The sequence below is a fragment of the Pipistrellus hanaki genome (assembly GCF_964339955.1).
Source record: "Pipistrellus hanaki genome assembly, chromosome: 4".
Classification (NCBI taxonomy): domain Eukaryota; kingdom Metazoa; phylum Chordata; class Mammalia; order Chiroptera; family Vespertilionidae; genus Pipistrellus; species Pipistrellus hanaki.
The window spans coordinates 43,368,104-43,656,461 of NC_140506.1; the positions used below are offsets into that span (position 1 = coordinate 43,368,104).

At 38.6% G+C, this 288,358-nt stretch overlaps 1 protein-coding gene and 1 long non-coding RNA gene across 39 annotated transcripts in view; both read right to left on the minus strand.

Annotated features, from left to right (window-relative positions):
- The window catches only part of LOC311621711, a 20,562-nt gene extending 14,743 nt beyond the window's left edge, over positions 1-5,819 (minus strand). Inside the window, exon 1 of the long non-coding RNA XR_014794868.1 lies at positions 5,547-5,819. This is a non-coding gene — a long non-coding RNA (uncharacterized lncRNA). The remainder of the gene's footprint in view (positions 1-5,546) is intronic.
- A 25,298-nt stretch (positions 5,820-31,117) lies between these two features.
- On the minus strand, positions 31,118-192,299 carry MEF2C (myocyte enhancer factor 2C). Of its 38 annotated transcripts, none has more exons than XM_084882087.1 (12): positions 191,947-192,188; positions 189,472-189,504; positions 174,577-174,663; positions 121,365-121,560; positions 102,739-102,942; positions 70,403-70,540; positions 63,389-63,575; positions 61,343-61,390; positions 44,853-45,025; positions 42,274-42,403; positions 41,385-41,520; positions 31,118-35,796 (listed from the first exon to the last, which is right to left on the minus strand). In XM_084882087.1, exons 4-12 carry the CDS (start codon positions 121,416-121,418, stop codon positions 35,571-35,573), a joined length of 1,296 nt encoding a protein of 431 aa, XP_084738213.1. In that variant the 5' UTR covers positions 121,419-121,560; positions 174,577-174,663; positions 189,472-189,504; positions 191,947-192,188; the 3' UTR covers positions 31,118-35,570. The 38 variants fall into 38 exon arrangements, with proteins under 38 accessions (XP_084738213.1, XP_084738206.1, XP_084738222.1 ...); XM_084882080.1 differs by lacking the exon at positions 70,403-70,540 and adding an exon at positions 70,600-70,743 and having other exon boundaries at positions 191,947-192,172; XM_084882096.1 differs by having other exon boundaries at positions 63,398-63,575; positions 191,947-192,145.
- Positions 192,300-288,358: the final 96,059 nt, after the last annotated feature.

Sequence of the window (288,358 nt, forward strand, 5' to 3'; positions counted from 1 at the left end):
AGATGCATACACAGAGAAAGACGGGGGGGGGGGGTTGGGGGGAAGAGAGAGAGAGAGAAGAAAGATGAGAGGCATGGTGGGGGGGGGGGTGGACAGAGAAGGGGAGAGGAAAGGAAGACAGAGGCCGAGGAATGGGAAGAAAGAGGGAGAAAGGAGCCCAGAGGATTGTGCGAAAGAGAGAGTAAAATGGGGAGACGATGGGAGGGGGAGAGATACCCAAATACATGAATTTGGACTTTCCAAGCTAAAAATACCACTTCACCGAACTTCACAACCTCCAATTAGGCACGTGTGTTCTCCCCCCACCCACGTCAGCGAGTGATTAATTTGCTCTCTCAATCAGAAATAATTACTGACAATTGCATAGCAGATATGGGACTGAACGGGAAGGAGCCCATTTCAGGAACCACAGGGAAAGGCGTGACATTTAAAGATGCTGCGGCCACCTCCCATTAGCAATGTAAGGCCTGCCCTGCAGACCCGGGCCCCCACCCAGCCCTGCCCTCCCACACCCGAGAGCCAGGCCCAGGGGTGGGAAGAAGTGATCCCAAGTGTTTTTGGACTTTAAGGATTTTTTCTTTCTTCCTCTTTGATAATCGATGGTTACATTCTCTTCATGAATTGGTTATATTTACAAAACAAATATGATAGACAAAAGCGTGGGTCTTAAGAATTTACAGCAAAATGCCCCCACATGTTAACAGAAAATATACATGTACAGGTCAGTTTGAATGCATAGCCAGTCGCATTTTGCATGCTAGCTCAGTAACTCGGGGTTCTGAATGTAATGCTTTCAATGTGGTCCCCCCACCGCCCTATCTTCAAATCGCAGCAGTGATTTCCTTGCACAAAACAATCAAAATCATAACGCCCTCTCCAGCCACCTCTGGGACGTACCTATTGTAAATGTCCCTCTCGGCGTTCATAAGCCAAACCTCCTCCTTTTGAGACTCACACAAAAAGAGCGCTTCTGATTAATAATCTCCTGCGCGGCTCCCCGAGGCCGAGGGCAGAGAGCCGCAGGATGCCAGGGAAGGCCAAGAACCTCAGTGCAAATCCCCGAGACCTGCTCACTGCTAGGTTTTCGAAAGGAATAGTACTTGGCAAGCAATGTTTTGGGGGAAGACATTCACATCCAAATACTGACTCCTTCCTGCGCTGGCTTTTCTGCCTGCAGAATAGTGTGCAAGATGGTACGTGTAGCTCAGGCTTGTGGCCAGGCCCTGGCTTCTTTCTTTCTTTCTTTCTTTCTTTCTTTCTTTCTTTCTTTCTTTCTTTCTTTCTTTCTTTCTTTCTTTCTTTCTTCCTTCCTTCCTTCCTTCCTTCCTTCCTTCCTTCCTTCCTTCCTTCCTTCCTTCCTCTCTCTCTCTCTCTCTCTCTCTCTCTCTCTCTCTCTCTCTCTCTCTCTCTCGTCTGTCGGCAAGAAATCGAAATTAATCCACTCTTTATGTCGCTAGCTCCCACGAGGCTGGGATTTCAACCTCTTATTTATAACTTAAAGACGGTGTGGAGTCCGGGTGCAACCCCCATTGGGATGTTACTAGGATGCTCCCAGTGCCAGGGTCGCTGACCACAGCGCCTGAAGAGAAGAGAAAGGAGAGAGAGTTGGTGGCTTCCAACTGCTTCCGTCGGGGCTCCGTGCTCCGCCCCAACAGACGCCTCTCTTCTTTCTCTCCCCGAGGCCGGCCAGCAGCAGTGGTCCTGGCCAGGTGAGGGGGCAGTGCGGGAAGCGGCCCTCCCGGGAGCCTGGAGGGTCTGCGAACCCTCCGGGGAAGCAGACGGGAGGCCCGGGGCCAGCGTGGCTCCCCGCTCGGCCAGCAGGGGAACAGCGACACCTACTGGCCGCGCGGCGCTGTCGGGGCCGTCGAGGCGGCCTGGGCTGGGGGCGCCCCGCTGCGCGGGTTTGGGAGTCTGCGCCCCAGGCTCGGCTCTCCCCTCCAGGCCTCGCCTGGCCCGGGAAGGGCACAGCCTGTGCTTCTGGAGACCCCAGGGGGGCTGCGGGATGGAACTGACGGCTCGAGAGGGCACACACGCCCTCCAGCCCGGGGATCTTCCTCCCCGGGAACCAGAGGGACCCGCAGACAAGACCGGCCGTTGCCTCCGGTTTGATGAGAAGCCCAGGAGGGCTTTGGAGCCCTGACCTATTAAGGCTCATGGCCCAGGCCTCTTCTCCACCACCCCTGCTTCCGTTCCGACTAAGGACGTACTTTTGCAAACTGGGAACCAAGCAGAGTTCATTATCCTCCCTTAAGGGGGGAACTCTGAGAGCCAAGGACGCAGACGCCAGCGCAGCGGCCCGCCAAGCCCTCCAGTTCGGACCCCGCACCTGGAGCGCGCTCTCCCCGCCTCCAGGAACTGAGAATTTGGTAGCTTTTCTATAAGAATCGGGACCTTGATTGCACCGGAAGTAGAGGCACATTTTAGGTGGTGGTGACATGTTTGAAACCTAAGGGCACATCTGGATCCCGATAAATGTGATTGTAAATGCTTCTCGGTTGGCAAAGACGGAAGGAGTTGTCAAGGGATGGAGATCCCGAAGAAAATCTCCCAAGGACGAGGATGGAAAGTAACCCATCCGCGTATCATACATTTATTTTCTCTATTAATATTTTCTTGCAAAGAACCATTTCATACGAAAAGGAGATGTAGGTGGTCCCAGCATGGGCGGGGAAAGCAGGGGTCTCAGCCTTCCCTGGTCTCCCAGATGCCTCCGTTTCTGTGCTAGGTTCTGGGGCGCACCTGGGCCTAAGAAACGTGACGGAATGAGATTGGGTGCTAACTGGCTTGAATATTAAAATACGTTTCTTTTCCTAGAAAAACTTGAGATCCCCCCTCTTTAAAAACATTACTCATTATAAACCTAGAATTAAAAAATAAATGTTTCATTGAAAGTTCCAGTCCATCTTGGAAATACATTTTTTTAACTTTAGATATTGGTTGGAACAAGAATCTAAAGTGTATTGAGGAAAAAAGGGGGAGGGGGTCTGGTAAGGGCTAAATTTTTGCCAGCGTTCTCTACAGTTGCAAAAGTTTTGCTAATTTTGTTTTGTTTAAATGGAAGTGGAATCCCCTAGCTTTGAGTTTTAGATCAAGTATTATCTTTAAAAGGCTCAGGAAGCCTATTTCTCAACTCAGTTTTTACAAATGTGTTCTGGTAATATATGAATTCACATCCCAGAGCAGGCCCTTAGCAGTTTGTATGATGTGTGGGTAAACCTGTATTATAATAACGAATAAACAATGGTATATGCTAATGGCATATCTCTCAATGAATCCTGCACCCTAATGCATATCAAAGTCAACTTTCTCCTTGCAAAATGGAAGTTTTCACAGAAAAATAATTGCACTGGGCACACAGCAAGCAACCATCAACCAAACCCACTTCAGTGGTATCTTTGGGTATTGAAAGCACCTTGCAAAATGCAGGGGTTGCAATGTTTTCCTTTCTTGGAAAGCATGGGGTTTGTAGGATGTAGCTTAATTGTGGCTTGAAATTTTTAGCTAGAATGGGTTCTCATTGTTGCTTGATATTCTTTGATTTTATCGACTCTAAAATTATTGATTTGGCATTAAATAAATAGAAAAACAGAATTGAAGTGTCAAAATGATGGGATTTCTCTGTATTTCCAATCACTCCCCAAACATAAGCATATTAAACCTTAATTACAGGATTTTTTTTTTTAAATTTAGAACAAAAAGTTGGGCCAGTGAAATTGATTCTTATTCCAGGAGGATAATCCATTGTTGTGATGTATTTGTGAAGTAAGGGTGGAGACAAGGCTTCTCCATCTTTTTAGGCCTCCCTAGATACAGTTCTCTTTTAATTCCTCTTGTTTAGCAAGAAAATGAAGGAGTGAAGACAGGCTAAACTGTCCTTAGACTGTTCCTTTGTTACACGGCCCTCCCTGTGGGCATGCCTGGGAGGGTGTGTGTTTGTGTAAGTGTGTGTGTGGCTTCCTTTCCTCCTGATCGAGGAGCATGAAAGAAGGGCTGTAAGGATGGGAATATTGACCGCAAAAGCACATCCCTCCCTGTGAAAATGGAATGGATGCATCCGAAACCCCGATAAACCCCACCTACATGTGTGTCTGGGCAGGGCATACTTGTGTGTGTGGGAGCTGGCGGACTGGTCGCATACATCGCTTGGGAAAAGGGGAAGGGTTCCTACATCTGGAGTGGCCCCCTTTTCAGTTGTGGTGAAATGCACAGGGGCTCAAAGAGGTTTGGTTTTAGAGAGCAGAGCTCCACGGACACCTGTGTGCATCTTGTTGGAGACAGGTGTGTGTGTGTGTGTGTGTGTGTGTGTGTGTGTGTGGTGTTGTGTGTGTAGGAGTAGGAGCTTCATCAAAAATTCATTTGACAAAAAATAGTATCCTAAAATTCTGCTATGTCATCAATTGGGGTCAGCACCAAGGTCACTAACATGTCCCAGGTTCGCTCATGGACACTGGCACACATGATTGCTTTTGATAGTAGGAACATGGCTTCTTTCATGCCTTTGGTTCTTTATGGCACTTCCTAATATTGGGGCGAGGCTCTTGCCCCCTCCCCCCTCCTCCCTTCCTGGGTCCCACAAACAAAACCATTCTACCACTGGAGCCATCTGCCGCAGGTGTAATGGATGGCAGGGGGCCGACCTAACCACACTCCAGTCTCTTCTAGGTCATCACCACTCTGCACCAAACAAATGAGTCCTGTTTCACCACTAGGGTGCCTGCCGAGGTGATGGTGGTTGCTGGATGCCGCCCCCGCCCCTGGCAGCGCTTAGAAACCTGAGCCAGCTGACAACGGGGAACACACAGGCACAGAGAAAAGGCCGAGCCCACTGCGCGCCGCCCTCTGTCCCCTCCCTCTGCACTCCGTGCACACGGAGGACACATACAAAGCCTTCACACGTTTAAAAGCCCTCGCGACTCTGATTTCTTGGTTCCTTATGACGGCCTTCCTCACTGCATACAGCCCCTGGTGTGTGTGTGTGTGTGTGTGTGTGTGTGTGTGTGTGCGCGCGTGTGCGCGCGCGCCCCGCGTGTGTGTTTAAAACGCTTATTGGTAGGTCATCAGCAGCTGATCAGACATAGCAATCCAATAATCTTTTTCAATACATACACATTTTCATTAAAGGTACATTTCTTTTTAAAAGGAAAACTGTCCATTTCCTGCGGATTCCCAGAATTACGGAGCCCTCGCCTTGCCCAACTTTTCGTTCCCAAGCTTGGAGCGGGGCGCACATTGTCACTTCAAGATAGAGCAGGGTCTCCTTTGCAAGAGGGTGTATAACATCGGACAGCAGTGGGGGCGAGGAGCAAGAGGGGGACCCTGGGGAGCTGGACACCCCTGTGGCCGCTGGGAACCTTTGCGGGCGCACAGAGGACCCCAAGGCAAGCGCGGGCTCCAATCTCCTGGGCGCAAAGCATCCCTTCGGCCCGGCTCTCCGTCCTGAGCCTGCCCCCGCTCCGCCCCATCATCATTCTAGTGGCCCCAGGTAACGGTGCTCACCTCCGGGGCCTGCGGTCTGGGAATGAACCCTACCGTCCCCGGGCACTTACCTCGGGCGAGGCCCTGGCAAATGGTGGCCCAGCAGCGTCAAGTTTTGTCTCGCAGCCGTTGTGCCAGATTTCCCTCCTGTCTGCCGCTCCTCTAGGCAGGCTCCTCTCTCTCTCTCTCTCCCTCTCTCTCTCTCTCTCTCTCTCTCTCTCTCTCTCTCTCTCTCTCGGATTACTTGTGACTTTTAGAAGCAAAAGCTTGCTTATTCAGGGGAGAGAGGGAGGGGAGAGGAAGAGGGAAGGGAGGTGGGAGGGAGGAGAGAAAGGAGGGGAGAGAAGTAGAAGGGGGATGGAGGATGAAGGGGAGGTGGAGAATCTGAGGTACTGAAGGCTAGGTAGAGGGGAGGAGGAGGAAGAGGGGAAAGAGGGGGAAGAGGAGGAGGAGGGAGAAGAGGAGGGGGAGGGCTGGGAGGGGTAGGGTGGAGTAACCAAAGATGAGCTGGGATGGGTTGAGGAGGAATAAATTGCTCCCTGCCCAGCGGCAGTGGACGCCCCCAGCCTCCCGGGGGAGCCTTGCGTCAGCTCGGGCTGGCCGAGGCGGGGCCGTACAAAAGCGCGCCGGGACCCCTCCAGGAGCCTCTCTCCGCTCCTCTCCCCCGCACAGGGCGGCTGTCTGGGCTCCGAGCTCCGCGGAACTTTGATTTCCTCCTGGAGCGCCGGCCACCCTCGCCCAGTCTCAGACTGGCTGGCAGCCGCACGTTCCCGCGTGTTCTTACCCCGGGCCGCATCCTCACCCTAGGCCCGCGCCCACCTTGGCCAGAGACCTGGTGCGGGCACCGCCCAGCCCTGTGTGTTCTCATTTGGGGCACCCCTCAGCCTTTCTCTCTTCTCTCTTCTCTCTTCTCTCTTCTCTCTTCTCTCTTCTCTCTTCTCTCTTCTCTCTTCTCTCTTCTCTCTTCTCTCTTCTCTCTCTCTCTCTCTCTCTTTCTCTCTCTCTCTCTCTCTCCCTCCCTCTCTCCCTCCCTCCCTCCCTCCCTCCCTTCCTTCCTTCCTTCCTTAATATAGAAGTGTGTGTGTGTGTGTGTGTGTGTGTGTGTGTGTGTGTGTGGCGCATGCTCCAGGCTAGAATAAAAGGTGAAATCCTGAAAAAGTCGCTTGGGTCTCCCGCAGCTTGAAACTGATAACCAAGTCCGAGCACACCCAATATTTCAGATACAGTCCTTAGTGAGGACCAAGGCGGGAGCTCACATATCATTTCACCTGAGTGTCTACACATCAAGGATTGTTTATTATTATTAAATACAGAAATGGACTTAAAAACGAAGAGTCCTTACAGAGAAGGAAGGGGGCAGTGAAAGCAATGTTCAGGAATCAAACGCGGTTGAAATGGTTTTCTTGGGACAAGAGCATCTACGAAGTATATAGGTGAGGTCTCAGACGGGCACAAAACCATTCATTACAGTGATGAGACTTTAAAAATAGGAGCATACTATTCCACGTACATGGCCCGTTTGTTCTCTGTTGAATGTACCATTAAGCCAGACCCATGGAATGCTTACGTGGCAGCTTTTAATGTACCGCTGAAAGCGTGCACACGCGTTTATAGAATTATCTGTGTACACACATACACACACACATAAAAGGGGAAAAAGTTTGAACACCAGCACCCTAAACTAATAAATATGTATATTTTTCAAACAACCGTCCCCTATGTCCCTTAAATATGGTAATTTTCTTCTGCATTTCCATGCTAACCTGTAGATTTGACCCTTTAGTTATACAATAGGCTACCAGGATCAACATAATTCTGCTTACATTTTAGGTGGTGGCAGGTCATTGAATGCTGGGGGGGGGGGCAGGCTAGAGGGGTGAGGAGAAGGCTTTTATTAACAATTATATCTCCCATAGCAGTTTAATTTAAATAATACTGATGATGTCACGATGGCCATCCTTCTCCAACTCCAGGGAAACCACTGGATGGTTTAGTGAAGAACACGTCTGTGTACTTAGTTAAGGAATTATTATTGCCATAGAGTTTTAAACTATTCTGTGGCATATAAAAAAATATCTCAACATTAAAGTTAGAACAATGGGCATGATTTAGAACCTGATGACCTGCCAAAACTTGTTCCAGAATAAGAATGATAAAATGTTGCTAGTTTGTACCCACCATCGTTTGGAAGAAAAGTGTAACAAAAGAAGTTGTTCTTTAAAAATTGTTTACTGTAGGCAAAAAAAAAAAAGAGGAAAAATATACTTCCTTTCAGCAAAAATGAGCTGGTGGGCAATCAATTAAATGAGGACAACATTTTACTAATCTTGAGTAGAGTTTTGAAATTCCTTCTGGAGGGCAGTGAGAGGAGAGGACACAGGAAGCACACAGAACCCCAGCCCAGCCTGCACCGCGGTGGCTGCTCATACCCATACGCAGTTCTAGAGCAGGGATGGGGTCCGGGCTCCCTTTCTGAGGATAAGAGACTCATCCACACCTTCTGTGGGTCAGCCACACGCTTAGAAGCGGGTGTTTGTATAAGAGCAATGGTCAGGCTTACCATACAATAGCATGACGGAGACAGAGCTCATTTTTTCATTATTGAACGACTGCTTACTAATTAATTTCTTTGCTTATTGAATGCCATTTTAGAGAATTGCCTCTGCCTTTGAAATTGTTAGCTAGTGAGGAAACTTAGAGTTGGGCTTGGGGGGGGGGGGGGGAGGGGAGGCGGCTCCGCAAGGTACAGTTGTAAGACGGGACAGTTAAGATAAAAGAAAGGTCAGTTGTAAGACGGGACAGTTAAGGTAAAAGAAAGGTAGAAGAGGACTAAAGAAACCCAAGGTTGTATTTAAGTGGGGCTCGGTGGTTTGTAAAATTTTTCTTCTTTGTACTTGAAACAGCCAGCTTTGTAAATTACATTTCTTTTACACGGTCTAAGTCTCAGAGATAATATCTTCCTTCGTAGCAAAAAAAAAAACGCTCCCAAAGGCTTTAATTAGATGCAACTAGACTCTGATGCCCTCAGGACAACTGCCTGGCTGGCCCCTCTCCCAGCTTGGGGACGCTTTGTGGGGGACTCAAGAAAACCCCCTCCAATCTAACCTGACTCGGTGGTGACCACACCGAGGAGTCTGCTTTAAGGTTATTAGTCCTTGAAGCACCACGTGACTGACGAGGCAGGGCTGGTCCCTTGAAAGCACAACTGATTCTGGGCAAAACCGTTTTGTCCTTTTGGCATAAAAATGTTCTCCAAGTTCCACCCAGGGACAGACGGCTGCCTGTCAGGGCTGGAGGGCTGGTACCTGCCCAGATACCCCGGGGACTTGAGCTGGCAGAGGAGAACCAGCAAATGGGACTCAGGAGGAAGCTCATGGGGTCCGGGTAAGAGGTGCTGCTTCCTGGTTCTTTTTGTTGCGAGCCATTAGTGGCTTCTGCACCAAGGAGAGCAAGAATTCACGACTAAACCGTTTTGACCATGACATACTCAATGGAGCTAGTTCAAATTTGGTTTTAAAAGTCCCTGCAGATATTACTCTTTTCCCTGCTTATCGTTTACAAGATTTAAAAAAACCTCATTGACAGGCAGTCATTGCGAGGGATGTGCTACAATTAACACAGAACTCCAGGAGCACGCTGAGGTCAGGTGATTAGCAGGGTAAAGGGTCACCCAACTTTACCTGGCAGCCTGGCCCCTGTCATGGGAGCTGTTTTTATTGGTGGAGTTGCAACTCCAGCCTTTTACAAGTGTGAGTTTTCAGCTGAATTCATCCGTCTGAAATCAGGAGTTGAATACATGCCCAAATCTCCTGTCCATAACCACTTGGACACCCGGCCCCTGACCACTGTCGTCCCAGTTCCTGTCATAACTCTTTAAGACGTTGTGTTTGACCTTCGTATCCCCTTTAATGGGATCAATGCGTCTTTTGGGGACGGAGATTCAGATGTAGCCTTCGAGTTGGTCACTTAAACACGATTCCCTATTTTATCATTTAGAATTCGGCCCCCACCCCAGAATGAAGCATTTGGCTCACACCTTTCCTCTGGCCTCTGCTGGCTCCAGCCAGCCCTTAGCACCAGATGCCACAGAGGTGCTCACAGGCACACCGAAGATTTGGAGAGAGAAATGACACCATTCCTTTTTTTTTTTTCTTCTTTTTCTTTTTTCCTTTTTCGTTTTTGCCTAATAAAATGGAGGCGGACAGCACGTGTAACCCCGTTATCCAGCTTGCCAAAATTGGTGAAATGGTTTCCACTCTAACTGGGCAAGAGTTAGAAAGGGTCTCTGACCAGCTGACTAGCCTTCTCTTTGGCTGGTTTTTAAGAGATCAGTGGCACCCTAGAGGCTCTCGGGTGAGGCCATCGAGACGAAGGCGGGGCTCCCTGCCGCTTCTGCTTCTGAGGGTGTTGTACCTAGAACCCCTGAATTTGCACCCTGGCGCACACTCGTCCACACTCACAGGAGAATCGGTAGGCAAATAAAATGGGTGGAACCCCAATGTCTACCAGAGGGACTTTGGTCAGAAAATAGAGTGTGTATGTGTGTGTGTGTGGGGGGGGGGGGGGGAGGGGGGGCAATCCCTCACTCCACTGGCGCCTGGACTCCAGGCAACGTGGGCTGCTGCTGGCGACCTCAGGTGAGCGGCTCTGGGACGGGGCTCTGGGGGCTCACCCAGGGCCAGGCCTGCGAAGGCCCCTCTCTGGGACCCCTGGGACCTGGGCCACCTTCCCACTCGGTCCTTTCTGGCCAAAGAAAACACCTGCTGCTGCGGATCAAGTACACCTGACACCAGGTGTAGTCAACAAGAAAGGAAAAGGGAAGAAAAGGAGAAAGAGGGAGAGCACTCGCCCTCCTCACTTCTGTCTGGCAAGAGCCAGGCTGCCAAGCCCATTACATAACGCCCGCTGGAGCTGACACCTGTGCAGCTGGCACTGCTCCCGGGCGGGCGGGCCGGCCAAGGGGAAGAGGAACGAATTTGGGGCTGGCGGGGGCGCCTCGGTCTGGTAGGAGAGGGAACGGTGGGGCTGGGTGGGGCTGGGAGCTTCAGGTGGCTTCCAGTACCTTGGGGATGGGGAACATCAAAGCCCTGGTTTGCAGCCCCCAGAGTCTTCTCAGGAAATATCGGGAGCCCCTCCCTGCTTCAGGAAGGGGTGAGCTTCCAGGGGGCCCCCTCAGCCTCCCTGCAGGCAGGGTAGGCACCTGCAAAGGGGCCTCCCGGAACCCTCACGTCCATCCCGCCCACCACCTGGGTACTCTCCAGGGCGTGGCCCGATAGGATGCCCCCTTTCTCGAAGGCGGACAGCAGCTTCATTCATTGGCCGTCATTAAACCAACACCAGAGAAGCCCAGTCCCACAGCGAGGGCGCATCAGGTATCTTTTGCCCTAACGCAGGTATCCCCAGAGCCCACCAACAGAGCAGTTTGGGCAAACGGTGGTTAACGACCGCGCAGAATCCCCCTCTCCCAAGCACCCCATGTCCAGCTCTTAGAAAGGCTGCCCCAATGGCTCTGTGAAGGTCAGTGCCCACACTGCTGGGATATTCACACCCCCGCCTCCTGCTTCCCGGGTCAAGCGAAAGACCGCGAAAAATCCCTTCAGCACCGGTACCGCCGTGTCCAAAGGAATTATGAGCTCCCCGGTGCACTGGCCCACCGACCCGGACACCAGGTCAAAGTAGCTGGTTCTGGCGGTTGACGCACATCACGAACTTGGCCCCTGCTATTGGAACAAGCCCCGACTTCGTTTCCTGCACTTCTTAGGGATTGAATGATTGAATTAAGGCCCCGAGACATGCCATTGGGGAACGTGGCTTTAAGTTTTGGTGGGTCTTTTTCTTTCTTTTCTTTCTTTTCTTTCTTTTCTTTCTTTCTTTCTTTCTTTCTTTCTTTCTTTCTTTCTTTCTTTCTTTCTTTCTTTCTTTCTTTCTTTCTTTCTTTCTTTCTTTCTTTCTTTCTTTCTTTCTTTTTAAAGCTATATCTCAAGTTCCGTGTGGATCTTTTAAAAGCAGAATAACACAGAAAGGAAATTACGACTCAGCACAAGGCAGGCCCCTTCCCCTGGCATTGCAGGTACCCCCTTACTCGTGGGTTAAATGCACCAGAGCCCATCTCCTGGGCCCCTGCTCGGCCCCCTCCCTGCTCCAGCCCCCGTCCATAGGCAGGAGAAACCGTGGCTTCTAGTTCTTTCCTTCCCCAATTTCAAAGACATCTGGGCCTTTTTTTTTTTTTTTTTTTTTTTTTTTTTTTTTTTTTTTTTTTTTTGTACTTGGAAGCCTAAATAAACAAATACTCTCTTACTTTCGTGTGCACCTAGGACTGTGTGGACCCGAGCCCTTTCCCCGGTGATTACCAAGTTGGAGTAACCCGCCCCCAGGACCGGTTTGCCGGAGGCCCCGCAGGCGCGCCGCCCTCCCGCCCAGAGCGGAGCGCACAGCCCCGCAGAACCTCATCTCCACCGCAGTTTAGCACGAAGCCCCGCAAACAAAGTTAAAGCGTGACGGCACTATACCTTGGCCCGGGTTAACTCAGGCGGCTCCCGCTTTGGATATGCTGGAAGCGCTGGGTTTGGGGAGGTGTGCCGGGGCCCGGTTTGGGTGGCCTATTTAAGCACCGCCGGAGCAGCGCGCTTTGATGGACTCGGTGTTAATTAACGCGCCGCTAATTTGAGCCGCAGGAGCCGGGGCGGCCGGCCCGCCGCGAGCCGCGAGGGGCCAGTGACCTCTAGTGGACACGCGGGGATCTGCAGCGCGGGCAGGTCTGCGCGCCGCTCCGCAGCCCAGCACACTGCCGGCGCCGGGCGGCCGGGCGTCTTCCCTGAACCCGGCGGCTTGGCGGGACCCGAGTCCACAATTTAAGGGGGTAAAGCCCTCAGCAAGCGAGGTCGAGCAAGGACCTCCGCCCTTCAGATATATATGAAATCTAAACCCAAGAAAGTTAAAAATACAAACACACAAATCTTTTTTATTCTTTCCAGCGAGGGAGGGAGATCCAGTGGAAATGGTTTGAGAAGTGAGCTTCAAGAACTTTGGTTTCTGAACCCACAGGAAAGCAGGACTTTCAAAGTTCGGGGATGGTTAGGGGGGAACATCCAGACAGGGAAGGAGTCAGAATGTGCTTCTGTGCACAAAGTTCATCAGCAGTCCACGATCCTATTTTTGCTTTAAATTATTAATATAAATAAAGAAGACGCTTGGTTCGCTCAACGAGAGGAAAGGCAGAGAAGAGATGGTGTGCGGGATGCCTCTGAGTTCTCAGCACCCCCAGGCAATTATGCAGACACCACCACAAAAATACTAACAACAATAGCGCAGAAGAGCCTTTTCACACCATAAGCATAAAGAAAAAGACCGGGAGGATAAAATAACCTGGTTCCCCCTCCTCCTCCGCGTATTTGATTAGTTTGCTAACTTGTGTAGAGGTTGTTTGGGAAAAGATCCTCCCGGCGCGGCAAAAGCAAAGCAAAGCAAAGGGTAATGAAGACTGAACGGCCCTTTTCTGAATAAACACGATTCTGCATTTTACCTCCCCCTCCCGCGCACAGGAGCTGGCGAGGCCCCAGTCAAACCCCAAGACCCGAGGCCCGAGTCCAGGCGCTGCCTGTGGTGGAGCCGGGACCCTTCCTCCCGGACCGCGTCCTCGGGGCATTGGAGGGTTTCTGGATCTCCTCTCCTCAAAGGCCCTCTCCCCCGAGGGCCAAAGCCTGAGTCACCAGCCGCTCGGAGCCGGAATGCGGGTGTGATCCCGTCCCCCGGGGTGGCTTCCATCCAGCCCGCTGCGGGCCCTCTCCCTCTGAGCCAGGCTGTTCCGAGGGTCCCCCAGTCTGTCCTTCAGGGCTAGGAGGAGGGTGAGGGGGGACGTGAGGCATTGCCTCGGCCCATGTATGAGCACAGCCCGCTCGGGGTGACTTCACACTCCCCGGGGCTGAGGGTCGGCGCCTGGAGCGCGGTCGCCGGGTGCGCAGGTTTATAGGGAGCGCGTCTGGGACCCAGCGCCGGGAGCTCCTGTGGGGTCAGAGGGACAGCCACCCCTGGGGAACAAAACACAGTCTGGACCGCGGGGCAGGAAGAGCAGAGCTGGGACCCGGGCAGTGCTATTTCTCCGGAATTCCCCCTCTTCCCTCTGCGCCTTCAGAGATGTCCTGGAGGCAAAGCGCAGAGGCTGGGCCGCTGTGCCTGGAGCCGGGCCTGGCCCCAAGGACTGCAGCCCGGTTCCGAGCGGAGCCTGGGAATGGGGGGCTTAGCTCCGCCGAGAGAGGAGCTCTGGTCCCCTCCTTTCTTGGCCAGAGACGCGGAGGGTCCCCTGTGAGTTGGTCCTGTGAGTGGGAGTCACCCACAGGGCACAGCAGTGGCCACCCTGGGCGCGGGCGGTCAGGTTTGCAGAGCGGGGGTGGGTTTTGGGGTGGGATGGGGATGGGGGTCCGGGCCTGCACCCCAGCGGGGTCAGGAATGCGCGATAAAAACGAACCCATGGGGCCCGAAGCTGTTAAAGAGTTTTATTTCATTGCAGACCACAGAGGAAGAATTGCGAGCTGCCTAAAAGAAAAAAAAAAAAATGAGCCCCACATATAAAATAAATGTTGAAACAAAAATACAACAATAAAATAAAAATTTTAATGGATACACGCGAATTGTAATGGCTTCAGCAATGACCTCGTCAGGAAAGTAAACCGGAAACAAAACTGTCAACTTTAAAACTCCCAGCGGACCCGCACAGCACGAGGGTGGGCGGTGGTCCTCCCTCCCTCCCGCGCCCCAGCCGCAGGGGATTCCTGTAACCCGGGGGCAGAAAAAGCACCAACGCTGGAATCGAAGAAGAAGAAGAAGAAGAAGAAGAAGAAGAAGAAGAAGAAGAAGAAGAAGAAGAAGAAGAAGAAGAAGAAGAAGAAGAAGAAGAAGAAGAAGAAGAAGAAGAAGAAGAAGAAGAAGAAGAAGAAGAAGAAGAAGAAGAAGAAGAAGAAGAAGAAGAAGAAGAAGAAGAAGAAGAAGAAGAAGAAGAAGAAGAAGAAGAAGAAGAAGAAGAAGAAGAAGAAGAAGACAAGAAAAAGAAAAGAAAAGAAAACCTGTACCACCCGAAGAAGAAGAAGAAGAAGAAGAAGAAGAAGAAGAAGAAGAAGAAGAAGAAGAAGAAAACAAGAAAAAGAAAAGAAAAGAAAACCTGTACCACCCGAAGGCACGATCAACTCGCATCCCTGCCACCTGGTTCCCCTGCGCGCCCCCAGGAAGAGGCGGGATCCCTCCTGGCACCACCGGGGCGCACAGGCGGCCGCCCTTTGGCTGGGATGGCACACACACCTGGGCCGGGCGGGAGCTGGGCCTCGTTTCCAGCCGCCTCCTCCAAGCCGGAGTCCCGCCTGGCTCGGACCCTTGCCAAGTGGGGACTCACCTGTGGCCAGGGGGCAGCCTTTGGCCCTGCCATCGGGGCAGAGTGAAGGCTCTCCCCTGTGAGCTGGTACTCGCCAAGGGCACGCCTGAGCCCCCAGGCCCGGGACCAGCATCGCCTGAGCTGCCCCTCAGCCGGGCTCTGGTGGCGGAGCGGCCAGTGCCCAGCGCCCGGAGAGCCAGGGCCGGAGCTGTGGGCGCCCCGAGGTCCGGCCGCCCGGGCCCCCGACCCAGGCCCTGAGGGCTCCGCAAGGGGACCGACGCCAGGGCTTATTTCCCGGTTCACAGCGCCCCGCAGGGTGGTTTCTTCTCAGGTGGTTCAAGTTCGGGGTCTTTTCACACGGAGATGGAGAAAAGACTGGCCCCTAGGATCGCTCAGGACTTGGTCAGCAAGTGGCCACCATCTCCCTCCCTTCTCACCCGTCCCATCCCCGCTGCTGGGGGACGGAGGGACAGTCTCACCCAAACAGTTTATTTGGAAAATTTGCAAAATACTACTACGCACACTAATACTCATATTGTTGCTCATACCAATACTACTAATAAAGAACCGAGAGTCTGGCACCATAAGTGACTTTGGCCCTAAAGACGATGCCACAGGCTCAGGCCGCCCGGGGCCTGCCCAGGAGCCGTGTGGCAGGGGGTTGGGGGGGGGGGGCGGGGAGGCTGGGCCCCGCAGGCTGAGGCTGGCGGGAGCTTTGCGCAAGATGGTGCCGGATCCTCCCCCATCCAGGCTATTGCATTTCCTTCTTGGCTTGAGTTATAGATTTTATGTCTAGAGCAATTTAGAAAATACATTTGGACTATTTAAGCTATTCTCTCTATATATTTTCAAAAGACCCCGAAAGGTCTCCCTCCCTCTCTCTCTTTCATCTTTTTCTCAAATTGCAAAAGATGAGCTCTGGTGAAGGGGAAGGAGGAGGGAGGAGGGAGGAGGACCGGCGGGGATACCAAGGCGGGGCCCGAAGGTCTGAAAGTGAATTTACCTCCTGCGTCTCATTCCGTGTTAAATGCCGGCGGCCGTGGCCATCTGAGCCGCAGAAGTCGGTTTTGGGGGAAATCTTGGGAATCCCACCGCAGGAGCCGAGGTTCCAGTCCTGAGACGTTTAAATGAGAGGCTGCCTAGTGCCTCGCTCACATTTGGGGAATGGCATCCTCGGACCCCGAGCCGCCCCTGAACTTCCCGAGAGCAATCCCCCCTCCGGCCGCTGCCATGCCCTGACCCTCCAGCTCTGTCCCCCACTCCTCAAGGCTGAGGGCCGGAGGGGGGCACAGGGCTCTAGACCGGGCGGGAGGGGAGGGGCACAGGGCTCTGGACCCCGGCCTGAGGGGGGCCAGGGCTCTGGACCAGGCCTGAGGGTCCAGAGAGGAGTGGACGAACCTCCAGGGAAGGCGAAGCACGGAAGGCCTGCCCTCCACTGTGAGCGAATGATGAGCTCCTCCTGGTCTCAGTTTCCTGTCTTTAGATGAAGTTTAAGGATCTTATTCCTTTAATAGTGATCCTTTCACCCCATATATCTCATCTTCTCCCCTACACACACACACACACACACACACACACACACACATCGTAGATCTTTTTTCCCCCAGGGTGAATTTAAAAGAACCACGAAAGATGCACAAGACAGAATTTACCTGCTCATAGATTTCTGTTGATGGGAAAACTTTTTATACGTGATTTAAAAAAAACACCTGGAAAGTATTTAGCTTTTAGTGGAGGTCAGCAGGTTTTCCAGGTGAGGCCATGTTCCTTCAGTTCTACTATTCCCTCCACCTGGGGCTCTAGGTTGCCCATTAACAGGGACTGGGTGGATGAGCAGCAGGAGTGGAAGCTATGAGTAGCCAGGATGGGGCTGACTCCCAGGACAGACAGCTGGCAAAAAGCCTTGTGTGTGTGTGTGTGTGTGTGTGTGTGTGTGTGTGTGTGTGAGGGGGGGGGGGCGGCATTCAGGCTCTTCACCGGGCAGAATCAAATCCTGTGTGATGTTAATTCTGACACCCTCCTTGGTCTCTTCTTGGTCCCTCCCTCAGACCTCCCTCAGACTCATTTTGTCATTCTCCTTGGTGGTTGATTTTCAAAATTTGAGTTTAGAATTGTGGAAGATACAATGAAATGATAGAAAAGGGAAATCAAGTACCAAGAATAAAAAAACTTTTTAAAGGAATTAGCCCTTCAAAGGTTGTTGGTAATAAAGCCAACACACAGGAAAATATTAAGTAATACTTTAATAAAATTTCATACTTTAACAAATTACTTTTAATTTTATTATTTCTGATATGGAGAATCTTTGTATTGAAATATTTTTGTATTTAATGTAGCTTTGTATATTGTAAATGTCATTTAAGACAAATAAGATAAAATTATAGATTCATCCTCTCTATATACATTATGGTTTGTGATAATAAAGCAAATTTAAAACTTTTAAAATAAATGTGTCAAAATATGTATGCAAAGTATTAATCTGGAGAGGTTATGTACTTATTTGAATAAAGTCATTTTCTGCAAACATTTGGATTATTTTTCTTTGCCTTCTCTTTCTTCTTCTTCTCCTTCTCTAGTTCTTTCTCATTCTTTTTTCTCCTTCTACTTTTCCCCCTCTTCTTTCTTTTATTTATTTATTTATTTATTTATTTATTTATTTATTTTGTTTTTGTTCTTGAAACCTATTTCTGGGACACACAAGAAAATTAGCCTCAATAATTTATTATTTTTTCAATGGTATTTTTGAAAAAAAAAAAATCTTCTCATATGTCAATTTAAATATAATTTTAGACTGTTGCAGATATTCAGGGACAATATGTGACATCCCCAAAAATGTCTTCTACGGTAGCTATTTTTTAAGATGTTGCTTTACAATTATAATAGATTTACTATTGGGTTAACATTTAATTAAAATAGATATCATAATATTAAAATACCATCTTAAAGCTACAATTGTGATACCCACTGAAACTACTTTAATTAAGGAAAATGCAAAGTTTTGTGAGACACCATCAGCAGTGGACACAATCGTAGCCCACACAGGTACAAGGAAAAAGCAATTTATTGTAGCGTTATAGAAAAAAAGGTTCATTTGTTTTGTCTCATTTATTCTATTGCAGTAAGAACACATTTGTACTTTCAGTGTAAAACTGCTGTACAACCACTACTTAGTATGGCTGAAATTTTGAGCATGAAATAACTTCGTCTTGGTGACTTATCATTTATTGATCCTTTCTTGCTTTGCTCTCATATCAACTAAACTTAGCTTTTCTTTCTTCTAGCTTTCCTTTCCTTTGCCTTCCAAGCCAATGCTTAGGTCATGGGATAAAATGACTCCATAATAATGTATTAATGATTATAAATGTTCAAATCCTAGGCCACAGTCCCTTCGAGCTTCCCAGTTCAGACATAGAGTCTAATGAATGCGTTTGCATGGAATACTCTTGCTTTCATTGTCTAACTTCAAGTGCTGGACATGTAGGCTCACTTTTCTAAGGTTGGTCTGTTTTCATGCTTCAACTCATCAGTGCAATTACGGAAAAGCCCATTAGGGAAAGAACTGGAACATACAACTCAGGAACATAAGATTGCTGAGTAAAACAAAACAAAACAAAATGGCAGAGGCAGAATTAGTATCTAGACAGTTTGAAAGACCAGTTTCTAACTTTTAGACATTAATTCAAAAAGAGCACTCAATGACAATTTAAACTATGGGGCTTGTTGTTAGAAAGATTGTTCTCTATGTTAAAAGCACATTCACTTTTCTGTTCTCAGAACGCGTTCCTCAGAGCGTGTACAATTGCTGTTCCCTCTGACTGGAACCCTTTCCCCAGGAATGAATGTGACCACCTCCTTCCCACTGAGTTCTCAGGAGGCACTCCCAGGCCAAGCCTACTCTTCATCAGTCTCTTTCTGTCACACTCATATTTTAAAAATAGAATCGATAACATACAAAAAGTACTTTGTTTCTCTATTTGTTTACACTTCTTTCTTTTGCTTTATTTTTCTTTATTAGAATATAAACTCCAAGAGGTCAGAGTCTTTGCCTCTCTTACTGTCACATTACAGGTGCTCAATAAATATTGAAAAAAAATGATTAAATATGTTTGTAATGTGGATCAGCTTTTGGATGTTCTCTCATTAGCCATCCTCCATTATAATATCCACAATAAAAATGCCTGTTCTGGTTTGCATTTTACATAACACAATACACTTTCTTACCAAATACTAAAATGGTGTGGGAGAAAGCAGAACATGCTTTAAAAGTTAATGCAGAGGAGTAGTTAGTTGGAGACAATGTCTGCTGTATACACCATTCTCTAGAAGTCAATTTCCAAGAGGTGAGTGATCATATTGCTTATAGGGTATATAAAGCATCAAGAATATAAGGCCTCTAAAAAATGTATACATGCACTTTGAATAATTACAAAGGCAGTGTTTATTAGAGTACATTTTATTTTCAAAATTGAACTATCAGCTGTTAAAGTGTGTATACATCTCTGTCCCATTAATGTCTCTGTTGACTTTAAAACAGTATCTATAACAGCACCCCTGATGCAATTTACTTACCAGAATAGAGTTTGCGGACAAACAGAAGGAAACAACTTCCTGAGCGCTGTGGTCAATATTCAGTTTCTCCCTCTAATCTGCCAAGCAGATTATTCCTTTGTATGCTTCCTTTCAAAGCCTTATACATTTTATATACTAAGCTTTTTATGTTTTTGGAAACTTGGGGATTATAAGCTATTTATTTTATTCAGACTTTGAAGGCAAGCAAAGATAAATTAGAATAGAAAGAAGTTGGAGAGAGAGAGGAGTAAAGAAAAAGAGAGAGAGAGAGAGAGAGAGAGAGAGAGAGAGAGAGAGAGAGAGAGACAGAGAGAGAGAGAGAGAGAGAGAGGGAGAAATAGCTAGAGAGCTTTGGGCCTCAGTCAGGGTGACCAGACATCACCGGCAGTGAAGGAATTACTTGGAGGGACAGGCCATTCTGGGAGGTGTCATTCAATTACACCCCTCTCTCCTTGGCCTGACTAGGAAACTAGTTAGTAACAGCGGCAGGCTCTGTCCTAAGCTTAAGGACTTGAATTATTCATCAGTCTAATGTAAATTACCATTTTGAGGCAGGTGACACACATGTTTTCTCGAACAATTATTATCACTAATCATCATCTTCCACAGTAATTTGTATGCTCTCATTATTAGTCCTTGATTTCTATGTAAATCCTTTTTATGAAACTGCCACAAGATGGGAGTTCTTTTATTGGCTCCCTTTACCTCTTTCTATGTTTCTTGGCATTTTTGCACTCCTCATCTGGCACTTGATTGGTTGGGTTTTCAGATTAGGCTGACTGTTGACATGCCCGGATAAAACATCTTTCACTGAGCATATTGCATTTGTAGGGAAGGCCACCTCCTTTCACCTTCTGCCATATTGTACCCATATTTTCTTAGATCAATTGTCCAAACATTGACTCTCACATTTCCCTTTTTGATTTTCATTGTGCACCATATTTGACACTTTAACTACTTTTACTATTTGTCCAAGACTTGTCACAAAGACGGAAACTGACACAGGCTTTGCCTGAATGGTTGCCTTGAATAAGTACATTTGCCATATAGATTTCACCTTCACATTCTGTAGAACATCTTTACACACTTCCCCGTTTCTCTTTGATTATACTTACATGGGTTCCGGGGCTTCACTACTTGAAAAGAACTAACCTTTCTTGTAGCATTTATTTTATTGTATAAAGTCTAGATTCAATTTCAAAATGAACTTCAGAAAGGGTTCTTGAAACTAGGCAGTTCCTGGCAGCAGGAGTCCCCATCTAGCTCAGGAGGGAATGTTGGGGATTTGCTTACCATTCCACTGGCTTGTAAAGCATCACCCTGTCCAATGTAACACCTGTCATTCTTACCTTTAGAATGAACTACTTACACTGGCAAGGAGAGGACAAGGCACCATAGGAGGAATCAGCACATTCATTCTCAGCCTTTACGGGATAAGGGTTATAGAGTCAAACCATCTCATTTGTGGCAAGTTACTTAACCACTCTGTGTCTCAATGCTCCTCACCTATAAACAAGATTTAATGATTGTGCCTACCTCATACGATGATTGTGGGGATTCAGTGAGTTAATACATGTAAAGCACTTAGTGTTTGGCATAGAGGAAGTGTGTGGGCAGTGCCAGCTGTCCTTGTTGTTATGGTAATACGATGATTGTGGCACGAATTTGTTTCTCGGAACATTAGAGGGTAGGGGTTTGGTAAGACGAACACAGATGTAGAGTGCCCTTCAGCACAGGTGTGTCCTGTGGAGAGCAGACCTAGGTAGGAATCTCCAAGAGAAAGTGCTGAGTGGCCCCAACACCATGATATCATGGCTGCCCTGGCCCTTCACAAGTGTTTTGAACAGGTATTCCCGCAAAGCTCTCCCATGAAGCATCTGTTGCCTATTAAAGAGTCAAAAGAGTGGAAGGCTGAGTGATGTTTACCTGAAGATATATTGTGGCTTTCATAGAACTATGCTTCTTATTACTCCTTTCTGGAACCAATGATGTGATTACACATTATGTATGGACATCACCAATTGGTTTTCTACATTACAAAAAAATTAATGCTTTAGTTTTGAGTTTTACCTCAAGGTTGTATTATACCAGGATCTCGCCTCCCACATTTTTAAGGCATAAAGCCTATATCCTGGCTCATTGTTGAGCCCTGCCAGTTGGTCAGATGTAACTGCATGTTACTACATGGTCCTGGTGGTGTCTTACATGAAACAGTTTTCTTAAACAAGGAGGAGAAGCAGCTGCAAGATTAGTGATCCATGCGTGCGTGCACACACAGGCTTAGAAATCCAGGCGGAGGAAAGCACGGGATAATGTTCCCCATTGTCATGGAGCTTCCAGAAACACAACGCCTAGGGACTCAATGTTACAGCAACATAGAACAGTGTCACAACATCCAGCCTGCCCCTCCTACCCTGACATTTCTGGAGAAGAAAGGAGCCCCTGCTGCTTAGGCAACTGAATGAGAGGAACCACACGAGGTTTGCATTGCAAGCTGGGTTAAAATAACTTCTCTGTCGCTACCTGGAAAATTACAGAAAACACAATGAAGAAGCATGTCTTCCAGAAATGTGGTGTCTCACAGATCCCTAAATCTTCACCATCACAACTTAAAATTCAACTCTGGAATGCTGAATTGAAAAAAAATAAACGCAGCCAGTTGGAAGAGGTATATAAGTACAAAATCTAAACATAATAACGTACAGTCATTAATATATAGCAGGTAAATTTTCCTTAATCTGATGCATGTTTTTAGAAAAATGTTATGCATTTAATTGAAGTAAAAGAAAATAACGTGCAGTGTACTGCACACTCAAGAGCCTTGATTTTTGTAGTTATTATGCTTCCTTTCTTGCTTAACCTCAGCTTTACCTAGACATCTGCTTTGCTGATATTGCTGATGATGTAACCCATGTGTTGCTACCACTGACACCATACAAACCACTTGGTTCAGTTGGCAGAGGATGGGACTAAACCAGCCAAGATGTTTGGTTGGATTCCAGTCCAGTAGGGACTGGTTGGCTTGGCTCTTTGCCACACCAACAGATGATATTTCTAACTCTTCCTGACATCTTAGTTTCACAATGTCTTGACAATAGGGGCTGTATTTTAGAAAAATCATTTTGTTTCTTAAAGCACCTACAATACTGGTGTTCTGCACTCAGGACTTAGTAACTATTTGCTTCCTGGGGGGAAAAACAAAGAGCAGCACAGGCATCTCTGCTGTGACAGAAAAGACCACCCTCTCCTGCTCAGTCAGCACATTTCTCAAGAGAAAAACATGGTCGAAGTCTGACCTTACATACTCAGTTATCTAAGAACTTTGTAAAAGTTGTATCAAACTTTCCATTACGTTGGTCCTATTTCCTGAATTTATGCATTTTGTAATGGAAGAATAAGAAAGTAATCTGCCCAGTATTTAAAAATCCTTAAAGTTCACCATTAGAAAGGATGCTGATCTGAAGGAAAAAATGTAAATAAACACACAACAACATGTAATTGCTTGTTTTTTTTTTGTGTGTGTTCCTTACATGAGGATATATTTTCTATTGATTTCTAGAGAGAGTAGGAGAAAGAGAAAAAAGGGGGGAGAGAGAGAGAGAGAGAGACATTGTGTGAGAGGCACATAGATTTGTTGCCTCCAGCACACGCCCTGACTGGCCAGGTATGTGGCTATTTGGTATTACACATGTCTACAATATCAAATGCCTATGAATGGCTCAGTACTGACTAGTACTAGAATGCAGGTATTGCAACCCAGGTACATGCCCTTGACCAGGAATGGAACCCTCGACCCTTTGGTTCACTGGCTGATGCTCCAACCACTGAGCACATCGGCCAGGGCCTCCCTCCTTTTCTTATTTAACCTTCATAATTATGTATAGTAACAGTGTACAAAATTATGTTATCTGGATAGTACCGGGTCTTTCGATGTAAGATCATTGACAATTCTAACTTGCTTTGACTAAACTTTTTTAGCGAACTTAAAGAGCTCTGGCTTTATTTCTGTTTGTAGACATGAGTTCTTGCTGGTATAACAGACTTACATTATTACATTAGCTAGAATTCTCTGAGATAAGTTCCCCCAGGTGCCTGGGTAAAATAAGATGCAACATGCCAAAGAATGGAGTAAGTAGAATACAACCCCTGATATCGAAATGATCTGGGTTATATGTAAAGTGTTGGTAAGGAGAAATACGCTCCTATAGAATTTTTCATTATTATGAGTGGAGGGACTATCCTTCACAAAAGTGTGTAACCCTAAATTCCTGTGTATAATTGCATTTATTTGGAAATTCTATAAAAATTAATTATAATTAGGACATTATTAACCTTCTCAAATGATGAATATAAGAAATGATGCTAACATGATATATTTATAAGATTGTAGGACTACAAATAAAATGGAAAAATGTGACAGTATTTCTCCTGAAACATTCAACTTGATTTACTTTCTATGAGGTATGGTATTATAAATCATTTATTTTGAGCATAAATGAAAATATTAGGTTGGTGCATTCTTCTTTGCTTTATCTTATCCCTTATGTTCCTTGGAGCTTGTTAAAGCCAGAAAATATCAGATTTTTAAAATGACATTTCATTTTTGAGTCTAAAATACTTCAAATGCACAGAAAAATGCAAACAAAATAAAAGAAGTCTTTATAACCACAATCCACATTTGAAAACTTTACTTTTTGCTTAATCTCTCTCTCTCTCTTTTAAAAAAAAGATATTTTTATTGATTTCAGAGAAGGGAGAGGAAGAGAGAAATAGAAACATCAGTGATGAAAATCATTGATCGGCTGTCTCCTGCATGCACACATTAGTGATTGAGCCTGCAACCAGGCATGTGCCCTGATGGGGAATTGAACCATGACCTCCTGGTTCATAGGCTGACACTCAACCACCGAGCCACACCAGCCAGGCAGGTATTGCATGTTTCAAAAATTCTTGCAGCACATGGTTGAAAAGCACTGACTTAAGATATTACTTATTGCATAGTTAAAATAGCACAGGACTGAGACTAGAGACTACTTTAATCTGTATGGTCTATGCTAATAAAAACCTAGGTGGTCCTAGTGCCCTCGCGCCATCACGCGACACCCTCACATCATCACAAGGTGCTGCCATAAGATAGAAACACAAGATGGCCACTACAAGATGGCCCGCAGGGGAGGGCAGTTGGAAATGATCAGGCCAGCAGGGGAGCAGCTAGGGCAGCGGTTCTCAACTTTTATAATGCTGTGATCCTTTAATACAGTTCCTCATGTTGTGGTGACCCCCAACCATAAAATTATTTTCGTTGCTACTTCGTAACTGTAATTTTGCTACTGTTAATGAATCGTAATGTAAATATCTGTGTTTTCTGATGGTCTTAGGCAACCCTGCCAGCAGTTCTCAACCTGTGGGTCGCGACCATTGGAAACACCATTGGAAAACACAGATATTTACTGATGGTTTATTGTATTAATTTGATTCATGTTCATGACTGATGTAGTTGTTTATATATGTAGTTGTGTGTGTAAATGCTGAATGTTAACCAGTGTTAATAAATATTTTTGGTTACATGCATAAAAACAAATAGTACCTAATACTTTATGAAAAATATTTTGTGTTTTAATGTTTTGGAATTTGTTTTCTTAATAACTAGAATGCAATGTTCCCTCACTGGTAGATTCAGAGTACTTAAGCAGATAGGCCTTGCACTTGATTTCACTAAGTGCTCCTCAAAATGCACTTGGACTTTTATTTTTATTTGTGTTGTCCTTTACTTAACCCTCAAGGGGTGGGTAGATAAATGATCACTTTTAAAGGCAAGTGGAACAGTTTTACTGCTTGTGTATGACTATCGTTTTTGGTTCTGTACACATTGGGAAATTAGTTTCCCTTGGGTGGGGGAAAACAAGTGAAGCCTCTTTTGGGACAGTGTAGGAACAGAAGATCAACATTCTAGCTTTCTTGTTCTATTTGCTCTTCTGATATTTAACATTATATTGAGCAAGCTTGGTAAAAATATGGCATAAAACCCTTGATAGCAAAATATTCATGTCATATAATATTCTGGAACACATAATGCCTTCATTCTTGAAGTAGTCAATTTATTATTTCATGCACATTATTACATCATCAGTCTGAATATAGTCATGTTAATTTACCTCTACCACACTAGCATTTGTGATTATTTGGCCAGAATTGAACTGAAGTTTACCTTCCTTTATCTATGAGTGTTGAGAATAGTTGTCAACAAATATTGTAGGGGGAATGTGTCCAGGGATTTAAAAAAACAAATAATTTTGAGCCATTGATCTTGATTTGAATTGAGAATCAATGGAAATTTGAGGGTTATCTGCATTGAAGCAGGTCCTACTCACCTCAATAGGAAGCACCTGAAGTAGTACCTCCTACCAGAGGCCTGGTGCATGAAAATTCATGCACTGGAACGGGGTTGGGGGGGGGGGTACCTCAGCCCAGCCTGCCCCCTCTCACAGTCCGGGAATCTTCAGGTGCAGGAGGCGACCGGACAATCAGGGGAAGTAAATTTTACAGAGTGAAGTGCACAGATTTTAAATGTATGGTTAGATGGGTTTTGACAACATATCCCATTGAAGATATAGAGCATTTCTATCACCCCCAGAGAGTTCCTTTCTGCTTCTTCCAGTCCATCCCCACTCCCACAGTCAACCACTGTTTCAATGTCTATTACCAGATATGAGTTCCATCTGTTCTTGGGTTGCAAGGCCAGTATGGAAGTACACAGTATGGAATTCTAGGCTGCCGAAATAGAGTTAGACAGTATGCTCGCTCTTGTGCTCAGCTTCTTCCACTCAATGTAGTCCTCACATACATTTTAATGAGCGATGCGTTGGTGATTATTGTCACATTTAGCACTAGCATTGGTTACATTCTGCGTTATCTATAAATAATTAGTCATATGTAATTTTCTAAATGCAGAAGTTCAATGTCCTGTGTCAATTCTTTTGATTTTATATTTGAGATTACTCTTTTTTCCTTAAAATTTACAAAATGCATTGTTAAGGGCAGAAACAAAGCTGTTCCTCTCAAGGTGAGCTTTCAAGAACTGTTGTATATATTCTCATATTATTGTCAGTATCTTTAAATACTGGAGATACAGGATTCTGGAGAGGAAGAGCTATTTAGAAGGAAACCCCCCCCACACCCCCACCACAGTTCTTTCTTAATTGAACTCAAAGGAAAAATATGATCGCGAACTGAGAATTTAGGGGGAGAGATGGTGAAAAGCATTATCCTTTATTGTCAGTAGAACTCAGAAGTAGAGAAAATATTCTTTTCTTTTCTTTTTTTTTTTTTAATTTGGCTAATACTTTAACATGTTTAAACAGTAGAACTTTGTGTACGCAGATATAAACCAGGATAGTAAATGTGGAGGACAGGAAGGTGGGAAAACATTAAAAAATTATGTTTTGAGCCTTCTACATTTTACTTGGAAATTTAGCTCACGAATGAGAACCTATCAAAACATGCCATACTGCCCATGCTACTTCAGCTGACTGTATGAACACAGAAGTTGGTAAGGAAGACATGTTTCCTGTGTTTTAATATTAGAGCTGGTTTGGGCACATGTGGCAGCTTACAGTGACAATGAGCAGGGCAGCTGTAAATTCAACAGAAACTCATCCAAGACCCTGTATTTTATTGTCTTAAAATTACATGGCTTACTAAGACAGACTCCTGATTAGGCAGAATAAATTAAGTGTTATGAAATAAATTCTGAATTCTGGGGGAAAAAGTAGGTAAGTAGCTGGGAAAATGTGGATATTCTTAGAAAATAATATTTGTGATTGAACTTGGGGGGAATGGCTTGCTTTAGTAAGGCGCTTTTTTTTTTTTTTTTTTTCCTATTAGTGGAGTCAATAGAGAAGCAACCCCCTAACCTGAGGTTTCATTCCCGCCATTTAGCTGGAGATGCCAGCTGAAGGCTCCTGCTCCTGGAGCATCCTAAATGCACACCCTCCGCCCTGAGGTCCGCTCTGCACACTGGCATTTTCCAAAGGCCTCATCAGTCAAAAGAGAGGTTTCTATAAATCCACTGTGGGTGGTGGCATTTACATTTGTTTGAAAGGCTTTTTTTCTAAACTAAAACCTTTCTCTTTTTGAATAAGTAGCATATGCATACAGTTCAAAAATCAAAACAATATGAAAAAGTTCATGTTGTTAAGACCGGCCTCCAATCTTATCACCTCTTACCTCCCTCAAGCCCCTCATCCCTTTGGTAGAGACTATTGGTTTCTTTGCATATCCTTCCCGTCTTCTTTTGTAAACATAAGGACACATTGTTTTTGCATCCTGCTCTTTTACCTGACAGATGGCATATACAGGACTTCATTGTTGCTCTCGTTTAATCTAACAACATACCCAGGAAAATGTCCATATCAGTACACAGGAGGATTTTTGTTTTGTTTCCTAAACGGTTTTATAATATTCCACTGTGATGGTGAAACATGATTTATTTTAACAGTCCTTTATCAGTGGGCACCTTCTCAATATTTTAAACATAAACCCTACACGTATAAACTTGCATACAAACAAGGTTGCATTTCCCATCAGGGCTCTTATTTGTATTACATGGAATATTCATAAAACAAATGCTTGAAGGAGGTAATTTTCCTCATACAACTATTACTTCTAGGAAAGTCTGTGTTGATATATTTAGCACCATTGGTGGGACGCGGTGGGACGGGTGGTACAGGGCACGTCTTTATCCATAAGTAGAATGTGTGTTTTGGGCATTAGCAAAGCAGGGGCAGACCAAACTGTCCTTTGAGAAAGAATGCGATATTGTTAAGAAATTAAAACAACAACAACAACAACACATGTTGTGGTCCTCAAAGGAAAAATCAGAACTTTACTGATTTATTTTTTCTGGTATTTTATAGAGTAGGGTCATGTTTATTTTGAGTAATTTGTAGGGGAGTAGGCTCTCTTTTCAATGGTTAGCAACTATGAATGTCTTAATTGGGCCTCAGAGCAACCCTGTGAGTTAGTGCTAAGTGAGAAAATTGATACTTGGAACAAATAACTTGACAAATGCTTCTTAGCTTGTGAGGGGCAAAGCTGGTCTGATTGTCAACCAGGAGACGAGATGACCTCTGGAAAAACTGCACCCAGGGTTACTGAGCAGGTGAAATAAAACCCTATAGGTCAAGGTCATTGCAGAGAAGGTACTCAACATGCTAGGAGCCTACCTACTCTCATGCACCCCAGCTTCAGCTCCCATCTCTGCAGGTTGCTGTGCATTCAAACCTCCCAGGCACCAGTGCTCTGTACGGAGGGGCCGGGAACATGAGTTTTTGCATGACTGGCACCGGAGTGTTTGGGTGAAGTGTTTTCCTAACTCCTTTCCGTTCAGTGTGGAATTGCCTGATCTTTCACCATCTTGCCCTTCATCCTTGACTGTGCTAACCCTTCACACCAAGTTCTCTTCTTTTAATCACAAACATCATTAAATAGTACTTCATACTTATTGCCTGAACTTTCACAATATCTGCTGTCAACCTCTTGCTCACATTTTGTTGAAATTATTCTCAGATACTACCTAAGGCCAAGGCATTGGACACTGTTGGCTGCCCCGTCCCCAACCCCTTCTTGCCTTGACAGCACTTTTTGGCTTTCTGTCTGTCTGCTCTTTCTTGATTCCTTCTCAGGCCCTTTCTCCACTATACTGTTCCCCTCTTCAACACCTCCTTCTAGACCTGTTTCCTACCTCTGTTTCCTACCTCTCCCATCACCTTCCCCTTCACAAGCTCATTCATGTGCAAGGCTTTCCCTATGACCTCCCCGCGAGTAGCCCCCACAACTTTATATTCAACATCAGCTGGTGTCCTGAGTTCAAGTCTATATTTACAACATCTCACAATCACCTTTCTCACAAAGCAGCGACCTCTCCATTTCCAATTTGGACATGCCTAAGATCCGAATCATTTAAGCTTAATACTAAAAACGTTAACAATCCCTTATCTATAATTTTTCCTACCATTAACACAATCATTTACTGAATTTTAACAATTTCATTTCTTCTAAATCTTTCACTGGAATGCTTAAATACCAGACTTCAGACTCCAAACAACTCTTCCAGTCTGGCAAATTTGTCTCTTGTGTTCCCACCTCTGTGCCTTTATACCTCTTACTCCCTTTCTGTAGAATGCCCTCAGGACTGGAGTCCTCATTTGTGGGGCTCAGTGCTAAAGGAAACTGTTCTTTTTAAAAAGCAGGAAAAAGATTAAAGATACTAAAATGAAAGCTTTTCACCCTTTTCTGTGTATCTGTTCTACTCACATTCATGCTTTCCTGTTCTATCAGACTTCACTTACAATACACAAGATCAAAGATAAAAATAAGAATACGAAGCTGGTGATAGCAGAGAGTGCAAAACTGAGAAGGGGGGCGGAGGAGTGGGGTGGTCATGCCCCCAAATCATCCATGTCCTCATCCCTCTGGGATTCCCTGTCCCACCTACCCTCTGAAGACAAGTCAAAGGCTGCCTCTGCCGGGCAGGTTGTGAAGTGTGCATGCCGGGGGCCTCTGCCCTGCTCCACTGCAAAGATGAGCAAAGTGGTTTCCTCCTACCCTTGGCAGCAGTCTCTGAGAACATTTTTTATTTGCTATTAGTCTTGTAATCTCCTATGAGTTTATAAATTTCTTAAAAGCCAGGGCTATCTCTTCATTTACCCTAGAATCCACCACATGACTACACATCACAGTTGCTTAATAAATGTTCGCTAAAAGCGAATTAAGAGAACAAAGAAGAGAAAAACACTGTGATTTCGAAGCCACATGCAACGTTTCCCCCAGCCACATCCTGTGCTTCATCACTGCTAAAGCAAGGTTCAAGTTCTTCAGTTGGCTGTCCAATGCCTTTTTATTTTCCTTTTCATTTCCTGGATCAGTCTTTACACTGGTCTAAGGACATTTCTAAAAACGTACACATTTCCTAGTTTTCTCAAATACTTAGATATACTAGTAAGCCCATGTTTTCAAACGCTTTTGATTAAAGAAACTATTTTGATGAAGAAAACAGAAATAAGCCTAGAAACACTTTATACACATTTTGATTTATAAAAAATTTAACTTATTGAATTGTAGTTTCTTTCATTTCTGGAAAATTCTGTGTATTTAAGCAAGTTATCAAAGACTTCCCTGGAAGTGCAGTTTTGTTTTAAATAAGATTCTGTTATTTATTTAGTTTTGTTACTCCTCACCCAAGGATATTTCTCTCATTGATTTTTAAAGATAGTAGAGGGGAGGGGGAGTTGATAGGAACACATTGATTAGCTGCCTATACACACACCCTGACCAGGACCAGGGACTGAGCTTGCAAATGAAGTATATGTCCTTGACTAGAATCAAACCCAGGACTCTTCAGTCCCAAGGTCTTCTCTATCCACTGACCCAAACTGGCTAGGGCAGAAATGCTTTGATAAGGAAGTTGAAGTCAATTGGAACCTTGAACTTCCCATACTGGCTAGATACACATGATCAGCCCAGGAACACTGACCCAATTCATACCCACCCTTCCTCCTAAACCCAGATATCCCTCTTTTTGGGTATTTTGAACCGAAAACTGAGAAAGCTCATGTGCCCTTGTGGGAGAAGCTACTTTTAAAAACATACGACGAAGCAGAATACTTTAAAAAGGCAAAACATCAATTAAAAAAATGCACCACAGACACTGCATCACTAAGAAAGCCAGTAACTTTACTGAATTGTCTGCAAAATACAAATTATACCTTATTTCCAGCAGGAGAAACTTTGGAAAATTCCCCACTTTTCCACTACAGACAGCTGAATGAAGTCCCTTGAGATACAGAGATGGGGTTTAACTTAGTTATAACATCTTGTCATCTAGTGGCGACAAAGTCCAGCTTATGCCGCTGTGAACCTCTACTTGAGTATCTGTTGCAAAATGCTTGTATACCCTCATTTACAAGCGATTCGAATGACTGTTTAATGGAAACAAGTCCCCAGGAAAAGAAGGAAAGGGATACAGCAAACCATCGCAAGCAATCCAAGTCCCACCCTGCGGCGCCCCCAGCCCACACTGCTCTGAGAGAACACGGGTGCTGAATCCAAACCACAACAGAATCCCACGCTTAGCTGACCTCTCTACATTACACTGAGGTATGAATCAATTTGAGGTACGGACAGGGAAGGCAAATGCAATACCGGATTGTGAAAAATAACCCAAATGGACAAATTGAATGGAGAAGATATGTGGCTTGGATTGCTCCACATCTTTGGTTAAAACATATTTAAGAAAAGCCTTTCCGTTACATCTGCAGTCTGAAGCATTCTAACAGACACCAGTATCCCATCAATCTTTCAAAAGATCTGCAGTGGCAAGAAATTCACGCTGTATAAGTGACGCCACACAGCAGATGGCACCCACGGGAACAGATGAAGTATGCCACGCTTAAGCAAGAGCCTTTATTGAGAGTTCAAATGGCTATTGCTTCTTGAAAAAAAAAAAAGTTTTTTGTTTTTTTTTTCTAAAAGAAAGAAATACAAGCATTACTCTCTGGAAAAACAAACAGAAGAATAAAGGGAGCAAAAAAAAAAAAGAAGCTATTTCTAAGTTAAAAGATAGGTGTGTAAGAAAAACAAATACATAATGTTATGAGAGTGCAGCTATTTTCTTTAAAAAAAAAAAATGTATTTGAATTGTTTGAAAGTCCTCACCTTAGTTAACCTGAAAGTGAGCTGAAGATGACAGGCATTTTCATATTCATCATTACAAAATACTAAGTTCCACTTTAGGGAAAAAAATAAGCCATTTTACTAAAAAAACACAATTTTAAAAAAGGTCAAAATGAACAGCCTTCCACGCACCAATGCATACAATATACAGGTTGTGCAGCTTGCATATATGGCATCAGTGTTACCAGTATGTAAGCTTCATGTTACCCAACAATCTTTCAAACCAGGGTTAGGCATAACATGCTTGGAGCTGTGTGAGATGCCACTTGTGGTTCTTGGATTTGCAATGAAGAACGTAGCCTAAATGTCCTCTATGATGACTACGGGAACATCACTTCCTCAGGGCTCTGCCCTACACTTCTGAATACAAAGGGTTTACTGTGATAAAAAATCCAAACCATACTAGCTTTGCAAATACAATCAAAGGTAAATTACAGATAAGGTATAAGGGTAAAGAGAGACAGTGATCGTTTACAGAGAGTGACTCATCACAATCAACATTGTGCTTCTTCTCATTAAATCATCTTTAAAAAATCCTCAGATTATCCCTTCGGGAGCTTGCCACCACTTTCTGCGAATTCAGCAGTGGGGACAAGCGATGACTGGCATCCATTTTCAAGTGATTCTGTTCTTTTCATGTTCTTATAAAACTATCGCCAGAATTGCTACAAATAGCCAAGGCTTCTGCTGGCACTTTAACTTACTTTATTTTCAGCATTAGAAATGCACTGTTTCTTTGTTGCTGAGGCAAAGTGCAGGTAAAAAGTTAATATGGCTATTTTTTCATATTTTCACATAATGACCCTTTCCCACCCACGGATACATTTTTTTTTTTACTGATATTGATCAAGTGTTTTGAAATGATAAAGAACATTTGTGATATGTTTGCATATTTTATACACATCAAGTCATAAAGATGTGTTTGTAAGGATGGGATCAAATCTATGGTGAGAAAAATGACTTCTTAGTTTTCTTATCCCTATGTGTGAATGCGTGTATGTCTATTTTCAGCAATGGTTTTCTGTTTTTCCTTTGCATAAATGTTTTTTCTTTCATGTTCCATGGACACCTTGAGTAGTGGGATATATGAAATGATTAATAGTTATTTTTGCTTGTTTTTAGTATATAAAACATTAGTACAAGGCAGGTTAGCATCCTCTATGGATACCACCAAAGGTGCATTGTGGTCTAATTGTAGATTTCAGATTAAGTTAAGAAAAATATAGCCTCGTTAGTAAGGTCTCTTGGCTTTTGCCACCCAGCGGCAGCCTTTTTCAATGAGAAACACATAGCAACTTTACAAGTAAAAGAGAAAAAAAAATGGGTAAGAAATGTCCTACACACAATGTAGCAGTGTCGATCTTATTGTCTGCATCTTCTTTGCTGTGTATGTCCCTGGGGATGATTGGAGATGGATCGACAGATCTCCACATTCCAAGAGAAGAAAAATCATTCCTAGACTGAAATCTTTTTTAAACAATAGATATCAACATTATTTTTTTTTTAATGGCACTCACTTTTTAAAGGGTCTGAAAATGAAGCCCTTATAGACAAATATTAGACAAGAGTCATTATTTCTTGAAAATTAAAAAAAAAAAAAGGGACATAGAGAGGTTCTTTAATGGGATTTCTTGACATGGCTATTAAATCTCTTTATTGAAGAAAAAAAATAGATGACATACATGCTTTATGCAGAAGTTGACATTTGGGGGGTCCTGACACACTGGGATTGTTCAACAGTCCTACATTGCAGACAAGATTGTTAAGGGTCAGTTAAGATAATTAAAAACGGATGGTGAAGCAACTATCTCTTTATCTGTTTCCTTCTTGTCTAGCACCCAATCTTTCACATTTTTCTTCTGTGGGAATTTATAACTTATACATCGAGCAAACTTCATATCACTTGTTTCTAGGGCCTTATTTGCAGGACACGGGCCCCAGCACAGCTTCTCTATTCTGGGCATATTTCTAAAAGCATAACAAATTCTGGCCTGAAAACCAACCAGATAATTTAGGATTTGGGCAAGTTAGGTGTGCACTTACTGAATTCCAAGATGCATGGTGAAATGGTGAGATCAGAAAGGGGCCCTGCGTTTGATGAAAATTCAAAAATAAAAAGCATAAAATAAGCTAATTAGTATATACAATGGATGTCAGTCGACCCAATAGATTGCTAATTGTATTAAAGACAATTTAGGGTGTTGCCATGTGATATGTTCTAATCCCACAGGTTATCCTTTTGACAGCTGACCTTGAACTTATAAAATGTATGCAGAGTAAAAGAAAACAGAAAGAAAATAGTTACTCAAATGTGCAACCGCACAAATATCCCCCCTCCCACTGTTAAGATAACAAAACTTCTGCTATTACCATAATATTATATATATTAGAAAGCTATACACAAGCATGTTAATTTCACAGATTTTTTAAAAGATTCTTAATATTTTATATAATTAGAAATACACATTTCAAAAACAAAACTTCTACAAAGAGAAAACAGTTATCTTGGTTAGCAAAGCATGGAGTTCCTCATGGCTTAGGGTAGTGCTTTCTATACAAAAAGTCCTTTTTGTTTTTTTTAACAGGACTGTTTAAAATATCAGCGAAGCTATCAAGGGGGGAAAAAAACACATTTTGGCTTAAGTAAACTACAAAAAGCCACAAATGCTTTGCAAACTCTGTCTTACCTTTTATATGAAAATAAGCAAAATGTAATGTACATATTTTTTATACTTTTATTTAATAAGAGATGCAGACCCAGATTCCTTTATTTTACTTAAATACGTTAGCCCTCAAACTCCACTTTTTTTTTTTTTTTTTTAAATAGGTATGGTCCTCTTTGAATGGTCATCGATCCTTTTGATTGAGTGCCATACGCCAATGATATGCCTGCAGGTTTGTGAGCGTCCTCAGGGTGGTAGGCGACCTGGCGTGTTCCTAATGCTTACCAATGGCCACCCTTTGCCGGGTCTGTCCACAACATCTATACATTTTTTTTTTCTCTATATGTTGCATAACAGCTGCTCTCTCTTTCAGTAAAGATCTGCCGCTTTTGGCAAATGTTTCCTTTTTTTGTCTATTTACATGTAAATAACGTTGAACCTGCAACATGACACTATCTATGGTAACATACATTTTGCAAAGGAGCACAACAGTGAAAAGAAGTTAGCCTTAAAATCTATTTTGTACAAGTGTTCTGTTGTACAACTCAAGTGCTAAGCTTATCTCAGCAATTTCTGTTTATCTTTATAACTGTGTCACTGAGGCAATTTAAAAGTACTTTTACAAAACAGAGTACCTGACTTTTTTTTTTGTTTTTTGTTCCACACACAGCACATAGAATGCATATCGACCCCCCTTTTCCCCATTAAGGTATAGCACACACACACTGCAAGAGAAAAAAAAAAACACAAACTAGTAAGTAATAATCTGATCATGTTGCCCATCCTTCAGAGAGTCGCATGCGCTTGACGGAGGGGCTTTCCCTTTCGTCCGGCGAAGGTCTGGTGAGTCCAATGGGGGAGTGGAATTCGTTCCGGTGATCCTCTCGGTCGCTCCCGTCGTAGGAACTGCTACAGCTGCTCAAGCTGTCAACAGGAGACCTCCCCGCCTCGTGGCGCGTGTGTGGTGGGTATCTCGAAGGGGTGGTGGTACGGTCTCTAGGAGGAGAAACAGGTTCTGACTTGATGTTGAGGCTTTGAGTAGAAGGCAGGGAGAGATTTGAACTCTGAGATAAATGAGTGCTAGTGCAAGCTCTGTAGGAGGAAAGGAAACCCAGTTACAGATGGAGGAGGCCTGGAGCCCCCAGGAACTCACAAGTACATCAAACATCAGCTTAAGACTCTCGCATTAAACACCAGAGCATGCCCGGAGCGGGAGGCGGTGCTCAGAGGCACGGGAGGGGGCAGCGCCTTCTCCGTTTGCCCCCTCCGGGGGATGACAGGGTGTAGCTGGCCCTGGCTCACGGAGGGCACCGCTGGTCTGACAAGCTCCCTCACTCTGTCCCTGCGGGGCTGAAAAGGGGTAACCAGACATGCCGGAATGAGCATTCTCAATGTGGTGGGATTTCCCCCTAGACTAGCTCCGATATGGAATCTAAGGTTTTAAGACGCATGGCTTAGGTTTGGAGTTATACGTCCTTGATCTACTAATGCCAGTGTTTGAAAATTAGTGTAAAGAGCTTATTTTGGATATGAATGGTTCCCTCAATTTAGTAAGCACTTACACAGTAAGCTGCACAGGCTTCAGAGAAAGGGAAAAGAGTTCGGATTTCAGGGGAGTAGCATCCGTAAGAGGCTACCCACGACCATGTCTAGGGAATAATAGCCTGGAAAGGCGAAAGGATGGAGGGAGGAGGCTGATAATTATCTGCAGAAATTTTAAAAACACTTAGATTTCCTACTTCACTAAAACGGGTATAATTTTAATTTCTTCACATTTTCTCAGCTACACGGGATAAAAATGCTGTTTGTTCTGCACAATAACCTCAACATTCCTAATGTTAGTCTCACCCTGCTAGGGAACCTAGGGTACCACTCCTCTCATTTGTAATTGCCATTAATTGGTGAATCCGGATTTGCCTAGAAAAGGTTATTGTCAGGAAGGATCTACTGTAATTTTATTGTGTTTATACACCCCCTAGCCCTTATTTGTTCCAGGAGAGTATTACTTGCCCTTATGACAAAATGTGGGGGAACTTAGGGACTTGAAACTCTGGAGGGAGAAGTGTAGATTGGCAACCACAGTGACTTTCATCAGGATAAACCGCAGTACTACTGCTGATGTCCATGCTACGAGGCTTGCACTGTTCTCACGTTCTGATTGCCCTGACATCCACAGCTAGAGTCAGTATTACTAGCCCACAGTGTCAAGAGAATACGGAAACCTCTTTTACTGAGGAAGAGTTACAGCAAAGAATAATCCATACGGACACACCCATTTGAAACAAAGGAAAGCAAAGCTGCCAACTCATATATGTGATTATCGTACTTTTTAAATGGAGAGAACTGGATGGTGTTAAAAATGTAATTATGAGCAGTGAGAATATATATATCAGAGGAAAAAGTGGAATAACTGGGGCTGGCTTTTGGAAAGATGCAATCAAAGCTCAAGATGTATAGAAATACAAAATTAGTCAGAGATGAGTTTATCTTTGAGTGATGTTTTATACAAAAGCACCACCTACTGGCAAAGAATTACTTTCCTTCCCTTATTAATAGATGAGCTAATGTTGAGAATAACATAAAGGAGAATTATTTGTTTCCCTAATAAGCCCTTCCTTCTCTGGCTTTTATGATCTTTTTATTAAAACTTTTTATTTATTGATTTTAGAGAGAGGGAGAGGGGGAGGAAAGGGGAGATAGATAGATATAGACAGAGAGAGAGAGAGAGAGAGAGAGAGAGAGAGAGAGAGAGAGAGAGAGAGAGAGAGGAGAGAGAGAGATATTGTTGTTGTTCCATTTATTTACGCATTCATTGGTTGATTCTTGTATGTGTCCTGACCAGGGATCAAACCTGAAGCTGGTCAGGGCCTTTTATAATCTTATAGAATCAAAGCAGTTTTAGCATTTATATCAAGAATATGTAATTTTTGATCACTAATTTATTTTAGTCTCTATACTAATTTTCTAAGAGTTTTAATTAAGTAATGTTTTAGTCAATAAGATATTAAAATGGAGGTGGAGCTGTGTTTCAAAAGGATCCATAATGGTGGGCTATCTTATCTTGGTTCAATGTCACTTAATCCTTCATTTTGATGTCAGAGGAAATCATCGTTTGATTTCTGGAAGAAAGAATTTTCCTGGCTCTAGATAAAAAATATAATTTCACTAAAATTTAATGAAATGCTTCTTACAATGACTCACACAGCTGTTTAATAATGAATGTGAATTAGGAGTCTGAAAATATGTGGCATATCCATAAATACTTTTGTCTGCCTTTTGACATTTAAATTGTGTCTTCACAGGCTGGGAGCATGGAAAATTCGAAAAATAATATCTGATGATTTGGACTAGTAAAGCAGTTAATATGAATAAGTTAAGCAAAAAGTGATATAATCAAAATGTTGTTTCTTTAACACAACTTTTGAAAGCTGCATTATCTCCCAGTGTCAACTAGCTTGTACACATTTTGCTGTATTTCTTCCCTCAAAAAGACAAAACACTTACTGCTTATCCCTTCCTATAAACAAACAGGCCTAAGTTCCTTTTTTGGTGGCATTTCATTTTACACTGAAAGCATGTATGAAGCATTTTGAGTAGTTCCAGGGGCACTAAATGCACAGTCATACCATGGCAGTGATATCTGAGAATCCGCTTCCTTGCACTGTGGTAGAGGATTCAAAACAGAATGAAATGTAATTGATTGGCCACTGTTATCGAGGAAGTGCTTTCTTGGAAAGGAAAAGGAACCTTAAAGATCACTTAGCTGTATGGGGCGGGGTGGGGGTGGGGGTGGGGCGGGTTCAGATGTTGGTTTACTTGTCCTTGAGAACAAAACTTTTGTGGACACAGATAGATAGATCCTTTGAACTACCCCTTATGTGTGGGTGAGAACGAGGTGGGTGGGGAAGACAGAAGCCCCACTGCCCATACATATCAAGTCCTGCTGCTAGGTTTCATCCTCTACAAATGCCTTCCAACTGGGAAGACGCTTACCCTTCCCCATCATTGTTCAGAAATGAAAGATGATTGGATGGTTTTATTCAAATTTCTTACTGCGTTCTCCTGGAAATTAGGCCAGCAGACTAAATTTTATTGACCTTTTTAAAATTCGTCTTTATTCAAAGTTATCTCTTCTCAATATGTCTTGCACACCCACCTCCACAAAGATGATGTATAGAAATGCTTCCAGAAAACAGGCTGCCCTGGTTTCAGGTGGAGAGAGAAAAAGCCCTAAAAATTCAAGGGTCTTTTCCTCACACCTCACTATGCAAACAACTCTCACTAGCCTTTGATGGCAAGTTCCTCCTGCCAGTGATCTCTGCTCCCCACATACAACAATTTATGCCGTTCGTCTAAAGTGCTTAGATTAAACCAGGCACTAGACAATGTTAAAAGTATAGTTTTGAAGAGTTAAAGATATTTCCATGAACAAAGTACTTTTTAATTTTGAGAGAAAACTGTGGTGCCCATCTTGGTCAGGCTGAAATATATTTTACTCTGCTATATCTAACCAAAAGAATGTGACCCCACCACACAGGCATATGAAACTATTTCAGCCAGGGGAAAAAAAAATCAAATTTTAAAAATTAATTTATACTGTGAGAAATAAAGGCAGCTCATATAGTTCATTTTACATAAATATTACAACCTGGGGGGAGGTCAAAAAAGAGTATCACACTTAATCATGTGAGCATGAGCTAGTCCATTTGAAGGAACCTACTCTTGAAAAGTTTTTCTGCATGTGTGTGTGCGTGTACGTGTGTGTGAGTGTGTGTGTGTGTCTGTGTGTGTGTCTGAGAGAGACTGAAAAAGAGAGACACCCAAGGGGAGTAAGAAGGCAGGAAAAGAAGGAAGAGTAAGTAGGTAAGTGGGCCAAAATTAGGAGGACTGGAAGTGTATCCTGTCTGAGGGATAAGGGAAGTGATTAAGTGCAATAAAAACTCATAGACCAAATTCAGACTCAATTATGCACCATGAGAATTGGTGCGGAAAGAAATCAGAACTAAACAAAATGCTTCATGATTGGCTGTTGTAATTCACTTCCTCTCTAGTCCCGTCCCTCCTCCCCTTCTCAACTACTGAAACCTCTATCAAGAGCAACAGAGAATTAGATTCTTCCCATGAAATAGAAGAGAATTTTAAAACTGTAATTAAAATACATAAATATGTGTTTTATATGTAAAGTGCAAATTGTCAGATATTACCATATTCAGAGAAAATTATATAGCTTTTGACATTGATAATTCCTAAGGAAATCTAGTCCTCTAATGGATGAATTTTGTGAAAAATGAGAAGTAAACAGCGACCTTTATTTTTGCTAAGAAGCATGTACATGGATTCATAGCTGAGTCACAGCACTGTTATGCCACATGTATGTATTTTAAGATTGCCTGGATGGTATGATGTACCTAGTGATAATTACCTGAAAAAGTTTTTGCAATAACTTAGCTAGTTAATTTTTCAAGAAAGCAGAGTGACACTGTCATGTGAATGAATTTTACTATTTATATGAAAGTTTAGCTTTGCTACAATAGTGACTATTGAGTAGAAAGCACATAAGCAAATGGTGAATGGGTGAAAACCCCACTCCAAAATCACAAATCTATGTGGCATCAATTTTAGTGAAAGCTGCTGGGGCAGGGGAAGGGTAAGAGAGACAAAGTTGTGGTATCAATCAGTGATTTTTATTCTACTCAGAATCTTATGCTCGTTATCTCCTTAGAAACATAAATGTAGAACTAGTTAACCACTCTAACCAAATGCTCAGCAGAAAAGTTAAGGTGAGGTAGGCATATAGAATGTTTCCAAAATATAAATGCTTGTTTTCTTTAAATATATTATGTCATCCCACTCTTTTCTTTTGAAGATTAATTTCAGTTTTTGAGTTATTAATTTTTGATTCAGGTTTTAAACTTTAAAATAAAAACTTTTTTATACGTAGTGTGATTGTAAAGTCGAGGCTTTTTAAAGGTTTGGACAATCCCATAGTTTAATGACGGGAATCATTTCTATGGTAAAGACATATCTCAAAACTACCACAAGGGGGCAGAAATATACATCTTCTGACCAGAAAACAATAAAAATGACTTTTATACTCAAAATTTAGATAATTAGTATATCTATGGATATTTACATATATATTTACATGTATATGAGTACATTACTATTCAATAGAATAGTTGATCTTAAGAGTATTACTGGAACATTAGTACTGACTAAGGTTTCTCAAGTATCTCAAAAAACTCCAAGAACTTATAACTGTAAATGTTGTCTTATGTCCCACATGAGCTAGGTGAAAGCTTAACTAAGTAAAAATGTATTGTTGAGAGAAATAGAAATAAATATAGGCTGAAACAATAGGAAAATAATTTAGGTCCTTATCCCAGAGCTCCCCCTCCTTTGAAAGAATAAGACAATATTTAAGCTACTTGAAAGGTATTGATCTGATAATTACTTCCAGATTTTGATAGAGTAGAATTTTACATCCTCTCTAATGGGACATTAGAGCACATTATTTAGAGATCGCTACTTGTCGTTTAAAAACGCATCCACAAGGGCATTACAAAAGAAATGGCGTTGCTTACCCCAGCTGACTGAGGGCGGACGGCGGCATGTTATGTAGGTGTTGCTGTTGCCAGCCAGTGACTGAACCCAGATGAAGAGCGCTGGCGGTGTTAAAGCCAGACAGAGAGGACAGGTCTGCGCTGCTCAGAGAGTACTCTAGATCAGACACAAACAACAAGGCAAGGCGTGAATCCAGAAATCGTCGCACGATGAAGAGAACAAACGTCTTCAATTTAAAAAGTATTCTCTTAGGATTGTTTAATGACTGTTATAAATTATTTTACTTTAGGGGTGAGGGGGAGAGGAGAAAAACATAGGGACAATTTTAATTTAAAAGATATATAATGATATACCATAAAGACTTGCATGCATGCATATAGGCATAACCAATGGACGCAAAACACTGGTGGGCGAGGGCATGTATGGGAGTGGGTTGGAGGGGCAATGGTAAAATATGTACACATATAATACCTGAATAAAACATAAAAATAAAAAATAAGAGATATACTATATACCAAAAAAAAAGCATTCAATGAAAGCTTCAAAGTAATACAACTTGCAATTCTAGTTTATTAGAACTACAATGTGCTATTTCAGCATATACATATTTGATGATTTAGACACATTTTAAAAACAATCATGAGAAAGTGAGCTATTACTTCGAAGAACAGCTCATTTTCCTTGAAATTGTTCTACTATATTGACATCAGCTTGGGTTAGTGACACTTTCAGTCATTTAAAAAAATTCGAATGTTCACGTTGTCTTAATAAGTCAGAGGTAGTGGTTTTAGTGCTCTGAACACCACAGGTAATAAAGAAAGCCTCCTAATGAACTAAAAGGTAGTATCTTTTTCATCTTGCTTTTTAATAAAAAAGTATTTAATATTTGAATGTGGCAAAGCTACTCACCGGTACCATATGTTGTTGAAATGGCTGATGGATATCCTCCCATCCCTTGTCCTGGTAAAGTAGGAGTTGCTACGGAAACCACTGGGGTAGCCAATGACTGAGCAGACTGGGAGTTATTTATCCTTTGATTCTTTTAAAGTAAATAAAAAGACATTACTGGTGGAATTTTTAAAAAAGTAACAAATATTAGATTTCAGTATTAGTTTTGCAAATAAAGATAGAATTTGGTACAAATCTCATGAAATTAATCAGTTAACATGTGTCTCTATGAACTCTGCCAACCCTATCATTTACAATCCTTCAAGAGACCAGTTGTTGCCATAGAAACCCATTACATCAGTATCTCCTAGGCAACTGAACTAGTAACAAGTAGCATAGCTTTATTATGGGTAAAAACAGACTATGTTAAAAACTGGTGAAATATGTATACTGTACTTCCATTGTTTCAGCTTTTATTCAAATGCAAATTAAAAAAAAATTAAAATCAACCGAAGTGGTTTTATCTTTAGTTCTATAGACAGTCGAGCAGACCGGTAGAGTTTCATGCTATATTCTGACCAGAAGGTGGTGCTCTGACCACTTTTTTCAGATTCTTCTAAACTTCCCTCAAACTAGATGGCAAAGCAGCCTACATGTATATTTAACTCCTTGCTGCAAGGAGATTAAAGATTCACATACATTTAAACATCATGAGACTTCAATTTCTTAGAATAAGAAGTATCTTTTTGGTTTAAAATAACTAATGTCTCTGTGCATGTGTGCGTGTTAGAATTTTGCTATAAACGAAGCCCTAAAATAAACTGAAAACATGGCCTTCACTTGCAGAAGTTGAGACAGAAGAATAACTTGACGTCCCTTTCCCCTGTGAGTGATACTTGAGATGAACAGTATCTCAATATAATCGCTGCGCACACACTATGGTAACTTAGACAATTTCCCCATTTTATGAGAGCTACCACTCCACCTAAGAATCATCGCCTTGGATTTCTCCTTGCCCGTGCCATGTAAGGGAAGCCCTCTCACCACTTACCAAAAGCAGGTCGACATCCTCAGACTGAGAGCATGGGGAAGGAGTTTTATAAATTAGTGTCTGCCAATATTTATAACCGGGCAAAATCTTTCCCATACTGGGAAAAGCATCTTCTGATAGACCCAACAGTTTGGAGAGTTCTAAAACCCAGACTCTAAAGATAACGCCTTACAAAGACATTCTTTGTTTCCCTTTAATGAGCTGTTTGTCTCAAACGTGAAGACAATTTGTCCAGTTTTCAGCATAGGTCAGTGTCTCCACCTTCATTATTTCACTATCAGATTTTGAAAAATAAAAAATAAAAATAAAAAGGATTGTCCTTTGAAACCCCGCTTGGTAGAGGAGGAGGACCGCACGTGGCTGCCAGGGAGAGGCCTGCCCGACCTCTCACAGGGTCCTGGGAAAGCATCAGGTTTATGGGACTTGGACTCAATCTGCCCATGGAGACAGCCGGCCGTGCAGGCCCACACTGCTTGGCTGTGGCCCTGTGGAAGATTTTATTTATTAGACCCAGTCTTTTCCTAAGGGAACGTTGCATATTATGTGATTTTTTTTGGTTGATATTCAAAATTAATCTGCACTGTGCCATAATAAACTAATCAGCTTGCAGGACTGTTCTACCCTGAAGCCTGCCACAGAGCGCAGAAAGAAAAAAGAAAAAAAAATGTGTTTGCAGAATGATCTAAAATTGTCTACTGAATCTTGTTCTCACATTTAAGCAAAGCTCATTTGGGAACACTGATGTAAGTCTCTTTGTTGCTGAATTTGGTCCCACCATATTATCTTCATCTTAGCTTAGCCCTGCAGACCCAGGAAAGAGAAAAACGGCAGAGTCTGGGATATTATTTACATTTCATGGAGCCCACTTCTTTATTCTTACAAGTGCCACAACTTTAAAAAAATTTATTTTGTGAAATATAACCTTGTTCAGAATGCTGAGGATTTTAAAACAATTTTCTTTTGTGGGGTAACTCTTTGCATGAAGCAGAGGTATGGGAAGATGAACTGAGGCAGTGCATAGGCATATGAAACACTGAGCATTATCGCTGCAATATACTCAGGAGGAGAATTGCCATTTAACAGGAGAAAGTTCATTTAGAAATTATAAAAAAAGGTTTTTCATTGCCATTACCTTGAGGACAAAAATAGTTCAACATTATAAAAATCTGTTATGAAATGCCTCATTCTGTGAGTTTGATTCTACCATTGGTCAAACCATATGTCCCAAAAGCAGAATAGGCAATTATTATTTTTTTTCTAATTATAAACTGAAGGCTTTAAAAGGCAGTGTTTTCTTTTGCCCCAGAACACCACTCCTATAGTGAAGTTCACTAGGATGTTGGCTCTTTTTTTTTTTTTTATGTGGAAAAGGGAATGAGAACCAGTTACCAGAAATAATAGCTAAATACAAAAAAGGACTCCAGCAATAGCACTAATGTATTCATTTTATGAAAGCACTTAAGTAATTCATAAAGTTAGACAAATGCAAAAATAGCAACGCATAGGCAAAACATTATTGATATTTATTTAAAATATAGTTTTTCATTACCACGGATGGCATCGTATTCTTGCTGCCTGGTGGAATAAGAACTCGGAGATCTGGTTTACGGTTATTCATCCCTAAATTCATGGGGGGAGGAGACTTGGCTTGCATATTCTTGTTCAAGTTCCCAGGTGAGACCAGCAGACCTGGTGAGTTTCGGGGATTGCCATACCCATTCCCTGTTAACACAAAACAAGGAAACTGCTCAGGGAGAAATATAGAGAATATATTAGGCGAGATTAAGAATAAAAGGGTAAAAGACTAAGACATACAGTCACATACACTGGAAATTTACAATTGGATGACTAACGTAACCTCCCTATGGAGAGTAACCCAATCAGTTATTTACTATTCCATTGAAGGAAGAGTATAAACTTTTAATGAGAAGAGAGCTAATATACATAAAGCTGAGAAATCAATATATATGTGTGCTTTTTTTCTAGTAAAAAAAAAATTCTGGAATAAAGTCAGACAGTCATGCAAGGTCTAAGAGGAGCCCAGAATTGGTCCTGAACTTTAATTGACTGGCTGGGCAGAGGCCTGGCTGGAGTGACTCACTCTTTCAGTTCAATGGTTTGAGTTTTATTTTGTGTGTCTGTGTGTCCTTAAACGAAGAAAGGGCATACAGCAAGACTATAATTTCTAGGACATGCCAGAGGCAACGCCTCTCACACAGCTTGCTGTTCAGTTCCCCTTTTCTTTGAATAATTTCTCCTTTTGGTTTTCTTCTGTCTCTTCTGCAGTGTACGACCCTGGAGGCTGTCTCTCCTGCTCACATAGAACTTCCAAAACCAGGACTCTTCTCAGGAACTAAAATGAAGGGACGATGTCTCCACTAAAACACTGATTCACCAAAGCATAGGGACAGCCATCTAATGCAAACACCAAAAGGTCTGATGTTTAACCTCTACTAATAGAACATGGATATCTTCAGGAATCCATTTCTCATAATTCAAATATCGGGCCTATGACAGGAAGAGCTGGGGAGGGAGTCGGTACCACCTGAGCAGAGGCAGAAAGTCATTTGCTGGCTTCCTCCACCACCTCTGGTCAGAGAAGAACAGAATCAATGACCTGATGAACAATCCTTTCTGGAAACTAGACTCTTGTTTGCTGCAGCTCTCTAAAGGAGACAGTCAACCTCTTTGCTATTGTCACCATTGTCATTCCAGCAAAACACAAATATCTATGACCCCAGGGCAAATGATAGACACTGTGTCTACCCAGTGGGGAAGCAATGACCAGGCCTCAGTCCTCAAAGGCCCTGCTATTTCTCTGTGTTAATTTAGCATATGCACGTGCAAACTTATAAACAGCCTGGGGTGAGGTGCCTGCAGAGCAATCCAGGTTAAGTGTTACTGAGGAAAGAGATTAACCAATAAAGTTTCATGTAAGAGGCAGGAATTGATGTGGGTCTTGAGTAAAGAGACGAGATAGTAAAATACGCTGGGCTTGTGATTGGGCCCTGGGCAAGGGCCACGGTGGGACTTTCCAGAGCAGCCAGGGTCACACCTGGTTAGAAGGGAAACCATGAAAGAAGAGGAATATTGGGGTCACTGGAGGGACTTGAAGGTTGGACTGTGGAGACCCTGAATCCCAAGCTAACAGGTCTTGGGTTTAGATGGTGGAAATGCAGATCTATGAAGGTTGTGGAGCAGAGGGAACTCAGACCTCTCAGTGGATAGAAAGATGTCCTGGTATTGGGATAGCCTGTGATCAGGAAGGCCTGGAAATGTGGACCAGTCTGGAAACTACTGTGATAGTCTGAGCTGGAGGTGACCAAGAACTGGGAAGGCAAAGCACAGGTACATTTCAGGAGGCATTTATGGGAACGTATTGTGAATTAGATTCTATTGGAGGCACACTGCGTAGAGCACAATTGTTCTTTATATCCATTCAGTTACCTGTCTCATTTTATGCATGAAAAAACAGGCTGAATATATAACAAATAGCTACAAGATTAAATCTGTCAATTGGATTACACATAAAATCCTCCCTGAAGAAAAAGAAAACCCAAAACAAACAAAATACCCTTTAAACTTGCTCTGAGTTACACAGTAGTTGTTTAAAAAATATTGGTTGAATTTGAATGTAAATTACTCTTCTATAATAAACTTCAAGAAATTTAGCTAAATTTCCTAAAGCCTGCTAAATATGTCCCAAGCCAAAATTTTCTTTTACAGTGAATTTGGACAGCTTTCCGTGGCAAAACTTGTTATACGAAACAAATACATTTACCTTTCATCACCAGGAGAATTACAAAAAGTCTGTTCGTGGAGAAATGCTTGATAAATTGGAATGCTTAGAGGAATTTTATATTGAACGTGTTTTACTGAATCGTTATTGAGGATATGTTAGGACTTTCATTTTAATTAATAGATTCTATTGGGTAAAAAGAGAATGAGAAAACCAAGACAAAATCTACACTGCTTTCCTGTCAGCTGAAGTCCACACTGAGATATCAAATACATACGCCACTTATCTATTAAGTCTACGTGAGACCTGGTTTAAACAAACAATCAAATGGAAAATTAGCTGGGTAATTTCAAAAGAAGGGGGGTGGGGGAGTCAGTTAAGCAGTGCAGTGAAGCTTGACTAGATCAGAAGAAACTAAAACCCCGGCTTGGTAGACAGCGATACTGGTTTGCATGGAGGAGTTATTTTGCTAAAAGGAAGTAAAACCACTGCATGAAATGTGTTGTCCTGTGATATGATGAGCACTGGGCCAGTGTTTGAAAATGGAAATGCTTCACGGAGCCTCTGAGAAAAGGTTGTGTTTTTTTTTTTTAAACAAACATTTTCTACAGTAAACGCTGAGAAATTCCAACAAAGCCTACATCTTTTTGCTCACATTTTAAACAAAATGTGGGCCAGCAGTAGGGAAAAAAAACAACACCCTAACTAAACATACATTTTAGTTTTTTTAATCCAATAAATGCCTCAGATCTTAAAAAAAAAAATGTGAAAAGCGTTCTATTTTCCTCTTAGAATATTTCCTGTTATTTAGAAATTATGCCATTTCAGAAGATTACTCTTATTTTAAGGTGTTCGCATATTGAATGTAAAATATTTTGAACCGCGATGACACTTCTTAAATTCATATTTTTAGAGCATAAAGTTATTTTTAAGAACAAATAAATTTGGCTTTTGCCTGGCGAATTTCTACTCTTTTTAGCATATTGTGCCAGCCAGCATTTTGGAGCCGCATAATCACCATTTCTGTTTCCAGCCACCAAGTTGTTATTCTGGCATAATATAGATTCAAGAATGCAAGACTGTGGATCCTAAACCAGTGATATAGAAACCTATCATTTCAAAATCAATGATGAATACATGCGTGCGGTTTGCTGCTAAGAGGAGCCTGCATTTAAACCAGCTCGGAAACCGCGGCCTCCTCCTCACTCAGAGGGCTGTGGCCCGAGTTGAGGCTGCTGTCCTACATGAGGTACGTTCACTAAAGAGAATGGGCCAGTTCAAAGTTAGGGGTCAGGGAGGTGGGGAGCACCACCTCCCAATAACCTCCTAATATGCAGATGCAACCTTCCTTCATGCTACGTTTTAAAATGACCCTCTGCCTGAACAATTATCAATTTAGACGTGACTGTAGGCAGATGTCACATTCCCTGAGCAACTTAAAAGCACAAAAATTATAAAGCATGAGTGACTGGATTTCCTGATTATAGATTATAAGAAAATGAAGAACAGACCAACTTTGGAGTAAGTTTGTTTTATAGTTCATTTGATTAAAAATATTGTTCCACATAACATAAAACAATTTAAGCATTCACAATGTAATTTGCATGAAGGATAAAAGAACCTATCTCGATTGCTTACAAGTTTCTAAACACTCACATTAAAACTAGCATAAATATACAGAACTTGAAATGTGGTGTTAGGAGAAAAAACATTTTTTTCTCTCTCCCTGGTTAACTTGAAAACACTTGCTGCCTTTTTTTTATTTAATTTTTTTTTATTGACTCCTATTTTAAGAAGTTGTAAATTCAAAGAACATATTCCTGGCATAAGCTGTCCTGAGGAGGACATTCTGCTTGTCTCACAGAGCTCAATTGAGCATGTAGCTCTCTTTGAGCCCAAAGTTCTGAAATTTTCTCTTATTTGGATATGTAGACATTATGAGTCTTTTTACTTTTTTTTTTTCTTCTTTTTCTTTTCTGGAACTTTTAGTTACAAATACAAGCTTATAAAATGAATCCACACAAAACAGAAACTAGTCCTTATGGATCCTGTCTAATATTTTTCATTGGCACAATCATCTTTTCAGTCTCCCAAACTGTCATTTTGACTATTCCTTCTCCCTCTTCCAACCCATCAGGTACCAAATCTTGTTAGTTTTCCTTCAAAAATGCCTCTCTCCTGGTTTAGGCTTTTAACGCCATTTGACTAGGTCTTTCAATAACCCCATGTAAGCTTATGTGCATATATGTGATGATATTAAATCTAATGCACAGTCCCAGCTCACCCAGAGAAGGCTTTGTAAAGTGCTGCTTCCATCACGTTCCTTGTTCAGATCACATGTAACACTGCTGGGCTGTGCCCTGGGCCTGACCCACTCTATCTATCTAACCTAATTTCCGGTGGCCACGGCCAAGCACAAGGCCTCTGAAAATGCCTCAGTGTTTGTTCCTGCAGTCTCATAACCTGTGTCTGCTCTTCTGTTTGATGCAAATTCATTTTTTTAAAGGATCAACTGATGTCCCACCTCTTTCATGATGCCTTTCAGACAATTTCAGTCCACCCTGGACTCTCTCCCCTCCAAAACCCCGCTGCAGAGGCAGCAATACCATGCAGAATATTAGCTCTTTAAGTGTTTCAAGTGCTCACAAATGATACACAGCATATGTTGAAGAGTTAGGAATTATCCAGGAATGGCACAAAAAGTTAAGTTACTGAAGGAATGTGAAAAGGCAACAGAAAATGTAGAGTAACTTGCTGATTTCAAACACGGAGAGACTCTTCTCTTTATGCTACTTGAGCAAATTTTCTTCTTTAGATGATAACATACTGATGACCAAGTATACCAATGAGACAAACTACTTAGCCACGATATAATATGAAAAAGTCGGGACATCATCCGGTCCCTCCCCCCCTCTCCCCTCTGCCCCTTCCTGGCCAGACTTGGCTAACAAGAGCCTCTCAGATCATGATAACTTTATACCATAGACTTTCTACTACATTTTATACTATAGAAAATGAGCAGCCAAACTTCATTTGTGCCTGGTGAGTGACATCCTTACCTCTGAATGTGAGGAAAATAACAATCCTGACAGTGGACAGGATAGATTAAAGGGGGACAGGGTGCCGCAGGGAAACCGGTTAGGACGCACCTGCTATGGAACACAGGCGGAATGAGGTCTGACTGAGGCAGCAGAGATGGGAAGATTTACCAGGCAGAGGGGAGTCAAGAACAACAACAACAAAAAAGATAAAGTAGATAAATCCAAGTTCTAGTCATGAGGTCTCCATCAGAGCTCCTTTAACCACACTGAGCCTTACTTTTCTCAATGCTAAGTGATTTCATTAGTGAGAGAGAAGCATAAAAGTAATCCGAATTAAAGACTCCCACACACTTGCCTGAGGCAGCCATCACCAACCTGACTGTGCAATATGAATAACAGCAAACCCTTCATATAGTGTTATCTAGCAATCCTAGTAACAACATAAAACATACACATTAAGTACCCAGGATAGCACCAAGCACCTAGTAACTGCTGTATGCGTGTTTGCTAGTATATGTGGATACAAAACACCTTTAAATCCTCACAACAACAATCCTATGAAGTACTCATAGATTCCTTGGATTACATAATGAGAAAAATAAGGAACAGAGAGGTCCAGTAACTTGCCCAATGCCAAACAGCTATCAAACTGTGGGACTATGATTTGAACCCAGCAGTGTGTTCCGAGTCCACACCTTGAGAATCAGTCACGCTCTGAGATTCTAAAAACCCGTCTGTGTCAAATCTCATTCTAAAATGCAGGAATACAAAGAGACGGGGGGAGCAGATAAAGTGTGAGACCCAGGGACATTGCGACTCAAAGGTTCTCCTGAGCCAGAGGTGATGTGGAAGCTCGAGAGAGACCTTACACGGTCAACTTGGCCATCATAACCACTGTTCTGGTTCGGAAGATGCTGGACTTACACGGGCTGGGCAGAGTAAATTTAGAGCTGCTCATATGAAAAAAAGACCTGCAGGGTATGATCATTACAATAGATTTATTATCTCAAAAGAATGTCACAATGGCACAGAAAACCTACTTTTGCCCACCCCTATATAAGAGGCACAGGATGGTGATGTATTTCTGCTCTCCCTCTGAATAAATAAATATTTACAAACAGGAAATATTGGGTTTAGCTACACAAAATGTCAAAAGCAGCTGTTGAACTTTCGATGTGCTATTCAAGTGGATAATGAAATATGCTTTTAAAAGTAAATTTTACAATATCATAGTCAATCATCTCTCCTGTATCATAGGGTAAAGATGTTTACCTATCTATTGCCAATTTAAGATACAAGCCTCCCTCAAACCACTTACAATGATACTGAAATGCCCAGTATTTTACAGTATCCACTATTAGTTGTTATCTGGAAAACAATTTCTAATTATATATAGGGGTATAAAATTTAAATTGTTCAGGAATTTGTTAATGGTATCTCAGTTTTTAGAATTTGAAGCAAACTGCCACAGGAAAACTGGTCAGATTAAACTGAACATATAGTTGAAACTCTAATTGATTTTCTGCTTGTACTTCATCAAAATGTTTTACCAAACTAAATGTTTTGCTTTTTTTTCCCATTAGAACAATTTTGAAAACATTTACACAGTTACTGTCTTGTTAAACTTGAGATGCCACATACCTAATAATGCTCACCACCACCAATTAATTTTACATTTGACTTTTTAAAGGTTTTAAGGTAAGTTACTTTCTATTATCAGGACAGACAATAGAGTGGTGAAGGCCTGGGGTGGGGAGTGGGGGTGGGCTAGAAGAGGTTAGTGGGGGAAAAGGGGGGCATATGTAATATTTTCAACAATAAAGATTAAAAAAAATAAACACAAAAATTCTTTTATACCTCAAATAAACGTACATACTTTCACAGAAAATTCTTTTAAATTATATAGTAGACTTGTTCATGCAACCCACTACTCTACTGGAAGTGACACAATAGTTTTAGTGGAAAAATATTATAAACGTCTAAGTTTCAGTCATACCTATACTTTGCCCTGAATGTGTGAAACCCTGTTAAAGGAGCCAGGCCCTGGCGGGTGGCTCAGTGGGTTGGAGCATTACCCTGTACACAAACACATGTACAAAGGGCACAGACCTTGGTTTCAAGTTTTTTTTTTTTTTTTAAATATATTTTATTGATTTTTTTACAGAGAGGAAGGGAGAGAGATAGAGAGCTAGAAACGTCGATGAGAGAGAAACATTGACCAGCTCCCTCTTGCACACCCCCTACCAGGGATGTGCCTGCAACCAATGTACATGCCCTTGACCGGAATCGAACCTGGGACCTTTCAGTCTGCAGACCGACGCTCTACCACTGAGCCAAACCGGTTTTGGCTAGGTTTCAAGTTTGATCCCCAGTTAGGGCTCAAACAGGAGCAACCCTTGCGGGTTCTCTCTCACATTGATGTTTTTCTTTCTTTCTTTCTTTCTTTCTTTCTTTCTTTCTTTCTTTCTTTCTTTCTTTCTTTCTTTTCTTTTCTTTCTTTCTTTCTTTCTTTCTTTCTTTCTTTCTTTCTTTCTTTCTTTCTTTCTTTTTCTTTCTTTCTTTCTTCCTCTCTCTCTCTCTCTCTCTCTCTCTCTCTCTCTCTCTCTCTCTCTCTCTCTCTCTCTCCCTCCCTCCCTCCCTCCCTCCCTCCCTCCCTCCCTCCCTCTCTCCCTCCCTCTCTCTCTTTCTCCTCCTTCTTCTCTCACTAACAAAAATAAAAATCAATAAACATATCTTTGGGTGAGGATTCAGGAGGGAAAAGAGCACTAGGAACTATAAGTTATTCAGCTGTTGTGAATCATAGTTTATTGCTTAATTTTTATTTATTTTTTGTTTTTAGAGAAAAGGAGACCTTTTTCATGGGATAGCTCTAAGGGAGAAGGCAACCACAAAACATCTGGAGGTCAGAAATCTGGGAATGATGAAAATTTCAATATGCCTCCTGCAGAACGGGGGTTTGCAGAGCAGATTTCTGATTCTTATCCTGGTAAAGACTGCTGATTGCAGATTCCTAAACATAAAATTGCTCCACTCTATCTGGGGGTTTCTTAGGGAAATAATATAATAATGCATAATGTTAGACTATGAAGAGACTCCTGTGAAACCTCAGAGCCTTTGTGGTGTATTCTCAGAAAAATACCCCAAGAATACACCAAAGCCAAGACTATTTTTGGCTGTAACAGTTAGAGGGCAGCAGACATTCTACACAGAAACTTATCTCTTCGGCTTGACCATGTCACCCTGAGGCCGAACCAGACCTTCATGGATCCCATATCTATCCCGCTTGTCCTTGGTTTGCTTTTGCTTAGTACCGTTTGTGAAATTAAGTCTCTCTGCCAACTAGATACTGAAATTAAAATACAATAAGCTCTGGATTGGGAGGCAGAAGTAAAGAGTTTTTACTTATTACTGAGCTGTTCTCCAAAGATCAAGAGCCCATATCATAAAGTAGGTTTCTGCTGCAAGCCATTTGCTCATTCATGCGTCCTAACCGTCATGCGGGTTAAGCAGAATCACCCAGACTTTTGACAGATGAGGAAACTGAGGTTCAGGAGCTTCTGTGACTTGTCAGTAAGTAGGAGAGCTTTGGTTTGAATCCCAAACACAGACTCCTTCCACCCCCTTATGACAAAAGCCAGATGCTTCAGATTGAGAATGCATCCTGATATTTCTCCCTCTCTCTCTGAATAAAGGCTCCTTTTGCAAACAAGGAAGAAAAATTGACAATCGGATGTTTCCGGTGCAAAGGGGGCACTCAAAATATCGTTCTGCTTCTTCGATACTGATTTACTGCAGGGATAGCTTTTAATTGCACCATAAAAAATGATATTGAGCCTCACTATCTTCAGAAAATTCCACTTAACGATGAATGATAGATTGATGACTCACTTAATTGTTCACTTCTTGTGATTTTTGGGGCTGTCTCTTTGCTAAGAATGAGGGGGTGTCTCCATTATTGACACAATCGCTCATTCTTCCAGCCATTTTCATAAACAAAAATATTGAGACAGTATAAATTAGAGAGAACGTGACAGAAGAGAATGAATAATTACTTGTGGTTTGAACAGTTACTCTGCTGCGAACTCATCAGAAGATCATAACGTGCAAAGTGAAATGTGTTGCCTGGCACTGCGCGGTGCTCCCACTCTGCCTCGGCTTTATTAACCTTCGTCCTTCACCCCCACCCTTGAGGGCAGGGGCCTAGCAGCCATCGCTGTGAAACTGCTAGTGCCCTGCACAACAAGTAAATGTTACTGGAACTGCATTCCACTAAGCTTTATTTATTTATTTATTTGTTTTTGCTTAGGAAACATAAATATAAACAACTGTAATGCTAACAGTAGCTAACGTATTAACACGCACTTGCTCTGGGGCAGACACTGCTAGGTGCCATGCACTGGTTACCTCATTTAAGTTTCACAAAAATCCTGCAAAATGGGAATTCACAGCCTTCCCGAGGGCAATACTGTCATCCCTAAAATAACCCAGATATCACATATTTTCCTTGATTATCTTATTATTCTCGATAGCTGCTTCTGGAATATTTTCCCACATTACTGCTTGAGCAAAATTCTTAGCCCATGATTTCACAGTTTTCTTTGAGTTGCTTAATATGCAACTAAAGGTTCCTTTTTTCACGACTGTGATGTAAATGAATGTATTTTAATATGTAAATTGAATATAGATTTGGATTTGCTATTATTACTATGATAATCTTTATTAATATAGCAGAGCTCCCCTTGTCCCCACTCTATAAATAGAACATAATCAGTCCTTTACTGTTAGTGCAGGTTGTAAGTGGAGTCTAAGGTAAACAAAATTGTGAAAGGAGGTTAAAACAAGTTAATATTAAGTTTGGTTAAAATAATTAAAATGGAGCAATAATAACCAACCAGAAGACTAGGTGTTTCCCCTCACCCCCTTAATAAATCTACCTAGTGACACAACTGTAGTTTAAAAATTGAAATTGTTTATCCAAGGTTTTGGTACAATACTTTTCTTTAGTTTACTTTAAACTAAATATATTTGATTTTATCTTTCAAATATAAGATTGTATCATGACTATAAGGCTTTGAATTGAAATTCAAATGAAACATACTATGTAAGTCTAACGTAAAATTTAAGTTTCTGGCAAAGTTTTATTTAAAAACAGCAAATTATACTCTTGGCCGACAGCCTTGAAGTCCTGAAAAGTCCCTGGTAGGTAAAAAATTGATTTCCAAAAGAGGGGTTTTTTAACCACATCTCTCCTTCAGCATCTGCTGTCTGTTGATGCACAATTTCAAATCACTGATGATTCTGAGAAGAGTTTTTCTTTCTATATTATCTCTAAATAAAGCATTAAGGTGATCTTAAAAACAGGAAAGAGAGAAACCAATAGTGTACAAAAAACAAGACTAAGAGAAAAAAGAAAATTTGAGTAAAAACTAATAATTTACGAGAAAATATTACCTGCCTGAATTGATACTAAAAATCATCAAAAATTTATTTTCAGCCATATCCCTAAGTGAAAGCAATGAAATACGAGTGAAGAGATCAATTTTCACATTGCTTTACTGAATGTAACAGGACGATAGGGGATAACAATGACAATTTGTGAGATCAGAAATCATGTTTTACAAAGGACTCTAAAATCTGTTAAAGCACTCTAGGAAGTTATAATTAAATAAAAATTTTTCCCCCCTATAGAAATCAAATGTCTTAATAATGAAGTCAAAACAAAATGTTTGAAAGCAGACTTTATGGTACCCTGACTTAGCCTGTAACATTTTCATTTGTCTTTTCTCTAAGCTGCCTCTCTTACTTCAACATCGGCCCCTAGAGAATGGTGTGAAAGTACTCTTTATTTGTAATTTTTTAGGTCTTGAATATGGAAGGTGGACACATTTTCTTGGCAGTGGCTCATGCTGTAGATCATCCAACCATAAGACTAAATTTTTTTTTCTTTCGCCCTTAATATATCTAGATAACCTTGGTTTGTGTTAAAAATATCTTTGTTACTTAATTTCAGAGATACTAAAAGTAATGCCGTTGGATCTTTATTTGTGTTTTGGGTGAACTCCCAAGGTAAAACTGCAAATGAACTCTGATTTTTTTCCCCAGAACAAATCAAACTAATAGAATACTTTCAAATACAATGCAACTATTAATTTAGATTTCTTTCACATGCTGCTTAATATTTCAAAAAGTAATATAAAATATATTTCTATCATAACAAAAGTAGTTTTTTATTTGAGAGCAATTAAATGATATCCCTCTCCCTTTTTTGAATATTGTAACCTGAATTTGTGTTTTGTTAGGCAACAAAAATGCAAACTTGTTAAAGCAAATCCTTCTAGACTAAATTTTTAACAACTTCACTGATATTTTAAATTACTGAGTAAGAATTTCAGAGAAGTCTTTTGGCTAATAAGAGAGTCAGCCGAGAAATTTTTGGTAAGTATTCTCAAAAACAAAAACTTGAAAAACAATTGTACTGGTAAAGAATAATAGACATTGTATGACCTTTTCGCCTCCTCACTTAAGTTCCATTTTATAACACAATAAACATTTATTTTTCAATGCTAAATGAATTTCAAAAGAAGTCATGTAATTAAAGTTTTATTATATAATCATAACACATTGTTTATAAGTGGACACTATAGATATTTGTGTATTATTCCCAATGTGAGTACTAAATGCAAAGGCTCTAAATCTAAGGTCTTGCTAGATAGAGTGTTTTCAGAGTCTGGAAGCCAGGTCTCCTTATTCACTGCCACCAAGTCTCCATGTAGTCAGTGATATAAATTAAGCATTCTGGAAGTGACAATGCTTGACAACCAAATGCATAAAATAGTAAACAATTGACAATCAAAATAACAGCTGTTAGTTTCTTTTTATATAAAATTATATCTAATTTACAATAAATGCCAATTAAAATTATTAACCAATATACATAAATCTCCTTTGCTTTATTGTTGAATAGCTATGTAGATTGTAAAATTCTCTTAAAACTTCAGCAATTCCTGAAGGTTTTCTCTCTCTCTCTCCAGTCTCAATCACCAATCAGTAAATCCTTGAGTATATAATACTTGTACTTCCTACTCATAAAAAGAAACCATGTTTTCAAAGTCAAAACAAAGGGTATTAATAGGACAGTGAATAATCCAACACAAGACATTTCTGTTCTAATAGTTATTTGTATTAAATCTAATGATGATGAAAACTCAACTGAGCTTGATCTTACAATCATCAATAACCACTGAGATTAGCATGCTAAAAGCTTTAATGTGCAGAGATATGACAAAATGTAATTTTAAAAGCAGTGACTTTTCATTTTGGTTGTTGAGAGAAAAGGATTAAGTAGTGGATGAATAACTGTCAACTGAAACCTAGAAATGTCACTATTACTAATGTATTATAATGACTTGCTGTATATTTCTCTTATAGCTAGAGTACAACCCCATCCTGTTCCTTCTTTATTTCCACTTGTCTTTATCTTTCAAACTGCTTCAAGTGATAAGAGGTTCATTATTTTAAGAGGTGATTTACGATGGTATGAGATACCAACCCACATTTCATTTACTGCTATATATTAGCTCTATGGGTTTTCTATTAAGTATATTAGAGAAGTTAGTAAATTTTTATTGGCCAATGGCGCTCAGCCATTTAATCAAGTAATTAATTCATTATTCAGTGTATACAGTATCAGAAGAATACATTACTTATTGAATTACAAATAGAGGGCATATCTTTTTTATTTAAAGTTACATAATTTCTTTGAAATATTATTTTTGTTTTTTATGGCAACACTATTAAAAATGTATGTCTATAAGATCAAAATTTCCTTTATTCAGCTAACAAACGTTTTCTGAGTATCTGCCACGTGCTATCTTTTATGCTTCAAGCTGGGATTACAAACTGAATAAGAGACAATTTGCCTTGAGGGTTGAGTATCCAGGAGAGAGAAATATGCCCAGACTGCAATTACAATGCAGTGAGATAAGTAGTGTAGGTACAGGCTGCCACGGGAGAATAGAGGAGAGGTGCATAATTCCTTCAGGGAGAGACAGAAAAGGGTTTCCTAAATGGCTGAACTGAATTCTGAGGAATGCTCAGGAGCCTGAAGCAGGAGTGCTAGGAATGCATACGTGAAGGCAAGCAGCTTCAGCACAATCTGGAAAGTGGAAACAACGTAGCTGGCTAGGAGCCTGGACTCTGAAGACAGACTGCCTGGGCTCCACCTTCGCCAATTAATTAACCTCTCTGTGCCTCAGCCCCATTGTCTTATAGAAGGGCATCACCAGAATATCTATTTTAAAGGACTGTGATGAGAATAAATGAGTTCCTTTTTGTAAAGCACCCAGGAAGAGCAATTTAAATGTTTGCTATCATACACTTGCAATGTAGGGTTCTTGATGGCAGAAGGTAAGAAGGAGTAAAACTGGAAAGCACCTTGGGCCAGAGATAAGAGGTTCTTGGTTAATTCTGAAAAAGCTGGGAAGCCATTGCCGGATCTTAGGCCTATGAATGATGACCTATAATTAGTTTAAAGCTTCGAGAAAGACTAATCAGTTTTTGATGAGAATTGTGTGGGATGCAAAGCAAAGCAGGGAGATGAATTAGGGGGCCTGGTTGTTGATATAAACCTGATCCAGGGGAGTGGGATAACAATGAAGTGAAAGCTGCAGAGGGAGGAAATGCCTTGATGGCAGAGGCTGTAAGACTGAGCGCCTTGCTGGATGATGGCAGGAGGAAGAGAGATGGTTCAGGGACTGGATGGGAAAGATGCTATAGTTTCTGACTGAGCTGAGCTGAACAAGAGAACGCTGTCCTCTTGGGCCTTTTGGTATTCATAGGCACACAGCTGAATTTACTTCGTTCCCTCTCAAGACTTTTTACAAGTTCAGATGATTTGATTTTGAAAACAAAAAATACCAAAACGATGGAAGATTATTGAACTTAATTGCAGCCTTGCCACTTGGCCTCAGAGTCTCTCACTTTATCGGAGGCCTTGTATTTCAATGACAGTATTCCACACATGGAAGGTATCTTTTGGCATTTCGTTTCAGTTTTCTTTTCTGAAAATGTAGAGACATTCTGGCTGGCCTTGTTTCCCCCGGTGCTATGTGATTCTCTGACATCAGCACAGATATATTCGGCTCTGACATATGATCCTGTCCAGCGTGAGAAAGAAGGGAAGACCGCTGTGCCTGTGAGCGGGACATGACAGCTAAGCTCACGGCTAATTGGCATCTACAACAGGTGTTCCCTGGAACCGGCGTTAGAAAGGGCTCCTTCCTCTATTTTTAAGAAAGCGGGGAGGCAATTCTTTCACAACTACAGAGAAACTGTGAAAATTGTATACCCATGGCTACAGGATACGGTCATCAAAATATAATACTTATTAGCATGAAGGTGGAGCCACTGAGCCTTCTCCTTTCTGTTTTCTTAGACTATTTTTGAAACTGAAGATTCTCATGCCTACGGGAGGCGTCCTGAAATAGGAGGGATGAATTTGGTAAGCTTGTGAGACTTTTTTAGTTCGGTGACGTACAACCTCTATGTGGCTAACTTTTATGCTTACAAGATTGAGTACCTTCTCCGTCCCTGGAGTGCCATTAAACTTAGCGGACTGTCAGGCAATTGACAATGACAGCATAATTGAACAACCAAGCACTTCTCATCTTCAATATAGGATTCTAATGCATTCTAGCTGTTAAGCAGTAATAAGAGGCCACTTCCATCAAAGCTGAGTAACTCATTCCCCCCACTCCACGTGTTTTTCTTTTTCTTTTTTTTTTCCTACTACTTCTAATAACTTTCATTGCCACTATTGCCTGTTCCAATAAGAGCAAGCAAATGGATGCAGCAAGATACCGGATAAAATGCCGTAACATCTAAAGCATTTTCCTGATATTATTTTTTCTTGGTATTTGTGACAACCCAATGCTTAGTCCCCACCATTCTTGCTAACCTTAGTGATTGCCAGAGACTTAAATCCAAGAGACATTGGTCTGGCTTGGATCTGGTTCTGCAATGTTGAGGCATCAAGAATGGGGGGGATGAGGACAAATAGGTGATACCTTAATCAATAAAGAAATAAAAAAATAAAATTAAAAAAATAATTTTTGAGGGGAAAAATGAACATATTTCAATATCCAGCAAAATAGTACATGAAGTCTACTTATTAATTTGATTTTAATTTTTAAAAGAAAGATAAAATAGGAAGGAGTGTCATTAACTCTGCTTATTAATTCACTGTATACTTCTAATACTTTTTCTTCATTACTCAGTGAATTAGGGAAGAGCCAACATCAGAAGTGAGACACATTACCCCTAATGGACATATCTGTAAAAATGTTTTCATATGCCAATTTTCTTTTTCTTCTTTCTTATAATTAGCAGGCTATTATATTGGACCCTGGCAAAATATTTTAATTAGGCTGTCCATGGATATTCCAATAAACTTGATTTTTTTTGACATTTCAAACATAACCTGGTGTCATTCATGCCTGCCTCCTATTTTAAATGTATAGCATGCTCCAGCTTGCAGGAATTAACCTGGTTACTTGTTATGCCAATAAAGTTAGCATTAAAACATATTGTTTGCTGTTTTGCCTCTGAATTGATAATGCCATCAATATCTGAATAGTCACAGTGATATGAATTAACATGAAACTCTGGAGAGATGTCACTATGATACAACAAGCCATGCTGAAAGATGGTATTATTAAGCTTAAATATATTAAAGTGCTTTTTGGGGGTCTGCACTATATTTACATTCTCCAAGACCTCTTTTTAACACCAAATACGGTTTTAGTTTATGAAATTACCATTAAATGATTGTAATCCCACCCCTCCTTTTTCTTTTGTATTCTCTTTTAGAAATGTAGAGGAGTTTGGTACTTCTCTGGGTAGTAAGTGAGTCACATTGAACGTGAAATGATTAACCGGGACCTCAAATGGCAAGGATGGGTATAGGCACTGAAGTCTAGACATGGTATTTAGAATTTAATTGATTTGATCAGAGCCCTCAGTTCTCTACATTGACTCGTTGAAGTTTCAGTAAGGTCAGTTCTAGTTAATAAACATTTTTCTTCTAAATGACTATCTGGCCACTCCTGCTCAGAAAAGTGCATTAGAAATTCTTGGGGTCATATTTCCATGCCTCTCACAGATCTCTCAACTTTACTTGGTTCAAGATTTACTTCCTGCAGATCTCCCAGTAAAGGAACCCTGAACAATGATACACACAGCAGGACGGAAGTCTCCACTCACCTGCACTGGTGCCTGCACCGGAGGTGAGGTCTCCACCCATCAGACCACCTGTGGAGAACAGACGGGGATCAAAAGGAGCAAGGCAGAACGGCACACTTTAGCCTCCCCAGTATTCTGTCCTCTCTCAAGAGTTCTACATTTGTAAAGTGTTACCTAAGTGAGATGGCTGACATTTGTTTTATTGCGACATGCTTTGCTCAAACATCAAAAATACATTCACTCACTGACATTTTGCAGAATCTTTTTTCTAAGAAAAATTACATTTAAAAATTACATGTAAAAGATCCAGCCTTTAATTATTCTCTGAATTTCTTATAATTTCCAAGTCTAGTTTTTCCTAAGGATGTTTTGTAGAAAATACAGAATAAAAAATACAGTAAGGTTTACTGTATATTCAAATAACCATACACTTGATGCTAAATTATTTAAAAACATATCTTATAAAATTAATTTTGTATAGTGTTAATTGTCCAGGATCTTGATCATTTCATGAGTCTACCTACAGTGAATGACCTATTTAGTACCTGAATTTCACTTATTGACACAGTAAAATAGGTTTCACTGCCCACAAATTTAGAAACTTAGGCTTATTCATGGCTAACTTAAGAAAGTAATTAGAAATTTGTCAAGGTTTGTATTAAGAGTTGGAGAGTTTCAATAAGATATTAAATATAATAATTACTGTTAGTTTTTAAGGAATAAGATTTAGCCAAAATGAAAACATAAACATACACAGAATAACAGCTGATTATTTTGTAATTGCTTCTAAGTGACATTCTACAATTATTAGTTAGTTCTGGTTTTGGAATTAGAAGAAAACATTTGTTACATTTTATGAAAATGTTTATTATTTCTAACTGAATGATATTTTATAAATAAAGTATGATATTTTAAAAAATAAATGAGCACTAGTTCATCAAATAGGAAATTCAACTGAATTTGAGTATATCTGAAAGAAAAGTATTGATTGTTGAAAATGCTTATGAAAAATTTCAATCATTTTTCTAAGCAGAGAGAATGGTATAATAAAGTCCTTTATCCACATCTTTCAGATCAAGGTTTTTTTATAGGACTGATTTTGATTGTATTTTCTATATAAAGTTTCTGTACTAAACTTACTAAATATATCCTTAATTTTAATTATGAGAGATACTTAAATATTCTTTTGTGAATAAATTGCTTTTAATACAGTTATCTGTGCCTAAGGTATTAATATTTCCCTATAGAGGGCTTTTTAAAAACCCCAAAATATAAATATATAATGGTTGCTGCACATGGGTTATAAATATAGTAATTATTTATGTGGTGCTTCTTTTGAAAATATAAAGGAATTGTTAAATTATATTCAATACATATTTAACTTAATTTCTACTGTGAGTCTAGCAAATCAAGAGGACATTCTTCCCTTCAAAACTCTTTAAATCCAGCGGGATAATAGATGCATACTCATTATAGTACATAATGCGTTCTGCATGGTCTGAGTATAAAAGTAGCTGAAGCTTTCCTGAGCAATAAGTTCTTGTCTATGGGACACCATGAATTGTACAACAGTAAGGATCTCCTGGAAGTGCTCTTAACTTCATTTCTGACTTAGCTTTGTTTTTATTTCAAACTTCTTATAAATGATGCTATCCTACCACATTTCCTTTTTGCCATAAATATGTTATGCTATAAGAAAATTACTATATAAATAAATAAAAATTGGCCATGGGATATGCCATAAGAGAACACAGGGGAAGGTTTCTCAGAAGTGCTACCTAGTGAGGAGAGAAAATGGCATTTTAGATGAGAAGAGCACCTTCTGTGTGAGAAAACGTGTGGCCAAAACACAGCCCCCTAAGGAGATCGCCCATAGAGAGGCTGAATAGCTAAAGGGCAGGTTATAAAAGGTTTCAAAAGATATGCTCCTGGGGTTAGGCTTTATCATGCTGAAGACCTAGCAGTGAAGGGATACAACACATGGAAAGCTTGTAAATAAAATGGCCTTTTTGCCCAGAGTGGCTCCTTCCAACGACTCGTCCACATTGCGTTCTTATGAGGACATACCTGCGTTACCTGCACTCGGAGGTCGATGTGTTACACCAGGAGACATACTATTCCTCTGCAGAGAAGGGTGGGCCAGTGGCAAAAGGTTGGGGTTTCCCAGTGAGCTGACGGGGTTGCTGTACACCAAACTGTTGTGGCTGGACACCGGGATGGAGACTGGCATCTCAAAGTTGGGAGGTGGAACAGCCTAGACGAGACGAGCAGAAAACAAAAGGGTTAAAAAAAAAAAAAAGGAAAGAATAGAAACAGAAGCTCTCCCATGCAGACAGCCTTTACTTTCCAAGGCAAATTTCGAATTCCAGACTGCTCGGTGTCTAGAAGACCATCAAGAAGAGCTCTCAAGATGTTCACATCATAAATTGATTTCTTTAATGTGCTTAGGACTCCTTCTATGCAACTATTAGAAAACGTTTCACTTTTGTTTAAAACAAAGCCCCATTTCATTAGATTCCATTGTCTTTGAATTCCATTCTATTAGGTAATAAGTGTTCATTTGTGATATCTGAATCTGGTGGCAGAAATGACTGCAAAATCAAAGGTACATGATTGTGATGACTTCACAGAGAAAAAGGAGGATTGAAATGCAAGCCAGAGCCTCCGGCTTAATTGCTTATTGAAGCATATTTATGCAAAAGCTTAATGATATAAAATCATCTCCCCACTTGTGAACAGCACATAGACTTTAATTATTATTTTAAAAAGTCTGTCTTTTGAAAGTAACTGTGAAGATAATAGACATTTTAAGATACTAGATTCAACAGAGCATATATCATTTAATAATCCATATTTTAAAACGGTACTTCAGAGTATATGTTGCACTGATATACTAACACTGAAAACTGGCAAGGCCTGCATCTCAAATGAGATAGTTGGCAAATATTTAGAGAACTGAAGCTGTGTGGCTATTTAATTAGAGTAATCGGGTCCCAATTATTTATTCTTCTGATATTATTTTGGCAATTTAAGCAAAGCCATGCTTATTTTTCTGCTTGCCCTAACTGGATAATCATAGTTGCGACTTCCCCTCCTCCCTTCCCCATTTTTAACATTACAAATGAAAATACTGTTTGAATATATTGCCAGAGGGCTCGTGGTGTCAGAGCACACGGCATTCTTAACATAAAATGGATGTGTGTGTGTGTGTGTGTGTGTGTGTGTGTGTGTATCTAATATGTATATTGGAGACGGAGTTTAAATAGAACATTTCCCTCAGGTGTTTTCAAATAAGGTATAGGGCAACTTGAAATGCATATACGCATACAGTTCAAAGTTTTTTGTTCTTCTTCTTCCTCTTTTTTTTAAAAGCATTTTTTCCCTCTGTAATCCTAACATCAGCTTTCTTTTGCTGGCTGACTGGCTGGCCTGTCGCACACGCCTCACGCGGCAGTAGTTCTATGTTTACCCTGGCGGTGCCTGCAACACTGGTCTCTATTTATGCTCGTCCTCCTTTTATTTCTCACTCTTTGTTTTTCCTGTGTTTCTCTCCTCCATGACCTGGACATGCTGATACTGACCAGAGTAAATGTTATGCAACTCTTTTTCTTGCACATGTCTTTGTTTCTTCATCGTTTTAGAGGGAAATAAAAATGTCCAAGTGCTATATTAACACAGTCATTCTTTATTAGGTGTTATCTGTTGTAAACAAGGTACAAAACATCATTTTAGACGGACGCCAGGATAGAATGGAGTATAAATGTTTGATAAGATACCCAAGAGTGAGTATATCCCCAAATTTCCAGAGACTTTTTAAACGACAATGCTGTAAAACAAATATCTGTAGAGTAAGTAAAACGTTGTCTCCCTGTATTAAAAGGCCAAATAAGAATTACTCTAGTATGGCTGAGAAAGCACAGGCAAGTCACTGAGCAACGGCTTCTCCATTGCCACCTCCAGGTTCACTGCCCACCTCTTCACTGCTCTGGGCCAGACGCTGACCCTCCGGGCTGTGCCCACCAGGCCCACTGTGGCCTCTGGCGTCTGCATGGCCACTGGTGATACCAGCCAGAAGCTCAGAGTGGGAGTGGGGAGGGCAGGGCACTTCCCTTTGCTGGGCCCCAGGGCGGCCCAGGTTGCCATCTCCTGATCACTTTCCTTGGCTCGTGTTTCCCTTCTATTTATGAAATCAGTGCTGATGTTGGCTAAATAAGGTCTCATTTCATGAAGGTGTTAAAGCTCTTGTGCTCTAAGTAATGCAGAGCCCAGTCTACTTTTTAGTATGTGAATTGAATATTTCTCTTCCAAGGAGATTTTTTTTAGGAAGACCCTGTACTCCCACAAAGAATAAGCTTAGCATTTACTGTATGCTGCTTATTTAGCAGGCACTGTACTGTATAATACACAGACATGATATGATATAACCCTTTCAACATTCGTTAGAATTCCCCCCTTTTAAGATCTGTAATGTTTAAGTGGCTTGATGTCATCAAGCTAGTAAGTGGCTGAGCCTGTTGCTTTTGCTACTAAATCATTGTGCAACAAAAGTTTTTTTTTTTTTTTTTTTTTTTTTATAGAAAGAGAAGGCTGCAATCAGAAATCGTACTGTGAAGTAAGAGCTGGGTGCTAGTTGCTTATTATTTGGAACCACAAAAATAATGAACTAAATGGATGCTATGGGCTGTGGTGAGTGCCACATGGGAGCACAGGGTGTGCTCACTCACTGCCCATCTGTGACCGAGGTCTTAGCAAAAGAGAAACCTTCAAGACTCCCCTTGCCCATATTTACTCAGATTTGATATTTTTAAGCTATCATTTGGGTTCAAAATGTTAGATTTATGTTTATTATTACTAATTACAGTGTTTATTACTGAATACCTAAAGGTCGGCTATCCCCTGAGTATTTTACAGAATGTTGATTGTATGTCAGTAGAGAGCAAAACTTATTTCTCTCTCTTCCCCTTCAGTGATTATATGCATATCCGATATAAAGGGGAGTATTAATAATTATTTAATAAATCCTGAAGCACCCTAATAAACAATTTGTTACATGTCTCTCTCTCTCTACGCCTCCCTTGCTCAACCATCATGCTTAAGAATTACTCAATTTCTAGCATTCTGGACCATAAACAATTTGATGTTGATTATTATAAAAACTCTCCTGTGACTGATGAAATAGCAGTCAGGTATAATTCTGATACCAGAGCATACTTCAAAAGAAGCAAAAGTTGTACAATATGCCAACAGCCTTTGCATTTTTCTTATCTGTTTCAGGAACTGGTTAAATAATTTTGAAATAAAATGATATGCTTAAAAATGACCACACTGAGAAGATATCTCAGAGAATCAGAAAGAACATCAGCCTTCAATCAGAAACCTCAGTTGCAGACCAGGCTGTGCAATAAATAGACATGTAACCAGGCCTCTTTTAGCCTCCCTGGGCCTGAAGTGATTGCATCCCTCAAGCGACCAACCAGATCTAAACATTTTAGGGAAAGCAAAGGCTATAATAAGGTATGCATGCTTATGAGATTTTGCTGCTATTCTTTTTCTTCTTGACTTTTCTAAATTTGAGAAGTTGAAAGCATCTAAATTAAAAAAAAATTGTTTAAAAAGTGAAAGCCAAAAAGTAGTTAAAGTCTCCAAATTTGCAGAGATCTCAGACCAGTCTCCAAATTTCAGAACATTCAATGCAGGAAGGAAGAGGGACTTTGGAGTAATTAAAAAAAAAAAAAAAAAGGTGGTAGGCAGGACTGGCTATATAATTTGCAGGGCCCGGGCAAAATGAAAATGTGGGACCCTTGTTAAAATGTATTAAGAATTTCAAGGTGGTGATGGCAGAGTGTTTTACCAAGCTGCGGCCCTCTCAGAGCAGTGCCCTGTGTAACTGCACAGGTCACACGCCAATGACGCTGGCCCTGGCTTTAGGAGATACAGGAGCGACAGCTAAAAGGCTTTTAGTTTTCACCCCTGAACAAATTGATCATGGTCACTGACGTGAGTCATCGTGGTCAGAAAGGTATCTGAACTCTCCTCCAAAAGCCACTGTTTTCCCAAACTCACCACAAGGAAAAGCCCAATAAAAAGTCAAATCAAATATTTGTAATAAAATATTTTTAGTTAATAAGCCCTCTGTTATTCAATCCGAGTGACTGAACCGAATCCCTTTTTCAGGGCTGCCGATGACACCCTTAACTTTGGATCAACCATTACCAGTCTGCTGAAGACTAGCAGAGAAAAAGCAGCACAGAACTTCGACGACTAGTGACGACCCATCGCCGGTGTCCAAATTTCCTCAAGGCTGCCTGACAACTCCAGCACGTACTCACTCATTTCCTCCGGGTTCCCAACTCCTCACAGTGCCTACGCCTTCATTCTCAGTTCTCTTTCAAGCACCTGCTCCCCCCCACCCCCAATATCTGTAGAAGCTACACTCAACATACAAAACACAGGTCAGGAGCTGGTCAGCCACTCAACTTCCTCTACTCTCCTCCCAACCTAACTCCACGTGGGTCCACCCGCAGCTCTGTCCTGTTCCAACCTCATCCTCCTTCCCTTCTTCCCTTCCTGGAGCTTTGCCATTTTACTGCCATTGTACCTGTATGTTCAACCTTTCTCTTCCTTCGGGTATCCCTCCTCTGCATGTAAATAATCTCAAGTGCTTTGCCTTTTAACCCCTTCTTTGACCTAGTGGCAGTGCCATTTCTCTCTCTTCACTGTCCCTTACTTGAAGAAAATAGAAGCTCTCTATTCCCACTTCCTTCCTGTTCACTCTCAACCCATCTGGCACCTGCCCCTCCTTCCTTCAGCCCATTTCCCAATTCCTGGTTCCTCAAATGTAGCTTCTTTTTTCTTGCCCCGGAGGCTGGCGTGAACCAGGGCAAACCCTGCAGGAGGAAATGCTGCTCAACAAGATTCCCAGTCCTCCGTGAATTATTGCACGTCGTTGAGGAATATGGGCATAAATTACATGGAGCCCACAGGTGATTGCAATATTAAATTTTTCTGTTTTACAAGGGAAACTCTTCGAGCCGGGTCTTTGAAACAGAAAAACAGCCCTGTAATGTTTTTAAAGAGGCGGAGACAGTCTCTCCGCACAAAGGGCAGAGTGTCCTTGCCCTGCTGTAAATGTTTTAGCAGCTGTGGAAACTTTCAACAAAATTTACTTCCAGCAACCGAGAGCGATGTGCGAAAACTGGGCTTTTCATCCCGGAGCCTGAAGCACTTACTGAAGAAAGGGGGATTTGGAGGCCGGCGGAGCTGTGCGGCTCCCTCTCCCAGCCCTGCCCGACACTCTAATGTGGCTTTTCCTCCCCGCCACACACCGCTGCCCCTCTTAAGACATCATGTATCCTGATTTTGAACTCTTCACACGACAGGATAAAATACGGCGAGGGAACCTCGGTATGTGTCACACCTCTTTCCCTCTCAAGCATGGGGAAAAGCGGCCCCATGCGCCCATATGGGCATGCTCCCAGGAGTCTTGGGGTTAAAGCTACAGATCACCACCCTGGAGAGTGATCAGTGGTCTTACAGCTGGGCAAGGGGTTCCTTCCATCTGCGACACCTGACATGCTTCACCTTATAAAATCTTACATTCGAAAACCTTTGTGCCTAGCAGTTGTAGAGCCAGAGAAAACCAGGCCATAAGAAATTAAAAAAAAAAAAAAAAGGTGGCCCAAAGGAGCTGTTTCTTTCCTGCTTCTGGGCAAGACAAAAACCCCAATGGATACTTTATCACGTAAGAATTCTGGGCATACCAAGTAGGCATTGCAGCATTCTGATAGGAACTATTTCATTTGACAAAGTGCCCACGGTGGATGTTCGGTATGTAGTGCTCGGTTTATGAAACCTTTAAGAATTTACAGCACTTAGCTTTCCTTCCTAGCACAGTGTATTAATAATTGCAATTCAACAAAAGCTCCACTGCTGACATTATTTCACTTAACAAAAGAAGCAGACATGTATTTATGAAGGCAGGGAAAGCTTAAGGTGCATACATTTTTAAAATAAGTTTTAAAGTGTTTAATTTAATTAACACAAGGTAGCTGTGCACCTACTACGTGTAAAGCATTAACTCATCTGGTGAGTGCAGGGGCGGAGCGCTGATCCCCAAAATATCTGCACTTGTGGTCACAGAGGCATGTTTTCACTGCAGTCTCCCTCAGCGCTCAGGCTGAGGATGTTTGGCTAACTTACAAAACTGTGTGTTTTTTTAAAGAAAGGAATTAATTACCTACTGAGGAGCATACAAGGAGGGTTCAGACACTAACACTGGTTATTTCAGAAAGTGTGTGAGCCCGGAGTTGCATCACTTTATGTCACACCATTAACACCACTTGGCTGATGACAGAATATAATAAAAGGTACGTACCTCCCCCCTCTTTATGTGGGCAAACAAAATAATACATGCAGAGTTATTTCTCTCAAGTATCTGGCAAGGCACATGATGGACTGTTAGAAAATTTTTGACTTGGTTAAGACACAACTTAGCCAATTGTTAAAGCATGGGAAATGTTGGGGTCGGCAAAGCGGATATTTGGATGAAGCTTTAACATCACCCCAGCGCACACACATGTCGAAGTCTTACCATTAGGTTTTCATGCAGTCTGTTTCCCTGCAGCGAGCATTAGCTTTAACCCTTCAGTGCTGTTGCTGGGTGTCATGTGTGGGGAGAGGGGAGGAAGCTTTATTCAGAAATGAGCTTTTATTTGGGTGATGATCGCCATAAGTATATATGTATCTGAATTAAACGTGTTGAGAAGGAGGTCCTGGTGTTTTCCGAGTGCACTGTGTGTTTAAGAGATTGTGTAAAGTTAGGGTGTGTTGCATAGATCTTTCTTTCTCTTCCTCCTGTGAATTTCCTATCTCTGAATGAACTCGATGGCAAGGCTTTTAGATTCCACAGTTTAAGCAGCCGTTTAGCTAGGGTTTACTTTCTCTACGAACTGCCGTGCGATGCGATGGCTATTTTATTGGCTTGACTTTCCAATGTATCTTAGACAAAGCCATCACTGAAAGGGTTAAGGTATGTTACTGCAGCAGTTATCAGCAGACCAGCCATCTACCTTGGGTACTTACAGGAATTTTATGGCTCTTGATCATATTATCAAATTCTTCATTAATTTTTTTGTATTTTTCTTCAGTGCGTGGGGTGAGTGCATAAGAGGAGTCGGGATCGGGGCTTTCACAGCCTTTGTTTTCCTTCTTGTTCAAGGCCTGCCAGGTTCAGAGAAATACCAAGAGTAAAAAAAATGAAAGGCGTCTGGAGTACTTACACACAATCTTTGTCTGCTGATCATTAGATCAATATCTTCGTTAATTTTCCTGTACTTGTCCTCAGACTCAGGGCTGTGACCTACGGAATCGTCCGCATCGGGGTCTGGGCTGTCACAGCCATTAAGGCCCTTCTTTCTCAACGTCTGAAACACACAATGCGGAAAGTTCAGTCCTAGACAAAGGCTGTCAGAGACAGTTAGGGCGGTTACAGAAGCTCACGCTGTCCAGGTTCTCAGGCTGTTATCACCTCCGCTGTATGATGTGAGGGTAAAGAAAGCACCGGGAGAAGAGTCATTTCAATAACACACTCATCACTAGTTGAAAAAAATAAAAGGTAAAGATTCCTTTGGCAACTCGATGCAGTCAGAGGACCAAGACAGTTATGGGGGCTGAAGTTTCGTGATGTAGAATTCAGACATGCTCCAAACATCCCGGGAGAGACTATTACGGAAGAGTACAAGGAAGGTGGGAAATTACAACACTCTGTTTTCCCACAGAAGAATTAGAAGTCAGGACATTACACAATGATTTCAGAATCTGCGACCGTGACAAAAGCAGAAATGCTGGAAACAGATCCTCAGTGTAACAGGACGGTTGGCACCCACGGTCACCTGCCCCGCCCCCCCCCCCTTCGGATGTGCGCCTGACAGCAGAAGGAGGACGAGAACCAGGCTGTCTGACGGAGCACCCATTAAATGTGTTCGGACCTTGTGACCAGAAGGAGGATCACCTCCGTTCTGTCGGCTTGGGGTTCCATAGCTGTGAAAATCTGTATTGAAACTGATAGTACTGAGAAGTTTTCTGCCTACACAGAGGCTGAAAGAAACGTCAACACAGCCGAGGTTAGGGCTTCATTATCAGGACCGGAGTCAGGAAGCCCGGGAGCACTGAAAATAGGTAACCAAGTCAATAACTCCCAAACTGGCACACGCTCCTCCGGTTCCAGCTAGGTCGGGTCGCTCTGACACATGAAAGTGGCAAGTCAGTCAGTGCCTTATCTTGGTCCTCCTGCCGCCAGAATGTAGGCCTGGGCTGGTCTCAGCTGTCACAGAGGATACATGCTAATGAACACTGTAACAGAGAATAGGAACCCAGATCTCCTCCTCTCCTCTCCTCTCCTCTCCTCTCCTCTCCTCTCCTCTCCTCTCCTCTCCTCTCCTCTCCTCTCCTCTCCTCTCCTCTCCTCTCCTCTCCTCTCCTCTCCTCTCCTCTCCTCTCCTCTCCTCTCCTCTCCTCTCCTCTCCTCTCCTCTCCTCTCCTCTCCTCTCCTCTCCTCTCCTCTCCTCTCCTCTCCTCTCCTCTCCTCTCCTCTCCTGATGGTTGTCACCTTGATGGTACATGATCTGATGTGCAGAGACAATGCTATGTTTTTAGAGATCATAAAATTTCTGATTAATCACACAGCTCGACCCATTAGTTATGAATAGACAAGCAACATTTCTGAATTTTCCTGGTACCGCCAAAATGGTTACAAGAGCTGTGTACCTAAGCATCTCATGGTAATGGGAAGTTCAGCAGCGCTCATCTTTATTAAAGAGAGAATTCACACACAAATAAAGCAAACACTGCGACAACAAGCTAAGGAATTCAAAACTGAGATAACACTCCATCTTTAATTCATGCAATAGGGGGAAATAAATAAAACAACAGGACTTTTAAAGGGGGTGTCAGACTCAAAAATTTAAACTCCCTGGCTCTTACCAATGCGTAACAAATATGACATTATTTAAAATTGGTTTCTGAGGCAATGAAGATTTTCATTTAAAATCATACTAAGAAAGCTACCATTTCTAATACATCTATGATACACTGTGGCTCTGTAAATATTTATTAATGTTATAGTAGTATAATATAACAAATAAACATATGGTTACAGCTTATTATGTGGTAAAATGTTTGAATATTAAAATGAATATTTTGACACATGATGATAAAATATACGTTTACAGTCTTGGGGAATTTATAATTGGTGGGGCCACCTGTCCCCCTATCATGAATCTAGAGCCATCATTTTCAGCCAGAATAAGTATTCCTAGAGAGTTCACAATACATTAGAATAATAATTTTCTTAGCTAACTTAATTCTCTTCATTTTAAACTCTTTAGCTACTATTATCTTGACCACAAGAGCATTTTTCCAGTGATAACTGTTTGCTGTATTATCTCGTGTTTCTGCTTTTATCTCTAGATATTCTTGAGCTTTTAACAATAATTCCCAAGGTTCTTGTGTCATACTCCACATATTTCTCATAAAAATTCCCTTCTGTACAGGAAAATATGTAAGATCAATGCTATTTTTCAAACTTTACCTATATTCTTATAAGGTATATTAGAATATTCATCTAGAAACCTTTAATTTAAAGTCTTATTCAGACAGTAGATTTCACAATTTGCATCTGAATCTTTTATCCAATACATCTGATCATAAAAATTATCGTTGTTTTGATGTACGGATTTTGACAGCAGAACGCTAGGGTTAGCAGAGGCCTATCGACTGTCATTACAATCCATCTGGCACATACATGTGTGCTAAATGTTCTAACGAAGCTTTTGGGGGTAGATGCTACGTTTGGCTTATAAAAATTCAAGCACCAATTACATGTTATTGAAAGATCTCCACAAATATTAACTCATTGTCTCTCACAAAGCTTCCCTCAGGACTTTAGGGAAACCTGATGCCAGGTCTCAACCCAGCCTGGCCAAGCATGATGGCCCAGGCCTCTTACCCCAGCTTTCCTACACGTGTGAGGTGTCAGATGCAGAATAGGGCTCTCCCATTCATATGTATGCACAGCAGTAGACGGAATGCTGAAATTAAATTAGGTAGAAAATTAAAAAAAATAGGCTGCGGAGACATTTTAAGAATGAAGTAGGGTTAAAATATTAATACTTCTTAGATGTCTAAGTTTAGACAGAGAGGGAATGCTTATGGGTCAATAAAACACATCAGTTTACCAGTAAAAAAAAAAAAAAGCAATTTGATAAATAGCTAACTTGAAGAATTATGTAAACTATTAGGCAAATAAATCAGGTGGTTCAAAGTCCCACAAAAAAAGGTAGTGATGGGACAAGGGGGGGGGGGGGAAGTGGCTCATTTTCTCATCCAAAATAATTCTTGTATCTGTCTACATTTCCTTATAATGAGCATCACCAGTACTTCAGTAATGAAATATCTCTACCCTTTACATTACAGAGTTGTTATAAGCTAAATTGTGTTATTTTTAAAAAGAGCATTTTGAGATATGCAAACACAAACTCCAAAAGCAAATTAATACTGAGTTCCAAATTCGCATAATCACACCACCAGAACATTGAAAAACTTGTTCAGAAATATAATCCTCAGCTGGGAGCGTGTAGAACACACTTCTGCCAAGAGCAAACGATTACGGTGGAGTTCTAAAACTCTGAACATGGAAGTGATGGCACAAACTTGAATACCATTGTGTGAATGTGGAACTACAAGAGCCATCTTATCTTTATGATATTAAAAACCTACAGCCTTTTAATGACAAAGGAGTTACTGTTAGATTCAGCTCGGCCTCTCTTTATCAGAGCAATAAACAGTCAATATAAACTAAAGGGATTACTAAATGGGTAAATCAGCATTATTCCTTCAGTCCTTTTTCTAGTAAAATCAAAATCTCTGCTGCTGGCCTTTGAAAGCTTCTTTGATCTTTTACAAGTGTTACTGGTCAGGTAATATAGGCACTTAAATCATTATTCTTTTACAGGGGCTAGAAGTCTTGGATTTACATAAGTGTCTCTCAGCTGCTTATGTTTTAGAAAGATTTATTCTCTATGTCAGGAGAAGCCAAGAGATCCGCAGAAACCACTGGCTTTCTTGTTATGTATCCTTCCTCAGAGAACTCCGTAAATCCTAAGTGAGCTTGTACGCCGACCCAAGTCAGCTTTCCCTGGGAGACTGACACTTTTGGGGTCGATCAATTGACTGCAGAGGCTTCTGGGATGTTTTCACAAGGCAGCGACTGTCATGCAGTGAGCTGAGAACAGCGGCTTCTTAGAGAAGTAACGAGATTGACAGGAGGTGACAAACTCCAAACAATAAAAGGGAAAAGGATTCCAGGCAGGTAATCCAAAAAACCCCGTGGATTCTCCCCTCCCAGACATGTGGCCATATGGACCCTGCACTACTACATTTGTTCATCGGGAAAACGCGAAATCCATATAAACGGAGGATGATAGGTGACAGGTGCTTCGAAAATTCTAATGACATAGATATAGGGAACAGATTCTATTTCATTATGGGAAGGAATATAAATGAACAAGAATGCCACATGGAGCACTCATTTCTGCTCTTAGGCATTATGTTATCAACTAGAAAGTGCCTTATGTATATGTACAGTGGTTAAAACTGGTCTCTCATTAATTATTTCTTGTTAGTAAAAAAACCCCCAAAAACCAAAACAACTAGATTACTGGCCCTTTTTCAGTTATATGAAGCCATGAAATTTATACAATTGTTATTTGGGTAAAATTCATCTCCTTCCAGAGGACCACCATCAGATTAAAAGCTTCCAACCATTCAATCTCTTTCCATGTCTGCCGTCTTAGTCCTCAATATTTTCATCACCTCTCTTTTTTTCCGTCCCTGCCCACTGTATAGCAGAGATTTCAAATTCTTTTGTGAAAACCCCCCAAACATGCATCCCTTTAAAAAAAACCCCAAATAATAAGCCTTTCTTGCACAGCCAGCACTATCCTTCCTTCAGAGGGCTGATGTGTCAAGAGCACATGCAGGAATTATTTCTGTAAGCTGCGTAAATGTCATGTTCACACAAAAGCCAAGGGGAAAAAAAGAAAGACATCAACTTAGAAAACGAGGTTCCTTTTCTCTGATAATAAATGATTTCTGTGCTTGTCCCTCACAGCTTTATGGAGATCAGCATCTGCTCTTACGCGGGATACTCTTTACACAGCAGTAAGTCCACACGAGAGCAGGAGATCCGGCTGAAATGGACACTGCTTATGTACCAAGTTGGTGAGAGTATTTGGTGAACACCCAGGACAGTCATGGCGCTGCTGCTCTGGGACCTGCCGGGTTTGGGGAGTGGCTGCCCTGAGCACTGTGCCCAATGGCTTACTTCATTTAAGACTCAGTCAGCAAACAATGACCAGAAACCCCCTGTACCCCAGATGCTGTTGTGTGCACTTGCTTTTTAAAGCAGCAGGCATTACACATTCACACCAAAAAGCTCTGAAACGACCTATGCTATTGTATGCATTTTTGTGATTTCTAGCACCTATTTACCTAGGCTGGGGGAATGTCAGGGGCCAAGGCATTTCTCCATAGGGTTTAATCATCAAAGCTGTTAGCTTTGTCTGCACGAGTTCTTTGTTCTTAAAATAGAAGTGAAAAGGCATTAAGATAAGGCAGGTTAAGTACAGTTAGTAGGTAGACTTTCATTAGACAAGCAAATCAGACCTAGTACGGAGTCTGAAATTACATTTTATGAAAAATTATTCATTTGTTACGAAAATTTTATAAAAGAGCAAAATGTACACCTTCACATTGTATTTCTGCAGGTTATTAATGCTCATGATAACTAGATATTAACTCCCACTAGCTGGGAAGAGCTGGAGATGTTCATTGTTTTTGTTTTTATTCCTTTCCTCAAAAGATAATCTTAATATTGGACTTGAAATTTTCCCCCCCACTGACTAATTTTTCAACTTAAAAGAATAAAAATAAAAGGCACGAATTAAAGCTTTGAAGACTTCTAATGTATGGAACATAGAGAAACTTCCACCCCCCACCGTCTCCTCATAGCCACAAATGATTTCCTATAAACATCATAAGGTGATAGTTCCTAAAGTTGTTGGTACTTTAATTCTGGACGAGACTCACCCAGGACCCTCTGGTCTGCCTGTCCTCTGCCTTCCGGAAGGTGAGGAGTAACGGTGCAAGGGAAACTGGGCTTCCACACCTCATGTCCGCGCTCAGGCTGGCTTCTGGGAGGAGCCCACCAGGGTCTGCACTCAGCCCTCCTTGGGCAGAGCTAACACCTCACCTCCTCTCTGTGGACTTCCCTTGTCGCCAAGGCCGAATTGATTTCTCCCCCACTCATGCATGCACTTATCCTCTACTTTCTCTATTAGAGCCTTCACACACATTGTTAGTCATGTGTTTGTCTCCTCTGCTAGCTCATGGGGCAATGAACAAATCACCTCCCTCTATCCACTTTTGGAGTTTCAGTTTAGAGTAGAGGCTGCCATGCTGTGTGTGCTCCGTAAACGCCTGCTGCGTGAACAGAGCACCTTCCCACTTCGCTGTTAGTGTATGCAGAGGTTGCCCCACTGGACCAAGGCTGTCTGTCTGACTGGGGGTGGAGATGGTAGTGGGATCCAGACCTCTCTCTCTCTCTCTTTTAATCATCACCTGAGGATATGTTTCATTGATTTGAGAGAGAAAGAGAGGAGAAACAAACATACATTGGCTGCCTCCTGTAAGCATCCTGACCGGGGATTTTAACCTGCAACCTGGGTATGTGCCCTGACTAGGAATCGAACCCCACAACCTTTTGCACTGTGTGATGTTCTACTATTCTCCTAGGCTTTGACATTGGCCTTATTCTGGACCAATACTAACCTGGAGAATTTATGGAAAATCAGGGCGATTGTAGGGCCCAATCAGGTGAATCAGGCTTCCTCAGGATAGGTCAGTGGTTTGGTGTTTTATTAAGGATTTTTCCACCATACCGCTTCTGGAACCTTACCATTCATGAGGCTGGCCTAGATCGGAGCTGATACGAAGAAGATCTGCACTCTTAGCCAAGCAGTGTTTCCTGACATTCTGAATCTAGGAGCGATCTCAAGAAAAGTACTAAACAGGGAACATTTTACTATATAATGATTGAAATGCATGCTCTCACAAACAGTTAATCCTAATAATCTCTATAATAAAGCAAGTCCAGATTATAAAGGCTGGGATGTAAAGGATCAAACTGCAGGTGGGTGTGAAGAACAGACACTGTTAGTAATTTCTTAAACAAGGAAGGAAAAGACAAGACCAAACTCTACATTAAACAAAGGTTGGGAAAGAGAGGAGAGGAGCAAGTTAACAAAGACAAGGCAGCAGTATTTTTGAAAGTATAAAACATGAATGTAACTTCACCTGCCAACCTTTTCAGACTGTGGCATTTTACTTGCAAGTAGGTTACAGGGACAAAAAAGCAGAATCTTGGAATGAGAATTCTTTATAAAATAATACATTGAGGCATCTTTGATAAACCATTAGTAACTTATTCTTTTTTAATCCTCACCCGAGGATTTTAGAGAACACACACACACACACACACACACACACACACACAGAGAGAGAGAGAGAGAGAGAGAGAGAGAGAGAGAGAGAGAGAGATACAGAGAGAGAGAGATACAGAGAGAGAGAGAAACATCACTGTGAGAAACATGGGCAGGTTGCCTTCTGCATGTATCCTGACTTGGGACCCAACCCACAACCTAGGTATGTGCCCTTACTGAAATGGAACCCATCACCTGAACCTGGTACACAGGACGACACTCCAACCAATGGAGCCACACTTAGGGCCATTAATGACTTATTTGAACAAAAGAAAACATGCACGTTATCTTGTAAAGTCAAATCATTATTTTTGTTTCCAGATAGGCTCTTATCTGGTTGTAAATGCGTTTTAATTCAAGTCACGGTTAATCCTTTGAAATGGGAGTAGCCTACAGGGGCTTACTTATCAGTCAGCTCAGGACCTCCTTTCTCAGTCACCATGTTTCCACATTTCTATGGGATTTTCGTGATCTCGCCCTAGTACATCATTTATTTTCCCATTTGTTCTTTTGGTTCCAACCCATCCCTTCATCCATTCCTTTTCTAGAAAAACAACACAGCCTAGTTGTTCAAGCCAGAAACCCAGAAGTCACTCTTCACTCCAGTTATCTCTTAACTCAACTACCATTATCTTCTCTATTTGGTCTCTCCTCCTTAGCTGGCTGCTCCTCTGACACCACTTTCCAATCATCCTACTTTGGGCGGGGTCTCCTTGAAATGCACATCTAGTTGCATCACTGTCCTTACGAACCCTGGTGCTTCCCACAGCCACACCCACTGGTTTTCACACACCCCACCTGCTCTCCAAGTGATTGCCTCTCTTCTCCTGGCACTCTGGGTTTTGGCAAGAGGGAACTTCTCACCGCTTCCCAAGTCAGGCAGGCCCTTTAATAACACTGTTTTGATATGTGACATCCATTCCTGTCTGGAATATCCTTGTTTACTCCTCCTCTTTGCTACACACTTAGTCATCTTATGATGTGTACCACCTAATACCATCACTTGCTCCATTTGGGAAGCTTTTTTTTTGAACTCCCCTCAACATGTAGGAACTCCCTTATCTGTATTCTTAACAACCTTTGACTTTCGGTGTTTTTAAAAACAACATGTGGTATCTTATACTGTCATTTATCTTTCCCATGCCTGCTTTACCTCTAGATAGCGAGTTCTACCAGGGATGGGTACCTCGGCTCCCTAACAGAGGACCTGGTGAGTATATGTGGGCTCCATGGAAGTTCTCAGGAACTGCTCATTTGAATAAGTGAATGAGCAAACAAACCTGAGCGTCAGCCTTCCTAACAGTGACAGACTAATTGAAATGAGTGGGCGGTCTCCCAAGGTGACCGCGTTATTTTATTTGTCTTAATAAGATCGTTTAGTCGAAATGCAAGGAGCACAGGTTCTGGTAGGTTAGAGGCACGTCTATCATCACTTCATGACTGCGGCACAGGATGTCCCTACAGAAGTGGAGGGGGCGGGGGAGGTGCCAGACTGTATTATACACGGGGTGCAGATGGCTGGCTTCTCTGTGTTTAGAATTGCTCAGAGTCCTGGGCCTGATCGTCCCAGAACCAGCATGCACCAATAACAGATCGCAGTATGGGTTGTCACTGAAAATATGTCACCATCTTCCTTTCTATTCCTGAAGTTGGGAATAGGCATGCAGAGAGATTTTCCAGGACCAATTATAGGTTGGGAACACATACTTTATTTATAGTATACTCAATGTCTTCCCCCATCACACCTGACGTCCAAGCTTTTTTTTTTTTTTTTTTTTTTTTCCTAATAGAATTAATCTCTTTTCCCAATAAACCAACCTGTCTCCAAAGAGTGGCTCTAAGCCATTCTCTATTGAAACTTCTCAACAGAAAGGTTTGGGTTTTAATGATTCCACTGAGATTGGACAAGAAAGATGGGGGAGGGCCTCGTATACTCTGCCTCCCCATGCAGTCCACCCTGTGAGTCCGGCCTCGAAGACCAGCCTCGATGCTACTTCTAAGGGCTTCGCCTGAGCCTGTGATATGCCACCTGAGACATTGGTATTGACAACTATGTTAGCACGGGCTGCTCAATGGCAATTTTGCTCTGACAGGTTAGAATGAGGTCCCAGGGCTGCCGAGCATGGCTGGGATTGCGTGAGAACAATAGGTAAGTTACAGCTAGTGTGGCTGCCACGGGAGGGAGTCTCACTGCAGCAGTACCCGCCTCCCCCAGAGCAGAGATGCTCTCTTTTCACCTCCGTATCCACAGCAACTTGAATGTGCCTGCACGTGCGGGACACTCACTAAATGCTGTTGTTGGTGATGAAACAACAATGGAGACCACGGCAGGGACAGAGGCTCTTACTTAAAATGGAATGACAATAGACTCTAAAAACACACAGGGGGTGGTGGCTGGATTTGTACTCAGAGTTTATGCTGCTCTCACTCCTGTCAGCTCCACTCCCTGACCCCGCCATCTTCCACCCGAACACAGGAACTTAAACTAGAAAACGAAAGCATCCTGTGAATCAGAGAGTTAATGGGATTAGTGTGCCTCTCCTTGGTGCCTCCCCAGAACCTTGCAATTAACATTTGTAGCATGATGTTGCTCTCTGAATTCTTGTTTTTCCCCCTCATTCTACTCGTTTTTTTTTTTGTTTTTTTTTGCCTTCTCATTTCTAGGTGAGGAGATCCCTATAGACAGCAAAAGTGTCCCGAGAGCTTTCTGTCCTCGGCTGCCGGTGCAGGATCTGACAGTAAAAGGTTCAGTCTTCTGAACCCTGGGGAGGAGAGCTTGATAACACATACTAAGGACACTCGGGAGGAGTCAGCAAAAGTTAGTGGGGATCCACCCTGCCCCCTTTAATGCTGAGCCGTCCCCCTCTCCATTCAGCACTGGCGATGTTTACCAGGCCTGTGGAAGGCTGGCAGCCTTGTGTCTGGCCTTCCTCGGATTACTTGCCTCTTTTGATGTAAAATCCTCCTGGGACTTTGGACAGAGAACAAATCTCTCCCCACACTCACATCAGGCATTAAGAAAGTCCCTGAAGCCCCATCTCCAAAACACACAGCTGTGCACTTACAATGCCCCCTTTTTCCTTTTTCCTTTTTCCTTTTCCAAGTAACGTTCCATTGTTTTCTAAGTCTAATGTCTAATCTCTCCCACCACATTAGGGACTACTTGTGGGGGAAGAACAGAGTCTAATCTATTTATCCCCTACAGCGGTTATGTCATTCCCACAACCCTCACGCGTGGACTGGTAATACGCGGTAGATTTTTATCTTCCATCGCCTTGGGTAGGTGTCCAAGGGAAGAAAGTCTGTTAGAATTGTACTCAAAAACAACGAGAGAGCAGTGGGTAAATTCAAAATCCTCAGGCGAGCAGCTCCACCTCAGCCCTCCACCTACGGCTTCTGCAGTGTTTACAAGGCACAGTGACATCATTCTTCACCGTCTCCACTCAAACTCCCTGCCCCGCAGTCCCACCACAGCTCTGCCCTCGGCAGGGCCACCGTGTGCCACCTCGGTCTCCACCCAGGACGGAGCCCCGGAGGGCCGGGGCCGTGCCTTCTCGCGGGGTATCCCTAGGACCGGGAAGGGCACCTGGCCTTTAGAGTTTCATAAGGTAACGTGAATGCTGAGCTCATTAATCAAAGGGCCTCCATTTGCCTTTCTAACAATATAATTATTTCCAGCTGGTACCGGAAAAATAGCCAAGCAGAGTATCGATAGGGCACACATCAGAAGTGCCAGTAGCATTTCAGAGCGAGGACCCTGCGCTTAACTCTCCGCGGGGACGTGCCCTCTGGTTTCCTGGCTCATTTGTTATGGGGAGTTGCTGTCTCCTGGGCTCACATTGTAGTTCCTGCTATGTTATAGGATTGATACGACAGGCCTTTTCTCATCCGCGTGGGTAATTACGAACTGCGTAATGATTGGAAGTAAATAGGCCACAAACCATCTGCAAGGCAGATTCTAAGGATAACCTGATATGCATTCTTTTATGGCAAACTGGGGTCTTCCCTTCTGGATTAAAATATTTATAAGTAAAATATAATTTATGAGAAAGGTTTTGGGAAGTCTACTATTATTAATATCCAGTGCTGATCAAGACCTATATAGGCTGTCACAGTATTTTTTTATTTTTATTTTTAAAGTCGTTACTATTGAAAGTATTACATAGGTCCCCCCCCACCCCTCCCGCCCCAACCTCTTGGAGCCTGCTCCCATCCTCCCCGCAATTCCCCAGGCCCTCACCACTCCACTGTCTGTGTCCACGGGTTATGCATATATGCATAGAAGTTCATTGGTTGATCGCTTCCCCCGACCCTCTCCTGCCTTCCCTCTGAGCTGTCACGTTATTTTATTGTGCAAGTTTAAATTTTTATAAATTTGCTTCAAAGTGAGTTAATGATTAAAATTAAACTAATAAAAAAATAAAATAAAATTAAACTAATTTCAATTCATTTTTCCTTGTGCTATGAATGTCATCCATCTATGAATTTGTGGTCCCACAAGCTTGGGCCAACTTGTGGTTCATAAAATCCCATTTCCCATAACTTCACATATTATACACATTCTCAGGCTTTGCGTTCAGTCACACAGGATTTCATACAATGTCAGAAAAGCTAGAGAGAGCATTAAGAAATGAAAAATGAAAAAACATGGAGAGTAAATGTTTAAGAAAAGGAATGGCAAGAACGAGAGAAATTGAGAGAGAGGTTTAACAAATGGTAGGTAGGTAGACGCTAGATAGATATTGGGAGGATTAGAGGAGAGGAGAAATGAGAACGAGTGAGTGAGAGGTTGGTGGTGTGAAAGAGAGAGGGAAAAAGGAATCATGTGAGCACTTAATGTGACCCCTTGCTATGTAACTTGGCCCCTCGCCTTGTCTGAACTCAGTGCTTTACGATCTAATAAAAAGCTCTATCACAGGCTGTCAGCTACTTTGCTCATCCTGATACTCATCCCAGCACGTGGCTCAGCACCCACTGACTGTGTGAGGCCAAGCGGTGACTGCCGGCTTGGAGCCTGCTCCGTCCTCTGGCCCCAGACGGCCTCCCCTGGGGAGTGACTGTGGCCTGGGGCGCCTGGCTGCTGTGGCATTCGCTGCCTGTTTTTGTGGTCACGAAGGTTTTAATAATTTCTGGCATTATCATTGGAAATGCATTGCAACCCGATTTTTAAGTTTGGTATTTCAATTTCCATAACTTATGAATTCTCGGTGATTATGTTAGCGCAGTGGTGAGCTTAGTTTTTTTTTTTTTTTTCATTCACACAATAATTTCTTCCATATTACTCATTAGGTAGTTATAAAAACAACATTTCCTCTTTGTGGCATGGAGAGGAAATTAAACCAGCCTCCACACACTATCAAAATATTAATTTTCTCCTTAATTGAATCTGTGCCTCAGCAATAACACCTACCATTTATTGAGCATTTACTAAGTGCCAGGGACTGAGCCGGCAGCTCTGTGTGGAGCTTTAGTTTAAGTTCTCACAGTCACCCTGCCGCCATGACTGCCATTCTACAGATGAAAAGAAAGAGGTGCAGGTGGTGCAGGCAGTGGCTGACGTCCACAAAGGTAGTGAGTGGCAGAACCAGGTTAATGAACTCATATACAAGCTCCAGATTCTCCTCGCTGAGCGATCTCACTATTCTGCCTCCGGAGTTTCACCCGTTAGAAGACCCCCTAAATTATGCCAATGCTTTCTTTGAACACTTACAGCTAAACTTGGTGAAATATTTGAAACATCTTATCTGCCTCCTCCACAAAGGGATATATTTGCAATAGAACTCATTTTCTGGTGAACAATCTTAACTACAATGTTTTTCCTATGGTTTTATTATAATATCTACTGAAGGGAAGGGGAGATCCCTCAACAACAGTTAGGTTGTGGCTGCCCAGTTCAGGGAAGCATAGGTTGTTGAAAACCTCAGACAAAGCAAGGTTGCTTAATTTTTTCGACTCCTACATATATAAAAAAAGTATATTTTGTTGATTTTTTAGAGAGGAAGGGAAAGGGATAGAGAGTTAGAAACATAGATCAGCTGCCTTCTGCACACTCCCTACCCTACGGGGGATGTTCCTGCAACCAAGGTACATGCCCTTGACTGGAATCAAACCTGGGACCCTAGAGTCTGCAGGCCAATGCTCTATCCACTGAGCAAAATCATTTAGAGCTTAAACTTCTACATGTTTAAGTCTAGGAAAGTCATTCTTCGCCATAGCGTTTAGTCTGTATCTATCTGGGTAAAAGGACACGTAGGTTTGTTGCAATTATTAAAATTAAAATAGTACTAGCAAGAATACATCTCTATTACTAAGCGAAAAACTTTGCTTTATGTATTTCAGTGCCTATATTCTTTAGATTCAGATGCTAACTGCTCAGCCCTTCAATTTGCTTGAGTAGATAAGGGATGCCAAGGCTGGTAACTATAAGATTATATTTTTTGTTGGGGAACAGGGGGTAAGTTGGGTAAAAGAGAGAAATGCATGCTTCTATGGAGAAGCTACTGTTTCTGGGCAAAGCTATGGAATCATGGAGACATCTTGTCTGCACTTTAAAAATTCTTTTAAATCATGGGTACACAGCTCTTCCCTTTCTTTTGTTTTTAGAATAATGCCAATAGCACCTTGTTATTTTATAGCCTGGATGAGAGAAGGTAAAAAAAAAAATACTATAAAAGTCCCCCATTTTTTTTTTTTTTTAAAGTTAGGAGGAAGATATAGCAAATGGGATCTCCTTAGGTGAAAATTTCCCAAAGTCCCAAGGAAAAGGGGGGGAACTGCAGGAGAGCCTCAAGAACCACAAGCCTTGGGATTCTGCACCAAAATCCGCACTGTTAGTAAAAGCTTGGGGAAGGTCTGGCACAGACCTGACTCAGCAGAGAAATGCCACCCACAGCCACCGCCTCGGCTTCCGCAGGGCTGAGCTGCCCTATTTTCTCTGGAGGTTTCCCCGGCCAGGCCAGAACACCAGTCTCTCAGATGGGAAACTGGATTATTTGAAAACTGAAATTAAACAAAGTTGCGTAACATTTTAGAGAAGTTTACAATTATGATACTTGGCTTTTTGCGCGGGTCTAAAGTCAGTTTTCTGTTGAATAAATAATATTAACCACACAGAAACCACCTAATAGTGTTCAAATGCCTCAAAGAGCCATCACCAGCATTCTGACTAGAACCCCACTCTTTTTAAAGACCACGGTGAAAGGAGGAGGGGAAACAGTAGCACTAAAAGAGGAAGCCAAACATGATTCAAAGTCTGTTTCCATGAGGTAATGCACACTATTGACTAATGGCCAGAGGAATCCGGTCTAGAGGAAGATGAAGGATGGAGTTAAAGCAGGTGGCGGGGAGAAGCTAGAAACCTCCCCGACCCCTTCCCCGGCTTTATTGCATTGCTTTAATGCCGAAGCCAAAGAGGCAGAGAGAAATCAATGAACATGTTCTTGATTGGACACAGGAACCTCCGCCCAGGGAGATGGCAGGTAGATATACATCCAAGTTCATCTCCCGGAAACTGGCAGTATAACACTGACTGCATGTGTATGTGTCTACACTGTGTAGGGGTGAGTGCATGAAGGTAAGGTTGTTGAAAGGATCTTCGGAATTGTTTCTGGGTAGATGTATTCCTGCACAGCTATTTTTAATCTTTTCTTTTTTCTGCTCCAGAGGGGAATATTTCAATTTTGTAATTTAGACACCAGAAAAGTTAGGTTGTTTTACTGTAGTATGTCTGCAAACTGAACGATGGTTTCTAATGGAAAACAGACATCTTCCCCTAATTATAATACAAGTATAACCAAAACTTGCTATTGTATTATTACTTTTGTCTCTAATATAAATCAGATCTCTTATATCTGTAGGAACTCAATTGTTGAAAGGGCTTCCCTATGCCTTCTAATGTTGATCACAAGTACTCTGATCTCAGTAGCCAGACATCAGGTGCAGAGGTCAGAGCTATAAATTTGCTGCACTTCCTTCCAGTAAAAAAAGTAGGACACTGATGGTTGTCTTTTCTCAAATCACAACCTCTCTCTGCTAACTCTTCAGAGTGCAAAGGAGGTGTGGTTCAGCACAGAGCATAAAGCAGACATCAGGAGTTCAGCAGTGACATCCTTTCCCCAGTAGCAGTATATATTGTGGGTATGTGACCGGAATATTTAAAACACCTGTTCGCTTGGCACTGAGCCAAATGTGAAATACGTGAGAGTGTGTTAGCGTGTGCTTGGCTCACTTCCAAGAACATGAATCGTGACTATCGTGACTACCATCAAAATGCGAGCTAGCTGCGGCAAAGATACAAGTTAGAAGCAATGGCAGGTAGAGGTATTGTTAACAATATCTACACACTAAGTGTTGGCTGACTAGTGTTTTCATGAAATCAATTATTATTATTATTATTATTATTATTATTATTATTACTAGAGGCCTGGTGTACAAAAATTCGTGCATTTGGAGGGTTGGGTCCCTCAGCCCAGCCTGCCCCCTCTCACAGTCTGGGAGCCCTCAGGAGATGTCCTACTGATGGTTCAGGCCTGCTCACCCTGCTGCTGCTGCCACTGCTGGCCCTTGCAGCTATTGCAGCTTTGTCCAGAAGGATGTCTGGTCTATCTGGTCTAATTAGCACATTTCCCTCTTATTAGTATAGATTATTATTATTGTTATCTGCATCAGGAAAGAAGCTGGCAGTAGAAAGACACTCTTGTCTTAGTTTTGCTAATTACTTTCATTGCCTTAAAATCTCAATCAACCTCCCCCTCCTCCTAGCCTCCCTTTCCTTAAACCCTCCCACTCACAAATTGTCTAACTGTGCTCTTCCCTGGATACACAGTGCTTCAAAGGGAATAAATTATACCCTAACTCTATCTACCCTGTTTCCCTGAAAATAAGACAGTGTCTTATATTAATTATTTTCTCCCAAAGTTGCGCTAGGTATTATTTTCAGGGGATGTCTTATCTTTCCTTTCTCTAGGTCTTATTTTCGGAGGATGTCTTATTTTCGGGGAAACACGGGTACCAGGGTTCACCAATAGAATGTGGCAGACCACCCTATCTGCCAAAGTGCCACCTTTTATATTTATTTTTATTTTTTTAAATTCTGTTTGACTTCACTTAATAGAGTTATTTTGTGACTACTATCTCTACACTTTCCTTAGTTTTAATATATGATAGTGAAGATTATATTTCCAAAGAAGTTGATAACTTTATCATACAAGAAATAGTTATATGTGTATTACATGTAACAATTTACAAAATGTGACATCTTGCTTGAATGTAAATCACAACATATACTGAAGATTTCAATGTCTAAGGTGTAAGTTTGTGTATTAAAGAGTAAAAACGTTAAAATTTCGCCAAAATTTATACATTCAGGAAGGAGTAGCAGGAAAGAAAATAACACATTTATGAGCATCCTGTGCCCAAAATATGCTAATGGATGTATGCATACATTATGTAAATTAACTCTTACAGAAAGACCCAAAGTGAGATTTATTACTCCTATTTGACTGCTGAGGAAGCTGAAATTTGGTGGTTTAGAAACTTGCCAAAGAGCACAGGATTTAGGAAGATGGTAGAAACCAGGTTTGTATAAAACTTGTGAAACTCCTACATCTAAGCTCTACACTGTCTTACAATTAAAGATGGGGCTTGTAGATTATGATGTGAATGTGTACAGGCAGAGTTTTTATATTTGGCAGTATTGTATCCAGCTTCCTGACCTGTGTATGTGGTCACTGAAAGTGAACATGCTTCATTAGAAACTTTTAAGTTTATAGATTTTGATTTCTTCTCCAATTTAGAGAAGCTTACACAGATTAAGTACAACTCCTGAGGGCTCCGTCTTTTGCTCCTTTAACATTATGCATGACAAATAGTCCTTAGAGAAATGCTCATGTCTACTTTCAATGAAAATTAAAATTATATGCATATTTCAAAAACAATTATAGTCATAAATGCTTATAAGTGGCTTACATATATAAGTATAATGAAAGGTTTCAGACTTTTTTCCCCCCAGCATTCACATCTACATGTGTTATTTATAAAAATTAAAGTGGTTTGGCACTTCCCTTTTTACAAATAAATTGTTCTGTCCAGAGAGAGTTACATTTTCCAGTAGAATCTTCCTCAGGAATTGGTTGTCACTATGCTCTTTTAGTGCCTGAGACGAGACAGCATCTTTCCAACAGCTCCTCCATTGCCTCTAATTCCGCACCAAACGCCACGAGCACCTGATTTGTCTGAGTCTTCTTCCCCACTCACCTTGCCATCTTCCTTACAGTGTCTCCTGGATTTGAACACTCTATGAACATCAAGCTCATATTTTCGATGCCCTTACTCATTCCTTCATGTGGATCTCTGCATAATTGGTCCTTTGAATGGGTTTGTTCATCTCTTGTTCTTCAATTTACATCCATCTTTCAAGCTTGACTTGGTTGGGCCTATAAGTGACTACTCCTCCTGGCTACCTTTCCTGACTTTTAAATAGGCTAGTTCCTAGCAGATATTACTTGATTATAAGGTGTTGTCATCAATGTCGTCGTCCATCACCATAAACTTTACTATGCGACAGACTCTGTTCCAAGCTATTTACAGATGTTCACTCATTTACTTCTCATAATAACTCTGTGTGAGGTCCGATCATTAACTCCCATTTACAAACCAGGAAGACTCCGAGAACCTAAGTTACTTGCCTGGGGACATATGACTAGTAAGTGATGGCGATGGGACAAGAGCTTGGGCATTCTAGCTGCAGAACTGATGCTCCCAAACACTACATCGTTGGTGCTGTGTCCACAAATATCTCCCAGTGCCTGTTGCTTCATGCAGTCGATCCACTTGGGTATTTTCTACCTTACCTACACTGTAAGTTTTGTGAGGGACAGACCATATCTTCCAAACGGATATCTCTCCTAGCTTCATGAGAAAGTTCGGTTCTTCCTTGGAATCTAATCATTATTGCTCGACCAAGAATATCTACAGATGAAAGGGAAGTGAATTTCTGAAGTGTACATCGTGGAAGGCCACTTTTAAACTTGAAGGTAAAAATGAAATTGAAATCTAGCACGCTTTAATTAATTCACAAAATAAGTCTAATGTCATTCGTTATCTCCAAAGAAATGGCCATATCTACTTTGCTACCATACAGGGTGGGGCAAAAGTAGATTTACAGTTGAGAGCTCGTGAAACAGAGTTTATTCTTGTGTTATTGTTTGTTAATTTTTGTGTTGTATTCCATATGAACAACTATAAACCTACTGTATATATTCCACTCTGTATTTGATACTTCTTAAAAATCATTATAAACTTTTGATGCATAAAGTAAACACCTTCTCTGGTTTAAACCAACCAAGTTGCATTATTTTGGCTTCAACTGCAGATAAATAATCCTGCAGACATTTAAAATCCCTAATGATTAGGAGGTAGTCAAATCGATACCAGCTACATAATACATAAAGGATGGATGTAAACTTTATAGCAAAGAAATTAATTATTAATTATATCTGTTTACTGTAACAAAAATCTGCTGTCAGCTTTTTGTGAAGTTTAACAATGCTTGAGCCAAGATCAATAATTTATATGTAAAAACATCACCATCTAAGGTAAAAACGCCACTAAAACAATGGTATCAGTTAATGTTTATAATCAGTTTTTTTATGTAGTTAATTTGTGCACTAGTCTCTTCATAGAAGTCAGAGTTATTTCAGCTCTCCTAGCACTGTATATATAGCAATATTAAAATATTTTTAGCAATTTAAAATAGCAAATATTTTCCACGTTACAAAAGTTTTGCTGAGGAGTTAGAAGGGAATATATCAAAGATAATTATTCTCCAGGCTGGATTTATCCTGCATAAATGACTCAACAGTGAAAATTCTGTTCGAAATGTGTGCATATAAAAGGCTTTGTCCCTGGAACGTTGCTCTCAGTGGCTCCCTATCTAGGTTGAAAACGGCCATGCAGGGCTGTATGTCCTATTTTTCCATGCCTGCAGTAAAGATACAATATGGGAATTCAGCTTGGTAATTACTAATACACCACACAGGCACAATTACACCCTGTATGCCACATGAAGGAATCACTTGTGGTCTGCATCCATTACAAAGAGCAGTAGGGGGCCCCCATGCAAGACGACAAAATGCTTTGCAGGACGGAAGGAGACCAGAAGAGTGGATGTACACAGATACAAGGGCCTTGATTCTTCTAGCAATGATTTAAGTCTCTTTCCATCAATTATCCTCCTTTGTCTCAAGAGTCTTATCACCAGCAGCATTACAGGAACTGAACATAACAATGCTCAAACCAGTGTAACCCCATGAACTGTGCTGACATTTCCACACCCTGTTGCTATGTTTGACCTGGTTATTCAGATTACTTAAGCAAAACAAAATGAAAAAAAAAAAAAAAAAAAAAAGCAAGCGCTACCATTGCAAAACCAGCCTATGTTTTTGTTTTTTTATGGCTTACTCAGAATTCAATTTCTTTAAACCAAAACCCATCCTACTCTGGAAATGCAATTCTTCAAAGTAGATCTGACTCCATTTAAAAAAAATTAAAGGTGAAAATCTGGTTGCAGAGAATTGTAACGGTAAGGAAGAGACTAAATATTGGTCTGTCTAGGGAATATATTCTTAACAAGAGAATTTTATATCCAAGGGAGCGAAATAAACGAAAGTAAGTCAGCTGCTCTCTGTAACTGCAGTGACTCACAGGAATCATTTTCCTTCTGCAAAAAACTCTTTAAAGTTTTCAGTTTAATTGCAAGCAGTAAGCAGCTCTTATTATAAGTTTCCTCTTAATTATTACACGATGTACATTATTTTACAAAACTTTTCATTGAAGATACTCGTTTAAAATATCTTACAATTATGGATTTTTTAAGACCTCAGGAAAGTTAGTTATGGCAGTTTGTCAGCTTCTGTGAAACAAAGCCCTGTCTTTCAGAAAATGTTTACAACCTATGAGAAAAAAAAAATGTATCCCGGGGCAAAAATGTTTATTGGCACCTAGAAGTCTGAAGAGAGAGTCAGGCCTGTGGTTTTTTGAGGGCACTTTATCATCGCCCGCATTCTCAAAGGTTTCTCTGAATGAATAGAACTGGATTACTCAGCCTTCTATTCCACGCCTATTCCTCTCCATTTTCCTTGGCACGACAGAGAGCCAGGCTATTTTTAGTGAGGCAGTTTTCTATTTTTAGACAACTACCAGTTAGAAGACATTTGTTAGGAAAAAATTTAAACACACACACACACACACACACACACACACACACCAGGAGGGGAGGAAGCTTCCCGTCACATATTGTAAAGCAGCCTTCAACCTGTAACTCCAGGCATTTCAGCTGCTTTCAATCTTGGAAAAATAAAGAAAAATTCAGAGTTCAGGGTTTTAAAAATAAACCTACCCTCTGGCAACCAGACCAAAATGCAACAAGCTGTTACTATGTGAAACAGTGACTACAAAAACAAAGAACATTCTCCCATGATTAAGCTGGGAGAAAAATTGTACAATGATTAGGTTATAAGACTGTTACACAGCCACGTAACAATTTTCCAGCCTCTCAGCCAGATGTATCATGTCTTAGGATTTAGGGGGAAAGGGGAGGCAAAAACCTCTTCTGTAAAGTTAAACCAAGGATGTGGGATGTAACCTTAAGGCTTCCATTCTCAGCAAGAAGGAACCTTTTATCAGACGTAAAGGCAATTCTATGCACTGCCTTTTTTTTCTAACATTCATATTCTATAAACTTCTCTAAAAATTATAATCACGTTTACGGAACCATATATTAAAAACCCAGTGCCCACGGGAAATCAAAATAAAGGCTGCTGCATATATATAACACATAAAGGTTTACACATACATTTATATGCATGGGTACCTATATATGCATTTATATGGCCATATATCATTACTTTTATCACTTTCACGTTCAATGGAACAAATGACTTGCAGATTGACTCAGCGATCACTGTTCTCTCCCTATCACTCAAAGGTATGCTTCCAAATATAATCCACAATGAGGTGTTTTCAGGTCCTCAGAGCTGTGATGACTTCCCCACCTTGGTCCCCCTGCACCCTGCCTCACTGTGGTTTGGGCTGCTGGGTCAGACAGTCAGGGATGCATCACCAGGCACTAGCACACTGCTTGGCACATGGTCCTGGTGTTCATCCATTTCTGCGGAACGACAGGACAAATCCTGTGTGTGCTCTGTCCACTCTGGGCCGTTGACCCTGGAGGCCAGTGGATGTGCATTTCTCAGGCACTCAGCACAATACCTCGCACACATACATGCTTATGGAAGAGAAAACCAGCCCATCGGCCTGTAGATCTCCTTGTGGACATAACGTGCAATCGTTATGTATGTGAGAACACTATGTTTTGGTATTAAACCAAATACTGATGAATACAGAACGTTTCTAGGATTCCTCCCAAATGGAGAAATGGCTGCTCCTCTCTCTTTTGGAGCTTTTATGGCCTGCACTTTCCCCTCCATGCTGAAAGTAAAAGCATCTGACACAGCGTAACAGTTTACAATGGCTTCTGGCATCCTTTATAGCCTGTAATAATCACGGCAGCCCCGTGAGGAAGACAGGGTCAGGGGTGACAGTGCTAACGCAGAGGAGGAACCTGAGGCCTGGGAAGGTTAAACAACTCGCCCCAGGATAGAGGGCTGGTGTGCGGTGTTGCTAGAACTAGAATTTAATTTCCCTCCACATGGGTGGGGCTTTGAAGGTTCTGTTTCCTCACCATGAAATCCACAAGGTGGGCTCTCACGATGATGAATGCTTCCACAACATTCTTTAGCAAAATCATCCTGCAGCCTTTCCCTCACGTGAACTTAACCCAGAAGCCCACACAGCGGGAGAACCGGGTTCTGAGACCTAGGTGAAGATAACATTCCTCGCATGCCTGCCGAGGGTAAGTCACAGAAAGTCTGTGCCTGCCTGCTACTCCTCCTCTCCTTGGGAAAGTCCAGAAATGATCAAGTTGTGTCTGCTCCCCGAGGACTCCTCATGCCTGCCCCTGCCTCCGTCTTTCCTTCTTCCTCACGGGAACTCCACCTTCAGGGTCCTCTCCATCTTCTTTCCTCTCGGCACAAAATCCCATTTAACAAGAGCCTGCTCCTGAGAGTAAACCCTGACTGAGGGGCAGCTTTCCTGACAGTGTTCCCATGGCCTGACACGCAGTGAGCATGCGATAGGAGCCTGCTAGAGGAGGGGAGGATGACCTGGCTGCAAGCATCCTCGCCGGCTTATGTGCCTTTTAGGCTGCACCCATCATTCTAGTCTCTGCAGTGAGCAGGAGCACTAGATTCGCCACCTTTACCCCTTCTGCCAGAGGCTGCCCCGCAGGAGGCTTCTGGGGTCAAGAACATTTCTATGCCGGTCCTGACCAATCGAGCGCTTGGAACGTGGACGGTGAGACCAAGGAATGGAACTTTCAGGTTTTTTCTTTTTTCTTTTTTATTTCAATTCATTCCAATTTTTTAATGGCTGCATCATTTAGCTATTGGCTACCGTACTTATCAGAACAGATCTGTATCCTTTCATCTGGAAGTTGGTTATATTACCCAAAGAGGATGCACATGACATGAAGACTGGGTTTGCAATTTCCAGGCCACAGGCATTCAATGTATCACTTATTTACCATGTGCACAGTAACCTTGGAACTAAAAGGGAACCGAGACTGGAGTGGACTTTAGATCAGTAGCTCACTCTCAGGGTAACGCTGACCTTAGTTTTTCTCTCTGAGACCGTTTTCTCAAGGTCACGGCGATGGCATTTGTTTATGACGAAGGAGTAACTTGCATACTATTTTGAAAAATATAGTATCTGATTCAGAAATTCTGAAATAGGATTACTATTAATTCATATATCAGTTTTTTTTGTAACCGTGTTTTCTTAGATTCCAGATAAAAGCCCAAATACCCATTGTACAGTTTACTGTTTATAGTGTTCCTTATCCTAAAACAGTAAGTCTAAATAGTTACTGAGTTTATTTACTAAAACATAAAGATAAGAGATTTAATTGATATGAAGAGGCTTTCAGATTCTAATTAACCTCCCAGCTAGTCATTAACTCTATGACCTTTAGAAATAATTGACAGGGATTTTTTTTTTTCCTTATTCAGAACTTCCATCAAATGCTAAATTTCAGGGTAACAAAGACTACACTAAAGGCCTTTGAGACATGACTGGATAATATGCCGAATAGCTCTCAGTAAAATGAGACATATTTCCAATAACATAATCTACCCACCCAATCTGTTGTATACATACACAGCACTTGCCTAATTACCGTCCCATTAAAGACAGAGTCTGAAGTCTTTTCCCAGGATGTACCATGAAATACTCTGACTGAGGATAGCGAGGAAAACATAGCTGCCACCGTTCTCCACAGCCCTGGCACACTCCCCTAACCCAGTGGTTGGCAAACTGTGGCTCGAGATCCACATGCAGCTCTTTGGCCCCTTGAGTGTGGCTCTTCCACAAAATACCACGGCCTGAGCGAGTCTACTTTGAAGAAGTGGCGTTAGAAGAAGTTCAAGTTTAAAAAATTTGGCTCTCAAAAGAAATTTCAATCGTTGTACTGTTGATATTTGGCTCTGTTGACTTATGAGTTTGTCGACCACTGCCCTAACCAGTCACCTACCCCTTGCCCTCTGAGTCTGGTCTCCAAATCTTCAACAGGTGCTCCATGCAGCCACTACCAACTGGTGGGCATTCACAGGCCAGGAGACATTGTGCTCATGACCAAGTGACTCACTTCCTGGAGCGATGGCAGGCTCCTTACAGTGCACTTCCTCAAACCTCACACACCTGCCTTCACGAATTAGTTTCCTCAGAGGCCAGTTGGTTTGTTAGATCTATTCGATGGTATGATTCTAACCCTCGGTAAAGCAACAAAAAAAGAGACGTTCAAAATGTACTTTGGAACTCCGTGCTGGAGAAAACAGATGTGTGGGAAGGGAAGTCTATAGTAGGTCCCTGCTGCTCAAGTTTGGTTCACAGGCTAGCATCTTCAGCATCATCTGGGAGCCGGTCAGAAACAGGCTTATGGGCTCTGCCCCAGACCCACCACTGGTCAGAATCAGCCATTCAGCCAGAGACCCCCAGGGGTTCAGACCGGCCCAGAGGCATTCATATGAGACCCATGGACCACTCTTGTCAGATCCTGGTCAAAGTTGCTTCTTTCCTCCCCAGGAATCAACCAATGCATGCTGATTCCAAAGTCTTTTACTTTCTACTAGGACTGCAAACAATATTTCTATGCTGTCTCCTGTGAATATTGTTATCTTTTTCCTTACATAGCAACAACCTCTCTTTATCGCTGGTTCCCTTGAACTAGTCTCACTTTTATTAATATTAGAACATACCTGACTTCAACGAAGAAAATGTGGTAAATTTTAATAATGATGATCAGTGTGTGTATATTATATTATAGAAAATATTGATTGAATTTCTACAATGTTCCATATATTGAGCTGGCAGTTGGAGTTAACAGAGATAAGTAAAACATCAACATGTCCTTCAGAGAAGAGAAATAGATTTAAAATAATAATGTTTAAAAAAATGCAGTGAGATAATTGAAATAATCATCATCCTTTGTTTAAAACTCATCATCTTTAATTCTAAGTCTAGGAAGGACTTTGGAATATTCCTAAGACTTCACTTTGGGCTGTTCACATAGATATATTCAGTAATTCCTGAGGAAGTAAGGCTGTCCTACTCCTTGATATCTTATTTGTGTTTTTTAAAGCTCAACAATGTAACTGTTACTTAGGTGCTGTCAGTGGCTAGAATGCAACCTTTGGTTCAAACGTGCTGTCCAGCATCAAGTACCTCGTGCCTCAGAATCTGGAAATGTCGTTAAGAATGGAGGATTATGATCCAGGATACATATTCTCCCCCTTTCACTTTCAGAGACTGAGGGGGGAAAGAACATGAGGGCTTTGGTTTGCTCCAGTTAAGAAAGTTTGTGTAAAATAGTAATGATGATAAAAGAGTGATGATTAATAATTATAAGGAAGTTACATTCCTGACAAAAAGCTGTATTTTAAAACCTATTGTCTTTTCAGCTCCTACTTTATTAAATAATTTTCTGCTGACTGTGTGAGTACTAATGCCTATAAACCATTATAGTTGTGCAATAACAGAGATGAAAAAATTTAGTTTTACTGCTTTGTACATATAATTTAAGAAAATTAACATGCACTGTATTTGTTTAACAATGATTTTTTTAAAAAAATAAATGAGATGTTAAGCGGCTTTTCATGTTTACAAAGCATATGCAAATTAAGCAAAATCATTATTTAAAAAGTGGATCTTCCAATCTGATATATAAAAATTTGATATATAAAAAAAACCATTGTGGTAGTTATGAGAAATATGAATATATTTTTAGACCCATTTATTTTAAATTTAGGGAATGAAATATAAATATGATTTATATTTATTAGTAAAAGGCTTTTAAATATATGTAAACAAAAATGAGCATTATAATTTAGAAGAAATATGCAAAACCTTTTTTTATAAAACCACTTTCCCCCCTTTTTTCTGGGTAGTCTCAACACTGAAGGTTTACATCTTTATGGAATATGCTAATCCTTTTTTCATTTTTCAATACTAACTATTGAAAAACAATTACATACTTTCTTTATTAGAGGGTAGGGCAGTGTTACTTAGCTACTCACAATAAGAACTATTTTAATTATATTGCATGGTAACCAAAGGAGGATTTTAAGGATTTCTTGATATTTTTCTAAGTTCCTTTATAAAGAAAAAGCTGCATTTTTTTTTAAAAAAAAATCAATTTACTAATTATAAAATTAAGTCTGGCCCACATCACTTCAAGTGAATTTTAAAATAGTAACATGAAAGACCTACCATCTTTCTGTTCCCACGCTTCATTTAAAAAAACAGCACGCATCACCTAGCATACGTGGTTAGGGCTCCCTGTCAGCCTGGATGACTTGTAAGGGTTTTCTGACCAGGCGGCAAGTTTACTGATTGGCTCTGTGGTTATTGGTTTCGGGGTAAAAGGTGCCTAGTTCCCAATTGGTGTCCATCAAAGGGAACGCTTATGCTCTGGATTCTGCACAGTTCTTCATCTGTGAAATGCACTCTTCAAATTTTAAACTGAAGAATTAATCTTGCTGTTCACTGGAGAACACACTCACTTTAAACGCCTCCCTTTTCACATTTCAATCAAGACCAGTGCTATCCCACAGAACCTTCTGTGACGACCATGCGCTCTACCTTCGGTCCCATGCATAGGCACCAGCCACATGGGACTATTGAGCACTTGAAATGTGGCTGGTGCAACTGAGAAACCGAATTAGGTTTTTTATCTCCTTTTAATTCATTTAAACGGGAATAGCCACATGTGGTTAGTGGCTTCTATATCAGATCGTACAGATCTGGATTATTTTAGTTTTTTGACAGTGCTGTGATAAAATGTATCAAAATTTAAAGAACTATTTCATTGGCACTATAAAACATTTTTTCGTATTTTAAAATGAGTAACATTGTGCCATAGGATCATCATTTGGGTAGACCCTATTATCTGTTTCCTTCTGTTTATTCTCCAACTATATTCTGAGGGCCTAACACTTTCTAGACCTCACATTAAGCCATAGGGATGGGACGGGAAACAAAATGTGCACAGCCCCTGCCTTCGAGGAGTTGAAAATCTACTATGAAATAGGCAATTGGATAGCAGCTTCATTAGTGTTTGATGGGGAAAATAGAACAGATGATAACTACAATGTAGGAAAAGGACCTACACGAGTTGGAGGGTGATTCAAGGACCTGACTTGACAGGATAAAAAAAAAAGCCAAGAAAGACCTAGTACGGAAAGCTGAAGACAAAACAAATAGGGCTTAGAGAAGTAGAGGGGTGTAAACATGTTTAGGTGGCTTAAGTATGGGATGGGGGTAGGGGGAGGAGCTGTCTGCAGGGGAACAGCCAAAGGTGAGGCTGGCGGGGAAGAGAAACACAGGGCCCAGACCCTGCCTGGCCTTGGGAGCAATCTTAAGGACAGAGCGTCCTTGAGGAGCTGTGTTTGGTGTTTATGTCTACATCTCCAGGCATTCCCTGGCACAGAGCACGTGGTAGGAATTCAGCCAATCTTTGTCCAGTGGGTGAATGCGTGGAAGAATGAAAACTCAACAAATGATCAAAGAAGCCAATGTGCCTTTTCTTTAAGAAAAGTGTGTTATATCCAACCACTAGGCATGCACAAGCATAATTTTACATATGAAAACTCAAGTTAAGTAGATACTAGTGCATTTTCATATTTTACACCTATTCCTGAGTTTTGTAATATAGATTTAAAAAAAAAAATCCAATTCCACAATTTGCTGCATTTGCTTTTCAACAAAAATCAAACTATATAGTTAGCTTACTGATAACCTCCTATATAGTAGCACTGTGAAACAATGATGTTTATAAGCTATGTCAAGGCCTTGCCTATTCCAATTCAGGCCTTAATTATCACTCAGTAAGAAAAAATTTTGTTGGAACAACTGTTTTCATGTAAATAGGATTATTTAATTTCAAATAGGATTCAGATGACAGAAAATAAAATTTCATATAAATATCTCTTAATCTCTCCTCCACACTCTACACTCTTCTTGAATATTCTTGCATTAAAAAGAAAAACCCCAGCAACCCCCCCAAAAAAAACAAAACAAAAAAGTGCACCATGCCCTGGCCAGGGGCTCAATTAGTTGGAGCATTGTTGTACACACCAAAAGGTTTCTGATTTGATTCCCAGTCAGGACACATACAGAGGTTTCAAGCATCCTTGGTTGGGATGAGAATGGAAGGCAGTTGATAGATGTTTCTCTCCCACATCAATGTTTCCCTCTCTCTCTCTCTCTAAAATATATAAAAATGTATCTTCGATTGAGGATTTTTTTTAAAAAAAGCTAGTAATTCTCTACTGAGATAGTTGTGAATCCAAGGTTCCTTCTACCAGAGTTACATCTGCCTTTTTGATTGACTGAGAGAAGCAAGGACCTCATGATTTACTTCCCTTCCACACTCTGTCACTCCACTCCTGGCCAGACTAGATAAGCAGCTCACAGTCACTGAGCCCCTGAGGGGTGGGTTGCAAACATGTGCTGGGTGTGTCCCTGTCTGGGACTTCTGGGACTCCAAGGATGACCTGGAGTGATCTGGTGATCCCCGACCTGTCTGAATAAAAGTTTTGATAAATTGTTTTGCTTATGCCTTCCTTTCAGTAGCTTGTACTATTCCAATGAGGTTATTGCTCCTTTGCCCTCTACTTGCTCCTAAGCTAATTTTTATATGTTTTATGTCTTTAACAAGAATGCCTGCCTTTTGCTGGTGTTTGCTAAAATTGTTGCTAAGTGAAGTGTCCTGGAAGCATGTCCTGTGGGACCTGTACTCTTCAGCTCATCCTGGAGTGCTCGGCACCACACCTTCTTCCAGCCATCCAGCCCAACATCAGCTGGGAGGGTTGGGGGGCAGGTAAGAGAACCAGGAGGGGGCTAGGCAGCTGGAAGACATGAAGGGGGCAGTTCCTTAACGCCATCAGAATCCCTATTGAGTTTCAACAGCCTCACAAACCAGCATTTGGGGTAAACATCCAATCACAGAGGTAAATAAAATGGACTTTCTTCAAAGGAAATGCTTTTACTACAATACCTGTGTGTTTTTTTTTAATCCAGTGGATTAAAAATTAAACACATTTGTGAAATCTGGCATATTTATATATTGTATCTGAGCAGATATTCAAGCTGCATTATAATACAATAATAATAAAAAAAAAAAACCTCTCTCAGTCTGCCTGTTAAGTCTTTATAAGTCTTTGTGCCATTGTAACGGCAGTGCTAATTATCAAGCAGAGACATGATAATTACGTTTTTTTTTTTTTTTTTTTTTTGCTATAAGAAGGAATCTTTTTCAACACCCACGCGCTGTACAATTTCCTGTGACCCTGCAACACTACTCCGGTATGGCCCAGAAATTTATATTTCCGTCCAAATGCCGGGAATCGTCTTCCTTCTCTCTCCCTGCCAATCCCTTTTTTTCTTGTGAGTAAACTGTTTTCAGAGGGTTAAGGGAGAGAGGTAATGATCCAAATGGGAAATATAAAACTAATGACCCTTCATGAAACATATTATGTTCCTCATTAAATTTACTCAGTTAAATGTATTCTATTAAATTAAAATAAATAGGATTTAAAATTTTACCCAGGAGTAATACCTGAACTCTCCACTTCATGCTAGCTCCATTCTAAAAGCAGATTCCTCCGGTCCCTGATGTATCCCAGACTCTTTGGCCTTCAACACAATTTATGTCTCGTGCTGTGGAGGCGTTCAAACTTACTGTGTATACGAATTGTTGAAAAAAACGTGTTATAAATGCAGATCCCTACTCAGACCCCCTCTCTGCTCCACCATGAATCTCAGGCATACTGGTTTCAATGAACCACACTTTGAAAAAGACTCTACGTGGAGGTGACGTACATTGTCTTGGGTTTATGGCATCCCACTCTACTTCCTCCGTCATCTGTTATTGCTACCGTGTGGAAAAGGCAAGTAGGTGAAGAATGTGTGATTTGTGTAGTTGAGCAGGACAGACATACACGTGTTAGACTTAACTGTTATTTCATCCAAAGAATCAAGCCGTGGAATCCTCACCCCTAGTGTCTTTTGGAGAGATTCAGAGATTTAATATATTAACTGTAAGATAATAAGGCTGCTTCTTTACTCTCTATTAAAAATATCACTTTTTAAAGAATTATGTCATGAAGGACTTTCAATTCAATGCCTTTATATTTTAGATGAGGGTGGGAAGGCAGATTAGAGAACAAGGAGGAAGGCTTCCTAAATATCATCAGAATCCCTATTGAATTTCAACAGCCTCACAAACTAGCATTTGGGGTAAATATCCAGTCGCAGAGTTAAATAAAATGGACTTTCTTCAAGGAAATGCTTTTACTACATAACCGTATTTTTTACGCAGTGGATTAAAAATTTAACACATTTATGAAATCTGGCATATTTATATATTGTACCTGAGCAGATATTCAGCCAGAGAAGTAGCTAACTTGTCACATCGAAAGACTGTGCAAGACAAAGGTTCAAATGCAAGCCCTCTCACTTTCCACCCAGTGTTCTTCTCATGGCCTGCAGAGAAGATTATGAAAGTCTACACAGTGGTGAAGTTTTAGTTGTCTTAAAGTCACATAGGATATTGTTGAGAGAATCCCTCAGCAGATGAGTTTTCTAGATTTTAAACTCCTTTAAGAACGAAAATTTTAAAAGTTGACAAATTTTGGACTAGTTTAACCTAGCCCCCCTCCTGGTTCCACATTTCACATCATGTTAAGGACTGGAACAGTTCAAGTCTAATGACAAATTCCAAATCAAATTCTATTGTTGCCCTGAAATGTTCGTTGTAATGATTTTGGAAATGAGATGAAGTTTTGAGTACAGAGTTGTTTTATGTTTGGAGCTTATGTTAAATGTATATGAGCAGGCATAGACTGACAGACAGATCGAAACACACATACACACACACACACACACACACACACACAAAAGCACCTATGAGATTTGACAACTGAATAGTGCTGTTCATATTCATGTTTCTTTTTATATTTTCACATAGATGTGCACATGAATAAAATATTATCTGAAATACACAGTATGTAAGTTTTATAAATGATCTTAAATTTTAAGATTGAAGCAAACACAATGAAAATGATCCGTCAATGAAAAACAAAAAATGATTTGCAATAATGCAAATCTGAAAGTATTTTAAACATATACCACATTAGGCCTACTTATCACTCACTTTTGTTTCTCTGAAATTATTTGCTTGTATTATTAGGTAAAAATTTTAACAAATTGATCAGTATAATAATTTTGCAAAATTTCACAATAAAAGCAAATAATCTTAGATAGTTATAACAAATAAAGTGAAGACCTATGTGAGAGGCATTAATTTGATCAGGGTCAGCACTAGAGTTTTTCTTAACACGGAATCAGTCTAAGCACTAGCAAGAATGACTTAAACTCTGGCAATCTGACCCTGACTACATACTTTTGAACCATTTATTAATTTTCTCTTAGTTCTGGGAAAGCAGTCACAATCTAGGCAACCATGAATAGACATTTAAGAAAAATAAACAGAGGAGGATGGTTCTCCCTACATCTCTTCCTTTTCGGTTTACCATTCACTGCTTATCAAGGATACTGTGAGGCAATAGCATTAAAATAGGACACATGCAAGAACACTTACAATTGCATGGCAATGTTATTTACGTTAATGAATCTAAAACTTTTTTGAGATTTACTTATTAAAATATGTTTTTATTGATTTTAGAGAGAGAGGAAGGGATGCGAGAGAAAGAAACATCTCCTGTCCTTTACTATGCTGGGAAACTAGTCTAAATTTAAAAGAAATGATGAGAAGTCATCCAAAATACGGGTGAGCCGTCCCCTGGCCGCCGTTCCCAATCTGCTGACCTGACTTAGCAGTGGGCAATGATGGCTCAGGAAGGATGAGGCCGGTCATTGGATACTGCTGCCTGATTTCTATAGCGAGGACCAGATTCCCGGGCTCCCTTATCAGCATGTCATTCTAATTTGAAATTTGAGGGGGAAGAAAGGGTGGAGTATTAGTTGGGGTGATAACCCTGGGCGCACTAGAGAGAATATGAATCATAGGAAAAGGAAGGCTGTGTACTTGGGTGTGTATATGTTGGGGGGTTGGGAAGAGGGGGTGTCCAAACACAGCTCATGCCTCTGCCTCCGAAGTTCGGGGCTCTGCAGCCGCGCACGCGCTCTCACCTCCACGATGTCCGAGTTCGTCCGGCTCTCGTGCGGCTCGTTGTACTCCGTGTACTTGAGCAGCACCTTGTCCATGTCGGTGCTGGCGTACTGGAACAGCTTGTTGGTGCTGTTGAAGATGATCAGCGCGATCTCGCAGTCACACAGCACGCTCAGCTCATACGCCTTCTTCATCAGCCCGAATTTCCTCTTTGTAAATGTCACCTGGGAGAATGAAAGCAGGCAGGTTTTTTGTAAAGAAAAAAGAAATCAGGCCTTAAAAAACAACAACAAAAAAACACAAAACACACACACACACACACACACACACACACACACACACACACACAAACAGTACTTTTTTTCTTTGTAAAACAAAGCGTGCTGTTGTCAGAGCCCTGGGGCACTAACACATTTGGGAAAGGAAGCAAATAAATCTAAAACTAATTTCTGCTCCGAATCTGAAAATGTGTGACTTCTAGCTGGCTGCTGAATGTGAAACTGTAAGTGCCAGATTTAATGCAGGGAATGGTAATGAAGGTGACCAGAGTATGGCTCATGGTTTCTTTGAACAATGGACGATTTGAAAAGAAATGAATTTCAGCATGGTTGACATCCTTCCCTTATAATTAAGGTTAGGACTCTTTTTTTTTTTTTTTTTTGACCACTTGAAAACTGGACATGGCCTGATGAACGTAGCATCGTATATCTAGGTCCAAAAAATTCTTACAATTGTGCAGTCTCAATGCCACTTAATCGAAAACACGTGAAGGGATGTGGCTGACGGTGCTTTCAGACAGTGCTGCGTTCTGTTTTCCAGAAACCCAGCAGGGAACTGAGGAGGACTCCAGCCGTCACACCATTAGGGTTTTGGTTTCATTCTTCTGTGTATCTTTCTTCCTCTCCCAGGCCAGAAACTGTACTGTTATCTTCGCCTTTTCCTTCTTTTAATCTAATCTATTACCAAGCCCCATAATTCCTTCCCTCAAAATGTTTCTCAGGTTCACACTTTCTTGTCTATTTCCCACATGGCTCTATCATTCGGGTCCTTATCAGCTTCCTGCCTGAGACGGTCTCCCTGTCTGGAATCATTCCGTCCCCAATTCATTCCAATCTTCCAGACCGCCTCTCTGCACCGCCTTCCTCCTGACAGGCCTCCGCCAGGCTCCGTCTCCGGCTTCCAATACTTCCTACCTGCCAGTGCTGCCAAACGCAAACATGTATGTCACGATTCCCAATGTCAGTCCTCTCTTGATTAAACTCCAGTCTGCCTACCGAAAACTGTGAACATTCTTAATGATAAGCCCTTACATGGCCCGGTGTTTCCCAGCGGGTCTTCTGTCGAATATAATTTCCATAAAATAGTCTTAAATAGAAAAAGTTCAGTGGCCCAACACATTTGGGAAAGGAGGCACGTGGGTATATGAAAGGCCGAGAAACCTTTTAAACTTGGCTTAACCTGCCTCCCAAACCTACAGGACATTTGTTTCTTTGCTTATTTATTTTAGAGGAGCACTTACTACCATCCTTCAGAACTAATCTTTTTGAGGCATATATGCTGGGCAATGGTGACTACATTGATTTAGTTATTGTTTTCAAAGGCAGCTAGTATTTACTTTTATTGCTCACCTTCCTATACAACTCATCTAGCAGAAGTCAGCTCAGTTTTATCTACTAACGGTGTGTAATTCCTATATCTACAATAGATTCCCACCCCTTCGCTTTCTCTTCGTCTTTAGACACCCAATCCATGTCCTCCAGTCCTAAGTGTATCTGAATGTCCTAGGAATTTCAAAACCCCCAGAGTGCGAACTCCTTATCTTCACCCCCGCATCTGCTCTCCTTCCTGCATTCCCCATCTCAACATAAACTCAGTCACCCAAACCACAAACCTCAGCTGAGCTCCGAATCCCTGCCCTTCCCGCCATCCCACACACCTAAGTAAATGTGTTGAGAGGAACTGTGGACTAGCAGACAGACAACCTGTCCCTTCTCTCCCCACAGCGCCCTCCCTCCCCAGGTCTCCTCATTCCTCTACACTTTGGTTAATACTTATTTTCCCATCATCCTTTATGTTTCCTCAGCAGCACATACTGTATTTTATAATTTGTGTATTTTTTGTGTGATCATTTGTTTAATGTCTGTCTCTTGCACTGCAGTGCTCTACAAGGGCCTGTAGCATTTTCACTGCTGTATCCCCAGGACAGCAGACACAGATGGGCACATGGTAGATGTCTAGTACAACAAAACTAACCAGGAAAAATAATTATGTAAAGTTTTTAAAAATATCAAATTGATGTGTGCTATATAAAATTCTGTGATAGCTTTCCCCATGAACTTCTTAGCACTTTAAAAAGATAAATCTATACTTAAAATTATATATATATACATATACATATATATACATATATATATATATATATATATATATATATATATATATATATATAAAATCATATTTGTATTGAAGGCAGCATGGTAGAAAGGGAAGAACATGGGGCCTGGATTTGCAGGCTGAATCTGCTATTTACTAGTCATGAATAATTCACTTAATTTCTTTGAGTTTGATTTCTCATCTGTAAAATGAAAAGAACACCTACTCAGGATTTCTGTGAGGATTACATAAAATAACGTATGTACAGTATCAAGCACTGTGCTTAAATTGGAAGCTCAAAAAAAAAAAAACTTAGTTCTTATTCCTTTCTGAGCTGACTTACAGAGAAAAAAAACTTACAAAATATATCGGTGGTGGTGGCTTGAAGAGTCTAGTGATTAAGGCTATTTGAGGATCTTATTATTCCTTATAGAATGATAAAGTGAACTATAGAATCCCCATTGGTCACTCTTTGGAAAATACAGCATTTAGGTATTTACCAGCCCACGTAGCTAGTCAATATGTACTGGGATGTGTTAGTTACATTTCAATTTAGACAATTTTTCCTTGTAATAATTGCCAATGTTGCATCTTCTATTTTATTTTATTGATTGTCTTACTAAAGTGCTTCTAACAAAATATAGCTAGTGTTTTATTTTAATATTTGGTTATCATTTTAATTTAGAAATGTTTTATTCTGGTTCATTCAGATGAGCCATAATCAGTATTAAGGATGAGCTAAATAAAGACAGACATTTTGGAATGAATAAAAAGCACAATCATTAATCATAGATTTATATAAAATGTCTTCTAATATTTCTTTTAGATGCAATTTAGTTATGCAAATATACCTGCACATTGGTATTTTGTTCCGTGAAATAGGCTACAGAGTAGGTTCAATATAGAAGGCACTGACCCAAAATACTTTCATATATCTAAAACCACTTTTAATCAGACTTTCATGACCACAAACTGTAGGTGGAATGTCTCAATACAGTATGGTTTCTGTTGTACTGAAACCTCAGAATTTAGCACGTTACAACACTCGCCATCAAAGTACATTTCAGCACAGAAATATCATTAAAGCCACTATTTGTTTTTACTTTTAGGTGCTCCTTAACTTTTGTATAACCAAGCAGGCCACTGGATAATGCCAAAAGAGTTGGCGCATGTAGTTTCTTTTCATCAAAACTGCAAACTGAAATGATGATGACTATACTGAAGCATTTAAGAAAATACCTTCAAATTCTTAACTGCTCTAAATTTTAATTCCATACTATGTTCATATTCTTCATGGCATACTCCAAAATGCATTTCATAATGCCTTTTCTCATTGTTCATAGTTAGATGAGATAAAATGATTCTTAAGCATGACGTTTTCTAAAGAGACCTGGACTATTACTCTTTGTTGAAAATATGCCACTCAATGACAGATTGCAATTCAGAACTTTTATACTTAAATACAACAATGTATTGCAATCGTTACGTTTTTCATAATGTGACAATAGTTTGCGATGGGACAAATCCATTTCTATTTCAGGACTGTATTCTGAGCTGTAGGTGAGATGGAAAGCTGTTTTTACGGCCAGTAGGCAAAGAGAGGCTCTTTTCCAAGTTGAAATGTAACTAACACATCCCAGTACATATTGACAATCCAGGTGCACTGAGAAGAGGATACAGCCAATATTATTTACGTTAGCACTAGAACTTGAAATTTAGTTTTCTGAATTAGAGAGACATAATACATGCAGGGGAAGCAAAATGACTCTATACGTAATGACCATTTTATGCTTTTTCTTTACCTCTTAAAACGGCCCCAACTGTAATGATGATATATTAAGATGTTTTAGCATTAAGTTTTATAGTAACCTCAAGTTTAAATCCTAGCATAAGGCCTAGCATAATCTCGACAATTACTCTAGAACTTAACTAAGTATAACTCAGGCACTGCAATTAGAATTTGAAATTGAGAAAAGTCACATTCATTCAATACAACTCTATATAATTCAGTCATAAAGAAATTAAGAAAATCTATTTACATAAACAGAAATCAATCCAAGCAATTGTTATTGAGCGTTTTCTACATGCCAAACCTTATGCTAAGCAATATTGATTGAGTCTTCTCTTCGCCAGACTTTTGTGCTAGGAACTGTGGGGCTTCTGTTTTGCATGATATCTCCCTAATTATTGTCTCTTAGTGCTGGAGAAAGAGTCATTTAATTCCTTAACGTTAAAAAAGAATTTTCTTTATTTTAAACGAAATGTATTATTGGCTAATAGTGTTATATTTTTAGTCACAGGTAAGTGATCTGAAATTGTACTTTTATCTAGTGTTGGGTGATTTCAGTTTTTGTTTTCTGAACAACTTTTTCTCTAGACTGAGCAAGGAAAATAATAGTAGATGTTATTCTAATCGAGATGAACATGAAACAAAACCTACCATATTGGTTATTTTTTAAAAATTGAATAATGTGATTTATTTCATATTTCTAAAGATTTTTTTTTATTAGTCCTCTCCCTAGGATATTTTTCCATTTCCTTCCTTTTCTTTCTTTTTTTTAATAGAGAGAGTGAAAGGAAAGGGGAGATACAGAGAGAGACACATCGATTGGTTGCCTTCCACACATGTCTTAACCTAGACATGTGCCCTGACCTGGACAGGGAATTGAACCTGCAACTGACTGAGGTATAGGCCCTTGACCCGAATCAAACTGGGACCCTTTAGTCTGTAGGTTGAGACTTGATCCACTGAGCCAAAGCGGATCAAGTCTCAAATTACATTTCATACTTTTGACGACTCCCTTCCTACAAAAATTATTTTTAGCCTCTGTTTCCATAAAACTACCCTTTCTTGATTCTGCTTATTTCTTTTTTCTAAAATTTATCTTTATTGTTGAAAGTATTACAGATGCCCCCCTTCCACCTCGCCCACTGACCCCTCCAGACATTTCTTATGTAGTACATAGTGAAAACTGATTGTGGTATTATGCACCCCTCCCCCCTTCCATCTGGCCCTGGCAGGCTCCCATCATGCTGCAAGGCTTGGTTTAAATGCCAACTTCTATGCAGCTTTCATTGTCACATTGAGATAAAACTCACTTCTCATTATTGTCCCCTAGAACTTTTACAAACCTTTGTTATGAGACTTATTCTAATATTCCAGAGTTGGGTATTTATGAGTCTGTTTCTCCTGCTGGCTTTTGAATTCCCTGAAGACCCCCACTCTGGCCCCACACAGGCTCTTACTGGTGGACATTCAATGAATGTTTGCTGAAGGAGTGGATTATGGAATGGAAATTGACTCTATGTTAAAGTCTGAATGCCTTTTAGACAATCTCTAAAAATCAAGAGATTTGGGGTATAGGTGTTTTACTAAAAAGTTTAACATGTTAGAGACAGGAATCTTGAGAGAAAGAAACTCTCACACCTGGGAATATATATATAATAGAGAAACCAGGGAATGTCTAGAGAAAAATACATATGTGTATATGCTCTAGATTTCAGGGAAAACATATTTCAAAAAGTTCATGGAAAAGCCTTTATTCCTTTCCCAGATGACTTATCAGGAAGGAGGGAAAAGTGTGAAAATAAAATTTTAACTTTACAATCACAGGATAGGGATATAAAGGGGGAGGGGGGGGGCTAGGATTTGACTGCATTTGTTAAGCAAACATTTATTGAACTTTCTAATGAGTTTAGATTTTCAAAGAGCATGTATTTGGCAAAGTGTTTGATTAAGTCCTCATCACAACATTTTAGATTTGAGACTGGCTGGTAGTAATTTTGATAATTTAAATATGAATTAACTCATCAGTGTTGAGTTTAAGGGAATGTCTCTAGAAAGGGCCGCAGAGTTTAGTAACTTTCCTGTCTCAGGCAACATTTTTATCAGTGGTTAAGATGAAACTGTCGATGGCAAGCATATAACATAAATCTGGATTTGGTAACCCAAAAGGTGGTAGAGGCTCTATCCAAAGCTCCCTCTACAGACTGGCAAGATGGGTCACAAACAACAAGATGAAAAGATCTTAGTCTTTGTTCACATTAAAAAAAACAATTACACGGGCTCAGTTTGGAAGAAAACTGATGTGATAGCTGCTTTTGGGGAAAAGGATCTAAAGTTATAGTGTTCCAATGTAGGAATTAATAATTCTAATGACTTTTTTTGTTAGTCAGCACCAACTAATTATTGGAACCTATTCAGTTCTGAGAATTACATTTTAAGAAGACACTGACAAAATTAGAGAGGCTAGAGAATGGCAAACAGGTTAATGTAGGATCTGAGAAATCTTAAGGTTATTTGAAATGTTTATCCCAGAGAATAGAGTTAAAAGTGAAATGCCAAACATTTTCCAAATCCGAAGACCTGTGGCCAAGTGGAGAGGCAGATGAGTTATTCTGTTTTATTTTATGGAGCAGAATTAGAAAGTATGGTTGAAAATCAAAAAGAGATTCAAACTGGAGAAAATCTAGTGGTGAAAATTGTCCATGAGTGGATCAAGTTTCATGAACTAAGAAGTAGTTCTTTCCTGAATATGTTAAAGTAAAGCTGCATATCAAGGAAGGTGCAGAAGGTGTTTCTGAACTCAACAGGAAGCTGGACTAGAGACCTGTAAAATCTTATTCCAGATTTCAGATGCTCAGATTCTATGCCTAGGTAGCATAGACTTGTGGGTCAAGGAGGAGATTATAGTTCAAAACAAAAATATATTTCTGCAATTTCATTCTATAAAATGTGTTATGTTTTGGCTATTCAACCTCATCAATATATTATCATAATCATCTCTAATTTCCATATTCTAAGATATAAATGGGGTCATTTTTTGTAGTTAGAAGAGACTGTAAGAAATTTGAGTAGACAATGTTAAATTATACATAGTGCAGAAAATGCATAGAAAAATTATCATTATCCATATTAATAAAATAGGAAATTCACATTACTAAACCATTTTTACTGTTTATAAAGTATCTTATATACATCATTACTGGTGATTTGGTAAAAATATGGGAATTTAAAATCAAGTCTGAGCTCTGACATTTATAAGCTGTGAGCCGTTGGGTAAATTGTTTGACTTACCTGACCCCTGTTTCCTCACTTGTAAAATGGAGTTAATAGCAGGCACTTACAAAGTTGTTATGAGACTTAAATTAAGGGTTTATCTATATATCTATATCTACATCTACATCTACATCTATATCTACATCTATATCTATATCTATATATATCCTAGCTAATAAAAGGGCAATATGTAAATTAACTATCACTCCATCACAAAGATGGTGGCACCCAGAGCTACAAGATGGTGGCACCCAGTCCTCTCAGCCTGTCCAGAGTCCCACTGAGAGTGCACAGTGTGAGCAGCCTGGTGGAATGCTTGCCTTGTTGCCATGGCCGATGAGAGCTTCTGGGCAGCGGGCACGGAGTGGTCAGGCCCCACAGAGAGCTACTGGCACACGAATTTGTGCTCAGGGCTACTAGTATGTATGTATGTATGTATGTATGTATCTATCTATTGATAGATAGATAAATATATATAGATAGATATAGATATAGATATAGATATAGATATAGATATATAGATACACGCACACATACATACACACACATATATATGTAAGTGACTTGTTGTCAGTGAAACACTATCCAAGGTATGCAGTACTTTTTCTCTGATGTGTCAGGCTCAGTCACTTCTGGTTACATCCTGCCCTTCTAGGACAGTGTTACCATTATTATGTCTAGGTCAGTTTTCTCTCTCAAGTAGACCTTGAGCTTCCCTTGAAAGCCCAGAATATCTCCTGTCTGATCTCATAACCCAAAGTCCCAGAACAATACTTTGCTAAATAGTTGTTGAATGAATGAATGGATAGATGGATGGAGAATTATGATTTTTTTGCAAGCTAAATGGCTAAAAACTATGTTAATAGGAAGTTTGCATCTGAGAGAGGAAAATGTCAGATATTTTTCTTTTTTTGTGGCTGTCATATTGACTTACAATAACACGTACTTTGGTGAAACTAAGTAAGAGAAAAATTGGACTGGATCAAATTTTGTGTGTGGGTTTGTTAGTGAAATTGGAACATATCATATTTCTTACAGTTGTATTTAGATAACAGTGTTGACTGTATTTGGTGAATGTTTTCTAAGAAGTTCAAAGACTTTATAAGTTATCTCACTACATTTGACAGTTATCTCTTTAAAGTCATTATTTGGCACAGTTTATCATCCCCATTTCTCAGATGAGGCTGTAGACAAAGACACGAATTGCCTTACCAAGGTCATAAAACAAGTCCCTGGATGAACTAGAAATAGAACCTTCTTCACACAAAGTTTTTCTTTCTTTCCCTCAGGGTTCCTTCCCTCTTTTAGATAATTGCACTTCAGGGGCTTAAATTCAGCAGAGCATGGACCGGGCAACCACTCACTGAGCAGTGTACAGGTCCATTAAGAAGTGTCAGCAATTCTGAGGAGCACAAGCAAAGTAGTGCATGACATCATTAACATTAGGGTAGTTATCTAGGCTAAAGTGAAAAATAATATCAATAATACTAACATTGAGAAGTTGGTTTCTGGGTTCTGACAATAAACCAAAGCTTGTTTTGTGTGAACTCTGCAGAAACGCTGCCCTGAGACCTCCAGCCATTCCCACTAAAGTCCGTGACAACCACAGGCAGCACTAGCGGGCGCACACTAGTTCTATATTTATGGCTGTTTATTTAAATTTCACAAAGTGAGAAACATTTTTGGTTGGTAGCAAATACAGTTCTGTTTACTAGCTAGAATAAAAAAGGTGGGTCTTTGATTTATGCACAGGCAGTGTAAATGACAAGTTCTAAAAACAGAGGACCACTCCTGCACCGTTTCCTACAGGAGTAGGTAAACTAGTTTGACTCCTGTGTAGTGGAAAGGACATTTAATAATGAGACTCCACACCACACACATGCCTCCTCCATTCACCCTACAAATCCCAGCTCCATTCATAAAGCCACCTCGGGAGAACTTTTCTGCATGTTAACTGTGGGAGTCTCTTCACCTCACAGAAAAGGGTCCTGAATCAATGAAAGCAAAAGGACTTTGGATACATTGATTATACACATCTATGAGAACCATTGAGGCCTGACACCAAACTACTTCTGGCACAATAATTACTAAGGGAAGCAACGATAATTTTATCTACGGGTCCCCAATACTTCTTTCCACTAAGCAAGATACTTTTGACCTGATCTTGCTAAAATTTACTTTATTTTTTTATTTCCTTTTATGGTCCTCATAATTAAAAAAAAATCTTTATGGTGCAAAGTATTACATATGTCCCCCTTCCCCCCTTTTAGCCTACCCCTTCCTTCTAGCCTACCCCTGCCTTCTGCCCCAGGCCATAATTCAACTGCTCAGTGAGTCTTCTCAGGGAGTGGACAATGATTTACTCATTTCTTTAACTCAAAAAGTAATATTAGTTTATTTGTTTTAGAATGTTTGGGACAATGGCAGAAAGAGACTTGCCTTTGGGAGGTGAGTGCATGATGCAGTGTGCAGATGATGTGTTATAGAGTTGTACACTTGAAACCTATATGGCTTTATTAACCAATGTCACCCCAATAAATCAAATTAAAAAATATTTCATTTTCGAATTAACTTGCTAGCACAGAAGATGGTACCCTAACTTAGGCATTGATGACTCTGGGTTGAAGAATGATTCCAAACAATTGGATACAGGGTGAAGAAGTTTTAAGGATGTCTTAAAACAGCTATTTACCTTAAATTTTCCTTTTAATGTAAAAGAATTGTATGATAAAAATCTAAACCTAGATAAACCTAAAGAGTTTTTTTTTTCCAATTAAAAAAAGCAAATTCGAAGGGATAAAAAAAAAAAAAGAAAAGAATCTGTTTTGGACTATTAATACTCTCAGCTAATTCTATTTTCAAAGGTTAGAGTTTTTATCTTTTTTTTTCTTCTAACTAGAGTAATGATGAATATAACTCTCATCCTATGAAAATATTTTAGATCCGCTCCTCCTCACCCCATCTTGATAATCAGTTTCCTCCCAGTCAAGGAAACGGAGTGACTAATGAGTGACAAGACGGACAGTTGGGAGACACAATGCACTCTCTAATTCAGAGCCACCAGGTCTTCCCATGTGTTTAAAGGGTTAGGGATGGAGTCAAGAGTCTGCAAAGACAATCTCTAATTGAAAAAAGGGAAATGCCCTCTTAAATGCTCTTTTTTCTCCCTTTGGCTTGTTCCTGACAGTAAGTAATGGTACAACTGTTCTAAAGTATTCCTCTTCCATTTTTATTTTGTTTAATTCAGTCTGTCATTAGAAAGGCTTGCGAGCTTTAGGCCTGATGATTACTCTCGGTGGAGGAAGTAATGCCGCTGCAGACTTGTGTTCCAGACAAGTGCTCCTTTATACAATGACGGGCCTGCCTCGGTAAATGAAAGGCTCTTTAAAGAGCAGTGAGGGGCTCTTTTAAGCAGACTGCTACCATGTGCCTGTAACCCTCCAGCATAACTTGCAAGGATGAGATGGCAGTGTATTCGGGCTGCAAAGAGAACTATTGTCCTCGTTGGCCTCAAGCAACTTGAGCGGGTTTCCCTGCAATGCAGGGATGTCCAAAAGGGTTTTGAGCAGTAGTTCCAAAAGCCCTGAACATGATAAAAGGATTAAAATAAGGGGTTTGGAGTATGGAATTTAGAACTCCACCAACCCCTCATCCTAAGTCAACACCATAAACTCAAAAATAAAACTTTAAATCTTAAGCATTGCACACTAATTTGAAACAAAAACAAAAACAACACAATGGTTAGGCTACAGCTAAATAATTAAATGCATATTAATAAACTTAAGTGTTTATTAAGAAAATCATAGAGTCTGGGTTTTAAACTTTGTGATAGCTGATTCTTGAAAAATTTGTCCACGTGAGGCAAAGGAAGAAGGATGATCTATAATTATTAATCTTGCCAGGATTTAAAAGATTTTATTGTGGTACATTTTTAAGCCTAAGAATGTTTTGGATTTTAAAAAGAGAAGACTATAACATGATAAATTTTTAAAATTTTTATATGTGCAGTTCAGGTCTGCTTGGTTTGATAAAGGGATGATTTACATTCAAAATCCAACCTGTAGATGCCATCATGAAATAAATACCTCTATTTCTCCATACCTCATATACATGAAATACATAATTTGAATCTGAGAAGAATCAAATAAACCAGGTTTATATTTTTGGGGGCAAAACATGTTTACTAGTTTAACAAAGCCAAAATGTACCTAAGGTAAAGGTCAAAGACTGCTGCATTCCCTGCTGAGCAAATGCTCAGGAAGCACATTTGTCTACGTTTCCTGTCATAACAGGAAGAGTGTGACTTCTTCCTTTCCACAATGGCTTCACGCTTACCTCCTAACTCCAATATTTTCTCCCTCAGGGCCTTCCAAATACATCCTTGCAAGACAGAAGGCAGGAGGCTGAATTCGCTGTAGTTTCCAAACAGTTACGTTTGTTGAAATGTTATTTAAATGTTAGTGATTTCTTAAGCTAAACTGTTCCAACTTAAAATTAAAAGTCAAATTTCCAAACATTTAGAGTGGTTCTCTTATTCCTATTAGTGGTCCAACATATTTCAAAGAAATGCAAATATATATCTATATTATGGGATTTCCTTTGGTTCAATTAAATTATGTAATTTTTTATACCAAAGTCATTATTTGAGGGCAGGGGGAGGGGGAGGTTGGTGTTCCAAATTGTCTTCAATAAGATTGTGTTGGGACATAAATTTTCAAAATATTTTTCACCATAATAATTTTTGAAGGAGCTCCTTTTAAGTGAATAAATTACAAAGTTAAAGTAAGTCTAGACTGCAAAGGGCATGGCTCTTGAGACGATCAAGCATGTTCTTTAATCTACAGTTTGGAAAAAACATTCTGGTTTATGTGGTCTATTTATAATGTTAATATTTTTAGTGTTGGTTTGCCAGTACTACGATGTCACACAGAGTCTGTGCGTTTGCAAAGCCAAAGGGGACTTGAAGCAGACAAGGTGTGTGCATGCATTCACAGAAGTGGAAGGTGCCACTACACCTCAACTGCACCCAAAATGACTGAGGTACAGTAAGCCCAAACCTCAGAATTTTTTTATAAATTACAGTTCTGGCTGGAAATTATATGAGATACACAAATTAGGCGAACAACAGAACATCTTGAAGACCTCATGTTTCAGCAGAGCTTGTTTCTTAAATCTAGTGATCGAATTCTAGAGGAACAGTTTCCTTTTCACTGTGAGCATGTTGGCCTTCCTTGGGTTTCTCTGGCAGTAGAGGAGTAGATCTAGCTGACACAAATATAAACTGTCTCACACCTATGGGATGTATAGGAAGTGTTTGGTGCAGTTCACTATGGTTCAACTATGTGGGGGAGACCATTTGAGAACTGTTTCCATATTGCTAAAAGTACAACACAAATGAACGGCTTGATATAGCTGTTAGGTATCTGAGCACGTTGACCCCTGCTTTCTTTGATTTGAAAATTCTCAAAAGTCTCTTCCATCGTCAGGAATTCCAACAAAACCTTTTCCCTTGGGTGATTTGAAGATTAATGAATGAATGGTTTAACTTATATGCATGGGGGATCTTTAAGTAGGCATCCACAGGATGCATCAATATACTCTATAATTCAATTCTAAGATGTCCTAATATATTACTATGATGCATGCTAATTTTATTTCTATAAAATGAGTTTATTTAATAAAAATTTTAATACAAGTTTAGGAGAGACAGCCAGCTGTTAAGAAATAATACTGAGGGGGAAAATGCAAAAAAAAAAAAAATCTTCATTATGAGGTATTTGAAGGTTTATTTTGGATTTAGAGTGATTGAACTTTTATTCACTTGATCTGAAACAAGGTTCCAGAAATTCATTGCTTTACACGGATAACTCTTCTATAGTATTTAAAGTATAATTTCCTCTCAAATACTATTCACTTACTTGATATGCATAAAAGCAACTGACAAGTCTGGACATTTTTTTTGTGGAGATGACAAAAGAAAACAGTGTGACTAGATTACTCTGCTCTTTTAACACATGGTTCACAATTCATCAAAGTTATATTCTTAAACAAGCAATTTATTTATATTTCTAAATTACCCAAATCCTCATACTTAAAGGGTGAATCTATTTCAATTTCAACAAATATTATATTAGGTTAGTGGGGTGTGACTCTCAAATTTAGAACTGTAATTAGCTCTTTTAGTTACCAATATGTATTCTGGATTATCTATCACCTTGAAGGAATGAATGTTACAGTAAAAATCCTATAGAAATTTTAGCTAACATTCTAAGAATAATCTAAAATAGTGGGAAACAGGAAAATGGAGTAAACTTTGTTTCTTTTTAAAAGAGAGTCACTTGAGGAAATAAATACATCTCAAGAGAAAAAGTTAAAAAATTTAACAGCTATGAACTCTGAATTCCTTTTAGTCATAAGGGTATTCTGCTGTTCTATTAACAGAGAATATTACTAATTGTCTTTAATTTGTGCTCCAGTTATTGCACCGATAATTATATAAAACTTTGTTTGCTGGCAAAAACTATTAGTGTTCCAGATCTGATGAAAGAAAAGAACTTAAGACATTTTTCTTCGTGCCCACCAGCCATCCTCCTCCATCATCCGGTTCTTGGTCTGAAATGACTCTCTCACCCCTTTTTTTCTAAGGACCCCTTTGTGCCCCTGCACTACTCTGTTCCATGTTCCTTCCATCTCCCTGATACTCTTTTTAAGGTAAAACACTCATGAAATGAAAGTTCAGGTACCATTTTTTAGTGTACTATACAGAGCAGGAGTTGCTTGGATGGAAATCACATAAACTATAACATAATAGCTCATGGTTCAAAGAGCATGTGTCTTAATAGGAATAGCTTAATTAGGAAATTTATTGAGCACATATTATATGCTAGATGCTTTACCTTTATTCCCTAATTTGATTATCTCAATGACCTAATGAGGTGGGTACTATTTTTTTTTAAATCCTCAATCTATACTGATGAGGGAATGGATGAGGCTCAGAGAGGTTAAGGCACTTGATGAAAAGAAATACAGCTGGTAGATGGCAGAACTGGGACCAGATCTAGGTATGTGTGTTACTCCAACTGTGCTCATTGCCATTATATTATACTGGGTGCAGCAGGATGTAATTGGGAAAAGCTATGACCTACAACTATATTCTTAGCTATTATATTATGCAAGATTTAATTGATAAAATCGTGTTTTGTGTTTCAATCTGAAAGATTTGGGCTCAAATTTTGGCTACCTCCTGGTATTAACTGAGTTCAAAGCTTTGCATGACCTGGCCTCTGCCTAACATTCAATCTTTTCTCTCATTTCTGTAAAGTTAGATGAGCCAAGGTCAAGCTCCATGGGCTTTTCTTCAGCTTCCTCGTTTGTTTCCTCTGGAATGTTGTCACCTGCCTGACTCTATCTTAATGATCCCATCTTTAGCATTTCCTCAGAGAGGTGTTCCCCTGACCCCCAATCTAAATAAAGTACCTCCTGTTATTCATTCATAGCACTTTCACAGTTTCATTCATCACACCTATGAACAAAACTTTGTTATATATTTGCATATTTCATGGCTGACTCATCTCCCTGGGCCAGAGGCCTACAACTTACGATCCACAGGCCAAATCCAGCCTGCCCTCACTACCTCTTTTTATCAGTAAAGTTTCATTCTACACAGGCACATTCATTCACCTGCATTTTGTCCATGGCTGCTTTCATTACTGGGGCAGAGACAAATAGTTGAGACAGACACTGTATGTGTATGGATCACAAGGCCAGAAATATTTGCTATCTGGCCCTTGACAGAAAACGTTTGATGACTTCCGCAGCAGTTGATAAGCTGGATGAGATTCTTCTTGTTTCTACTGCATCTTAATGCTGGGCACATGGCAAGCTAGTAATATTTGTTGATTTAATAAATTAATAAATTATTCAGCTGTAAATGGGGTTGATAAGGATTAACTGAAATAATATATATGTAGTTCTCAGAACTTGTAGCTGCTTTTATTAAGTTATCTGAAAATTTCTGCAAGGCAAATTGAGAATTCAGGATTTTATTTTATTTTTATATACTTGCTTAAGAAACCCATCTTGGTTAAGCTAGAAATTCAGTAGTTTTCATAAACTTAGAAACTCTGGGAAATTAAAAAAAAAATTAAAAAGCTGTTAATAATTTTCTTCTCCTAAACTATTACATATATCATTTGGACTTTCTGAATTTTAGCTGTTCCCTACTTCCATAACGAAAGATAAAATATGGGCAAAATTCAATTTAAACAGTAAGCTGCTCTGTTTTACAACAGTTTTATTTCTTAATGATATAGAATTTATCACATCTGCTCTGCAATATTTCATTTCACACTTTACGCAAGTATTTCTTATTCTGTAAAAAAAAACAAAAAACACAAAAAAAACAAAAAACACCCGGTTCTCCGTATTGCCAAATAAACACCTGCAATGGCAGAGCAGGCTTTCACTGCTTTAAGGAAAAGGTGACTGTGAACCATTGTGTGAGGCTCCGCCAAGGAGGCTACAGTGGGGGAAGCTTCAAAAGGGCAAAGCAGTTAACTTTTTCTTTTCAACTTGTGAACACATAGCTCAAAGGAAGCCCAGTTTAGGGGAGCCTCCATAGTTCGTCTGACATGCTCTTTCAGATTTGCTGGGGTTGATTATTAGAAGTGACCTACCTCTTTTTTAAAAATATATTTTATTGATTTTTCACAGAGAGGAAGGGAGAAGGAAGAGAGCTAGAAACATCGATGAGAGAGAAACATCGATCAGCTGCCTCTTGCACATCTCCTACTGGGGATGTGCCTGCAACCAAGGTACATGCCCTTGACCAGAATCGAACTTGGGACCCTTGAGTCCTCAAGCCAATGCTCTATTGAGCCAAACCGATTAGGGCGATGACCTACCTCTTTTAAGCTCTCTCCCAATGGTTCTCATGACCACTCTCGCAGTAGGTGAGAGGCGCACATGACAAACATTTGGAAGGAAGATGGCTGCTGACGATTGCCAATGGCCATCTAAGATAGCCACTGAAACATATGTTAAAACATGCAAGTTTTCAATTTTACTAATTACATTTAAGGGTGTTGAATTAAAGGGCCTACTGTACTAGTACCTAAAGACTGAAAAAAAAAATCCTAAATTCTATAGGATAAAATAAGAAATTTGTCTTGAGGATAAATAAAAAAATAAACTAAGCTGAATTTAAATATTTTTTCTTCTCTTAAAGTTATTATGACTTCCAACATAGGTGAGTGTTATAGCAACTGTAGACACATTATACTTAAATTAAGAAGAGATGTTCAATTATTAGTTCAAAAGTATGGTGTTAAAATTCATGTTTCCCTGTGTGAGTTTTATGTTCCTTTATAAAGCATAATAAGAGCTCATGAATTCCACCTGCAAAAAATTTCCTCTCTATTTGCAAGCAAAAGATATGATGGATTTCATGAGCCTAAAAGTTAGCTGGTATTATTAATGAAGTGTAAGTGCTAATTCATATAACTTCTGACTACAACCAAATAAATTCCAGTCCAAATAGCTGGGTTTAAGCAGTCAATGGTACATTCTGTTCAATGTTTCAGTTTTAATTTTAATCTATAAATCAAGTAAAAATACTCTGGTTTTATATTGAAAAAAATATTGCTTTTTGGCTTGACCCATAGGAATAAACAATATGGAAGAAAAGCTCTGAAGAAATACATTAGAAATATTAGCATTAGTCATCCTTTAGCTTAATTTTCAGCCAGAAATATTTCAAGTCCTATTTTCCTTAAATATAACAATTTAAGGAATTATAAACATAAAAATCTAAAAAGTTTCTTTACTTCTTAATAGCATACTGGCTTGACAGCATAAATAACAACCTCTATTCGCTTTAATTCACACAGGTAGCAACCTAACATTTTAAACCATGAATCAGTTCTAGTCTCACTTAGTGTTTCAAAGAGATAGAAAGGGACAATACAGGAGAGAGAGGGTCTTTATTTGAGGAAAATTACGGTCTTGTGGGGTATCTCCAAAGCTGTCCTCTTAAGCTTTCCCTAGTGTAAATGGGGCAAAAGCAAAAAGATTCTTCTTGTCCAAGGCCAAGGAATGTCCCATTATAGGTCCCATTATCCATTTGCAGTGGCTGTGATCTGACTTATTGTAGTTGCCCCAAGGAATCATTATTTGATATTTAACATCAGCATACATACAACCCGCCTACCTCTCCTTACATTGCCTAGCATCCACCTCTCCAAGTGTGAAGGAAATTTCAGTCAGATGACAGATATTCATGATATACAACTCTTTGCTGAATAGAGCATTTGGATGTATAATTAATGTCTTTAGTACAGATCAATTGTATCACACAGATATCTAGGAAAAATTATAACATAATCTACCTCTCTGTGTATAAAAGTCAGGGTTTAAAGAAAATGGTATGAATTAATATTTCTTGCCTACATGCTTTAAATTACTAATATTTTATGTGGGTGTTTTCTTTGTTGTTGTTGTCAGGTCATGTTAAATATTTTGGATGTAATTCAAACCTGTGAATAGAATGAAAGCTATTTTTTTCATGATATTTAGCTTATTATATAAACCTTTTAAATAGATGACCACAAAAGGCCTTGTGCCCATGAATAGAAGAACATCTTTGTTTGATGATGCGTGCAATGTAGCAATGTCATGCTTATTAACTCTTGATTATCAAGCTATTTATATTACATGAGTACAGCTTGCACTTAGAATTCAGGTTGAAGTAAAAAGTGAATAACCATGAAGATGTAAACTGTATTTCTAAAAGATATGGTGATTTTTTTCTTTTTACATATATATGTATATACACACACACACATATATGTACATACATATATGTATATGGCTACATATATTTTGTGTATATATATATATATATATATATATATATATATATATATATAGTGTCCCTAACATGTATACACACATAAACAGCTGATGGCTCAATTTTGAAGATGTATTTTAATAAATACTGCCTTTATAATTATTCAAAGTGCGTATACACTTTTGGGGGGACATCCTATATATATAAGAGACCATTAGCACTTAAACTGGCCACGTTCAATTCACTGACACTTCTCTTAATGGATGTTTTTAAGTTCATAATGTATTCAGGATCCTTAACCTATCTGGGGGAAATGTAATAAATAGTCCATGTTAAGTAATGACACAAAAAAAGTTTTTCCCACTCACCTGTCTGTTACGTTCATCCATAATCCTCGTGATCTGAATCTTTTTTCTCCCCATAGTCCCCGTTTTTCTTCTCTCTCTCGTCCCTGAAATTATGTATTTTTTCCTTCCTTTTCTTTCTCTTTCCTGCTTCCTCCAAACAAATCTCCTTCTTCAGCACTTGCACAGCTCAGTTCCCAAATTCCTGCATTCGTTCCTGCTGAAGAACAACACAAATTCAGTACCCCTATAACAGCAAGTCAGTTTCAGAAGAACTCTCATATTCTAATTATTAAGAATCAAACAAACAACTACATGGCAGGAAGCCTATCAAATGAATGAAAATAAGTGCTTATTAAAAGTTCATGGTATGTCACATGCAGGAGCACATAAAGTAGGATCCGTTTGTTTTTATAATGACAATAACCTCATAAGTAATTTAACAAGTCATTTAAATGATGAAAACTATGCTTTAAAGGCAGACGGTTGAAATGTGTCTTTTTGCAGAGTTTCTTATTATTTTAAAAATAAAATTAGGTGACTATTTGCACCCTTCTGTTGTGAAAAATTACCTAAATCAGAGAGTTAATGAACCTTTATGTACCTGTGTATGCTAAGTAGGCAGCTAATTCATTTCTGAAGGGAAAACAATCTCGTGTTTTGACAGCAGAGGTGATAATGTCCCTCGTTATGCAAATAGGATGGACTATTATGAAAGTGCTATTTGATATATGTAAATGTCAACTAATTTAAATCTAAATCCTTTAATCTTATTTTTTAAAAGCCACTGCTATGAGACACTGTAAAAAGCATACGGGATATTTAATGTTACATAACCAGCAGCTATCAGCACTGAGATCTCGTCCTTTTGAAAGCCCTTAAGCTACATCTTCAGTACAAGAATCCAAGAAGATAATCATTCATAAAAAGAAAAAAATCAGAGTATTATTTCATTTATAACTACACTTTTTATAATAAGCCATCGGTTCTCTACATTTAAATATTTTAAAAAGACATCATATCTCTTTGGGGAGTAAGACACAAAATTACAGAAACTTGCTATTATATACTGCATGTCTTTAGGTCACAAATTAATATTAATGAAATGAACATCAGTAATATAAGGGAAGCCCAGGAAATCCAGAATATTACAAGAATATATTTTACTTTGTTGTAAAGTACATCTGGAAGTGTTTGAATGTAATGAAAGTGAATTGCCGTGAAATGTGGAAGTTAACAAGAAAGCATTCCACAATGGCTTCTTCATTTGCAAGCAACAGCTTAAGTTCTTCTCTCCCATCTCATGTCAAAGAATGCAACTACTTTGCGCATTGCTCAGTATTTCCCTGTTTATTTTAGTTGGTGTCTGATGAGCAACCTGGTAAATTCCCACATTTATGATGTAATGCTAATCCAGTGTCCTGGCTATTGAATAGATTAATTGGCTCCAATTCAAAGTTATTGGAACAGGAAAGCTGTTTTATACTTACTCTGATCATCAGCTCTCTTCTGATTTTTTTAAACTTAATTTCTATATTCTTTATCACCTTGAGTAATTTTTTTTTAATTTTAAGTTTTCTGATGATCTAATTGGAGAAGCTATTATGATATAATTAGTTCTGGTGGATTAGTGCTGCTTAAATACTAAGACCATCTATTCTCTTTTGCCCAATGCCTTTCTATTAAACTGCAGCTCACTCCTGCCTCTGAGAAGACATGTATTGAGTAACATCATGACCCCACAGTGCTCATCAAAAACTAGTTATTACCCCAGTGGTGATTTTAAATGTTGGAAGTAGTTCAAAAGTTTTAAAGAGTTATATAAATAACATACATTTGACAAACATACATGAGAAAATTGGCTATTCAAATACATATTAAATCACATTAAAATACAAAAAAAAAATCCACAAAGCACAATTGCATCATATATTCACTGCTGCCACTGTCCATTTATCTATTTTTAGAAATGGTCTTAAATATCACTCAACTGGACAACTTTTCTGCATTTCCTATCATCTTACCTTAGAAGCAAGCAGCACGTTAGAATGGTATTTCCCATGCATGCGCAAGACCCCACAGAGACGAGCAGGCTTCCTCTGTTACAGAAAAGCCAACCCATGAATCCACAGCAAATGCAAATGGGACAGTTTCCTTTCTTTCATTTAGCTCAGGCCCGTGGCACTATCGGCTTACAGGACTCTGCCTGCCTAAGCGCTTATTCACTTGAAGGTGGAAGGTCAGGGTGAGCAGATTAGTGTGGTGACAAGGCGGACAAGACGAGAACTTCCACAGATCCCGATTTCAAAATACAAATAACCAGACAAGCAGAGAGACATCCCTGGAGAAAAGAGCCTCCTCAGAAAGACAGAGAGTTCCTGACGAACCAAACTTAGAAGAGTTCCTCCCTATCACCACCCAGCTATTTCACAACTTTGTAGTGAGAGAACTTTTCAAAAAGAGCAAAGCAAGGATTTTTTTTTTTTTTAATTCTCAAAACATGATGGGGAATGTTTTGCCAGAAAACATTTATATGTACATGTCATATATATATATATATATATATATATATATATATATATATTTGATAAAAATGCCACTGAATATATTTTTCTATTTGAAATATGCAGTGTAGAGAAGCAAGTATAAATTTCAATAAAATTAAAATTTTTTCCTGTAAAAATAAATATTTCTTCAGGTGTTGCCTTTTGAACATTGCTACAAGACAAATTTTACATTCTTAAGTATATATATGCAGAATGCTAGGTGGGGATGATGTGACTGTTTTCCTGGAGAAATGTGTCATGGAACACATGGCTGAGAACATTGGATTGTGAGTCACAACACTTCAAGGCTGTCAGTAGAAACTCAGAGAGTGAGGAAGGTCAACAACAGCTCAGTAGCTGTTTTCTTAGCATAACAACTTCTCTAACCTAATTTTTATGCAAAAATTATATTGTAAGGTTGGTTTCAAGCATTCATTTGTAGGAAGCCCAGAGAGGATGAAAAAGAGATTATGTAACTTGACTAATCTGTAAAATTGTCTTGTATGCATATGAAGGAAAGAATAGCTAAACTACACGTAGTAGAATTTCAAGTTATGCTGAAAACTTCCACTATGTACAATCAACCATAAACTTAAAATAATTCCTGCAGGCTTGCCGCTACTTCTTTCCACATGAAAGCAGCATTCTTGGAAAATGACAGAGTCCCATAAAAACAATCAGTAATTAAAAAAAAAAAAAAAATAGAAAGAAAAAAAAATTCTCTACCACAGTTACACTCTATACAGTTCCTGTCTTCTGCATTGTTTTTCTGTTTGCCAACCTAAATATGAGAAAAATAAAATCAGGCTGCTTACTAAAAAGGGGAACTTCAGTATGGAAGGCTTCTGTTCACTTTTTGTTTGGCATAAGCAGGCACATGCAGGCAAAGTGGTGTGAGACCCAAGTAGAGAAGAATTTCGTGTGGATAGGTGCTAAAGATCCTTCTCCCCAGGCTCTCTCAGTTATAAACAAGTTCCCTTGAGTGATACCCACATCCCGCTTCCCTTCCCCCTCTTCTCTACCTCCTTCTTTTCTTACTCCCTCCCTCCCTCCGGCCTCCTCCCTCCCTCCCAACCTCCTACAAATCCCTCCCAGTAACACAGAAGAGTCTTGACAGAATGGCAGGAAACACGCACAGACTGGTCAGGGAAGGATGTGATGTCAGCAACCACGAACAATAAAAGGTGTAAAGGTGCTTCCTTCCCTAAACTGTTCCAGAAGTGTAAAATGGGAACCAAAACTCTTCACTTCCTTCTCTGAGCTGAACTGTCTGAGTGAGCTGTGCTGCACGCCCCACACAGAGGCCTTGGAGAGGTTCAGATAAGGGACAGTGAGTGAGATCCAGACTCGGGACGAAATTTTTAATTTCTATTTTTAAAATACCTGCAAAAAAAATCAATTTTAGCAATAGGTGAGTATTTTTGCCTGATTGCTTTAAGAAACAGACCATGAGAAAACCAACAAGTTCACACTCTGGTGGAGATATATCGTGATCACTATTTATCATGCCTCAGGAAAACGGACAGAGTTGATGGGGCCGCATAATTTTAATTTACTCTTCTTCGAGGCACATGAAGAATTGTATGCCATGAAAGAGCCATCATAAGAATACATGTAGATATGCCATATTTTGGGTAAAAAATAAAAATCACAAAAATTGTCCCGAAAAATTAAAAGTTGGTAAAATAAAGGGATTACTTCTTTGTCCCCAAGGTTAAAAAGAGCACAGACTGGGCGGTAGAATAGGTTCCTACGATACTGAAGCTCTTGAAGTTTTTTTTTAAAAAAATTCTAAGTTACCAAAGTAACTCACAAACTTTCAGTATATAGTGAAACTATTTATTTTAATCGCATCACTGTGAGTTTCTTTCTAACCTGGAAATGGCAGTCTACCATAAGGTTTCTGTAGGAAGAAAACCACATATCAAGTGATCTGAGTCATCTTCAGATTTCAATCATCTTCCCACAACACTTTGATTTAGAAATTAAACATAACCTTCAGTTATGTGTTTTGATCTTAGAGTGAAACTGCCATGCCACATTAAAAGGTGTGGGAAGGAATTAATTCTCTCCTGCTAAACTTATCTTTGCAAAAGCGTGTATTTTGCTATAATAAGCACAATGCAGGCGCTTAAATAAAACAATCTATGAATAATGATAAAACATTAAAATATGTGATGTCAATTTGCAGAAAAAGAATACTGGTGTTCTTCTACGCATATTGGCAAAGAACATTTTCATTCACCCACGTTTCCACTGACACCAACTAGCATCTTCATATAATGTTCTTCTGTAAAAACTCAGGGCTGAAAACCAAGCACAGTGTACCACAAAAGAAATTATACTAGCACTGTTAAGTAAATACAGGCTGGAAACTTAGTAAGGGACAAAAAGGATCTTAAGTCCCAGTTGCTGCCAGTCTGGTATGACTGATTCAAACAATTAAATGATTCATTATTACTTGAAGTGGAAAATGTGGCTCATTTTGGTGCAAATAGATACATTTAACTTTCTACTTTATGATATGTTTGAAAGACATATGAGACATCTAATTATATTTTGGTTAAAAGGAACAAGTAGAACTTTTACTTTTTTTTTTTTCCTTAAGAGGTATTCTGAACTTCAAAAGATATAATTATTATTGTTCTTATTGTTACTTGACTGTGCGATGGTTTATGAGTTGAGTAATATTTCCTTGGTCTTGAAAGTCACTCCATATCTGTTTAAGCTTACCATGCATTATACAGAATGTTGTATTGCCCTAGCTGAGCTCATTTTAAAGACACTTAGCCAAGACACATCCTCTAATGGGTAATAAAAGAACAGCCATTCCTTCCCGCTGGATAAATACCATTGTGCCAAATAGCTATTTTCTCTATCCCATTTTTGAGCCAAGATGATGAATTCTGAGTCATCTTCAAGTTTCAGTGTAATATCACATATACAAATAATAAATAATGTGATAATTTTTCCTGCCGTGCTCCTTCCTACCACCTGCCAACTACTTCCTACCGCAGGGCTTTTGCATATACAATTCCCTCTGCTGGGATGCTCCTCCTTCCCCTCTGTGCCTCCATAACTTTTCTCTGCCTTTCTGTCTCACCTCCTACAAAGTACTCTGCGCTCGCCCGATCACATCAAATTCCCTTAAAAGGACTCACAGCACCATGTCCTCCTTTGAAGCACTTGTCACAATTGAAATTGTATCTCTTTCTAAACATCTGTGGGCCAGGTACGTTTTGTCTCACTTTTGTATCCCCAGTAACTACCCCAGTGCCAGGTATACAGTAGGATTATATTATTAGTTGGTTAATAAATTTAAGGTTTTAATTTCTCAGGTATTTTCTGCAGTCACTATTTTTTTTTTAATTCTCACCCAAGGATGTGTTTTTAATCAATTTTAGAGAGAGAAACATTGATTGAAAAAACATTGATTGGACTCTCCTCCACAACGCCCTAATCAGGGATTGAACCCAGGTACGTGTCCTGACCAGGAATCAAACCCGTAACCTTTAATGTAGAGGACAACGCTCCAACCAACTGAGCTAACCAGCCATGGCTGCACTTGCTATTTTTAATGATTACTACTAAGAACATTTTCATATTTTTGCTTATACAGAAGCAGACTGATAACTGATAACCTGATACTTAATCCTTTGTCATGTTTATATAGCATCTCATGTAATAAATAAGAATAATTTTAACAGAGAAGTGGAAGCCGAATGAATTTTGAAATCAGAAAGCTCAGGGTTTGAACTTAAAAGCTGAGTGATGCCCTAACTGGTTTGGCTCAGTGGATAGAGTGTCAGCCTGTGGACTGAAGGGTCCCAGGTTCGATTCCAGTCAAGGGCATGCACCTGGGTTGCAGGCACATCCCCAGTAGGGGGCGTGCGGGAGTCAGCTGATCCTTCCTTCTCTCTCATCAATGTTTCTAACTTTCTATTCATCTCCCTTCCTCTCTGTAAAAAAATCAATAATATATATATATATATATATATATATATATATATATATATATATATATATATATTTTTTTTTTTTAAATTAATTTATTTTTTTAAAGCAACTCTATTAAAAAAAACCCAAAAAACTGAGTTACCACTAATCCCTTGGAACCCCTGTTTCTTATCCTACAAAAGGTGGGAATGCATTTCTTCATTTGCAGGGTGAGTGCTGGGTACAGAGTAGCACTGGGAGCCTAGCCTACTGTTGTAAGACTGCTTCCATTCTGAAATATAAATTCAGTCCCCTCGTACAGTAAGGCTGCCAAGTGATCTTTCCATACGCCATGAAGACCTCACTCTGCAGGGCTAACGATGAAAATCTGCTACCAGGTAATGCTTCATTTATCCATTAACAATAATCATTATGGGAAGAAAAAAAACGTACAGGGTTACAAAAATTAAGAAGTTTCTCTTCAGTATCAGTCATGGAAGAGCTTCAGGCTGCAAAAGTAGAAATAACTAGGGAAATATATCAATTTTCCCAATGACCATGGCTGCTGAAAACTCCACATTAATGCTTCTAGTCCTACTTTAATATCTTTCCCCAAGGACAAAAGGAGATGAAATGTATGTCAGAAATATAATAAGGCTAAAAAGGAACTCATTTTGCAAACCCCTGCAATTAATTTAATAAGCGGGCCTAACCTGCCATTAACACTGACATAAATCATTTTATTTACACAGCTCTAGAATGTAGGAGACACATACCTTTAAACAACTGCACTGCATGGTAAACAACTTAATAAACAGGAGGGAGGCATAGCTGCCCTGCCATGGTTATCCATGGTATATTTTGTCCTGGGTATTTTTTTTTTTTCACATTGTAGCTTAAATAGCATCTCCATTTTCCAAGCCAAAATAAACCCCAAATGGCTTAAAATATGTCAAGAGCCTTGTGCTATTCAACCACACCACAGTTTTTTAGTTTTTCCACATCATCTTATGTAATTAATTCGGGGTTTTATCATGTCTTTGATTTCCTAATTTTTCACAACGGGGCAGCCACCACGTTTTCTTTCAAAGGCCACTGTGTGATGTGGCAGGGCTTACCACCAAGGTGAATTCAACACTGTCCTCATCACAAAGCGAGAGCTACTGGTTAGCATCCCAAAATGTGTTCCGCTCCCCAGCTGTACCCGCTCAATGAGCACACGCAGCTGGATTTTTTGCTGCTGCTATTGAACAAAGCAAGTGGAGCACTGTACAACACCAATATCAGTGACACGAAATTGCCAGCCTTCAAAGCAAGCTAGGTTCTAAGTGGGCGACGTTGCTATTATACATTTTCTTATTATTATGACAAAAATCTGAATTCCCTGGCATCTCTTGAACTTGTCAGAAAAAAAATCTTATGTTCATTATTTTCCTAATCTTTCTTTAATATATCATATTTCATGATTAAAATGCAGATACTGTACAAATTTTTCTCTCTCTAAACTCTGTATGTATTGAACCCCCCTCTCAGCCTTACTGATACATTTGTGTGGGTGTGTGTGGGTGTGTGCAGAGAGCATTTTCCTGCAAAAGTACAGCAGATGGAAAAAGAAATACATTTTAGTTTTTCATAATGTGTAGATAAAACAATAAGAATACATTTTAAGACACCTGAGTAGTCCTTAGTATCACCAGTGAATTGTGATGTGGTTAAAAGGACAGTCTAAGTAAAGGCTTTGTTTATGATTCATTAAATATTATGTTAAATGATTAAAAACTTATGTACTTGCAAATAATTTGCCTGTTATTGTCTTTCCAATTTATTTAACATTTAAAGATGACCTGAAATGAGAAGAAACACAATTATCCTGCCAATATTTTGTTATACCTTATGGATAATATGCTTGATAAATCAACTGCTATTTACATGGAATGTCATTTACTTTTGTCTCTAGTTAAACTTCAGAAGTTTAGAAAGTTTACATAAGAACCTTCCATGCTAATATATATATATATATATATATATATATATATATATATATACACACACACACACACACACACACATATATATATATAATTCAAAATGCCATAACCAAAATACAGATATTGCTATTATATATGGCTCAACATGAAACACAGTGATTCATCAATTTTTCTATTTCTCTTCATCTCTTTTATAGCATCCTAATCAACCTAATTAAGGCTTTTTTCATCTGAAATCTCTGACGGCAATTTGTTTAACTCTATCCCACTGTGGTCTTCTTATAAGGAGAATTAAATCTGATCTTCTGACAGCAATCATTAAGTGATCCCAACTGGCCCCAATTAAGCCACATGGCTCATGGGCTTCCATACAGGCAAGTGCCCCGTTCTCCCTTTCATTTACACGTCATTCTTTACCTTGGCTTATTTTCTTAGAGCCAATTAAGCATGCGTCTTACCAAGTGGAACTAAGTTTCCTTGTGTACACTAACTCGGGACACAGTGTACCGAGTGACTTGACAGTCACACTGAGGTACCACCACACAGGACCCCCGAAGCCCTGCTCTCTGGTTGTGATGCTATTCATGACAGACACACACACAACGTCCTATTATTTACTGGTGCTGAAATGGAGCCAAAACAATATACGTGTTTAAACCGTTCTGGCTAACATAAATCAGTAAGAACTGTTATCTAACTTATGTCTGATGACTTTTTAATATAGTATTGGCCTTTAGTTCAGTTTAACATCCCTTTTAATATTTGAAATTATCTCTTTATGACCCTCCAAAAGAGAGGTACCCCAGTAAGACTTCTGAAGTTAACCTTTCTTCCCCTTAATTTCTGCTCTAATTTTTTCACACATGCTTCGTCGCAAGTTCTGTAATGATGTTCCCAGGCCTTCCTCTGAGCGCAGGTAGCCTCAGGACTGAGAGCTCATTGATTGTGTGCTTCTCCAGGGAAATGGCTGATTAAAAACCGCCTCACGAGGAGGAGTGGCTCCTGTTCACATCCGGCACATCTTATTTTAAACTCTCACACCTGTATGGAAATTGGACACTCCCCCCACCCCCTTCCCCAGCTCTAGCTCTAGCTTTGGAGAACCACAGTTCCTGGAACCCTTCACCTTAGAGGTCCAGGCAGAAACACAGCTAAATATAATAAATCCCAAGGGGACTGCTGTCTGACACCCTTTCTGAAGGCCTTAATCAATTACTGCTTCCCTGTGAATCAAAACAAATGCACTGCGTTTTTAAATATCTATTCTAATTATAGCTATCACTGATCATCTGCTGGTATCTGATGCAGGCCATCTATCACAGTTCTTAGAGCAGACGGATCAGAACATATCTGTTCATCTTAATCCTACATTAAAAACTGACACGAGGATAGAGAGCTCGAATGGAAGCTATGCATCTTATAGGATATTAACCTGGCTGGAACATGCAATTCTTCTGATGATTTGACCAATAGATGTTACGGCAAAGAAAAAAAAATACAGTGGAATCTTTCACATGCTGATATTTGGGACACCTAGAAAAGACAACATTTGCATTTTCGTTATGAGAGCTAAATACATACCTGATCATCTCAATAAGCAATTGTTCTCAAGAGAGGAAAATTCAAAGTAGTGATTACAAAAGGCTGATGATTTAGAAAATATTTACCAACCTCACAACGGACTTTTACAAATGTATAAGAAGTGGACTAAAATTTTAGTAAAGCAAAAACAGACGCCAGGGTGTTGTGTGTGATGATGAAATATTTCTCACTGTATTATTGTAATCTCCAATAAGATTTGATGTTAATTTTAGAGCATGCTTCTGCTAAAACGGGCAAACCCTGCCACAGATTTAGTACAAAGAAGCTGAAAATATCCTGTGGGGAAAAAAAAATCTGTAGTGAAATCAGCCAGCCCAGATCCTGCCATTACTCAGCACAGCAGTGACGTGCGGATGTTTGTAGTGGTTTGAGGAACCAGAAGGGGTGGAAACTCTACATACTCGACTCCAACATGATTGCAATTGAACCTCATCAAAGTAAGAGCTCATAATTTGTCACAGAAAACAGCCAATTAACATATGTTAGAAAAAGGCTTCATAAAGATAATATATGATTAAAGACCTAGTGCAGCTGTTGGAAATCAAAACTATGCATTTAAAAAAGAAATCTCAGCCTGAGCTTCCGTATGGTTAAACTGATAATGCCTACTATGATTTTTTTTTTTTTAAGGAGAGAAATATAATTACAGTGCTTCTCATACGTTTGGGGTTATGGCACAGGAGAGCCGGGTAGCAGCGTGGCACTATTTACTGTGCCTTACTGAGTTCTATAAATAGTCGAGGCCCTTGCCAAAACTCTGTAGTTACTTTGTTATAGTGCTATTTTAAGACACAGACCTTCATTGTGAGCGAAATGGCCTTCAGGATGCACTTTGTAGTTGTAACATTCCTCTCAGAACGATATCCTCCCTTTATCTGTGCCTAACTCAGGACAAGAGGATTCCACACGGCCGCCCCGGTCACTGTAAAACACGCCAAGGCTGTGTCACACATGGTTTTAATACTTCAGAGCTTTTGTCAGCGTTGGTGCTGAGGGTGAGACTTAAATGTCAGAAATGAGATTAAAGTGCACGTAGGTGGTGCAGATCCTCTAACAGGACACGATGCAGGCTCCCTGCCCCAGCTCTGGAACCAAGGAGCTCCGTGCAACTGTATGTGTTGGGTGTATTTGTATCCCAGGGTTTACACGTAAGCTTCACCTTGGACCATGTAGGCAAGCAAATCCTGTCCTAAGTTGACTTCACTGGAGACCATGAGCCAAAATCACGATGCTTAACATTACAGCTAACAATGTAAAAGCTTGGTCATTAGTCACAGGGACATAAAAATGTCAATCCTAAGAGTAGGTGCCAAGGACAACACTGTGAACCAAACAGAGGTCCTGGTCTGCACAGAACATATTTTAAAGAGGCAATAAACAAGCACACTAACAGGATGATTTTAGAGCAGTGCTGTAAGGCAAGTGCCACAGTAGAATAGGCGAGGCAGTAAATGACCAGCAAGGGCAGAGGTGGACAGTGATGTCAGGGGAGGTTATTAGAGAAGATGACATGTGAGAAGAGATCTAAACCATGGTTGGAGCCAGACAGTATTAGCAGGATAACTGCTCCAGCACTCAAGTCAATGGTGGTACAAACTTGGCTAATTCATGATTTTCCTAAACCTCAGTTTCCTCATTTATAGAATGGGAATAATAATACATGCATTCTGTGATGGGGTTGTGGAGCACAAATAAAAAACAGAGCCACGTTCATTTGTAAAAATTCAGTTGGACACAATTCAATTTCATAAATTTACTATGATAACTTGTTTCCTTTACTTCAATGTTATATAATTTTATAAAAGTTATAAATACTTTAAAGCACTGATAATATGAGTATATAGTAATGCAAAGGTTTCTAAATTGATATTAATTCAATCCAAAGGTGTGTCTTCCCTGAAAATGTGGACTGTTTCATAAAAGCCATGCCCACTAGATGAAATAAGTTCATTTTGCAATGTTAAATGTAGATAGCACTGTGAGTAATCTGACAAATACAATACAAATTTTCTACAAATGTAAAATACAGAATGCTTTTTGAAGTATTAAATAAAATTATTTTTTTATTTAATAAAAAATAACTTTATCTCTTAGAAATAAATAATTTTACAATATTATTAATGCAACTGAGTCATTGGATTAGGTTGATTTATTTTCTCTCTCGTAGGGCTCAACTCCCAAGCAATCAGCACAGTTTTGATTAAGATCTCAGCAATATTTGAAAATCCCAGAGTCTCACTATATGGGAAATATTCACGTATCTTTGGACATACCCATCTAATGAGAGTAAGCTATATAGCTTCAAGCCAAACAGATTAATTTCCAACTCAGAATGAATAGACAAATTGAATCATCTAGTATTTTTTAAATTAAGGCATTTTTAAGAAAAAAACAACAACAAAATTTAAGAATTATGAGTATTTATGGAGGAAATTAGAGTACAGGACAATAGACACGTTAATTTTAAATGTGAAATAGAAACATCCAATTAAAAGCTATAGTATTTTGAGTAAGGGGAAGGGTCAAAATTTCCTATGCAATATAACTTAAGAAATAATGGGTATACATTTTTAATTCTCCCTTCCCCACCAATTTTTTGGGGAGTGGTATAAACTTGACCTTTTATTCCATTGTTTTCTTTTTATTCCATATTTGGTGAACATAATTCATCAGTTTTAACATAATCTTTATAATTTACAAAACCTAAATTAACAAATCTACTTTCATTTGCAATTGACCAAATGCCCTTGAAAAAGAAACACACATTTGAAAAAAAAAAAAAATCAAAACTATCTTCTCTCCTTTCCAAAATGAATGATGATACAGATACTTATTCTAATAAAAACCAACACAGTGTTTGGCTTTGTTCTCAATGCTAACCAATATTTGACACTGCATACTCACTTTCCTCCCTCTCTACCTTGTAAAATGACCTAAGGAAGACACTTCCTTTCCTCTGCAAGACCCTAGACATAACTGCAAACAAGGCAGGCAGGAAATGCAGGTTTCTTCTATTTGTAGCATTCCACACTCCATTTCTTTTTTCATTTCATCACCTTTCTTTATCTCTTTCTTCACATGTTTAGAACCGAGGGAATATGGAAAGTGAAATGGTCAAAGACCTAGGAATGGAGGTGTTCTCAGAGGAACAGAAAGATTCCTCCATTCCATCCAGGCAGGGCTGCGTGAGCATGCTAGCTGTGGTGGTGCCTGGACTGAAGGCTTGCAGGAAGCCTCCTTGTCTCAGCATGTCTACACATTCTGCTCCAGGCTATTGCCCAAGTCACCCTTAGCAGATACCACTACATGGAAAGTATTACAGTACTTCCCCTGGAAAAAAGATCGTGCTACTATGGATCAGAAGATGCTGAAATGGGCAGTTTTTTAAAATCCTGATTCTCTGAAATCTACTATCTAAAACGAAAGCTCCCATCTGTAGAAGCAAGCTCATGACTCTCTTGAGAAATATGGAAGTGGATGCCAAAGATCACTAGTTCCTAAGTACGCTAACAAGCTATGCCTCAAAAAGAAAAAGAAAAATAATAAAAAAGGGTGGGGGACAGGAAATAAAATAAATAAAATTAGGAAAATGGGTTTCTTTGCTATGGGACTTTTCATAATCTTCAATATACTGGTTTCCAGAATCTGAGTATTTTCAAATTTGTCTGGAATATCCTTTGGGAAATGCTAACTTTAAAGAAAGGAACAAGCTTCTTTCCTCTATTGAAGTGGCCCAAACCAACACTTAAGCTCAACGCCTGGCTCCGGGAAAACATAATAGTATTGTTGAATAATTGATCAAATGACGAGAAAGTATTCTTTTAGCTTTACAAAGAAACACAAACATGGTATCAGGTGCAGAAAGTTGCTGCTCTTTTGAAGTAAAAATATTAATAAAATATTTAGCATTTGGTGCAATGTGTTTCCAAAGCCCAAGGCACCGAAGAGTGGTGGAGTGCAGTGGAAAGGAAGCTCTTTGGAATCAGGCTCTTGGCTGGGTTCTGCCACCCACAGGCTGCATGCTTTTGTGTCAGTCAACTCCTTGGAGGCTCATTTTCCTCAGACTTTTAAAGGGAGCTTGGTGCAATTTTGAAAGGGCCTTTTCAAGTTCCTTTATAACTTCAATAAAGGTGTAAGACAAAATGAGATCAGCATGCTTCTCCAGGATACAGTCCTAGAATAACAATAATTTTTTTTTTTTTTGCATTGAAGAGTTGTTTCACTCCAGCTTCAAGCAATATAAGCAGGTAAGACCAAGGTTAACTTTGGGCCACTAATCATATTTGGAATTTTAATGAATAATAGCTAAAAATTATAAAATACGGTGGCATTAAAAGCTTTACATATATTAACTCTAATCCTCATTATCATCCTATGAGGAAGGCACTAATACCATTTCCATTTTACAGAAAAGGACAGAGAGGTTAAGTTATATGCCCAGGATCACACAGCTAATGTTAGAGCTATAATTTTAATCCTTATAAATCAGTCCCAGATTTATATTTGTACCATATATTCTGCTGCTTCTCTATGCTTTAAGGCAGGGGTCTTCAAACTACGGCCCGCGGGCCATATGCGGCCCGCAGAGGAGTCTGATCCGGCCCGCCAGGTTTTTTGGGCAGTGAGCGCAGCCGAGGTGTTACAGTAGGAATTAGTAGTTCATATAGTCCGGCCCTCCAGCTCTCTGAGGGACCGTGATCTGGCCCCCACTTTAAAAAGTTTGAGGACCCCTGCTTTAAGGTAATATTCAAAAGAGGACGTTAAAATTCTATGCAGGAAAATGTAGTATTTAGAAGGAGTTAGAGAGATCTAAGAAGTACTTTTAAAGTTGGCATTCTTTAATTCATCTAATATTCTCTTATTCTTGAGGGCAAAAGGAGTTTACTTTTCTGTACTAATAGGGGAATGCATTGAAACATGAGTTAGAGATTAGTCATCAGAATATCAGAATATCATAAATATCATTGTCTGATCAGCACCAGCAGTCTGCCCTCCAGACTTCTATAAAGAAACGTGGTTGTGCATAAGGAAACCAGGTGAATGTATGCGAATCAACGCATCTACATCACAACCCCTGGGAAAAATACCATCAAGACAGGTGTCTTCCTGAGGATGAGTCAGGAGAGTCAACTTCATTTCTTTCTTTTTTTTAAAAAAAAATATATTTTATTGATTTTTTACAGAGAGGAAGGGAGAGGGACAGAGAGCTAGAAACATCGATGAGAGAGAAACATCAACCAGCTGCCTCTGTACACTCCGTACCGGGGATGTGCCCATAACCAATGTACATGCCCTTGACCGGAATCAAACCTGGGACCTTTCAGTCCGCAGACCGACGCTCTATCCACTGAGCCAAAGTGGTTTTGGCGATTCAACTTCATTTCTGATGAAGATGAGATTACACAGCATTCACAGATACCTTGTTTCCAGGTTTGAGGCAGTCTTCTGGCTCTCCTTCCAAGTGCCCTGGGTAGGTTTCTAACCCAGACCTTCTCCACCCTGGCATTACCCTGGTCATTAACTCCCCACCCCCTTTCTATTCCTCCTCTTGCTCTTCCTTCTCCTTCATCTCCTCAAATTATGGTCTTCTACACTATTCTTCTATATGTAGTGATATGCAGTGGGGTTTCCACTTTAGAATTTAATACATTTACCTACTTCTTTAGAATTCTTTGTGTTTGAGACCTCTGGGTATAATTGTGCAACACAAGCTCTTAATATATTATTTTAGAAGTAATTTTATGGCTATCAGTTTTATAGGACACATACCTAATAAAATGCACTAATTAATTATATAAAAACAGTTGACATAATTGTCAACATAGTTATAATAGCTGAAGAAAAAATCATATTGTTAGGTGTAGTATAGACATTCACACCAGCTCTTTCACAATGTATGGTGCAGCCTCACTCTTGCAGAAGCTACAGAGTGAGAGTAAGTAATAGGTGATATATTTTAAGCAAATGTCAGACTTTTCTCCTACATCCATAGCAGAACACTCTGTGGAACAAATGTAGGTACATATATACTCACTTGTGTATTTGTAATATGTTATTGTGCCAGTTGAGGAGCACACAGTGGGTTGGAGCCATCCAACAATTCCATGATCAACAATGGCACATTCTATCCAAGCCTGAATTCAATTTGAGATGCCAGGCAGCTCACTGTACAAAGTGAAAGCTCAAAATGGCTGCTTCTGTAGTCTATGCACTTTAAGAGGGTTTTTGACAAAAAGGAAATCTTTAAAATTTCTAATTCAGTAAGAAAGTACCTGTTGGCAATACTGCCTTTCAGTGAAGAAACCTCGGGAACAATTTTTATATCAGTGTCACTCTTGTCTGTCCGTGGATCTGGTAATTAAAGAGTTCTGAGAAATGTAGAGGCTAACATTACTTTTAGATGCTAGAAAAGTGAGCATTACCATCAACACAGTCAACACACCTAGTTATTATTTAGCCACATTCCTGAGATTCTAAAATTAAAAATTATATTAAAATGTTATTTTTATATTTTATGAACTGGAAAACAATTACTGTAGCACAGCCACTATTATGTTTTTTTTTTGAAAATTGGTTAAGATAAATATTTAATAAATGTCTCCCTAAACTTATTATGGAAAATTTTAGGATAAGCTTAGAAATTTCACTTGCCTTAAGCTAGATCTTTATGAGATCCATTAAAAATTTTATTTAGGCTAGCCCTAGCTGGTTTGGCTCAGTGGATAGAGTGTTGGCATGCAGACCAAAGGGTCCCGGGTTCGATTCCAGTCAAGGACATGTATCTCAGTTGCAGACTCCTCTCTGGCCCAGGCCCAGTCGATGTGTTTCTCTCACATTGATGTTTCTCTCTGTCTTTCCCTCTCTATTCCACTCTCCCTAAACAAACAAACAAACAAACAAAAACAATGGAAAAATACCCTTGGGTGAGGATTAATAATAATAATAATAATAATAATAATAATAAAAAGGAAAGAAAATATTTATCTAGGATAAAGGGGAGCAAAGAGGGAAAATGGGGGATATCTGTAATACTCTTAACAATAAAATACATTTTAAAAATTTATCTAAATTTTGCCATGTCAGAAAAGAGCAAAAAATTAAAAAAAAATACATTGCTATATTTCCATTCAGCCACAGTGAGAGTAGAAATACCGATATTAATACTGGCAGAGGCCATCCAAGGTCAGATCATTTTTCCCTCCTTCAGATAATGCCATACACAAATTACTTCACAAAGATTCCACCTCTCCTATTTTTAAGGCCTTCCGGAAAAGGAGCAACATAACCTTCCTCAGTAACCTATTTTGATATTTCACAACTCTCACTCTCAGGAAATTCTTACTTATAGCTAATCCCTCACGGAATACTTTATGTCCAATCCTCTTGTTCTAGCCTTGTGCAGAGAACAACATTTGGTGATCGCGGCCTCATTTCATACACTTGACGATTGTGTATTGAACGATACCTATTTTTGTTATCTTTTACTTGCTTTACTTTCTCTTTTTCTCCCATCTTTGTGGCTCTTCACTTAAAGTCATATCTGCCATTAGCTTTGGAATCTTAAAATATATACATAACGCTAGAAAAAAAAAAGCCTCCTTTGTCTACTTCTATCAAATATATTTTTGAATTATCTACACATTGTATAAATTTTACAAATGTTTACACTCTCATTTATTTCAGTTTTGCATTTTCCCCTTGTCAGATTTGTTTCTAGCTACTCTTCTGCTTTGTATTAAAAGTATTTGTTCCTCCTTGGCTTCATGATTTCTGACCACTTCTCCAGTTTGCCAAGGTCATGCTGAGTTCTGATACTATCTTTCAAGGGCCAGACATTCCACACTCTCTTTACACAAGACTCGTTGGCATTTTGAAATTTAATAAATAAATTATTCATTTCACTATTCCTTCAGCTACCATTCTAATCAGTGTGGTTTAGAAGATATTTCCCCAATTTATGAATAGGACATCTTACAGCACAAAGTCTGAAGCCTTGAAAGGTTGATATTATATCTTCTTCTCCATCACACTCCACAGTAAAGGTTTAAGTATTTTCATTGGATCAGGTTTTAATGATGTTGTGTCATTGTATAATAATGTGATTTTTTCCTTGGGTATGTTTAAACCTATATATAAGACAGTTAATAATTATGGTTCCCTGAATTATCCTTCATTTCCTTTAGAAATGTTAATACTGAAAGCCCACCTTTTAGTCTTTATTCAAAAAATTCTAGAGATAGTGGTAACATTAAATGAACATGTCCTAGAAATATTATTTCTATTATTTCAATTGGATCTTATACCTGGATACATTTGTGCTCTCATGATTATACTTCATATTATATTTCTGTTCATAAAAAAAATCAAGACACAGGAAAAAAAATACAGAACATGCCCTACTTTACACTGCAGATAAGCAGCAAAACTAGGTTTTGAGATAAGGGAACTTGACTCCATATTTCAAACTCTTATTTCTCTGCTCCATGGCTGCATGTGTTAGGAGGCCTGACAAAATGCCTAGGAAACGTGTTCATCCTCATCATCTAGTTGTTAAATTTATGTCAAAGTCCCAAGTCAGCTGGTAGTGAAATATATCAAATTCAATACATCTATGATCTGAGCTTCTACATAAAAATAAAAATAAAAGTTTTATTCTCACTAGAAAAGAATGTTTCATGTTGTTTGTTTGGCTTTTCCACTAAATCTTTTGAAAATTGGCTTAAAATATGTTTCTATTTATAGCTTACATATAATACACCAAAAATGCTTAGTAACTGTCATCTCTGATTTAAATTTCATTTCTTAATGTACTACTATTTACAATTATCTCAAGGATAACTCTTTTCCCTATGGCTACGACTTTAAACAGTGTTGTAAGCTACATCAACCATCTACTTATAATTTATAGCTAGGGGTAAGATACCTCTAATTTTTCATTTGGAGTAAGTCTAGTAATATAAACATAAGGAATTTTTATTATGTAAATCAGCTTGACCATGAATTAAAATTGATGTTGCTAATGGTTACATTTATAGGTGAACTGATGAGAAATGCAGTATGCTCTAATTTACTGAACATGTCTTACCTAATAAATGTCTATGCCCTTCTTATCACATATTTCTTAAGGGTTTTATGTGTGAAAATAATTCACCTCAGGCACTTATAATGACCCATTAATTGGAAGCAGCTTTCTAATCCTCTACATACACACACATACATGTGATTTGCAAAATTGTTAATGACCAATGAACAGTGAATTTGCTTTAATTCCAGAAATTAACTAACTTGGGCTGCTTATACAGTTTAAACTAGAATGTACATTACAATAATGAACACTGAACCAGAATTATCATATCCTCCAGTGTCAATGGTACCTATAAATGCTGTTATTAACAGCTGGTTCAAATTGTAAAAGATTCCAGAAACAGTTCAGGAAGAAATAGTTTTTTAAAAAATGAATCCATATTATGGGGGAAAATGCTCTTCCTTTATAGTCATTGTTCATTTCCTGTATTGAAAGATGATGCAAAAGCAACTGTAAGAAAGTTTTAACTCTTACAGGATTTTTACTAAGCCCAACCTCCATTATGTGCAATGTCTTTATTACAAGCATTTCAGTACATATTATCACTAAATATGAAATACAATGGCAGTAGAATGTTTCTATAAGACTATAACTTTACTACTTGTCACGATCTTTTCTATTCATTTACCTGAATTTTCTATGTACTTCAGCTCTCTTCTTATCTGACCAACTCAGCTGAAGTAGAAAAGAAGCAATGATGCACCTGAATATTTTATTGCAAAATCTAAGAAGTTGTGATAAAAATCCATGTTTTATCTTGTGTAACCTAAATAAATCCTAAATAGTAATTATGAAAGTGAAGATTGATAAAGCATAATAAAAATTTTTCTCTAGCATCGAGTTTTCAAGCTACATCTTTCTATACGCTTTCTGCTTTTTAGAACTTTTTTATGAGTAGTATAATGAAATTTGACCACAAATTTATGCCTACAGTAAAAATAAAATTGACTTCAACCCTGTATGAATGTGCTACCAAATATATAGCAGTCTCCCATAATGACAGAAAAATGACAGCAACAATGCGTGGGAGTGGACTGTCATTTGAGAGAGCAAAAGGAAACAGAAAATCATTAAGGGATGATTTAAAACTATTTTTGTTAGGATAAAAGAAAATTAGGTGGTAAAGTTCCAAAGAGAATTCTCTTTGAGGTTAACAAGGTAGAAATATCATTCAAATAGTTTATCCCTGCAAGGAGATTACCTGTAATGCTGCCAAGGTCACTGCCAAATTGCATTAATGGCCATGTTCGGGAGATGTCAGTCACACGAGTTAGAGCTGCCTTCTTCTACCTTTTCTACTGCATAATGACCTACCTCCAAATGCACACTGACAAATTGAGGTGAGTGAATATGTTTTTCCAAAATATAAATGGAAGAGTTCCAATCCACCACTCTTCTATTTTAATTGTACCAAACATGAGGAATGTAAAGTCTGGCAGAGAATAAGTTTTAAATATTCTATTCTGAAAATTGAACTGTTTTTGAAAAATGGCACTTTGAATCTTACAGGGAATTATTTGTGGCTGCCCTGTGAATTTTCTTTCAAGTGCATATTTGCTTACATTGCTGCAAAAGCACAATATATATATTTTTTAAAATGTAGAAACAATGTTTCTTCTTAAATCTAGAAAATGTCACTGGAACACAAAGTTAGTGATAGAATGGTTTAATATTCAATAGTTAAGCTATATTGCAGATTTTTAATTGCCATTTGTCAAAATTATTCATCACTTACAGAAGGTGAGAATCTAGGCAAATTGGCTTCTGAATATACATCTTACTGACTAGAATGTAGCAGATATATTTATGTACGTAGAATAAGAATAGATGAACACATCTCCTTTACAGGGCTTATATTTAAATAGAATAAATCACACCCTCAAAGAATAAATGATATTCTACTATGTTATAATAAGATTTGCCCATAAGAGATACCTCTATTAAAAATTTACCACTTTAGTCCTAGAATACCAATTTAGTCCTGGTCTTGAGATTATCAATATATTAAAAATATCTGGGAAATTAGCAATTTTAATTCTCAATTTGACACTAGAACTTGGTGCTGATTTCTTTGTTTCCCTTATATGTACTAATTCATCAAAAACATTATTGAAATTATTGGGAAAGAAAGATATGAAACAACACTCCATTGCTTACATATCAGCTGACCTGAACAATAATTTAACACTGTATATAGAAAAAGATAAAAAGAGCTGAGTACTGTGACAATTCTCTATTCCAACTTCCTCTATTAGCACTTTTCTCTCTTTTTTTTTTTCATTTAGCAACTCATCTATAAAACAATGACATTAAAAAAAAAGAGAGAGATAATAATTCCGGGACCTCTAGGTAGAATTTTAATAGGCTTATTAAATGCATAATTAGGACACTAGATCAGAAACCAATCCATAGTTTTCACATAAAACCACTACTTCTATTTTATCTCATTTATAGTTACACAGTTTTTGGTAATGACTTTGATCACAAATGCATTACAAAAGAGTTTCTCCAACTTGATGTTGAATACAAACAAATGCTATTTAGATTACAAAAATCAGATTCAAATATATTGCACTTATAAAGTACATGAGTAAAAATTGGCAGAGGGTGAATCATTCTGCAAATTTTATGTTAATTATAATTAGTAATTGGTGAGTAACTATAATTCATGTATAATATATTACCTGAGATTTATAATCTTATTACCAAAACTTTCCCAAAGATGATATTGAATAATTTTCTATTTTAAAAAATTTCCCCAAAGGCAAGTAGCAGAAGGAGGTGATGGAGAGAATCTGTGTAACTTAAAAACCTAATAACAATTTGTATTTGAAAGTCCAAAGCTATGGAGGCTGAAAACAATTTAGGAGAAAATAATACACCTACTTTCAGAATTGGATAATTTTTCTACTAGCTTTTAGCTTCTACATGCTAACTCTATAAGCCACCAAATGTTAATAATTTCATATTCTGGTTGACCAACTAGCTATCTTAAGGTGTAAAAATTCAGTATTTATTAGGGTACTCTTCTCTATCTTTATGTTTTTAGATTAAAATAATAATTTATGTATTTGTAATTATGCGAATACATGATAATATTTACCCTAGGTACTTGAAATCTTAAAATCTTTTCAGCATATCACAAAAACAACACTAAAGCATTCTAATTGAACTAAAATGTACTGGGATAATTATTGCTTGAAGCTTTATAATGCAATCAATACAAGCAAATTCAATCAATAAGTGCTAGATGTCATATCACATCTTGACTTACCATGGAGTTACATCATGATAAACCCATTGGAAATTGAAAATATGTAAGGTCAAAATGGATTTAATATGTGCTCAGAACATAACCTACTGAACATCATAGGTTATTATATCTTCTTCTACCTTAAACATGCTTAGAACACTTATATTAGCCAAATGTTGGGCAAAAGCATCTAACACAATTAATACACTATTGAGTACCTATTGTTTACCTTTGTGATCACATGTTTGACTGGGAGCTGTGGATGGCTACCCCTGCACAGCATAATGGAGGAGCTGAGCTTGTCACTAGTCCATGAAAAGATCAAAATTCAATATTCTAAATATAGTTTCCACTGAATGTGTATCACTTTCATACCACTGTAAAGCCAAAAAAATTGTAAGCTGAACTATCCTAAGTCAGGGATCATCTGTTAAATAAACTATCAAACTGTATTTGTATTTTTGGTTGCAATGTTTTCATAACAACAAATGATAATTTAAATGACAAAAAGTGGTTGTATATGGAGATAATTTACACAAAATTTTCTAAATCCCTTAGCAATATAATGGCAAACAAAAAGTGATTAGTGTCTTCTTAGATATTATAACAAGATTAAAATTTTTAGAACTATATGTTAAAATGTATGTTCAAATTCATTAAAAATAGTCAAATTTATATTTAAAAGTCACACCCCTTTACCATGTATTTTAAATCTGTTCTAAATAATTTTAAAAGTTAATTTAAAGCTATTTCTATTAATAAATATAAGGAAAAATACATTTAAACATACCAGTAGTAGAGATGAAAGTTGAGATGAAGAAAATACATGAAACATAATGGAAAAAGGTATTCTGAATCATTTTCTAAAACAAATTCCCATAAAAGAACATTCAAGGCAATGCCAATTTATTTAAGCACTGGTTTTTGGTTGTACTAACCATCATTTGAAATGAGTGTACTATAGGACAAACAAAATTTTTGAACATGGATTTTTGTCATAAGTATTATATTTACCATTGGTAACTAAAGTGATACCTGTGCTGCTCTTAAGATCGTAGTGTTAAAACGCAGCTCTAGCTGAGGTGACTACCTAATGGATGATGAGGTCTTCTGGACTGGATTGTACACGGCTGACTAAGAAATGTTCCATTAGTTACATAATGCCCTAGACATTCAATACATAGAAAACTGCAATAAGTCACTATACTTAAACGGTATAGGCAATTAGAAATGGCCTGAATAAATAAAATCTACGCTAAATAAAATTATTGTAATATTTAGATAACAGTATTATTACAACAGACATACCATGGGCATTGCTAATGAAGAGTAAACGCTATGATTTGACTATCATTTTGTTTTCCTTATATACAAATACTAACTAAAAGGGGAACAGAGTTAGCTTTTGTTAGATATCTACATTATAGATTTACCAAAGATATAAACCCTTTCCAATGTACTTGGTTCTTCATATATTTACATGAATAAGAGACCAATCTAGTTAGATGCTTCTCACAAAACAATAAAATCCCAACTTACACAAATCAATCGAATAAAACTTGAATTCCAACTGGCACCAATTAGATACACTATCTTTTAATGACTCATAAATGTGTCTTTCAACAGCAGGAATTTTTGGTTATGATCAACATTGCTCAGCCAATCAGGTATTATAGTAGATCTGGTTCAAAGAGTAATTTGTTAATTGAGACATTATAAATTCAACAGACAGTATAACCTGAATACAAAGATGAGTAAAACTTAGTATTTGCCATCCAAAGAAATTAATTTTTACCAAATTGAGAAAGACACTTTAAATATTGACTTTAGTCCAAGATAGAAATTAATAAACATAAAATAGGTATGAATAGTCTTCTGAAAGTCAGATATGAGAAATGATAACTCTAAAAGGAAAGGCCCTATGGTGGAAGTACTTATTTAAATGTTTTTTTCTAGGTCTCTCTCATTTGAATTAGGCACAATTATTACCCTTCAGTCACTTGCTTCAGTTCAATTCAACAAACATTTATGGAGCATCTATTACGTGTAAAACATTAATTTAAATGAGGGAGGAAACAAAGATACTTGAATATGGTACAGTCCCCAAGCTCAAGGAGTTTGCAATTTAAAGTGGGTTGAGAATAACTTACATTTGTACAGTATTTCTACTTTACAATGCTATTGTACATTTATCATTTCATTAAATCCTTGAGAACCATGGTTACTGAAGGCACAAAAGTTGACAATATTTTTATTGTGATAAGAAAAAAGAACTGCAATGAATCATGATTGTCTTCAGTTGAGTCTGTAGGCTTTTACTTTTGTGCTTCTGAGAACACATTCTAATGTTAGTATGTATGGGAATATACTGACTAATTCTAGAATAGTTATGTGTGTTACTATATAAAGTGGCTCTACATGCAGGAAGGGGGATGAGCAAGCAGAGGCGAAAGAGCCCCACAAGGGTGCCAGTCCGTGCTTTTCTTACTGAAGAAGCCTGAAGAACAGACACAGATGTATAAAGGAGCTTTGGAATTCTTTCTCATATCTATATTTTATTTTTAATTTCCATAATTAATCTTGGGATTTGAATGAGTCTTGATAAATGCTATTAGAATAACTTGAGAAGCATAAAAATATATCCCATATTTAATTTTATTTTCTTAAATAATCTGAAAATATTTTAATCCTCAAAACAAGTTACTTCACTTTTTAGAAAACATATCAAAGTGTTAAGGGCAGTACTACATATCATAATAAGATGATACATTTGAATAATTTTGGATTTTTTCCTCAACTATTTACAAGTTTTCTTTCTAATACTCAACTAGTTGAGTTGATAAATAACTAGTGGAGTAATTTTAAAAACAGTAAGTTAAATAATGCACATCATGTTGCATGAACTTTCATTCTTTTTCTCCACATCTCTTGTAAAGTAGTTGAATGTGTGCATCAATTATGGCCCAAGTCTAGGCAGTACACAGAAATATCTTAAAGGAGTCAGTTTAAAACAACAAAGATAAAGCACCACTACCAACTCTTCAAGTTAAAAACATGAATCATTGTTTTTAGACTCATAAAGCCATTCAAGAAAACACTCTTCTTATTAACTCATTTTAATATATTTAGGCATTTCTTGATAATAATATCCTTCTTGTGAATGTTTACCTCAAATAAACTCAATGCATACATCTCTATTTCTGTAGATATGCATATCACCTCACATCTAGGGCTTAGAAGAACCTAATTCAAGTCCTATCAAATATTTTTTTCTCAATTCAAGTCCATTTATGCATATTATATACCTACAATATGTTCCAGGCACTTTCCCAGTCACATCAGGGAACCCTAAAATGAACAAGACTCCACAGAGATTATAATTTAGAAAGAAGGAATGGGCAGCATTAATTTGTCCATTTATTTAACAAATATAGATTAACTATATGCCTGAGAGAGACTAAATTTTGGACATATGGGCAACAAAACTCAAAGTTGGCCTTGGACATTTTGGAGGAGGGTAGCCCAGAAGAGTGTATTAGAGGCCAAGGAAGGCAGCACAGTTATTGCCAACAAAGATATGAAATTCGGAGCCCAACTGCTTGAACCCCAATGCTAGTTTAATCAAATCCTTCTGCGGCCCTCATCACGCACACATCCTGGTTAATCCCCTCTGTCCTCTTCTGTAGCTCTTACTCAGTCATCCCTTGGGGAAAACACTTCCTTAGATGTTCCATTTGTTAGCTAACAAAAACTAATAAATACTTAGATGCTTATGATAAATTTGCAGTAAGAAACAGAAAATAGCTATTTTAAGAAGAAATTATAAACTAAGAATACTTGCAATCTTTAAGCACTAACCTTCAAACTCCAATATACATCTAAACATTATGGTGAACATTAAAGTTCTCCCAGGAAGGTGGTGGTGAAATATCTGCACTTTGAAGGAACACTGCATACGGTCCTGAGGTCTGTACATGGCAGACTACATTTTGGAACTTAGAAACTGTTTTCATTATTTCCACAAAAATTCCACCTGCCATGTCAAAGAATGCTTTGGCCATGCATTGCTGGCTAAGGAAACTTTGAACAATCTAATTCAGTTATTTGTGTTACAACACCCGCATGGCTTCCTACTATTTTTAAAAATATTATTGTGCCTGTACAATGGGTCGTTGTGGGCACAATGTGAGTAGCTGACCATGTGAAAAACTGTTTCCATGTAAAGTAAATCCCGGGTTTTCCGATTTTAAAACAGACTGTGGGGACACAAATCACTTGTGTCGGGGATGTAACCATGCTATTGGGTACACAGTGGTGTGCTAGAACCTTCTCAAAAGGCAAGGCTCGTAGCAACAAGACATGACATAGTCAAGCACTTTCTTTAATGTCCAGCTCAAGTGTCTTCTCTGTGAAGTATTTCCGTATTGCTCATGCAGCACCATTAGGTCTTTTCTTTCCTGTGTTATCAAAGAGTGTAGAACCAGCATGAAAGAAAAATAAAAAAGAATATTGTTGACCACCAAAATGTTCCCACGTTAAGTAATTAAAGAATGAAGTATTCTATAATAGAAAACAAACAAACAAACACATTTCCTTTTTTCCGTACTCCTACAGAGTTCAGCTCATAGCTGAGAGAATACTAAATATCCAGTGCTACCTCATCCTGAGAGATGCCAATAACCTGGAAACTAGACGATACAATTAACTGTCCGTGTTGGAAAGCTGCTCTGGAGGATAAAAACTTCTTTTTGCAAATATGACAAAGCTGTGACACTAATGGCTACAAAGTCACCAGCTGCAAATATATGTGCTCATCGAGGAACAAGTCCAAAAATTTGATAAAATTTTTTTTTTTGGTAAGACTGAATTCCATAGTGTTCAACCAAAAGTATACTTTAGGATTTTTTTTTCTTTGAGAACAGAACAAACACATGGCGTACTATAATAAGCATTAATACTTTCCTTACACAATGTGATAAAGTTCTCTGGTGCATTCCAAAATAAAGTGTTTAAAACCTTCAGGCCTTATCATTTTATTAAATGGGTTTCGCAAGTAGGAAAGAGTGTAAGTTTCCTTTATGTAATGGAAATTTGTTACATTTTAACGGCCAGTTCCACATTCAAATAATGAATAGAAACACCAATGAAATGGTAGGTTCTGGAGGTAGGAAAAAAGCAGCAGTTTCTTTTACATAATGGAAATACATTGCATTTTACAGTAGCAACTTTCTAATACCGATAAGTGCCAATGAAATGAATGAATTGCCTTCTACTTTTCCTCCACACCCCTCAGGGCTGGAAAAGAACAATCCTGCTGCTTCTAGTGTGAGCAGGTGAATAAATGAATGCAACGATTACTTTGTGGGTTTCTTTCTTTTTCTAATGGCAAGGTCAATTCTTTGGCAATGTCCTCCTGATCAGCAGGATGTCATGCCTGCTGGCCACTTTTCTGGATTTGTCTAGTCCCTGTTTCCTTTAACATTTCCCCTTCTAGAATCATAAAACAAAATGAACAGCGTTTTGCTTTGTTGGTGGTGGTTGTTTTTAAAGAAACTGTGATTTTTTTTTTCCGCCTAAAAAATGCTAAATTCCAGAACATACCTTTCAGACACAAGCTTAGGTCACGTTGGCGTGGCAACTGCAGCCCGACTGGGGCGGTCAGACTCGGCCAGCAGAGCCCACAGCCGTGAGCGGGAAGCGTCAGCCCACCACGTGCGTGACATTAAGATGATCCACAGCCATCCTGCAAGACTACATTTTAAGTAGAGCTTCCAAATTGCTGTGGTTGGCATGACCTAATTTTGGCTCGAAAGGTACATTTTTTTCCCCTCTGGGTTTTACTGACTACACATTGGAGAGAAGAAAAAAAAAAAATCATGTTCTTAAAGGGATTCTTACTCTTTCCTTTTTAAAGGACATTTAGAGAATTTAACAACTGCTGGCCTCTGGCTAATACACAAACTGAAGTCTTTTCCGAGCTTCGCCTACATCTTGACCCCTCATGCCAAATATTTCAGGCAGTCTATTTATAAAGTTCATCACTTCCCCTGTTACTTCATCTTTAGAAATGCCAATAATTTAGAAACTGGAATGATACAGCCGGTCTCATAAACCATGAAGAAGATTCCGTGGGAGAGCTCATTTCCCTGCCATCACTTAAGAATTCCATTCATTTTCTCCTCGATTTTATAGTTAGAAGGAAGGAACGCTGATTCCCTTATTTACTTCACCTCAGTGCTCAAATACGGTCCAAAGTCCTAAAGACTGTGGGTGCTAACAGAGGTTCTCAACCCTGGCTGCACACTTGAATCACTTGAAATACTTTTAAAAATTAATGATATGTAAACCCATCCCAGACCAATGAGATCAGAATCACTGGAGCTGATTGCCCAGCATTGTTATGTTCTAAAAGCTCTCCAAGAATTCAAATGCAAAGCCAGATCTTGAAATCCAGCATATGAAACTCTCTCAGAAATGTACAGGTATGCACCCTAATACAGGTATGTTAGAGCATTATCTTATTTGGATGTAGCACGTTTTTGAAAGTTATCAGTCTATCCATGTATGAGCTGACGGCCATGAAAGAGCTTCTCAGCTATTGCATGATGTGAGAGAAAAGCTTGCTGACGCTTAATAAATTTATAAGTTGCAACCACGGAAAGCTCTGCTTTTCAGAGATAGAATGGTCCAAATCCATATGCCCCTTTCCTGCAAAACCAGCACAGAGGGCTTCCAAGGACTTAAAAATCACTAGTTTTATATTGACTGTGCGGAGGGTTTACAGTTGCCTTAAAAGTATAAATCTCCCCTTATGACTTGCAGATCTCTGATAATACTCGAACTTAATTCAGTGCTGTATACTTAATTTACTCAAGGTGATGATTTTCTAATTGCATGTGGGATGCTAATGTATAACCTATTTGAGATCAAATTCAGCATATTTTATGACTTCCAAGAAGGCAATCCATTAGGACACAGTTTTCAGTCGTTCATAGCTAATTGAATTCTCTACTCCAGTCACTGGGAAATGATATATAATCAGGCAGTACAGTCCAGTTCGCCTTCCTTCTTCCCAAGATGAAACTGGGCTTACTTAATGAAGAATCATTTGGCTTGTGGAGATAATGTGGTCGAGTAGCTGGAATGAAAAGTTGCTTTACAGACTTGGAATTTGATTCCATTATGTAACTAAGTGACCATCTAACCCCACCTTCTCACCCCCATAAAACTAGATGTGGCTCATTTTACAGTAAGGTTTCCTATGGAATAATGCAACATATTTCTGTGTAACTTTGTAACTTACTGCTTATTTTCTGGTCATGGCTTGCCTTTTCTGTCCTCTGATATAAACACAGAAGTGTGTGTGTGTGTGTGTATGCGTGTTGTATGTATCTGTGTGTGCATGCGTGTGTTGTATGTATATTTGGCAACACAGAAAGAACAAGTCCAATTTCTTTGATTCTATATGTTTTATAAGGCCATGGTTTGTTGTGTCTTATAGATTTATTCCCTTACAAAATTATACCTCATTCTTAAAGTACACAAGATTTTTCCCAAAGGGTATGATATCCCTAAAGAACATTTATTTATGTACTTTTGCTTTTTTAAAACAAAAAGAGAGAAGAAATACTACTTGAAGTTTTTAAAAATTACTTTTTCTAAGAGAAGAAAGTCTCCACTGTATGAACTGCTCTTGTGGTGGTATCTCCCTGACGGTGCTCTTCTCCTCATTCATTACATGTCAAAACAGTGAATTGCAGGGGAGGGTGTGGACCAGGCGGTCCTTCCTGTCAGCTGTGTCTAGGAAGTGGAGTGGGAGTGGGAGTGAGGAGGAACAAGTCCTGGAGGTCACCTGGAGGTCTGTATTGGTGAGGTTTTCTGACTTACCAAAGAGTGGAAAGGAGATTCACTACTAGTAGACACTTCCTACTTTTGCTGCCATCCTCATAACTTCATTAGCTGCCCCCAATTTCAACAGAACCTAAAGTCCTGGGCAAGGCCTGGCAGCTTCTCCAAATGCAGAGGCAAAGTTGAGAACATGGGAGTTTATACAAAAACATTTTCCTTTTCCAGAACACTGCCAGGATTTAACTCATTGTTTAAGACTCATCTTAGGTATCCTTTCTGCTACTGAAGATGGACCTGACCCATCATCTCCCAGAAAGATGAACATTCCATTTACCTACCACATTCCTCAGTGTAGCTTTTATCACATTACATTCAAAACCACACCTGCCATGTTCATCACCCTCATCAGACTCCACCTTTCACTCTTGGATCCCTCACATCTAGCAAGCCACCTCCTGGTAAACACTTAGTGAATGGACTGACTGATCAATATACTGCCACCTCCTCTTCAACACTTAATGAATAAACTGACTGATTAATATATTTGTAGTGGATGTCCAAAGGGGAAGTTTTGGGGAATAGCAGTAAATATTTTTTATGGGTAGAGTTTTACAGTGCTTGTTTCTTTAATGCTCAGAATGCATTCTCACGCAGGCTTCCCCTGAAAATGACCAGGCAGCTCTGAGAAGCAGCAAATGCCTGGATGGCAGTCCATTTGAATTCAGATCTGGAGGTGGGACCTGGACATTGATATTTTTTAAAGGCTCTCCCTATAGACAGGATTGAAACCACTGCTCTAAACTAACTAGAAGAAGGACATGCACTGTTTTATATCTGTAACCCTGTCACTTAATATATACCCAAAATTGGTTACAGTTCAATTTATGAATGGATTCTGTTTGTGAAAACTGTTAGCTGATTTTAGTCCTTAGAAAAATAAAAATTTTTGAAAAGGTTTTTGAAATGCAACAGTAGCTACATCAGAATCTTCTTCTGGAAATATTACTAATAAAGCTATGTAATTATCCTTTATAGAATTAGTCCGCAGCTATGACTTCCTCCTCAATGTTTGGGTAATCCAGGCCATTATTGTTTCCTGTATATTTAGAACTCAAATGGATACTAAATATAAATCTGGTGTTTTATGGAATCTTAAGAGTGTGCTTTACAGTTGGAAGGTACCAAAGAGGGAATTCATATAACCATAGTCAAAATCACATTAGGAAGTAGACATAACTAGCTTCATTAGGAAGATAGAAAAGAACACTGAGCAGTAGCAGTGGCACTTACTATTGCATAAGGCACACTGAACTCCCCTCGCAATGGGCACCACAATGTGACACGGAGGCCGTTTATCACTGCAACCAAGTAATTCCAAATTACACATCTAATTCCCAAATCTTAAAGTCACATTTCTAATAAGAAACATTTTTTAATACAGAGAACACAGGTTATTTTGGTATTTGCACGGTAATCCAAATAAGCATTTGCTTCTCTTCAACAGCAAAATAAAGCAGAACCAAATGTAGTTACTAAAATTCACTGTGGAAATTTGGCAAGGAATTCATTACTTTAAAGATATGGTAGCTATTAATTTTGAAGTCCAAAGCGTATACATTTGGAAATTCGTAAATATGTGAGTCTTGTTTGATCTCTGACCAGCCTCTCTGCCCTTACTTCTAGTCAAGGGCATGGTAATTCTTTTATGAAAGACCAAGAAAACTATATACTATGTACAAGGAAGTTCATATTATTTCTCATAGTAAAAATTCTAAAAGTGATCCCTTTCCTTTCTTAAAAGTCTTTTAAGAAATATTAAATTAAAAACTAACAGCCATCCATTTGATGAATAAACTTGATATAACATTCTCTAGTTTTCAAATATAATGCAAGTTGTTCTAACTTGTCAGTATTTATTTCACATCTATCTCTGGTTTTATTTATTTTCTTTTTCAACTACAGAGAGAAAGTTAAAAGGCATGCTTGAATTAAAATTCTCCGGAAATTTCACCTAAACTAAATAAATTAACTAAAAACTCCTGAAACCATTTAGTATCCATTTATACATTCTGTCATACAGCTCATATTCTTAAATTAAAACAAAATAAATTACTATGACTCCTACAAGTAAAGGTTAAAAATTAAAACAACTCAAAAAGTGAGAAGCAAAATACAGGTCACTACACGGAGATGAGATACAACCAGATATTTACATTTTGATTAAAGGTTATGTATATATGTAATATTTTTCTCCAGGTTAACAATAGAGAACTGTGTCATAGAGCAAGAATTAGTTCACTTCTCTTTAAAAACCATAAAACATATCACACAAACATAGTCAAACATAGCTTTAAATATGTCCTTCTGGTGTTACTGAATTCTTTTTTTTCAAGATGCCATGAGAAATTACGTTTCTGTAATTTAATCATTTTATTTTTCTTGTCTAATTGCTGAGACAATGTATGTGAGATTTTTGGCTTAGTAGGGAAGAGAGCAGACACTGGAGACCGATTATGTTTGAGGTTCTAGCTTAGTGAAGTGGATAACTTGAGGCAAGATGTTAACATTTTTTTATTTTTTTTTGGCCTTAGTTCTTCATCTGTAAAATGTGGATAGTGCCTATCTCATTTGGATTTGAGGAATAAATGAGTTCATGTGTGTCATGCCGCAAGACCTTAGAACAGTGTCCCAATATACAGTGAGCTCAAAAAGTGTTAGCTGTGATTGATATTTTACCAAAATAGCTGTAATTAATAATACTTTCAAATTAATAACACATTTTTACACATATCATAAAAGATATTAGAATTTTTAGAGATATCTTGAATGGAGACACTGGATAAAAGTAAAAGTGGGATTTCCAAGTCATAGTTGAAAATATCAGTCATATTTATAGAAGATCAGTCTTACTTCGAACCACCAAGCCAACAAGAACCGAAAACCAACTGGTCAACATATGTTGATGCAGATGGAAAAAGGATCTGCCTGTCTAAATCCCCTAAAGAAAGCCCTTCTGGTCACTGCTGTCCAACCTATCATTACCCACGCACTAAGACTCTTTGATGGCTTCGTAGGCTATGAATAATACATTTTTTAGAGACGGCTTCACAAAAATAGTCTGTCTTTGCTCCAAAAAGACCTATGACTAAGCAAATGCAAAGAAAGAACGACCTCCCAACCACAAAGGAGGGTGGTACCCAGGTTGGCAATTGAGGCAACTGGCAAAATTCAGAAAAGTATTTTTGAGATAAACTAGCCCCATCATTCATACTCTAAAGAACCAGGAAAATTTCAAGTTTCAAAACTAATTTTCCCTTAGTTTTTAAAAATAAAATTAGAAAAAAATCTAATTATGTCATTATAAAGTATTATAAATAAAAGAGCCTACCTTTTTAGGCGATCTGGTATCTAAAAGTATTTCACAGGATAAACCATATTTGCAAATATTCTTTAAGTTCGGTGAATCTCACTAAAGAGGTGGAAGCTTTTTATTTTCCCAATGAAATTTAAGATTATATTAACACTTTGAGTAATAAATAGAAAATATTGAGGATTAGTCATTCAAGATAAGTACATTTAAGTCTGCCTATGGAATTTTGTCTCAAAATGGTGTTACGTATATTCAAATTGTAGCAAAAGAAAAGATTCTCGTTGTTCTCCAACGGCTCCCCTAATTCCCGCAGCAGTACGTAATTTAGCAAGGCTAAATCTACCGTCTTGTAATGAATGACAACAAATCTCTCCCGCCCCACCGCTGAAGACTTTGAGAGGGAGAGTAGAAGGCTCTGACATTCTATGGGATTCAACCATTTTCTCAGTTCACCACCTGTGATTCTTGGTGTAGAGAGTATCCTTTTTATCCCAAGAGCAAATATTCAGGATTAGCCAAAACTAAACAATTTCAAGTACCTATAGACTAGTTAAAAGGCAAAGTCATTTCAGAAAAGTTCTTTATCCCTCATCTTAAACATATGTGCCCTGTTCATATCATCAAAAGCATTACAAAATCAACTTATGAAAGATGTACACATTTTTATATTTAAAATATAATGAAAGAGAGTAAAGCAACAAGCAGACTGTCAAATTACAGCAGGGAGGGTAGGGAGATCTGGGGGAGATAATAGATCAACCGAAGGACTCATATACATGCATATAAGTACAACCAATGGACACAAAACTCTGGGGAGGGAGGGTATGTATGGGAGGGGGGGAATGTTAAAATACAATATGTACACAGATAATAATTTAATAAAAATGATTTAAAAAAAACAAAACAAAAAAACCAAAATAAATAAATAAATAAATAAATAAAAGGACCAAGTGAAATTAAAAAATAAATAAATAAATAAATAAATAAATAAAAATAAAATAAAATATAATGAAAAATAATTCTTCTTTCTTTAGGAATTAAGAAACTTGTTATAACAATCATTTGATACAACTCTAGATAAGATAATTTAGCAGTCAACCTGCATGATATGACAACAGAGCCATAAAGTTCAAGTCAATTATTTTCTTGCTAAAATGTGCAAAGTTGTTTCAGAAAGGTCTCTTAATGTACATTGCTTGAGTTGTCTATGTGACAATACATGTTATGAGAGAAATTATGCTTTAAAATGTATTTCATAAATTCTCTTTATGAAGAAACATAGTAACTAGTTATCCTATAAAATATATGATTAATGCCTAATTTGTGATTATTCATTAATATAATTTCATTTTTAGCTGATGTGAATTATAACTGAAAAAAATGCTTAATACTCCAGAACTTTTGAGTTGCTCTTCGTGTCAAAGATTATTTTAAAAATCTAAAATTAGCATGTAAGTACATTTTAAAATCTTCAGTTCTGGAAGATACTTACAGACCATGATCTGTATACAAAATGTTAATGTGTCTACTCTGCATGTGCCTACACATGCAGTAGGTACTACACATACTTAAAACTTAAAATTCTGCTAACTTATTATGCTCATTGTTTTCAGAAATGAATATAGGTTTCCAGTGCTCATTAAAAAAATATATATGTAAAACTAAAGAAATTTTCTATGAAAAATACAACAAAAGTTGAATTTTTATTTAGAATACTTGATAGAAATAGAGACACTTTAATAAATAAAGTCAGTTCAGAAATATTGACCTATTATGCTACAAAAGAAAAATGTCACCTTATACTCAGAGTACAGTTGATCAAGTTTCTCCATAGGACAAGATAGTTTAACTGCTTTTGATTTAATTTAATGGTGTTAAAGACTTAAGAAACCTACATTATCTATGAATTCAAATAATATATTTATAAACCATACCCTAACTTGTATATCACAGTATTTTAAAATAAAGCTTTGACTTGAGTAGGAAAGTAGGTTTGATTTTAGTAGGAGATTATTTGATTATAAAGTAAATTTTGTAATTGGAAATTTGATATTTTCATAAAAATATGTGGTTGATTTCAGACAGAACTATAAAAACCTACTCTTACATTTACAATACATATCGCTAATAATTAAAGATGTTTGTGAACTTAAAAAAATTTTAATGGAAAGCAAATATTTGGTCAAAAATATGTTTGGAAAAAAGCTTTTGGTCGATGAATGTTATAAAAGTTTCTTAGAAATCTCTTAAAATCTGAGTACAATAAAACTAGGGCGATGCATATATTCTCAGTTACTCTTTTTAAAAAAAAACCTGTAAAAGTGACTATAGTGGCATGTTCTGACACATTCTTTTCATAAACCGAACCCTGTTAGTGACAGCAGAACAGATTGTGTGCATCTGCTGGGAGTGAGCCAGATGACAGTGGAAAAACGCACATGGATACCTTGGCACAGCAAATAAAAAAATGAGGAAAAAAAGACCTGGAAGAGAAAGTGTTCAACTTTAATTGAAACATTCTTTCCAACATGATGAACTTCATCCAACCACCTCTTGTAGCCTGTCAATTTTACATATAAGAATGTGTTTAAAAAGGGTCCTTTGTAAAATAGAGCTGTTTTGTCCTCCTTCCGCACTAAATATTGACTCAGGTTTTGGATTATTTCTTCAAATTATGGCAAATGCAATAAGCATTAATGTCAAAAAAAGAGGCCAAATTACTCTAGCACAGTTTGGTACAAGAATGCTAACCTTCTAAAACCCTTCAAGTCAAAATTTAAATATCTGTGTTAAGTTATGAATTATGTGGGTATTATACTGCCATGTGCTAGAGATGCCACAACTCAAATATTCTGCAAATGTGATATTGTCAATGCTGCGTGCACTCAATAGTACTACAATATTTTATTTTATGCTGATCAACAACAGTATTGTTTAAACAGTTGGCTCAATAGCACTGGAGAGGTCCATACATAAAAACAAACGTGCTTCTATAAATCATACCAGGAAGCTCTCTTGGATGCTCTGATTACAATGAAAATTTACTCTATACAGTATACAATGCAAATTTTAAACTGGAGACCAAGTTGTTTAATAGATTACTACTCTGACTGAAGCAGCTGCAGTAGAAAAATAAAAAAAAAAATCTGGTGATTAACAGCCATTTTCCAGTAATCATAACCCTGGAAAGGGCTACTGAGCAGGGGGAGGGGATTGCAGATGGGATAATTCTCAAAGCTCATGTGCCTTAGAGGGCTCCATCATCTTCATGCAGACATTATTATTATTATTAATTATTATTTTTTGAACTAGAGCTTTTAGAGGCTTCCTTGATTGCAGGGTTGGGAGCCGTCCATGCTGTTTTACCATAGGGAAGTCCACTGTGTAAGCATTCCTTGCACTGAGCACTCTTTAGCCAGGCTGAATGCAAGGCAGAAAGTTGAATGCAAGGTGCTCACTAGAGGGGCGTTATATAAGAGCATGAGAATAATTTCAAGAGGTTTCAACCCCACAGTTGGTCTAAACTGGGCAGGCCTCGTCAACATTACCTGTCATTCAAAATACCAATTTCTTTGAGAAATGAAGTGACTATAAAAGCTTGAGAAAAAGGTGGTAAATAGACTCTGAGACCAGAAATAGACCACATCTTACCTAAATGAGTTTGTGTTATCAAAAGGTGTTATTTGTGTTATCAAAATTCTGCATTTTCTGTCCTATGTCAGATTTCTTCTCACATGAAGAAAAATACCCAAATTAAGATAAGTTCACTTGTTCATCATCTCCAAGTTGATAAACTATCATTAAAACTAACAATCCCTCAAATCTGGAAAATTTAAAAAAGGACATGGGAGTGCCATTTACTTATTTTTTAACTATTAAGATAAAAACATGTCTTATCTTTACTAGTAAATACAATTCATTAATTTATTTAATAAATATATATATAAAAAAACTAATTTTTGCAAGCATGATTGTGAAGAAATAGAAAGATGAGTAAATGACAGCTGGTCATCATACATTTCTTCTATTGATCTTATTACAAACAACCAAAATTATGAAATAAGTATTAATATATTCTTCAAAAGTGGCAAATACACATGCTAAAGCAAATAAAAATCCTTAGAATTCTTAGTGAGGCTGTGTTCACTATTAAAACCACCTAATAATTCTATGTATATCAAACACTTCCTCCAACTTGAATTGTTATTAAAATTCAGCAATAATCTATCTGAAATTTATAAGTTTCAATAAACAACTTTTAAAACTTATAGATGGAATAATTTTGTTTGTTTCATCCCATTTATGGTTTCCATTTATGGTTCTAAAAATAATATAATATTTACTTAATACCTGATTCTGTGATAGGTTTTGATATTCTTGAAGAACTATATTGTACTTAGCGATCATTAACACTGGCCTAACATGGCATCAGAATTAGAGACTTACCCTGAAAGTAACCCAATTTTAACAGAATTAAAGTATTATCTTAAAAATTTTAAAATAATTATCCCTTCAAGCACTAAGTGATCATCATTAGCAGGAAGATAAAATGATCAAAATATAATGTACTCTATGATAATAATTTTCTAGTTACTGAGCATTTACTAGTGCATTGTGCCTTTATATGTATCATCATGTTTAATCTTTAAAACTCTAGGAAGTATGTGGTATTATTATCCCCATTTTACAGATGCTGAAACTGAGGCTTTCTGGTGTTTAAATAACTTGCTTAAAGCCACTAATCAGTAAATGAGAGGCAGAATTTTGAAGTTACTCAGTTTGGTCTTCATTCTTAAATATTATCTATTGTGTGGGGGCCACTTGGTCTAATAGCACATATATGTATAATTTAAGAAATAATATTGGGTATGGCAATGATGTCTTTCAACTCTTTATGCTTGCCAATCAAAAGAATTGATTTTCTCTTTCTCTTGTATTCATTCTTATTCTCTCATGCTTCTTTGTGTCTCACACTCTCTGCTCTCCCCCTTCTATTCCCACAACACACACACACACACACACACACACACACACACACACACACACACCATGCATGCACACATACTTTGGACTTTTGGCTCAAAATGATGTTTTCACAGAACATCATGAAAGCCATTACTTGGTTCAACTAGTCCAATAGCTGTTACTCCCTCCTGAGACTTCATAATGCTATGCATTTTTGCCGTAAATGTACCATCCACTGACTCTAAAGTCGTCAGCGACTCCTTACAAAGACACCATCTTAGAGTCTACTGTTTCAAGATCTGTGTCTGGAGCTTTCTCATGACATGGCATTGGGCTGTGATGAACCACATCAATCTCTCAAGTGTCTCTCAAGAATAAGTCAACACCTGAAACAATTCAATGATCTCACATGCGTAGTCAAAACAATTAAAAGTGCATTTGCTTTCTCACAATACCAAATATTTCGAAGCAAGAAAGGAACTCAGAAGAGAATCCAAAAACAATAAAAATTGAGGAAAAAAGGGTGAGGTTAAGAATTCTTTGATTGTTTAAATTTATAAAACGAGAGAAGGGGGAAAAGTCACATAGCGTTCATTCTAACTCAAGTCAAGAAAGATCAAACGGTCCTACAAGGGACATTCCCCATTCATTTCAACCAAAGTGCCGTTGGGAAACAGCAATGGGACTGAGTATTTTACCCAGCCCTTTGCAAATCTATTAATGTTATCGTGGGAATTTCTCTTTGGTTTATGTAAGGGGAGAAAAACTCAACCGTGAAAGGAAAGAATGATGTAGTCAAAATTATTTCCTTAACCTATAACCTATACAAACTGTTAAGTGGTCTTTGGATAAATATGAGAAATGAACAAATGGATACCCCCCCTTTTTTTAATAGCCAGGTTTGTACGTCTTAATTGAGTTAAGGAAAAAAAAATCCTGATGGAATTAGGTCTGGATTTATACATTTTTAACATATTAACTGTTACAGAAGAAGGGTGAAAAGATCTACTTTCTGGACCACAACACCTTTCCTTAAAGACCACCCAAACTTCACGAGGTTCCTCAAATGTGAATGGAAATCAGGCACCTTAAAAAAGTACAGTACTTGGTAATTTATTGGTTAACTGTTAAAATATTTTAAAATTCTTGCCCAGAGAAATACCTACTCCAGGAACCTCCAAGAGATTCATGTTTTAATCGGGTATAGTTTTATAATATTGAAATAGCAAAAAAAAAAAAAATCTATTTCCTATTTAAAATTTTAAAAAATCCAGTACACATTAAACAACTGGAACTTTACAATGTGTCTAACAATATTTATCGAGTGGTAATGATTCAAAGTATCCTACCGATCAGGAGAATTCTAAGAAGATAAAGAAGTCTTGTACCATATCTTAAGGAAAAAGCAGTTTTAAAGGTTGAATCTGAATTTTAAATAGAATGCCTAATTTTGTAAAAAATAAATGTCAAAATTACCGACTCCTATATATATTAATATATGCAGAAAAGTTTAACATTTTCCCCCTTGCTAATGAGTCCTGAAATGGTGCCAGGTGTAGGGCCCTTGCTCATAACACCTATGGCAAGAATAGGCCATTGTGATCATACCCTTAGGATTACATTTACATTTTAAGATCTATGTGATATTACTTTCTTGACACTATTAGGAAACATTGGCATCCACAGAAAAATAGTTGCTTGATACTTAAACATAATTAAAATGATCTTTCTGATCTATTTTAAAGAGAAAATTAAACTGTTGATCTGACTTGGTAAATTTTATATAGGCAATGAACAACTGGCTTAGTGGGTTAATGACTAAACTAGCAATTAAACACTATTTGTATATTAGTATAAAAATAAAGTCTCAATAAATATTTATGATATAGTCACACTTTCTACTTAAGGCTCCCACTTAATGCATTTTTATTAGAGAAGGAAAGTCAGAGAAAGGTGTGCTGGCAATAATCTGACTTCACACAAATGAGAATTCTACTATTGACTGAAAGGAGCCGCGGCAGCTAGAAATTATTTTTAATAGGATTTTTAAAAATCACATTGGTAATGACTGAAAATGTAACTGGTAATTAAAGACTGGTTTTAACAATTTTTTAGCTTATTTTTCAAAGAAAAGTATGAGCTTCCAGACTACAGTTTCAAATGCAAAGAATATTAATTCAGGTAGTTGGAAATTGATTTACTTTGCATGGCAATAAGCACACTGCTTACATTGTACCTTTCAAACGAAGGGCATAAACCAAATCTGAAAACTCTAGCCCATGGTGGTGGGTTGTTTTTTTTTTTGTTTTTTTTTTCATTCTATATTTTGACCTAGCAATCATTCAAAGTGTGGGTGTTTATCCATAAAAATTACTGTAGTGCCACAGACTGCAGTGGACTATTGCTATTTCTCGAGATAAGTACAAAAAACACTCAATGTTAATTTGCATCACAAAATAACCTAACATATCTGGAATATAATGCACAGGCTTCATTGAAAAGAAACCATTATATTTTTTTTTCTGCAAAACACACACACACACACACACACACACACAGACACACACACACAAAAAAAAAAGTACAGACATCTGATTGGGCCTGCACTTGCTGGGAGGAGGAAGGAGGAGAGGTCTCGTTTTCTATCTCACACCTATTGTTTTATGCATTCTAAACTGCTATATGGAAGAAAAAGGAAACAGTGAATCCACTTTGCAGTTAATGTCTTAGTGATTTAAGAGGCTGGATTTTCCATTTAACGAAGGAAAACACTCTGCTTTTCCTTGACCAAAGTGGCTGCCCAGGAAGAAGGCCCTCTGCTCCTTCGTCTCTGCCAGGGAAAAAGAGGACATTACTTGGGGCTGAGCGCACTCCGAGACAGAAGAGGGGACGTTTATGATGTGGCACTGTGCATGTCTCTGGTCTGCAGCCAGCAAGTTCTCATTTTCTAGCTCTGCTGCCAGTACCTGCCCTGAATATTCAGAAATAAAACTCCACTACCATAGCTCTACCTTAAAAACTGAATGTTACGAAGAATTAAAAGAGTATTTTACTTTCTTTATCCTGAGTGTAATTACTGTTTTTAAAAAGAAAGAGCTGAAACTATAGTAACTGAACAATTTATATGAATTTTTTTTCTTCTCTTTTTAAACTCCTCAAACTGCCTTCCCACAAAACCATTTAAGTTAAATGGGACATTTACAGACTCACCTACATGAAGGCTATAACTTAAAACATCTGCTTAGACACCTATGTTCTGTTCAGATGTAAAGAATGTGGGGGGGAAAAGTCAAAAATACAGGCGCATTATATTCTTTAAAAATGTGTGTTCTGTGTGTGTGTGTGTGTGTGTGTGTGTGTGTGTGTGTTCATTCAAGAGATTTTGACTGCAATTAGGTAGTCGGTCCTATAAAGGCTTCCTTGTGTGACCATGATTTCTAAAAATAAAATGCTCCAGTGAATATTTCTGCTAAATAATCACATCTTCAAAATTACTTTAAAGAAATCCCAATTCCCTCATGTTACATTAAGCAATAATACCAGCTTTCCATAATAAGCCTGGGTTGTACACCTCATGCATGGTCAACAATTAATTAGGTTTAAAAAAGTCATGTTTACTCTGTTAAGTAGTAGACTAATTTCCTTGTCTGTCCTTACTTATTTACATCAGTGAATCTATTTCCTAATTTTGCAAATGCATAAGCATATCTAAGCCAAAGCTGCCTATCTTTGGGGTTCGGGGAAAGATGCATTCTCTTCCTTAACATTCCAACTTGCTGAAAGAATCACAGACATAAAAAAAAAGAGAGAGGTAGTAGTTAGTTGTTAAAAACACATACACACCAATTTGCATTCTAATGGCCATATCCACCACTTGTTAAAACCAATATGCTAGAGATCCATAGTATCTGAGAACAATTGATATGAATTTATGTGCATCTTATCTATGACAAGAATATACAAGAAGGAAACCAGACCACGCTCGGAATGCTATTTGGTAAAAGCAAGTCCTCACCGGGACTGCTTCAGAGATTGGTTTCTTCAATCTATAAAAAACAAGTTTAAAGTACTTTATTTCAATACATTTTACTAGACGATTTGCATTGTCATTCTACATGAATAGCAACCACTTGCAGGATGAACAACGTTGATCCATTCACTTCAAATTTACGGCATTAAGAATTAATAAAGTCTCTATAATGTCTGCATTATTAAAGAGTAATGATTGCTGCAGAAATCTGCCTATGATAGGCTTACTGTTTCTATCACTCGTAATATCACCAATTTCCTTTATAATGTCCTCAAAAGATTCTCTTCATGTGTATTTTGCACTTTGTTTGGACTAGCTACTATAATTTAAAAATAATTACCGATATTTAACTCAGGCAGTACAATGACAATGTACAACAAATGCATTATGGTGGTTGACAACAAATGAATATTACTCATATTCACCTGAAACCAAAATGTGGACTTTTATAACAGGTATCACATAATATTTATACTTAACAGCAATGTGGCTTTTCTTTCTGCAGTTAACATTACAATAATACAAAGAAATGTGAAATACTACTATTTGGGGTAATCCTTTTTATAATCTTATTTATTTATTTTTTTTACAATGGTTACCCCTTTTATAGACTTTTCTGTATTTGCATACACAAAAACAACTAACATAAAAGAACACTGATGCTATCTACACATTCTTCAAAGAGAGGGAATAGGTGCCTCTATCTCTTTATGCTTCAATGCATTTGTAAAACAGTTACTATTGAATTCTTGTTTTGAGCAAAATTAATTCTTGTTAAATAATAAAATTACAAAACTTGCATAGACCTTTTCAGCATTCAGTGTGAGAAGGGTTATCAATAACTTCTTTTAGAAAAAAAAAACCCAGTTTCCTTTGCTCACTAGCTGCAGAAGCCCATTAGAAATTATTTTTTCTCATGCTCTTATTCACTTACATACTGCATATTTGCTTCAATTCTCCAAGGGAAGAAATGTGGCTCTTGTGGGAAAGGTCCACCCCTTTCTACATGTTTGCTTCCTTGAACGAAAGGAATACACCCCCTTACATTCTTTGAAATGTGTCCAACATGCGCTGAATTGTATTAGCACTGGATTATTAGCCAAATTAGAAAATCGTACACGAGAGTTAAATACTGTTGAAGTGTGGTGTGTTTTGAACCAGGATAACTAAATGACACCTGTGTATATAGGTAAAAGCAATGAGCTACATTCATTTAGTCTTAGTGTCTAAGTTTGGAAGCTCAGAACACTTGTCTTAATGGAAGAAATGTGTGAATGTTTTTGTGCACATGTGTGTTGTGTGACAACTCAGGAAGAGGCCCATAAAGGTTACAGGTTTTTTGGTGCATCCTTTAGATTTAAGACCTATTAGAAGAATGCTTTCTTCTTTTCATAAGTATTTTAAAGAAAACATATTGAGAAACTAAAGTATCCATCTTCATAAATAGAGTCAGAAAGCTGAAATCACAGAAGTGCAAAAATATCGAAAGTCTATGCTCATCATCCTGATGACAGAAAACTCACGCCAAGTTGGTGTCCATTAACTTGAATCTCATTAATACAATCTGCTGGTCATGAGAATGTTCTAACAAGTCTTCCTTTAATTATGTAGAATAATGTACTCTCAAAACAAGTATTATTTTGTTGTTATTTTATAATTAAGTGGAAATCTGTGCATTTATCTTTACCTTTGTTTTTCTAAACCCTATTTTTCTTTATTGCACTTTTACAAAGAAATATGCAAGGGTCAAGACGCAGAGTGGGCAAAATTTTATATATTTAAAGATATTTTAGTGTTTAAATGGTTAGTGCCTTTGGAATTTGTTCATCAGGCATTTCCGAATGAATACAACTATATAATTTCCAGGCCTACAAAATGGAAGCTATACTATTCTGCCTATGTTTTTTCACTTGGAAAAAGAGAGAACATAAACCATGAATATGTAAACTGGAAGTGAAGGTAATAAACTTATTAAAACTTGGTAAGATATTGTTATGGTCAAAGGAAACCTGCAAGTGTGTGCCATAAATCCACTCAGATGAAACTTCTCATTCACTAGAATTTCCTATCTTCTTATAATGCACAGAAAATTAAACACATAAATATTAATTTTATGTATCACAGAAGATGTAGGCAATGAAATTGCAATGTTTACATTTATGGATGACTCATTAGTGTTTTATTGTGTGAAACACTAGGAGGCATCAGTTGGGTAAAAAAGGACTTCAATTTTTAAAGAAGCAAGAAATTACTGTAGAGTTGGATGTGTAAGAAGTTGGGGTTTTCAAAATGTTATTATGTAAACCAAACTTTATTCTCTGAAATAAACTCTGAAAACATCATATTTTGTTGTTGTACAGATTGGTCTTTATAGAACATTTATGAAATACATATAATTTGACCAATACATACCTATTAAGATACATTTCAAATGTATGGATTCATAACTCTGTAATTACACATTTTTTATGAAGAACACACTTGGTAACAGAATAACATAATGGCTATTGACTACTATGCATTTTCTGCTCAGTTACTCAATGGCATCAGTGTATGTTTTATTTCTGGCAAATTCTGTTTTGTGCTCTCTACAATGTCTCTGAAAATGTCCACTGCAATGAAGCCTTATAATCACTGCTTCTCATAAGCAGCCAGAACTTGATTTTGTTCATAAAAAAGTGATGGAACTTAAAATTTAAGCAATAAAGACTTATATAAAAAAGACATTTTCTCTTATTTCACTATCGAAAGCTTGTCATTTGAAAACTGAGTTTTCCGCTGTTTGAACGGTTCTTCATAATGATGAAGCAACAGGGTCGTGATGTACTTAGCTGGCAATCATTTGAAATTGGAGTGTCTTGTCATTCCCCAACAATCAGCTTTTATCTCTGACCTATCAAAATAGCACGTGAACTGGGTAATCCGCCTTTTGTAAGGTGCACAGACCCTGTTGTCGCTCCTGGTTTTGTGAATCGCCTCTGCAATCTGGTTTGATTTCCTAGAGATGACAGATCTCGGTGAACAGTCAGGCTTTACTGAGAGTGCAAGGCAGTCCACGCGCCCGTGAGATTAATGCACAGTGCTGAGGATGAGGGTCTTAATCACCTAGCCTTCCCCATGCAGCACACAGACTCAACCTCAGTAATTAAATCTTCCCATTGTGTCAGGCAATCACTATTTTCGTAAAATGAATATGTGCATTTTTTAAATAAGTTCTACATATTAATTTGTGTGGTGTTTTCTCAAAGGCTGTGCTTTTGAAAAATAAGTAGAACTTTATTAATAATCTCTTTAAAGTCCACTCTGTGACCCTTAATTGCATATGAAATTCTTCCATGCCCCTGAAGACAGGGTTCTCTGTTTAATAACTATTTTTTTGTTGTTATTATGTAGCACAAGTGTTGCTGCACAGATATTTCCCCATTTTTGTCACTTTCTGAGATTTCATAGACTCAAAATATACCACACATAAAGTTGAGAAATAAAACCACAAAATATAATACAATGAACAGAAGAAAGTTTTGAAATATAATGTGAACATATGCCGTGTAGTTATTTAGCTTGTTTTTTTTTTTTTAATAAAATAAATGTAAATACAATAAATTACTTATCAGGAAGATATGGTGTAATGTTATGCAATTTTTGATTTGATAAAGTGAGGACTAAGGAAGAAATACATAGAAATCTGAACAATATAAAACATGATGCTTTTTCAATTTCAATTTTTGAATCATTAGTCCTTTTCCCTATTAGAATCAACCATTTCCCTCAGATGTTGAAAACTGAATATGTTGAAAAGAATAAAAGAGGCAAGATGAAGTAAAGTTCTTGTTATTTGTATTTCATGCATTTAATGTTAATGTGTTTGGATTCTGAAAAGTTAATATAGGTGATTGCATATTTTTAAAGTCTGAACAGCTTAGGAAAGATGGAAAATTGACTTTTTAGTATACAGTGCTCAGTTTTTATTTAACTGAAGTAACAAATTAATATTTAATAAAAGTTACATATTTAATATTGTCTTTCACTATATCCTACACACATACACAGCAACCAGAATATAAATAGCATAATTAATGAAGAAGTAAAATACTGTCTTTAGTAAGAAGACTGCAAAATGTCATAGATACTCCAAAGTTGCGTGTAGCATATTACTAAAAAACAGTAGATTTTCATAAAGTTTAGCAAAATTTGAAGTAAAGATAACTGCCAACTATTGTCTCCTTAACTTGACTGGGAGGTCATATTTTAATCAAACATTGAATTTAAAGTTACCTTTGACCAAAAAAACTTTTAGAATTGAGTTAGTAGTCTAATATACAGCCAAATGTACTTTCCTACAAATAGAAGGAGGCATTTTAGAGATTTTGCCCCCTTGAGATAAGATATGAGATACGTACATTTCATTTTACCTGTCAAGTGCTGAAGCACTTGCTATAGAGTTACTTCTTTTAACTTAATAATTTCATGCATATATTAGAAGAATGCAATATGGTTTTCAAATTGCATTCTATTGAACCAAAACTGATGGAGAAATAAAAATACGGGTTCTACCATATTGGTACAAAAAGAACATTTCAAAGACTAAACCCAAACTGACATTATTTTAAAAATTAAATAAGATATTTGAGTTTTAAATTGGAGATTGTTAATCTATTTAGAGCAAAATTAATATTCAATTTAGAGGTTAAACGGGGTTCACAGGTGGTCACATTTCCATGTCTTACCAATTCTCTAGGGAGTCAACTTATTATACTCCGCATAAACATCTTTACTCTGCAACCACAATCCCATTGCAAGGTGCCAGTGAAAAAGAGGCTGGTCACTCTTTTTGACTGGTATAATGAGGTGGCTGGAGTTCCTTTTATAGCACTTAAAAAATATATGCAGTCACTAGCCATTTCATAAGACAGTTACTGTTCGAGTTAGTTTCAGATTCACAATAGTAAAACCCACTTTGTGTCAAAGCAGTTCTTCACTGAGGATCGGTTAAAGAACTGGCAGAGAGCCCGATTCCAATTATTATACTGTTAGCATTTACATATAAAGGTATTTTATACAAAAGACACACATTTCCAAATTGTGAAGAAAAAGACCCGCCCCCCCCCCCAAAAAAAAAATTAACTACTGGGGCTAGGGTAGTCAGAAATGTATGAGATATAACATATCCTTTGAGAATTAATAGCCATATTCTGGGAAGGAGATACCATTAGTATTAAATTTAAATACTAGCATAATATTTAATACCATAAACAATGGTATTAAACTATATATATATATATATATATATATATATATATATATATATATATATCCTTTATGTCAAACTTTATCAATGAGTTTGCTAACTTTCATCCAAAGTCCAAACAGAAGGCAACGTAAGAGACTTAACATTGTTTGTTTTAAAACAGCTATTTATTTGACTTGACCTAAGTAGCAATGCATATGCTGAAATACCAATACAAATTGTGAAAGGTATAGATTACCATAGCCAGGGTGTTACTTTTTGTCACACCAATTAAGAAGCCCTCCATCAAGCCAGCACTTGGGCAAGGGAAGGGGATGCACAAAGGTATATACCCTGACAGACAGCCATGCTTTAGTTTAAACTAATCCCAAGAATTAGCAGCTCAAGAGCATAACCCAGAGCAAATCAGTCTCGGGGAGACTCAAAGGAGCATCTCTCCCCAGTGAACTCAAGGCAAAATCTTAAGGCACGTCCTTCAAGGTCACAGAGCATTCTATGAAATATTAAAACCTACCCGTCTCCACATGCTCCACCATATCAAACATGCTAATGACGCGAACTAACTTCATGAAACTTTAAACACAATGAAGTGACAAGAACGAGTCAGGAGTGATTTCAGTAACTGATGGCAGACGGATAAGACTACCCAAAAAGTTACTTTTAGCCACAGACAAGGAAATCATGGAATCTAACGGAAAGAATGGACAACAACCCTCAACTTCAGCCTCCAAAAAGAGAGAGAGAGAGAAAAAAAAAAGCACAGGGATAGACCCGGTGCCGTGGAATACACTGATGCAGATTTCAGAAACAATACCCAGGCTATTTCTATTTTCCTCGAGAAATGTCAGAGGTACTCACATGAAGGAAGACCAGATCAGATTTAGTCCTTGGGATATTTCTCCTTTCTTAAGGAAAGAAAAAAAAACACACACAGCAATAATCTTTACTTCGTCCAGCCTTGAAGTGCTTCTCCACCTGATTCAAACATGCAGCCACGGCGGCGACCCGCACAGAATCTTCAAAGTCAATCCAATAGCAGCCCGAAGATGATGTCTGGGTGTACGCGTGTGCTCAAGTGTCTGTGACTGCGAGCAGAGCGAGCAGGGAGCTGGAGGCGAGGGGTGCGCGGGAGCGCGCGGAGAGGGGGCGCGCGCCGGGGGGGGGGGAGGCGCGCGCGGGGACGCGCATTCGCGCGCGCGCGCGCCCAGGCCTCTCGGAAGGAGGAGGAGGAGGTGGTGGAGGAGGAGGAGGAAGAGGAGGAAGAGGAGAAGGAGGAGGGAGGAGGAGGAGGAGGGGAAAGTGGTTCTCAGAGGCCGGTGGATTAAAAGTAACCAGACTCGTCCAGAAAACTGCGTCCGGGAAGGAAGTGACAGAAGGCGAATGGGAAAAGGAGAGCTTGCTCGCTGCCTTTGAAACGTCGCGTAAAAAAGGCGGGGGGCACAGGGGGGTGGTGGGAGGATATGGGGAGGGGGGGCCGGGAACACGGGTGCACACGGGCCCAGGGCTCTAAGCAGCACGAGCCACAGTGCCTCTTGCCTTCTTCCCCCCCCCCCTTTTTTTTTTTTTATTTTGTCCTTGCCTTTGCCTTCCCCTCGCGCCGCGTTTCCTCTTAGCCTCTCTCTCTCTCTCTCCCCCTGCAATCCCAGACCGTTGCCTCTCTCTCTCCTCGCGGAGCTGGAGAAATCATCAGTTTCACTCTTGCAAAAGGGGGGCGGGACTAAGACCTCGGAGCATTTTTTTTTTTTAATAAAACAAACATATACAGCAGTTCGCTCCTCACCCCCCTCCGGTCTCCACGAGATTGATAAATTACTCCGCCGCGCTACTTTAATTATGTATATGGTATGCAGAATAAATCACTGAACATCAGTACCTCAATCAAGCACTTTTAAATGATAATTGCATCTGGGTTGAATCAATCTTCCCATTCCTGACATTTTGCTAATTTTAGTCTTACGGTGGGGCCACGGCACGCGCCAAACGCAAACCTAATGACAATCCTTTATGGCACGAGATGGAGGCGACACCGCGAGCGGCGGCTCCCGGCGCTTCTGCCCGCGCCGCCGCCGGGGACCCTCGGAGAAGCGAGTCTCCCCGGGGACGCGGCCAGCCAGCCAGCCAGCCAGCAGGAAAGTCCTTCTAAAGTCGGGATCTTCCCTCTGACCAATAGGAGCGCGACCCTCATGGTGGGTCTGGTGACTTTTTCTCCCGTTGGGGGACGCGTGAACCGCTTCTTTCTTCCCGCGTCGGAGCGCGCGTCCCGTTACTCACCGGGGACGCGGCGGTCCAGGATGCCCGCGGTGCCCGATCCCAGAGCGCCTTTCCTGCGCGCCCAGCGGACGCGGCGTTCGGTGGGAGGGCTGGAGGGTTAGCCTAAAAGCTTCTCACGTGTTAATCATGTAGAAAATAAGGGAAGATTCACCAGGGTTTGAAATCTCGACCTCATCCCGGGGGCCGTGAACTTTCTAATCAGGTTGGAAATATTTACCGAGGCGGCAGCTTCCTCGGATATTCCCCCCCACTCCCTCCCGCCCCCTCCTCCCACGCTATCTCTTCTACACCTTACTGGATTTTCTCCAGGGCATTGCACACGTAAACCGAACTAACTTCCCAAAGGCATTAAGCTTCCCCTATCCGATAGCGGATGACTTCACTTATCCTGAAGAGTTTCAGCTGCACAGGAAGCAGAACCAGAGGCTGACAAGGAATATACTGCTCACGTGGAAGTTTTAAAAAGTAATATTAAAGATTTAGGAAAGGTTAGGAGGGCCCCTCCCTTCCCTAGCCAAACTACACCACACCCAGTAAAGCCGAAGTTAAAATACACTGACTAGTACACACACACCTTGAAAAGACAAGATTGCATGCCAGGAGAACTATAGGTTTTATAAAATGTTCCAATCAAAACATTTTAAAAGGCAGAAGGGAAAATAGAATGGGGAAAATAAATACATGGAACATTCAAGAGTATTCAATAGGAATATACTGAAATACCTAGCTAACTAAAGGTTTTTCCTCACTTTGAAAAAATCCTCTCAGCACTATGTTTAGCCCAATGACTAGTTGCATTTCCGGTTAAGTTCTGCGCTATGCCACGGGGGAGGACAGTGTGATCCCAAAAGCCTCCTGCTTCATTGTTGAAGTATTTGATGCAACTTTTCTCAGAAAAGTGGGCTCAACATTTAGGTGTCTGCCTCGAGGCCTCACTTGAAAGGGGAAGGTTGATTTTGCAGGCAAGTACGACTAGATCTGAACTATCCTCAGGCCTCTGGCTCACCACCATTGTGACTATCATCAGCACAGCTAAAATGAAACTCTTGCTTTTTTATAGGAAGGCATGGCAAACTGTCACAAAGCAACAACCATCTGAGATAGTATGATTTCTTGCTGACTGGTATCTACAATATATTGGTTTGCCTGTTTGTTTTTCATCTAGGGAGTTTGCTACTACTATGTATTTATTTTAATAATATGGCAGAGGTAATCTGTATTAGGTTTTCATTTAAGGGACAACTTCTAAAAAATCCAAAAATGTAAAGGTGCACAGACATTTTGAATACTAAGATATGTCTATATATCTATAAAAGAAATTTCATGTTTTCCAGATTCAAACATTCTGACAAAGCAAACCATTTGCAGGAACATCTAAGTTTATTGCCATAATGCCTGAAACTAATGTAATGAATCCTTAACAGTCTATTTTACATGAGCAAACAGACATAGGCAATTCATGACTTTCAACCATACTATTTATGATGGATCATATACATATTTAACATAGTACACTTCAGTTTTATATTGTTATCCTTCAAAGAGAAAATATCTTGCTCCTTAATATTTTTAAGAATCATTTCATAATAAACATTTTAACAAGCCCATAATTATCAATGATAGTACGTACATTCAAAAGTATATATAACCTCAAATGGTGGATAATTTGAAATTAATTTGGATCTGGAATGTATTACAATTGGCCTTTTAAAATATAAGCTATTCCCCTCAGCAGATTTATCTTAATTATGTGTGATCCTAACTTAATATTAGCATTAGTTTCTTCTCCATGAGCTTTTATAGTTGAATCAGAACAAAAGAGGCTGTATAGAAATATACAATAGAGTCTTCTGGGATTTAAAATTATTCATTGGTAATCTATAAAGTGATTAATCCAAAATGTGTTTTGTATTCTTTAAATACTTCAGGATTTTTTTTTTTTTAAACCAAAATCATCCTTACCTTTGCCACCTAAGGGCACTTGGCTAGGATCAGAATCTTTTCTGGTGTATGGAGAAGCTGGTGTTAGGTATTAGGAGGCCTGGATTCTCTGGTTCAAGATGGGTGCCTAATTAATGTGTGTGTCTTTTCTGGGGTTCAGTTTGCTTATGTGTTAAATGAATTTTCCAGTCTCTCCCAGTTCTATGAATGCAAAGTAGGAAATTCATATACCCTTCAAAGCCAATTGGAAACTTGTGGCCTATCCTGTTAAGTAAAAGGTGATACTTCCTTGAAGAAAAAAATGGTGTCTGGAATTGATGTACTATTTAAACCAGCTTTCCTCTCCCTACCCCCCATCACCAAATATTTCCTTCATTAAATAATTATCATGGGCTTTATTATACATTAAATGCATTAACTTGTTTTTCCCACAAAAGAATTGTTTAGCAATATATTTAATTAAAATGCCACAGACAGAAGTTAGAGAGAACACGATGCTCAGGATTTTAACTCTAGAGAAAGCTAATTTCTAATTTCTGTTCAGGTTACAAACCATTTTACCCTGCCCTGCTCTTTACTACTTCCCTCAGCAGTCTACTAACACCTTGTGCATGGGTCTGCCTGCCTTTAAGTGTGGCCCATGCTGGGCATAGCTCTTGTAGTGAGCTTAAAAACATATTTTAAAGTAAGCTGTGGACAGTTGCCACAGCAACCTACCCTAAAATGAAGAAAGGCTGTAGATTAATCTGCCCCTCAAGATTATTCAGTTATATAGAATCCTATATAGTATTTAACTGTGCAGAATATTTTCAACACAAACATGATAATTTAATATAGAAGTGCAGAAAAATATTAAAGGTAGTGAGTTACAAATTCCAAAAGCACTCAAATGCTCTTTATTTTATAGTTAGAGATGACACACATGGCTTTCTCTGACATGGATTCATTGTAAAAGAGACTTGTGGAGATAGGCCCTAAGAGGGGACATGAGCTTTAAGCAAAATGGCATGGTATTGCTTATAATATAAAGCATATAATGGTTATATAACTCTTTATCACTTTTAGATACATCTGTATCATAAATACCTAAAGACAAAGAGTTTGGCATAACTTAACTTTGTGGGAGATGATATAACAAATATTAAGTACTCACCACGTACACATCCAGTCATTTGCCTTCCATTCTTTACTTCATCTCTTCATAGAAGTTACTTCACAGTTTGCAACTCTTCTTTGGCACCTTAAAGTATGCAAGAACAACAAGGTATATAGTTAAAAAAATTTTTAAGAATGTGATATTAAAGTACATTGGGATAAATTTATTTCTAAAGCGTAATCTGTAGAACATTAATGTTAATTCTAGCACGAAACCAAATGAATGTGGTTTGAACATAAAGTGATGGAAATCGTCATTAATTGTGGTAATACTTATAACCCGACATATATGCAGTGCCAAATATATAAATTTCAAAAATTCTTTTGGTACAGCTTTTTCGAGTGCACAGCATACATCATACAGACTGCTTGTGATTGAGAATCTGCAATACACCAAGGATTTGTCAGCCTAAGCCAAGGTTTAATCGTACCTTTTATCTCATCTCTAAAGATCCTGCATTTATTTTAATTTTATAACTGATGAAGAATTACAAGGAAGACAGTCAAATCCATAATATCCCAAGCTAATAAAATCTGAAGTTGCTGAAAGGGCTTGGTTTATATGTTTGCCTAAAAGCCAATTTTAAATACTTTGGGATTAGTGATGTAGATTCAGTACCCTTTATGAATTCTATTGGGAAGAAGGTCTTTTCCTCCCAGGCACTGTTTAACTGCATGAGCACAAATGCCCCTATGACCTAATCTGTTTGAAACTAGCTATCTTTGACTTTGAAGACACAAACAAACTTTTTCCCCCCCTTGGTTTCAGAATGGGTCTAGTCCTCCCAACCTTGAGACATATCAGACCACGATGGTCAATATCCATCTTCTCATTTGTATTTGCCAGAAGACGTTTCACAGTGAAGTCATTAAGATTTATGAAGTCTCTATATTTGGTTTGACATCCTTAAGATTTATTTTTATTTTTTAAGTTGCTTTGGAGTCAAGGAGAAATGAAGAATTTTGGACACTCTTATTTCAGGGGTGATAGCTGAGTTTAAATCATTTAGGCTGAGGCCCACGGCGAGTGAGCCTCAACTTGGTGACCGGTGAATTCTCTTTTCCCAGCTCTGTTTGGTGTTACAGTCTATTAAGTGGGGATCATTATGCACATCTCCCTGGGCCTTCTTGCCTTATAGAAACGCAGTCTTCCTGAAGCAATGTCTGAAAGACATGTTAAGGTTTTTAAAAATGCCACCACAAATTATGATACATTTCTTCCTTTTCCTGGATCAGTATGCCCATATAAGGCTTTTGATCTGTAAATTGCTCGAGAATGGGTGGCTGATTAAAAACTTATCCATATGCATGGCTACATTTAATGGACTTTACCTTTACTGATAAAATGGTTAAGTGTTCATCGGAACATTGACTCTATTTCTTCAAATATCACAGAAGCCTTCCATTCAAAGGATGGATTTTCATACTTCCTCTTTTAACCCTTTCTTCTAGATACCTCTCTCTGTGTGTGCCTTTTCATTTTTAAAGCACTTACTCCGGGATGGGGCAGCAAGGGTGGAGGGGGAGAAGGATGGAGGTCAAAAAAACTCCTCTTGCGTTTTGTGTCCACTTCTTCGTCTGGAAAGCAGAGGACTGGGATTCAGTCCCCACGGCCTCTTCAAGGCCCAGGCGGGGGACGCCTCTGGTTTCAGCAGCTCACTTCGCTAAGTTATTGATTGCAGACAACAACCATCCCTCCTCCGGATGATTTGTGTGGAAAGGGAATCCGCGCCGGCTGGGTGGTCAGCAGAGGCGCAACAGTCACAACACTACGCAATGATTACGGGTCCTCCCCTCAATACTGCCCTCAGCACCTATGTACTCCTTCCTCTGCCCAGCTCCCCTTCCCTTGCCCCTTCTCCCCACTTTCCTCCGGGCGGGCGGATGGAGTTGAGGGGTGGGGGCTCCTCCAGAGAGTGTCCAGAGCTTGGGAGGGGTGAGCGCGCCACGTGCCTGCGCTCCGGGCAGGAGCAGGCGGGTTGGGGACCCTCTGGGGGTGCTCTGGGCCCAGGCGCACTTACAGGGCTTGCTGTCTGGGCAGCGGGTGTGTCCGGAGGGCGGGGTTCACAGTTTGGGGAAACGCAGCCGCGGTTTGGTGGAGAGGCCCCGTGGTAGGTTCTGGGGGAAGGGGGGAGGGCGCAATGGTGGCCTTTGGGCTTTGGAAGCAGGCGGAGATGGTGTCAGGGGAGTTGCCCTACTGGTCTGGTTTGGGGAGCTTGCGGGTATTTTCCCCTAGGTCGGCAAGAGACGACTCCAAAGGGCCTGGGATGAGCTCGGAACTATGCAGACAGCGAACTCACCCACGCACCCAGCACAAAGCGCTGGCACGAAGGCAGTCCTCGCGGGCGGCCCGGCTGCCCGGGTGCTCCGAGCGCTTTGCAAGCCCGGACCGGGACCCGGACCCGGACCAGGCGAGTGGCGCGCAGGTCCCTCTGTGGTGCCGGCCCGCCCTCCCCCTTCCACCTCGTCGGGCACCAGCTAGCCTGGTTTGTCCCCAGACTGACCAATAGGAGCCAGATTTTATAGCCCAAACTTTCAGGGTCTCCAGGATTATTTAAAAAACTCACAGCCAACTGCTGGCTCTAGTAGTGAAGTTGCCTGGGTGGATTTGTGCGCCCTTGGCTAGGGAAAGGCCACAAACGCAAGGAGAAATAGGATGCTAGGGAAGACCCAGCCTCATCCCCAACTTCATTTCCCCTTCCACTCCCCTTTATTTTTTTAGCACGCGAGAACTGTGCCCGGAGCTCTTGCAAACATGCCATCCCAGCCAGTGTGTTCTTTGATCTGTGTGTGGAGTGGTACCAGGGGCACCATGCATGGTGGCAAGATCAATGCTCCGGGGGCATACTCTGCCGAATAAATCAAAGGAGTAAAATGTTTATAATCGTCATCTTAAAGCTATGAGCTGTTACCAATTGTAGCCTAGAGCCACGTGTAGCTTTTAAAATTTAAATAATTAAAATTAAATACATTTTACAATTCAGTTTCTGAGTTACATTAGCCACCTATCAAGTGCTCAATAGCTACAGATGGCTAATGCCTACCTTATCTGACAGCAATGTTGACCTCTCCATCTTTGCATAAAGTTCTATTGGAATGTGCTGCTACAGCCCTTTAATTGCATATTCTCCCCCCCCCCCCCTCTCTCTCTCTCTCTCTCTCTCTCTCTCTCTCTCTCAACCTGATTTATGATATCAGTCACATTTTAGGACACTTTTGCCATTTGCATTTCTTGGCAGTAATGTGAAAAGCTTTAAAGTCAGAATTTCAGAATCTTCCTGCTGAAAGAGATACTAGGAAACACTTAACACAAACACCTAGTTTTTCACAGGGGAGAGACGTTGGGCCCATACATTTGGAAATACAATAAAGTCACCTGACAGAGTCTAGTATACTTTGTGCTAGACCAGGGCACATTGCTGGGGTTGGCAAGGCAAATAAACTCTAAGAAAAGTGACCTGGTAGAAGATTAAAAAAAAAAAAAGTTGTTTTAATTAATTTTTTCAGAAAGGAAGGGAGTTAGAAACATCAATGAGAGAGAAAAATTGATCAGTTGCCTCCTGCACACCCCCTACTGAAGATATGCCCACAACCAATGTACATGCCGTTGACAGGAATCTAATCTGGGACCCTTGAGTCCACAGGCCTACGCTCTATCCACTGACCCAAACCAGGTTTGGCTATGGCAATTATCTTTGAAGTTAACCCTTAAAGTGTTTGGATAAGTAGACTCATAAATAATAAATAATCCTACCTAATAAAAGAGTAATATGCAAATTAACCCTCACTCTGCTACACCCACAAGCCACGCCCACTAGCCAATCAGAGCAGGTATGCAAATAAACCCAACCAAGATGGCTATAGCCACAGAGAGCAGGAGAGGGGCTTGGGTTTCCCAAGCAATGTAGGAAGCCAAGCTTTCTGCCTGCCCTTGCTGGCCTAAGCCTCCACTCAAGGCTACTAAGTTTCAATTATAGAATGTAAATAAATTCCAGATTCCAGGGCCTCCACTTGGGTTGCCAGAAAGCATGACTGGCCTGCAAACCACCACAGGCCCTGGCCCAGGTCACCCCACACCCCAAGGGAACTCCCACCCTGATCTTGGGATACCCTTCAGGGCAAACCAGCTGACCCCCACCTGTGCACCAGGCCTCTATCCTATCTAATAAAAGAGTAATATGCAGATTGCTCATCACTCCAACACACAATATGGCTGCCCCCATGTTGTCAAAGATGGCTGCCCCCATGTGGACACAAGATGGCCACCACAAGATGGCCAGCAAGGGAGGGCAGCTGGGAGGCACCAGCCTGCAAGGGAGGGCAGTTGAGAAGGACGAGGCCTGCAAGGAAGGGCAGTTGGAGGCAATCAACCCTGCAGGGGAGGGCAGTTAGGGGTGACCAGGAAGTCATAGGAGGGAAGTTGGGGGCAAACAGGCTGGCAGGGGGGCAGTTAGACATCAATCAGGCTGGCATGGGAGTGGTTAGGGGGTGATCAGGCTGGCAGGCAGAAGCAGTTAGGGGCAATCAGGAAGTAGGCAAGCGAGCAGTTGGGAGCCAGCAGTCCTGGATTGTGAGAGGGATGTCCAACTGCCCATTTAGTCCTGATCCCGGTGGGCAGTTGGGCATCCCTCGAGGGGTCCCAGATTGGAGAGGGTGCAGGCTGGGCTGAGGGACACATTTTCCCCTCCCCTGTCCCCCACCAGCTCTGAGCACGAATTTTGTGCACCATGCCTCTAGTTTAAAAATAATAACAGTAAAACATTTTTTTAAAGCTTGGAGTTCCTTTGAACTGTAGCATATTTGAATTATTGTCTTTATTCCTATTATTAACATTTCATGTGGTTTAAGATAGATAGGGTTCTTTCCATTCTTCCTGAAATCTAACAATCTAAGAGAAAATCATTTAGTTTTTCAAGTGCTTTGCAGAGTTGCTAGAAGGCCTCAATCTCCCCTAGACTGACTATTGAAAAAGCTAGTTTTGCCTGGAAAGAGGCTATGTGGCCAAAAACCAGTTGGCTCTATCATGTGGTAGCTGTATGATTACACACAAGTTACTGATCCTTCCTTTGACTCAATTTCCTCATCTATTATATAATATGGAGCATAAAGTACTACCCACAAACCGTAGTTATGAGACTTAAACCAGCTGCTCAATGTAAGCGAAGTGGTAAACTGTAGTAAAAGTTAGTCATTCTATTCTCATGCAAAGAAATTCTAGTTCTATATCATTAAGTCCAATATGCACCCATACTGAATAGAAAAAGTTGGAGAAGTAGGTTGTTAGAGGTATGGGAATTGGTTCAGAAGAACTGTTTGTTTCACCATAAGAGGTGGAGATCTCTTCAATCCTAAAGGTCCCCCTGATTTAGTGGGTAGAGGTTGTCTCATTTCCCTTTCACAGGCATGGTGTCTTCAGGACGCTTTCAAGCGCTCTGTCTGTCTGTCTGTCTGTCTCTCTCTCCTTGTTAGCTGCTTGGTTTTTGAAAAGGCACTGGAAACTCCAAGTCCATCCCTTTTTCACCCTGGTTGACCTTTGGAATGCTGTTGTCATCCAAGAAGACACTGATATCTTCTGTCTCCTGCTAACTTGAATTCTTTAGGGCAGAGCCTGCTCAGATTATCTCCTGATGTCATTCCAAATGTCTGATGGCCATCTATGGCAACAGGCGACAGTGGCCTGCTGGGAAGGGAGAGTCCACGGAGTGCCTACGAGAGCATTCTGTGTGAGAGGGACCTGGAAGTGTTATCTGTGGGACACATGATGAACATTACAGCTCTGTCAAGGGGACTGTTTGCCACTTTTTGAAAAACAGAGGGCATAGATATTTTGCTTTTTTGGTGTAAATAAAACCCTACTTGGAATGTGTAGGATTCCTCTATCTGGTATTCATGCTAACGCTCCTCATTAAGAATACTGAGTTACAACAAAGGAGTCTAGCAAGGAGATATGAAGCCACCATGCTGCAAAATGTACCTGTTTCCTCTAGCTCTAGGTTATTTTTCAAATAATGGTATTTAACTTAGCTAGGAATTTACAAAATTATTTTTAAGTATTTTATTTATAACTTAAAATTTTAAATTGAGCAAAATAATATAAAATTTTAATTTATTAAGAAGGCAAGATCATGCATAAATTTATAAAATTCCAATACATGCTAGATTTAAAAATAAAGAGATACATAATTATATCCATATTCTAATTTATTAGGAATAGAGAGAATTAATTTTTATTTTTTAGGATGAATTCTCTAACTTATTTTAGACTATGGTGAGGATTAAAAGTAACATATAATAAGACTCTTAAAGTCAAGTCAGTGATTAAAATTTTATTTTTTGCCAGTGTATGCAGTTCACTGAGTCAAAATCCTAAACCCAAAAGGTCTCACAGCCTATAGACAAATTTTAAAAACAAAATTTGTGGTTAGTAAATGTTTCTATATCAATAATATTCCTATTTATAATGCAATGATATTTGTAGTATATGTGCAAAATGAATACTTTCATATTAGAATGTGGATTAAAAGAAATAATTTAAATTGCCTAACATTTAATGGTCACTCAGTATTTATCAGTGTTGTGTTAATTGGTTTAATTAATTTAATCGTATTGTGCTAACTGATTTATAAACTTTATTTCTTCTTATTGAAACAACAAATTTTCAGACAGGTAATAGTATTCTTCCCATTTTACAGATTTTAAAAACTAAAGCTTAGAGAGGTGGTATTACCTGTCCTGGATCACATAGCTAGTAACTGGGAGACAAAGGACATGACACCAGGCTCATTTCCAATAGATGCCCTGAGCTGGATGCTATACTTCTTCCTTTACAGATAACCTTTGCTCACTTACAGCGATGATGAGAACAGGACAAGATACAATTGATATTTTTTTCCTATCAGAAAATATTTTAGAAATACCCATCTAAACCTATGTTATCTTTTTCAAGGTAGACACTTAGAAAATTATTTGGTTATTTCAGTTATGTTGCCTTTGCATAAGTCAAATCCTCTTGAGATTTTCCATACAGTCTTAAGACTAGTCTTATTGTTGGCAAGTCTTTATCATTAAGGATGAATTTGTGGCTGAAACTAAATCCAAGACAAATGTAGTGAAGAAGGTTCTTGATAGCAACTATGGCTTCATTACAAAGCAGGTGATTATTTGCTATCTGGTTTGTAAATGGACACTAATTGTAGATACAAAAGGGGAATTTCAACGGTATCTCTGATATGAATGTGTAACCTTTAAGGAGATATCTTGGTGAGTAACACTCATAAAAGGTCTGCTGTTTTAAAAAATTAAAAGTTATACATCATTTATGAATATTGTGGGAAATGCTTTTTCAAAGAATGTACAACAGGCAGGGATAAATCAGAGATCCTGTCTTAGAATCCAGACTCAGACACTTAATAACAATTTGACCCTAATTTTCTAAATGTCCTTATTGTAAGACTAAAGGCCTGGTGCACAAAATTTGTGCGGGAAGTGGTGGTGGTGGGTTTGAGGAAGGTTCCCTCAGCCCAGCCTGCACCCTCTCTAATCCAGAACCCTGATTGGGCCTAAACCAGCAGCTGGACATCCCTCTCACAATCCTGGACCACTGGCTCCAAATCGCTTACCTGCCTGCCTACCTGGTCACCCCTAACTGCCCTCCGCCCCTGCTGGTCTGATTGTCTCTCACTGCCTCTGTGTGCCTGCCTGATCACCCCTAACAGTCCCCTGCTGCCAGCCAGGTTGGTCCCAACTGCTCCCTCCCTGCTGGCCTGGTCGCTTGTAACTGCCCCTCAAACCCACCAGCCTGGTCACTTCTTACTGCCCCACCTGCTGGTCTGGTCACCCCCAAATTCCCCTCTCTGTCAGCCTGGTTGCCCCTAACTGCCCCCCCTGCTGGCCTGGTTGCCACCCCAATCCTCCCCCCTTCCCCCTCACCGGCCTAGTTGCCCCTCACTGCCCCCCATCCAGCTGGACTGGTTGCCTCTTACTGGCCCCCCTGCCAGCCTGGTTGCCCCCCAACTGTCCCCCCTGTTGACCTGGTCACCCCTCACAGCCTTCCCACTGTTCAGTCCTTTGATTGTCCCTCACTAAACCCCCTGCCGGCCTGGTTGTAGGCAACCATTTTGTGAGGGTGTGATAGTCAATTTGCATATTATCTCTTTATTATATAGGATGGGTTAAGTGGCAATACCAGGATAATTATTTTAGTTGAGAGGAAGACAAAAAATTGTATTTTTATAATCAGTGCCTGGCATGTAGAAAACATTCAATAAATGTTAGCTATTTTTGTACTATTTTACTTCAAGGACTATATTTCTGAAAAACATCCCAATGTCTCAGTTATCTAACAATATTTTAAATGTTTTCTTTTCTATCAGCTTACATGCTTCAAAGTAACTTTTATTTCATAAAAAAGCATTTTATATTTGAAATCCTATATAATAAAAGGCTAATATGCAAATTGTCCCCTGGGGAGTTTGACCAACCAGGAGTTTGACCACTCACTATGATGTGCACTGCCACCAGGGGGCAGCCTGGAATGAAGGAAGGAAGGCCTCTACTGGCAGCTGGAAGGCCCTGATAGGCCCTATTGCCCGCCAGGCCTATGGACACTATCCATGCATGAATTTCTTGCACTGGGCCTCTAGTAAGTATAATAAAAACATTTATGATAACATGTTGATTAAACCAATATTATTAAAAAAGTCTTTCATGGTGGGGTTGCCAATTTATATTATCCTTATCAGTGTGATGTCCTTGTCCATATAATATCCTTTTTAGAGAAATTTTTGAATTTATATTTGATCTTATCAGACTGATAAAAATGATTATATTTCCATTTTCCCAGAATACGGCTGAAAGTTTTATTTTTTTGCTTTCATCAGACATCTTTTAAATTGATTATTTATTATATAATCTTATGCTTAAATTCAAGGAACCTTAGCAAAAGTATAGAATTAGTGGCTTCCTATTAGATCGAGTTTTTAATTCCTTTTAAATCAATATTATCTGTAGGGTGTAGGCAAAATTGTAAGGTTGCTGGTGCTTGTCTTTGTGTCTCCAACTTCCCTAAATTCACCTTCAATTTGTCTGCTTTTTCTCTGGCATGCTCTATTTACCCAGCAGCAATTTTAAAAATCAATAATAGCTCTTTATTGAGTGGCCCTATCTCCTCACTCACAAGGTCCTTTCATTCCTCAGCAGCATCTTTATGTTTCAGAATTGGCCTGGGCTCTGTTCGAGCAGAGGAGCCAGCCACTGCAATAGCTTGCTTTATGATACAGAGCAACATGTTACTCCTTTCAATGAACTTTTCTTCAAGTTTTCTTAAAGGTGTTCATAATTCAAAGGAGTGTCCAGGCTACACAAATTCCACAAATTCCAGCCTGTGTTAGTCAGGTGATGCTTTCAGGAGGAGACTCTCAGTATGTCTCAGGTACCCAACCCCACTCCATTAGCCAACATATAGCTAAGCCCTGGGTTTAAGTCCATGGGAAGTCTGGTTCTTATTTGAAGGAGAAATCTTATTGTTTTTGAAAAGGTTGGGATTGGAAGATGAGCTCTCTATCAGCAAAATGTCATGATGCTCCTTGAAAATGTGTCTACTTATTATTTAAAAAATATTGTATACTTTAGTACCTTTTGTTCTACTCTAGATTTCCACTTTGCATAGGAGGCACATAGTTGCTGCATGTTCCTTGTACCATAGCTACCATGTTGTCACTGGGTCTCACCCTGTGTGCACTTCCTTCTGCCACTAGAGGCATAATTAGTGATATTTCTCCAGAAACTCTTGAAGGAGATGTAAAACCTTGTAAAGACACTATCTGTTGCTTCCTGGATGAAGAGAAGAATTTGGAAGAGTTTGATAGAGGTTCAAGGTTGGAGGACCAAATGCATTCTGCCCTTTATCTCCTCTATGATATCATTGATAAAGCCTGTTCCTGTTTGCAAAGACTGGGCACATAAATGAATCATTTCTCAAGTTAGTAGAGCATTAAACATGTAGTATAAAGTACATTCCATTCTATATCAAATGGAATGTACTTTATATTAAAAATCATTGCTTTGAGGAGATTCGAAAATAAAATATGCTTCTAAATAAATATTTTGAATATTATGTAAAGGGGGAGGGTAAGACACAGTCTATAATTTTCTTGTTTCTTTTGGCCTCTTTTAGTAATAGCTAAATATCTTATTAACAGATTTACTCCCATATTTTCCAGTTCCTTCTTCTGTCTTTTCTTCTTTCATCTTTTCTGCTCCATCTCTTCATATTCAGTTGTAAATTTTCTATTTTTAATTATAAACTAGTAAAGTCACATATACACACACAACTGGTTATTAATAATTACTCAAATTGTTTTTCACTGCTTTGGAAGTTACATTTTCTGTTTCAGACCATACCACATTATCAATATTTTTTTTCTGATTATCTAAATCACTCCCAAATAAAATACTGCTAACAAAGGAACTTATTTCTAAACAATTGATATATGCTATAGACAATATAGTTATAGAAGAGTTTTTGTGACTATTTTTGTTATTAATCATTATAATCACTCTTTACAATAATGATGATCTCACAGGGATAAGAACAACATGTTTTATGTTGTTCATCTAGTGTTTGTGAAGGACTTATGGTCACCTGTCCACACATTCTCACCTCAGTCTTATCCTATATAATAAAAGGCTAATATACAAATTGTCCCCTTGACTAGGAGGTCAGCCAAGGGGTGGGACCAGCCAGCCAACCACCTGTGGCTCCTCCTCCCTGCCACCCTGCCCTCATTGGTCCCCCATAGGGGGCGGGGCTGGCTGACCTCCTGTAGGGACCCCCTCTACCTGGCTGGCCTGTCCCCAATAGCCCCCATCGGTGTGGGTGGGCTGGACCCCACCTGTGCGTGAATTCATGCCCTGGGCCTCCAGTGTAGCTACAAGATTCTAGTTTGTACAGCCTCTGGCCACAAAATAACTCCTGTACAACAGAATAAAGCCTGTGGTCTCCTTTACATTATTTCTAGTCTATAACCTCTTAAGCTCTCTAGGTCAGTGATGATTGAGCATTCTAAAGCTTGAATGTGCTTGGCATACCAACTTCTCATAAGTACTGTCTAAGTTGTTTTCTTGAAGAGACAGTTCAAGCCACTTTTCATGTTTCAAGCTGCATTATTTAGTGCCCCAAACTCAGGTAGAACTTGAGAATTATTTTTGGCTTACAACTAATATTGGGTGAACTTTATTATTTCCTAATCCACATAAAATAATTTAATAAATGAAAGACTTACGTGCTAGTTTTCTTGTTATTGTAGGGGAGAACCGACCCTCTTGAAGGCCCTTGTGAGGACAGAACAATGTAATGCAGAGAAGAGTTTATCAGAGTGCCTAAAATCCATTCAAAATGCAGGGCCCTGCCCCAGGGGCTACAGGCTGGGAGTCTGCATTAACTAGCTCTTCAGGTGTTTCTTATATACATTTTGCTTACAAGCCCCTGCCTTAGGGTAAGAATAAGCCTAAGATCTCCGAAGGCCTTCTAATTTAGTAACTTCGACTTTCCCCATTATTTGTTTCTGTTCTCTCAACTATTCTTAACAAGTTTCATAGGACTTTATATTAGTTACCACCTTTCAAAATAGAAAGGATGAGAGCTCAAAATGAATGACTCCACTGCCTGAATTGCTGCATATAATAAACAAGCAAATAGACATACCACATATACAGGGTGTGGCAAAAGTATGTTTACAGTTGTTTGTATGGGACATAATGCAATAAATAATAATACAAGAATACACTCTGTGGTTTGTATACTCATAGCCATATACTTACATTTGCCACACCCTGAATGCTGTCCACTGTTATTAGAAAACTGATTAACCAATATGATGACCTAATTCTTTCCAATTTCTGAACAATTCTTTATCTTTACTTATCTGAGGAGTAGCTCTTTTCTTGGATGAAATATGTTCCTTGAATCACACTATCACAGGAAAACCTGTAGAGTGGGTTTCAGATCCAGGTATCTCTACCATTAGTGACCAACAGACATGTTCATGCTTCAGTGACTGCGCCTAGATTCTTTGCAACCAGGAGTAGCACTGTCCATTAATCATTGGCTTTGCAGTAAAGAGACTTTCTATCAATATAAATGTTCGTAGTGATCTCAGTAAATCCCTCTGTCTGCCAGCAATTATGTAGAGTCTTCACAACATGGCCATCCCAGATAAAATGGAGATCCTTGCTCCCAGCCTTTGAACCTCTCTCCATACCCAACTGGTGTCATTAACCTCTCGTAGATTCAGATATTTTCAACACTTCAGTTTAGGAGTTCTCTGATGCTTCTGTTTCTTATTACAACATTTGTTTGTTTCTTACAAGAACACATTATCTTACTGGCTTACAGTGAGTGTGGTTAAATATACATATAATATATATATTTGTTAAATTTTTTCTCTCTCATTTTATAAAATGAAAAACATTAAGTGACCATCAAATCCTTTGTATCAGTGTAGCCCCACAGAGCTATGCATGGTAATATAATTCTGAAGGTGAGACCGCTCATGTTTTGTTACCAGGGTACCCAAATGGGAAAAATATGGCCAACTGGTTGGTAGTGTATTACAGAGTGATTTTGTTTTGCCCACTGATTTCACAGGCTAAATACTGTTGTTAGTTTTAATGATTCGAAAGGCTGACATGGTGGGCTACTTATAGCACTAGGGAGAGGGTGAGGCATGCCATTGCAGACTGAAAGCCACCGATACAGCCTAGGATTCTTCCGGGACATCACATGCAGCAGAGGAATACCTTTTATTGGATAACTAAAGCTTCCTTCCCTATGACTTACACAGAGCCCAGCAGAGTCTCGTCCATTCGGTAGCCTCACAGACAGAGGTGACATGACTTGTTTCCAATCACAAAGCTATGAAGCAGTGAAACTGATTCTATGCTTCCGAGCTGCCTGCTTCTGCTCCGGTGCTCTTTGGACAGCATTCTTCAACTCTCAAGAGAAAATGTTTATGATCTTTCCAAGGCCAAGGAGGGACAACTTGTCCACTTTCATCGACACCCTTTGGAGACGTAGGGAGATAACTGAATTTTTTGAAAGTCTTGTGATTTTGCCAATTTTGTTATGACACTCCTGTCTTTCACAGTTGCTAGAAATGGATATTATTTACTCAATATTTTGCTTGCAATTGATTTACATACTGTTATTGCATATTGTTAAATTATTTGCTGATTAATAACTAATGTTGATTTGTATGAAATGTAGTGGCATAAGCAAACATATTTGTAAATTTAGATATATAATTTAGTTGCTAAACTGTTGGAGATTATTTTAGACCAATCTCTTTCAGGGAAAACCTATCTAAAATTGTCTTCCATATTCTATATCAATGTTTTAAGCCACCTTTCCCCCCTTTAAACTCATTTGCATGTCTGAGTTTTAAAGCAAATATTGCTGCAAAGCCCAGGGTTAAGGTAAATAGTTTTAAATTCAGGACCAGGTAGATATCTCCTACACTGTTTCTTTCCTGGAGGGTCAGAAAAGAATGAAATATTTACTGTGAATATATTTTCATGACCTGGACTGAATCAGTATGTTGTAGAGCATTATCAACAAATTCTATTATAGCAATATAAAGTGTTTATTAATATCACTAATAGTTATTTGAGTAAATATAAGATACTTATATGAATACAGGATTATTGAGTCAGAATTTCTGAGCTGTTAGGAAACACTTGCTGACAAGGCCTTTGCAGAGAGGCTGGTAGTTACACACACACACACACACACACACACACACACGCACACACATAACCACAAGTTAGTTGTGTCAATTATATGCACTATTTAATATATTCTGCACTTGACTACTATACATAAGCTTGTGCTTTGGTATATTTGGTATTTTTAATTGTGCACTAATATTTAAAAAAAATTTCAACCTCAACTTTTGATCCCTACATTCATCTTCTAAACATATATTGCCACTGATTTTTTATTTCTGCTATTTTACCTACACCATCAATATTTTCAGTTTAGAAATCAATTTAAATGGTAAAGAGAATTTTTAAAAAAGAACATACCATATTTTAATGTGTTTATGCTCTTTTTTTTTTTTAAAAAAAAACTACATTTAAATAATTTTAAGATGCTCTGATAAAATTGTGTAATTCTCCAAGAAGCTATTAAGTTTAGTGTCTGAAAACAGTTCTCCAAAGGAATGTAATTCACTTTAATTTTCCATGTTATATTTCTATTCATAGTTTGATAGTTCATATGTTTAAAGTCTAATAGAAAAAAATCACTGGATATGAAGTTGGGAGACAGACCCAAGTCTGCATCTACATCCTCATATTGGTGACTAGGACAGATTTCAAACAGAGCTTCATTCTGTTTCATTTTCTTTGAAATGAGTATTTGAAAGCTTTGAAGATGCCCTCCCACAACTCTAAGATTTCATGAGCCCTAAAGAAGATTTGGTTGAAAGAAATGTATGGGCATCGTTACTGGCTGCCCAGTATTTTCATGGACACACAGTTGTTACATACATGTGAATTTTATGTGAGGAAATTAAGTCTTTGTAGGAGTGAGATGTAGATATCAACAGAAGTAGAATAAATAAGAACAGGAAGGGGGAGTAAGTTAATTACAAAGGAAGAATGTTAGGTGGTTGAAATGATTCCTCTTTTACTTCTTTATATCCACAGTCTAGTTATTCCTATTTGAAAACCTACTGGCACCAGGTATTATCAACAGGGATGAGTAATATGTAATTTTTATCTTTACTGGGTTACATTTGGCCCGAGGACAGTTGACAGCTGTCAGTCAGGTGGCTGGTCAATGAGGAGATACATATAAAGCTGCCAAGATATTTTTGTTTCTTTAAATACTTACAAGCAAATCATTTTAGCTGGAAACTTCATTGTCCTGAAATTAAATAGATTGATACTCAGAATATAATTTATTGAAGTTAGTTACTGGAGAATCTAGATCATCTTTATGAATATATAAGGTAAACAAAATGCTTTTCAAAAATGGGAATAATTACTTTTTATCCACTTAAAATGCTAGCCTTAAGATATGAAGATGTATTGCAAATGTTTAAAATGCATATGTGTTCAAATTAACCTTTGAGGGCACATATGAGTCTTTGAAACTTTAAGCCACAATTTCTGACTAGGACTTATTAAAATAAAGCATTCCTCTATATTGAAGAAGTTGGCATAGATATTTTCATGACATGAAAGTTGAAAGTTTATCAGAAGAGGACAAACATGTAGCTGCATGTTAAACTAGGGAGTAAAACTTCTTCTCAAAATTAAAAGAAAAATAATATGGAATTTTAGATTAAGCCCACAACTCAAGGTGTAGTTAAAATAATAAATTTTAATTATTTAGAAGTTTTGGGGCTAAACCTACCATTATTCCTAATAGATTCAGTCATGCTTTAATAATTCACAAGTGTCATAAAAATAGTTTGGAAGAAGTTTTTTATTGCTTATACTTGGGGTAGATTAAAAATAGTATAATAATTATAGCCAATAGTACTATGCACATAAAACGTAACAAATATAATTCAGAAGTTGATTTAAGAGTGTATGTTCAGTTCAGTTGTGTTGTATTTAGTTATATCTAAAAGTGAGTGCTCTGATCCTTTAGGAATATAGTATTTAACTGACCAGATGATTGAAATCATCAAGTGCATGGAGCACATACTCACTCTTTAAAGGACTAATGAAGTTATATGAAATATTTAGCAACCGTGGTTACTCAGGTGCCAGAATGAATATAATAAAGAAAAATACACAAAAAAAGCACTTGAAAACTACAATATGTTCTTTATTAAAAATAAAATATGCTTTAATCTTTTGAACCATATTCTACCTAAAATAATTTATAATTAAAATAATATTTGGGTTTTAATTTTAAAAATATGGGTTCATTAAGTGTAGATAAGATTATGCTTTTAAAATATTAAGTTTTTTTGTTAGGTGGAGAGTTTTTGGTAATATTTTAAACTACACATATTTCATAATTTTAAACAGCAATCTCATTCTAAAAGAGTATAATACTTATAAACTTGTGGAATATCTGTGTCATCATTGAAAATTGCTTTAGATATAGTGGTTATTTTAAAAAAAGTCAGATCTTGTTACTTTCCCAGTACATAACTATATGTTAAGCACATAGATTGAAAGTTATTTATGGGATTATAAGAATAAAAGAATTGCCTCATAGAATTAGTAATTTATATTGGTGAGCCTTTCTCTTCTTTAGCACCAATTCTATCCCCCACAGCCCAGAAAATTGATTTTATGCATAATAATTTATAGCATTCTTGATCAATGTATGCTGTGTGTCTTTTACATTCTTTAGCCCATGCTGCTTGTGAATATGGAATTTGGTTATTAAAATGGTTTCATATGTTTACTATGTATAGTCCCTAGCTTTGAGCTCCTTACTAGCTTAAATAAATGTTTTTTCAATTTGCTAAAATGCAACAATTTGTAGAGAAATGCTTGAAGCATAGTTAAAAGCATGAGTACTTGAAATAAAATCACTTTTTAGAAATGTGTCTAACATGTGGTCTCATTTTTCCATCTTTTGCATTAATTAAAATCCTATTCTGAAAATAAAAATATTTTTGCCTAAACTTTTGAATTCACATAATAAAAATACCAAATATATAAACGTACTAATTTTGGAAATCAATGACGCAAAAACATGCTTTAGAACTGTCTTGGTTGTTATTTCAAAGAATTTTCTCTAAAGAAACTTTGTAAAGTAATGAGAAAATGTTGCTACTTTTAATTAATAAATATTCTGTGCAGTACATATTTTTAAACAGTGTATTAAAAATAAAATTAATTTATTGTTCTCCCTAATCATATTCCTATCACATGCACACACAAAAAGTACTAGCACATGAAGTGTCTAAAAAGAGCATGCACCATTCACATTTTTCATTTGGAGATTTATTTAAAAATATAACACTTTATTCATAATAGATGATGACAGAATTAGGAAAAAAGATGTACTGGCATTTGTGTTTATTTAAATATTATAATATATATGTAATTAATTCTTCATCTTTCAGATGTTGAAGATAGTAATGAAAGAGGCCAACACTAAAAATATAAAGTATTCCCTTTAAAAGACTTTTTTTTTTTATTTTTATTAAATCTAACAAATTGTCAAATGGTAACAGCTCCACTTTCTACACTGGGCAAACCCACTGTTGAGTTAGTTGGCTCTGATTCCAATGGTCTCATCAGCTTTCTGAATGTAGGTACCACAGCAGTGCCTCTTCTAAAACCAACTTTTCGATATTAAAAAATATATATATATATTTTGGCAATTGAAACTCACCAGCGCCTTTCTGCTTCTCCAGGAAGTTGTACCCGTCAGCACCTGCTGAGGGCTTTGTTGTCCAAACTCTGACAGGTAAAAAAATTCCCGTAGAATAAAGCCAGACCAGCTGGCTTTGAAGAGAAACCCCCCAGTTTGGGCTGCGTTTGCCTCCGCTCCTTTTCTATGAAGACCCAGGCTTTCCCCCCTTGATCGTCAACCCGTAAGATGCGTGATCCCTGTGCACAAGTGTCTGGCAGGCCGAGGTGCACCTGCTCCTGTCACTCCGGAGTAAATTTAGCTGTAAAGGTATCACTGACAACCAGACCTTTGTCAGTGCTGGCAGGAGAACACAGAGCCGCTCCCCTCCCCTCCCCCGCCAGGCCCCTGGGCTGCTAGTTCAAATGGAAAACATCAAATCGGAAGTCTATCCAAAAATCAGCCCTAAAAGAAGTGAGATTGCTTTCATATGGTCAAAAAAAGAGTAAGTTTTCTTATTTCATACAGACTTCGAAATTACATTTCCAAGAATAATCTTGGAACAAGACACGTTTTTGTTCAATTAATTGTGGCTGGAAACTTTTTAATGGAAACATACCCCACACTTCCTTCATTTCAGGTTATTAAATTGTGTTAAGCATTAAAGTGAGTTGCCATTTGTTCGTTTCGATCCAAAGAAATATTAGAAGGTTAAAACTTATCGCATAGGAGGATTAATCATGCTACCAAAATTAGAAAGCGTGCAGTTCAGAGAGACCGAATGTCAAAACCGTATGCTCATAGCATTTAAGCTATTGGGAACCTAGCGTCCTACTACAACATCTAAAATGGCAGCTAGGGTCTGGGGGTGGGGGTGGGTTGGGAGATGGCTAAAGCTAGTGTTCTCTTACTCTTTAATTAAGGTAAGGACGTTTATCACTTATGTGAATTTTTAAAGGACTAATTTCTTTCCTGATAGTTTGAGGACAATTCCTTTTAAAGGAAAGTAGAAGGGGCAGGCAGTGTTGATTAACACGTCTGACATCAATAATAGTAGTCAAGATATTTAAGCAGCCCAAGGAGTAATGTTCTGAGCCAAAGAATGCTGAGCTTCTTCTTAATAATTACCATTTCTTAAGTGGTGATAAAAAGAGTTGTACAAAGCACCAGTTCTATCATATTATTGCTGTTTGTAAGGGTTGGGTGTGATGAGGAAAAGAAATCTGGGTCAAAAAAAAAAAAAAAAGCTTTGTAAAATAAACAAAGTTCCTATTTACTTACTATGTATAAACAGCCACTCACCAAACCTCATTTCTCCGCAGGGCACCACTTTCAGATAAAAACATAGACCTGAATGGCATCATCCAGTATCCAAGGAAACCATGTAAGTACCTCTCTCACTGTGTACTTCTCTTATTCAGAGTTTAAAAGCTAGCTGAGTACTGAATAAGTGAGTGCATTTGTTTAATAATTATACGGGAGGCACTTTTTAGGAGCCAGATAAAAAGAAGCAGGTTCTTGATCGCTGCATGCGTCATAACAAAACCCTTACGTGTTTTTTTTTTAATCATATTTCATGAATGTATGCGCTTGGTCCCAACATCTCTATCAATACTCATTCTTAGGTACAAAACAACTACTCAAGTCCTGATGAATCGAGAGCTCCAAACTTTCCCAAGACCCATTAGTGTTTGAGAAACAAGATTTCAGAGGCCATGTGCCAGGAGTATGTGGTTACCTAATTATAATAAAACTCCTTAAATTTTAAAAATAAGAAAAAAAATTGCCTGGAAGCTATTTTATTGGTAAATATTTATAGCAATTTATTGGGTTTAAATTGTCTTAGGGAGCGAACAAGTGAATAAAGAGATGAACTTAATGAATTTAAACAATGCAAAGAATCCTGAAAGCAAGTGTAATTTCCAAGATGCAATAAGCTGTTAGCAGAAAACATTGGGAAGTTGGCATATTATGTTTTCTTTTTTGTCTGTCTCCAAACTAATGTACATTTTTGTAGCTAGTTTCAAGGTCCTAATTAATTTTAAGAACTATAGAATCTGCTGTGGAAGTTTAGCTTCCAAATACCATGCTATTCTGGAAAATGATCAATTTCTAAAATATTTGGAATATTCTTTTAAGTATTTATTTACCCAGACTTTATTATTTTTTTATAATTGCACTATCTACTTTTAAAATAAAAATTTTCAATAATAAATGATCATTCGTTATTATTTACTTTCTCATGGAAACACTTAAAATTCTCTCTATATTCATGTAATTATAGATCTCTCTTTTTTAACAATTTGGATCAGCTATATGGTTTATCTAGTCTTTTAAATACAGACATTTTACTTTTCATCAAGGTTTTCAGGAATTGCATAAATGCAACTGGGTTAGCCCTGTGGTTTGGGAGTTTTTCCTATTCATTTTCATTTACTTTAGTTACTCTTGTATTTCTGTCTCTCCTCTGCAACATGGTTCCTTGCTAAGCATAAATGATAGAGAGAATCTCACTCATAGTTTCTCTATTGAGTTAGACAGGCACTCATATTCAAATTCTAACTACAGGAGCATTTCACTTTCTCATAGAAGGGGGTCAAATTGCATTGTTTATGCATTTCTGTGTTGCTATATATATTACCAAATGCATCTTTCTGGATTGAGAGGTAAGAAGTGGTAAGACCAAGGAATTTGCTGGGACTTTTGAAGGATGTAAAAAACCTCCTTACCTGGTAGGAGGACCTGGGTAGAAAGTGAATTTTTATGCTGGTTACAAATTCCACAAGTGTGTAGTTTAAGGTCTGAAATACTGTTCTCTAAAATAGGAATTCCTTGCCACAAAATGAAGGTTGGGCCATGGCTGGGTAAACTTGGATGCAGAGCAAGGTTTTTATAAAGAAAGAAAATGCAAATTGAAGGGGAGGATTGGCTAATGTTATAATTCCCACTCTTGAGGAAATGGAATCTTTGAAATTTCATTCTCCCGTAGGGAGAGAAAAAAGAAAATCTATACTGTAATGAGTGTGGCATATTTTAAACTATTCACATTAGATTATAGATATTTTAGAAAAATTACTTAAATTTGATATCATTCATTTAACCTCCTACAACAAAGGAAAAATGACTTGCTAGAAATAAATATATGCACGTCCGTTTATCAGTATTGGTTTCTTAAACAAAGACCATCATTATTTAAAAGAATTTTCTATGAGATGAACACATTGTATATCTGCTTTGTCCAATATGATAACCATTAGCCACATGTGGCTATTGAGTACTTGAAATGTGGGTAGTGCAATGGAGAAACTAAATTATGAATTTTATTTAAATTTACGTAGTCCATACTTGGCTAGTATGCACTGTACTGGTATTCTGCTTTCATCAGAATTCAAAATACCTTCATGTATAGACTTTCTAATCTGTTGGTATTTTATTATACAGTAACATTTTTATATTTGCTTTAATATTTGAGTTATCATTGCAATGGAATTTTTTTTATAACATTTTCCCAGAGATGAATGTTTGTAATACTGTTGATGAGAAGACATTATAACATTGTTTTATAAACCTGTGGTAGCAACTTTTAAATGACCATTATAAACAAGGCTGTGTCTAAAAAGAAAAACACTCTAATGAAAGTTCTAACTATGGTGATACATATTTTGGAAAGTTCACTTACAACTTCAACAATATGTTCTTGCAAATAATTCCCCAGATTTAACCAGCATACAAAAATCTTCACTAGTCCTGATTTCCCAAAGCTAACTCTGCTCTCAAAACACACATCAGGTTTTAAATCTGTTCCTATGACCTTTTCCAAGCATTTAGTGATGCAGGATGATTATTTTACTAGTACATTAATATTAGGTAGAATAATTACCTACAACTATACAGAAAGTTTATTGGTTATTTGTAGAATAATGAATTAGGGACACTGAGGGATTTTTCTTTTTAAAGGAAGATGTAACGCTCACTTAGGTACTCCACTTATTGGATTTAAATATATCCTTTTGGATAGGTAGAATTCATATAAGTTAAGGAGAGGAGAGTTCTTTCTTTACAATATTTTTTTACTGATTTTAGAGAGAAAGTGAGAGGGAGAGAGAGAGAGAGAGAGAAACATCAATGATGAGAGAATCACTGATGGGCTGTCTCCTGCATGCCTTCCAATGAGGATCTCTTTGTGCAACCTGGGCATGTACACTGGTGGGGAATCAAACAGTGACCTCCTGCTTTCTAGGTTGACTTTTCTCTGTGCAGCACCACTCTGCCAGGTGCTTTTTCCTGTGAACTGTAGCCACTTTATTCTTTCATATTTTCAGTTCTGTTTCCTTAACTTAGGCAGTTTGCTACCTGCCTCTTGAGTTACCTTCCCTGTGCCACTGCTGAAGTACCCTCAAAACAGTAAGCAAGGCATTCAGAAAATTCACCTCCTTAGCTTTTAGTTTCTCAGGGATTATTGCTTTTTGTTGCCTGATGTTCCATGTTTTAAAAATAATTGTTTCATGTATTTTTAAAGAGTTTTGTTGTTGTTATTATTATTGTTGTTTTAGGAATGAGGATATATCCAGCCCCTTTAGTCCATCTTGGCTAGAATAGGACGTCTCCCCAACTTTTTCTAAAATAATAGTTCAGTTGTAACTTGTTAATCCAAACAATATCTTAATATGAAGCTCAGTATTTAACACAAACTGGAAAGTGTTCGAATTAAAGTGTGTATGGGTGTGTGTGTGTGTGTCCCCTTTGAAAACTGCTATAGTTTTAACATTGCCAGTGCAACTTTAAGGAACTTTTGCTGACATTTTCCCTCCCAATGAATTATTTTTCCCCTACAAGATAAGTCCTATTTTATTTTCCGCCATTTAGAGGTTATTTTGTGGTTCATTAATTCTTTTCTTCAACAAATATTTTTGGAGATCTACCATGTGCTGTTTAAAGTGTTGGCAGTAGATTGATGAATAAGACACTATTATGCCTTTAAAAATCTTACAATTTATTTTCACACTGAAACTTGACAGGAATGTTCATACCAGTTTGTCAGTAATAATCTCAAATTAGAAAAACCCAAATGTCTGTCAATGGATGAATGGTTAAACAAACTCTAACATTTCCGTAGTATGGAATACTACTCAGCAATGAAGAGTACTGATCCAAGGGAAACAACTTGGATGAACCTCAAAAAATTATGCTGAGTGGAAAAAGTTTGCCTTAACAGGATACCTTGTTGCTTATATCCATTTAGACAACATTCATAAAATAACATTATTACAGAGACTAGAGGCTCAATGCATGAATATTCGTGCAAGAATGGGCATTCCCCTGGCTGCCGGCACCACCTTTGCTCAGGCTGGAGCCACCTTTCTGCCTTTGTACACTGCCCAGAGGCCTGGAGCCACTGGGGCAGTGAAGAACACCCCCGGCCACTTGGTGTCTGCATATGCAAATTAACCCACCAATCTTTCTTGGGTTGATTTGCATACTAACTCCTGATTGGCTGGTGGGTGTCACAAAGATACAGTCAATTTACATCTTACTCTTTTATTAGTATAGATGGGGGACAGGTCAGTGGTTGCCAAGGTGAGAGGGGAGGAGAGGGAGTAGATGTGGACATAAAAGGGTGGCACTAGGGCATCTTGTAATCATGGTAAAGTTAAGTGTCTTGATTGTGGTAATGTTTTTGCAAAGCTACCCATATGATAAAATTGTACACATCTATACACATATAAACACAAGTTAGTACATGTATAACTGATGAAATATGAATGAGCTTAATAGACTGCACTATTATCAATTACCTGGTTTTGATGTTGTAGTTATGCAAGATGTTAACACTGAGGAAAGGTTACATAGTACAGTACATTTCTTTGTACCATCAGGTGTACTTATAATCTGTGAGATGTCACTCTCCAAAACATGGGGAGAGTCATATCTGTGACCTTTCTTGCTGTCACACATGTGAGGCTTGATGCATATAGCAATACCAGGCCAATACTCACATTTGGGATCATAAATATAGAACTGACCTATCCATGGCTTGTCACCTAAGGGGCATGGTGATAGATAGGAACAATATTCAAAGGGCAGAGTGCAGCAGCTATAGGTAACACAGTCTGAACTCAGGATGTGGAAAGAATGACTATCTGGAATACCTAAAAATCAGGTGCACAGTATCACATCCAATGATATCTGTGACATACCACAGTGTGGAATAAGGACATGGAAGCAGAGTCTCACAAAGACAGAAAGGGAGCTACACAAGCCCTTGGGACAAGGCACACAGTCCTGGCCTCCCAGATCTAGTGGACTACACAGATTCGAGTTGAGCATGAGCAATAACATGGGAGCTCAGTGAGGAAGAGAAACTCAAAGACTCTGAATACACTTCCTATTATTGTTGGGTTTGGTCCAGAGACTGATGGGCCTGGCTGCAGGTGGGGGCATTGGTACATTCATCTCAATTTTGCTTCAATAGACAGAGAGCAAAGAAGGGAGATGGTGGTAGTGCCTGTCTACAAGCTGAAGTGATTACATTGGGGACTATGCAACTCTCAATTCATTGAAAAATAAATGTTTCAGGGATACTTAGGTTGTTCAGGATAAAACTATTTTAGTAACTTTCCAAATCTATGGAAAATCCACTGCTTCTTGTTAATCTCCATTGCTCTTCTCCAAATGCTTATAATCTTATTTAATAGTAACAACAATCCAACACAGCACAAGTACAATATTAAGATTTTTGATATATTTGTATTTATTAGCATAGTGCAGGATATTCAGTTGGTGCTTAATGAATTTTTGCTAACTAGACCCAGGATTTATCATTGACCTTCCTAATCTTGGTACAAAACTATATCTGTCAGTTGTTAAATTAAATCCTTTGAAAGAAAATCACTGTTTTCATTTGGAAAATAAGTAAAAACACATTTGCTAACCTTCCTTGCTGGTTCCTAACGACTTTATGAAAAAAAGGGAGAGAATGAATAAAGAGAGCTCTACTACTTTTAGTTAAATATCAATAACATATAATAATATATAATAAATGTGGGTGTGGTTTGTGGGTTGTTTGTTTGTTTTTTGGCCAGAAGAAAAAGAATGAATGACTATTTTTGTAAGGCCTCAATATTATAATGAAATAATCTAGTTTGTGGAATCATTCACTCTTTCATTCAGCAAACACCTACTGAACACTTGTTATGATTTAGGATATTATGTTGGGCATAATGGATAAAAACCTATAATTTTGACCCTCAAGTTGCTCACAAAGTCAGATTGTGCCAAAGATCTCCTTAAGACATTGGTAAGTTTAGTGTTGGAAGCTAGCTATGAATGGGAAAAAGATTCAATAAGTGTAATTTTCATTATTTTTCCTTCAATGGTGTTGTAAGTATTTTTAGGATAAGTGTGTAGAGAGCGGTTTGTTTTTAAAGAAGTTACATTATTTGGCATTATTACATTTTATTTATTTCCTTGATTGATTAATTGAAGTTAAATTACCTTAGCATGCTAGAACAGATTTTACAGATTTTGACATATGATTAAACAGCATAAAGCATAACTAATGTGGTTTTAGTGGCATGCTATGTATTAAAGCATAAAATTTAAACACACACTTCATCAGGATTTTTTGCAGTTACAGTGAATTAGAAGGATTCAGATATTGGAACTCTCCCCGCTCCTCTTGTTAGGGAGGGGCAGAAGTTTTGTAATTGAGATTATTAGAGAAGAGTGTCCTGACATGACTGATTGACTTTAGTGATGTGTCTTGAAAGTTCAAATTCAAGGTGTGCACTTATTTCAGTCGGCTCATTCTGCATGTTTAAATAAGACATACTATTTCTGGGTGTTCTGAATAACTCGTACATTTATTCCTAATAGTGAGCATTTGGACTAATGATGGATTACTAATGAGCATGTAAATGTACCACCTGATTACATTAATATATGATCCTCCATGACGGGGTCTGAACAGTTCTAATATGTATTGCTTTTCCCCAAATGGCACTGTGGTGTATAGTGAGCAGGACTCAGACAAGGGTGTTTTCTTAAGAGCCACTGATTTAGTCAATTATCAAAAATCACATTATAATAAATGCTGTTCTAAGAATTTTGATTAACCTTTAAATAAATGTTACTTTGGAAAGAAAACCTGCCAAATGTGTTAATGATATTATGAAGTGGTAATAATTGCAAATATGGCTATATATTTAATTGATACCACCCTCTTAAACATATATAGCACATCAGCTGCTATGGGGCTGGGTGATAGTAATGGTGTCTATGGCATTTTTGATGCATTGAGGATGACATGAGTAAAATGGAAACTTAGAGTGCTCACCAGGGTTATACTCTCATGGACATCTGATGCCCATGGTCAAGTAAATTTTTAATGACACATAGTCACTACACACCTTTCAGCCTTCTAGAGAGGTAAGTGTACATTGATCTGTTCTAATTAGCCTCGCAGAGTACTCCAGACATTCCTGCATGAACACTATTATTTAATAAAATAGGAGCTGGATTTTTTTTTATAAGCTCAGCACTTGCTCCTTGGATGGCTGAATTGTTGTTGTTTTTAAACTTAATTCACATGTTCATTCTTGTCTTTGTCTGGCAATGTAGTATTAATGCAGCTGCATAAAAAAGTAAGCAAAATTAAGAAATGGGCTGATTATGAAGGTTCATTGCTATTATAAGAAACCCATAGAGCACACATCCAATCCTTCCCTAATGTATACGGTGCTGACTGCATAAAATTGCTTGGAAAGACATTAAGGATGTACAGGCAGTTGTGTTGAGGTGTGCAGTAGAATGCTTTTATGTTTGGCAATAAAGGTGGCTCTGGAATACCCGATTTGCAAAATAAAAGGGGGCTAAAGCAGTTTGTAATTGCTCTAGATTAGAACATTTATGTAGGGACATCTACTTGTTTGTAAGAATTTAGTTTTCATCTGAGTTTGGGGTGTATAACAAAGAATGCCGAGTTCTCTGATCATTAGAGCAAATCAAGAATTATTTATAATTGCTTATAGGATTTGGGGGTAGGGAAATTTCTAATATAGATGCTTTTTAAAATTGTGACATTATTAAGTTCCAAATGGGATACAGACCAGATGGTGTTAAATCCCATCTCATGAATGAAGTCAACAGCCAGAACTTAGAGGCAGGAATATCACTTGGTGAACATGGTTCACTGGTTACTGGATTTATTTGCTCTTAAGAAAATGGAGCAGGAGTGGGGTCCTGTTGAGCTGTAGGGCTGGCCATTGATGACAACGTCTGGAGTCGCTCTTAGGTGCAAGGAAATAAGACATTCTTCCTGCTGTTTCATGGCCGCAGATTTATCTATTGGGCCCCACAAATGCCTACTTTCTATTACCTGAAGTTGCATAATTACCAGTAGAGATGAAAATCTTTGTATTTTTGTCAATATTCCTAGAAATAATAGTACTTTGTTTAAATCAGATCTGTAGCATTTGGTGTGAATGAGTTATCTAGCTCTTCTTGGAGAGCAGGACTTGAAGGTGAGGCAGGTAGAAAAATATGAGGACACTGGGAAATGAGGGAATAAGAAGAAATGCATTGTAGGCATGAAGGGGAGCGTAGGAGTGAGCTGAAGGCCCTGAGTGATCAGAGGATAAGATTTACTTTCTTTACAATATAGGGAAAACTCTAAAAATGATAGGCCTTTTAAATGCTGTTTTTTAAAAACACCTTTTAAAAATTCTGGCTTAAAACTGAATTTGTTTTCAATTTTACTTCAGTCAGTGGAAACTTCATCATTTTGTTGCTATCAGGTATTTTCTTTGAATTACCCAGTTTATTTATTCCAGAAGCATTTATTGACCAACTACTCTGGGCTAACTCGTATGTTGGATGCTAAGGAAAAAGAACATGATTCCCATCCATACTATTTTATCAGTCGCCATGCTTTTGGCTGCTGGCTACATAAAACCAAAATGGCTTTAGTAATAAAGAAAGTTCTTGGCTCACACTATTGAGAGTCCAGAAATAGGGTGTAATTCAGGGACATTTTGACCCAGGAGTTTTGTCTTAGTTTTCCTTCCATTTACCCCGTCTGTCTCTATGGATCAGCTTCACCAGTGGCTAGTAGCAAGGTGACTATCAAGTGAAACAGGCTATTTCAGAGACTTCCTAGAAGAGCTAGAAAAGCTTTCGCCAAAGCATCAAAGAAACCTCTTTTTAGATTTTATTAGCCTAAGAGACCAAAATTATGGAGGCAATTATAGGACTGGTGCTTGTAGATACGTATGGGTTCAGTGAAATTATTGGGTGGGGGCATCCACCCTAGACCAGTGTAGGTGGGGGATGCAGAGAAGACTATATTAAAGGGATGCTGCCCAAACCAAATCCAAGAGGATAAGGAACGAGGAGGTGAAAAAGGCATGTAGGGAATGTACACAGACATAGAAGTGGGAGGACCCATCGCACCAAAGCAGCTGTCCTTATTCACCCTTCAGGTCTCAGCTTCACCTCAGCTTCTTTGGCAGGTTTAACAGACTCTTGTGTAGTTTCACAATTTCCTATACCTTTCCCATTTTAGCACTCACCAAACTTCATTGTTATTTACTCAACTTCCTGCCCTTCTCTACTAGATCTGTGAGGGCAGGGTCCATGCCTATTGCCCTCTGTATTCCTGGTGCCTAACATGGTGCCTGAATCATGGTAGACAGTTAACAAGTATTCATAAATGTATGCACAAATGAATTATTTATTATTATTTTGTTAAATGATAGCATTTGGACCTGTTCATTACTATATTGGTAAGTTTCATGGCCCTGATTAGACTTCTTACTAATAATCATAAAATGTGGACAATAAAATGGAATCTTAGGGATTCTGAGGAGTTTTTATGACCTTCGTGTGACTATTTTGAATAGAATTTTCTTGAGCATAGTTATATATTTTTACATATTGTATAATCTCAAAGCAGAATGAGACTTTAAAAGTCATCAAGACACTTATTTGTTGGATGAATGAGTCTTTTAAAATATTTTTTTATTAGAAGACTGAATCTTTGCTCACCCCATATGTATAAAGCTCCAGCTTAGGTGACTTTTTAATTTTTTTTCCTAGTTTCTTGATTTTTGAAATTTCCAATGAAATAATTAATACATTATTCTATTAACAATAATCAGCAATCACCCTCCTGTTTTCCCTGTTATGTGCAATAATTTGGGAAACATTTTTCTAGATTCAACAAAATGCATTTCCACTTGAAGCTTTTTTTTTTTTTTAATGGTTTTTTACAGAGAGGAAGAGAGAGGGATAGAGAGTTAGAAACATCGATGAGAGAGAATCATCAATCAGCTGCCTCTTGCACACCCACTACCGGGGATGTGCCCGCAACCAAGGTACATACCCTTGATCGGAATCGAACCTGGGACCTTTCAGTCCACAGGCTGATGCTCTATCCACGGAGCCAAACCAGTTTCGGCTCCACTTGAAGTTTTAAGCCTCATATATCAAAATGAATTAATGAAATGCTGATTTTGTATGAGTTGTCTATCGTGACTGCTGTTCATTATCACTAGTATTATAACTTGCATATACAAAACATAGCAACCATTGAAAGTCTGAAATGTTTACCTTGAAGAAAAAGAATATAAAAATGGAAAAAATATAATGATATCTCATGGTGGACTTCGCCCAAAAGCCTATTTGTGATGGTAAGGACCTTTTGTGGAGCAGTACCATTGTCTAGTGGACCTCTAAAGATCTTTAACTCAAGTTTGATGTTTTTCTGAAGTATGTCACAACTGTATTTTAGTTGGTGTTGGTAAATACTTAAAAAATATATTTAACCCTTACAAGTTTCAAATCTCTTATTATAATGTATTTCTTATGATGTAATCCAGACAGGATGGTTTTATTAAGGTCTCATTTTTATGTTTACTTAGATTATTCCAAGTTGTAAAAATTATTTTACAAATAAAAGTAATTGTTTCATTAATTATAAATATTTTTTCATATTTTTTACCCTACCTATAATATATTTGGGACACTTCCAATTGCAAGATATTTTTGAGGAGTTCGTGGAGCATTACACAAATTATACCTTAAGATTTATGCTTCCTGGAAGAAATTATGGGATAAAGTAGACAGGAGACTAATAATAACAACTGCAGAAATAGTAAGACTTCATTTTAAATTTAGAATTGAGTATCATTATCAAAGACCACCCTTTCTTATATGTGAGGCAATCTCATTTTCCTGTAATAAGTTTTTTATAGTATGCAATACCCCTTACCTGCAAGTTCACTTTCTGTGGTTTTAGTTACCCATGATCAACCATGGCCTGAAATTATTATACGGAAAATTTCAGAAACAAATAACTCATAAGTTTTAAATTGCTTATCATTCTGAGTAGTGTGATGAAATCCCTCACTCATCTATTTCATTCCACGTGGGATGAATCACCTCTTTGTCCAGCATCTCCACCCTGTATATGTCCTTCCTGTTAGTCACTTAGCTACCATCTTGGTTACTAGACTGGCTAGGTGTCACAGTGCTGTGTCAAGTAGCCCGTATAGCCTTCTAATGCTGTCACAATGCCTACGTCATACACATCACAGAAGCATTGTATCAGCATGCATCATCACTAGAAGAAGGATGGGTATAGAACAATAAGATATTTTGAGAGAGAGATCAAATTTACATAACTTTAATTATAGTATATTGCTATATTATAGTATATTGTTATATTGTACTATAGCAGGTGCTCAAAGAGTAACGTCAATGGCTTTTGTTCAAAGCCATTTCGTTATAATGTTGATGAGGAGGGAAAACAGAAATTCCCAGCCAGGACCACTATCCATGTGGAGTTTGCACACTCTCCACCCCCTTATCTGTGTGGGTTCTCTACAGATACTCTGGTTTTGCCCCACATACCAAAGGTGTGTGTGTGATATGAATCGGTGTGACTCAGCTGTCCCACTGTGAGCTCCTGGGAATGTGTGAGAGTGGATCTGCTGATGGAAACAAGGCCTGTGCAGGGTTGGGTTCTGACCTTCTCCCTGAGCTGCCCGCACAGGCTGGAACCCTAAGCTGGAATAAGTGGGCTGGGAAATCATTACCTATTTGTTTTTATTCATCTCTCTTAAATGTATGTGAATACATTTAATAAATAGCTCATATTTGTTTATTTAATATTAAAAGTGTTTTGGCTCTTTATTTAGAAATTTGGTGATGATTTTGTAACCAGAAACGTGCTGTGGGAACTTAACTGTTGTTTATATCAATTAACCTGTGGTAAAATTGGTTAAAGTTGCAGTTTCTGAAATCCTATCAAAAACATCAAGTGAGGACTTTCAGTATTTTATTATTATTGTTGTTCATCTCTTAATATGTGTAAATTATAAATTTTATCATAAGTATGTATGCATAGGAAGAAACATAGTATATATATAGGGGTTGATTCTACTGCTGTTTCAGACATCCCCGAGGAGGGGGGCGGTCTTGGAGTATCCCCAAGGGGGCCCTAGTGTATTATCAATACAAATCGTCTTTTTAAAGATAGGCTGTGATTCATGCACTTGTATGTGAGAACTAAAAAGATCTTTATAGTTAATGAATACTGCAAATTATATCTTTTTCATGTAATTATCTCACATGATAGGTAGAAAGCATCTTTCTCTAATTTAAGGGAACAAAGAAGACGAGTGTCCTGAGCCATTATAAAGTATGGGTGGTGGAGATAGCCCCTGTTTCTGAGCCCGGGAAGGAGAAGGAAATAACCTTTATTGAGAAGCTTTCTGGAGGTTCTGCTGTTTGGAGTAGAATCGTGGGACTGGAAGAATTCTTTAGGAAGCGTCTGGTTCATGCTTCTCCTTCCACTGAGAAGGAGGCTTGGGCTTAGCGAGGTTAAGAGAGGTTCCCGGAGCTGTGCATGATTAATGATCCTGCAGAAGAGATGGGGCTGGTGCTCACGTCTCATGCTTCTCAGACTTACGGTTGTGCTTTGAATAATGTCATGCTGCTCTCTTGGACTGGATCTTGAAGAAACTTAACTGGATGTGAGAAGCAAAAGACTTTTGTATGAATTCATGAAATATATACTAAGTGGCCAGATTATTATGATCTCTGAACACATAATAACCTGGCCAATATATATATATATATATGAGGCCCGGTGCATGAATTTGTGCATGGGTGGGGTCCATCCAGCCTGGCCAGGGGGAGGGCACATGGGCAGTTGGCCTGCCTGCCTGCTGATTGAACTCCTGGTTGAGGGGACAATTTGCACATTAGCCTTTTATTATACAGATTATACAGTGCGTGGCCAGATTATTATGCATTCAGAGATCATAATAACCTGGCCACTCAGTGCATATAATGCTGGTTTTGTAGTTTTACAGAATAGAGATTTATTGACTTTGGAAAATTAAGGAGTTAAGCCTCCCAAATACCAAATGAAATCTACTCATGATTTTAAAAAGCAAAACTTAGAAAAGATTTTCCTAAGTTCAACAGAAGCCCAGACTGCTCTCAGAAAGAAAGCAGGTTGAGGCGGTTCGGTTAGGCTGTGCATTGTGTTTTTCTTCTCTGAGAGCTCGGAGATTGGCATTACTCCACAGTAGTGTCACAGCCCGCAGTCGTTTAATGCCTCTTCTTGTGAGGCCAGGATTCCACGCCCAAGTGCATTTAGTAGGTCAGTACAGTAATTTTAAATGTCTTTCTTTCAATCTTTTGCCATCTTCAATTATACCTTTCCACCCTACTATTTGTGTAATTTTCTTCTGTCTGAAGTCTCTTTACTGTTGTTCTCTATTGCACAGCATGACAAATTACCCATCAAGCCATATCTTTTCAGCCCAGAAATGCGCAATAACACGGAGTCATGGCATTATCGCATGTTGTGCACTTTATTTCCTCACAGTTCATTCAAGTGTGTCACTTTATTTTCCTGGCTTCCTTTTGTCATCATGGAGATGAAGCATTTTATCCTCCCTAAACTTTAGAAACAATTAGAATTTCATTATAGTGGAAGCTGAGAGTGAATGCTTGCTCAGTACTGTATGGAGCACACTTTTTCATATCATCGGTGGCAAAATTAAAGCCATGAATCTTGGGCCCTTTACGAAGGAGAGACTTTAGAGCTTATTATACAGCTGAGTAACCCTGGCTCTGGACAAGCGAATGATTTGAGCCTGTAGCCACCAAACACATTAACTGTAAGAGAGTATTTAGTCTGACACTGAGTACCTGCTTTTTCTGTTCTCCTGGGAATTATGAAACTCTCTGAGGCCCATGTGTTTCTGTACACAAAAATCTCTCCCCCTCCTGTTGGCTTTGGCTAAATACCAATAGTGTACAGTGTACAATGAGATACAATAGACATTGCAAGTGTGTGTTAGAAAATCAATTGGTATTGATGTTCTAATCAGCAGGGCTGCAGCTGGTATGTAGACACATCACTGGAAATGGTGATTAAGATCGTATTCAAACGCATTAAAAAAGCCTCACAACATTTAGATCACTGTTCAGATAGATTGCTGTTTTACTGTGATAGTAGAGGAGTTTGCGTAGCCAGTGATACTTCTAGATTCTGCCAGATTAATGCTTAAGATGTTTTATAACACTATATTTTATATGTTAAGTTTTATAATTTATTTAAAAATACATAATTCTAGGATATAGGGCAGTGGTTGTTGGTAGACAAACAAACAGAAAGTTCCAAGTTCCTTTTCCATAGCTAACTTACTGCCTGCCAGCTACTAAATACAAGCTGCTCTAGGGCAAGGGGGGAGAAAGGAAGAGGTGTGGTTGCAGTTTAGCTTTAGTCTGAAAATACATTAAGTGGGGAGGCTGAGAGGGCAGGGGAAGATCAAGAGACAGAACGGAGAATGAGAGAAGGAGGGAAGCAAGAAAGGAGGAGGGAGGGGATGGGAATAAATGTACAGGGGTACAGAGTCAATAAGAATCATGATACGACATAGGAGGTTTGCAGAATTTAAAGAAATGGAACAATAAAAATAGAAGGCAGGGTTCCTTGCTAGGCATTTCCTACCTGTGATAAAGTAGCTAAAAGTATTAGCAAAAAAAAAGTTCTTTTTAGGAAAACTTAAGGATGAAAAGAGATTTGAAATAGGACAGTTGCTTTCATAAAACTCTTCATTTTCTAATGTAGAACCACATTTTCCTGTGAGCACCTTTAAGTTGTCCTAAAATTATAGCCATTGAAAGTGCACTCATATACATAATTTTCAATTTTAAGTATTTTTGTAAATAGAGAATAAGCTGGATATCTACAATAAATATAGGTACAGAGGTCCTGTCTTTTTTTCTCTACATTATCTTTTAAACATTTTAAATTAAGTTTATTGTGTGACATTGGTTAATAAAATTATGTAGGTTTGAAGTGTACAATTCTATAACACACTATCGGTATATTGCATTGTGTGTCTACATTATTTTTGACATTATTAAGCTCTATTTAGAAGTATGAAAGCCCAACTAGAAGACAGAAGTGTTCCAAAACTATTGAATGCGGTGTCTTTTAGAAATAGTGCCTATCATAGAAAAGGCAAGCTATTGATATGATTCCTAATTTAGGATTTTATGAAGGAGAACAGCTATTGAGAAGAAAAAACAAGCCTGGTATTTAGCATTGGACAGTAGTTTCTTTAAACCATAAAACACATTGAGCTTTCCCATATATGATTTTAACTAGCAGGCAGTAACCTAAAATAAATAAATAAATAAATAAATAAATAAATAAATAAATAAATAAATAAAAATAAAAAAGGAAAGTGAGGGAATTCTGGGAAATGAAAGCCGAAATAGAATAAAAAAGTTAAAACTGAGAAAAATTCTTAGTTTTCAAACTACTTTTAAATACATATTTTTTCATGTGTCAACACAAACTACCTGCAGATAAAATAGGACAGGGATTATTAAAACCCTTTTAATAGCTGGAGATTGAGATTCAACAGAAAATGAGATTCAACAGAAAAGGGACTTACATGAAGTCACATAAGCAGATAGACAAAGAAGTACCAGACCTGAGGTCTTTAGAATTCTGCTGTTCAGCATAGCAGCCACTAGCCACAGGGGGCTACTGAGCACTTGAAGTGTGCCTAGTTCTGTGTGAGATGTGCTGTCTCAGTGCATTTACCATTTCAACTCGATTCAATCAACAAATAAAAAGAGAACCAAGTGTTTAAAAGGGTGGTTCCAAGTATTATGTTCAGTACGTTTTGAGGAGATGGGAAAGAGGGAGAGACTATCTTTTCTGGAATTCTCTAACCAGATCCACAGGACGGAAATACAAAATATTCTTTCATTAGACTCTGTCATATCTGTCCTAAAGGAACCATAACTAGTGTAGATGTGAAGAACCAAGGACTTCCTTGCCTGGGTGAGCATGCTGGCCTAACATACCCAAGGGCATTTTGGCAGGTGCACAAGGTGGAGGATATGTGGTCTATCGTACATCGAGTCCAGGTGGACTCCTCCCACACAGTGGAGGACCTCGGCTTAGGACAAATGAGTGAAGCACATTAAGGCATAGCTGTATGAAAACCGCAGCTCAGAGGACTAAGGTAATTGTTGAAAAACTGATGAACCATAAGATCGCTGTAATTGTCTCTTTACGGGTACATTGTTGAATAACACTGGTGTGCTGCTAGGTTCGTTATACCTTGTTGCATCTGATTTCATGAACTCTATAGTTCTTGCGGAAAGGACTTAACCTTACTAGTGTCACTTAGAGATCACCCTAATAATTACTGCTACAGATTCCTGTCTCAGAAAATATTAATATTTTTACAGAAACTGTTTTCAAAATCTGGAGTGTTGACAAAGTAAAATCAAGCAACTATTATAGTTTTCCAAGGTTTGAGTGGAAGGGGGAATTATTCTTGTAGGACATTTTAAATGAAATTCCACTTTTAAAATTCTAGATCTACTTGATACCTGTCATTTAAAAAATAATAACTGTTTCCCTTTAACATAGTCTGTGTAAAAAAATAAAATAAAATAAAATGAAAACCACAACCCAATCCATTTCGGAACAGTTCTCCTGCCTTCCCAGATACATGGAAATTCACTACTGTTGCTGACAAACAAAATGCCACAAGATTTGTCATACAAATCACATTATAAGAGGTTCCAAAAACTTGACAACGTTGACAGTTGTTTTCAGCAAATGGCTGCTTTACTCTGTACTGTCAATGTTGATGTCCTTGTGCACATGTAAAAGAGCAATGTGATTAAGGCAAGCTTGTCCACGCTATATCTGAGCCAAGTTTTCCGTCTCCGCGTGGCACTGAAAGATTGCTCAGCTGTTGCAGATAAGGCAGGAATAGCTAGCAGATTTCTGCCATTTAAAAAAAAAATCTCTGGGCATGCATTTCTGTAGGAATTTACCAACATCTGCTGCTGACCTAAAGTTTTCTATAGAAGCGGCATATTTAATTTATATAAGTAATTTACAATGGTATTGGTCAAGCCTGATTTCCTTAGGCAATAATGAGTTGTGTTTACCAAGAAGAGATGAATTGAAGTTTAATAACATTTATATTCACTAAATTGTCATGGGAGCTGCAGGCCTCATACTTTTTTTTTTTTTGGCCCATCTTACATTTATTTTCTGCATGTTCTCTAAATTATATTTCAGCAGAGAAACTTTTTAGAAAGAAGAATAAAGAGCTAAGAGATTTTGGTGATTCCACAGAAGGGCTACACTTCACACTTATCTTTTTTTTTTTTTTTTTATAGGCTCTCTGAAAATGTTTGATTTTTGGAAGCTAATTTATTCTGTTAGAATTTTGCAGTTGAATTTTAGTGTGATTTAAAATTGTCATATGTGCTATCCTTAAAAGAACATATAGGATTTAGGTACTTTCTGTTGTCAAGGTAACTTTGATAACCTCGAATTCTTTTGATTTCAGACATCATTAACATTTTTATTTACTACTGCTCATTTTTGAAATTTGCTCTCTTATGTTTATATTATTTTAATTCTGTTTCTTTTTAAATATGAGTGTTTTTCAGATAAGAACACAAAACTGAAATTAGTCCTGGCAATTCAAACCTGTCTTGTAATTGCATTTGTTATTTGATTCATCTATTCTTATTCTTGGTCACCTTCTAGTACAGCTGCATGCTTTAACTGTCTGACTTGTCTTTGAAAATCTTAAGCCACATTCTTTGGAACAGTTGCTTCATGTTGGTTGAAATTCTCTGTGGCACTTTTTTCCATTCATAGGAGCCAACAGCCACCATAGCAGACACATAGTTTCCAAGAACTTAGGCATGGTTCATGATTCCTGAATCTCAACAATTTCTTGTAGGAATTACAATACCATGTACAGAGTCTGAAACCTTTGTGCTATAAGTTATAATGAGTATACACTTATACTGTGAAGTTGAATTAGCACACATCATTTAAAAACATTTTCCTTCTTGTAGCTAGCAGAGAGACACAATTTGAATACCCACTAGTAAGATAAAACTAATCCAATGGCCACAAGTAAGTAATTAGCTAAAGATATTAGTGTAAAATTATTTTAGGGGAAACTAAGAATGAAAAGACATTTGAAGTAGAAAGGATAGTGACTTTCATAAAACAACTCTATATTTTCTAATAGAACCACATTTTCCTGAGCACCTTTAGGTTGTACTAAAAATATGGCAATTGAAAATTCAAATTTTAAGCCTCAGATTATTGCCTTCAGATCCATGGAGGCATTTAAATAATGGGTCAAGGTAACAAAGCTAATGGAAATTAAATGAACATCAATATAATTGTGATGACTTATAATGCCTGTCCTATTTCCATTGTCAATTAAACATTTTAGGAAGCAGAAATCTTTGAAATATTTGCACAGCTAGCATCTTCATTTTCATATAGTCAAGGGAAAAGAAAGAAGTAAATTCTCATGGAGTGTTTAGATCCTCTGATTAAGCAACTGATTAAAAAGGCATGAGTGGTCCTAACCGGTTTGGCTCAGTGGATAGAGCATCAGCCTGTGGACTGAAAGTTCATTCGATTCCGGTCAAGGGCATGTACCTTGGTTGTGGGCACATCCCCAGTAGGAGGTGTGCAGGAGGCAGCTGATGGATGTTTCTTTCTCATTGATGTTTCTAACTCTCTATTCCTCTCCCTTCTTCTCTGTAAAAAAATCAATTAAAATATTTTTTTTAAAAAGCAAGAGTGGTTTACCAAAAAAAAAAAAAAAAAAAAAAAAAAAAAAAAAAAAAAAAAGATTTGGAGCAAATACAGAGAAGCAGAATGTGTATCAATAGAGAAGAGCATGCAGGCAGGAAACATGAAAATGCTCATTTTTCCCCCTGCTAATTTTTATTTTCAAAAATTTTTATTTTGTAAAGTTTCATTAGAACGATATTGATGATGGCTTTTTATAGTTGAATTGTATCTTATAAACTGGAAATAAGATAAGGTCTCATTGGTGAGATTTATGAAGTTCCAGCCTTAGCTTCTTCCTTAATTGTTATTTTGTTTTTAATTCCAGAAGTACAAAATCTGTCAGGACCTCAGCTCTTCTTACTGCCAAGGCTTTGATTGGTTCAATTCATTTATAGATATGTCATTGGCAGACAAAAACAAAGAATACGAGGAAATTAAATCATTATTTGTGTAGACACACATTTTACAAGAAATTCCTTTCTCTAAATAAACACATTATCATATTCTTTGATACACATTTGAGTTCACCTTTTGGGACAGTAGCTGTCTGGAGAGAAGTGAGGGTAAGTCGTTCTCCACAGACTTTTGCAAGATATTAGAAATATGTCATGTGAGTGGATCAAACATTTGCACTTCCCATTACCTTCCCATAAAACTCCAGTTTGCAAGGTGAAGGGATTTTACCGGTGGGTGAAGGAGGCTGTGGTAGCTTCTCATTTGCATTTGAACTTTCTCATGATACTGAGAATTCCGAGACAAAAGTTAATATTATCAGTCATTCTATAAACACATGAAAGTTTTATTGTGTGCGTTTTTTTTTCTGGGTGTATGAGATGTAACCCTTTCTATTGGACATTTCTAGTATTAGAAAATATTTCCCTGGTGGGTTGGGTTCTGTGTCATTTATGTAGATGCAAAATATAGCTAGCATTTGGGAATGAAAGGATGTTTAAAATAAAGAGCCTACTGAGGACTGAAGAATCTTTTATTTATTTATTTATTTATTTATTTATTTATTTATTTTTTTAAGTTTTTATTTTTCATATTATTACAAATGTTCCTCCCCTCCCCCCCACCATTGCTCTCCTCCACCAGGTTCCCACCCCACCCTCTGCCCTTTCCCCTCTCCCCATTGTCCTCATCCATAGGTGCACAGTTTATGTTGAGTCTCTTCCCACGCCCTCCTCTCCCCTTTTCCCCAAGAATCGTCAGTTCACTCCCCTTCCATACCTCTGATTCTATTATATTCAACAGTTAATATTGTTCATCAGATTTTTTTAATTTCCTTGGTTTTTAGATTCACTTGTTGATAATTACGTATTTGTTGTTCATAATTTTTATCTTTGTTTACTTTCTCTTCTGAAAGAACCCCCTTCAGCAATTCATATAATTCTGGTTTGGTGGTGATGAACTCCTTTAGCTTTTTTTTATTAGTGAAGCTCTTTATCTGGCCTTCGATTCTGAGTGATAGCTTTGCTGGGTAGCTTATTTTTGGCTGTAGGTTCTTGCTATTCATCACCTTGAATATTTCTTGCCATTCCCTTCTGGCCTGCATGGTTTCTGTTGAGAAGTCAGCTGACAATCGTATAGGTGCTCCTTTATAAGTTACTACCTTCTTTGCTCTTGCTTCTTTTAATATTCTCTCTTTATCTTTTGCTCTTGGAATTTTAATAATGATGTGTCTCGGTGTGGTCCTCTTTGGATTCCTTTTGTTTGGAGTTCTGTGCGCTTCCTGGACTTGTAAGTCAAATTCTTTCACCAGGTGGGGGAAGTTTTCTGTCACTATTTCTTTCAGTATGTTTTCGATATCTTGCTCTCTCTCATCTTCTGGAACCCCCATAATTCTGATGTTGGTTCGCTTGAAGTTGTCCCAGAGGTTTCTTACATTATCTTCAATTTTCTGGATTCTCTTGCCTTCTAGCTTCTGTGGAGGAGTGTCTTCTGGCTCTTTATGTTCCAAATCTTTGACTTGATTCTTGCGATCTTCCCTTCTGTTTTTAGGACTCTGTAGAATATTTTTTATTTCAGACAATGTATTCTTTATTTCTTGTTGATCCCTTATCATTTCTTGTTGACTCCTTATTAATTCTAGTTGATCTCTTTTCATATCCTCATAGGCCTTATCCATCTTTTCTAGGAAATTCTTGAAAAACCTTATAAGCGTAGATTTGAACTCTATATCCAGACGCTTTTTGTCCTCCATTTCTTTTGTTTGTGATCTATTTTGTTGTCGCATTTCGCAGTTACAGATGGGACGGGGTTTCAGGGTGGAGCCTGCAGCTTTGGCTTCCATCAGCCCCGCCCTATGCGGGTCCTTCAGTGCTCGCTGCCGGCGCCTCTGAGAGAAAGGTGCCCTCGGTTTTCGCCTGCTGCCAAACAGTCTATGCTCTCCCCCAATGAGCCCGGTATTGGGGTTCAGTTCAGTTGGAAGTGGAGTTGGAGGTGGCGTTCACAGCAGTCTGGAGCCCCAGTCTCCTTCCCGTCAGGGCAATCCCGCGGCACAGCCGACCGTCCCTTCTCTGGGGGCAGTGTGCGCGCCTCCGGGACCTCCTTTCGCCGCTTCCCCGGGTACCGTCTTACAGCCCAGCTCCCTGTGGATGAGCCTGGGTCCCCGGGGTCTGGCCCAGAACTGGGGTTCAGAGCAGTCAGGGGCCCAGCACAGTCGGAGTTTTATCTCCTTTCCGCTAGGGAACTCCCGCCAGGCACTTGGCCTCCCTCCTCTCCGGCTCCGTCCTCTCCGCGCGCGCCGCGTGTCTCCGTACCTTAGGCTTTTACAGCTCCTCCGCGCTTCCTTCTGGTTTTCTCCTTGCTTCTTGTTGTAGGATTTCCAGTCAGTCGACTTTCCTGTAGTTCTGGGTAATGTCCATTTTATATTTTAGTTGTATTTTATTAAAATTGTTGTGTGCGGCTGCGGCTAGTTGCCTACCCGAGCAGCCATCTTGGATTTCTCCCCTATACCCCTAACTTTAATATATATGAGGAATTGAAGAATCTTTTTTTTTTTTTTTTTCTCTCTAGAGCCCACTTTCTCTGTGAAAGGCCCGGGGCCACTCTATTCTGGCTGTATTTCTGGGGTATGGTAGTATGCAAAGACAGGGGTGAGGACAGAGGGAGAGTGACATTAGTGTGAGCAAAAAACATTGATTGGTTGCCCCCTGTACACACATAACTGGGGATTGAACTCACAACCTAGGTATGTGCCCTGACCAGAAATCAAACCTGCAAACATTTGGTGTACAGGACGATGCTCCAACCAACTGAGCCACCTGGCCAGGGATACATTGCTTCTCCATAGCTACCCCAGCCTGTGAACTGCCAAATAGCAACCATGTTCTGACTGGAATGTCTTCTGCAGTTTTATCTGAACACATAGTCACTCTTTCCGGGTAGAGTTCAAAATTACATCTTGGTAAAAACATCCCTGACCATCCAGAGGAGTCAGTAGGTCTTTTTGCTTTCCCCCTGTTTTTGGTATTTATTCACACTCTATCATTCTGTATAGTATTCAGAGATATACTGATCTCCCAAACTAAAAGATTGTAAGTTTTTTGAGTGGAGGGATTTTCTCATATCCATTTTTATATTCCTTGGCTTTTGCATAGTACCTGGCCTATGATAGGTATAAATATGTGTTGCATAAAGATGTGTTGAAGGAGATGTAGCTTTGTACAACATATGCGCCCCAGTCTCTGATCATTAATGAGAGTTCACTTGTCATAAGAATCTCTAGACACGTTGGGAAATAGATCTACAAAAGAAACAGTCTCCATGCATATCATTGGCATTCAAGAGCACTTCCAGGTTCTCTTACCTTAAATAATGCTTATATTCATTTGCAGTTGGTTTTGTGGAGGTAGCGTCATAGCATCACACTTCATATGGATGAACTAATTTGGATACATTTTAGCTGCTTATAAAGAAGTAGCAGAATCATGTGCCCACTATTTGTATTTAAAAGAATTCATTGCAGTTCAGAGCTAAAGTGTGTAAGGATAATTCACTATAAACCCCGAAATAGTATGCTACTAATACCTCACATAACAACTGGTCAATATTTGAAACATTCAGACCATAGCTAGGAATTTAAAACAATCGAAAGGGCATAGCAATGCAAAGGAAAGAAGTCCACAATGTCGGTATTAATAGAAGAGCACGTCCTTCTTCTACTCAGACAGAGCCTACTCATTCTTATTTTATAGTTTTAACAAACTTTTGTTTGTTTTCATACTTTTAGAAGATTAGAAGGGGTGTATTACTCAGGTTTGGGATTGTAAGACTTAGATGCAGGCAAATGAAAGAAACATATGCCAGTTGATAACTGGATTCTGGAATGTCAGAAAAAAGCAATATTAAAAAAGTGGAAGATAAAAAAAACTTAATCACGGGGCACTTTGATATAGTTCTAGCTAATCTAGTCTCAACTCTGAATTAGGAGCCGATTTTCTTAGGCATTCTTTGCCTCCTCTCATATGCCTACCCATTTCTCTTCTTCTCACAATTTTGCTCTGCTTTTGTTCTCTTAAACAAACACTATCCAATTTCCCAAAACCCGAATGTGGTCACTATATGAACATTTGAGATGATGACTTTTAAGCACCTCTGGATTTTGTAGCCGAGGCACTGGAAAACTCCAGTGAAATATGCAGAAGCTCAAGGGCCCTGTAAAGATGGTGACTTTAGAAGTTCAGGGAAGTAGTAAAGCTTGTCACAGAAACTGGAATTTTCATGGCAGTATTGTCCTTTAGTCCATGGCCTACAATGGAGACAATCTCCTCTCTCTAAAGAATGGCTCTCTTTTGAAAAAGTGCCGAGTTGTGAGTTCATTTGCTTGTCTCACTGGCTGTCATAAATCTCCACAGACAGAATTCTTTAGTGTGGAGTGTGTGGTTCTGTACCGCTATGCCACCCACGTGAAGGGTATGCCTGGGGCTTTCATTTGTGTAGCACAGCTTTGCTGACTATGAATTTTGAGCTACTAGTGTTACCACCTTCCACTTAGTGATAATTTACTATTCTATTCTACGCTTATGTTTTAGATCAAGTTCTTATGGTATAATTTAGGCGCTTTTATGTGCATTCCTGCTTGCTTAGATAAAATTACAACACATGGCTTAATTAGTAAGATGTGTATGTTCACAAAGGAAGACAGACTTCCCACCGATTTCTTCTTCCATTCCCGGCAAATGGCTTCATGAAAATTTGGAGAAGTAATAAATGAGTGGCACTTAGTATTGTTTAGCAGTTTATTGATTAATAGTTGATCAATAACAAAACTGCGCATTTTATCTTGGTTGCAGATGTTATTTCCATAACTCAGTCACTTCCACCATCAGGGATATCATAGGTGTGTGACTTGTTGTCAACCCCTGAGGACAAATTTGAAGCTCTTTGGGAGCTAACCATTTTTTCTCATTATTTCTCAACTGCTTAAAGTTCTTCTGTTCATTCCTTGGGGTCCTGAGAGCTGGTAGCCTTTAGTGGAAATATCTATTGCAGGGCTAACATGCTAAGCTGCCACAGCTAAAACTTTAATTGGAATTGTTGGGCAGTGTGGTGAAGGTAGGCCCGAGGAAGCAGGTTACAGATGTGTCAGCTGGAAGAGTCAACAGAAGGTGGAGAAAGGAGTTCAAAATGTGAGCTGGAAGCTCTGAATTTGCCTATTATTTTGTATACATTATAAAAAAAATCCATACAGCCTAGTTATGTAATTAATTTACTGAATCATGGTGGAGCTCTCTAATTTTTTCCTAAAAGACCTATATTTTCAGAGTACTTGTTATGGTTTCAACAACTCTTGTTTTATTTCCTGAAAATAGGTGATTTCATCATTAATGACCTCTAACGTTCCTTTCAGCCTTAATTCCTATGGGTTTGTTTTTTTCCCCCTGAGGAGATTTCTCAGGATGTTTGGTTCTGGTTCTCATTTGCATCTTCGTGCCAAGGCGGTGGTTTATCTCGCTGAAGTCATCAGTGTGGGCACAGTCTTGAAGAGAGCTGATCTCACCACGATAACCATTCAGTATTTTTTTTTTTCCTTTGGCATGAATCTAAGGTTTCTTAATTATATTTGGCGCAGCATATGGTATTGTACATAGATTTTTTTTTTTTTTTGCCTTTCCCTCTGTTGTGTTTCTAAATTTTTGCAGATAAAGGGAAGCACTGATATCTTTAAGAGAGGCTCATAAAACGCTCACTAATGTCTCCTATTATATTTCTTAAAACCTGTCAGAAAATACATTCCCTAGAACCAAAATGTGCAGAACCTTAATTTTAATGAACTTTGTGAATATTGATGTCTTTTTCTTTTCGTGTTAGAGTAACTCAGAATTTTTCTAATGCCCCTGTAACTTCCAATAACTTAGGACAATGAAAATTCAATATTGAACATGAAATTTTTTGGGGAAAATTTTTGAAAAAATTCTGGAGAAAACGAGTTGACTTTCAAGTTATTGATTTTATTGACATGAAATAAAATAGTAGGTATTCTGTTATGATTTTTATTAATTCAAATGAAAAGGATATAGACTAAGAAATAAACCCACCAGATTTGAGGTTAGTAAATGAATATATTATGTTTAAAGTTACCGGTCAGATGGGTGGATTCTAATCAAAATCTTCACAATGATTTCCCAACAAACGAGCATTTAGTAAACAACTGTAAATTGGTACCATCAGCATGACTTCTTAACTATTAAAGGAATGAGAAATCCTAGATATTTTATTTTTTTATAATAAGTATGCTTGGACTAAGTGTACAGAATCAGCGTTGCTGTTTTGCAGAAGTAACGGTTATGTATGAAAATAAGGCACAAGAAATTCCCATTGAGGCAAACGTGGCAACTGAACTGAAATTAAAAGTGTAGTGGCACAAACTCCTTTCTGTGCGCCCCTCTTAACTCTAAGGTGAAAGCCCACAGGAAAGTATACCTTTATATAAAGCACTAACCTTAAACAAAACTCCCTCAGACCGTACCTGCTGCATAAGCGAAGCCAGGCCTCCTGGCCTCCAGCCTACAGGCCAGGGGAGCCCGTTCCCTAGAAGGAAGACGGGGAGCAAGCTCTCAGAGAAGCGAGCGTTGGCCTGCAGTGGCCTGGATGACTCACTCTGTCACAGGGGATAATTTCCCTGCGACCATTGAGATTTTTGTTTTCTTTCTGGGAGAAAGAATAGATGGGTTTATTTTAAGTCTTGGGCAAAGGGATCATTAGTGGGAGGTCTGCACAAAACTGCCCAAGATGTGAGCTGGACAGGAATCATTCATATTCTTAAGATACGTTACTTCAAAATATGAGTATAAATACCCTTGAAATGTTACTTCTGAGTGTTTTTTTTTTTTTTTTTATAAACTGCCCCCCCCCCTTTTTTTTTTCTTAGAGGGTGAAGGAAACACTTAAAATAATGACTGGGGCTACTGGTATTTATAGGCCAGGATTGTCTGGAAGTCCCTCATTTCATCTTCAAATAAACAGATGACCATATACAAAGTAGCCATCCTATACCGTGAGTGTTCTAAATGGCTTTCATGTTTGGGAGGCTCCTGACATCATCTAAAAGGTTCAGTGCTACTCTCCCCAAGTTTTTGCTTGGCTTCAATGTCCCCAGAAGGTATAGAAAATGAAGCTTGCTCATGTGCTCCTGCCTTCCCATTGAGAAGCTCACCTCAGGCTAGTGACTGCAGAGAGGCAGGGCTGTCCTGGGCCAGGGTTGTATGCCCGCTGCTCAGGATCATTTGGGGCCCTCCTGGCAGCCCTCAAAGCATTCCTGGTTTTACAACCTCCAGAATATCCTGGACTCTGACCTGTTACTAAGAGTCAAATCTCTATGTAAAAAGGAGCACCTTAGTTTCTCAGGAGCCGCGCTGCAGAGCAAGTGGCAAGCTCTCCTTCCCTTGGATGCTAACGCTGCTTGGGTTTGTTTTCCAGAAAAATATGCATCGATATATGTGCAGCTGGCGGGGGCACTGCTTTATTGCCCATTGTGGAACGCATAGCAATAAAAATCACCATGGTGTGTGACAGGCAATCTTATATGGCTTTCCAGGTTACTCTGATATTCAAACCCACATAACCAGTCATCAGTCTTAGCTCTTGGCGTATTATAGTCTGTGACTTTTCAACTCAGGGAATGATACTCATTTCTCTCTCTGTCCCATTCAGAACAACTCCCCCTTTACTGTATTTAGATCAGTGTAACTGAGAGGCAATGAGGAAAGGCAATATCACCTAGTGGTTCACATTACGCTGAATTTTACTGGAGTCTGACATTGTGAGTGAACCTTTGGAATCCTTGAAAGAAGCATAAAGGCAAAACCTGCTCCTAATGGACTGAAGAAAAAATATTCTGACATAGCGATAAGTGGGATGACTTCTAGAAATCATGACTTGAAAATATTTTCTGAACAAGCGATATTTTTGTTGTCCCAATTCACAGAATGACATCAAAACAGCCTGTCATTGGCCAGAAGTACTAATTTTTTCCCCTAGGGGAAGGGCTTTATTAAAAAAAAAAAAATAAAGTGATCTACAACTCCTCCAAATTCCAGCTTAAAAAAAACACCACACAATCTAATTCTTCCAAATAGTTATATCCAAAGTATTAGAATTTAGGTGCTGTGACAGTATTCACTTGAATCTGTTTATTTCTATATTAGACACATCAGTGGTGTTTATAAATACCCACTTTATGTTTTTTCATGAAAGGCAACAAATCATTTTATCTTCATTATTGTCTACCCTGAAATATGTGCAGTTGTGTGCTCTTTAGATTTGAATTATTTTAGAAAACTAGTGTAGGAATACTTATCAACTACTATGGGAATGTGAGTAAAAAAAAAAAATAAAATAAAGGCTGCATCAACCTGGGACCCTTTCACTGGAATCCTATGGTTCAGATCAGAAATGGGCACTTCATTAACATGACTGACACATTAGACACAGAGTTTTTCAGGATGTCAGGAAAAGAAGCTCCCTTTTCATTAATCCAAACCCAAAGTATGTTTTCCCCCCTTTCCTCCCTCACTACCGCTGCCATGTCCCTGTTCTTCACTTTTCCCCAATTAACCTTTTCTGTTGTTGTGCCTGGCACATAGTAGGTGCAGAGCAAATATTTGTGTGTGTGTGTGAATGAATGAAGGACGTTCAGGACACAGAGCTTCTTGGTTCACTTGAGTCAGCTGGCTCTCAGCAGTATCCACTGTATAAACTGGACGTGTTGTTGACAAGTCTCTTTGCTCTTTGTGTGCATAAGCTAAGAATAAACAGCACTGAAGGGAAGGGAGTGCTTCATTCATCGGAGGATTACACCATCATAAACTCACCAAAGCGTACCACACAGAGCCAGTGATCACAGAAGACGGCAACCTAGGCCCCATCATTAAATATAGAAGCCTGTCTTCACTGTTTTTATCCAAACAGACACTCTGTATTTTGGAAATTTCCACCACACTTCCTTTTGAGTTGCTTCTTTTCTCAAGATACCAACACTGTAGACTGGGTCAGGGAAGCTGGTGAAAGGATGGTGAATGGCTATGCATTCCTTTGTCTTCTCTTCCCCACCCACAGCCCCAGGAGACTGTTGTATTAATGCTTCTGGGCTGACTTTATGTCCCTGACACATTTCTATACTTTGATTGAAAGATTGGAAACTCTGACATTCCAAGAGTTCAGGTTCAATAACTAAATAATTCATTTTCCTCGGCCAAATAAAAGTGATAATATCTGAAGTCTATATCTTTAAACACCAACCATGTGAAGAAACTCAGGTAGAATTGGTAAAGCTATTTGTGGTTCACTAGAAATGTTTCACACCTAAAGGCTCAATATTTTTTATTTCACTAGTGAATCACTATGTATGTGTGTGAGTGGTAGGTACCATCTTTATTTTAGGTTAGTTAGACTATGAAACATTTAATCCTTCATATAGCATTGAAAGTATTTTAGTATCTTTATAGTTTTTAAATACTTAAATTTAATACAATATATTTATTAAATAAAACTATTTTTAAACACTGAAATATGTTTTAAATTCTTTATTAAGTTGTCTCAACTATTACTAAGAATTTACTAAAATAGGAAATAGGTGAGAATACTGGGGAAGTCACAGAAGTTGCAGAAATGTGCTCCTCTGCTGAGGTGACAATGTGATAATCAGATTGTGTGGATTCACCAAACTCTGAATATTCCTGTCCTTGAGTAATATTCCACTTGAGTAATATTACTTTCCTGTAACACCTTATACTAATGTAAGGTAGCTTGAATATATTCCTATTCCTATTTACCTGACAAAGCCAAACATAAAAATGGAATAGTACATAGAAGTTATTGGTAAATTATGTGTAAACTCTAAGCTAGTGTTAAAATATGTGGTGGGATTGGAGATGCTTAGGATATAAATTCATGTCAAAACTTTAATGCTTATTAAGGAAAAATTCATTTGGTGGCCAACTCGCATTATAGTTGTATATGTATATTCCTTGACTTTGTGAAGCATTGAGAGGTAATTAGGACTTATATCCTATCTAATAAAAGAGTAATATGCTAATCAACTATCACTTCACTACACCCACAAGCCACACCCACCAGCCAATCAAGAGTGAGTATGCAAATTAACCCAACCAAGATGGCTGCAGCCACAGAGGGAGTAGGAGGCTTGGGTTTCCCTGGTAATGGAGAAAGCCAAGCTTTCCACACATCCTGGCTGGCTCAGGCCTCTGCTGAAGGCTACAAAGTTTTAATTAAAGAAGGTAAATAAATTCCAACAAAAACGGCTGGGGCCACAGAGTGAGCAGGAGGCTTGGCTCTGTTCAAGGCTACAAAATTTAAATTATAGAAGATAAATAGATCTCAGATTCCAGGGTCTCCCCACACCCCAAGGGAGTTCCCACCCTGATCCAGGACACCTTTCAGCACAAACTAGTTGGCCCCCACCCGTGCACCAGGCCTCTATCCTATCTAATAAAAGAATAATATGCAAATTGACCATCACTCCAACCACAATATGGTTGCCACCATGTGATCAAAAATGGCTGCCCCCATGTGGACACAAGATGGCTGCCACAAGATGGCCAGCAGGGGAGGGCAGTTGGGAGGGACCAGGCCTGCAGGGGAGGGCAGTTAGGGGTGACCAGGCCAGTAGGGGAGAGAAGTTAGGGACAAACAGACTGGCAGGGGGACAGTTAGTTATTAATCAGGCTGGCAGGGGAGTGGTTAGGGGTGATCAGGCTGGCAGGCAGAAGCAGTTAGGGGCAATCAGGAAGGCAGGCAGGTGAGGAGTTGGGAGCCAGTTGTCCTGGATTGTGAAAGGGATGTCTGACTGTTCAATTAGGCCCAACCCTACTGCGATTGGGCCTAAACCCTAAACAGGCAGTCAGACATCCCTCTAGGAGTCACAGATTGGAGAGGGTTCAGGCTAGGCTGAGGGACACACAATCCCCATGCCCAAATTTCATGCACCAGGCCTCTTAATATGACAACAACTTTTTACTTGACCACTGATCTTTTGGCCACTTAAGCTTTTTTGGCAGAAAACATAGTTGCAAAACTTCTAGGAAGTCTTTATCCAGAATCCTATTGGTTATTATTTAGTATAAATTGTTAACATATTTAGACCTCTTTTTCTATCTCAGAACAGATTGGAAGGGAGAAGGTGAAATAATATTAGGCACAGGCACAGCAGTAGAAATGTCTTAACTGTAAAACCTGGAACTGAAGAAGGAAGAGGTTGATTTTAGGAATAAACAGGACACACAGATACATAACAGTGGAGATCCACAATGATGATATAAGATACAAATTTTAAAATTTTATTCCCAAACCGTTTTTATTATTATTATTATTATTATTATTATTATTATTACTGGGGAAAGGGCATGTAGAAAATATTTCATAAGCATTTAAATAAAATGGCTAAAATGAAAGTTTTTAATTAGTTTATATACACAGTAAACATTTATTTGGCAAATGCATGTCTCGGCCATCTCATAAATGTGATGGGCATTGTGTTTAGAACTGAAGGCAATTCCCACCCATTTGTTAGAAATATGACTTTTTTGTTTCTCTTACAGCCCCTTCAGACCTAATTCTCAGAGGTTTTGACAGAAATAAAAAACATTCTTTGGGTGTCCTGGCTGGTGTGGCTCAGTTGGTTGGAGTGTCTTTCCGTACAGCAAAAGGTGGCAGGTTTGATTCCCAGTCAAGATACATACACAAGTTTCAATCCCCTCCCATGTGGGAGGTAATCAATCAAGTGTTTCTCACTCACATCAATGTTTATCTCTGTCTCTCTGTCTCCGACTGTCTTTGTCTCTGTCTGTCTCTTTCACTTCCTCTCTAAAATCAAATTAAAAACACACACCTAGAAGATTCTTTTAAAAAGACATTCTTTGGTAAACTGTAATATCTTAAAATACTCATTAGAAGCACAAGAGTTGATATTAGGGTATTTGGAAAAATATATGATAAAATGTATATTTTCCTTTGATGCTGATGTAGTCCCTTTTTTACTGATAATGCAAACTCTGCAGGTAAATCGGTGCAGGTAAAATTCTACTACAGGCAATGCTACAACAAAACATGGCGCCTGAAAAGCAATCTTGGGGATCCTGTGGATGCGACTAAAGCCCCAGATTTTTGATACTACATTGAAAAAAGAATTCAGTGTGTTACTAATGTTTTTTAGTAAATGCTTCATTTCGTTCCTCCCACGTAACAAACTGCCCTGAGTAATGGGGGTACTTATTTCGTGTTTCACATTTGAGAAGGGAACTAGAGTTGGTCTAAGAGAGGTCTTCAAACTACGGCCCGTGGGCCACATGCGGCCCGCAGAGGAGTCTGATCCGGCCCGCCAGGTTTTTTGGGCAGTGAGCACAGCCGAGGTGTTACAGTAGGAATTAGTAGTTCATATAGTCCAGCCCTCCAGCTCTCTGAGGGACCGTGATCTGGCCCCCACTTTAAAAAGTTTGAGGACCCCTGGTCTAAGGAGACCCTCAGCTGCTCACCATGCTGCTGTTTGACCATGAAGGCTTGCTTAATCTCTGCTGCCCTCACTCTGATGCACCAATCACTTGCTCTTGGGAATTTTACCTTCAACACCAAGTTACTCCTGGAAACAAAACAATGCCACCGACACGCGGAGCCAGTAGACAGCCAGGAGGACAGGGATAAGAGTGGTGCACTCATAGCTTCCTCCATTTCCCTTTCCTCACGTCTGGCCTTGGATTGTTAGTTGCCAACTATTTATAAAGAGGCTCAACTTAATTTTATTATCTGCTCTTCAGAAATTTGGAAATTTGTTTTCTATGAAGGTCATCATTATAACGAAACTTTGATCCATGAAGAACAGTATAAGGAGAATCTACTGATGATCCTGAAAACTACTAGACCATTGCTTCAGTTCCACACTTTTGCAATCTTAATGGGCTCTTCAGCGTGCCAAATCCCCAATGCGACTGACTTCGTGGAAATGTGCCATCAAGATGCCTGCCTCCGACAAGCCCATGCTGTCATTCTGTTACCCAGCTTGGGCTGAGAGACTGCAGGCGAAAAAGCACGTTGGATTTTTATGGTAAAAAGTGCATCAGGAGGGCAACTACATACTAGGCTACCCTCCCAGATTGACCCCTGTCCTTAGGTTTTTATTGCCTGAACTGGCACCAAAGAAACTCCTTGAAAATAACACATTCCTTGTCCATTCAGTGGTTAATGATGCTTAAAAAAAATCAAAAAAAAAATCACAGTTTGTGACTGTGACCTAAATTATGCCAGAAGCTGTAAAACCATGGTTTCTTTAAATTCAAATATGACCCACATGCTTTAAAACCACTACACTGACCCTACAGTGCTGTTGCTGAGTGTGCGTGTCCTCACAGAAGCGCACACACACACACACACACACACTCACACACACACAAAAACACTTGGCATTAAATGACTCGATAAAAGAAATGCTATTTTTCAGACTTCCATGTTAAAGAAAAGGCTCATGAAAGAGATGTAAGTGAGCTTTAAGCCAAACATTTGTTTGGCTTTGCTGCAGCAGGCTGAAGGAATGTAAACTTTTTTTTTTTTTTTTTCTTCAATGACTTCAGCTCCTAATTTGAAAGCTAGGATTTTTAGGAGTGAGCAAGAGACTATATTTGGCCAAAAAATTCTGCTGGCTTTACTTAGCCACTCTGCACATTCAAAACAATACTTCTTTATCAAAAAAACAATAGTCTGTTTTATTCACAGCACATGTAGAAGTTGGAACGTCGACTAAATTCCACTTTCTTCTCTCGCAGTGTGTCTGCAACCAGCTAATGAGCTGCAGCGGAGCCTGGCCTTCATTTCAGCACATTGAGTCCGGCCCCAGAGGAATTGTGGCCTGGCCCTGGCCCCGCCCCTAGGCGTGGGTGGGACTTGTTTCTTCTACCAGTGGTAGGTTAGCCACATGGGTACGTGCTGTCGCACCACACAACAAAATTTTCTCTATAATAACCAGTCTAAGTAGCCTTTTACCCCACAAAAGTAGATCCCATTTAATTTACTTTGTGTTTATAGCACTCCCTCTCAAACCGCATCGTTGGCACAGACCGGTATTTATACAACTTTTTATTTTAAACTATTTATTTAGAGTTGGGACTTCGGTAGCACTCCCTGTCAGATTCATTGAGCATGCTTCAATTCAGGATCCTGAAAGTATAAATCGGGAAGAGTGCTGTGTGTTTGTGGGATGTGTCTTTCCATGCATGGACACCCACCCGCACGACTCTCAGAGAAGTAAAGGGAGGTCACACACGTGTTGATAAAATGGGTGACACAAATTGCTGATAGGGAATTTTATATTGATGGGTGATTAAAAAAAATAACCTCCTTCGCTTATTTTGTCTCCATATTTCTTTGAAAGTGTAATCATGTAACATGCGTCTTAAAATCCCTAATTCAGAAGTAGCAGTGTCATTAGGGATCTCTTTTTATAGATAATGCAATATTCTATCGCACAATTATTCTGATAGAAGTCTCTGGTCATCTAGGCACTTACCACAAAGGAAAGGAAAATAAATTTTGTATGTGACCTTTGTTTTGGGGCCTTACTCAAGTTATATTTCTCTTAAATAAAGTTTTTAAATTTATTTTTTTAACTTTTAAATTGAGGGAAGGGGAATACATTTCAAATTGACTTTCAACCCCATAACATAAAGTAGCATCTAATCAATTTTTTAGCTTATAGTGGACATTTCACACTGTTTATAATATTGAACCTTTATTTTTTTTAATGAAGGTTGGCATGTTGTTTTAAAATCCTATATTATCTATGTACTAATAAAAGTCTAGGTGACCCTCACACATGACATCTTCATAAGATGTCCGCTGCAAGATGGATGCTGCAAGATAGCCACACACACAGCGGAGGTGGAGCCTGGCAAAGGAGGTGGGTCACAGCTGGGGAAGGCAGTTGGGGGTGACCGGGCCAGCAGGGAGGGCAATTGGGGGTTATCAGGCTGGTAGGGGAGCAGTTAGGTGTTAATCAGGCTGGCTAGGGAACAGTTAGGGGGCGATCAGGGTAGTAGACAGGAGAGCGGTTAGAAGCCAGCTTTCAGGGATTTTGAGAGGGATGTCTGACTGCCAGTTTAGGCCCAACCGGCAGTCAGACATCCCCAGAGGGGTCCCTGATTGGAGAGAGTGTAGGCCGGGCTGAGAGACACCTCCCCTCCCCCTTGCACGAATTTTGTTCACCAGACCACTAGTTTCATTATATAACAATATAAGTAAAGTCTTATTTGCATGTTTGATACCCTTTTACCTTCTTCTTTTGATGAACACCTATTAATTTTTTCAGACCTGGTTTATGTATTGTCTCTTCAGTGAAAAATGTCTCATCTTGTCAAAGAAGAATAAAGCTCTATTAGAGTGAGATAGCGTTTTGAGATACTAACCAATGCTTCTGTCCTCCTAGTATTCCCAATAAGTTATTTGCATTCAGGAGACTAGATTACATCAGGGAAGAGACCAAAAAATAAAACAAGTGACAATAAAGGAACTGACATTTTTTTTTTTTTTTTTTTTGTAACTCAAAATTAAGGTCTCAACTTAGAAAATAGATTTGAAAGAATAAGGGGCCAGCTTCTGTTGTGCTCCCCTCAGCCCAGGGTAGGTAAAATTTCATGGGTCCTTGGGAAGGTAAGAGAGTTGAGAAGAGACTAAGGGAGCTAGATGTTGGCCGGTGGGATCCCATAAGAAGTGGCACAGACAGTGCCTGGAATGGTGAACTAGCAGAGGAGTGTTGGGGTGAGGAGGATGTCCCCGACATTAGCACAGAGATGAGGGCTTTCCCAGAGAGTATAGGGAAGAGGAGATGATGCTGTGAGGATTGGATTCCTCTCCCAATCCGGCTCTCCAGACTCTCTGGCACTTTTTAATCCCTTGGAATTTAGAGACAGCCCAGGAAAGAGGGAGTAAGAGGACGCCAAATGTCTGTCCCTGTGTGAGTGCAGGCTTCAAATAAAACATAAATTGTTATGGGGGAGGGGAATGAAACAGGTTTTGCACATCTGAGTTTGGTGGCTCTAGGTTTGTATATACATCAAAAGAAAGAACCATGCCTTCCTCATTGTCAGACTCCTGCATAGGAGAGTGTAAGACACATAGTAGGCACGCAATAAACTGAGGGTAACAGAATGAATCAATATTGTAGAGCCAGAGTTGTATGTCATATCTTTGATCTGGCTTCTCCGTTGGGTCAGAGAAGAAAAAGTCTTGCCTTATTTTTGCTCGCCGCATGCCAGCTTGGCTTGTTTACTCCCGTGGTTTCCCGAATTCCAAAACAATGCGGCCTTTCCTGCAATTACACTTCAGTGCTTTCTGGAGCGTTTCTGCTGCCCACCCCACTTGCAGTGACTCTTCTTCATTTCCTTGAACGCCAGCTGCTGAGATAGCTCCCTGTCACTGAGCCTCTACGTGCATCCACCCCAGAGGAGTTAAGTGGGACCACATCAATGCAGGGGAACTGGCTGTCTTCCAGGACTGCACGGTGGGTCATTCTGGCTCATGCTTTGGTAAGGTCTGTTTTCTGCATGGCCTTCCAGTGGGGAGAGGGGCCTGAAGCAGGACAGAGCCTGGAGAATGGAAACAGGATGCCCAGTGTGGGTGTGAAATGGCCCCTCTCCCTGAAACAGAGGAGATCCATTGAGAGGACATCCCACTTACACATTCCCTTCTAGTCTAAGTTTTACACAACTTTCGTTCCTGGCACCTGTAAACCAGATGGGGCATCCACTGACACACTAAGCTGCGGAGGATGAGGGCTTTCTGTTTCCCCTTCAGCTCCTGCAAAGGCGTCTGCTGTTTCCCTCATGCTCTGTGTAGACCTCAGTATCCACGTCTTCTAAATCACATTTGTGACATCCAAAGTGTCCTCAAGCACTTTTAAGCTTTAATACATTATGTACCAATGTCACTTTGGTGACTTTAAACCCAAGTCAGAAATATGCAAGGTGTAAACTGCCCCTCCCCCCACTCCTACTTCTTTCCTACATCAGTGTGTATTTTTGGTTATAAGGAGCAAAACATCCAGTTCAAGCTGGTTTGACTGGAATGTAAGGGCCTCTTAACTGAAAGGTGGTGTGGTGTAGGCGGCTTTATTTTGTCAAGAAAACTTGACAATTTCTACCTTCCTACTCTGCCCTTCAGAGACTTCCTCGTGGTCATGTGATGAAACCAGTGCTACCTGTTTTCCTGCTCACATCTTCCAATGCCATGGAAGCCACCAAGGAACTTCCTTTTCCAGAAATCCTCAGCGAATGTATCCTTATATCGCATCTGCACAGTTTTGAAATACACATCATATGCATGCAACATGTCACTTTCCTCCTCCTCCTTCATTTATCACCTCTACCATCCATTTGGTTAAAGTAGATAAAAGGGAATGAGGACACCATAACATATCAAAATGGGCCCGGATGAGACTGCAATGTGGAACACACTCTCAGTGACACAAGCTCCAGCTGTTTGCAATTAATCACTCTCACTTAATTAGTCAATCCACTGAAACTGGTTGGGGTTGTGAAAAGAGTTTTGTGAAGCTGTGCTCAAGCTCCGGCATTGCTTTTACTAACTAGGTGGGTTGTCCAAGTCAATTTGTTCCACCTCTCAGAAACCCAGTGTCTTGTGAGATTCAAAAAAGATGCTTGTAAAAGAACACTGATAATGACTATATTCTCCAAATGCCAATTATTATTATTATTAATATTATTATTATTATTATTATACCTGTCTTTTTAAAATAGTCTTCATTATGAGAGATCTACATTGAAAGGTTTTGTAGTATATCAGTCCTCACTTATTAAAAATTAAAAGTTCATGGGTAGTTTGAAATGGGCACAAGAAACCTAGTGTGTATAAAAAATATGGATATTAATTATATCTACAGAGGAAATTAATATAACATGATATAAAAAATTGGGTTGAATCTTCCAGGGCATCCCTAGAAAATTCACTTTTTAATCCTTGAGTAACCAACTTATATTTGTTTGACTCCCCCTCCTCTTTATTTTCTTTTTCCTCATTTGAGTAAAGGAAAGGAAATTTATTTAGCTAGGAATTTAAGTAAATTAGATTTCAATAAATGTTTCTGGTATATGAGCATTGTTAAGATACTTGTATGTTCAGTATTTTTTGATTTGTAGATAATGTTGCAATATATATTATTAATACATCAAAATTTTTTAAAAATTAAAAGTTTTCAATACTTCTTTAGAAAAACTTCTTATTCTGTAATTTCAAATTTTTGAAAGATAAAGTTAATTGTTTTGTTTTTAAAAAAATATATTTTATTGATTTTTTTACAGAGAGGAAGAGAGAGGGATAGAGAGTTAGAAACATCGATGAGAGAGAATCATTGACCAGCCGCCTCTTGCACACCCGCTAATGCGAATGTGCTCGCAACCAAGGTACATGCCCTTGACTGGAATCGAACCCGGGACCCTTCAGTCCGCAGGCTGAAGCTCTATCTACTGAGCCAAACCTGTTTCGGCAAGTTCATTGTGTTAAAGTTTGGAGTTTATGACCACCAAAAAGAAAACCTCCTTTTCCATGTGAACTGGCATAAAACTCACAGTTAAATTTAGACCGTAGCTGAGAAATGGCCTGTTTCAGGTTCTTCTAATATCTATCTCTGCTCCTTTTTGAGTCATCTTTATCCAATTTTTTAAAAAATTTTTTAAATATATTTTATTGATTTTTTACAGAGAGGAAGGGAGAGAGATAGAGAGCTAGAAACGTCGATGAGAGAGAAACATCGACCAGCTGCCTCTTGCACACCCCCTACTGGGGATGTGCCCGCAACCCAGGTACATGCCCTTGACCGGAATCGAACCTGGGACCTTTCAGTCCACAGACCACTGAGCCAAACCGGTTTTGGCTATCCAATTTATTTTTAATTGATTTATGTTATATATTTCAACATTTTAAATGTTATAATATTCTCTAGGGAATTTACAAAAAAAAAGAAAAAGGAAGATATGGAGGGCAGGAGAAAGCAAGAAGGGGAAAAAAAAAATAGAGAGGGACACGGGGAAAGGAATGATCAGCTCAGAGGTGAGCAATAGTTTGCAAACAATAGGGAATGTCATGGGAGACTGGTAGTTGGTTAGAAAGTACAAGTATCAGAGAGAAGAAATGAGATCCAGATAGACGGTCATGTAGAGAGAAGAGGAGAGGCAAGTGTAAGAACGATTTCAGGTGAAGAATATGGAAGACTTGCCAACTCAGGGATGATGGTTTTAAAAGGATGGTGATGGAAGTAAAATGTCAGTAATGCTGAAGGTTTGAACCTGACTGATCTCAGAAAAGTTATGAATATGTGGTGGGGGTGGTGACAGAGATAAGGGTGCCAAGGAACTGTGCTAGCCAATTTACAGAAAGCCCTTAACTTCACGTAAAACATTTAATTCCCCATATAACCATGCTGGGTATTAGTATTACTTTTTACAGATGAGTAAACTAAGAAAGAAAAGGCTTTTTGTTTTATTTTATTTCTTAAACTGGTGATTCTGACTAATGTATACTCAGGAAAATCCAAAAAGAAATCCAGGTGGCTATTTGGGTCAGTTTGATTAACATGGTCATTCAGTGTGGACAATACCAGTCAAAAAAGGCCTTCGCACGTTCCTCACCAAATGCCATGTTGAGAACCTGCATGTGTATAAGAATGAGTGTTTGGAGAGAAATTATTTTTACTACAGAAACTTTCTTCTTTGTGTTGGCTATATAATACTAACTTCACTCACAACTTGGATATGTCTGGAAAATGTAACTCCATTATTTTGTCTATAACTACTCTGGTTTTCTTATGAATTTAAAATCCTATGTGATTTAAAATTTGGCCCATTCCAATAATTACAACCATCCCTTTAGGTATTGCTGCTCTTTTAGAGAAACACGCTTACTCTCCCAGATGTCCCAACCTTCCGCCTACTCCTCAGCACCCACTCCAGTTGGTGTCTGGGTGTGTGGTGGAGAGCGAGGCTTGCCCATTCTAGGAATGGTGGGGAAGAGCTGGCATCTTTGGGTGCGGAGCCCTCCTGATCCTCTTGTTTTCAGGGTGATGTCCCTTGTCTGACGTAAGCACCTTTTATTTTAAAAAATATATTTTATTGATTTTTTTTTACAGAGAGGAAGGGAGAGGGATAGAGAGTTGGAAACATCGATGAGAGAGAAACACCGGACCAGCTGCCTCCTGCACTCCTCCTACTGGGGATGTGCCCACAACCAAGGTACATGGCCTTTACTGAAACTGAACCTGGGACCTTTCAGTCCACAGGCTGACACTCTGTCCACTGAGTCAAACCAGTTAGGACAGTGGTAAGCAAACTCATTAGTCAACAGAGCCAAATATCAACAGTAGGATTGAAATTTCTTTTGAGAGCCGAAAACCGACTTCTGCTCATGGGCCATTGAACTTCCAATCACACTGTAAGTGCAGGCCTGCACGTGGTATTTTGTGGAAGAGCCACACTCAAGGAGCCAAAGAGCCGCATGTGGCTCATGAGCCGAAGTTTGCCAACCACTGAGTTAGGGCAAGATGTAAACACCTTTCATCTTAGCTTGAATGACCTGCCCTCACTTTGACTTTCTCTGCTTTATTCCTCAGGTGGCAGCGCCTTGCTAGCTCCCAATTCAGTTGTCAATTCCCATGGGACGGGGGTGGGATGCTGTGGGGACACCTGGTTTCTGTCCAGGTTACACTGAAATGAAGTGGAGTTTAGGAAAGCCATTCCTCAAAGCTAATAGGTGAGCTCCCAAGTAGTTGATGCAGACAGCCCCAGAGTGTGGGGGAGGTTGCAATGTAGTCAGAGAGGGACTTTGACGTTGTACTTCCCTTGGGCTTCCTACCCCTCACCACTCAGAAAAGTGAAAACAAAGAGGGAAATTGGGAGGCAGTCTCAAATTGCTTTCACACTCTACCATTCTCATTCCCCAGAAACGGAAGAGGTGCATTTTGTTCCCCTTCCTCTTCATCTTAAACTCTTCTGTCATAAAGCAGCTGGCCACATGGCCTGGAAGTTTCATAGGTGGACGGCATCCTCTCTTAATTATGAGAATTCTAGATTGAGTCCTCCAGGTTTAGACCTTGAAAATGTTAAGTAGGAACTAAAAGAATTTAGCAAACCCATTTACTCTCCACAAAGCCTTGCTCTCAAGCTAAATTCTTATCTTTTTGTGACCTAGGACAATATATTTTCTGGTTCTGCCTTGAAGGTGGCAGACTGAGAGAGAGAGAGAGAGAGAGAGAGAGAGAGAGAGAGAGAGAGAGAGAAATTTAGAGAATGTTGTGAAATACATTGGTTTAATATTTGCAAAATACCAGCGCTATGGTACAGTTACATAGACACAGTCAGGGACTCTATAAATCTGTGCAACTAAATGCTCAGCTTACTTTGTCTAGCTTCTGGTGAAATTAACGTGAGAATCACTTTCTAATCCATTGTGCCTAGCAAGTAAGAAAGGTGGAGAGCTGATTTTACTGTGCACTAAAAGTGGATAAAAACGACTAGTATATTTAGAATGCAGCCTATAAAAAAGGAATAATTACAGCAATCATGACAAAAACATGGGCAAACACTCCTTTTATCAATAAATAACGAATTAACAAAAAGGTGACTTTTCTGTGTTTTGTTCCTGAGCCGTTTTTAAACTGGCATTTTAAGAAATTGTTTTCTAAGTGTTCTGTCAGGGGAAAAAAAAAAAAAAAAAAGCTTTAGTACATTTTATTTTATGAATGCTACAGTTTTGAGTTCTGTTTTATGTGATAGCAAAATAAACTCATGTTTTTAAATAATTTCCCCCCATTAGATTTCACCATTTGTAGCAGGCCCTGTCACATAGAGGTGAAAAGTAAATAATGGTAACATGAAATGTGTACCTAGAAAATTGGGTGAAATCTTTAACGAAGGCTGCCCATTTGCTTTACTCGAAGAAACATTTCTTTTCAATGCAAACTGGTAATTAAAAGTATTGAATTAGATATTTGTAAAAGAATAGCAGGAATTACCCTATTGTATGCATTCTATCTCTTAGTTTTGGTATTCGGTTCTGATTATGAGCCAACATTTCCCCCAAATTCCAAATTCGTCATCAAAAGATTTTCTAAAATAATCTCTGAAATTACAGACACCTTTATTCGTGTTAATAGGAGGTTTGCATTTGAATTTAGGTGACAGCGCTGTGGATTGCTTTTCTGAGTAATTGCGTGTAAGGACAGTTTGTAAGAACAGACAAAACTAAAGGCAATTATAACGGGAACCTTTTTCTCTCCCTCCTGGGTGCACGGAAAGGCATAAGTCTAGAACCTTTTTCTTTCTCGTACTTGTCAAATCTTAATGTTTAAATGTTTTTCATCCCAATATACATATAAACACTCTACATACTGGGTGGAAGAATTAAGGCAGTGTTTTTTATTTCCTCCTCTTCAATAATTACATGCTCATCTATCACTCACAGAGAAGTGTAGACCTGTAGCTGTGTTAGTCTCACTGCTTGAGAGACGCCTGTTTCTCTTTTTCTTAAGAACGTGGATATAATGTAATATCCTCACTCATGTGACATGATTATAGGCTCCCCCCACCCTGTTGTTTTTGGTGACTTCACCATAAAAATAAAACGTTAAAGATGATTTTTACAAAGTTCTTCCTCTGCATGTGGTACCTTAGGTAACACCTCTGGAATGAAATTCAGTTTGAGGAATTCAATACATAATTTCATAGTGGGTAGAGGAAGAAGCATATTTACATACGATGCTTATATTTAATTTCAAGTCTGTAATTTGCCATGATTTCTGAAAAAATTTTCTTTCATATTTTTGGAAAAGGATCGTATTGACTGCACAGTACAGCATTATTATTGCTTTCAGCGGATGATGTGTCTTAAACCTGAGTTTTCTAGCAACCAAGCCTGGGCACTGATGCCATTCTTTGTCTCTCTCTGCCCTCGAGGAGATAATACAATTTAGCACCTAACACTACTGTTACGTATCATTGTAAACACATGAACAAGAATACATTTTCAAATATGTATGCTTTCACTTCGTCAGGTTTTATCTTCAAAGCAACAGTAATGTAAAAATGAAGATCTTTTCTTAAAAATTACTGTCTCTTTGGTGACTTTTGAGGGAATTGGTTAACATGCTTTTTAATTTTTCTCAAGGCCTGTGGAAAGAAACTGGCTTTCTATTGTAGAATGTACTAGGTTGAGCGTCATACAGAAATAAACATCTCCCCCCTTGGAATTTAAATTGTATCTAGTAGTACTATTTTTATACCTCTTACTAGGAAACTAAATACCTCTAAATTTAGTGTTTGGAATTTTATTTCTACTAAAAATTTCTTCAGATATGTGAGCACCATAGTAACAGCTTTGCAAGTTGGTTCTTCATTACAGTTCCCGGAGAAGAGCTTCACTCAAGACAGTTCCTCTGGGATGACTGAGACTAAAAATCAATTCTGATAACATTAGAACAAATTTAAAGATGGAGAGGAAAAACAGCCAGAGAAAGCATGCATGCTGTGGATAAACAGCTTCCCTTATTTTTATTTTATTTTATTTTTTCCTGATAAGCTAAAATGCATTTTTTTTCAAAAAATTTTATTTATTGTATTATTATTTTTTTATTTAGGTGGGATTTTTTTTCCTCCTTTGGAAAAAAATAACTCTTTTACCAGAGATATGAAAAAAATTAGCTGAATATTTATGGCAGAGATAAAGGTCTTTTTCATGCTTTACCACAACATTTTTGTTAAAACCTACAGGTAAGTAATATGGGGTGTGAAAAGATGAATGCAATGAATCTATTTTTTAACAAGTTAATAATTCATTATTTTCAAGAAAATCGTTGCATTAAAAAAAAAAGGTGTAGTACACTAGACTGAGCTCTGATCATCTTAGAAAGAAGTCTGTCAAAATAAATCAGGTTGATAACTGATTAGCAGAACGTGTAGTCTGTCATTTTTAAATACGTGCCCAATTTCTTCCCATAAATCTTACCTTTAAAAATCTTCAAGGGGAAAATTTATTTTGGGCACACTGGCCATGAATATCAGTTGACATTTATACAGTGCACAGAATTTATACTGTGGGTTAGGATGTCGGCCATAATTCTAGGCTGATAGTTTGTAAAGGGAAGATTCCATTTTGTACTGTTTATAAAATGTTACTCTGCAGTTCCCAGCTCCAAGACTAACAAAGTCTATCCAAGTGTAGTCGAGCGCTACAGTTTAACTTATTACATTCATTAAACTAGGCTTAGATTGTCCTAATTATATGTTATCAACAATTAAGGAATGGATCACATGCCACAGACTGGCTAAAATATTCTGTGTTCTTGGCTGGATGCCAGCGGAGGTGCCAAGTTCCATTCTACCTTGTCATCAGCTGCATCTCTGCTTTTGTAGTACAAGCAGCAGCTGTGCTAGACAAAATAATCTGAATTCTCACATGCACTTTTCCTTTAGGAAATAGCTCACACTGAATTGCATTTCTGGTGTGAATAGTGCTACACACCTGAGTGAGTTCGTGCTGAAAACATATTTTATGCAAATACAATTTTTAACGGATACAATCTTTTGTGACTTTCAAATGCATTTGTCCTATCAAAATAATGGTCTTACTTTCCATACTGAAATGATTACCAAATGGATTCTGTGGGCAGCAAAGTACTTTCTGCTTGTTCGGCAATGATTTTCCTCTACCTCAAATTACATAATTTTATAGGTGCTCTGTTTCAAAGGAAAACACTCTTTATTGATCCAGGCAGTCAGAATTAATCACGGATCCCCGATCTCAAAACTCCTAGCAAAATCCTGTTATCCAGAACACCCGTGTGCCAGACGCTCAACACTTGACAAATGCTTGTGGGATAATGGGGTCTTTTCAAATCGTCTTGATTGTTCAATCTAGTGTGGCCTCTAAAATGGAGATCCAGCTAGGCTTTTCCCTGCGCAGAGGCTGGCCGGCCAATTTTACAAAGAGCTAAATTCCACCCATCTTTTGGATCAAATTGTCACTCTGTTCTTGGTGACGTGGACCTGGATGTCATAAGTTGTTCACCTTTCCATGTGTTTGGTAGGAAAAAGATCCTGGAGTAATAGGTGAGTGTAGCAGCAGGAGCAATAGGTAATGAGGCCCGGTGCCATACTAGGTGAATGAATCCCAACAGCCTTGGGACCTTTGTTCCTTGAATGGATCCTGTCATAGACAGGCATGGAAAGCTAGTGTCCTTAGGAAGTATGACCTGAGAGTTCACCTCAGAGCTTACCTATGGGTTGCCATGTATTTTCAGGCTACCAATTTACTTGGTTATTAAAAGCTTTACTGCATCCTACAGGGATCAAGGTGGAGGGGTCATGCTAAGTCCATAACAAGAAAGAGAAGGTATGAAAGAAATTCAGAAGACCTAGGTAAGGTGTCTAATTTACACAGAACTGATACTGTTCAACTTTGTAAGGCATCTGCTGAGATCATTTCCTACTGGGAAACTTCACTTTTCAAATTTTCTTCAGACTAGAAAATCCTTTATAATTCACAGAAATATGCCAAGAAACTCTGCCAAGACCAACTTCCTGGAATAATAATTTCATAAAACATTTTTTCCCCCTTTAGTAGATGATCTATCTAGGGATTCAGAGTCGTGCTGTGAGGGGAGAACCTATTCTGTTTGAGCTTGTTAATATATTGCCTTCTCTGCTCAAGAGCCCACCAGACAGTCCCATTATCTGTTTGTACCCTCTCTCTCCTCTCTTTGCTCTTGATTTAGTACTATGCACCAGGGCCAGGGGTCCTCAAACTTTTTAAAGTGGGGGCCAGATCACGGTCCCTCAGAGAGCTGGAGGGCCGGACTATATGAACTACTAATTTCTACTGTAACACCTCGGCTGCGCTCACTGCCCAAAAAACCTGGCGGGCAGGATCAGACTCCCCTGGGGGCTGCATGTGGCCCGCGGGCCGTAGTTTGAAGACCCCTGCACCAGGCTATAATTTAAGAAACGTAATAATCTTATAATTTAAATAAGATTCTTTTTGTTCCTGGCCATTGGGAACGAAATCCTGGTGGGACATCACATTGGGAATGGGCTTGCCTGTTACGGCTTTCACGGCCTCCCTGGCACCCAGGTCAGCGTTTCCAGTAGGTTCTTAGTGACTGTTTGCTGGCTGAGGTTTTCATTTGCTGGCTGGCTTTCTTTTTACATCACTTATTATTTGGGTGCATCTCACACTCTGTTTGTTATTTTTAACTCTTTTTTTCTTTGTTGTTGTTAATTCTAACCCGAGGATGATTTTCCTTTTATTTTTAGAGACAGAGGAAGGGAGGGAGGAATGGAGAGAGAGAGACACAGCGATTAGTTGCCTCCTGCATCCATAGCAACCAGGCCAGGGATCGAACCTGCAGCCCAGGTACTGCCTTTGACTGGGAATTCAGTGCATGGGCCAACGCTCTAACCTCGCTGGTATGGCTGATTTTTGACTCTTTGAGGGGAGTTCCTCCGTAGATGTAAGTCTTTTTCTAAGTGATGAAAATTCCCTTTCTTCTTCAGACTTTCGTTCTTTGTGGCCTTTTGTTAGTGATAACTTTCTTTTCCCCTCATGTGCTTCTTTATTTTCTATTGCTTTCCTTACATCTTTTCTCTTTTGGAACAATCTTTTAGTTCTCCTTTGTCAGATTTTCCCCCTCCCTTTGCTCTCTTTCATGTTGCCATTTAGGTTGAGGCTAAATTGCTGGGACAGCTGCTCTCTGTGACCCGCTGTGGACTTTGCTGACCACATCACCAACTGGCAGGGTGTGGTGCCATAAGGTCTTCCAGGAGGTTTGCTTCCAAGTGGAAATAATGGAGTGACATTTTTGAGTTATAATTTGGGACTGACACGAGAGAATCCTAGTAATCTTAAGCATTTTAAAACACATTCCCTGGGTTACAGAAGTGATGATCAAAATTCTGAACCTTAAGATCAGCCCACCCCATATTGAAACTGCATGTGAATACCTAATTTAGACAACAGTCATTGGTTTATAATAGCATCAGAAAGAAGCCCAGTATACTCTTCTTGTAGGGAGCTATTCTTGGTAGAAGACTGTGTTGTCTTTAACTCCAAAGAATTAATTCCTTTCTGTCTATGGTTTTATGACTTGTACAGTGACTGAATTATTTGAGTTAAATCCTATTCTTTCACTAGTTACTCCTTCTCGAGCACATACACACAAATATGTACACATGCTGACAATATAGTGGAAAAATAGGTTTATCTGTTTATTTGTATCATTCAGAAGAAATCTATTTTTTTTTTCCCCCTATCAAAGGAGTAAAGGTTAGTTTGGGCTTCCTTCACAATACTTAGGACTAGAACCAAAGTACTTGATTAGTGATGAGAAACATTTTTTTTATTATTTTTTATTCAAGAGCCCACTGGGTCATTTTGCCACTTCCCTGCTTCTCCTTTTTATCACGACCTTCTCTTCCATGGCCACGCAGTAAGAATGTGTGTGAGCAGTGCTTGGTACCCCCATAGGGGAAGCCCAAGTGCTGAGGGGGATGCAGGGGACAAAGGAAGGTCCTTCTCACTCTGTAGCCAGCAAGACAAACCTCCGAAAGCCTCTTAGATTTGAGAAGGGAATATCCTGAGCTGTTCTGAAATCTCAAAAGGACCAACAAAGTTCATCCCACTTGTCATTGAAATGTGGCAGTGATATAGAACAAAACCTCTCCGCAGTGGGGGCTGGCTGCACCGAATTCCTTTTGCAATAAGGAAATTAGGTCAGAAGAAATTTAGGTCAACACCTTACAGAAGTGCCCCCACGCCTGCAAGGAGCCAGAAGAACTTAAAATGTTACAAACAGGAAGGTTGCAGTTTTTATATCTAATTTGAAAAATGGTATGTTCCAAAGCTTGGTGTGATATACACCCAGGTATGATTCAGTAAAGAAAATCACCTCTTGCATCACTTGCCCCGCTCCTGATAAATCAGGGGGCAATCCCACAGCACTGCCAACCTAGCCCAGACCAGCCGACCCAGTTTCATCATGCGATTCAATAAATATTTATCCAGCCTTCACAATGGGCAGTGAACCTATTAGGTACTTTAAAGGTTATAGAGATTAATAAGCAGCCTCCTCCCACCAGATCCATCGTTGCCATTAAGAAGCTTATAACCTCAGGAGGAGGAGAAGGCTAGGAGGTAGATAAAGGTGCAATGCAATCTACAGTTGTTTGAATCACTGAGCACACAATATAGGAGCTTCCCCTGTGTGCCAAAAACTATGGAGAGAGAAGCACAACTGTTCAAGCAACGTGATTTCTGGATGGAGAGGAGAAAGAAGTTGGGTTAGTTTGGCATGGGCAGGAAGAAATAATTCCTTGGGAAAAAAAGGACGGTTTAATGAAACTTTAAATGGGTATCATTTCAACAGATGGTGGTCTATAAGAGGTGCCTGAATGGAAGCATTGGGAAGAAGGGTGGTGAGGGAGGGGGTGGGGATATCTAGAGGAAGGGAAGGGGCAGAGGCAGGGGCTGAACTCTTAGGAGAGAACAATCTACAAAGACAAGGGATGGACTAGAATGTGCTGTAGTATTTGGGGAACAACTAATGATTCATTTTGTATTGCATTGAGCACAGAGGACAGAGATTGAAGTAGTTAGAAAAGGTGAACTGGAAACCTAGTTAGACATGCCTTGAATGCCAGACGGAGCAGGGGTGTGTCTATGGTGAACCATTCCATACCTCTGGATTATGGTGACTTGATGGGGTTTCTGACCAATTAGATGGCTGAATAAATGGAAAGCCATAAATCTTGACCCATTGTTCCAGAATGTCTCTAGGTATACGGTTACTTGATCAACATCTATACCATAAATGTAGAATATATATTTTCTAAAAGAAACAAGTGGAACTTTACTAGTACTAAATTCTCTTTAAAGTATCTTAACTGAAGTCTAATTTGGTGTTTGGCCAGTTTAAACAAAAAATGAATAAGAAATATAAAAAATGAGCATGTTTTTGTAAAAATTTTCATTGGTTATGTGACCACCTTCTCACTACATACATCAGTTAGCAAAGTCTGCTTTCAGCAGTGGAAATTTCATTATCACATCTAATTCTGGTTTGGTAGCACATTAAACTTTCAAACAGTTAATGACTCTGGTTTTCTTTCTGTTCAGCTCTACCTTTCATAAAAGCACCGCCAAGAGGAAAGGCATGACAGTAAGACTGAATTATGAACTTTAAAAAGTTGAGAACAAGTAACTCCTTGTGCTGTGAAAGCTGCTCTCCCTGCTCTTGATTAACTGTCTGCAGTAGGTCAGTGGTGAGTGCTGTGTGCTGAGGGATGGCTGGTGCAGCAGACAGGCAGGTGGGGACACGAGGGGAGGGCTTCTACTAGGTTTCTATTTGACACAGAGATTAGCTAAACTCTGCCTTACCAGCATGGCTTATTTCCTAGGCTTGACTTCCAATATCCTCTGGAGATTACATTTTTTAACAAAAAGCAAAACAGCATTTGTGATGAAGGAAGAATGAGTTTTTTAATTGCTCACCTTGAAATTCTTTGGCACTTGGTGAATGGGGCACTTTCTGTGTTCAGAAATACCCAAACCAACAAAGTCACAGTTATGTTTATATTACTTGTTTTTAATGATGTCCTTTGGTTTTGGATTTGGTATAAGTCTCTGATGATCTGGCTTAATTTCTCACTTTATCACCTATAACTTCATACGTAGGTTTATTCATGGCATTCTCCCTTCACAACCCCCCCCCCCACACACACACCTTGGCACAAAGAAACAAAATATTGGGAAACGTAAGAAGCTGTCTTACCTGTGACTTAAGGGCTTGATCTGACAGACTGTGTTGAGAATCCTTATACTGACTGCAGTCATGCCATGAACACATGTGTGAGATTGTGCCTATTCATGTGTATATCTCACTACACCCTGTTCTATGTCATTCTCTTACTTTGTCTGACACCATTTGTTTATTATTATCATTTTCACTGTTGCTCATGAAAAAGCATATCCACAAGCCTGCAATTATTTCACAATTTTATACAGTTTTCATCTAGACCTTCACATATGCTGGGAATGAAGTGCCCACATTGGAAACATTTTCATTGATCACAAAAGAATGTCACTTGGTATCTCGATTAGATAGGGTAACTCATAGAGATGAGCATTTCCAAGAAGAGGACGCAGACCAAAGGTTGCTGCAGAGAGAAGAAAGCGAAGGGATGAGACTGCTGGCTCTCACAGTGGTCAGGCTTGCTTTTAGTTTATAAAGAAAGAAGTGGTCTTCAGGTTTTGTTTGATTATTTGCAATAGTGTTCTAAGAGACTTTATAAAATTCTTTTCTCCTTTGGCAGCTATATTTATATATGTAATAATAATTATAAAAATTGCATTTCTTCTTTATTAAATCCATTTTAATAAAAACTTGCTATTTGGGGAGAAATACTAAAAATGTTGTTTACTAGGCTCATTTGTTTCTTACAGAAATACTGGCAATCCAATATAATTACAAGAGAGATCTGAATATTCTCACATCCTTTCTGGATCTAACATTCTCCAGTAAATCAAAGAAATCAGAGAATCAGGCCCCATAAAAACAACTAAGCAAACTAGGTCACAGATAATAAGATAGCGATTAAAATGACTGTATCCATTATTTGGTTGTTATTTCCTAATATTTCACTCTGTAGGATATTTTATAGAGGCCCCTCATTTAATACTCTATTTTAAAGAGAAAACTATTTTTTAACATAAAAAACTATTTATAGAATCATTTAAAAATATGATGAATGGGAAAGAGCATTCATTAAAAAAGAGGTAATGGTAATTGTGAAAACTCTCATTTAGAAATCTCTTCAACTAAAATCATCAAATTATAGTTGATTTGGTTAAAAACAAATTATTATGTTACCTAAAGAATATCACTTGGAACATTCTAGTTTCCCTAATTTCTGTTCTAGGAATTTAATTCCTCCAAGAGTTTATTTCCTGCTACATTTTGCATCAATGGTTTTGCCATTGCTGTGCCTTCCTTTCTTAAGCCTAGATTAACCTATTAATTTAAAAAGTCATATCTTTCACAAGGTGCTAGGAAACCAAGCCTGTGCAACCGGAGACTTGCAGTGCAATAAGCGATTTTATCGAATGTGTTTTGCTTATTTAACTGCCTCTATGTGCTCCTTATAAAAAAAAAAATTCATGTGTCTCCACCCCTAAAAGGCAGAACTGTATTTTGTTGTACTACTGTACATAAAAATGGGTTGTTTGCCCTAACTGGCTTGGCTCAGTGGATAGACCGTCGGCTTGCGGACTGAAAAGTCCCAGGTTCAATTCAGGTCCAGCGCATGCACCTTGGTTACGGGCACATCCCCAGTAGGGAGTGTGCAAGAGGTGGCTACTTGATGTTTCTCTCTCATCGATGTTTCTAACTCTTTATTCCTCCCCCTTCCTCTCTGTAAAAAAATCAATAAAATATATTTTAAAAATGTATATATTTTTTAAATGGGTTGTTTACAACTTTTCCTGTATCACCAAACTTCTCTGTGGACTTTCGGAGCCATTTCCCCTGAGCTTATGGACATCTATTTGGCTGTAGGATGGAAGTCTATAGGAGAAAGGGTTTCAAAACACATGAAAGAGTTGAGTAAGAATCCACTGACTCAGCATTTGTCCTCGTTGCTTCAAGGTTCATGAGCATATGTTTTCTAAAGAGAAAAAAACATTAGAGAAAGTGTCTTCTGCAAGACCCCGTGCTGTATGTGGGTGCATACAGTTTGGCCCCTTCCCTTGGGGACTTCACTTGCTTCTGGGAAAGAGCAGACAATCAGATCACTATGATCTGCAGGAAGTGTGGTGATGGCAGGGTGCACAGTGTTCTGCCAGCAAAGAGGGGAAGCCCCTCACCAGGCCAGGGGCTGGGCATGGTGGGCAAAGTCAGGGATAGCTTTCTGGATGAGACCAAGCCTGGGTCTTAAAGGCTGAATTGCAATTAGGTGAGAGGAGGGAGGGGTTATAAGTGGGGACAGAAAGGGCATCCTGTGAAGGGGGAGGGCAAGAGGAAAGGCAAAGAGGGAAGAGTAGAATTACTTTCTTATTTGACTACTTAATAAAGTTATTTTTTGTTGATGTTGAGAAAAAACCCAATGAATAGTGAATAGTTGTCCTTTTCTCTTTTCCATTGAAAAAATGAGAGGATGGCCTAGTGCTATGGTTGGCAAATTGTGGCTTGCGAGCCACATGCAGCTCTTTGGCCCTTGAGTGTGGCTCTTCCACAAAATACTACAGTCTGGGCGATTATATTTTGAAGAAGTGGCATTAGAAGTTTAAGTTTAAAAAAATTGGCTCTCAAAAGAAATTTCAATTGCTGTACTTTTGATATTTGGTTCTGTTGTCTAAAGAGTTTGCCGACCACTGGCCTAGAGTATCATCAAGATTTCTTCAGATTGTGGTATGCATATCCTATATAATAAAGATATAAGATACAAATGGTCATTATGCCATGAAGCATAACAACCGACCACATAACAACCAGATTACGGATCAGCAGGAGGATGGGGCAGCAAGCTACAAGTTGGCCAAAGAGCTACAGAAGGGGGCAGGGCAGCAAGCTATGAGGAGGGGTGGAGGGGTGGAGGGAGCTACAGGAGGGTGGCAGCAAGCTACTGGCGAGCTACTGGACATGGATTTGTGCACAGGGCTACTAGTATCCTATCTAATAAAGAGGAAATATGCTACTTGACCTTCATGCCATCGCAAAGATGGTGTGTCCACAGCCAATAAGGAGGGAGTATGCTAATTGACTGCCACTCCCTCAAAGATGGTGGCACCCACAGCCACAAGATGGTGGCGCTCAGTTCCCTCAGCCCCCCAGCCACCTAAGGCCAGCCTGAGGCACAGGCATGCCTCAGATGGTGGCTGACCACCCGCTCAGGGCTGCCTGAGGCTCAGGTAATCAGGGCTGGCCGAGGCTTACGCTGCTGGCAGTGGCAGCAGCAGAGGTGTGATGGGGTGTTGCCTTCTCCTAATCACTGGGTTGCCCCTGAGGGTTCCTGCACTGTGAGAGGGGGCAGGTCGAGCTGAGGGACCCCCTCTAGTGCATGTATTTTCATGCACTGGGCCTCTGTTATCTATAATAATAAAAGCATAATATGCTACCGTAATTAGACAAGATGTCCTTCCTGAAAACCTCCAGGATGAAGCCAGGACTTTGAGGGAAGCCCTGGTCCGGGTGCCAGAGGGAAGCTGGTGCCAGTAGCCAGGGGAAGAAAGGCGTACTCTTGCATGAATTTCATGCATTGGGCCTCTAATATATATATATATACACACACATTACACACACACACACACATATATATATATGTATGTATATATATAATGTACAAAAAAGGTGAGAAAACTAAGTGAAATAAGTCAGGCAGGCAGCAAAAGAAAAACACGATATGATCTCACTTATATATCTAATCTAAAACATAAACAAACAAACAAAAACATTCTGCCTCTGCCAAACTCATAAAAAGAACAGACTTGTGGTTAATGGGGGAGACAGGGAATTAGAGGCAGGTGATCAAAAGGTATGAACTTCCAGTTATACAATAAATAAGTACCAGGGATATAATTTACAACATGATGACTATAGACAATACTGCCATATGATACATAGAAAAGTTTTTAAGAGGGTAGGTCCTAAGAGTTCTCATCCTAAGGAGAAAACATTTTTTCCCCTTTTTATTGTATTTATATGAGATGATGGATATTAACTAAACTTATTGTGCTAATCATTTTACAACATATATAAGTCAAACGATCACGCTATATAAACTTAAACTTCTATAGTGATGAATGTTCATTAGTTCTCAATAAAACTGGAAAAAAATTAAACATAAAAATAGATTTCTTTAGGACTGTGATATTATGTGATTTATGTATTTAATTAAGATAACGGAACAAAATCTTTATAGTGTTTGCTATTAACACTTGGATATTATGTTCAGGAAAACAACAAAACTATGTTTCCGTTTAGACACAACTTATAAGTCAGAATATTGGACTAGTACAGGTCTTTCCCTTCATGGAATCTGATTAAAATAAATTTTACGGCACAGAGATTTATTTTCACAGGACTTTTCCAAGAGAACAATTTTTCCACATCTCAAGCAAAAGTTGAGGTCCTACTGCTGCATTCAGAATTTGAGATTCTTTTAAAAATGGGAGAAGAGTCAAACTATGCCTCTACCAATGAGTGATACATTTCTACTGAATAAGCTTCACACATTTGGGGTGTTTTTATTATGCTACTTTTAAACTGTTGAAGAAATTTTTAAAAATTACCTTATGTGTTTTTTTGTTTTGTTTTGTTTTGTTTTTTATCTTAAAGGTGTAGGATTGTGATGAACAGGAACCAACAGAGAAGAAAGCGCTAGGTTCCAGGGCCAGTGTGTGACCATCTATTGTCACCCATGCCTTAGGATCCTTCTAGCTTTCTGCTCCACCGTTGTGACAGAGGAAGGTCTGTATAAAATGTGACCATTTTTGGCAGAAAGAAGAGGGAAAGGGAAAGGAGAAAGGCATGTACCAGCTGAACCTGCCACACCCAACAGCTTCTGCTTACGTTTTATTGGCGGAACTGAGTCATAGGGCCACCCACCTGCAAGGGAGGTTGATAAATATAGTTTTTAGCTGAATGTGTTGCAACCCACAACTACGTCGGGCTCTGTTAGTAAGGATCAAACAGTAAATGAATATTGCTTCGGTAACTAGTTATCTCAGCTACAAGTCTCAAAATAAAATAAAATGAAGTAAAAAGAAATCTGGCTAAGAGTTTCAAAATACAAAAAGTCTAAGTGGGCAAAAGAATAGAGTGTCTCAGAGGAAACTTAGGCTTATTGCCTAACTGTGCTGTATTGTGGCAATCTCTCTCATATTTGTTGACTGAATTGATTTGAGCCACCATGAGGTAGATAAATACAATCTGGATGTGCAGTTAGGAGAAAGGGTTCTACTTTCTTGCCTCAGGAAATTTATCTTTCTGAGTTGAGACTAAATTAGTAATTTTCAAATTTTTCTTAAAGCTCTGAAACACTTGGTTCAAATGGATGGTACCTGTAAGTAGTGGAGAACAGCACTGCCTGAATTGAATGATATGTGGAGTGGTAGATCAGACCATGGGAAGAGATTGTCTCTGATCCTCTATTTGGCTTTATCATTCCACGTGTCCTTTGTGAGCGGGAACCAAACCCAGGTTGCCTTAGAAGCCATGTAGTACCACTGAAATACATCTAGCAATTGTTGTAACTGTATACAAAATGTACTTTTCAAAATGTTACATGTTTTTAATTCTTTTTTTTTGTTTCTAACAAATGAATTCTATTTCCCTGTTGAATTATATTTCAACTATTTGCATCAGCGTCTGTTTTGTAAAATTTCTTATTACATTCCTTTGAAAATGTGGAAATGCTATGAAGCTCCTGGGAAATTCTCAGAAGTTAGCAATTTAGATTTTTGCATTTTTCCCTAATTTTGTTGGCCTCCTACATGGATTTTTAGCTTCACTTAAAAATAAAAAACACCTCGTCTGTCCAATACCTAATTCGCGTTTACAACATCACACATAGCCGATGGGGGCGGCGGGGGGGGGGGGGGGGGGAGCGGTGTGCAGAAGAGGTGGGTAGTAATGTTTTTGCTTCAAAGGTCACCATAACAGGAGGTCAGTAAAAAATCAAACAAGAATTTAAAACCATGAGAACAGAAAGATACCCACAAGACTGAGCATGTGGACTGAGTGCTAGATGGGTGGTCAACCCAACCCAGACAAGCCAGCAATAGTTCAACCACATAACAGACCAGAAAACTCCAAACTTGCTAACTAAGAAGCCAGCTTTATGTTATTTAATTTTTTTTTCAAGAATTCTATTTCCAGTCATTACTATCAAGGGGTAGAAAATGTGCTGATTTCTTGTGTTACTTCTTATAGGCCGTTTATATAAGGTGATTTTATGAAGATATAAAATGCACTTACATTTCAGAATTTTTTGAACAGAAAGCAATACTTAACTTAGTATTTTCCTGGTATACCAATTGAAATAATAAATATTCCTTAATTTATGCATAATAGATGTTTAGAAATTAACACTTTTAATGAATTAGTGGTTAGTATAGTTTTATTAGTTTAATTCTTATTAGTCTGAGTAGAATCTTAGACTTATAAAATCTTATTACTTTAAATTTGTCTGTTAAATCAAAGTTTAATGAAGTATTCCCTTTTGGGGGGGTGGGAAGAAATCACAAATTTTAGAGTTAATTATATTTAAAACATTTTAAAGTTTTCAAAATTAATTTAGAAATTGGAATTTATAAAGTGTCTGAATTGCTAATCTTTTTGCATCAATTCACATAAGAAAATCTTGCACAGTGATAGTTTGACTTTTGATCATTAACTAGAAACCCCAACATGCTTATTTAGCTACCAAGGGCCCATTATTTAGAATATTTGGCACTCATGTACATTAATTTATTTTGGTCATTCAACTTTAAGACATAATTAGAGACAATGCTTCCTTCACATGTAAAAAGTTAGAATATGTGATAACAAAAACATTACTTTGTGTTTTTGTTATAATTTTTAGCTTATATCTTTTTTTTTTTCTATTTTGAGACACATATATAGTAACTGCTTGACATATGTTGGGGAATTGTTATCAGAGAAGCATGAGTAATCCAAAAATGCACTTATCAAAATAATTTTCCCATAAGAAATCATGGCAAAAGACTTTATGACATACTTTTCACAGCCGTGTAGCTGCCTGCTGATTTTCTATGTGTGGCCAGACGGAACCCAAACAACAGGGACCGCAGCCCCTCACCTCCGAGTATCCGCAGAGGAGATTAGCTCCCATCCTTCCTGCCCTCACCTTGCTGTGTTCTGTGGAAAGCTGGCCAATAAACAAAGCCCTAAGGAAACATTTCCATGACTTTTTGTTGTTGTTCTTCCACCAGAAATCCCAGGAAGCAAGACAATGAGGACACGGTTTTTCTTCTGTGATTCAAGGCTAAATCAATTGCGATTGAAATTCACCAAATCAATTTTCCAGTGTGGATAATTCAAGCATAGTACAAGCTCCATATTACTACAGAACAGAAGTCTGAGTTAGCAGAAGGGTTACTGATGACCAGCTGGTTTACTACTTGCAGTGAGAGCATGCAGTTTAAATGGAAACTAGAGATGGCTAGAAGGGTCAAACTGTATAACTACAGAAACCACAAAGTGTGCTCTGCTCAGTTTTATAGCAGTTCTTTTAGTTTGTCCCTAACTAACCTTAATATCTTCCCTTCCAAACAGGCTCGTTTCTAAGGATTCCCCATCTCACCGGAATTATTACAATGACCCTCACTGATTCTCCTGTCTCCTTTGCACTTCAGCCAGAATGGTTTTTCTAGTGACTCCTCCTCCCTTTCAGGGTAAAATCTAAATATGATATGAGAGGCTATTGGCTATCAAGGCATTCCTGCTAGTCCAGCTTCACCTCTCTCTACCCCTTCATGCTCATTCTTGGGCACAGATAAAGCCTGAAGTCCCCAAAAGCACCATTAAGCTCATGCTGGGATGCCTCCTGGGAGCCTTCCCTGGAGCCCCCTTGCTGTTCATCCAGCATCTTTTAACATAGCACCTACCTCACTATGTCATTCTTTGTGAATTCATTGTGGAGTTCCCTTAAGGTAATGGGCATTTGTTACACATAGGTTAGTGCTTGGACCCTTAGAAGCTCACTAAGTACTTATTGAATGAGTGTATCGTCAGAAGCTACACGGTTAGGCTTCAGTCTCTCGGTTAGCTTGAAATAAGCTATTCAGTAATGTGTTTTTTGGGATCTGTAGAGCTAAGACCACAACCTATATCCAGATGAACTAGATTTTAAAATGAAGGAGACTGCATATAAACCATCTTGAATTGATCTCTGGAATAAGCAGATCCTGAGAATGTTCAACTACTAATGACAGCAGCAGTGGTAGAGATGGGGAACCACTCATCACAATAGTGGATATTAAAAATGGAGATATGTTCATGATGCTGTGGGAAAATCAATTTAAATATTTTTCTATTTATATACGTTCAGGAATAATCCACATTATGGAAAATATTTTTTAAATGTTCAAGTGAGAAAAGAAATATACCAAGTGTTTTTGTGTTTCGTTTTGTGTGTGTTTTTGTGTATGTATTTGATTAATAATTTTTACTGGAAACTATACATTTATAGAAATTGTATGAATTTCTGGTAAGTGAAAAGCAGTTATTATTATCTCGTTTTTTTATTATGGGTTTTTAAAACATTAGATTTAAGATTAAGGTCCTTGAACTTAACACTAAAGTTTACTAGAAGCTAGTAGAGCATTAAATGCAAGTGTGTGCCTTGGTCATATTAGATCTATTTTAGACTAGAGGCCCGGTGCATGAAAATTCATGCACTGGAAGGGGGGAGTTCCACAACACTGCCTGCCCCCCTCTCACAGTCTGGGACCCGTCAGGGGCAGGAGGAGGCCCGATGATCAGGGAAAGGTGACATCTCTATCATACCTCTGCTCCAGCCACTGCTGGCAGTGCAAGCCTGGGCCGGCCCTGGTTACCTGAGCCTCAGGCAGCCCTGGGTGGCTGGAAAGCCACCATCCGAGCCTTGCCTGTGCCTCAGGCCTGCCCTGGGCAGCTGAGGAACCAACATCTAAGGCTTGCCTGTGCCTTAAAGCTATCCATGGGCAGCTGGGGGGCTGAGGGGACTGGGTGCTGCCATCTTGTAGCTATGGGTGCCACCATCTTTGTGATGGCATGACAGTCAATTTTAATATTCTCTCTTTATTAGATAGAATATCAATGTAGTAAACACAAAAGACATGAGTCTAGAGCAGTATTAGGCTCTACAGCAGAGGTTCTCAACCCACAGGGTTGCCTAAGACCATCGGAAAATACAGACATTTACATTATGATTTATAACAGTAGCAAAATTATAGCTATGAAGTAGCAACAAAAATAATTTTATGGTTGGGGGTCACCACAACATGAGGAACTGTATTAAAGGGTCATGGCATTAGAAAGGTTGAGAACCACTGGTCTAGAGGCAGGAAGTAGAGTTATGTGGCATTGTAATATCTTACAAAGGCCTTCACTAGCCCAGTGGCTGGCACTTTTTGTTTATGTGTTTGCCTTCTTTCTTGACTGTGAACTTCTGAGCAACAAGGCTGTGGTCTTGTTCATGTTTCCCCAGTGTTTACTACCCTACCTGACATGTAGTAAAGCAGACAAAATTATTTCTAAAAGTCTTCTCTTACTTATTCTGTGGGACTATGAGGGTATCAATGGTATGACTTATTAAAATTCTTTAAGAAGATAAGACATTTTTTGTTAGAAGTACGGCAATGATTTAACTGTGTTTTAGTCATGAAATTAAGAGGATTATTATAACATGAAATGGGGCCTGTTTTTCATGGGAACTATACAATAGTTGATGATTTCCAAAATGTAGTATTTCTTCCTTAACAAAACCAAACTTTGATGAGGAGACTTGTAATTTTTCATTGGTTTTGAAGTTTAGAGAAGCATCATGAATGAGAAAGAGAAGAAGAGAAGAAGAAAGAAAGGAATAAATTCTGGGATGTTTTGACACTAGAATGATCTGGGTTCAAACTCTGTTCCTACCATTATTTTTTTTCCCCAGTAAGCCAGATAAATACTCCAAGTTTTATTTCCTTCATATAAAAAGTAGGGAAAGCAATACACATCTTATAGAGTTCCTATGAAAATGAACTGGGGCTTTATAAGTTGAATAACTTATGTTTGCCACACATAGTAGCTCATTCCTTTCTAAATTTTCCATTTTTAGGAGTTTAAAAATATATTTGTTCATACCTATAGAGTTAAAATGAAGTATTTTTCATTGAATAAATCATTTTACATGAATTATGGTGCTATATATAACTGGTCCAAAACACTTAATCAAGTCATTAATAAAATTGTCTGCACAACACACTCTATTCTATACACTTTAAGCTTGGCAGCATTTCTCCAGTGTGTTCCCCAGATTGTTAGTCTTATGAAATCTCCCTTGTAGTCCGTGGAATACATTTTGTGACACATTTATGTAATTGATCTGATTTGCTCCATCAACTCGGTATATAAATAGAGTCAGAGTTATTTCTATTTACAAAATATTTTAAAGACTTGATTTGCCATTATGGACAGGGGCTCTCTTGTGTTTGGCCAACATCTCCATCACTCCCCACCCTATAGCCATTCTATTGCATTGTCTAAGAACTCTGAATTTACTCAGAATAATTTACAAAGAAGGGTCTTCTGCAGACAGTGAACTGTAAGCCTGATTTCCCTCTGCTGAAGGTTTGCTTTGCACAGTCCAACAGAAGTTGGTCCATATGCTTCTCTTTGCTAGCCCCAGGAAAATGGTTTCTTCTTACCCTAAATTTTCATAACTAGGTCATAAATATTTTCATAATTCAGCTGATGCAATAGATATTTACTAAATGTCAATCATATACTAGGAACTGTCCCAAGACTGGGATATAGCAATATACAAAATAGATAATGATTCCATTTCCTTGGAGCTTATCTTCTAAATTAGTAATAGATACTAGTTAGTAATGAATACTATAAAGGGAGTGTAAAGGGATATATAGTGATGGGGGTAGGACGTTGTTTCATATTCAATTGCCAATAAAGGTTCTCAGAGTCTCATGCCTTTTTGATGTTTTGCTTTTTCTTCACTTTTTAATATCCTGAATCAAATCAAGATTTTCTGGGGGGGTTAAAAATGAAAAAACCTCACATGTACATTAGTGAGATCAGAATACCCAGTAAAAAGAATGCAAATAGAGAATTCTTCACATTGTAAAAGAAGTATCTTTAAATCATAAACCAGAAATCTTGGAATTTGTACCCAACTCTACTATTATCTATATAGGCAACTTTGTATAAATCTCTTAAAGTCATTAAACTTTAATATCCCTGTTTACAGAAAGTAGGTAAAAGTGACTGCCTTGTGTAGCTCAAAAGGCTGTTACCTTTTTTTAACCACAAAAGTCAGTATGTTATGCTCATTTCAAAATATATGAGGATAGGAAGAAATTGAGTTTTGGATCAAACAACTTGTCCATGGTCTAATACATTAGCACATACATTAGACAAATGTTGAACTCAGGCTTCTCTGACTCTAAAATCTAAACTATTAACATGTTCTGTGCTGTACAACAAGCATGGCACTCAGCTGAGATCAAGATGACGTGAAAATGATTGGTACATAGCTTTCATTCTCATGTCTGCTTCAGCGTTCACTGTTGATTGGTTTCAGAAGAGGAGCCAAAAAAATCTCTTCAAACAATCTAGCCAGGCATCCAATATTTCATTCTCCTCTGGAAACTGCCTTGCTTTGAATTGCTTCATTCACCTGCTTTGCAGGCCAATGTAACAGGGGACTAACATCCACTGCTTTATTACCAATTTCCTGTAAGCTAAATGGGAAAGCTGTGTAATAAGTATTTTTTTCCTCTTCTCTTAGTGTGCAAACATCTATGAGTTATGCAGGGTGTGTGTTAGGACATAGCAGTGCACTTAAAGTTTGCAAATATGCACTTACAAATGAGCTTGCTGCCAGAGTCGCTTGTATTTGTAACACATCTAATGCTCTTCTGCTCAGCGGCAACGTTACAGATGAACTTGAAAGACAGAAGTAGTCTTTTTATGCAAATATGCCATAAAATGTCTTTGCTAAATAAGCAATTCCTTCTGATAAAGGTTTATTTGCAGTGATATAATTTAGAAGCGTCCCCAGTGACAACCTTTTGAGTCATATTAGTTAAATGATAGAACAGCTACAGTGTTAAATCTACAGCAATATATTATAATGGGGAAAATGCCTGAGCAGCAGGGAGCCTATAATACAGAACTGCATAGGCCACTTAAATAGTGTAATCTGGCTTTCAAGTGGAGCATTCTAAAGAATCTCTATGAACCTTGCTTTGGGGTTTCAGAGAATCGGAATGATATTGAGGACAAAGCTCTCTTCCGGATCTACCTGTCACTGAAACACTCATGCTGCTTTTCTACAAAGCCAGGTGGGATCACTTTTCTAGGAAACATCAATTACTTCTGCTTTTGCTCAGAAATGGCACAGTTATTTTTAGATATATTTTCCACTGGTCTACAAAGTATCACAATTGCCATAACATATTGGGTAGTATCATAATGGTGTAAGGATTCCTGAGCAAAATATGCCTCCCCTTGATGTTGCCTACTTATCTTTAAGAAGCAGTAGGATTACATATTTTAAAACTCCCTGTACAACTAGCAAGGTGCCGAAATGGATGGCAAACAAATGTTAGAATTTTACAGATTTCCAACACACTTAAATTTACAGATAGTTTTTACTCCGAGGGTCAGTTTGTGAACTTGGTCGTTCGAAATAACCTTATCTGAATAAAACGAACCAACTAGGGGCTAACCAAATCCCGGATAGTAAATGAGTAACTTTTGGAAACTGCATTAACATAGGGGTAGGTGAATAAATGCTACTCTGTTGATTTGACTTCCACTGGTAGTTACTTTACAAATGGAGATGACCCTGGTGTGTGGAGAACCCAGCTTATCATGATTCTCATTCTGATGCAGTGCAAAAGTCCAGCCAAGATGTTTGGAATATAGTTTTGTAAAAAAGTATCAACAAATAAAGTCTTGCGAGCATAAACTTCTTAACTGATGAGTCAATACCTAGGTTCATTACTTATTATTCTTTCTTGGAATCTTTTGAATTTATCTTCCATGATAATATCTATGATATATGGAAAATGAATTGTGTCATTATAGTCTCTTAAGGAAAATTTTCCCAATTTTCCCCTCAGCTGTCTTCAGCTTTCTGGGTACAGTTTCAAATAAGATGCTACAATATAAGAAGAAAGCAAAAACACTGGGGTCTTTTATTTAAATAAAACATATTATAAATTAGAGTCTTTGAAAGTTCATCTCTCAATTTATCTAGACATTTAACTATCCACCAATGTATTGATCATTTGTTGTTTTATTCATTCAATCATAAAGAACTCTCACTTTCATATTTTTGTAGATTTTTAGGTTTTGAAAAATTTAAGGCAAAAAAATATAGACCATAAAAACTATTAAATCTCTTTCTTTGGCAGAGGTATTTGCTAGTAATAACTTATCCCAGCCAGCTAGACTTGGTCATCTTTCTCTGCTATATGATTAGCTAAGGTGGGCATTGAATCACTGGTCTGTTCTACAGATTGTATTGGAAGTTCATGCAGGCACTGCACTCTACATTTGTATTGTGGCTGAGTGCACTATACATAACCTTTGGATAAGCTGGAGATTTTGGTTTCCAAGCCTGTCAGTGTTTTAGCTGCTAAGTACACACATATCTCTTTCGGAAATCTGTAGAATTTATGTGCAGAATTCAACACCAACAAAAACGAATGGAGGTCTTCTGTCAAAACTGAAACTCACACATTTTGTCAGGAGGTGGTGACATTTAAGTCACTTTTTATTAGTCTTTTAAACAAAGCCTTCTGGTCTCTATCCCTAATTCATTCTGACCCTCTTGGTTTCTCCATTTTTAATAGGAAAAGCCATTGTAATAAATGCAAAATTAAATCAAATTCTCCAAATTAAGTTGCGAAATGTATTTAATTAAGTGTATGGATGCAATTTACTAAATGAATTTACTTATTTACTTCAATTCACTGAGTGGGAGATTTTAAAAGTCTTTTTAGTTTCATTTAAATGCATCAGGACACAGGAGTCACAGGCCTGACTCTAAGATTCTAAAGATGGTGCCAGGAGAAAGCAAATGTTGATATCAATTGTGCTTTAATTTCAGGAGACAGTTTTCCTTTCAGCTGATGTGAGGTGGCTCGTGTTCACTAATGGGTCTGGCTTGGACCCTCAAGAGATGTTTATTATCCCTGTCTGGACTTAGGAAATGATTTGAGACACTTGATTTCAGAGCTCCATCAAATTCTCATGCTGCAAAGAAACATTTGATCATTTGATGTGGTCATCTCAGGAAAAGATCAAATAAAATGGAAAAAAGAGTTTTTATCTCATCTACTTATATGATGTGTGAATTTTAACCTGCAATATATTCATGCTATCATACTGGATTGTGTTCTTTCAGTATAAATAAACTTTACAAAAGCTTTTAAACTCAGGTGACCTGAATTTAAGGAGGAAATATTAATTTATAAATTGGTTGAACAGATACAGAAGAATTGTGGATGTGTTTTTGATATTTTCTATGTTTCTAATTAAGGGCAATTATACAGAGATGTAGATGTTACAAGCCAGCTGGTGTAGTCTGGAATAGTGGCATTCTGTGTTTGGCATGGGACTTCACGTGTCAGTTGTGGCAAGACTCCAGGGTATCCACCAAAGATGTCCCAAAGTTCACTGCTTCTGGAGGCCAAATAATTTTCCAGAGAATTAATATCTCCAGCATCTTAAATTGGTGACTTGGACTATTTAGAGATGCAGATCTGATCTCTGTTAGCTGTTGATTTTCAAAGGCAGGTTCTTTCTGGCTCTGGATAATTCTTCAATAAGAAAAAAGACTTACATGTACAGAAGGCTTATGGAAGACTTACACATAATCTTTAAAAAGTTGGGCCATTTAGAAACATGATCATTTGCATTTTTTTTTCTTTTTTGAAAGCTTAACCCCTTAAATTATTATTCTTTAGAGAGAAGTGATTTATGATTTTTTTCCTTGAAAACTGAAACATACTCTTGTTTTTAGCATATAGCTTCTAAGGTAATGAAGAACACACTAGGGGGCGGAGCTTGAAGATGGCGACCGAACAGTCGGACTTGTTCTGACTCTGGTCCCAGAACAGATAAAAGTAACATCTGAGTCGCTCAGGGAGGGTTGATTGGCAGCTGAGGGGCAGCAGAGGTTTCAAGGAAGCTAGGCAGCGATCCGCTGGACAGGATTTCCAGCCGGTGGCCAACACAGCCACAGCGGCGGCCGCGGCGGCTGCGGCGGCGGCAGAAGCAGCGGCGGAGGCGGCGCTGTGAGAAAGGAGTGGCTTCTCTGAGGCCTGGAAAGCCCACTGCGGAGAGGTCCATCCAGTAGCTGAGACGCCCGAGTTGGCGCTGGCGTGTGGATTCAAAGGAGTTCTTCGGTCACCCACGGAAAGGTCAGAATTTGCGGGGAAAGCCTGAGAGATCGCGGTCCCGCGGTGCCAGCAGCCACAGTAGCCGGGGAGTTCTGGCCCTGCCTCCATGCAGCGCCCGCAAAGCTGAGCCCTAAGAAGGCTGCAGCGACATCTAGTGCTGGGTTTGGCATAAGCTTCCCCAGAAGCGGGAATTTTTTTTTTTTTTTTTTTTTTTTTTTTTTTTTTTTTTAAAAAGCCAGGGGACACGGGACAGAGTGTTAAGAATCGCGGCTGTCCCGCCAAGGGCGGAACATCTGGACACCTCGGCGCCTGATCCCCTTCACCCCCTAGCTTCGGAATACTAGGGAAGATCAGCCTAGTTGGGCATATCCGGGGAATTTGCAGGGAGAAAGTGCCTCCCTGGAAACAAGGGATCGGAGCCAGAAGAGATAGTCTGGGAGCCAGCTGGCACCCTGCCAGCTAGAGCCATAGAGAAAGAAGGCCGGAGCAACCAAAAAGACTGGGAGGTCAAACCGGAAACACTGACACCTAAGAGCTGAATTACAAACTGCCCTTCTTTTTTTTTTTTTTTTTTTTTTTTTTTTCCTTTCTTTTCTTTTGTCTTTTAATTAATCAAAAATAAATGGACACAAATATCTAAGATATAGTCTACTAAAAATTAAGGATTACCTTACAAAACTGAGGTGCAGTGGAAAGCTGGGAACTGCAAGACTGTCTGGTCCGAGAATCAGAAGTGCCAAATACATTAACTGAGGAAGTGAGTGACCAGTACTGGTCATTTTTATGCTAATTTTGCTATACTTTATTTTATTTTCATTTTTTACATCTCTTATTTAATTTTCATTTTTCATATCTTTTACTTAAGAAACAATTTTTTTTCTTTTTTCCTTACTTGATTTTACCTTTTCAATTACTACATTTTTCAATCTCTATCACTATTACTACTGCTATTTTGCAATTTTTTTTTAAAAAAAATTTTATTTATTTTTTTTTTCTTTCTTTCTTTTCTTTTTTTTCTCTCTCTAGTACCATTTTATTTTTTCTTTATTTTACATTGGGAGTAACCTTCATTCTATTTTAATCTCTACTATAGCATCATTCAACCCTATCTCAACTCAACCTTTACACTATCACTCTCTTACTAAACTTTACCCTTTAGTCTACAGTTTATCCTATCCCTTTCCGGCTTTAGTTTTTCCTCTATTCTCTCTCTATACCCCCTGCTAAAGCTCTCACTATACTTATAGACCTAAGTTCCAACCCCTGATCCAAGTGTATAAATACCAATCTCTGCACTATATTAACTAGTTAAAAAAAAAAAAAAATCCATTCTCCCCTCTATCCTTTTCGCATTGTATGTGTGAAGGCATTGTATTGTGAATTTTTATGCCTTTTAGTGAAATTGTTATGCTTATTCCTGTATTGTTATTGTTGCTTTGTATTTTTTTTAAATCCTCTGTTTTTGTTTGTTTATTTTACTTCTGTATATCATAGCCTTACTTAATAATAGTGGATATTGTAGTTTGTATTAATCTCCAAGTATTGTTACTGGCATTGGCTGGGTCCAGAGGTTTTTCTATGGCAATTTTCTCCATATATATATAGTTTGTTTCCCATTTCTCTTTTAGTTTGCTTCTTCTCTCTCTTTCTCTCTCTCTCTCTCCCTCTTCTTTTTTTCCCTGTTTTCCAACTTCATTTTGTCATTACTTTTTTCTTCTTCTTCTTTTTCTATCTCTTTATCCCTCTTTTTTTTTTAATTTACTTAATTTTTTTTTAATTTTAATTTTTTTTTTTTAATTTTTCTTTATTTTATTTTTACCTTTATTCCTTCTCTCCTATCCCCTAAGTTGCCTTTCTCTAGTGGTCACCTTTATTAGAGGTTATTAATATTGTAAATACATTCCTGTTAAGTGCCGCTTGTGTTGTACCTGGTAGTGTTGTATTTTGTACCTCAAAATCAACGCAGGAGAAGGAATACCACATAACCAGACATCCTGAAAAGAGAGGCCATGGGGAGACAAAAACATAGTCCGCACTTGAAAGAAAAGCAGGCATCACCAGAAAAGGAAGTAAACGAGCCAGAGGTAAGCAGCCTGCCAGAGCAAGAATTCAGAGTAATGATCATAGCATGGCTAAAAAGAATGGAAGAGAAATTTGACAAAAGCCAAGAAGAAATGAGAAAGAACCATGAGGAAATGAAGGAGAGCCATGAGGAACTGAAGAAGAACCAAGAAGAAATGAAAAGTGACATCGCTACCATGAAGAACTCAATAGAAAGCATCAAGAGTAGACTAGATGAAGCAGAGGACCGCATCAGTGAGCTAGAAGATAAGATGGAAAAAAATACCCAAGTAGAGCAACTTCTAGAAAAAAAGATTAAAAAGCAGGAGGAGAGCCTATGGGAGCTTTGGGACAAAACAAAACAAAATAATATTCGAATAATAGGGGTTCCAGAAGGAAAGGAAACTGAGGTAGACATGGAAAAAGTATTTCAAGAAATAATGACAGAAAACTTTCCTGAAATAGAAAAGAAAAAACCCACACAAATCCAAGATGCCCGCAGAGTCCCAAGCAAAATGAATCCCAGAAGACAGACTCCAAGGCACATTATAATTAAATTGGCAAACAACAACGACAAAGTAAGAATCTTAAAAGCAGCCAGAGAGAGACAGAAAGTTACATACAAAGGAACCCCCATCAGACTAGCAACTGATTTCTCAACAGAAACTTATCAGGCCAGAAGGGAATGGGATGAAATATACAAAGTCATGCAAAGGAAGGGTCTGAATCCAAGAATACTGTACCCAGCAAGGCTATCAATCAAAATTGAAGGGGAAATCAGGAGCTTCACAGACAAAAAAAGACTGAAGGAATTTATCTCCACCAAACCAGCAATGCAAGAAATGCTAAAGGGTCTACTGTAAAAATAAAGAAATAAGAAGTGAAGAAGGAACACGGGTATAGAATAAAAATGGCGTCAAATGAGTACCTATCAATAATAACCTTAAATGTAAATGGATTAAATGCTCCAATCAAAAGACATAGGGTAACAGATTGGATAAGAAAACAAGACCCATACATCTGTTGTCTACAAGAAACCCACCTCAGAAAAAGAGATGCACACAGACTGAGGGTGAAGGGATGGAAAAAAGTTTTCCAGGCAAATGGAAATGAAAAAAAAGCTGGGGTAGCAATACTTATATCTGACAAATTAGATCTCAGAGTGAAGGACATAACAAGAGATAATGAAGGCCACTTCATAATACTAAAGGGAACAATCCAACAAGAAGAAATAACCCTGGTAAATATATATGCACCCAATACAGGAGCAACCAAATACATTAAAAAACTGCTAGAGGACATTAAGGGAGAGATTAATAGCAATACAATCATAGTAGGAGATTTTAATACCCCACTGTCACCCTTCGACAAATCATCTAAACAAAAAATCAGCAAAGAAATATCAATCCTAAATGACTCACTAGACCAGATGGAATTAATTGACATCTTCAGGACACTCCACCCCAAAGCCACAGAATATACATTCTTCTCAAGTGCACATGGGACATTCTCAAAGATAGACCACATTTTGGGACATAGGCAAAGTCTCTTCAAATTCAAGAAGATAGAAATCATATCAAGTATCTTCTCAGACCATAATGGCATAAAACTGGAAATTAACTACAATAAAAATAATCCAAAGAAATCAAACACATGGAGACTAAACAGCTTGCTATTAAACAAGGACTGGGTTACCAGAGAAATCAAGGAAGAAATTAAAAACATCCTGGAAACAAATGACAATGAAAGCACAACAATCCAAAATCTTTGGGACACAGCAAAAGCAGTTTTGAGAGGGAAGTTCATATCCTTACAAGCCTATTGCAAAAAACTAGAAAAAATAGTAACAGATGATCTAATTCTACAACTCAAAGAGTTAGAAAAGGAGCAACAAGAAAAACCCAGTGTAAGCAGAAGGAAGGAAATAACAAAAATCAGAGCAGAGATAAACGACATAGAGACCAAAAAAACAATACATAAGATCAACAAAACCAAGAGCTGGTTCTTTGAAAGAATAAACAAGATAGATGGACCTCTAGCCAGGCTAACCAAGAAACAAAGAGAGAGGACCCAAATAAACAAAATCAGAAATGAAAGAGGTGAAATAACAACAGACCCCACCGAAATACAACGGATTGTTACAAAATACTACGAACAACTCTATTCCAACAAACTGAACAACCTGGAGGAAATGGACATATTCCTAGAAAAATACAAACTTCCAAAACTCAATCAGGAAGAATCTAAAAATCTCAATAGACCAGTGACTTGGGAAGAAATTGAAACAGTCATCAAAAAGCTTCCAGCAAACAAAAGCCCAGGGCCAGATGGCTTCACAGGAGAGTTTTACCAAACATTCAAGGAAGAACTAAAACCTATCCTCCTCAGACTATTCCAAAAAATTCAAGAGGAAGGAACACTTCCAAACTCCTTCTATGAAGCCAGCATCACCCTAATACCAAAACCCGATAAAGACAACTCAATGAAAGAGAATTACAGGCCAATATCCCTCATGAACATAGATGCCAAAATCCTCAACAAAATTCTAGCAAATCGGCTCCAGCAGAGCATCACAAAGATCATACACCATGACCAAGTAGGATTTATACCAGGAATGCAAGGTTGGTACAATATCCGCAAATCAATAAACGTGATACATCACATAAACAAGTTGAAAGATAAAAATCATATAGTCATATCAATTGATGCAGAAAAAGCATTTGATAAAATCCAACACCCTTTCCTGATAAAAACTCTTAACAAGGTGGGAGTACAAGGATCATACCTCAACGTAATAAAAGCTATATATGATAAACCCACAGCAAACATCATACTCAATGGGCAAAAACTAAAACCATTCCCTCTAAGAACAGGAACAAGACAGGGATGCCCACTATCGCCACTCCTCTTTGACATAGTACTGGAAGTACTAGCCATTGCAATTAGACAAGAGGAGGAAATAAAAGGCATCCAAATTGGAAAAGAAGAAGTAAAGTTATCCTTATTTGCAGACGACATGATATTGTATATAAAAAACCCAAAAGACTCCATTAAAAAACTAATTGGCTTAATAAATGAATTTGGCAATGTAGCAGGATACAAAATTAACACCAAGAAATCTATGGCATTTCTATACACCAACAGTGAGTTTATAGAAACAGAGACTAAAAAAGCAATTCCATTTACGATCGCACCAAAAAAATTAAGATACCTAGGAATAAACTTAACTAAGGAAGTAAAGGACCTATTTGCGGAAAACTACACGACACTGAAAAAAGAAATAGAGGAAGATGTAAACAGATGGAAGAACATACCATGTTCATGGATTGGTAGAATCAACATCATCAAAATGTCCATACTTCCTAAAGCAATCTATAAGTTCAATGCACTCCCCATTAAAATACCAACGGCATATTTCACTGACCTAGAAAGAACTCTCCAAAAGTTCATTTGGAACAATAAAAGACCCCGAATAGCCACAGCAATCCTGAGAAAGAAGAGTAAAGTAGGAGGTATCTCAATACCAGACTTCAAACTGTATTACAAAGCCACTGTTCTCAAAACAGCCTGGTACTGGCACAAAAACAGACATATAGATCAATGGAATCAAATCGAGAACCCAGATATCAACCCAAATCACTATGCTCAATTAATATTTGACAAAGGAGGCACTAATATACAATGGAGTCAAGACAGTCTCTTCAATAAATGGTGTTGGGAAAATTGGACAGATACATGCAAAAGAATGAAACTAGATCACCAACTTACACCATACACAAAAATAAACTCAAAATGGATACAGGACTTAAACATCAGACGGGAAACCATAAAAATACTTGAAGCATCCACAGGCAACAAAATCTCAGACGTATGCCAAAAAAACTTCTTCACTGATACTACCCCTAGTGCAATGGAAGCTAAAGAGAAAATAAACAAATGGGACTACATCAAAATAAAAAGCTTTTTTACAGCAAAAGAAACCATCAACAAAACAACAAGAAAGCCCACTGTGTGGGAGAACATATTTGCAAATGTTACCACTGATAAAGGTTTAATCTCCAACATCTACAAACAGCTTATACAACTAAATAAAAGGAAGATGAATGATCCAATTAAAAAATGGGCAATGGACCTAAATAGAATATTTTCAAAAGAAGACAGAAGGAAGGCCAAAAAGCACATGAAAACATGCTCAAAGTCACTAATTATCCGAGAGATGCAAATCAAAACAACAATGCGGTACCATCTCACACCTGTCAGAATGGCCAACATCAACAAATCAACAAACGACAAGTGTTGGCGAGGTTGCGGAGAAAAAGGAACCCTCGCGCACTGCTGGTGGGAATGTAGACTGGTGCAACCACTGTGGAGAACAGTGTGGAGTTTCCTCAAAAAACTGAAAATGGAACTCCCATTTGACCCAGTAATCCCACTTCTAGGAATATATCCCAAGAAACTAGAAACACCAATCAGAAAGGATATATGCACCCCTATGTTCATAGCAGCACAATCTACAATAGCCAGAATTTGGAAACAGCCTAAGTGTCCGTCAGCAGATGATTGGATCCAAAAACTATGGTACATCTACACAATGGAATACTATGCTGCCATAAAAAAGAAGGATTTCTCATCATTTGCAGCATCCTGGATGGAATTGGAGAACATCATGCTGAGTGAAATAAGCCAATCAATGAAAGAGAAACACCACATGACCTCACTCATTTGTGGATAATAAAGAACATTATAAACTGGTGAACCATAAGCTAGATATAGAGACAGTATATCAACAAGTAGACTGTCGAGTTACAGTGGGGACGGGAGGAAGATCTGGGGGAGATAATAGATCAACCGAAGGACTTGTATACATGCATATAAGTGCAACCAATGGACACAAAACTCTGGGGAGGGAGGGGATGGGTGGGAGGGAGGGAGGGGGTAAAAAAAAATCAATAAAATATATTAAAAAAAAATAAAAATAAAAAAATAAAATAAAAAAAAATAATCGAAGGTTATACACCAAAAAAAAAAAAAAAAAAAAAAAAAAAAAAGAACACACTAGTACATTAAAGCAAATGTGTGTGGAATCCCCAGGGAAAACAGATGTCATGCATGCAGTATTTCCTTCAGACATCTGAAATCCAGCATCATTGTTCTTTCAATCTGTTTTCTAAGCAAATGAAACAATGGGGAGCCATTATAAATACTTATATATTAGAATTTAAGAAATGTTTCAGCTGGAAAAGTTCAAAGTTCACATTTGATAAATCAAGATATAAAGAGCTTAAAGCTAGACATCCCATAGTTGGAAAAAATCTATATTCCTAATGGTTACTCTACATTTTCCCATTGATTTTAATAATCTGTGATGAAGTATAAACCCAAAACTCTCTATAAGTCCATTACTTTAATAATATTTTAAAAATATGCTCAAATGTTAAAAATCATAAACTTAATGTGGTTTTTCTAATCTTAACTAAAGTTTATTAGTTATTATAATAAATTAAGATTTTATAGTCAGCAATAAATGTGGACCTTTGAAAACTGCAAACTTAAGAAAATCATTCATACTGTATCAACAAAAGCATGTTAGTGTGTGTCCATGCTTCTGGGTGTGTAGAATTTAGCATTGGTTGGATAGAAAAATTATAAATGACCACACTCATATGTTCTCTAGTCTCATTTTGCTTTCAATAGTGAAAAATATTTGCATTCAAGACTTGTTTCTGCCCAGTTTTGAGCTAGAGAGAATTAAGGCTGATAGAATAATATGAGCTACATCTCTGTCAGCCAGGAACATGGCACCAGTCTTACGTTCTGAGTCGATCCCTACTTGGACTGGTGTGAGCCTGAGCAATTCCCTGCCTTTCATGCGGTAGCCTCATCTCCTGATCTGGTTGAGACTTGCCCATGACTGAGCTTGCTTTCCCAGTGTCATCCAGTCCTGTTAGCTTGCTTTTCCACTGTCATCCAGTTTTGTTTGCTGGGAGAGAGTCCTGCCACAAACCCCAGACCCTGTGACTGTCCCCTTATTTCTCAGGTAGTAGCTCCTGTTAATTAAGCACAAGCTGTGGCTTTGCTTCCCAGCTGTGTGACCAGCAGTGAGGATTGCATCTGAGATTGTGAGATTTCCTTAGGCATAAAAACATTTTGGTTCTTTGAGGGTTGGCTCTATAGCTAGATTAATTGTGTTAGGCTTGGCTCATCACAATTCCAGGTTACTACACTTTTCATGTTACCCCGCCCTAAAGATCCCAGCATGCCTGTGGCAAGGCTACACAGGTATGACAAAACCCACATTAAAATAGGGAAGCTTACAAACACTTAGCTTCAAGAGGAAAGTTATTACGAGGGTTATTGAGGCAATGATTCCTCTATCAAGCCATTGTTCTGCATGAAGTTAGTTGAGACGTATTACTCAGAAAGCCATTTGGTATTGAAAGTTTTCTCTTCACTATTTGAGCACTGAAAAGATCAGTTAGTGGGTTAGGAGCAGGTATGTTTTTCCAGCAGGAGGGAAAAAAGCAAGTAGTATTTCACGATACCACATCTCTAATTAAAATGGCAGACTTTTTAACAAGTTTCTATTTCTCTCTCTCAAGATAAGTCAGGTGTTATCTAACCTAAAACAATTAGATCTGAGTGTCTTCTACATGTTTCTTATATAGCCAAAGACCAGTAGGATAGGTAATTATTTTTCATTATTAACCAGCTTGCATTGTAGCAGAATCACTTATATTTCAAATAATTAATAATTCTTAATATTTATAAACGGTCCATTTAAATATATATATATATATATATATATATATATATATATATATATTATTGATTTTTTTACAGAGAGGAAAAGAGGGATAGAGAGTTAGAAACATCGATGAGAGAGAGAAACATTGATCAGCTGCCACTTCATTTGGTGAAAATAAAGCTATAAAATAGTTCTTTTAAATTAGGCACATGTATTTGACCTGCTGAGGAAGTCTATTAGACAGTTCTTGATTAACTTGAGCTCTCAAATACACTACCCCATGAGCATTGAAAATAAGTAATTTAGCTGTGTATGCTTTTTTCCTGCAGAGGTTTTAGAAAGGGAAAGGGGTGCTGGAGGTGGGTAAAGTGAAGAAAATGAGGATGGAAAGAGACTGCTTGGAGTAATGGGCATACAATGCAGTGTGCAGATGATATTTTATTGAGTTGTACCCTTGAAACATACATGGTTTTGTGAACCAATGTCACCCCAATAAATTAAATAAAAATTGTAATATATAAAAACCCTGGGTCCATCACATCCACAATGACCAGAGGTTCAACTAACCAGAAGTCATTCCTGCAGGCCAGGGCAACCCAGTGCTGGCTGCTATGGTTTCAGACTCAGTGATCTAGCACTGACTGCTGAGGGGTCTGGTGAATCAGGCCTGGAGAGAGGCCTGAGGAGAGAAGCAGGGTCTGATCAGTAGCCTTTGTGGCAGCTGTTGATCAGCACTGGCCTCTCTCTTTATTTCCAGGACTAGCCCACAGCTGAGCCTCCATTTCTCTCCAGGCCTCCACTATGGCTGCTGATCAGCCCTGCCTTTCTGTTCAGGCCATGTTGATAGGCCCAGAGATGTGGACTGGCATAGAAACCAACCAATCAGAACCAAATCTGGGTGAAGTGTGAGGAGCCAATGGCTGCTTAGGAGGCAGAGCTTTTGACTCTGACTGGCATAGAAACTGACCAATCAGAACCAAACTGGCTGTCAGGGGAGAGCAGTTGGGGGCAAAATCAGGCAGGGTCGGTAGTTGGAGGCAACCAGGTCGGCAGGGGAGGGACCAGGTATGTATGGGAGGGCATTTGGGGGCCATAAGGCCAGCAAGAAGGGCAGTTGGGGGCCATCATGCCAGCAGGGGTGGGCAGTTAGGGGCAAGATCAGGTGGCAGGGGAGGGCAATTGGGGATAAGATCAGGCCAGCAGGAAGGGCAGTTGGGGGTGATTGGGCTGGCAGGGGAGCAGTAAGGTGTTAATCAGGCCAGCAGGGGAGTGGTTAGGGGGTGATCAGGCTGGAAGGCAGAAGCAGTTAGGGGGAAATCAGGAAGGCAGGCAGGTGAATGGTAGCAGCCAGCAGTCCCAGATTGTGAGAGGAATGCCAGATCCCAGAGGGCCTAAGCTGGCAGTCGGACATCACCCAAAGTGTCCCAGATTGGAGAAGGTACAGGCTGAGCTGAGGGGCACTCCCCGCACCAGTGCACAAAATTTGTGCACTGGGCCTCTAGTTTGTAAATAAATAAAAAGTCAAATGATTACTAATCCCAAAGAGTGGAAGTATATGCTCTTTTAAAACACTGTGCTCTTTTAAAATGTGAACAAAACTGACTCAGGTAAAATAAGAACCCAAAGGGTAATCCCCTAGAATCCAAATGTTGACTTTTGCTTTAAAAGCCCCAAGACGTATAAGTTTTATGCTTCTTTTTTACAAGAGTTTGATGGTATTTCATCATACCTTGCATATGCTCTCTCTATTACTGACTAATGTTAGGGATCTGACTTATTGTGGAGAGATGTAACTTATGAATTCTTAAAGTATTTTATGCTATTCAATTCTTGCTAACCATTTATGGATTTCATCTTCTTTAAGTTATCTGTGAATTATCTTATTCTCTGTGCAGATATGTTGCCAAGACAGGGTAGAGGACACAGTGTATGAGTTGGCATTATGATCATTTATATTGATGGTATGAGTAGATTTTATATTCTAAGAGAGACAGATAAGAAAAGGTAAGTTTATTTGATCAAAACAGTAGACTTTTATTCTTCTAAGCATTCATTTCCTCCCTTTTCTTGATCTCCAGACACTAGAAGTTGAATGGGTTTAAGCAAAGAAGAAAGGAGGTGGGAAGAGTGCCCTCCCATTTTCCAGTTATTTCTCTCTTTGTTGTGACCTCTAGTTCTATTCGGTTTTCCATAGCTCTTTATACAGAAGTTATATTCAGTTTTATTTTATTTTATTTTTACTGTCAACATTGCGTATCTGAATTATTCCCTGAAGGACATCCTAGACATGCAGAACAATGGAACCTCCTTTTAATTTGTACACAGTGACCTTGGAGGATGACCTAGCTTGATTAAAGAACACTTTCTAAAATACGTTTGTGGAGAGAGGGGATAAGGAGTGGGGAGAGCTCTGAGTTTTTATTTTTCTCTGTTGTTGCCCCACCTGATGATATTTCCTGCCTGGGTTTTTATCTGCAGAGCAACCAGACACCAGTTCTTACAGATGTGCTTATTTTTGGGGTTGGGTGCAAAGGAAAATGGAAGGGAATAAAATGAAACAAGTTGAGCGAAAGGAGGGATTTTTTATATGTAGTTTGTTAGAATGCTACCATGCTAACAACCTAAGAAGCAAGAGCATAAATATATTTCTGTTGAGAACTGGAGATACCTTCATGGCCCTTTAACTCAGGCTGTTATCTTCATATAAGCCAGTGAATTCGCTATATAATTTGGTTGCCTTTCTTCACCAAAGTTTAAAAAGCATTCCTCAGTAATTTTGGATCTTAGCTATATATGTTTTAAATCTGTGTCCCCATCCTTAAAGTATTATTGACCTCTCAAATGAGTAAAATGTACCCCAACAACAAGATGCAGATCATATATTTCTCTCATACTTATTCAATTAGATTTTAGTTGGGAATTATTTAAGGAACAGCAAAATTAGACTGATGAAGGAAGAGAATTATAGGAAGGCAGAACAAGTGTTTGGAATTTTATTGTGACCTCAAAAGCCAGATATCTTGGAAGTTTGGTTTTTAATTTGTTGAATATATTATCACTTTGACTTAATGTGCCAGTGCTTTGTTTTATTGTCCTTTACTATATTAGAAATTTTACATGATATCATTTAACAAGAACATCTCTTACAAGTTTTCATTCCTAATACAGAATTAAATCTGTAATTAGTGCAGTTGTATACTTGTAGAGGGTCTTGCGATTCACTTACTATTTAGGTAATGTTTTGTTTTCAGACTATTGGCTGCTTACCTAAGAACTATCCAGTCTCGTTGATACCCTTAGCAAAACATGCCCTGCTGGATCTTATTGCTTAAATATTCCCACTTCTAAAATTACCACTGCACCACTGGAGGTGAATGAATACACAATTACAATCTGAATTTGACAGTTTTAAAGGAAATGGCATAGGGATTTAATTAGACCCTCTCCATGTGCTTCATTGATTCTCAGATGGGTTTTCATTCTAGCATAAGCAGATGTGGATTCTAAGGTAGAAGTTAGATTTCCTTCTACAATACTTTGTTGGGTTATTCGAACCAGTAAAACAGCCAACAGTTAGTTGTCTGCATATGCAAAATCCAAAAGCACACTGGTTTGGATGTTGAGAAATAGTTTCATTCTTTACTTCCTTTTTTCTGAAATAGGAAGATTGAGTTCATCAACAAAATAATAATTTTTATGGCTCTTGATCTTTATGCTGTATAATGAAGAGGGAAATTACATTAGTGAAATATTTTCATTTTAGGTAATAGCAGAAACTTCCTGACATTATTAGAAGAGAAATATTCTAGTTATTACTTTTTTTGAGCTAAATAAAATGCCCAACTGGGAACGATATGAAAGTAATTGTTAAAATTAGTTATTGGAGGTTTTAAGAGGGAAATTTATTATTACCCTTTTAACATATTCTTTGAAATATATTTTTTATTAAAATTAGGACAATATGCAACTCAATTTTAGAATTCTAAAAATCCACATGTTTGCCCAATAAATGCATTGTCAAATTTTCTAAAACTTGAGTTTGGATACAAATTAGCAGTAATAAGAAAATAACTGGAGTTGACCACAGATGTTTGAGATGACATACTACCACCAGTTGTCTCATTGGCTGCATAGTAGAGAGTGACATCATAGACTCCGTAGTATATCAGTTGAGAAATGTAATGTAGGTAACTGTCTAGTTTCTTTAAGTCATCATGCACTCTCTACCAGGACCACATAAGGCATCACTGTGACTCCTTCTGAGGTCTTGAACCCATTTTAACCAAGCCTTCTGGTCCTCATCCTTCCAGCCTCTGACTTTTTGTTTTATCTTCCTCACATGGACCTCATTATTGTTTTGTCTGCCTTTTTGGACCATTCCACTTGCATCAACTTTTCTTCTCCCTCTTCTCTGTTCTCACTGTGTTAAGTAACCATGGAGCCTGTCAGACTCTAGGCTACTGACTACTGAGCATAATTTCTCCATGGTGTCCCACAGAGTTTTATTCCCTGAGGGAACTTATCAAGAAAGTGGTATCATTTTTTCTTTTTTGTAGAAAGTATTGTAGTATTGTGCTGAGATGGAAAAGACACAAAGATGAGAGAGAAAGTTATCAGGCAGAAAAGATATATGCCTATAAAAAAGTTATTTGTGTACACGTTACATTTAAATATTTACAACATGTTTAAATTTCTTCCTTCCTTCCTTCCTTCCTTCCTTCCTTCCTTCCTTCCTTCCTTCCTTCCTTCCTTCCTTTTCCCTCCCTTCTAATTTCATTTCCTTCCTTCATTATTTTCATGTAGCTCACATTTATTGTACACATTCTGTATTCTAGATAGTGCTGAATGCTTAAAAAAAGGTGCTCAAATTCTGACAGTTCTGAGCTTGTATCCTTTCTTTTCACTGACTGATAAAATGTATAGCTCAATCCTCAAGCATCCTTCACTTTTATATCTTGAATTGGCGATATTAATACTAATGTCCACCAAATAAAGTTGCTGTAAAGAATAAATAAGATCATGTGTGAAACCTGTTCTAAAAGTATAATTTGATAGAGCAAGAGGGGAAGAGTTCATAAGGGAGGACATTTACCATTGAGTAGGGCCAGGAGAAAAGATTAGCCAGGCCTACAGACAAGTATCTTGTAGATTTCCACACAAGAGATTTCTCCTTTTCATCTTTCCATTTCCTAGACATAATTCACGATGAAGCCATGTTGTGTCGTAAAAAACCAGTGGAGAGGGAGTTAGAGAATTTGTGTTCCAATCCTGAGCCTGCACTGACCAGCATGTGATCAGCTCTTTTACCTTCCCAGATATTATCTTCCTTTTCTATGAAGTTAGAGAATGAAATGAAATTTATTGTATGAGACAAATGATATATGATTCTAACTTATTAAAGACTTCCACGATTGCTCATCATGCTGTATTTTAATGCCAGTATTGCCAGGTCTGCTACAAAAAGCCATACAGACTATGTATCTGTGCACAGTGATCAGAGGAACACAAAGAACAATTTGGAATCTTCTGTTAGAATTGAGTTCTGCTTTCTTAAAACCTCTCTGAGAAGTCTGTAAAATGATCGAGATATTATAGATAACCCTTGAGTCTCCTTCTATTGCTAAAATGCTCAATTAGAGCCCCAGTTAGAATCACTTGACTTCTCCTGAGTTAAGAAAAAGGTTTAGGTTAGAAACTTCCCCTAAATGTGTCAAAACAGGTCAAATTACAACTTTTCAATGAAAAAGAGTCCTTTTGCTATCAGCACTCTTAACCACATGTAATCATTTATCTTTTATGAAAAAAAAAACTAATTGTCATATTGTAGATGTGGTCTTGAGGGCTTTAATGTGCTTTGAATTATGTGGAAACTACACGCACACACACACACACACACACACACACACACACACTCATAGTTTTCTCCCTCACAAGAATACTAAATTTAATCTGGAGAAGTAGTCCATAAGCTCTTTAACATAGAGTTAGTGTCTAAAAGTTAAGATTGCTACTATGGTACAAAATTGTTCCTTTTCTGTTTTTCCTCATTTGCTAAAGTTTTTCAATATTAAGGCAAATATTGGTTCTCTCATAGGTTTTACTCTTTTTATAGTTAGCCCTTTATTTATTTGTTGAGATTACTTGTTTTCTGAAGTCTAAAGAACCACTGATCATTTAAGAATCATCATTGATTAAAGGTCGCTTTCTGATTTTGAAAACTATAATTGTAAAGGATGGGTATCTTGAATCAAGGAAGCATGATCATCCACTTAAGTAGGGATTAGACATATTTGAACTATTATCCAGAATTCCCCGACTTTTCATGGGTTTTTCCTTTAAACTCTGCATATTCTAGATAACGATATGCAACGTTGCATCATAAGCAATGCTTTGGCCTTCATATTGGAGCTTCTGCGATAGACTACTCTGATTAAACACAGTAGTATAGTAATCTTATTCTCTAAAAACTGTTGGTGGAAATAATTGCTCAGTTCCCCACTTACAAGCCCCTAGATCTTGTTCATTTTGCAAACAAGCCTCTTCTCTTCTACAAGAAATAAATTAAAAAACAAAACAAAACCGAGAGCTGTCAGAAACAAAGCAGTGTTGAAAATTTTTTTTGAGAGGCACAATATAAATGGAGAAAAAAAAAATCACCATTTTGCCAATTTACAGGCAGAAACTCATCAATACACTAGTGGGGAAAATTAAACAACGATTATAAGTTTAAAGTTAAACTTTGAAATATACATAATTAGTAGATGACTTTCCTTTTCCCCATAGCAAAATTAAAGGCATATTCTGTTATGAGGACTTTATTGCAGATTCAAATTCAAGCTTTGGACAATTTGGAAGTGATACTGTAAATCTGACAAGTGAAATATTAGCTTAATTTTATACTTGGTGCTGATTGTTTATGTTGCAAACCAATAGCTTAGTTTTCCATCATAGCTAAAATGTTCTGTAAGATACAAACTGGGGAACTTCTGTTAATCTGATTCAGGTAAATGATATTAAAATTACACTTACAAGCTACCTAGATAAATGAAAATCTCCCGTAAAATTTTTGTTTGAATTGCAAGTGTCAATTTATGGGTTTCTAAAATGAATGAGTCAGATAAATAGGAAGAGATTACTTTTTTTACTCTAGGAAGAGAGCCAAATCTCTGGGTAGTAGTTACACAATATCACCCTAATTTACTTTAAATATTTAGCTATGGATGTGGATACTCTCTTTACCTCTTTTTGTAGTTTATGTTCTCTAACTGTTCATTTCCTTTCCTCTGAGCTTCAGTTTCCCCTGAGATCCAGCTACAAAGCATTTCTCTCTGACAGGGTCCCAGAGGAAAAGTCTGATGCTTTCTCTTCAAGCTGATCCAACTCAACAGATACTCACTGGGTGATGATTGTGCTGGAATGTTTTAGTAGATGACTTTTCTTTTCCCCATCCACTTCAAATGCAACTTCTCTGGCACTTCTTCTGCTAAGGACTATAATTTATCTTTCAGATTCATTACCCTGATAGATAACTTCTGCCTTCAAATGGTGATTGCCAATGCCTTTAAAATAAAGTCTTGAAATCTTAGTCACCAGGATCAAGGCAAGGCCAGTTGAAGGTGCTCAATGCTTCTCAAATTATGGCATGTAGAAATTTCTCTACTCACTTAACAAGACTGAGGAGGTAAATCAGGAGCTAAATTTAGCTCTGCTCTTATTTTTAAATATAACAACAACAAAAAAACAACAACAAAAAACAAACAGGAAAGTGCTTTTAAACAAATGCTTTTTTTGTTGTTGCTATAACTAATTTCACATTTTCTCTAGTCTGTATTACTTTTATCAAATGATCACAACAAACTTATCACAAGTTTTCAAAATTTATCCTTGGTACAATAAAAAAGTGCCCAGAAATTATTACTTATTATATTAAACTTCCAAGATTACATTTGTGCAACTCTAAAAGTCTTCTCAAGATATATTGTTTATAAGTTTATATCAATATGCTGCATTGAAAATCAGATGGGGTGAAATATTGGCATTTGGTTGAATTGATCTAGTTGATCTTTTTACTATATAAAAAAAAAGTATGTCCATCCACTCATTGCCATTTAATTGACACACAGATTTTAAAATTTAAACTGAGAGATTCATCAATATGAACTAGCAAAGTACCGAATATTTTTCCTTTAAACAAAGTTGTCATTTACCTGATTGAAGATTTGTTTAAGGAGAAGAGTTTGGAGAATTCTCTTCCATGCATGAAGTGAACTGATTGTTTGTTTCAACTGCCACTCTTAAAGGAGAATAGTTGGGAAGCTCAATAGTCTTTTCTAAATCATGAATTATTGTACATGATTTGTAGAGTGCAAAATAAATATAACTTTTCTTTAAAATCTTAATGCATTGCTCTTCAGTGTTCAAGCAACAAATGAGACGACCTGAGCTGATTTGTTTTTTATTTATTTGCAAAAAGCACCGGGGGGAAATCGTTGATTTTGTTTATAGGATTGTTTACCTGTTTTTAAAATTAAATCTGAATTCCTATAGATAGATTTCTTCTCCAAACATAAATATTTCTTATAATTTTCCCTTAAAAATGATATAAAAGATTTATATAGACAAGAAGCAAACAAGCTAAAAAGAAATCCCAGAAAATTCCTCAAAACATGTTTCCTTCATTGTGAGAACTAAATTTACCTTACAATTGCCCAAGGAAATGCTTAGACATTTCCCTAAATCACATGGTTAAGACTTTTCTTACTGAGAATAATAGCACTTTTTTATTACCCTTATTTTTTAAAGTTCCTTTACAGTTTGTGGAAAATTTTAACTTCTTAGTAAAAGGTATTTTCATTGGAATAGAAATGGGACTTTCAGCTGCCTGTCATTTTCTAAAATGCTTTGAAGTTTGAATTTTCTCTATGTATCAAGAGAGTAAGTCCCTTTGAATAGAGTATACTAATGGTAAATTCAGAATTTCAAGAATCAACCTACATTACAGTTATAAAAGCTATACCTGTTATTGACATCACAGTCAGCTTTTGTGCAAATTCATTTGTGACAACTATTTATTATACTTATCAATGGCAGGGAAAAGACTCCAACTCTAAAGTTTTAAAAATCATGACAGGCACTCAATGCAGATAACATTAGACCAATGAGATAATGTGATAGGATAATGCCAAGAGGTCAAAAGCAGTTGTAGAAAATGAAAAGAAGTTAAAGTATTCAACATATTTCTGTGAGAAACCCAAGAAAAGGTGCTGTTGCAGATAGAATTCCAAGATAGCCTCAGGATTTCCTCCCCCTAGTATATAATCCCCTCTTTTTGAGTAGGAACAAGATTTGTGAGTAGGATATATTATATGGCAGAAGGGATTTTGAAGATGTAATTAGGGTCTCTACTAATTTCACTTTGATTTAATCAAGATGGGGATAACACTGGGTGAACCTGACATACTCAAGTGGGCACTTTTAAAAGAGGTTGGAGCCTGACCAGTATGGGTCAGTGGTTGAGCATTGACCTATGAATCAGGAGATCATGGTTTGATTCCTGGTCAGCGCACATGCCCAGGTTGTGGGCTCAATCCCCATTGTGGGGTTTGCAGAAGGCAGCCAATCAATGATTCTCTTTCAATATTGATATTTCTCTCTCTCTCTCCCTCTCCCTTCCTCTCAAAATCAATAAAAATATATAAAAAATAAAAAATATACAGTATAAGAAGTCAGAGATTCTCCCAGCTAGCCTGGATGAAATAAGTTTCTATGGAGAAGAGTGCAGGCAAGGATGCAAGGACAACCTCTAAAAGTTGAAAGTAGTTCCTAGTGAAGGGGTAGCAAGAAAAGAAGACTATTGATCACACAACAGCAAGGAAGTGAATTCTACCATCAACCAGAGAATTTGGAAGTAGACCTTACAGTTTCAGATGTGACTGTATCCCTCCCAACATCTACATTTTAGCCTGGCAGCACACTGAACACCAGACCCAGCTAACTTGTGTTCAAAACTCCTGAGCAAGAAAACTGATAATAAGTATATAATGTTGTAGGCTACTATTATAAGTTTGTGATAATTTTTTACATAAGAATAGAAAATGGATAAAGATGACAATGAAGCTTTTAAGCTTCACTTAAGTATTTGGAAGAACTATTAGCATGGCAACACTAGTCTAGGGTAGAGAATCTTGCTTCAGATGAGAGTGTGCCTTCAGTCCGCCTGAGTTCTGCCACTCCCAATGGCCTGCCTGATGCAGGGAGCCAGTATCAACTGCAATCCATCACCACTGCACTTGCTCTGCTATTCTTACAGAATGTTGTAAATGTTATCCTTAAACATTTTTCTGTACTCATCTCTCTATCAAAAGTGGAAAATCAAAGATTGAGCTCAAAGGGCTCCTTGTTTCTCAAGCTCAATCTGCTTTCTTCATTTCTGATCTTGTTGGGATTTGTGATTGTGAACCCTGGAGATTAAAGAAATAATTGATTGGAAACACCTAGTATAACCTGGACCAGATGCTTTGAAAATGCTCATTTCCTTCCATCTAGCTTTCTTGTAGTTGTTTTGAAACATTTGGACACAGAATAAAGTGGTTATAACATTCCCAGTGACTGTAAGTGGAGTATCATGGCAGAATGTTGAAATCAAGCAGGAAAGACCAAGATTACATTTCTAGTAAAGCAGAGAATATAAAAAGGGAAGACAGTATGATAACCATGTAGGTGACCCCAATTTTCCTTTTCCGACTCTACTAAAATCAATGAAGTTTCTCCCCAGAGCCAAGAAGGAGAGAAACTCACCCCTTGTTGCAGAGTGCAGTTTCAGTTGGCTGTATTTCCCTGGCCTCTGGGTGAGGTTAACTGTGCAAAGGGAAGTGACACTTTCAGCACAGTTAGACACTTATTCTCACTAAACCACACTGAAGGCGCTAATTCTATTTCTCTCCTGGCTGTAGATAGGTGAATTAGCAAGAAACCACTCCAGCATTGTCTTCTAGTCTTTAAATGAAGCCTAATTAAGAAAATATATAGTTTTTATTGTGCTGCAAGAAAAGGGACATGGGGCACAATTAAGTTCTTATCAATAATTAAAACCATAAAATTATGAATGTAGCAAATATTACACATTATAAGAAATATATTTTATCACCAACGGCTACATAAAACCCTTTTTCATAATCTGTACTACAAAAGAAAAAAATAGAGAAGAAATATACAAAAAAACATTATGTCCCAGCCTTAAGTTTATTGCTGCTGGAACTAAGACGTTTGCCATATTTCAGCATTACCTGAGATGCAATTGTTCTGAATCAGTAAAAAAGAAAAAAAGTGAAAATAAAAAATAAAATTGTGATAATAATGGTTTGTACATAATATGTTTTATTAGGGAGATGAAAATATTTAATAAGCTACCCAACATTTTTCTCTGATAGAGAATTATTCAGTATGTAGAGGAGGGGACAGTGTCTTCATAGCCTTTCTTCTTATCTCTTCTCTGGCTGAGTTTGGATCATTCTACTTTTAGCTTTTTTTTTTTTTTTTTTTTTTTTAAATATATTTTATTGATTTTGTACAGAGAGGAAGGGAGAGAAATAGAGAGTTAGAAACATCAATGAGAGAAAGTCATCGATCAGTTGCCTCTTGCACACCCCCTACTGGGGATATGCCCGCAACCAAGGTACATGCCCTTGACTGGAATCGAACCCGGGACCTTTCAGTCCCCAAGCCGACGCTCTATCCATTGAGCCAAACTGGTTTCGGCTACTTTTAGCTTCTTTGGAGAGAGTTGATGTCAAAGACAACTTTCTGATTCATGGATCACCTACTGGGAAAATTATTCTCTTAATCATTAAAAGTACTTTGGAGAGTGTTGAGAGATAAGTATTTACCTCCCTTCCCCCTACTCACACCTTGTACTTTTTATTTTTAATCAAAGCCCTACCACCTGCTTCTGCAATCAGCTGTTTACTTGCATGTATCCTATAGGTTTACACAACATAGGGACTGATAACTAAATGAATAAATGAATGAGATAGTACCAATTATTTTGTCCAGATCAAGATTACATGAATCAAAGCATCTTAACCAGATTCTATTAGTGAATTCAATTTTTAAGAAGTTAGTAAATACTGACTATGACAAGTTGTTGAGGGTGATGGAAGTTGAAGGAGATTAAGTTTTCTGTTTTATAGTCCAAGAGGGAAAAGTTAACAAGTTAGTAGATATACAAACTGCTACAGAAAGATACTAAGAAAATGAAATGAGGTATTCAAAAGTGAAAAATGAGCAGTTGAAGACTTAGGAAAGCTTCATGGAAAAAGTAAAATTTAGAATGTGTGATAATGAATGGAAGGGATTTTAAGAAGAGGAAAGATTGTGGGTAGTTCAGTAGTGAGATGCAAAAAGAGGGAGCATAAGCAAACAGAAAGGGGAACTATCTGGCACATGTTTGTGGATAGCATGGTTCTAACTTGGCTGAAACTATTTCCAAACCAGATCTGTGACACAAGGCTTCCAGAGTGGGTTAGAATTCTGTTGAGGTGGCCATTGAATGATAACCTAGGAAGTTAATAATGATCAAGCTCTGTGTGTAATCATCCAAAATTTTCCCATAGTGCTCGACATTTTCCCAGTTGGCACTATGTTCTTTAGTTTTGTGTCATTTTTAAGTGAATTACAATCCCATTGGCAACTAGCTTTCCTGGGTTGGGTTCTCTAGTTCCCAATTTTTATTTGTTTGTTTGTTTGTTTATTTATTTATTTATTTATTTATTTATCTTTCATGGTTCTTTGTTTAGCTATACTAATAAAAGAGAAACATGCAAATTGACCATACCTCTGCTACACCCACAAGACATGCCCATCAGCCAATCAGGAGAGAGTATGCAAATTAACCCAACCAAGATGGCAGTGGCCATGGAGCTAGAGGGAGCAGGAGGTTTGCGTTGCCCCTAGCAATGGAGGTGGCCAAGATTCCTGCCTGCCCTGGCCTCTGCTCAAGGCTACAAAATTTCAATTATACAAGATAAATAAATCCCAGATACTTGCTTCTAGCTGGCCCTGGTGCTGGGGGGAAAAAAAATAGAGGGGCTGGGAGCTTGGATGGCTACGGGGTGATCAGGCCAGGATGGGATGGTAGTTGTGGGTGATCAGGCTAGTGGGCGGTGGGGCCATTGGGGGTAAGCAGACCAGCAGGAGGGCCAGTTGGGGGTGAGCAGGACAGTGTGGGGGCAGTTTGGAGTGAGCAGGCTAGCAGGGGAGCAGTTGGGGGTGAGCAGGCAGGCACAGGGGGCAGTTGGGGTGTGATCAGGCTGGCGGGGGTGGGGGGGATAGTTGGGAGCAAGTAGGCCAGCAGGCAGAGTGTTTAAAGGCAATCAGGCAGGCAGGCAGGCAGATGAGTGGCTGGAGACAGCAGTCCTGGATTGTGAGAGGGATGTTCAACTGCCGGTTTAGGCCCAATCCCTGTAAACCAGCAGTAGGACATCCTTCGAGGCGTCCCAGATTGGAGAGGGTGCAGGCCGGGCTGAGGAACAACCCCCCCCACCCCCATGCATGAATTTCATGCACCAGGCCACTAGTAGTAAATAATAAATACCAATTTAGTATCGATGGATATTTTTATTTGATTGCTGAATTGTTCAGCTGATCTCGACTCCAAGTTATTAGTATGTTTCATACATCCTCTAACTTTTTTCAAGAGCATTGTGAAGTAAGGATGCTCATTTTGCAACTGATTAAAATAAGGTGTAGAGATGAAGATATTTGCACAGTTTCTTCCAATGAGTCTTTTAAATGTACATGCTGATTTTAAATCTTAGGCTCCCTCTTTTGTAACACATTGTTGTGGATTCTAGAACATGAAAGCTTTAACACTCTATAAGATCAACTGGAAGGAAAAAATGATGCATTTCTGTGATAAAAAGAGAAAAGCCAAAGAGAAACCCGCTTTCTACATAAATTGAAATTTCACTTGGATCCAAGTGTTCAGTTTGATGCAGTTAATCTTTGTCATAGATTTTAGTTTTGCCTATAATTTATATATCTCATTCATCCTGGACTCCAGATAAAAATGTATTAAAGGTCCTCTTTTTAAAAACAATATTGAGTCATCAGTTATTATTTACCAAACACTGACTATATACTAGTCACTGAATAGCTGCTTTACACATGTTATATCTGTTTCTATTGCAATTCTGCAAGCCCATTGCCCAGAAGAGTGACTGAACTAACCTTCACATCTCCTTCTTTCTTCCAGTACTGAGATCTTTCCTCCCACCTCCAAAACTACTGTTTTCTAGCCAGGAACATGCTGACTGGGTCTAATCTACTGCTTCTTTCGGAACCCATGATTTCAGTCAAGCTCTAATTCTACAGTCCTAGGTGAGAAGACTTCTTCAAAATCATTCCTATTTATTGCTCACCTTCCAAGACCCCATCATGTGTCTGGTTCTAGTCTAATTACCAAGGGGTCATTGAGGACAGCAGAGTAAGATATGCTTGTTATCTTCCAGGGACTTACACTTCAATTAAATCAGACACAAAAAGTAATTAGAGAGAAGTCAGTGATATATAGTATACACATATACAAATTATGCATTCTGGAGGATTGGCAAAGGGAAAAGGACAATGAGGGTAAGTTGAGCCTTGAAAATTGGGTAAAACTGCTGTGAACAGAAGGAAGAAACGAGCATTTGGTGGGGGTGATAGAAAGCCCCATGAGAAAAGGTGCTGGCTTGTGAACATGTTTGTTTATTAAAATGCTCCTGACTCATCTTTGAATTCACTCTTGGTTGTTTCTAATGATGTACCCCCCCCCGAAAAACAAACAAACAAACAAACAAACAAACAAAAAAACCTCCCCGCTTTCCAGCCACTACATGGCGGTGATATGGAAAATTATGTAGCTCAGGGTAAGTCTTAGAACACTTTAAATCCACTTTAAGGTCAGAAATCAAGCAAAGCACTAAGAGGCCTAAAGGTAAAAGCCAGAGTTATGAGCAGTACAAGCAAAGTACTTTCCAATCGCTCTTTCAAACCTGAATCTCTAACCTTCATCTGGTCTGGACTGCTACTTTAATGTGTGGGTGGAGGTGTGAAATTTAAAATCTTTTGAAGGAAATAGGGTAGTAGTTAACCTCAAGAGAATGTGATTTCTGTTGCATAACTTGAAAAAAAATGTGGTAACAAATGTGGTAACACCACAAACATATACATCATGTCCAATCCAAATTGTGCTTGATGATATTTTCATGATTTTTTTCCCTACCCCAAGTCTGGGATAAAACTGCTACAAAAACATTAAATTGCTTTAAATTTCATTTATTTATTTATTTATTTATTTATTTATTTATTTATTTATTTCTTCTACTAGGTGGTTTATAAGGCATTGGAGTATCCAGAGGTAGATCCACTGGTCCTGAAAGACTCCCATGCCAACCCCTTTTCCTATCTGCCTTTGGATTACACCTCTAAATCCTTCCACTAGTTCATCTCACAATTTATTTCGGCATTTAAATCAATGCTAGAAGCGGTGGGGTTCTAAATTATTGTGCACCCAAATTTGAGAACCATTGATTTAGAGTCTTCGTATTTAAAAAAGGTAAATGTAGTGGTTTTTTTTTTTTTTTTTTTTTTTTTTTTTTTTTGGCATGATATGAACTTCATAATGGAAGAGCTCATCAAGTTGAACCAAATCCACCCTTTTAGGAAGAATGAGAAATGTTCCCAATGGGCTACCAATTGTATGCTAAATGATAGAAGTCTTTCAAGAACTTGCCTAAAGACATTTAAGAAATGAGAAACAGGAGTCTTCTGTCTCCAACTCCTGTGTCCTACCTACCAGGTTATTTAATAGCTTCAATTGGGTATGATTTACTCAAGTATGAAAACTTTGTGAGAGGTTTCCTTTCTCCAAACCAAAGTAGTCTTTCTCTGTAAATTACCCTGTTTTATATTATTGTCTCACAATAATATACTTTCTGAAATCATAGAAAGTAGTTCCATGACAGCAGGGACCTTTGCTGTCTTGCTAATTACTGTATCTCCAGCACCTAGAACAGTGATTGGCATGCAGTTGTTGAATGAATGAATCAGTGAGGATTTTGCATTCTTAGAATATGTCAATTCCATCATGTGGCTTATGTCTCATCGGAGATGGAACAGGGACACTGTTAATAAGATAGGAGGTTTCTCAGAGCAGCAGCTGCATTTGAGGCAGAAAATCAATTTCTACCCTGGATGACATTTTCAAAAGAAGTGTATCTGGTAGCATGGAAACTTCTATCTGACAGGGCTTATGTCAAAATACTAGGATATCTAGATGAGTGGCCCACATTCTGTAGAGAGGGTGTGCCATTCCAGGATGCCCTGAAATATACCTTCAATTTAGTCCTTGTCCTGACTTTGCCTGCACAAATAAGAGAGTGACTCTGACTTTGTGAGTATACTTAAGTTCAGCAAGAAAATCTGCCTGTGAATGCACAAATGCACAGGCATTTTATAAGCCCGGTGGGGAAGAAATATGGGATGCAGATTCCCCAAGTTAGCTAGTATTTGTAATATTTTGGGTAATAGGGTGGAGGGTGCCTGTCTGGTATGCTCTCAAATATTCAAAACACAGCCATTGTTTAAGACCTAAAATTCATAATGAGATGGAGACCGTATCAGAAAAAAATGCAGACTATTAAATCACAACTTATGTAAAGCATGTTGAGCAAATGAACCCAACCAGTTGCCATGTACACACCATTGTGCTGAAGAATGCCTTCTCTCATAGCATTCATTACTGAGGTAAATCCTTACCAAAGTGGTCTAGCTAATTCTTTCCTATGTTTGGAATTCAACATTTTTAACAGTTATCTAGTTCCCATTGTCTGTCTGGGACAAGACTTGTCTTGTCAGTAAAGTCCTCAGTTCTCTGCTGCTGTCAGAATTGAGATAGGATCATCAGAATCTAGTAAACTCAGGGAAGATAAAGACAGAGGGGGAAGCTGGTCTTCCCCAGGAGGGTGGGCGAGGGGGAAGGAGTGGAGCAACTCTGGTTTTATGTGTAGATGGACTGATGTAACTGCTTAGTTTGTGCATCCTAGGAAGTATCTGTATTTCTCTCATTTCTCCTCTCCCTCCTGTAACACACACACACACACACACGCACACACACACACACACACACACACAACCACACACAACCACACACAACCACACACACCACACTCCTTCTTTAATAGGGAGCCAAGGCTTTCATTTTATGACTAGCAAAGAGATCATACTGTGGGTAGAAGAAGATTATTGATTGATGTTCTCATTTGGAAATACCTGATAATAGACTCTTTCCTGAACTGGAAAAAGAAAAGAGCTGATAAAATTTGGGCTTCTTCTATATACCCAGTTCTGTCTTAGGAGAACAAAATACACTTTCAAAATTATTATGAAAATTAGAACAGAGTTTATTAGGGGGATGATCCTTGGCCCTTGAAATTAGTTAGGCAATAGGAGACTACTAAATGGGAGGCCACATTTTTTGCAGACACAATGTGTCCAGGTCTCTATCCTTGACTCCCAAGATGTTTTACAGTTTGGAAACATTTTTAAAACTAAAACTAAAACTGCTAAAAATAAGTTAAAGCAATAAGAGTATGTCATCAATAAGTTAATGACTATTACAATTATAAATTAATATAAGTAGCTTCTTTTGACCTGCCCCAGATGTCATTTCAATTGATTAAATGTTCTGAGACAATGAAATAGAAAAAGACAACTTTATTATAATGCTTCAGGCAGGGAATATTTTTATGTTGCTATTAGGAGCACATCCACATGTCAGTGACCAATTCCATTTGGAAAAAAGACACTTTTTGGGATATGTACAATTAGGAAAAATCTCCAAGGTGAATCTTAGGTCTGAACTAACCACCGCTCTCTGTTATTTTTAGTTGGCATTAGGAACCATAAAAGATAGCATATTTTTTGCTTTATTTTGACTCAGGGTCCCATCTCTCATAGGTGTCATGGGCTGGCACAGCCCTGCTGGGCTGGCATCCTAGTAGACATTGCTAGGGGCATTTTCTGCCTTGGGTTTCTGCACTTCCCTGACAGGGAACAACCTGGAGAAGGTGTCAGTGAACTATCAGGTGTTCAGCTGCATTCTCTCCCTAGCAATTCCAAGTGTGCTAGGCTTGGTGTCCTCCTGCGGGTGATTTGGCAGCCAGGAACCTGCCTCTGGGACAGCTGTTTGGGCCTCAGCTTTTCTGTGGTGATGGGTGAATTGGTGAGGGAAAGGGATCATCCCTCTCCCCCCCTTTTTTTTTTTACGAGAAATGTATCTTACTATAAAAAATAATAGAACATATCTTCATAACCTCTAGATAGGAGATGAGAAACTCTGGATGAAAGCGAGGTATCTTTTATATGTGGCTATGGCTGATAATAAACTGAAATTGACCACATGCTGTAATTTGATCAGTTATACAAAATCAGTTGTCTGGCAGGCAGAATTAAATCCCTAGTCATTTGAAAAATGGATTGTTGAGTGTACCCTTAGACATATAATCTCATATCTCATAGCTTGATAGGTCAAGAAGCTGTAACTTATGGGGCTTAAACAACTTTACAATGGCTCATGGCTCTGTCCATTCAAGAAAAAGGCAGCACTTTCTTCGTGTCCCTGGAGACCAGGATTCATGTAATAGTTAGCTCATCTGTTTTGGGTCACACAATCATATTTCTCTGAACTTGTCTGAATTTCTATTCTAGCCATTTCCTATTTTTATTATTTTTTCTGTTACTTTTAAAAATTGATACACACCCCTTTTAAAATGTGGAAGATCTGAATAGAACATGCTGTTGTAAAGTATTTCTACAAGACACAGCTTTTGAATGTTCTACTTTTTAAAATACAGATTAATTTACCATCCATTTTAGTGACCAATTTATTGCTAGATCATACAACTAGGATGATTATGCTCACTTATGTGAACAGGCTTTAGAAACTGGGAACATCATTTATACACAAACACATTATTTTCCAGGAATGTGTTTGACTCTGGAGTCAGAATACAGTGGTCAGAACACCATTCTGGAACTCATGGTCAATGGGGGATGTGAATGCTGATCATGTAATTAAATCCCAATTGCATTTGCTTTTGTGGTTGAGGAAGATAAGGATGATCAGAAGGCATATGTAAGGGATACCAGTGGTCATAGAAGCCTTCCTGGAAGAAGTGTTATCTAATTTGAGGACTTCAAGAACTCCTCTAGAGATGAGCAGATCAATAAGATACAGTTGATGTCAAGGCAGTATAAGGATATAGTCACCCAATTCTGCCCACAGAATGTGTGCTGTCTTTTGTTATAGCTTTAAAATCGAACAACAGTAAGACATCAAGTGGTAAGAGATGATATGATCTCCTTGGTCTTATCTACCTTAAATTCTGACCTATAAAACATTACATTTGGATATTTGTTATTTTACCATGTTTATAATTTTTAAAAGTGTTTATAATTTGTAACTCATTACAACAGTGGCATTATTCTTTTAGAGATAAATCAGTTTCTTTTCAACAAATACTTAGGATAGTTAAACAATTTGTTATTATCTTTATTATTATTGTGCTAGTCTGAGGAATCCTTAGGAAACCTTTGAAAACTTATTTTTATTTAGAGATAACAATGTAAATTGTTTGGCAAAAAAAATTTGAAGCACATGGCCAGAGACATAAGTGTTTATTGCATTTATAAGCTTCATTATGACTCTATAAACGCAGCATCACTTGTCAGTAAATCAAAGGCTTATAAAAGTGGCAATTGTAAAGGCAGTTGGTTGCAATATCCAGAGAATGGGGATTAGGAGTGTAACTGAGATTCCTTTTACGATGAATTATCTAGCTCCTGGCTACTGTGTACGAGCTCTATTAACTGCCTATAAATTGTTCATCATAAAATCTAGTTCATTCTTGTTAATTAGGCCAAGGCTTTTATGAAGAAAAATTTTTCTCTTATTTCTGAAATCCTAGGCTGACAGGAGAGTAGCTACACCAGAATACTGAGAAAGAAAGGGATTCTCTGCTAAGCATAATGTTATGTTCCTTAAAAATTAATAATTAAAATCAGAACTCCCTGAATTAAAATTACTTTGACTCCTAAGTGTGAGCATGGACTCTTCTATTGTAGTCACAGGAGGTGAAGTACAGCCAAAATAATTGCGTCTTCTAACTTAAAATCCTCTCAATCAATAACATGCAAGAAAGGAGGGGTGTGTGTATAAGAAGGACTAGATACACCCATTAGAATTGATTAATACCAAGCAAGTTCCAGAAAGACAAATAGACACATCAATTTTTTTCTGGCACATCACTCCATGTCATTTTATTATGCATTTTCTCCCCCATGAAATTGCACTTTTATGCAGAATTATCTTTCAGGAAATCTTGTATTTGTGCTGATCCCCAGGTTTTTTGTTTTTTTTTCTCCTGTTGTATTTTGTTTTTCACGATGCTCACATAAGTGATCAACTGGCAGTGAATGTTATGTTTATATTATCTAATATTTTGCATTGCTAACTGACTCCCTTGATACCATTTAAGGTGCATCCTTAATCAGTTCTCTATTTCCCACTTCCCTTGCAATCTCTGAATTTTATGAAGAGTAGACACTCTGTGCCCCAGTTCTAGACGCCAAAGTGGTTGTGACTTCAGGAAGTCCCAATAGTCAGAGCCACAGGCTGAGTCAAGCCATGTGATTGCTCCCCTGAGATGCAGTTAGCAAGCCTCTCTGACAGAGGCCAGAGGCAAGGAACAGTCAAAGACTAGAAAAGTCGAGCCTGTTTGCATACAGTCCTGTGCTTCACACCCATTATGGTGCAATTAAGAATGGTCATAAGCACTATTAAATTTGGAAACCCAAAATAACAGCATGGTTGTGGATAAAGGAGGAAATCAGTTCAAATGAAGGGAAAGCAATTATTTTATAATTTTAAAGTGGGATTATTATTTTTTTTTTTTGCTAAAGCTACTTCCTGTTTTGCCTTGTAAATGCTTCTATTATAGCTAACAAGTAAAGAAATTGTAGGGCAATTAGGTAAAGTATGTTTCATTTTCAAGATCTTATGGACACCTTGGGTTTGTCTCACCCCTTTGCCACTTGCAAGACCCTAACTTTATATTTTTCCAGGTCCAGCTTCTGAGTGATGCTGTGGCTGCACAGGACTGCAATGCAGAAAATTACTCATAGAAATTCATTTTAAATTAGATACTTGGCACTGAAAACAGTAAGGGCTCTGGCAGGGGGCTTCCTTGGATGGACTGTGGCTTAAAACTTTAACACAAAGCTACCATAATGCCCCATAGGCCTTACTAGTGAATGCCTTGGGGGGAATAAGTTGCAACAGGCCTAAACAGTCTTCCCTTTCTGATTCTTTTAAAGAAAATCCTTAAGCTGCCTAGTTCAGTTTTAAATTGGAATAATTATTTTTTTTCACCTTGAAAGTATCAAATAAAATCTCTAGAACATGGTATTTTATTTTAACAAATTATTTTTGAGGAATCTCTTTTCTAAAACAAACATCCATTCACTCTTTCTTCTAATCATCATCATCATCATCATCATTAGTTTCATTATCAAATATTGAATTCTGATACATACATAGTGGTCTCAATTTTCACCAAATTTTTTCCCTAAGCATCCCTTTAAGCTTTAAATAAGCAAATAGAAATTAATAAATATCAGGTTTTGGTTTAAAAAAAAAAATCTTACTTTATGGTCTAGAAAGTGGTGCTTAGTGGCACATTGGCAAG

What these genes read in the sequence shown, in the direction of transcription:
- MEF2C (XM_084882098.1), bottom strand. Translation starts at nt 121,418, where the DNA reads ATGGGGAGAAAAAAGATTCAGATCACGAGGATTATGGATGAACGTAAC. An exon ending in CGAACTCGGACATCGTGGAG is followed by an intron (nt 70,744 to 102,738) that starts GTGAGAGCGCGT and finishes TGTGTGTTTCAG; the next exon opens with ACGTTGAGAAAGAAGGGCCT. An exon ending in CGGTGCAGGCACCAGTGCAG is followed by an intron (nt 45,026 to 61,342) that starts GTGAGTGGAGAC and finishes TTGTGTTAACAG; the next exon opens with GGAATGGGTATGGCAATCCC.